This window comes from Mus caroli, unplaced genomic scaffold, assembly GCF_978045245.1.
Source record: "Mus caroli unplaced genomic scaffold, Mus_caroli_1 scaffold_19, whole genome shotgun sequence".
NCBI classification, from domain to species: domain Eukaryota; kingdom Metazoa; phylum Chordata; class Mammalia; order Rodentia; family Muridae; genus Mus; species Mus caroli.
The window spans coordinates 60,626,012-60,897,025 of record NW_028227274.1 but is presented as its reverse complement, the minus strand read 5'-3'; the positions used below and the strand labels follow the sequence as shown (position 1 = coordinate 60,897,025).

Here is a 271,014-nt window from a genome sequence, read left to right as displayed (position 1 = left end):
GCACAGTGGATCATGAACATATTCACACAGATCATAATCCCAGCGCTTCGAGGATGCCGGATGTTTTTTCTACAGAAAACAGGTAGATTCATAGGTACTTGGCTATCTCTCTCACTGGCTACACTCATTGTACTTACTCACTGTATGTAAACTAAACATTTCGTATTGGACACTGTGTCAGTGCTCAAACCATGGCAACTAGGATTGAGGAATGCACTTACAATATTAGAACCATGCTGTAACCTGTCCTAGAAGCCTTCCAGTTAAAGGGGCATGGAAATGAGAAAACCAAATAGCTGGTGATAGCAACCATCGCAATCACTGCACCAAACCCACATGAAGAGGAAACTATTGCATGAAGGTGAGAACTGTACGCAAGGACCTGAGTCTGAAGCCCTGCCATCATTCTGTAGCTCTGAGATCTTAGGTGACTTAACCTCCCTAAAGACCAGTCTCTATCTATAAAACGAGAAAATGACACTACCCACCTCAAGCCTATATGTTAGTCAACTAACAGATGTGAACACACTAAGTAATGCTAATATGCCAGCCAAATGTAAACTGGCATTAATTTAAGTCATATTACGTAATCATCTTTCAGAAGGAATTCTTTTCCAGTTGACTCACTAAGTCTTTTTAAATTAGTTTAGGGTTCTGTTCATGGAAATAGCCATTTCTTAATTGAGATGACACATCTGGCCAGGATGTAACACAGAACTTAAATGAGTCTCGGTGACTCATAGCAGCTCAATTCTCTCCCCCTCAATATTTCTGCCTTTAGCCACTGTCACCACTTCAAGAACAGTAGTGTGTACATTTCCATGCCAAAAAAAGAACAATAAGCCCTATTATTGACATTTGTCTTCTCAACTGAGAAGCTATGTTCAGAAAATCTTGGAGTTCTTTCATGACAAAGATAAATTAGACTGACAATAAGTCCCTGATTGCGGAATCTCAGAATTGGAGTCAACCATCCACCCCAACTCCCTTCTGTACAATGAAGTCTCCTAAGATGTCCCTGGAAGGTGGCTGACCTTCATCTAATCTCTGCTGTGAACTGCAGTTCTCTTGTTGGAAACAATCAGTCAGGCATGCTCATGACAGGTCTGTGTCAGGGGGATATTCTTACTTTATTGGTTAGAAATGAACATTGATTAACTCATTGTCTATGACCAACACAGATTTAAAATTTCTTAAAACACATGATACATGTGTCCATTTCATGGTTATTGAGGACTTCAACATATTTTTGAATCATTTAGTAAACTTATCTTCTATGTGAATATAAATACAAGGCCCTTTTCTAAAACATCCTCTACCTTCCCAAGAAGGGCAATCATGATAATCCCAGTTTTTGCTGTGCAACTTGAATCTGGCAATTATTTTTTTTTATACAAAGGTTGAAGAAAACTCCATGTCAGCCGGCACAAATTAAGAGCTGGAAAAAAAAAAAAACCTCCAAATAAGTCATTTCCATTTTATTCTATATGAAAACTTGTTTGGAAATAAATGTTTATTCTTTCCATATGTGGTATAAAATTAATATATTTACTTAATCTAAAGGTGATTTGTTCATTGCTTTTCTCATTGTTAGGGGAAAAAAATCACTGTTGTTCATAGCTGGACAGGTCATAGTCCCTCATGGTGGCAGAAGCATACTGTACCTTGTCACATTGTGTCCAGTCAGGAAGCAGAAAGATGCATCCTGGTGCTCGTCTGTTTTTCCTTTTTCTCTTAGCTCTTCAGTCCAGAACTGTAGTCCATGGGATGGTGCTGCCAATACCCATGGTAGGTTCTGGTACCTTACTTTAAGCCAATTTGTCAATGCCCACATGGACCCACCTTGACACATGTCAGATACGTGATTCTTAATCCAGTAAAGTTGACCATAGAGATTAGCCATCATAGACTTATTTTCCCATCTACAATAAAAGCTCCTCTTTATACCTTGTATAGTGTGGAAGATGTAACTTAGAAGCAAACTAATGTTTTGCCATATGGTTTTGTGTTTTGCTAAGAATTAACTTTTTCATACCAAAGTTGGTTATATGCAAGTTATTTTAGATTCAAATGGCTATTTGTTTTTGTTTTTGTTTTTCGAGACAGGGTTTCTCTGTGTAGCTGTGGCTGTCCTGGAACTCACTCTGTAGACCCAACTGGCCTCAAACTCAGAAATTCACCTGCCTCTGCCTGCCAAGTGCTGGGATTAAAGGTGTGCACCACCATGCCTGGCTCAAATGGCTATTAATTAATGCCAATAGATTCTCTAATCTCAAATGAACTGAGGTTAAACTAGGTTTCTATTGGCTTCCAGTCTTACATAATATATAACTGGTCAAGTCACTTCACTTTTAGTGTCTCAAATCTCTCATTTTTACAAAGAGAAACAATACATACTCACTGCATTATGGTGAATCCAAATACCACATTCTTATAATGAGTTCAGTGTATCCTTTGCCTTTGGTTAAGAATGTCTAACTATTACTACTATAAAATAATTATGTGAGGGCTTACTGTTCAAGAACATGATTAAACCATTTTACTCTCATTCAGTAACGTATTTCATAGCCCAGAGAATTCTTTTATGCAGTGATAAAGCCTTTTAAGCAACTTAAACAGCATCATTGCTCTCTTTGAATCCATGCCTCATAGATAAAGGGACAATAACTTAATATGAAAGTTAAGAATATGAACTTGAAGTCATAACTTTGGGTTCAAGTCACAGTATATTATTCAGTTATGATCATGGACTATATTTAGGGAGAGGAGTAAGACACAGTCTCATTCTATAGTCTAGGTATTGTGGGGTGGGGGGTGCATTGGGAAACAAGATACCCAAACTGATGTAATCCAGGAAACAGCTTTATCGTGCAGGGTTAACACAAACCGGCTCGGCAAACATCTATCCAGAAGCTGAACCCCAAGCTCATCCAACAATCATTTTCTTCATCCCATTTTACCCCCTTCCATCCACACATAAGAACAGTGCCTATAATTTACAACTGTGTTGGTTCTTTTAAATCGGCAAGATGGTTCTGTGCCCATAAGGGCCAGATGAATAGAAACAGATAAGCATGGCAGACATATCCTGAGCACTTAAAGATTTTTGTGAGAGGTAAGCTGAAATTTTCCAGCAGCTGCAGATTTTACCATAAGTCTAGAAGTGAGAAAGAGAAGAAGATGGTGTGGGCCAGGGTCAGAATGAGGCTCACAGAAAGTCCTAGCAGTGACATAGACTGGGTCTGGGGCTTGTGTACAGGTCTGAAGCTCAAGAGAGCTGACAGAGTCTGATGCATGCCACTGGGGTAGCCTTTTAGGGCTCTCTGCCACACCCCTGTCTTTGATGCTCGCATCCCTTTTTAAGGTGGAGAGCATCAGTTTGTTTCACAGATTTGTACTTCCAAAACATCATAAACAGTGAGGGGTGGATTTTCCTCTCAACTGTGGTGGGGTTTTGTGTGTGTGTGTGTGTGTGTGCGTGTGTTTTATTTTTTGTTTTTGTTTTTTGTTTGTTTGTTTTTTGTTTTTTGTTTTGAGAGTGGAAATGAATCCTCCAAGGGCAAGACAGGCAAGACAGGATCAGACTACCTCCCAGATTTGAATTCTTCAATGGCTGGAAACCATTCCTCATTTCCTCATACCAGTCAAGCGTGTTCTAGACCTCCCTTGACAGCTAAAGAAGAGGTAGGTAGTTAGGATCCAGGAGACTCTTTGACCGATTGAAGGCTTTCATTTTTTAAACATATGTGAAGGGTAACACATACGTGGCATCCTTGAGATTTTATTCAGCTTCCCCTACACTGCACTCCCCACAAAATTATGATCTAGAATAAAAAGAAGCTTCGTTTTGATTCTTTTGAAAATAAAGTCAAATTGTAACTTCAAAGACTCTGAATCGAATGTGGTGGATTGGAAGTTATTGTTTGCTCCCTAGTACATTACATCAGTCAGTGTGAGAGTCTTCACCTGTAGTCCCTCTTTTTGGATTCTCTGAAAAGTAGAGAAAAGCTTCTTGGATCATAATGGTGAAGCATGGGACTGAGAAAATGCCTATAGACACAGTAATTATTTGTCATTCGTCTTCACTTTCTTTTTTATGAAGCAAATGGTAGGTAATTTAAATGTTTGCCCTTGGGAGGTCACGTGCCTCTGAGTGCTCATGAAAGGCAATTGTGTCTCAGGAAAAGCGATTTCAGTTGCTGTGCACTGGGAAAGACATCACAAGATCACAATGGTCATTGGATGGCCACCTCATTTCATGCAATTTCTGTCTTGGAAATCTCTGGGGGGGGCATGCTTTGAGAATTAAACGAACAATGAGACGTGGTCCCAGGCTGTATGCTTTTGGGTTTTGATGGTTTGGATGATATGTGATCAACCGTCTTGTTTGAAAGAGCGCAAATACAGAGGCAGGGTGGGAATGACACTTCCCTGGTACTACTTGGTCTCTTCTGCCTCAGCACTAGCGCTGGCCTTCCTCAGTTCAGCACCTTTTGCTGTTCATCTTTCTATTCTTACTTTTCCTCTGTTTTTGGCTTATAGCTCCCATATGCTGCTTAACAGCAGCCTCTTGACTTCTTGCCACCTAAGGGATGCCCTGCGATACTGTCATCTCAGAGATGGTGAGGTAATGCTTTTTAGTGGAGGACAGTTTGAAAAATGTACTTCATGGCTGTCATTAACGGATGTCAAAAAGTGCCTGCCAGATGGGATGGACCATACCTATGAACGCAGCCCTTGGAAGGCTGAGGTTGTGGGTTTGAGGTTTGAGGCCAGCCTGAGGTGTGTTGGACTCTATAGAGAGAGGTGGAGAGGGGGTCTAGGGGCAGAAATCATAAAAGCCACAAGACAGAATTTTCTCTGGTTTACTATTCAAAGAGAATGGTGAATCAGTATCTCTAAGATATTGTGATTAAACCTTTGATTTTTGCTCTCAAGTAAGGAATTCAGGTCCCCACGATCCAGCCTGCTTATAGTTAAACGTCTTGAGTAATCAGAAAAACAATTTGTTCAGACAAATCTTTTGATCAGCACTCATTGATGCACAAAGTGCTAGCACAGGGCTAGAATCACAAGATGCAGCAAAGAATAAGATGTTCCCTGACCTCTGTGCTTTTTATGCTAATTCAAAGAGGGAGATCATGCAATATTACATTAGTGAGTTCTGGAATTAGCTCTAAATTTGAACACAGCAGCTACTAACCAGTGTAGCAGGAACCTGGAGGGAATTCCTTTCTAGTTCTCTGCACTAGTTTTCTGAGCTGTGGGATGGAGAGACCGCAAGCTATTATGAGGAATAGTGTGAATGTCAGCTGCCATTCCTGTTGTCCTTACCCCCAAACTAGAAAATGACCATGGTATTCTATTTGAAATCCTCAAAGCACTCAAAGATCTTCTAATGTCTTTATGCATCTTGATTTCTCATAGCAAATAGCCATGGTTCACCACTATTTGTAATACTTAGTATCTAGATTTCTCACCATATTGACAGTCTACAAAGTCCCACCCTAAGACGAGAATTCAGAACTTACCATGGCACCCCAAGAATGGGCTGAAGGGAATATATGTCCTAAGTGGTTTGTACATTGTACCTCACAATCTGCAATTGACTTCCAAAATCTACAAGACTGGTGGCTTATTTCATGAGGGAGAAACTGAGGCTCTGAAAAGAGGCAGAACTTACCTTGATAAGACTTTTAGGCATGGGACAACTAAGTGGCTTGACTTCATTTTTTTTCTCACTCTATTGCTCTGTGGCAAGAACCATCTGTTCCAAGAGAGTTCACTTTGGCCACCAGGCTACAGTATTCTTAACTTCATGTTCCCAGGCAATCTGAGAACAGATCTTGGGTTTTTGGAAACTTACATTCTTACAAGGTAGGCTTCATTTTTCTCATGGGGTCATTTTGGTAAAGATCTAAGCTAGGCCTCATTGAATTTGCCATGTTAGACCCTTCAGTGTAGAATCACTGATTGTGTGTGTGTGTGTGTGTGTGTGTGTGTGTGTGTGTGTGATCTTCAAATCCATAATACTAATAGAAATAGCACATAATGCTCTTGAGTTTCCATGGCCAGGGCTCTGTTTATCTAAATGTCTTATGTTAAATATGGATATGTCCAGAGAGGGAGGGTGGGTATAGTAAGATGTAATAAAACGGCAATTGCCTCTAGGGAATAAAGAGGAAGGGATAGATGGTAACCCTCTCATGTAAAACTATAGATCCTCTATTCTATTAGCTTTTTGTTCTGTACTTGCTGAATCAGAATTTTCAGACTGAGAGAAGAGAGGTGGCACAAAGAATCCCCAGAGATCCTCATTTTAAGTTAGTCTTGTATGCCTTCATTTCCTCTTGATTGAGAAAAAGCAGAATGTTTCTACGTAACCAAATGACAAGAAAGGAAACCAAACAAGAGGGTGTCGAGCTTCCATCTGTTAACAAGAAATGTTTCCCCCAGAAGTCTTCTTTGTGTTCAAGAACCTATTGACTCTTTTTTTTTTTTGGGGGGGGGGGGTCATGTGGAAATAGAACACTTGCAGAGTGACTTCATAATCGTGTCTGAGGTTCCTATCATAGGGCCACTGCCACCGGTTCTGTAGCAGAACTCAGCCTTGGGACTTTTATGAAGAAACTCTGGGCTGAAGGAATCGAGAGAGAGAGAGAGAGAGAGAGAGAGAGAGAGAGAGAGAGAGAGAGAGAGAGAGAGAGAGAGGAATTGCATTGCTTCTCATGGAAAAGCCAGAAGCTTTCCTCTTGGTTCTCTTGGCTACTAGCTACTATTTATGTAAGCATCTGTCAAAGATCTCCAGGAAATGAAGGAGCATTGAACATGCCAGGGTGATAGAACAAGTGAATAACTACTTCTGTTTAGGTGTAGGAATGTTTGGACATCCTCTGAGATAAGAATTTAATATCTTAACCAGAATGAGTATGAGTGATTGATGTGTTTTTTGTTTGTTTGTTTTTAAAATATTCCAAGAAATCTACCACGGTCAGCTTTGGACTTAGGTTTTTAAGCAGTTGGTCTGTGAAGACTTCAATCAATATATGAGAAATAGTTTGGCCTTCTGTGTTGACTATCAGTTTTTGCTTGACCTCTTCTTCCTAATTCTTTCCCCTTGACTCTCACACACACTAGTAGTGTGTGTGTGTGTGTGTGTGTGTGTGTGTGGTGTGTGTGTGTGTGTGTGTGTGTGTGTGTGTGTGTGTGACAGAGAGGGAAAGACAGAGACAGAGAGACAGAGAGAGGGGGAGAGAGACAGAGGCAGAGAGACAGAGAGAGGGGGGAGAGAGAGACAGACAGACAGACACAGAGAGAGAGAGACTCATGTATACACAAAGCATTCTAAACAAAGTAACATCAGCAGCTTTGGAAATAGCAAGCTATAAAAAGACTATTCAGTATCATCTCTCTGGATGTCTCAGCCTGAACTTGATACAATAGAAGCAGGTGGTTTAATTGCTACATCAGTGTTGGAGTAGGAGGACAAGTGAAGGGTTGTCCCAGAGCAGTGCTTGAAAGAAACCAAGGCTGAGATGCAGAATATAAAATACAAAGCTGTGAATAATTTGGGTAACTATTGACATAGAATTTCCATGGAAAGAAACTTCCTTATCAACAGGAAGAAATATATATAGAGAGAAAGGTTTTATTAGAGACAGAAATAATCATCTATGAAGATGTGTGTATGTATGTGTGTGTGTGCAGTGTCTGTCAACAAATAGCTAGGATAACTATGAAAAATTAGACCTTTCTCTGAAACAAATCTGCTCAATACCTGTGGGCCCCAGTAGTGTATGATGACATTGTTGGCTCCCTGATAACGAAGCTTAAGGCTATGTCCTTCCTGCTCAAGGCCAGCATGAAATAGCATAAAGAAGAAGTAGTTCAAGGGTTTTCAGGCAAAATATTAAGGGTCTTTTAAAAGGTATATTATTTTATATGTATGTGTATTTTTTCTGCATAATTGTCTTTGCCTGGTGTCCATAGAGGCCAGGAGATGGTGTCAGATAAACTGTGACTGGAGTTACAAATGGTTCTCAGTTGCTGTGTAGATACTGGAAATAGCTCGCAGGTGGTCATAAAGCAACAAATGTTCCTAACTGCTGAACCATCTCTCCAGCCCCGGAGGTTCTTGAACAAGAACAGAGAAAGAAAAACAATTGGGGGATCAGTCATGTTTCAGAAAAACCTTGTGTAATGGGGGCAATTTTCTATGACTTCCATGGTTAATATAAATATGTGACTGATTTAATGGGCTACACATTTCAACACTTCATTGTTTTATTGTGTATTCTAAAATCTTCATTACAGATGTTATCGGGGAAACTTCATTTAAGGTAAGTTACCTCTGTACGAGAGTAGTTTCTATCCCTGTAGAGTTTCTATTATTTTAAGCCATTATGAAACAGTTAGCTAGCATCTGGCCATGTTCCATCTTCATCATTTCGGTTTCCTATGATTCAGACTCAATATTGCTGTCAAAATCAACCCTGGGGTTGAGCACACACTCTCATCACCTTTTTACCACGGGCAGAGAAACTCCTTACTTTAATGTTTCATTTCCTCTCATCTCCACTGACCTCCTTACAAATAACATACTCCAAGCATAGGCATGGCAGGGTCATCTGTTTTTGGAAAAGACAGTTTCTTGGCACCAAACTGTACTACTTCCAACAGCTCCCTTTGTAGCCATGGCTGTTTTCAGGTTGCTATATACATAGTTTGATAGTTACCCAGAAGCCACATGGTAAAATGATGATGGTGGTGATGATGATGATGATGATGATGAAATATTTACCACTTTGCTCTGAAGAGAAAATGTTAGCCATTTTAATCATGAGAATGGGATCTAGACAACATAAACCTAAGTTTATGTTCTACTTAAGTCAGTGATACCTAGTGTTGTTAAGATGAAGTCCTCCATGCCTCACAGTGTCTTTTCTTCTTGCCAAGGAACCCCCCCCCCCGATTTTTCTAGATTCTAGTCAATGGAAAGTATTTGGGGGCACATGCTATTTCAACTCATGTTACTGAGCAGATAAATTTTTATGTAATTTTTAAATTGGAGGGGAATTGCATACATGAGTAATATATTCACATCAGATTCCTCATCCCTGAAACCACAGGGAAACATTGTTTTAAAAGAGTACTAAAAACAAACCAAAACAAACAACAACAATAAAACCCCATACATCTCTTTAATTAAATCTCTCCATAGAGACTGAAGAGATGGCCCAGTAGTTAAGAGCACTAGCTGTTCTTCCATAGAACCAGGTTCAGTTTATAGCACCTATATGGTGACTCAGAACCATTCTTAACTCTGGTTCTTGGGGATGCAGCAAGCGTTTCAGCCCTCCAATGGCATCAGACATGAACACAGTGCACACACGCACACACACACACACACACATACATACACACACACACACATATGCAAAACACTCATATGCATAGAATAAAAATAAATCTTTAAAAAGTACTATTCTTATGTCCATATCCAGCTTAAGAAGTCACTTTTGCATATCTGAATGTCCCACCAAAGCTGTATTGATATACGTGGTAGAATCTACCAAACACATCATCCCGACTTAGTCCCTCAGCTCAGAAGGAGACAGAAACAGGATTTCCCTCAGAGAACATGAATAAGGACCTTATTTTACTTAACTTGATAATGAACCTCTTATTTCAAAAATTACTTCTGTTCTTTAATGTTTTAGAAAATGCAATTATTTAATAATAAATTACCAAATTTATTCTTGATGGTGATTATGCTTGATAAATTTAGCATTATTAATAAGGTACATGGGCCAGTCCATTGCCCCTGCCCCCACCTGCTACAAATGTAGCAGAGGACTGCCTTGTCTGGCCTCAGTGGGAGGGGATGCACTTGGTCCTGTGGATACCCCCAAGGAAGAGGGAGGCGGGAGGGGTAAGGTGGGAATGGGTAGGTGGGTGGGGAAGCACCTTCTTAGAGGAGAAGGGGTGATAGGCTGGTAGGCTTATGGATGGGGGACCAAGAAGGGGGATAGCATTTGAAATGTATATAAGTAAAGCAATTAATAAATAATTGTTGATTTCAAGAGAACTAGTACATGAACTTAGGGGAGGAATAAAGATCAAAGTGGTTGAAGCTTTGGAAAGACCTCTGTAATGGGAGATACTGGAGGCTTCCAGAACACAGAACCACCTGGTGTAGTGTGCACTGCATGTGACTGTCCTGTGGTCTGCACTGCTAGTGGAGTAAGACATTGTTGGTAGCAATGAGTTACACAGTGTCTAATTTCGCAGCCTCCCTTCTTTTTGTAGATATCTTTATTTTAATATTCACGATGCTACAAGCAAAGCTTATTCCACTTTTATGCTGCCGAAGGAACAAAAGAAAATATAAGTATTAGGATGATTCAGTCATCACGACTTCTTCCCTCTCTATTTCAGAAACCTAGTTCTCAGAGGTCTGAACTATGGCCAGTGCTGGGAAAGGAACACATGGTGTATTCTGTTCCAGATACAACAGTTAGACTATGGCGTTGATGAAATAAAATCACTGCCACTACAAATATAAAGTGCTCAGTCCTTCTTATTACCTCTCCTACATGGTTCTCTTCCCTTCTAACAAATTTCCAGTGCAGCCAAGAGTCTGGGCTACATAGCCTCAGTTACCTTACACAATGATAATCGCAAGGGTCTGGTGAATTTATCCGAATATAGTTTTGATAATTGGGGGTTAAAAGGGAGAAACATTTTACCATTGCTCAACTTTACATAAACAAAACAAGCAAAACACACATACTGTATGTTAGAAGCCATTAGCAAATCATTGGAGGAGAGGAGGTTTAACCTGTGGGTTTTGTTTTAGGTCATTTCGTGCAGCCATTACCAGAAGAAGTTCGTGCAGAGGAAACAAATATGCTCCATAAGAGTCAGCCCACTGTGCGCTTCCAATAATGTTACATATCCTAATTCCTGCGTGTACTGTTTCGCCAACGTGTAAGTTGACATGCCACCCAGATCAGAGAGTCTAATGTGTACCTGGCCATAAAAGTTGACTAGTCTTTATTGGTTTTGAAAACGTCTATGAATAACTCGAGATAGGAATCTGTAAACTGAGGATTGGTAGGTCACTGGCTGCCTCTGAAGGTTTTGGGGTGAGGGAGAAAAGTGGGGAACGGAGTCCCACCTCTGTGTTTGTAAGAGAGGCCTCTCGGCATATGCTTTGAACATTAGTTTTCCTGGGAGAGTAGATGTGGGGGAAAAAAAAAAAACATTTGAAAAACTACCCTTGACAAGAGCAGATCAAAGTAAGATGTCTTGGTGTTTGAAGTCAGAAGGTTTTAGGTTGAGTCTGTCCCTGTGGTTTGAGTCTGTCCCTGTGGTATTGAGGAGGCTCATAGCCCCTCAAACCTCATGTCCTCACCTCCAAATCTAACATTCCAGCTTTCCTTCACTCTCCCATATGCTCTGACTAAGTCTTCTTTCCAGTTATTTTTCAAATGGATAAAAACTGTTTCTGCTTCTAAAGCGTTGGACCAAATTTTATCCCCTTAAAGAGTGTTTCCTGGGCTTTTCCAGGGCTACTGCTTCTTCAGCATCTCCACCTCAGTCTAACTTGATCTCTTATTAAATAGTAAATCTGTCTTCTCAGAGAAAAACTCAGAGATATAACTTACCTCTGAGGGTTTCCTTGTGAAATCTTACCTGCCTTTTAGAAATCATGTAATTCCCAACGATTGTAATTTTTTGTATGTCTCACTTCTAACCTGATGCCACACAAAAGATGCATGACATAAAAAGAAATAAAGTTATCCATGGTTAGATTTTTACACAATGCTTGCATCAGTTATGTTACTAATAAGCGCTTGTTTAACAAACTAAGAAACTAGATATTTCCCAAGAGTGATTGCAATATCATGGGCATGAAACTCATTTCAGGATTTAAAGCACTCTATTCAGCATGAAAAGTATGATCGACAGTGTCCTCGCATACATAAAATAAAAATAAATCTTTACAAAGTAATTAAATAAATGCTATCACTTGATATTTTGAATCAGTGTTTCAAGACACATTGTCAGAAGTAAAGGCTCTAATATGATTGACCTGGGTTGTAATCTCAATTTATGCTTAAACTATGCAGTTTAGGACATCTTAATCTCATATTTGGGGTATGAGATTGGCTATTCTGATTGAAAAAAGACAGTACCTAAGGAAGGAATAGCATAGTGGGTCTTAGTAAAAATAGCCTACATGACTTTTGGTTGCTACCAACTGAAGAAACAAGCATCCCGTTCTCCTGGAACCGAGGGTTTTCCTGGGTTACGCTGCTCTGCCAAAGAGCAGTGATGGAAAGCCAGCATGGCTGATCACTTACTATCAGCTTCTTCACAGTCAGTGCCCCTGTGGCTCTTTGCATAGTCACTGGCTCTATCACTCAGGGCAGTTAGCCCGCTCTATAGTTTTTCCCAACAGTACAAGAGATCTTCTAGATGATCTTCTAGATGATCCCAAGCCTCATCTCCTCAGTTCTCAGGTTGTGGCCATGGTCATTCCATGACATGTGCTCCTTTGAGTAGATGAAACACATGGCTGTTCTCTTCCTAAACTTTTTATTGGTCTTCCACTTTCACCCTTTGTTTAGACTTCCAGTCTAAACAAAGTTCTCTTGAAGTTCTGGGGCAAATAGAAACCTTTCAGGTATAAGAACTTATCATTATGCTCTAGATTTTTTATACACCAGTAAATAATAAGTCCTATTTCTTAACAGCTACTAGTACTGGATTCCAGGGTTATTTTATTCATTCATTTATTTATATTCCTTTATTGAAAGCAAATTCTTTTCTTGTACAATACATCTTGATTATAGCTTTCCCTCCCTTGTCTTCTTCCATTTCCTCCCCATGTGCCCTCCTTCCTCTCTGGATCTACCCCATTTCTGTCTCTCATTAGAAAACAGTGGGCTTCTAAAAGATTGACAACCAAATATGACAAGATAAAATTTAATAGGATGAACCAAAAAAAATGATTATATTGAAGTTGAATACAGAAACCCGACAGAAGGAAAAGTCCCAAGAGCAGACACAAGAATGAGAGACCCATGCATTATCACAGTCAGGAGTCCCATAAAAATACAAAGCTGAAAGCTGTAATATACACTCAGGGAACCTGGTGCAGATCCATGCAGACCCTGTTCATGCTGCTTCAGTCTCTGTGATGTCATGTGCTTAGTTGATTCAGTGGCTAATATTCTCTTGGTGTCCTCCATTTTCTCTGGTTCTTACAGTCTCCCACAGCATCCCCTGAGCTCTGAGGGGAAGAATTTGATGGAGACCTCCAGTTTAGAAATGCTTTCTGAATAGTACCTGGTTGTGGTTTCTGCATCTGTTCCTATCTGCTGATGAAGGAACCCTCTCTGATGATCACTGAATAAGGCATTGATGTATGAGCATAGCAGAATGTCATTGGGGATCATTTCACTGATACATTTTTTTCTTTTGACCAGTAGTGTTTGGTTTTACCCTAGGTCTCTGTGCTATCTAGTCTCTGATTCTTGGTTAGCTTAGCAGTTTCAGACATGGGTTTCTTCTTGGGGAGTGGTCCTTAGGTCAAATCAGAATAATTTTTATAGAAAAGAAACCAACCCTTTCAACTCTTGGCAGCTAGCTCCTGGAAACTACTAGCCAACCTTTATATTTTACCTAATCTAGACAATTTCTATAAATGAAACTATATGAAGACTTTTATTTCTGGTTTTTGGTGCCGTGGTTGAGACCCATCCATGCTGTAGGGAGCATTAATTTTTTGTGCCTTATTATAGCTGAATAATATGACAATTGCATCTACTCTTTCATTCACTAGTGGACATTGAGCTGTTATTTGGGCCAATGTGAGTAATGTTGCTATCTTTTCATATGCAAATGTGTACTTAGACATATACTGCTGATTTTCCTTTGAGTGTCATTCTATGAGTAGACTTTCTAGGAAGCATATGGTAAGTTTATACTTAAACATTTTCAGAATCATCAGACCTTTTCAAATTAGATACATTGTTTTATAATGTCACTAGTAATATACCTTTGCCAATGCTTGTTATCACCCATAATCTTGATGAAAAGCATGACAATGGGTAGGAAGTGGTCCATGACATTATGTCTTGTATTTTTTTTTTAGTGGCTAATGATACGTATTGTTTCATAGAGTTAGTAGTCATTTATTATATGCTTATTCAAATGCCTTTCTCACTCTCCAATCACATTGCTTATGGTTTTACTGTGGAATTACAAGTAGCCATTGTCATGGGTACAATTTCCATAGGCTAAGTAGAACTTCAGTATTTTCTTTAGTCCACGAACTCTCTTCTCACTTTGCTAGTCATGACCTTTAAAGCCCACAGGACGGTCATTTTGAGGAAGTACCGTTGATCTATTGCTTGTAATTCAGGGTCATTGTTTCACTTGGGGTAGTAAAGAATGACTATGATGTTGACATTTTTAAAAGTGATGTGTCTAGCGCGAAGTTCTTAGGGGTCTGCGCTTTTATTTGTTTGGTGTGTACCGTGATGAGGATTGAAACTGCTAGGTAAGCCGGGCTTGGTGGCGCACGCCTTTAATCTCAGCACTTGGGAGGCAGAGGCAGGCGGATTTCTGAGTTCGAGGCCAGCCTGGTCTACAGAGTGAGTTCCAGGACAGCCAGGACTATACAGAGAAACCCTGTCTCGAAAAACCAAAAAAAAAAAAAAAAAAACAAAAAAAAACAAAAACACAACAACAAAAAAGAAACTGCTAGGTATTAGGAGATTTGGGCTTTTAAAGCTTTTGTCCATGTGTATACTAAGTACTGAACCTATTCTTCCTCACCCTCTCCATGTCCCTTCTCCTGCACCTCCCAGTAGTCCCCTTTGGTCTCCTAGATGATTCATTGGTATTTTCATGCCATGTATGTTTCAATATGCACACACAAGCATATTGACTTGATGTGTCTATATAAAACTACAAACCATAAATGAGACAAAGCACATAGTACTTGGCTGAGAGCGACTTCATTCATTTAATATAAAATTTTCAGTTGTATCCATTTTCACAATGTCATTTTTCTGTGTAGCTTATTTGGTTTTGTGTGTTGCCCATAGCATTAGGGCATTATTTGGTTTTATTGGTTTTTATGTGAACATCAATCAGTTATCCTAGAAACAATGGTGAAACAAACCCACTTATTTCCCTCACTGAATTGTCTTACAGTCTTATTGAGAATTGTTTGATTATAAATATTTCATTTCTGAACTCTCAGTTCTTCCAATGTATATACCCATTGTCTCACTACTCCACTGTGTTGGTTATATTTTTTTTCCTATATTTGAAATCAGGAGAATGGGCTCTTGATGTTGCAGTTTCAGAGTATTCATTTTGTATTCTGTGCTTAGGAAATAGTAGAGATGTTTTCAAAAAATTATTTACAGATGTTCAGCATCATAGCTCTGAGAGTAAATACTAAGCAAAGTTACATGTGACAACAACCACCTCCTATAATATCTTGTACATCTATAGTTACTATTTCCTGGGAAATACTTGGTTGTGTTAATATACTTGTGCTGCTGCACATGACAGGACTATGACAATCAGCACTTCAATGCTCTTTTCTGGCAAATATTTCTCAAGCTATTTCTCAGAGTGCTTAGCATCTCTTCATAAAATAATGGGACTGAAAGTGTAGCTTCCTTAAATAAAATATGTATTTTTGGCCATGGTGGTACTGTCAGCTAAGCATCCTTGCCTGATGTTTAGTGCACCTTTGCCCTTCTGCTCGTATTCTGTCTCTGTCTATCTCTCCCCCCTTTCCTCTCTCTTCTTCTATCCTCTTCTTTCTTCTCTCTCCTCTCTCCTCTCTCTCTCCTCTCTTCTTCCCTCTCCCCCTCTCTCTCCTCTCTTCTTCCCTCTCCCCCTCTCTCTCCTCTCTCTCTCTCTCTCTCTCTCTCTCTCTCTCTCTCTCTCTCTCTCTCTCTCTCTCTCTCTCTCTCTCTCTCTCTCTCTCTCTCTCTCTCTCTCCAGTCTAGAACCCAGTCTATGTGCCCTGCACCATTTCAGAAGTAGTTCCCTCATAAAGATTCGTCCAAACCACAGTTTTCACACTTAGCTTCTTTAAACCTTTAGGTTTTTTTTCTTCTTAGATTTTTCAAGGAGTTAAAAATGTGAGCCCAGGCCATATCTGGGATAAAACGAGAGGGCAAAGGCACTTTTCCTCTAGCTGCATGTGTGCCTCTCTCCTTGTGTGAGCCCCAGTAATGTTCATGCTTAACACTGTATCCAAAGTCTTTGGCTTTATGTTTTCCTTAATGATTCATTACTTGTTTATATTTATTTAACTTGTTTATTGAAGTGTTTGAAGCTGAATCCACTACATTGCACATACTGATAGTAACTCCACCACCATTGAATTACACACAGAGCTCCACATACACCATATACAATTTGTAAAAATCTTATTATGTATTTAGCATCAAGTTTTCTTTTTTTTTTTTACATATTTTCCTCAATTACATTTCCAATACTATCCCAAAAGTCCCCCATAGCGCCCCCCACTTCCCTACCCACCCATTCCCATTCTTTTGGCCCTGGCATTCCCCTATATTGGGGCATATAAAGTTTGCAAGTCCAATGGGCCTCTCTTTCCATTGATGGCCGACTAGGCCATCTTTCGATACATATGCAGCTAGAGACAAGAGCTCCAGGGTTCTGGTTAGTACATCATGTTGTTCCAACAATAGGGTTGCAGATCCCTTTAGCTCCTTGGGTACTTTCTCTAGCTTCTCCATTGGGAGCCCTGTGATACATCCAATAGCTGACTGTGAACATCCACTCCTGTGTTTGCTAGGCCCCGGCATCGTCTCACAAGAGACAGCTATATTTGGGTCCTTTCAGCAAAATCTTGCTAGTGTATGCAATGGTGTCAGCGTTTAGAAGCTGATTATGGGACGGATCCCTGGATACAGCAGTCTCTAAATGGTCCATCCTTTCATCACAGCTACGAACTTTGTCTCTGTAACTCCTTCCCTGGGTGTTTTGTTCCCAATTCTAAGAAGGTGCACAGTGTCCACACTTTGGTCTTCATTCTTCTTGAGTTTCATGCGTTTATCAAATTGTATCTTATATCTTGGGTATCCTAAGTTTTGGGCTAATATCCACTTATCAATGAATACATATTGTGTGAGTTCTTTTGTGATTGTGTTACTTCACTCAAGATGATGCCCTCCAGGTCCATCCATTTGGCTAGGAATTTCATAAATTCATTCTTTTTAATAGCTGAGTAGTACTCCATTGTGTAAATGTACCATAATTTCTGTATCCATTCCTCTGTTGAGGGACATCTGGGTTCTTTCCAGCTTCTGGCTATTATAAATAGGGCTGCTATGAACATAGTGGAGCATGTGTCCTTTTTACCAGTTGGGACATCTTCTGGATATATGCCCAGGAGAGGTATTGCTGGATCCTCCGGTAGTACTATGTCCAATTTTCTGAGGAACCGCCAGACTGATTTCCAGAGTGGTTGTACAAGCTTGCAATCCCACCAACAATGGAGGAGTGTTCCTCTTTCTCCACATCCTCGCCAGCATCTGCTGTCACCTGAATTTTTGATCTTAGCCATTCTGACTGGTGTGAGGTGGAATCTCAGGGTTGTTTTGATTTGCATTTCCCTGATGATTAAGGATGTTGAACATTTTTTCAGGTGCTTCTCTGCCATTCGGTATTCCGCAGGTGAGAATTCTTTGTTCAGTTCTGAGCCCCATTTTTTAATGGGGTTATTTGACTTTCTGGAGTCCACCTTCTTGAGTTCTTTATATATATTGGATATTAGTCCCTTATCTGATTTAGGATAGGTGAAGATCCTTTCCCAATCTGTTGGTGGTTTTTTTGTCTTATTGATGGTGTCTTTAGCCTTGCAGAAGCTTTGTAGTTTCATGAGGTCCCACTTGTCAATTCTCGATCTTACAGCACAAGCCATTACTGTTCTATTCAGGAATTTTTCCCCTGTGCCCATATCTTCAAGGCTTTTCCCCACTTTCTCCTCTATAAGTTTCAGTGTCTCTGGTTTTATGTGAAGTTCCTTGATCCACTTAGACTTGACCTTAGTACAAGGAGATAGGAATGGATCAATTCGCATTCTTCTACAAGTTAACAACCAGTTGTGCCAGCACCATTTGTTGAAAATGCTGTCTTTCTTCCACTGGATGTTTTTAGCTCCCTTGTCGAAGATCAAGTGACCATAGGTGTGTGGGTTCATTTCTGGGTCTTCAATTCTATTCCATTGGTCTATTTGTCTGTCACTATACCAGTACCATGCAGTTTTTATCACAATTGCTCTGTAGTAGAGCTTTAGGTCCGGCATGGTGATTCCACCAGAGGTTCTTTTATCCTTGAGAAGAGTTTTTGCTATCCTAGGTTTTTTGTTATTCCAGATGAATTTGCAGATTGCACTTTCTAATTCGTTGAAGAATTGATTTGGAATTTTGATGGGGATTGCATTGAATCTGTAGATTGCTTTTGGCAAGATAGCCATTTTTACAATGTTGATCCTGCCAATCCATGAGCATGGGAGATCTTTCCATCTTCTGAGATCTTCTATAATTTCTTTCTTCAGAGACTTGAAGTTTTTATTATACAGATCTTTCACTTCCTTAGTTAGAGTCACGCCAAGATATTTTATATTATTTGTGACTATTGAGAAGGGTGTTGTTTCCCTAATTTCTTTCTCAGCCTGTTTATTCTTTGTGTAGAGAAAGGCCATTGATTTGTTTGAGTTAATTTTATATCCAGCTACTTCACCGAAGCTGTTTATCAGGCTTAGGAGTTCTCTGGTGGAATTTTTAGGGTCACTTATATATACTATCATATCATCTGCAAAAAGTGATATTTTGACTTCATCTTTTCCAATTTGTATCCCTTTGATCTCCTTTTGTTGTCGAATTGCTCTGGCTAGGACTTCAAGTACAATGTTGAATAGGTATGGAGAAAGTGGACAGCCTTGTCTAGTGCCTGATTTTAGAGGGATTGCTTCAAGCTTCTGACCATTTACTTTGATGTTGGCTACTGGTTTGCTGTAGATTGCTTTTATCATGTTTAGGTATGGGCCTTGAATTCCTGATCTTTCCAAGACTTTTATCATGAATGGGTGTTGGATCTTGTCAAATGCTTTTTCCGCATCTAAGGAGATGACCATGTGGTTTTTGTCTTTGAGTTTGTTTATATACTGGATTACGTTGATGGATTTCCGTATATTGAACCATCCCTGCATCCCTGGGATGAAACCTACTTGGTCAGGATGGATGATTGTTTTGATGTGTTCTTGGATTCGGTTAGCAAGAACTTTATTGAGGATTTTTGCATCAATATTCATAAGGGATATTGGTCTGAAGTTTTCTATCTTTGTTGGGTCTTTTTGTGGTTTAGGTATCAGAGTAATTGTGGCTTCATAGAATGAGTTGGGTAGAGTATCTTCTGTTTCTATTTTGTGGAATAGTTTGTGAAGAACTGGGATTAGATCTTCTTTGAAGGTCTGATAGAACTCTGCACTAAACCCATCTGGTCCTGGGCTTTTTTTAGTTGGGAGACTATTAATGACTGCTTCTATTTCTTTGGGGGATATAGGGCTGTTTAGATCATTAACCTGATCTTGATTCAACTTTGGTACCTGGTATCTGTCTAGGAATTTCTCCATTTCATCCAGGTTCTCCAGTTTTGTTGAGTATAGCCTTTGGTAGAAGGATCTGATGGTGTTTTGGATGTCTTCAGGATCTGTTGTTATGTCTCCTTTTTCATTTCTGATTTTGTTAATTAGGATGCTTTCCCTGTGCCCTCTAGTGAGTCTGGCTAAGGGTTTATCTATCTTGTTGATTTTCTCAAAGAACCAGCTCCTTGAGTGGTTGATTCTTTGAATAGTTTTTCTTGTTTCCACTTGGTTGATTTCACCCCTGAGTTTGATTATTTCCTGCCGTCTACTCCTCTTGGGTGAATTTGCTTCCTTTTGTTCTAGTGCTTTTAGGTGTGTTGTCAAGCTGCTAATGTGTGCTCTCTCTAGTTTCCTTTTGGAGGCACTCAGAGCTATGAGTTTTCCTCTTAGAAATGCTTTCATTGCGTCCCATAAGTTTGGGTATGTTGTGGCTTCATTTTCATTGAACTCTAAAAAGTCCTTAATTTCTTTCTTTATTCCTTCCTTGACCAAGGTATCATTGAGAAGAGTGTTGTTCAGTTTCCTCGTGAAGGTTGGCTTTCTATTATTTATTTTGTTATTGAAGATCAGCCTTAGGCCATGGTGATCTGATAGGATGCATGGGACAATTTCAATATTTTTATATCTGTTGAGGCCTGCTTTGTGACCAATTATGTGGTCAATTTTGGAGAAGGTACCATGAGGTGCTGAGAAGAAGGTATATCCTTTTGTTTTAGGATAGAATGTTCTGTAGATATCTGCCAGATCCATTTGATTCATAATTTCTCTTAGTTTCACTGTGTCCCTGTTTAGTTTCTGTTTCCATGATCTGTCCATTGGTAAAAGTGGTGTGTTGAAGTCTCCCACTATTATTGTATGAGGTGCAATGTGTGCTTTGAGCTTTACTAAAGTTTCTTTAATGAATGTGGCTGCCTTTGTATTTGGAGCATAGGTATTCAGGATTGATAGTTCCTCTTGGAGGATTTTACCTTTGATGAGTATGAAGTGTCCCTCCCTGTCTTTTTTAATGACTTTGGGTTGGAAGTCAATCTTATCAGATATTAGAATGGCTACTCCAGCTTGTTTCTTCATGCCATTTGCTTGGAAAATTGTTTTCCATCCTTTCATTCTGAGGTAGTGTCTATCCTTTTCTCTGAGATGAGTTTCCTGTAAGCAGCAAAATGTTGGGTCTTGTTTGTGTAGCCAGTTTGTTAGTCTATGTCTTTTTATCGGGGAGTTGAGTCCATTGATATTAAGAGATATTAAGGAAAAGTAATTGTTGTTTCCTGTTATTTTTGTTGTTAAAGTTGGCATTTTGTTCTTGTGGCTGTCTTCTTTTAGGTTTGTTGAGGGATTACCTTCTTGTTGTTTCTAGGGCGTGGTTCCTGTCCTTGTATTGGTTTTTTTCTGTTATTATCCTTTGAAGGGCTGGATTCGTGGAGAGATAATGTGTGAATTTGGTTTTGTCGTGGAATACTTTGGTTTCTCCATCTATGTTAATTGAGAGTTTGGCTGGGTATAGTAGCCTGGGCTGGAATTTGTGTTCTTTTAGTGTCTGTATAACATCCGTCCAGGATCTTCTGGCTTTCATAGTCTCTGGTGAAAAATCTGGTGTAATTCTGATAGGCTTGCCTTTATATGTTACTTGGCCTTTTTCTCTTACTGCTTTTAGTATTCTATCTTTATTTAGAGCATTTGTTGCTCTGATTATTATGTGTCGGGAGGTATTTCTTTTCTGGTCCAGTCTATTTGGAGTTCTGTAGGCTTCTTGTATGTTCATGGGCATCTCTTTCTTTAGATTTGGGAAGTTTTCTTCTATAATTTTGTTGAAGATGTTTGCTGGTCCTTTGAGTTGAAAATCTTCATTCTCATCCACTCCTATTATCCGTAGGTTTGGTCTTCTCATTGCGTCCTGTATTTCTTGGATGTTTTGAGTTAGGATCTTTTTGCATTTTACATTTTCCTTGATTGTTGTGCCGATGTTCTCTATGGAATCTTCTGCACCTGAGATTCTCTCTTCCATCTCTTGTATTCTGTTGCTGATGCTGGTATCTATGGTTCCAGATTTCTTTCCTAGGGTTTCTATCTCCAGTGTTGCCTCATTTTGGGTTTTCTTTATTGTGTCTACTTCCCTTTTTAGGTCTAGTATGGTTTTGTTCATTTCCATCATCTGTTTGGATGTGTTTTCCTGTTTTTCTGTAAGGACTTCTACCTGTTTGATTATGTTATCGTGTTTTTCTTTAAGGATTTGTAACTCTTTAGCAGTGTTCTCCTGTAATTCTTTAAGGGATTTTTGTGCTTTCTCTTTATTGTCTTCTGCCTGTTTAGCAGTGTTCTCCTGCATTTCTTTAAGTGTGTTATTAAAGTCCTTCTTGAAGTTCTCTATCATCATCAGGAGATATGCTTTTAAATCCGTGTCTAGCTTTTCCGGTGTGTTGGGGTGCCCTGGACTGGGCGAAGTGGGGGTGCTGGGTTCTGATGATGGTGAGTGGTCTTGGTTTCTGTTAGTAAGATTATTACGTTTACCTTTTGCCATCTGGTAATCTCTGGGGTTAGTTGTTATCGTTGTCACTGTTTAAAGATTGGAGCAGAAGCTGTGTTCCACTCACCAGCAGTCTCTAAATCCTGCGGCGGGGGTCGTGGGTAGCTGACGGTACCCCGGTGCTGGTCCAGCCGGAAGAGGCCTGTGGTCCTACACAGGCCGTTTTTCTGCTTCCCTAACTAATGCAGTCTCTGGTCCCGCGTGCAATTGGATTGGAGCAGAAGCTGTGTTCCACTCTCCAGAAGTCTTAAGATCCTGTGGTGGGTGTTGTGGGTAGCTGGCGAGTGTCAGCAGACCCTGCGCCCCAGCTGCCCTGGTGCTTTTCTGACTGGAAGAGGGTTGTGGCCCTATGTAGGCCGGATTTCTCTCTCCCCAACCAGAGCAGTCTCAGGTCCCGCGTGATTGGACTGGAGCAGAAGCTGTGTTCCACTCACCAGCAGTCCCAAAATCCTGCGGCGGGGGTTGTGGGTAGCTGGCGGGTGTCAGGCAACCCTGCGCTCCAGCTACCCCGGCGCTGATCCGGCCGGATGAGGCCTGTGGTCTTACTCAGGCCGGTTTCTGCTTCCCTAACTAATGCAGTCTCAGGTCCCGCGCAATTGGATTGGAGCAGAAGCTGTGTTCCACTCACCAGCAGTCCCAAAATCCTGCGGCGGGGGTCGTGGGTAGCTGGCGGGTGTCAGGCAACCCTGCGCTCCTGCTACCCCGGCGCTGATCCCAGCATCAAGTTTTCTAAAGACAACTGTGACATAATATTAAATTTAAAAAGGAAACTACAAAATGATGAATATGGTGGCAGGATGTAAATGAATTATATATAAGCAAATATTAAAAATACATGATTGTAATCTTTTGAAGATTTATTAATATATATAAATTTACCTTAAAATGTATATATACCAGACACTGTGCTTGGTTCTACTTAGGAGTTATCTCATCCACTATTCAAAACAGCCTTACAAAATAGGTATAAGGGGCTGGTGAGATGGCTCAGTGGGTAAGAGCACTGACTGCTCTTCCGAAGGTCCTGAGTTCAAGTCCCAGCAACCACATAGCAGCTTACAGCTATCTGTAATGAGATCTGGCGCCCTCTTCTGGTGCATCTGAAGACAGCTACAGTGTACTTAGGTATAATAATAAATAAATCTTTAAAAAACAAACAAACAAAAAACAAAATAGGTATAAAATATCTACTCCTGGTTTATATATAATGGAAGAAACCTAGTGAGACTTGGGACTTATCTAACTTAAAAATAAATCTACAAATTTGATTTATACAAGAAACAGGCTTACCTTCCCATATTTTTTATCTCAAGATTAGCATTTCATATCTGTACAGAAATTTAGAATTTTACAAAAGCACTTTTCTTGCATTAGAGTTGTATCTCAGGGGCAAAGTCCTTGTCTAGCAGGCCTAAAGTCTTAAGTTTTATCCCGAACACTAATTAAAAACAAAAAACAAAAACCTTACAACTGTCCTTTGCCTTCTGAGCATGAAAGCACCACCTGGTAAGTCCAGACACTGGGGTTAGGTGCAGTGGAAGCAAAGCAAATGTCCAAGAAGGCACTTTTGCCCTCAGACTACCGTGCCAAACAATACGCACACAAGCATACTTTTATGAGGAAATAATTTCCAAAGCAGGGCTTTTATAATTCTCATAGCAGTATTCTATAGTAGGGTTAAATGGGGGAGGCATTCCTTTCTCTACATATAAAAGAACTCCTTTTCTTTCTTGCCTGTTTTCATCATTTCAAGTGGGTTTTAGATAGATATTTTGACTCTATAGAGGCTGGACCACTTTTATATGAATGCGCGAGTAAAGCCCATGGACAACAATTTAGTGTAAAATGGAATCATTGGAACTAAGATTCGGGTGACAGTATTTGCACTGTTTCCCATGATCCTCTGCTTGCTTTGTCTCTTGACTATTATGTTATTTTTTCTCCTGACAGGTAGTCTTCTTGTTTATAGTTTATTCAGTGTTTTCACACCAAGCCCCCAAAATTTATCTCAGGATATTACCAAAATTATCATAATTGTGTAGATCTGATCATTAGAATCCAAAGAAATGAGAAAATTTCCCCGGGATACAGCAATGTAATGACTCCCCCTCCTTCTATCTCTTAAGGCACAGGTTTCTCTTTGCTAAAAGCTCTTGTAATGATTCACTATGGTCAGAAACAAAGGGATCTCCATGGCAGAAGGGTGTGCTGGAATTATTTAGTGTGATGAGAAGCAAATCTCTGTAGCAAAGGCCTACGTGTAACCCAGGAGGTTATACATTCAGGCTCCTATCCCCTAGGATTATTGTACAATTGTATTAGGAGGAAGAAAGGTTACTTTTTTTATTAGTTATTTTCTTTATTTACATTTCAAATATTATCCCCTTTCCTAGTTTTCTCTCTGAAAATCCCCTATCCCTTCCCCCTCCCCCTGCTCCCCAACCCACCCACTCCCATTCCTGGTCCTGGCATCCCCTATACTGAGGCATAGAACCTTCACAGACCAAGGGCCTCTCCTCCCATTGATGACCAACTATGCCTTTGCTACATATATAGCTAGAGCCACAAGTTCCACCATGTGTTTTCTTTGATTGGTGGTAGAGTTCCAAGGAGCTCTGGGAGTACTGGTTAGTTCATACTGATGTTCCTCCTATGGAGGAAGAAAGGTTATATTCCATAAAAATTGTGTATAGATGTTTCTATTGCTTTTCCTTAGAGCTTTGAATCTCACTCTTCAAATCCAATACAGTGGAAAATGTCTGAAGTCCACTTCCTGATTACCTTCATTCAGCATAAGTGAGACACTTAGAGCAAGCATCATCTTTTCTTCGTAAGGCAAAGTTTGTTATTATTACCTTGTTTTAAAAAATCAATAAATTTTATCATTTGGAAAGCTCTTCTTTGGCTTGAGATTTAATTAATGAGACACATGGAAACTATGTTTGATTCAAGAAATAAAAAATTAAATTGAAAGTTGTTCCTGACTAAAAATTTTTATAGTTTAAAAAAATTAATCAACTTACTGGTTGTATAGAGAACATCTTATATCTATATGGATGTAGCACCTGTCAATAAATAAATCTGGTGGCCTATGGACTAGGCAGAAAATAGAAGGTGGAACATCCAGGAGGCAGAAAAAAGTTCTGGGATTGAGCTAGGTGGGTGATCCTCCCAGGAAGATGTGAGGAGACAGATGTGTGGTACCTGAGCACAAGTAACCAGCCACATGGCAGAATGTAAGTTAAACTACATGCATAATTATTTAATAATATTATACAATGTGAGAAAGAAGAAAGAAACATTATGTATAAATCTTGCTATAAGATGAACAATTTCACAGAACATTCACATCTGACAAAGTCACTTTGTACTTATGATGAATCACAACAAAGCCTGCACAACTGCTTAGTCATAACTGAATACTGGCAAAATATGCACATTCTCCAAGCCACGGAATAAGAGATATGCCCTGATATAAAGACTAATAAAATGACTGATGTTTCACCAGTTATGACTTTTTCTTAGACTCATTTTCCTTAGTTATAATTAAGGTTTCTGAAGACACCCATTTGAAAGATTGTGTCTAGTTTTTGAGAAAGACTCCATTCTTTAAAACTTTAAAACCCCAGACTGAAGCAAACAATATAACCTCCTACAGTATGTAGGGCCTTATAATATCTTCTTATAGGCATGTTCTGTAGAACTCCAAGGAACGCCTCTCCAAGAATATGATGCAAACTTGTTCAACTGTTGGTGTGTTCCTGATAGTCTTTGGATGAGACAACAAGTGTAGCACTTGGTCTCTGTTGTTCAAAAGAGCCTCTTCCTCTTCCTCTTCTTCCTCCTCATCCTCCTCCTCCTCCTCCTCCTCCTCCTCCTCCTCCTCCTCCTCCTCCTCCTCCTCCTCCTCCTCTTCTTCTTCTTCTTCTTCTTCTTCTTCTTCTTCTTCTTCTTCTTCTTCCTTCTCCTCCTCCTCCTTTTCCTTCCCCTTCTCCTCCCACTCTCTCCCTTCCTCTCTCCCTCCTCCTCTTCCTCCTCCTCCTCCTCTTTTAAGTCTCTGCAAAGATACCTAGAGAGTTACAAAGACTGTTAAAATAGGTTATCAATTCATATACTACCTTGTCCTCCATGTAACCCAAGTGGTCAGGTGCAGCAGAGAAGGCTGCTTAGGATCTGCTAACAAAGTCAACATCCTGGCCATAGAACATGTGTGACAGTGGAGCAGTAAGATGGGATAAGGGACCCCAGTGGCACTGATATTTAAATGAAACTCCTTTTCATACAATGGGGGTCTCCACTTCTCTTTTGTTAAGTAGGGCTGACAAGTCAATCACCTGCCGTCAGGTTCTGCCTGTCTCCATGAGCATCTTCTCTGCTGACCATCCATCCTAATGTCCATTCTTAGTACCTCTCTTCTTAACTACAAAACTCGGCCTAGACCTAGAATCCAAAGAGCCTTCATTTTTGAATAGTCTAGTTAAATCTTCACATAAATCAATATCTGTCATCCTTTATATAGCATAATAATGTTCGAGTGATGTGTTGAGGTTTGGGTTGTTGCTATGTATTGTAAAACTGAATACTGACTCCCAAGGTCTGTAATAACTCAGGGTTGTTGATAGGGAGGTAGATACTAATAGCTTAGAGGGAAGATATATCTACCCAGCTCTAGTGCTAATTAAGGCTTATTCTAAACAAAAGAATGTGTGTCTCTTATCTGGAAACTGAATGATCAAAGGAGGGGTAGAAACCCCCAAATGAGAGTAAATATCTTCTACATCATGAAGTGCTAGCCTCATGCCAGGCATTTACAATACATGGTGTTCTTTCATATTAAAAAAAAAATTCCCACAATACATTCTAATCATGTTTTCACCTACCTTCAACCGTCCTCCCCCAACTTATCCCAGATCCTCCCTGCCACCCCACCCTTCCAACTCCATGCCCTTTTCACTTTCTCACTCTGTCCCTTGATCTTTATTTATCTCTATGTTAAGAATGAGACCACTAGGACTTACTGGCTAAAGCTCTGCAACGCCCTGCCCTGACTGGAAACAAACAAACAAGCAAATCAGACTTTGCAGAATGCCAACAGTGTCACACACCTAACTCCCCCAGATGACAACTGTCTATTGTCCCAGCTCCTTCTGCTTCCCATGTCCACACATGTTGCCAGTTATCAATGAGAGCACACTCCACAGAGCTGGTTGTGGAGTCAAAACAGAGCGAATTGGCAAGCTTTACTATCAGACCCCAAGGAAGAGAAATGTTTGTCATCTCTGTTCTTACCTCTTTCTCTCTCTCTTTCTCTCTCTCTTTCTTTCTTTCTTTCTTTCTTTCTTTCTTTCTTTCTTTTATTTTCTTTCTTTCTTTCTTTTTCTTTCTTTCATTGGATATTTTCTTTATTTACATTTCAAATGTTATCCCCTTTCCCGGTTTCCCTCCCACCTGGAAACACCCTATCACATCCTCCCTCTCTCTGCTTCTATGAGGGCGTTCCTCCACCCACCCACCCACCCACTCCCACCTCCCCACCCTCAATTCCCCTATACTGGGGCATCTATTGAGCCTTCATAAGGCCAAGGACCTCTCCTTCCATTGATACATGACAAGGCCATCCTCTGCTACACATGCAGCTGGAACCATGTGTACTCCTTTGTTGATGGCTTAGTCCCTGGGAGTTTTGGGGTTTGTGTGGGTCTGGTTGGTTGATATTATTGTTCTTCCTATGGGGTTGCAAACCCCCTCAACTCTTTCAGTCCCTTCTCCAACTCCTCTGTTAGGGACCCTGTGCTCAGTCCAATGGCTGGCTGCTAAAAACCCAGATGTCCTTCAACAGAGGAATGAATACAGAAAATGTGGTACATTTACACAATGGAGTACTACTCAGCTATTAAAAACAATGAATTCATGAAGTTCTTAGGCAAATGGATAGAATTAGAAAATATCATCCTGAGTGAGGTAACCCAATTGCAAAAGAAAATACATGGTATGCACTCGCTGATAAGTGGATATTAGCCCAAAAGCTCCAAATAGCCAGGATACAATTCACAGACCACCATGAAGCTCAAGAAGAAGGAAGACCAAAGTGTGGATACTTTGGTCCTTCTTAGAAGGAGAACAAAATACTCAACAGGAGCAAATATGGAGATAAAGTGTAGAGCAGAGACTAAAGGAAAGACCACCCAGAGACTGTCCCACCTGGGGATTCATCCCATATACCAAACCCAGACACTATTGTGGATGCCAAGAAGTGCATCCTGAAAGGAGCTTGATATGGCTGTCTCCTGAGAGGCCCTGCCAGAGCCTGAAAAATACATGTTTCTTTTTAAAAGTAAGTGACCCGTCATGGGTCTTTAAAACCCTGCTTAACTATTTCCTTTCTAGACCTTTAGCCCTGTGAATCCTTCTGAGGCAAAGGCTCTGGGGAGAAGATCTGCTGATATAACTCTCTCTTACTTCTGCTTTCTCCCTTGCCTGATAACTCACAGAGTGAACCTTCCCTATTGATGTCCTTTTCATTAACATTTGAAGTTAGCATAGAAAGGAGTGCATTGTATTTCACAGCCAGCAGCTTCTGTCAGGAAGGGTGGGGGAGCATTTGCTGCCATTGCTCACCTCAAGTTCAGTAAATGAACTACACCATCTAGTGGGGAACCCAGAGGTTGTATCTTGAAGATTTTTGACAGTAAAATAGCCTCTGTTTATCATCTTCTGTATTGGTTGGTGATGTGTTTATAAAAAAGATAGAGAAATATTAAGATATGTTCTATGGGGGTGTGGTGAGGTGTGGGGGGAGGGGGTGCCTCGATGGGCCCATGCCGAGGTAGCCCTTCCCCCTGAGAGACCAGCCACACGATGGTATAGTATAGAATAGAGTTAATTCAGGGCATGGGGAGGGGAGAGTAGTAGAGACAGAGAAAGGCAGAGAGAAGGAGAGAGTAGAGGCCTGCCATGGCCATGTGGAGAGAGGGAAAAGGGGAATAGGGAGAGAGGGGAAACATAGGGACAACAGGCAAGGGAGAAAGCAGAAGTAAGAGAGAGAGAAAGGGGCAAACAGCCTCTTTTATAGGGCCAGGTCTGCCTGGCTGTTGCCAGGTAACCATGGGAGGAACATGTCTGGCTGTTGCCAGGTAACTGTGGGGGTGGAGTCCAGACAGAATACCAACAGTTGGACTCTGTAAAAAAAATAAAAAATAAAATAAAAAAGAATTTAAAAAAGAATAAAAGACAAAAAAGAAGAGGGAGTTTTTCCTGCAGTTGAAGGTGCAGGAGTACCTGGGAACAGGATTCTATGATAACCTGTAAAGTTTTAAAAAATTGAGATTCAGCCATGATTGTATGATATCTCCCTATATTTGGCCAGAAATATCTCTCTCTCTCCCTATTGGTTATATCCATGATTTCATTTGTTTTATAATTTTGTTTGAGAATTTTGTGTATGTATGCTGAATTTACATTATTTCCCCCATCCCTCCCACTCCTCCCCTGAACTCTTAAATCCATGGTCTCTCTTTCTTTAACCATCATTGTTTTATATATATATCACCTGCTGAGTTCATTTAGTGTTACTCATATATGTATTTAGGGCTGACTGCTTGATAGTAGATAACCAGTTGGGGGGCTCATCCCCGAGAAAGACTGATTCTTCCTTTCTCGGCAGTAATCAATTGTCTGAAACTCCCCCATCCACTTTGGCATGCCAAATGGTGTTGCCATTGTTTAAGTCTTTATTATTATTATTATTTAGCTATTTATTCACTTTACATCTAGATGGATATGAGCCCCTCTCCTCCCAGTACCCCCTCATGCCAGTCCTCCTGCCATTCCCCCTTCACCTCTTTTCTGGGTGCCACCCCCTCACACTACAGCACCCCCATACACATCAAGTTATTGCAGGACTAGGCACATCCTCTCCCAGTGAAGCCAGACCAGGCAATCCATTTAGGGGTGCAGGATCCACAGGCAGGCAGGCAGGCAACAGGCTCAGAGACAACCCCACACCAGTTGTTGGAGGACCCTCATGAAGACCAAACTGCTCTTCTGCTGCACATGTGCAGGGGGGCTACATTCAGCTTGTGCTTGCTCTTTATTTGGTGATTCAGTCTCTGGGAGTCCCAAGGGTCTAGGTTAGTTAACTTTGTTGATTTTCCTGTGGAGTCCCCATCCTCTTTGGGTCCCACAATCCTTCTTCCAACTCTTCCTTAAGACTCCCAGAGCTAGCTCCATCTAATGCTTGGGTGTGAGTCTCTGCATCACTTTCCATTGGCTGCTGGGTGGAACCTCTCAGAGGGCAGTTATGCTAGGTTCCTGGCTGCAAGCATAACATTTCATTAATAGTGTCAGGGCTTGTGCTTTTGCCCATGGGATGGATCTCGATTTGGGGCAGTCATTGGTTGGCCTTTTTCTGTCCTCTGATCTATCTCTGTTCTTGTACATCTTGTAGTCAGGCTTTGTCGGTGTGCTGTCCTTATCCCTCCACTGGGAGTCTTGCCTGGTTATAGGAAGTGGCCACTTCTGGATCCATATTCCCCACTGCTAGGAGTATCAGCTAGAGCCACCCACATAGACCCTCTGGGGTCCCCCTACCATGCCCAGTCTCTGGCACATCCTAGAGACTGACCCGTGTTCAGTTCTTTTTTAAGCAACCAAATTGTTGAGATTTCAAGACTATAGCTTCCTTGTCATATATAGAAGACACCATTTTTAGGTAGATATCCTGGTCCTCTGGCTCTGAAAATTGTTCTACCCCATTTTTCAAGATTTTCTCTGAGCATTAGGTTGTGTTGTAAATGTATTAGCTGTGGCTGGGAACGTCATAGTCAGATGTTCTTTGAAGTCTGACCAGTTGTGGATTTTTGTGATGGCCCCTGTCTGCTTCTTTGATGTTGGGTGAGAGCTATACTATCCATGGGTAGAAGGGCAAATCTTTAGAATGAAGTCAGAAATTATGCTAGTTTGGGAAAGTGGCAGTAGTAGGTTTTCTTCTAGGTTCTATGATCTCATCGAATTATGGCTATGTTTGTTTACAGTACCAGGCACAGATCCCCTTCGGTTGATCAAGCCTTAGTTCCAATTAGACAGCTGTTGGTAACCACAAGGCTGTAAGTGCCACTATTGTACCTTTGGGACATCTCACTGTGCTGCGTATTGTTACAGTTCCTAGGTATGACATCTAGGTATAACTATTGATTGTGATTCTCTTATGGCAGTTTCCATACCACCTTCTGTACTATGAAAGCTAGTTCTCAAAGAGAAGGTCTTCAGGTCAGTTCCAGCTTGATTCCTCCAAGTCCTGCATACAAGCTGCATAATGTCTTCAGCAGCAGGGACTTAATTTTAACTTCTGGGAAGGAACTGAGTGCAATGGCAATTGAATATATTGTTTGGTGAAGTGTGGTGGAAAGTATCTTGGACTTCTCTGACTTGGAACTCAAAAAGAGGCTTCTCATGCCTGGTATTTTGTACTTTGGTAGTCTATGGCTGTTAAGGGAAGCATTGTAACTCCAAGTGGTTTAACTTCACACACACACACACACACACACACACACACACACACACACACTCATCATATGTGAAACACAAAAGTATATGATTCTCTGTGGCATTTTCAAACACCTTTAGTGTTATTTATTCTACTTTTAACTTACTCTCTCTGTTTTGCCCTCCTTCTCCATTCACAGTTAAACACTTTTTAAAAATCAGATTTCCCCTTCATAGCACCTGTGTGCTATTAATTCCCTCTACACAGTGCCTTCTATAACCCCACCTTGCTCCTTTGCTTTCGTGGTATCAGTGGTTACTCCAACTATATAGTCTCATTTAAATATTGGGACCTAAAATCCATAAATAAGAAAGAGCATGAAACATTTGTCTTTCTGGGTCTGTGTTACCTCACTCAACATAATATTTCCTAATTTCATCCATTCACCTGAAAACATCATGATCTTACTTTTCTTTACAGCTGAACAATATTCCATTGTGTATATGTGCCACATTCTTTATTATACACCGATCTGTTGAAGCATATTTGGGTGAAGATGCTGTCTTGTCACCAATGTATTATTTGGGCATCTTCGTCAAATGTCAAATGGCTATAGTTGAGTGCACTCATGCTTGGGTCTTCTATTTGGCTCTGCTGATCTAAATATCTTTCTGTGCCAATACTAAGCTTGCTTTTATTACTATAACTCCGTAATATACCTTGAAATATGGAATGGTAATCCCTCAAGCACTATTCTTTTTGCTCAGGGTTGTTTTCTTTATCTAGCATCTTTTGGGTTTCAATGTGAAATTTAGGGATTTTTGCTTGCTTGTTTGTTTGTTGTGGCTGTTTTGCTTGGCTTTACTGAAATAACACTTTGTTTTCATACAATATATTCTGATCATGGTTCCCCCACCCATCTGACTCCATGTCCCTTCTTACTCTCTCTTTCTTTAGAAACCAAACAAACAGGGGCTGTGGCACATGCACAGAACCTGCACAGGTACAAGCCAGAAAGGTTTCTAGCACAGAGTGGGGGGAAGTGGACACAGGCTCCCACCTCCAATCAAGAAGCTATCTGCAATTAACACTTGCTTGCAAAAGAGAACCCAGAGAGTCTCATTAGGTATATTAACCACACTTAATGGCAGGCCTCACACAAACTACACAAAACAAACTCTCTCATATCACCTATATTGTTGTCATTGTCTTTTAGGTTTTTGTTGTTGTTTTGTTTTTTTCTAACTGTTCTTGTACATTACTGCTCCCAGTTTTGCAATTTTATGGGTTTGCAGGGGGAGTAAAGGGATGGGGGTGGGGGATTCTTGTGTTTCCTTGTTGTTTTTAGGTTTGTTACTAGAATTTTATTTGAGGCAATTGAGAATGAGAATGTATCCATGATGTCTTTCTCATCATGTTTGCGTACAGGGGGTACTGACTTTTCTAAATTGATCCTGACACTTGGCTGAAATTATTGCTTATTTTGGAAGTTTCTGGTGGAAATTTTTGGGATCTTTCATATATAATTTAATATTGTATCTAAGTAGGGATAATTTCATTTGCTTATTTTCTATTTGTATCCCTTTAATTTCCCTTCTTCCAGATTTTCTACATTTAGGTTGATGTTGGCTTTGGGCTTGTCATAGACAGTCTTTATTATGTTGAGGTATGTCCTCTTTAGCCCTACTATCTGTAGGACTTCTATCATGAAGGCATATTATATTTTTCTCAAAGGTCTTTTCTGAATCTATTGGATAATTATGTGATTTTCTTTTGTCTGTAGGTTCATTTATATAATTTATTGAATTTATTGACTAAAGTATGTTGAACTATCCTTGCACATCCCAGATAAATACAGCTTGATCACAGTGCATGATCTTTCTGAAACCTGCGCACCTTTGGCTTGGATATATGATATATATTTTATTGAGGATATATGCATCTATGCTATTAAGGAACATCAGCCAGTAGTTTTCTTTCTTTGTTATGTCTTTATCTTGTTTTAGTTTGTATTAGATCAATACTTGTTTAGTTAGAGTTTGGAAGTAATCCTTCTGTTTCTATTCTTAAAAATAGTTTAAAAGGTATTGGTTGCAGATCGTTAAAAAGTCTGACGAATTCTTCTGTGAATTGACATAGATCAGGAAATTGAGACCAACAGTTGACAACTAGGGCTTCATAAAAATAAAAGGTTTCTGCACAGGTGAAAAATAAGTTCATTTGAGTGAAGAGGAAACCCATAGAGTGGGGAGAATCTCTGCTAGTTTTTCATATGACAGAGGATTAATATCTAGAATATATGAAGAACTCAAAAATAAAGAATCAAAACAAACAAACAAAAACAGATGACTTTTTTTTTTTTTTTAAGAAAAAAATGGGCCTGGGCACATGACCAGAGAGTTTTCAAAATGTAATAAAAACCCAAGTCTGAGACTTCAACCTACTTAATCAGAATGGTTATGTCAACAAAACAACTGAAAACAAAGAAACACTGTTCACTGCAGATGAGATTGCAAACTAGTCCAGCCCCTCTGGGAACTGGTATGGGTTAATCCCAAAAAGCTAAATATAAATTAACCATATGACTCCTCCTTGGCATATGGCCACAGGACTCAACATCTTGCTCCATAGACACCTACTCGGCCATGTTCATTACTGTTCTGGACACACTAGCTAGAAAATGAAAACAACCCAGTATCCTTCAGTTGCCTAAAGGGTGATACAAATGTGGTCCTTAAATACTGTGAAATACTATTCTTCTGTGAAAACAAAAATTGAGTAGGGTAACTCAGACCCAGAAAAAGAAATGTCACAGGTCCTCTTTGATGTAGCTCCAAATCTTCAGATGTGAGTACATATCCTGGAGTAACTACAGAAACTAGGAAAGTAAAAGGGGGGCCCACAGACAGTGGGAGGCACAACAGAGAATGAAATAGCAGGGTACAAGGGATCTGCTCTGAGAAATGAGGGGAAGGACGACTATAATTAGGGAGAGAGAAATTCAGAAGAAGATGAACCAGAAGACAAACAGGAGCCAGAGGAGCATGGAGTTTTCTGTTGAGATTGTGTCTCCTAGTAACATCAGAAGCTACACCCATAAAACCTCCCCAACGTGACTGCCTAAACCCAAGTGGAACAAAGACAACACCAATAGACACTTGAAGGGAGTGGGAGAAAAGCTCAACTCTACACAAAGAACCAAAGAATGCAGAGAGCAGGAGGGGAGGGCACCCAATTTGGCTATCCAATATCAAATGGTCCTCCCTGAAAACATATATACATATGAACAACATTATACTCTCACAGAATTTGGGTACAAAGAATTTGTGGAAGAGATGCCAGAGCCATGATACTTAGACAGGAAGATATCAGTGATAAGTACCAACACTGAAGTCAGCTTCTTTTATACATGTTTCCCGGAGAAGAGATAAATATTTATTCACTCCAGTGGTGGTTTAAAGAAAAATGGCCCCTAGTGGTCCATAGAAAGTGGTACTATTAGGAGGTGTGGCCTTGTTGAAGAAACTGTGGCCTTGTGTTTTAATTCTCCTCTTGATTCCTGCAGATCTAGATGTAGAACTCTCAGCTGCCTCTCAGCACCATGTCTGCCTACATATGCCACCATGCCTCTCAGAAGGAAGATAAAGAACTAACCCTCTGAACTGTAATCCAACCCCAGTTAAATGTTTTCCTTTATAAGATTCGCCACGGTCATGGACTCATGGGGTCTCTTCACAGAAATAAAACCTTAACTAAGACATCCCAGGTAAAAGACTAACAATAGACCAAAGAAACAATTCTACCAACTTCTAGTTTGGTGGACTAACACATTTAATTAATGTTACTTACAGGAGCACCGGCAGGTTATAAACAGATGTACTACTGAAGAAAATGTGTCTCTTCCTACTGTATGATAGAATTTTCTTGAGGGAACACAGAACACACACTACTCAACCCAGAAAAGGAGACTGCAACACATCAAAGTAACAGTTGCACCGATGGCCAATTTGGTGAGCCAAGGAGATTTGCATTGGGTTACCTACAGAAGGACGGGTGACAGGTTACTGACTTGGAGAAGGAATGACTCAAAAAGAGCTGCATCACCAGAATGCCTACACCAGTACAGGTAATGACTCCCCAAAACTGCAACCCTACAGCCCTCTACTAAGAGCTTCCAGGCTGCTCAACAATCAGAATATTTTTCTTTCTCCCTTTTAAGATTTTGTTGGAAGGAGGTATTAAAGGCAGGGTTTCTCCTGTGTAGTCCTAGATGTCCTGGAACTCAATTGTTAGATCAGTAGAACAGACTGTTCTTGAACTCACAGAGATCTGCTTACCTGCTGGGATTAAAGGTATGCACCACCACTTGGCTCAGAACATTTTCATTCTGCAGTTTGTCTAGTTAAGAGTTTCTACCCTGAGCAATTGTTTACTTCCTTTTATACTGGTAAGTAGGGTGAATTGTCCAGATTTCTATTCTAAACATGTGACCTTCTGTTTGCCTCAGAGCCCCCTTCCTTTCTGTAGCAGATGTTTCAATTTGAAGAAAAGGAGAATTGTGCAATGCCACCTTCCCAATAACCTTTAACTTATTTAGAAGCCCCCAGGGAGGGGCAAGTTCTTCCAGCCCCTGCACCCTAGAAACCTTCATTTGCTTATATTTCCTTGAGATGTGGAGCCTCACGATGCTCTCTTATCCTTACCACAAAGCCCAGCCTTGACCAGGTCCTTTGTGGTTAACTACTGAATTCAGGAGCCCTCATGCCTGGGAAACTGTTCCTGTGGCACTTGACACAAGCTATTGTCATCAGAAGGAGTGGACCTCAATTGAAAAGATGCCTCCAGAAGATCCAGCTATAGGCCATTTTCTTAATTAGCAATTGATGGGAGGGGTTTCAGTCTATTGTGGGTGGTACCATCCGTAGGGTGATGATTCTGGGTTCTATAAGCAGACTGAGCAAGCTATAAGGAGCAAGCTAGTAAGCCCCCTCAAGGGCTCTGCATGCAGCTTCTACTCTGTTTTGACTTCCTGTCCTGACTTACTTAATGATCAACAGCAATTTGAAAGTATAAGCCAAATAGACCCTTTCCTCTCAATCTGGCTTTTGTTCATGGTGTTTTATCACAGCAATAGTAACCCTAACTAAGACAGAAATCTATCCCTTCTTCTGACTCGTAAACACAAATTTCAACCTCTCTTCTGGGATGTTCCATTTTGGGATGTCAGGAGTCATTTAATCTCCCTACTTTGAGCTGTTATAAGTCTCTTCAGTGACTGCTGCCCACTTCATAAAGAAGCTCCGATAATCAAAGATGACAGGAGCAATTGTCTAGGGACATAAACATAAATGTGTAGGAGATAATTTAGCAGGCATGCCATATAATTTCACATAGCAGCAGTAACTTCACCACAAGGGCCTATGGAGCCCCCATTTGTTGGCTTTCAACTGAGTTTATAGTACCAAATACAAACTTCATCCAGTGGAACATGCCGTAATTCAGACAGAGAGAAGTTATTTGCATCCATAAGAACACTGCCACTTTCACGCTCATGGGAAATATTGGTGGCATGGTAGTAGTATAGTGCAAAGGGTTCATAGATGAATAAGACTTTTTATAACAATTCTCCCCTAGCACGGTTACACTCATCAGTGGCTAGCAGGGGGAAAGCTTCTAACTCAGTCCCAGCTTTCTTTCCCCATGCCCCCAAATCAAATTATCTTAGGGTTTATTTTACTGTGAAGAAACACCATGACCAAAAAAAGCAAGTTGGGGAGGAAAAGATTTATTTGGCTTGTCACTTCCGGATCTTAATCCATCACTGGATAAAGTCGGAAAGGGAACTCAATCAAGGCTGGAGCCTGGAGACATAAGCTGATGCAGAGGCCATGGAGGGGTGCTGCTTCTTGGTTAGCTACCCGTGGTTTGCTCAGTCTGCTTTCTTATAGAACCTAGAACCACCAGTCCAGGGATGGTACCACCTACACTGGGAGGGACCCTCTCCCACTGACCACTAATAGAGAAAATGCCTAACAGTTGGATCTCATGGAGGCATTTCCTCAACTGAGGCTCCTTCCTCTCTGACAACTCTTTAATTGTCTCAAGTTGACACTCGGAAACAGCCAGTATACAAAGTGTACAGCGCCTTTGGCAATAGGACCTCAGAATCAGTTGTGCTGGGTTGTCAACAGCAGGGGCGATGGCTGTATTGTTTGGATGGGTCTTAGAGACCTTCCTGGTCAACAACTCTTAGGGATACAGCCCATCCCTGGCATTAAGTTTTCCTTTATAACATTATGGCTTCTGGGAGCAGATTTTCACATTTACACCCAATACACTCACTCAGGCTGGTTAACCATTATGTTAACATTTACACCCACAAGCTATTAGGAGTTTTCTTAATCACCTTACTGAGTGCCACATATACCTTTCCTCAAAGTTCCTAAGAACTCCATAGCTGCATCTGGCCCTTTCTCCCTGTTTGATCTGATTTCCCATCCTAACTCCTTTAGCTGTGCTTGTGTGTCTTCCAAAGGCTTTGCTAAATCTGTAAAACACTCAAGAGACTAGTATTACATCATCTATAAAGTGAAATATTTTTTCAACGGGGGTGGGGGTGGGGGTGTGCAGAATCACGGAAAGGCTGTCCTGCACAGTTCCAAGCAAATGCCAGCTGATCTCACAGCAGATGACTAAAGGGGCGCTAGAGAAAAGTGTTAGGGGTGCCCAGTACAGCATGAAACACTCCCATTGTTTGTGACAATTGTTTTCTTGAAAGATCGATGTTGGGTAAGGTAGTGTGGGTGCGAGGCAGTATCTACGCTCCCAAGTGCCATCCAGCCTCCCCATTTTGAGACACTATCGTGGGGATACCCGCCTCTCCCCAGTGTCAGTTGGTGGGCCCAGGCGTGGCTCTCCTTGATCTAACCAAGAGGGGGTGTGGCTGTGCTCTCATCGAAGATGTCCACACAGGCTCCCTGAATACAGCAATCTCTAGGTCAAAGCAGCCACTGACCACAACTGGCTGCCAAGAGGGCCCTAGGCTAGGACATGATGTCTCCTTCCAGTATATTTTCTGGCGGGAGGGAGATGTACACAGGTTGGTCTTAGTCACTTAGTGTCTGTCTAAGGATGAGTTTCATCTGTCACTCAGGCGGCTTTCTCATTTACACCTTCACTGACCTTTCCTCTGCACTCCAAGCCTTCCAGAGGCTTACATGCCCCAAGTCACAGTATCAATTCTGATTGTGACAGAATCTACCCATAATCACCTGGGAGATGAGCCTCTGGGCATGCCTTTGGGAAACACTCTTGATTACATTCATAGAAGTGTGGAGATTCACCAACTGTACGAGGCACTACTCCCCAGCCGAGAGCCTAGACCGTGAGTGGAGAAAGGGAATTGAGCAGAGAAAGCATTCGTCTCCTCCTGACTGACTATGAGTGTGAAGTAACCAGTTTCCTTAAGCCCAAGTTGCCCTGACTCCTGACTTCCCCGTTGTGATAGTCTGTTCACTAAAACAAAACATTTCCCCCTTATTGCTTCTGTTGTAGTGTTTTTTTCTTTGCATTTACTAATTTACTTAGTGTGTGTGTGTGTTGGAGGCATGCATGTGGAGATCTTTCTTTCCTTCTCTTCTCTTCTCTCTCCCTCCCTCCTTCCCTCCCTTCCTCCCTCCCTCTTCAGTACCTGATTGCTATTTTCTATTACATGTACCTCTCGATTGTTCCTTCTTTACAGCCTAAGTCTCTCCATGTGTTCAAAGTTTCAGATCAGCAAAGGCTGTTTGGCAGATACCTCATCATATTTTCTCTTATCCTGCCTCCCTGCCCAAGAAATGGCAAGCCAAAGTCTGAGTGCACTTAACCCTAAGGACCCAAGGAGTTACTTAGGCTTACTTACAAACCATGGGTGAGGGGTTGTGGGTGGAAGCATGAGTGGCCCTAGAGCAATGAATGTCAGCACCCAACACAGATGATCACTCCTCCATGGATGCACAGATAAACCCCTCTTTTCCCAGCCTATATACTCTAGCATGTCCCTGAGATCCTTGGGAGCAAGGTGCAAGGATGGCTGGAAGGAGTGTCGGGCTACCCAGGTGAGGGCTCAGTGTCCTCTCCCACACCTATTAACTATGAAGAAATATCAGCAGTAATCAAGGCTGCATGTGATGACTGTTTGCAAGCAGAAACAGCTGGTCTTAGCAGGGTGGCATCTGTTTTGATAGGAGGGTAATGTAGTACAACAATTCAAAAGCTTACTGCAGAGGAAAGCAGCCACATAGTTTACTTGTAATTCCTTCTGTAAACAAGAATTCCTGGAAGTAAGCTACGTCTGCAAAGGCTGATTGACTTATTAAAACTTCAGTGATGCGGCAAAGCCATATAATTACCATTCTAGACCCTAGTTACAGCTTCTCTCGGGCTATCTTTATGCTATGAAATAGTTATTTCCTGCTCCTGTCTGCACCAGACATAACATTTTAACAACCTTTGGGAATATAAGAACTTAACAAAACCCTAGTTTCCCACCAATCAAAGGGTCAAAAGTGTCACCAGATAGCATCTAAAACCTATAGCAGAATCTTGCTTTCACTGGCCCACCTGATGGTGTATTTAAAAAGTACCTTGAATTATGACTTCTTTTTTTTTTCCCTGTTAACTATAAAAAGTTCTTGAAATGTATACCAGTCAGAACACAGAATATGGGAAAACCAAAATCCGTGTTCTCTGGACTAGCCATTCCCTCTTCTATCTGGCTCCAGAACAAATTCTTCCTTCTCTTTATTCTCTTTGAGGTGTGGAGTGTTTTTGTATTGATAATTACGACTCCCAGGGTGGCGCTCCGGAGAGGACACATTTCACAGGAGAGGTCACCTGTTGCAAGTGAGATACCCACACAGCCCCATTGCATCCAAGGCCTTCGGTGTCCTTTCTTTGGGTGGACTGTGGTAAGTGCTCTCTGGGGTGCTTTTTCTCTGCTCTCTCTTGGTTTGGTCTGACCATTTGTTCCTTCTGAGCTGGTTCCTTAAAGAACTTGTTTGGCAGATACCTTTTTGGTTTTCATTTGCTTTGACCTGCACCGAGAGTTCTCTACTGCTTAGGGGAACTCCTCAGGCTGCTAAGAATGAGTAGATGAAGCTATGTTTTACATCCCTGGGGTTAATGCCAGATCTGTCTTCAAGCATAGTGTGTGTTTCCCTGTCTGCTGCTTGGCTGATCTACCCTAGTAAGCATGGCTCGCACGTTACATTGTGCTTCTTTGCTTCTGTTTCTCTGACTCTTCAATAAAAAACAATATTTAGTTAAAAATAAAATTCCGATTTTTAACAGGTCTGATGTCATTTCTATTGGTGTTATTAACAGTTGCTACATAAAAAGACACCCATTAAAATAAAGTTTTTTTTTTTAAAAAAATTACCGCATTGTTACCTATTGTCTTCTACAATGATGTGGCTTTCATTTGATTTTACAAACTAAATCAGGTATAATACCAATAGAATAAAACAGATGAAGACAGTGCCCACAAATAAGAGCTATTCAAGGCTCATCTTTTCTAGCATTAGAACTAGCCACTCTACATGAGGTGATAGCTCTTGCATCAAATCACTTTGGGGTGTACAAACAGACCACTGTCCTCTACCAACCCAAGGGTAAAAGTGTCGTGAGATAACATCTGAGGTTTACAACAGCTTTATTATAACTCACTACCTGATGTTTCTGCCAGTGTATTTTAAAAGCTTTGAGTTATGATTTTCTTATTTCTGCTATTTAAAAAAAACCCTTTATGAAACCATTACACATTGGCAAGTAGTTTGGGGGCTGCCCTGATTATGTGTTGTCAGGCCATGGTAACTCATACTTGGCTCCAGAATAAACAAACTATCATTTATTTCCTATGAAGTGATACCTGTGTTTTTGAAAGCACAAAAAGGCCACTAAATGTAAGAATATACCCAATTGAATTAAAGAATGAACTCAATGGTGCTGAAATAAACTTTACTGCTTTCGTATTATGCCAGGCCCTAACTATATACTTCACCATCTCATCCCTGCTTATTCTTCAGAACAACCTGGGAGAAGGAGGTGGGGGACGGGGAAGGCCTACACTTACTTATTCAAGTCCAAATACATTGACAGAAATAAGTAACATGAGTACACACATTTCACTTACAGGAATTACACACAATTCTTCAATTACATGGATAATTGCAGTACTAAAGTTACCATGTGCACATATACACATATGTAATGCAATTTTGGTCTGGTTTTGTTTTGTTTTGTTTTCCCACCAGAGCTCCAAATTGGGATACATGGTTGATACCTGGAGCTACAGCCCAGTGTGCTAATGCTAATTCTTAGTAAGGAAAGAACTAGCAAGTCTGGTAAAAATTAAGAATAGTTTGAACACTGTGCACGGTGCTCCCATATGCCAAACCTTACTGAGTTTAGAATCAGCAGTTAACCTACCACGCCCTGTAGCTTGTCAAATTGAGTCTTAAATGTTCTATGTACATGACCTCTGTCCCCTCGGGGCGACCACAGAGAGTTAGATACCATCCGTGTTAGTTACAGGCCTGTAAGTGCATCGACAAGAGAGCTGTAGGTTAAAAAAAAAATAAAAAATCTAGATTTCAGTCCAGTTTTGTGACATTGTCACAGCTATCTTCACTTTAGATAATGTAGAGGGAAAAAAAAATCTATCAAGCAGACCTCTGCTCATAAGCCAAAGGGCCAGTGTTACATTTATTAATAAAACATTGATGTGAAAATCGTCATGTTCAAGAGACTATAAACTATAAACATGCAAAGGCAACGCTCGCAAATCACAGAATGATTTAATAGTCTTTGCGCCCCGCCACTTACCCACACCCCGAAATCAAGGGTCCTGTTTTTAGCTGGAAAATATTTTTATTGCACCTATTCATTTTGCCAATGAAGAAGAGGGGAGCCAGTGTACATCCAGGAGTACAGAGTACCAGCACCACGGAAGAGCCGCAAGGAACCAGCTCCAGGAAATAGAGTCCGGGTATTTCCGGTAGGGAACGCCTACGTCACCGGAAGGAGGGCGGGCTGCTAGGCTTTAAGAAATACCACGCTTACCATGGCCGCTTCGCTAGGACGGAGCCACACCTAACATGGACGCGGTGACGCCCGCCCAGGCCCATCCCTCGATGACACTTCTTCTTCGGAAGACGCTAGAGGCGGCGGAAGCGGAAGCGCTGCGGAGGTGGGGGCCGCAGGAAGAGTCTGTCGCGATTCTTGGTCCCTCTCCACCACAAAAACAGACGGAGGGCCGGCGTAAGTGAGCCGCGGCCTGGGAGGCGGTCGCGACGGTGGAGGTGCGCGGTGGTGGGCAGATGGAGGGGTCCGGGGCTCCCACCGCCCAGATCCTCGATCTCGGGGTTCAGGAACTCTGGGGCCTAGAGCGACCGAGAAAGGAGAGTCCGAAGTGTAGCGCTGGCCTTTCAGGCCTTGTTCCCAAGGCATCGCAGCTTTCTAATTCCGCCACGCAGAGCCTTGCCTGGGGCTCGGTTTCATCCCCCAAATGCGAGCCTTGGGCCAGACCTGGGGCCCCTTCCCCAATACACACACCCCAGGCGTCCGCAGATGCAACGATTTTAATGTTGAGTCGTTTGAGTCAGTCAATCGAGGAACGCCTGCCATCAGTCCGCTGAGGAAGTAGCCCTCCTATGATGCGGTTAATTCATCGTGGAAAAAAAAAAAGAAAGAAAGAAAGAGAGAGAAAAAAGGGGGACCCTGGTTTTTGTCCCACTGTTACTGTTTTATTTGGTGGTCTTTTTTTTTTTTTTTTTTTTTTTTTTGAGCAGATTCCTCCTCATTGATTTGAACCTGAAATGTCTCATCTTTTTGAGAAAAGTATCTCGAAGTAGACACTGGCTTAAATCTGTCTCCCCCTCTCGCCCCATCCCATCACAAATGGGAGTTACAATAGGGTTTCTGTAAAGCCATGGTTTTTTTTGTATTTTTTTTTTTTCTGGAGAGATGGGAAAAGCACATACTATGTAGTTATAGACTGAGAATATTCGTGTGTGTGTGTGTGTGTGTTTTTAACTTGTTTGAGAATTACCGTTTTTAGATGACTAGAAAGACATGCTCATCCCTCTTGTCATAGATTGTGATGTTGCAGGTGTGCTGTGTTTGGGAGAAGGGTGTCAGTCGGGTGTGGATGTGTGTGTTGTACAGTGTCATCCATCCTTTAAGCATAGCAGCCATCAGTCTTTGCCAAAGCATGTGTGACTTCCTACAAAAGATCCTGCTGTTTGTTGACATTCCTTTGTAGAAGGTGTGTTGGGGGGGGCAGGGGGAGGGCGAGAGGGTGGGAGCAGGTCTTTGGTTCCTCACCTGAGAGTCAGGACTCTCCCTCTGTACCTCTGGCCATTTGTATGTAATTCTGCCCTGATTGTACTTGGCCTCTTGGTGGGGGAGGTATTAAAGTAGAGTCTGGGAAGGTTGACTGAAGAGGAGAAAAGAATTCCATGGGTACAGCTAGAGGGAAGCCATTGTCCATACCAGGTGAGGACTTGACAGTCTGGCTGCTTCCCAGTACACCCGGCTCCTGTGTGTAGCTCCTCAGCCGTGCTGTGTAAGTAAACCCCAAAACCCATTAGTTCCCCAAGGTAAACTTTGGTAGAATTGTACGTTAGTTTGTCATTGGGGCCTCATAAGGGAGATTTATGTCTCTCTGGAGAATGAATTCAGACAACACAGCAAGTGTGTGTGTGTGTGTGTGTGTGTGTGTGTCTGTGTGTTGAAATGGTTGTGTGCCTGAGGTCCCCGTTTCATTTTTATTCAGAAGGACATAACAAGAGAAAGGGGAAACTAGGTTTCACTGAAGCTAAGTGGTGTAAAAGTTGGTCTTGAATTGGAATTGAAGGCCTAGGCCCTTGTTTCAGAAACGGTGCGTTCTGCCTCAGAGACAGACAGCATATTCTTCTGATGCTCATTGTCATTATTTGTAAAATAAAGGGTTGAACTAGATTCCTTGCCCTTTCATCAGTAGAGGTTCCCCCTCCCCTTTTAAATCAAAGCAATGTGGTGGATGGATGACACTTTGAGAGCAAGAGGACACATTATAGATAGTGGATACATAAAGTATTCTGTGAATATTAATTATGTGATGTGCAAGGTTCCGCTGACATAACAGACTGAAGCCAAGAGGCATTAGATAAAGAGGCATTAGAAACCTCAGCGGCAGGAATGACCCAGGCAGTGTAGGACCCATAGGATGATTTCAGAAGATCTTTGTTCCATGTTGATGTTTGTTTGTTTAGGGTCATGAGATGTCATTTGATCTTAGTAAGTTGGGATGATTGAGGAAGCAATCTGACCTGTGGAATCTAAGAGTATAAGCCAGGTGGGAAGGCTTTGCTGCCACCTTGTACTCACCAGACAGTAACTGAATGAGTGAGGAGATGGAGGGATGCCTAGATACCGGTGACCGAGAGCAAGGGGTCTTTTCAAGAGAATTGCTGTTGATTAGATACAGACCAAGACCTTGATTCCACCTTGTGGGAAAAAGAAATCTTAACAGATCCCTGCCATTCCAGCTAGTTTTGTGATGTCAGTTTAGCTCTTCTCTGTGAAATGCTAGTGTTGCAGAGTGCCATGTGTGAGTTGAGGAGTGGAGAGGAGTAATTACTCCTTTCTAATTAGTAGTCAGTGATAAAAAATACTGACAAGGTAGATCAGGTAGAGGGAGATTGTCAGTTGAAAGGGGCTTAAGGAGTCCAGGAGGTCGGGTATTTATAGGCACAGGTGGTTTCAGGCTTATGCACTGCAGTGTTAAGTAAATACATCTATGATAGAGTACACAATTAAAAGGGCGTAATTTCAAGCAAGTGAATGTTAGAGCATTAAAGCTTAAGACAGGCACAATTTGAGGATCAACCCAAATGATTTTGTGGGTTTATTATAGAGTCCTTTCTGCTGAGGACATGGCAGAAGGAGAAGGCCTTAGAGAGGCATACTTTAGAAAGACTTGATTGACAGGGCATTGGCAAAGAACTCAGGCTTAAGACTCTGCCTGGGATGCCAGGTCAGAATTGAAGCTTCCTTTGCTCTGGTAAACTGGCTCCTGTGGAATGCTAATGGGCTACCCAGGTGGTTATGGCTGTTGTGTGGAAGCCCAGTTTTGTGGAGGAAGGTATGGTCCAAATTCTAATGGCATCCTGAAGCCAGTCTCCAGGCCTTGTGATGTAGCTCTGGAATGTGGTGAGACAGCTGTAGTGGCTGAGCACTGACAATCATAGAGAATGCTATGTAGGTGGGGAAGTCTGGGTCCTCTGAGGCTGACATTTAATATTTGACCCAAGGCAAGTGACTTCCTGATTTACACTCTCCGGTTCTTTGTTCATCTAAAAGAGTCTCTGAAATTTAATTTGTAATTCTGTCTGCATGAGAGTAGGAGTGAGAAATGCCACTGTCCTATTCTCAGATGAGTTCATAACTCAGAAAACATCAGCAGTGTGACTAGGTAGTCTCTGAGGGTCCCTTTAGCATTTAGTATTTTTAAGAGACAGATTATCGTTTCTGTCAGACTAACATTCTTGGAGGTTCAGAGCCTCCAAAAGTTGTTAACTTTAGAAATAATGGTTGATATTTTAAAATGCCCTATTCATGTATTGACATTTATGTGTTGCTTATAGTCACCTGTTCTTCACCCTCATGTCACATCTTTTGCCTGCTCCTGTCCTGAGAACTGGAATTGCCTTCACCCTCTCTTTTAACCTTCTATTCCCTTAAACCTTCATTTCTGTCTCTAGGGAAGTAGGATGCTAGGTGGTGGGTGGTGTGGGATGGAGAAGCTGGGAGAAGGGGAAATAAGGGCTGGCCGAGGTGCTTTCCTTCAGCTTGACTTGCTTTCTAATCCCCCTTGCCAGGAAGGAAACCAAAGAGATCCTATCCACGTGGGACCTGGGCAGGAATCACTTGGCGTTTTCTTCACATACAGGAGCACAGGGCCCCTGGTCCACAGTGTTTGAAATAATGCTCAACATAGCCTAGCTTGGTTTTTATGTAAATGAGCTGATGCCCACTTGAGTTGGACATTCTGTTGTCTTTTGTCAACATGCACCAAGGCTAAGGAAAAGTAAAGAAGCCCTGAGTGATGAAGATTTCCCTCCCGAACGTTCCCAGAGAGGGCTTCCCCTTGGCTCTCAGTGTCCTGATGTAAAGGTCTGCCTCTTACCCAGTGTCATTTCAGATCCACCCTTCACCAAAGGCTTAGAGCCTTTTTATCTGACAGGTGTGTGTGTGTATGTGTGTGTGTGGTTTGGTGTTTTGTTTTGTTTTGGTTTTTCGAGACAGGGTTTCTCTGTGTAGTCCTGGCTGTCCTGGAACTCACTTTGTAGACCAGGCTGGCCTCGAACTCAGAAATCTGCCTGCCTCTGCCTCCCAAGTGCTGGGATTAAAGGCGTGTGCCACCATGCCCGATGACAGGTGTGTTCTTGTAAGTATAGGATGGACTTACAAGAACACATGCTTAATTATAGGCCTAATGGAAGAGCTATGAATGGAAGAGCATATAAGTCCTATAATTTAGTTTTTGTCACTGGTTTTTGGTTTTAGATACATTTGATAGGCTAACTAGACTATCACGGGCTTGTTGAACTCCTATCTCCTTTATGATTTATCTCTATAATGTTAAAATTCTAAACAAATCAATTTTTGTAAACTTAGTTATAGTAAGGCTAGTTAACTTGGGATTTTAAGTATTATGAGACCCTGAGGGTTATTAAATTTGCCTCTAAAAGAGCACTGCAGAATAATAATGCATAATCAGAGATAGTAGTCGTAAAAGCAAGATGCTTTATGTGCAGTGGATTCAGTGGGGGCACAAAAGGAAGAGTGTGGTCTCTCCTATCAACCTCCTGATATAAAGGTCTGTCTCCTACCCCGTGTCAACTCAAGCCCTCCCTTCATCAAAGCCTTATAGCCAAGGAAGAGTCAGGAGTATGTCCTTTGAAGGGCTGTCAAATTCTTTTTTTTGTTTTGTTTTGGTTTGATTTTTTGAGACAGGGTTTCTCTGTATAGCCCTGGCTGTCTTACTTTGTAGACCAGGCTGACCTCAAACTCAGAAACCCGCCTGCCTCTGCCTCACGAGTGCTGGGATTAAAGGCGTGCGCCACCACACCTGGCGGGCTGTCAAATTCTTAAACCTAAAGCACTTCAATACCTGGGTTATTCTGAACATCTGGGCCATCCGTAGATAGATACGGCTCTTCAACTTACTGTAAATAGCTATTGTGTGTGTTTTTATTGGGTTAACCTGGTAGTATTTACTGCTGAGATTATTGAATGTTGTGGTAGCAAACTGCTCTCAGGAGTGTGAACTGCTTAGTGGGTGCGTGTGGAATAATGGATTTATGCTGCGTGCAGACGTGTTAGTGTCTGGAGGTGAGCTTAAGATGCTTTCTTCCCCAAACTGACATCTAACACACAAACTGCTGTGTGTTCCATAGAGGACTCAGATGATCTAACGTCGTCTTCACAAAACACCTACCTTTTAAATCGAAGTTTGAAGCCTAATTAATAATTTTCTGAACTAGAGAGAAGGGGAACTAGGAAGGGGAGGGGAGAATAAAGAAAGATGACTGTTCCAGCCAGAATAAATAACATATATGGAAAGAGCCCTGCTTAGAAAGCTGGCTGATGCTGCTCCTCCTGGAGTGTACCAGGGGTCACAGGGAAGCATTAGAAGGTGACATTAGAAAAGTAGCTTGAGCCGGGCGTGGTGGCGCACGCCTTTAATCCCAGCACTCGGGAGGCAGAGGCAGGTGGATTTCTGAGTTCGAGGCCAGCCTGGTTTACAGAGTGAGTTCCAGGATCAGCCAGGGCTATACAGAGAAACCCTGTCTCGAAAAACCAAAAAAAAAAAAAAAAAAAAGAAAAGTAGCTTGAGGCTGGATTGGAAAGAGTCTTACCCTTTAGGAGCCACGGGTCCTTGGAGACCGATGTTCTTGTCTTGTATTTTCTTTTCCGTTCTGTTCTTTTCTTTTTTTCGCTTTTAAAGAAATCCCATAAGCATGAGCAATCTGTAAAGCTCTGACTGAGATGAACATGAGTCAAAACTAAGTTGTTTTTTCATGTTCATCTGCTCTTATTTTTCAGTAGCAACCACTGTTCCTATTGTGTAAAGAACACCGGCGTATTCGTCATGTACTGTTGTCTACATAAAATCATACTTGAGACTTAGTCTATGCAATGCTTTTTATTTTTTTAAGCTTAGTAAGAAGAATGCTTTGAAAAGATTGCTGTAGCTTCAGTGTAGAATGTAGTGTGATAAGCACTATTTAGTGAATGATCTACTGAAGCCTGAGCTGTGGTTGCCTTTGCTATAGGCCTTGATGACACACTGCTGGGTACTAAGTAGAAAGCCGTTGACCACAGCAGCATAGATGAGGCTCGGTAGTAGAGCCCCAGAAGCCAGTGGGAAGGCATGGAATAATGGTATCGTGGGAAATGGGTGATAGCTCACAGAGGACTCATGGAGACTGAGAGGTCTGCATGTGTTTAGGACAGAATTTATAGTGTAGGAGTTTAGTGAACTACAGTAGAAGACAGTGTGTGCTGTGTTTGATTTGTGTAGCTGAAGCCTTAGGAATGGGTGTAGTTGGTGGGTTAGAAATGGGTTTGCACAGGAACTGGCAATAGAGACACGAGTGGGCACAGAGAGATCACTTGGGGAAATTAGAGGTGAGTAGTCCCAGAGAAGAGGATACTTTGGAGCCCAAGCCTGAGAAGAAGGTTCAGGAGGTGCTGTAATAGAAGAAATTTCTGTTGGAGAAGAGACGATAAACAGAAAAATGTGGGTGTGATATAGTAAAAACTGGTTTGTATATTTATTTTTGATGTAGTTACATAACTGTAATTGCTACTGTTATGAATCGTAATGTTTGAAATGCAGAACATCTGATATGTGACCCCCCAACAGGGTCATGACCCACAGGTTGAGAACTGTTTCAGGCCCGTACTATTAACATGCCTTTTGATGAGAACCCACGCATGGTTCTATAATCTTTATTTCCTTGCTTCCTGGGTTGCGACTAGTCAGAGTGACCATGTAGGGAGTTTGCATAAGGTTATATGTGGAATGCTGGAACCCAGGTACTGGCGAGAGTGCTGATAACCACATGAACTTTTCAGTGAGGGAAGAAGAGATGAGAACACAGACAAGCACAAGGAAATACAGATTTATGTAGACTGTGTTTGCTCCTGTTGATTGCTAAAGCAGAGGATCCCTGGGAGCTATGCATATTTCAGTACTGTGTCCTTTTATTCCAGGGTGCCCAAACTTCCCAAGTACAGTGCATGCTCACCTTGACAGACTGGTGTTTCATCGTGTGGAGGATTAAGAGCCCTGCTAGTAGTTCAGCCTCATCTACATTCCATATCGTCTTCTTCATCCTAACACCAGCAGTTTTGTTTCAGTTTATAAAACAGATTTCCTTCCCAGACAGAGTTCAGCATATCTGGGGAGGGGGGCGGCGACCCTGAGTATGTGAGGACCTCAGGGACTGTGTGTTGTTAACCTGGATGCAGCTTCTTGAGGACCCTAGCCTCAAGCCCAGAGGGAAACGGCAAACCCTTTCTGTGTGGATGCTGATAATATATGCAGAAAATGGCTACCATAGCTTTCTCTCCTGAATGTCTACAGCCTAGAGACTGCTCCGCTACAGAGACAGCTTGCCTGTTGAGATTAGCTAAATCTGTTTCCCTGTTCCAGCTGTACATCATAAGCCCTGCCTCCCTGTTCTGCGCTATACAGTGATCATCCAGGGAGCTGCAGTTTCTCCACCAGATTCCAGCCCACCTGACTTTCAGCATTTCTGTCTGCCCAGCAAGGTCCAGGTCTCAGGGAACCACCCAAGGACTTGAAGGCATACACTACTGGGGCCTCCTAGCAGGTTTTTCTTTTTTTGCTTCCCTACTCTCTTTTTGCCCTATTTTCTGATCATCCCTCAGATATCATTTTGACTGGCCTTTCCTTCCAATACGCCGGCAGTGAAGGAAGCTGGTGTGCTGTGTGCTGCTTTAAAACTGTGTCTGCTTTCTGTTTACCACTTATCTCAGCTTGAAGTTCTAAGGTCGTTTGCATGATTCCTTACCTGCTCACTGACTTCCAAGGTCTTTTGTTCATGATGCTAGGCTTACTACAGGCTTTTGAAGTATGTGAAGGCGTGTGTGACTTAGAGAATTACCCGAATAAATCTGATTTCACCTGACAACTCTGTCTACAATGTGCCATTGATGCTGAAGAGGTTCACATTTCAGAACTAGTCTATATCTGGACTGCCATCATTAAAATATTTCCAGACATTCTGACAGTCTGGGTGGTATACTCACATATCAATAAACAGAACAAAATATGTTGTTGCTCACCTCATTTTCCTTCCCTCGTCTTCTTCCCTTACTAAGGCTTCATTTTAAAAGCTAAGTGTATAAGCTACATAAAAGTGAGTTTGCCCTTCAAAATTGCTGTGTGTGTGTGTATGTGTGTTTAAGGAGAGTGTCTATAGTTCGGTTTTATTCCGTTCACAGAAGATAAGTCTCATTCCCTCACTTTACAGGTAGGAAAATAAGAATTTAAAAGGTCGATTCCTCTCCTGGAAGTAGTAATTTGTGGCAGATCAAAAATTCGAGTCCTAGAGTCTGCTGTGTTGGGCTAGCTTACACACAAGGCTGGATTCCTTGGTATTAATGGCAAGCAGGTGAGGGTGCAGCTGAGCTTGATAGCTGAAAGGGTCACTCCTGTGAGTTCAGACATGCCTTTCTTTACATACTGCTGTTTCCAATCATGAGCTCCTAGCCAAGAAGCAGTTTTGCTACCTAGTTGAGTTATCTTGCTTTATACACTGAAGAAATTGATGCCTGGAGAACCAGCTGTGTGGGAAACTCCAGAATGCAAATTAGAAAATAGGACTTTCTGCTTGGGTTCTGTTCACTCTAAACTGTTCTTCAGGACAAGATACTCATATGGTGTAGTATTGTAATAGCATCAGTATTCCTTTGCCCATTAGTAACCCTGAATGAATATTATAACTCACTTGTAATAGGAGCACTTTGTGTCGGAGTTTGGTGTGCTTTAGGCTGCACTATTCTGTTTGCCTTTCAGGTGTTTTGAACTAACTTTGACACTGAGGGAGCACAGCCATGGGACCACGAAAGAAAAGTGCTAAAGTGTGTGTGATGGACAGTGAGGTCGCCGAGGAAATGACAGCCGATGAAGAGAAGGACTACATGAACCAGCTGTCACATGAAGTGCTCTGTCATATTTTCAGGTGGGATGTTGTTTGGATTACTTTCATGTTTCTACAATGTAAAAGTAAAGTCAAACTTGTCTTAGAAAGTTTCTCTCCTTTATTTTACCATATATATATTAGTGTTTTGCTAGCATATCCGTTTATGTGCCATGAAGTGTGTATGTCTGTGTGCCATGTGTGTGCCTAGTGCCTGCGAAATCAAAAGAAGGTGTTGGATCCCCTAAATCTGGAGTTGTAGATGGGATGCACTGGTAGCAGGGACTTGAGCCTGGGTCCTGCAAGAACAGCAAGTGCTCTTAACTGATGAGCCGTTTCCAAGCCTCCAAAACACTGTAAAGTTATATTTCTACTCAAGCTGTATTTTAAGAACCACTGATTAAACCAAGAAAGAAAATATTTTATTCCAGTTTCCGTTCTTTTTATTCATTATCTTTATCCATACCATTCAATGACTAGAATAATTCTCTGGAGTTTGAGACCCAAGTTAGCGTCCTGGTCTACCATTCTCTACCTGTGGACAATGATTTGACAGAGGTGTTTTAGGATTGGGTGGCCAGTGTTCTCAAAGCACTCGTGGCATTGTAAGACATGGATGTGTGGTTTAATGATCCTGTATTTTGTTCTCCCGACTTTATGTTGCAACAATACTTTCAGTTACCATGTTAGTCTTTGCTTTCTATTCTATCACTGGTACATGTGACACAGTACTTAAAATTTCCCTTGTCTTGCATATGGTTCATTTCTGGTTTGTCTTTTTTCCCATTCTTATAATTAAAATTTCTAAGCCTCTAGGATTTTTTTTATTAGATAATTGTCATTAGACTAGATTATTCACTCAGAAAACCATCCTACCTATTAAAAGTTCTCAGAAATGTGTTGAATTTTACACATTATCAATATTTTCAAATTATGAGGTTTTTAAGTAATATTAAGTTATTTTAAGGAGTCATGAGCACTTTGTTTTTATAATATACTGTTGAATTTTTTTTTTTCATCCTTTGTAGCTTTTATCTTCTGTGGCACAGTATAGTCTTTGATAGTTAATATCTGAGAATAAAAGGCCCAATTAAAACAGTAGGTATCTTTTCTACCATAGCAAAATGATGTTAAAATTCATGTGCTAGAAAAAAGTGTGGAAATGCCAAAAGTTTCAGTAAAGGCAACTAAGAGTACCCAATGTTCAAAGACAGTAAATAAATACAGTAAATAAAGTGTAGTTAGGGTAAGAGCTGAAGAGAATCGCAGGAGTTGGGCAGAGTGGCTCAACTAGGGGCTGCATGTGTGTATTCAAATTCATGAAGTTTAAAAAGTTGGTTTTCATATCATTGTGGAAAAGATGTATAGGTGATGATATCAGAGCCTACAAACATTTGGAGAAAAAAACTAAAAGCATGTCTCTATCTCAGATCCTATAGCTTTTTTATAAATGGGGAGAGTTAAACATGAAATCTCTAAAGCATAGTTATAATCGTTAGCTGTTGACTGATGGTCACTGCGTGCTGTCATTACCCTGATTAATCATGCCAGCCCCATAAAAATGCACAGACGTTAGGCCTCAGAGATAATTTCAAGTGTTTGGATATATTGTGGACATGTTGGACCATATTTTACATTGGAAGCAGATGCTAGTCTCTAGTTGGGTGGATTATTCAAATGTAAAGATGAGAATCGGGCAAAGGGGTCTTATATTGTTTCTAATAAACTTGATCACATTAACTGAATGCAGAAACTCTAAGCTGCCCTGAGTTCGTGGTCTGGATTTTTCTAGAATAAATAGGTTAAGTTTTATTTTTAGACTCCTAAATTTTTTATCTGAAGACTCCTGCTGTAATTGTGTGGTCTCCCTTTGTTTACTCTTTTCTAAAATGTACTGATGTACTCTTATAATATGGTTTTTATTAACTTATAGAAAAATTAGGTTTCATTAAGCTATTTTTCACACAAAAAATTTGTTTTTGTTATGTGTCCATTCCCTGCCTCCCCCACCCCACTTCCTATGTGCCCTTTTAATGCTGGTTTTTTAAACCACATCTATCATAGAAAAAGACATTTCTACTTCCTAGGAAAAGTTTGATGAAAAATCATCCTGCTTTCTTTTTAAATGTTACTCAGAAGTTATAAAACTAACTCAGGCAAATATTTTGGATAATAGTAAAACTATTGGAATATATAAAACTTGGTTTAGAAAGCAAATTCAGTGTTTTTCATTGCTTATATAATGTGTAGTTATATATCTTCTGAAAATTGTTTTAAGCTCTAGAGAGTAACAGTAATGTTTTTGGTGAAAATTTAATTGAAATGTATCCTCTTTATTTAAATAGCTTTGAGGAAGGGCCGGTGGTAGGAACCCAGCACAGTGGAAAGATAGTGGGCATGCACACGGACACTTGGCTGTTGGAATTAGAGTCAGCCTGCAGCCTGTGGCCATTGCTGCTCTCCCACATACCTAGCTGTAGGAATTCCATCGGCTTAGCTTTTCTAGCCAGCATCACTACATTTAAACTGGCCCAATAGTAGCCCTACCCAATGAGTGAAGCTCACAGCAGATGAGGAAGATACCTCAGCAGGACTTTGAAGATGATTATGTTAAGGAATTGGTTATATAGTTGTAGATTGCATTGAAGGAACAAGTGAAGAGTGGCAGCAGGAAGTAGCTCTGCTGCCCCTGCCTTCTCCTTGACACAGGAGCTGTTAGCTAGAGGACCAGGGACAGGGTGACACCGCAAGGGTAGTATGTGAAAAACACAGCTAGCTGCTCTTCTTGGAATACAGTTGTGACACTGTACCCACTGGGTAAAAGGCAGCTTCCACTGGACAGTCTAGGTGTGTATGGAGGGTTTTTAAGGACAAAGATGAGGCTTTCTGCTATTTAAAAATAGATGTTGATGTCATTAGAAACTAGATAGAAATAGGTTGGCTGTTAATTTCAGGAAGGAGATAAGACTGGGAAGAGTCAGCTGCTGGGTAGAGCATCTCAGAGGACAGCCATGCTAGACTCCTGTATGCAAGCATAATAGTATCATTAATAGCATCAGGGATTGATGCTTGCCCATGGGATGAGTCTCAAGTTGGGCAGGTTATTGGTTGGCCATTCCCTCAGTCTTTGCTCCATCCCCATGCCTGTATTTCTTGTAAACAGGATACATTTTGGATTGAAAGTTTTATGGGTGGGTTGGTATCTCTGTATTGATCTACTGGGGTTCCTCCATGGCTAGAGGAGGTGGCCTTTTCAAGTTCCATATCTCCAATGTAGTTAGGTGATTAGTCACTGATTCTTGGGCACTTCCCTTATCCCAGGTCTCTGTCTGGTCCTGGAGATGCCCCCCCCCCCCGCCCCCACCTCTCCACACCCACCAGTTGCAGATTCCATTCATTCTCATGACCATCTGGCCATCTCTCCTGTCCCTCCCCACATTAACCCTCCCCATCCCCCCAACCCCCAGTTCTTCCCTCCATCTGCCTCAGTGGATGGAGTGTAAGGACTCTTATACTGAAGAATAGGAAGGATTGCAGGCCCCCAAGGAGGATAGGAAGACCAACAGAGTCAACTAACCTGGACCCTTGGGGCTCTCAGAGACTGAACACTAAAACCAGAGAGCATACACGGGCTGGACCTAGGCCTCCTTGCACATACATAGCAGATGGGCAGCTTAGTCTTCTTGTGGGTCCTGAAGAACTGGAGCGGAGACTATCCCAAAAGCTGTTGCCTGTCTCTGGGATACATTCTTCTAGCTGGGCTGCCATGTCTGGCCACAGAGGGAGAGGAGACTTGAAGAGCCAGGGTTGGGAGGGTGGGGGATGGATACCTAGGGAGGCTCCCACCCACTTAGAGGAGAAGGGGACGTGAAATGTGGGGAAGGATTGTGGCTGAGGGGCGGGGGCGGTTCTGGAGGAGGGTAGTGAGAGGGATATAAAGTGAGTTAATTTAAAAAATTAAATAAAATATTAAAAAAAGAAAATTGGGGCTGGTGAGATGGCTCAGTGGGTAAGAGCACCCGACTGCTCTTCCAAAGGTCCAGAGTTCAAATCCCAGCAACCACATGGTGGCTCACAACCATCCGTAATGAGATCTGACTCCCTCTTCTGGAGTGTCTGAACACAGCTACAGTGTACTTACATATGATAAATAAATAAATCTTTAAAAAAAAAAAAAAAGAAAATTGAGGAAAGGCTTTAGCAACACGTATAGCAGTGCATGTGAAACGATGTGTGCCTTAAGTCAGCACACATACATGTGCTTGATTGGAGAAAGGCATTTCAAGGAGCAGTGCGAGCTGGGAGGGAACTGTAGGGATCGTGCTGTACGACGACCCAGGAAGCTGACTGATATCCCCTTCTGGCTGTCTCTCCTTCCTTCCCTTGTCTGCCTTGAAATGCACTGAGGGCTTGGTTTGGGTTGTTCTCTTCTTTGTGCTGTTTTTGCCTTTTGGTATGTTCATTTTTATTTTTATTTACATATTTTGTCCTTGAAAACGTTTGGGAAGTATTGTAGGTTTATCACTGTGGCATGGAGAGAGTTTAGTACTTTGAGTGCTCAGTATTTGCCGGCTTACCTGTATTTACTTAAAAGCTGAATGGGGACTGGAGAGCTGGTTCAGTGGTTCAGAACACTTGTTGCTCTTGCAGAAGCTGCAGGTTTGATTCCTAGCACCCATGTGGTAGCTCACAGCCATGTGTAACTCCAGTCCCAAGACCAACACCCTCTTCTGACCTCCAAGGTCACTAGGAGTGCATGTTGTACACATACATACATGCAGGCAAAACATTAAACATGAAATAATAAATTAGCAACTAAAAAAAATGGTGAGCTGAATGAATGAGCGAGTGCTGTGAATGTTCCTAGGACCTCAGGTCATTTAGAGAGGGAGAAGCCCTGCATGCAGATTAATTGATTCATCTTTCTCTCCATTACAAAGGTACCTGCCACTGCAGGACATCATGTGCATGGAATGCCTCTCTCGGAAGCTAAAGGAGGCAGTCACTCTGTACCTGAGGGTTGTCAGAGTGGTGGATCTCTGTGCGGGGCGCTGGTGGGAATATATGCCAAGTGGTAAGTACACAGGTTTGAAGGTACATTTGAGCCCTATTAGAAAGTGAAAAAAATGGCGTCCATAGAATGTGACTTTTTTTTTAAGCTAACAAATTTATGACATAAAAGTGTGTGTGTGGGGGGAGGTACTGTTTAGAGGGGAGGAAGAAAGAGGGTCTAGCAGGAGGAAGGAAAACAAAAGATGAAGGCTAACTATGATGCACGTGTCATGGCAAGCTCTCACTAAAATAATAATAGAAAGGGCTGCCTACTCTTTAACAGTTGCCTGCTCATTAGCATGCTTGTCTGTCGTTTATTAACTAGTCTTTTAAAATTGTGCTTCTAAAAAAATAACATTCAAACCATGAGACTTTGAGCATGGATTGAGGCTGAGGCAGACAAACTCAACAGCATTAGAACATCAAAGAAGTTCTTACCAGAAGCATAGAAGTGGAGGCTGAAGAGATGCCTGGACAGACAGTACAGGTTATCTCTAGAGTTCTGTAATGTGCGGCTTGTGGTGCTGGGCCCTTTTAAGAGATTCCAGCATACATACTCTTGAAAAGAACATTGCAATACTAGGCTGTAACTTAGTTTAAAGGAGACAAAACACAGTTGTCTTTAGTCACTTAGGAAGCAGTGTGAAGGGAAAGTGTTCATTTAACTCAGGAGAGTGATGGTTTGAGGTAGGCAAGAAATCAGGCAGGGCAGCATGAGAATAATGATCTCATTCAGTGTTAGAATTGCTTTAGCAGAGATTGCAAACAGGATTCTGGAGGTCAGCAGGGGTCTCGTGTGCTCCGAGCTTAGCTTTAACATCAGGGCACTTAGCAAGTTTGAAAGAATCTGTGAGCACATGGCCAGTTTTTAGACTAATAAATACCTGTAGCCCAAAGCTTTTCATCTCTGCAGTGAATATAAAAGAAAGTGGCGAAGCAGTCTATAGGACAAGATCACATTAAATGTATTTAATGCTACACCGGCCCGTTCTCTGAAGTTTAAGCCCCGGGTCATTTTTTAGGACTGGTTCTTAACTATATATAGCCGCAGCTGGCTGGAATGCACTATATAGACCATACTGGCCTTAAATTCATGGTGATCCACTCCCATGCTGAGATTAAATACATATGCTAACATGCCCAGCCGAAACCCTGAATGTTGGTAGAAGTACCTGGTGGCTCATATGTGTGAACTCTTTTGAGTCATATCCCATCTCTGTTAACTTTCCCCATTTTATGCTTGGCTCTTACCATTTCTGATTTTATAGTTAGCAACTCTTAAGTAGCCCTATACAAATAGAACACTTTTTTTTAAAAAAGCTTCAGTTCTTTGGTTAGTTGGAAACTTAATGTTTTGTTATCAGTGGGCAGACAATTGGCTTTCAGATCTTTTGAGACTCCAGTAATAGAAAACATGTCATGCCTGTGACTTGTCTCCATACGTATTTAATCAACATCTCCTGCTGTGAAGGTTTGCCTGTCTCTGTTTGCACTTTAATTTCTGCTACAGAGTGCAGCCGGCCTTCCAGATACACAGTTTGTTTGTTTTTTTTGTTTGTTTGTTTGTTTTTACCATCTCAGCATCTGCTCACATTCAATTATTATTTTCTTAGCCAACTTTCTTTTGTCTTTTTTTTTTTAATGAACTGTCTGAAATAATGGGAAATAATAAATAGTTAAACACATAAAAAGAACAATTGCAAGAAATGGTTAGAACAGGGTGAACCTAGTTTGCAGGTAGCATTTATGACTCATTTTCCATGTAATGAGACTGGCATATCTTCTGGTGGAGTGGTTTTTTTCAGCTGGGGCGTTAGCTTCATAGAACTTTGACGGGGAACCTTTTCTGTTTGGATTTTTATGAAGCTGTTCTAAATGCTCTGACCTCCTCAGGCTTTACAGATTCCAGTTTCCTAACCCTTTTGAAGAAGATGCCAGATGTTGAACAGCTGTATGGCCTTCACCCTAGATACCTGGAGAGGCGGAGAGTGAGGGGCCAGGAGGCTTTCAGCATCCCAGGAGTCTTGGAAGCTTTGCAAGCGTGCCCAAACTTGGTGGTAAGTGGTGCTGGAGCACTTTAATAACCCCAGCTGGCTGATGAGATAGTGGATCACAAGGACTGTGGGGCTCACTCACTCACCCACATGCAGCCTGCACGCAGAACACACTGTCTCTTAAGTTCCATTTCATAGTTAGCATCTTGTACAGAAAGAGACACTTGGGATACAAAATGAAAGCCTTCCTTATGCTTGCCATGGTGCTATTTTCTAGGGTGTAGAAACATCTCATTTGGAATTGGTAGAATCCATTTGGACATATATGCCGCATGTTCATATTTTGGGGAAATTTCGTAATCGTAACGGAGCATTTCCGATTCCTCCTGAAAATAAACTGAAAATCCCCATAGGAGCCAAAATCCAAACTTTGCATTTAGTTGGTGAGTACCTGCTTTCTGGTTCACTTGTCATGCCTTGAAACAGTGCATAAGTGAATATTCACTGAAACAGTTATAACATTGTAAATATCATCTTACTGGTTGGTTGTAGAACGAGAAATGTTTGTGAGACTGGTATAAAAGCTCAGAATTTCCATTACTGAAAGATCTCTCAGGGGCAGCTGTTGCTTTTCAGGCAGTCAGTTGCTGTGTTGAAGACAGTTTTGAAGGTTTTATCTTTTTGTTTTCACATCTGCCTTTACTCCAATTATGCCCTGTAGAGGAGAGATGTCGAGCACAACCTTTTGAGAGGAGGAATTTATTTAATATTTGTTGTGTTTGTGTGTATGATGTGTGTGACACGGTGCACATGTGGAGATCAAAGTGTATATAGTCAGTTCTCTCTTTCCATCTATAAATGATGGCATTAGGTCATCAGGCAAGGAGGACAGGTGCCTTTCCTGCACAACACGAGTGCTTTTATCTACTAAGCCATGGGTAATGCTTTATCTATTATGCTGTCTGGCTCGTTCTTCATAGAGAAACTAAGGAATTAAACTTTTAGAATTTACTTAAATTCCTTGTTATTAAAAAGGAAGTGAGTCAGGATCTTCTGCGTAGCTCAGGTTGGCCATGGGCTCTGTATCCATCTTTGTCTTCCCAGCTCCTGAGTGTTGATGTGGCAGTGTGCATCACCACACCCAGTTAGTTCACTTAAGTTCAAGTGGACAGATATAGCTAGTGCCTACTAAACCTCAGTCTAGAACATTATAAAACCCTAGCTAATTGTTCTTCAGTCTAGAGTCACTTCCCTTTTTCCTCTCCAATGTGGTGATGGAGTGAGTGGTCATTTCCAGAGATTGCTATGTTTGTTTGCACCATCATATTGTGCTTTCCCATGGGCAGACTCTGCAAATTTACCTCACAGGAATCTCAACAGGGAAAATATTTGATCAAGTTTAACTTTTCATCCTTGGCTTAATCTGCTAAAAGACAATGTGACATTTTTTTTATTTAGAGGCAGAATTTTATGTACGTCAGGCTGGCCTCAAACTTACTAGATAGCTAAGGGTGACCCTGAATTTCTGCTACTTCTGCCTCTTCTTCCCAAGTGCTTAGAATTCAGGCATGCAGTACCATGCCCAGTTTTATATGGTATCAGACAAAGATGAAATACAGGTAGGTTTTTATGAATGCTAGGGAAGTGCTCTTATCATCTGAGCCATATCCTCAGCCCAAATATTTTCAGTTTCATACTTTTTTAATATTTTAAGTTGATACTTTATTTTTAAGCTTATCATTTTATTATTATATTAATATTTATGTTGAATATATGCTCAAAGATTACTCGATAATTGGGGATATTCTGAGGATCTAGAAATTTCTGAAATAGAATCAGATGGTCATAGGAGGACCTGGTGGAGTATACAGGATAGAGCTTAAGTTATGTATGTGACTACAGAAGGCTATTATTGTAGAGTGAGTCTGAGCAAGGATTGGAATATTTGCATTTTTAAGTGATAAAGAGATTTTGCTTCTGAGATTATGATGGAATCTCAAGGTAGAAGATTTTTTTTTTAATCTTTACATTTTTCCATAATGCCTGTACCAGTTAATTGGAATTATAAGTTTCTGTGAAACGCATTAATTATGTGGTTGACTCACAACTCTGTACTAACTGTGTGGTGGTGATGTGAAGCCATGCATATTCATCATCCTTTGTTTATAAGCTAAGTTTGGCAGGAGGTGGGGCTGAGCGAGCATCAGATGCCTATCTGTGGACCTTTCTTGCCTTGCCCTTTGACTCACATTGCCAACAGGCGCCTTGGTCATAGACACAAGGTAGATTCTGTGCCTCTCTGGGTCTGCTTTGCTTCCTTTGGTCTGATCCCGATTTTTATTTCTCATGTGTTGCTCTATGGTGTGTTTACATAGCAGTAACTAAAGTAAACTGCCATTTTGAGAAGACAGGCTGGGGAGCAGGTTTCTGAAGCTCTCTCCTTTCTTTAGGATTTGCAAGTATCCCTCTTTCTTCTTCCATATCTGCTGACACCTCCCACTGGACGCCCTTCCCCTTTCCACACTGAGTTCTTTGTATACAAGATTCACCAAAGATATAAAATATCCCTAACAATTTGAGATAGTAAAATGAATAGCTGTCCGACTTTTCCCAAAGCTTCTTCCACATATTTACAGATGCCTAAAATCCCTGTAATTGTGTAAATGACATCAAGGTGTATCTTGTCTACCACAAACCATAATATGAAAACTTACTTGGCCTTACTTTGTGCTGAGACATTTCTTCTTACTGATGGGGGAGTGGTTAGAGGTGATTGGCAGCCCTACGGTATTGTGTTAACTCACCTCTGTCTTCACAGTTGTGCTTTGAGAAACTTAGTTTTTCTTTGAGTCTTACAAGGTATGGCTATGAGATAGATGTGTGTTTTAAACACAGAGATAGATTTTAAGTCCATTCTTTATAATACAGTTTGCATGAAAGTTCTTTAATAGCCTGTTTTAAATGAACCGAATCTGGTAGACTTTAACTGTGTAATTGGTTCTGATAGAAATCTCCTTGAATGATAGACTGTCCATTGAAAACTGGACTCAAGCACACTGTATGCAGACTACTGAGTATGTTTGTCACTTTCTTGTTCTTTTGTGTGTGTGCTCTAGGTGTCAATGTTCCTGAAATCCCTTGTATCCCTATGCTAAGGCACCTGTACATGAAGTGGGTGAGACTCACTAAACCACAGCCATTTAAAGATTTCCTTTGCATCAGCCTGCGAACTTTTGTCATGAGGAACTGTGCAGGTAATCCTATACAGTTATGGGCAAATGTCGGAAAATGTCACAGTCATCTCTGCATTTTTACTGAAAATTGTGTTATTACTATCTACATCTTTTGACTCATACAATTTGTGAATGTAGCATATCTTTTGCTTTAGTTGAAATACATTAGCAAAACAAACAAAAAACAACAGACTCACTTAGTGTTTTTTAAGTTTAACTCTTAGTCCATTGGATTGTTTTAATACATTTTAGCCTTTTTAGTTTCTGATTTTCTAAGTATTAAGAACAGTTATTTCACATCAAGCATTGTTTTTATGATGTTCCTCAGCTAAGCAAAGCCTTTAGCACCCTAGTCTGTGGTCCACACTGCCAGGGGTAACTTCTCGCTAGGCTTCTCCCAGTCTGGTCTTAATGTAATAAGACCTGTGTGCTGTCTGCACGGCCATGCATGTTCTTACCCTGTATTGTTGTTGACCACTATTGTCTTACCCTGAGATGCGGAGGTCCTCTTCCAAGTTTATTCGTGGTCTTTACAGTCTGCTTCTCTTGGCATCTCTTTCTCTTCTCTTTGTTCCTTTTTATGGAGGGCAGCATGTCTTTGGCACTTCATATATTGGTTTATATCCTTTCAGGGTTATTTATATGCTGTTTCTCTATTGGAAGTCTTAATGGACAGGGCCATGCTTTTGTGGTCTTCACTTGTCTCTAATACACTGTTGGACATAAAGAGATGCTAAAGTGGTAAAGCCGCTCATTTGAGTGAAGGATCAAATTTTCTTCTTGAAGTTTTTGTTCCATTTGTTTTGAAATGGAAATTATTGAATTAAGTATATTTTCAAAACATACTGCATATCTCAACAGTTTTGAGCATTCTTATCTTATGTTGAACAAATTTATGGTTAGCAGACTAGCACTTGGATTGAGAAAAGCTTGGAGCCCAGACAGCCACTAATAGTCTGTCATAAGTTATTCAATCTCTGTTTTGAAAAAGTTATCTTTTAAGATAGTTTACTGTATTAGTTAGGGTTTTACTGCTGTGAACAGACACTATGACCAAGGCAAGTCTTATAAAAAAAAAAAAAAAAAACAATATTTAATTGGGGCTGGCTTACAGGTTCAGAGGTTCAGAGGTTCAGTCCATTATCTTCAAGGTGGGAGAATGGCAGTATCCAGGCAGGCATGGTGCAGGAGGAGCTGAGAGTTCTATGTCTTCATCCAAAGGCTGCTAGTGGAAGACTGACTTCCAGGCAACTAGGGTGAGGATCTTATGCCCACACCCACAGTGACACACCCATTCCAACCAGGTCACACCTATTCCAACAAGGCCACACCTTCAGATGGTGCCACTCCCTGGTCCAAGGATATACAAACCATCACATTTACTATATTAGGATTTGTTGTTGTTTGCTTATTCCAGGACCAACAAACTCCTTGAAATACGTGCCCTTGGTAACAGGTCTGGCATCTGCCCGTAACCTGGAACACTTGGAAATGGTTCGAGTCCCTTTCCTGGGAGGTCTCATCCAACATGTGGTTGAAGACAGCTGGAGATCGGGTACCCATTTCTTTTAGCTACAAAACAGTTTTTAAAATTGGCTTCTAATTTTTTTTTTTGCTTTGTTTTGTTGTCTTTTAATGTTTTTTTAATAATATTGGCAATTGTCTTTGCCTTCCTTATGGTATGTCCGATGAAGGTAAGTACCCATGAGCACAGGCTAATATTCTTTGCCTTTTATGCATGCTAAGCCTTCTCAAGACAGAGTGATGAGGCGGGCTTTCTGGTTTGTTTATTACTTGGTAAATGAACACTGCCTTCTTCTTTTGAGCTCAGTCTTAGAACTGCTGACCCAGTGGCCCTGTGAGGAGAGACACTGCATGGCTTGTACATCTTAGGTCTCCAAAGGAGCTCAGGCTTTAGAAATGCTTTTGTGTCTGGTATTTGTTACAGTGTAGAGAAGTTCCCGTCCTGTTCCTGACCACGAGCTGCATCTGTCAGATAATAGTTCTTCATATCCCTTAGCTGCAGAGGAGAGGAAGCTAACAGTTTGCTAATCAATCATTTCATTGGTAAGAAAGTACTGGCCTAGATCTATAGTATTTAAAACTAGAAGTACACTTAATACAAGTTATTAATAAAGTAAGATGGAAAAGAAAGTAAAGTGAACAAAGTTAATAGACTGGGAAACTCCTCCAGTAGCACTGATACCGTGAGGAGGAGGTTAATACTGCAGAAGCATGTTTGTAGACATCTTATCACATGTCAGGTCGGGATGAGATCCCCTCATCGCACTGAATCAGAGATGGGAATAGACTCCCTCCAGACCAGCAGCATTGCATTTATTCTTATTACAGTAAACAAGATAAAAGTCAAAAGAGTAAAGAAGACTGCAGTGTCTGTCCATGAGAGCGGAGGCCTGAAGCTTGCTGACAGACGCTGTATCTCATGATTAAGACATGACGAAGAGGGAAAGGCAGTCTGTACAGAGTGGGAGGGAGGAGGAAGAGATCTTGAGTATGGATCTCTTACAGCGGGCTTGCATTAAGAATATATAAAGAATTCTTGAAATTAAGAAACATGCAGGCATCCCAGTAGGAAAATGGAAAGGGCTAATACATATTGACCTTCACCTAGGACTTTATCCACGTGACGGGTAAATGTGAATAAAAGAGAAACTTTCACAAGACTTAGGAAGTACAAAATAAAGCTAATGTGTGCCGCAGAAGCACTGATATTACTAATATGAAATACAGTCATGTTGCCTGGGTCACGCACCATCAGGACAATGCCGAGAGTATAAGCTGATACTTCTATACTTGGGTAGACATACTCTGCCAGCATTGACCATGCACACAACATTTGTCTTCTTGGCTTTAAACCCAACAGAAAAGAATTTATCTTTACCCAGAAATGCATGTGAGATATGTTCATAGAAGCATTGTTGCTAATAGGCTCCCAAATAGGACAACCAGACATTGATCATCCATAAGATGGGTAATTAAAGTGTGGCATATTCATATGCTGCTCTGCACAGTGCAAAGGGTCAGACTGAGAGCCACCCACAGCAGTGCGGTTGAATCTCATAGCAGCGTTTGGTCAAGGAAACCAGACATAAAAGTATACATACCTAGTGACTTTGTGTTCAAGCGGAATCATTTTGCTATACATTAATGATTTTTGTCTGCTGCCCTTCCTTTTGGTGTGATACCTTTCAAAAAAGTATAAGGGCTGCAGAAGTGCCTCTGTGGGGAAAGCACTTGCTCTATGACCAAGCTGGACCTGGCCCAGCACTCAAAAGACTTACATAGGGTCACATGCATCTGTAACCCCGGCACTGGGAGGTGGAGGCAGACGATGGCCAGCCAGGGGAGCCACAACGGCAAGTTCTAGTTTCCGGAAAGCATAAGGTGACAAGGAATAAAGGAAGCTCTGGCTCCCCTGCGGGTGTGCACTGGTGCATGCACACAGGGGAGTAATTGATTAGTTACAACAAGATTCGAAATTCAGACATGAAAATGAGTTAAAGCAGTGCTGTCTTGTTCTATGATACACTGGAGGTTCAGGATTTGACCAGGAGGGGGCAGTCTTTCTGTAGTTCCTCATGGGTTTTCAGCATTTGCTTTGCCCTTCCTTAGTCTTGAAGTGTTCAGATGCTCTGAGGATGCTTCCAGAATGCGTATCTGTTTTGTGGAGTAACCGCTAGGAATAATTCACCTTGAGGTAATTTGATGGTAGCCGCAAAGCATTTACTTTTAACCAGGAATTGCTTTCTAAGGCGTGTATAACTCCTTTACCAAGAGTCCTGCCCTCAGAGAAATGTTTGTTTTTGTTTCTTTTCTTTAATTAGGTGGCTTTAGGAACTTGCACACTATTGTCTTGGGAGCTTGCAAGAATGCCCTCGAAGTAGACCTTGGCTACCTCATCATCACTGCTGCGCGAAGGTAGGTCTTAGCATTACTTATATTTTCTTCTTCTACAGTTACAAGTTTTAGAAAACTGGGGGCTAATGTATCTATCTATACATACTTGTGGATAACATTTGATTTTGTCTCACTTGGATCTAATATACAAAGGAACTACTTCTGTAGCAGGTGGTATCACTTCATGTTTGTCTGACGTCAGAGCTAAAGCCCTTTGGACTGCATTCTAGTGGGTCAGCCCTAAAAGGGCATATAGTATCATTGCATAGGAAAGCAGTGTCTGAGTGTAGTAGACGTTGGTGACACTGGTATCTGAAGCCCTCTCCAGCCATTCTCCATCTGTATTTGGTTTTCTGAATTGTTTTAGTCGATGATAAACTTCCTAGCCAGAAATCTGTCTTAAATCAGCCTTAGCAATGTCGCATATCCATAATCTTTTAAATGTGTCTTCATATCACCTGTTACTACATTAGCAGTTTCCCACCTCTTAGTGATCTATCTCTATGTGTATTTTTACATTTTCCTTAAGTTGAAATTTTTTATTAGTTTATTAAAAAATTTTACCACTATATACCAATAATAGACTATTAAAAAAAAACCCAAAAGAGTGTTTCTAAATTTAACTTAGTGTTAACATACCATAGATGTGTATCCATTATTAAAGTAAAGTGGGCAGGCTCTAGGGTTCTTCCTGTATGATTTATTGTTGCTAATTGAATAGCTAAGTGTACTGCCTAGCGTGAGGCTGCACTTGAAAAGAGAAATCTCAGGGGGTCTGTTTGGTTGATTTGTTGATGTTGTTGTTGCATGTTTTCTAATGGAAAGAGAAAAGTTCTTGACACCTGTGGTAACTTTTGTAAAATTATAAAGTTGTTTCTAAGTTCTGTTACGGGAAGAATCGGAGTCCATTGTTTTCCGTTAACATGTTTTTCTGTTTGTAGGTTACATGAAGTTCGCATCCAGCCTTCTTTAACCAAAGATGGTGTCTTTTCTGCCCTAAAGATGGCAGAGTTGGAGTTTCCCCAGTTTGAAACCCTTCATCTGGGATATGTAGATGAGTTCTTGCTACAGAGTAAGATATCATGCTTTACTACCTGGGTGTGCTGTGCAAAACGCTGCATACACTGAAATCTGAATATTCTCTGTCTTTATTTTCTTGACTGTAAACCGACCTAGTGTCTCAAGTGCTTGCATGTGCTGGAGAAGGGTTGTTTTACATCCATGTACTGACTTCCTTTTCCACGTGGCCGCTGGTGTGAGCATGCTGTTGGGGCTGGAGTGATTAACCCTGGGTGAAGAAAACCTTTATCTAGGCTTGCAGTTGTCTTTACTCTGCCTGTTTCTTTCTGACTCAGCTTCATTTTCTCAGAACGTCTTTCATAGTTCCCTTTGTTGGATGTGATCCGTCACAGCTCCTGGAGCTGTTGATGGTTTCCTCAGCTGCAGCCCCATTCTTTGCTCATAGTTTGCATTTCCATAATAAGGCAGCTGGGGTCCTGGACTTTGCAGATACTGTGAGCACACAGTGCTTAGTATCCATTTTACGGTAATTGATGCTGGCTCGATAACATTTTGGGTATGCAGTCACAATTAGGAACTCATCCCTTAGGGTTGAATTCAAGTCAGTCAGATTTATTATTCCAACTGTTTTCCCACACGACATTTGTAATATAGTTAAAATTTACAACAATGTGTTTTCATTTTATTAAGAATTTATAAACATTCTTGAATCTCCACTGTCATCCCAGATGGTTGTGTTTCCTTTGGATCTAATTTGCATTATAGAACATGAAAGGTAAAACACTGTTGACCAAGACAGCCTAGGACAGTCCTGGATGGAACCCATGACTCCCTTCCTTGTTCATTTCAGAGTGTTACATATGTTACAGTATGGCAGCTGTGCTTTCATTCATTTCTTTTCCTCCTCCTTTGTCTTTGAACTTCTCATTAGTTTACATGCAAGATTCTATTTAAAAAAAAAAAAATCATTTGTAGACAATTTAATACCAGAACCACTTTTAATCTATGTAGCTTGAAAACTATGAGGTTTTATCTGAACAGCATTAAGAGGCTAAGATAGTAGAATGGCTTCATAGGAAATTGACGCTTTTCTTATCCAGTGTTTCTGGTTATGAAAGAAGCTGCTCATATCCTGTTTCTGTGCCATCTGTGTGTAGATGCCCTAATGTTAGAATGTGTTCTTTAAGTGGGAGTGAATGGGAAGGGGAGCACGTTGTGGGGAGGGTACAGGGAACTTTCGGAATAGCATTTGAAATGTGAATAAAGAAAATAGCTAATAAAATAAAAATTTTAAAAAGGGTCTTCAAAAAAAAAAAAAAAAAAAAAAAGAATGTGTTCTTTATAGGACTTATTGCTCCAAAGATCTCAGCTTAACAACATCCCTATCCTCAGGCTAGCCGCCTTTAGGACTCCTGAAGGGTAGCCTGTTGTGAAAACCCCACTTGCAGGGAGGGAAAGGTGGGCGCATCCTGTATTTACACCAGGTCTACCCTATTATATTTCTCTTACCTCACCACATGTTTTCAGTAGGATATAAACACTACAGCTTGACTACCATCGTTTCATACTTAGTAGGCTCTTGGTGTCAGTCTTTTTATAAGCCCTTCCCTTCTAAGATTATTCAGCCTGCCTATATGTGGACCCTGCTTCTCCAGAGATTGCCAGGGAGACTGTAAGGATAAGTCTTAGGTTACAGGCCATTTTAGGAAGGATGGATAAAAGCTAGGGAATTGAGTCAGTGGGTATAGTGATTGCCAGGCTAGCATGAGGACTTGTGTTTCCCAGAAGTGACATAAAGCTAGATGTGGTAATGCTTGTTTCAAGAATCCCAGTTATAACACCAGCTTTCCGTTAGACAGGTGGGGGGTATAGACAGGCGAGTCCCTGGATGTTCTCACGACAGCTAGCCTGCCATTGCATCAGTACAAGAAGTCCTTTCTCAAATAATACAGAAGACAAAGACCAACGTCAGAGACATAGACGGCACACAGATGTACCCATATACACAAGGCAAAAACTAGAGATGGAGACGTAGTCAGTGCTCATTCTTGCTCTTTCATTTCATCTGCCATCATAGTGATTCCTATCTTGAAGCAGGAAGGTGAAGGAATGGGATCCTCTTGTGGAACTCAAGTCACTTTTTTGGTCTGGCAAAATAGCTAAGTAGAAACATCATCTTTGTCCTCTAGCAGATCAGGGTGATGAGTACTTAAATACTGCTGCTGTGATCTAGAAATAAAGATGGCTGGAATCAGGACCCAAGGAATACTTGGAGAAGGAGCCTTAGTTAATGCATTTGTTCTCTCAGAGCTTTGTGGGAAGCTGGTCAGGGTGGAAATTCAGGAATATACACTGAAGTTCTAGAATGAGAGAGAGGGCGAGGGAGAGAGAGAAAATGGAGAGTTGTCTGTTGTTAATCGTAAGGTTATATAGTAAGATACTTAAGTACTTCCCTACTTTTCTCTTTAATGGCTCTGAGGAGACATTGAAAAAGATGATAAATACAGCCAAGTTTGGTGGTACAGAGCTGAAGAAAGAATTAGAAATGCAAGCTCATCCCTTGGTAAATAACAAGCTAGACAGCATCCTAGGCTCTGTGAGACCATCTCCAAAGCAGAATAGCAGCAGAAACATAATACATTTATATTATGTATATGTATGTATTATGTATAGCAGTCTTTAATATTTGAAGTATTCAGTAAGTAGTGGTTTTTACCTTTAGCTGCCCTGTAAGCTAAAGAAGAAGAGAAAAGGAACAGAAATGAACTCCTGATATCATGAGGATTTTAAGAATTAAAGCCAGTAGAAAGCCCCAGGAGCAGGAATGGATTGCATTGAAGGCAGGACGTGCATTTGTCCTTTTACAGTGGAGCACTTATGTGCACACCTAGTAAACAGAGTCAGTGTGAGACTTCACTCTTCATAAGGGACAACTCAGTCCTCAAGTCCAAAACGTAGCAAGGAGGTTGATGTTTGGGGTAGTGTAAGATGACTTCTGCAAGATACCAGTGGGTACTGATGCTGGGTAGTTACAGAGAGTGTGAACTATGTGGGAAGCAAAAGGTGGTGCTCGGTCGGGGCGGAGTGATAGTTAACACGTAGTTCCACACATTTCAAGCTAAAATACACATTGCTCTATTGTTCAAGGCAGTTTCTCGAAGAGCAACTGAGCCATTTTCTTTATAGGATTGTTGAGTTACTTTCAAGAAGGGAAACCGGGAAAGGGGTAACATTTGAAATGTGAATAAAGAAAAGAAAAAAAAAAATGTGTGTGGTAGTTAGACTCCTAGTACCACCCTACATACTGAGAATACAATTGAAGTTAACAGACAAGCCTTCAAAGAGCTCTTATGTTTAAGTAACTGTCCTGGAGAGTGAGGACCGCCCATGTGGAAGAGAGAATGTCAATATGCAAGAGATGGACGCGATTAAGGATAATTTACATATGACCAGTGGAATGTGTCTGAGTTAGAATCCAATTCAGGGGACAGGTGGACACCTATCACCTATGCTGTGGGCTCCATAGTGAGTTTCCCATGGAGTTTCCCATTGGAGTTCAAAAACTTGATCCTTATAATATTCACATATACTTTATTGTATATGAGAGAGATTCATTTTTATGGTTTTGGTTTTCTTTTTAAGAGATAAAATTAAAACTTCATAGTTGTATGAGCCAGTACATCTCTCAGTTATACTTTTTCCTCTTTCTTAACAGTTGAAGATTTATCTCCTATTTGCTATTCCTGATGTTTAACACAAATTCTAGTTTGTATAAGAATGCTACCATATATTCTGAACACTCACTTTAAATATGAAGCCTGCCTGATGATGACCATTGGTAGAACATGAAAGAATAAGGGACCATGTTGTCAGCACTCCATGACACTGAGACTCTCTTTGACACTGATTTCTTTCTAGGCAGAATGGCGAATGCAGATTTGGTGAAGTATGGCTTGGCTGATGTGGTAGAAAATCCTGGCATCATTACCGACATAGGGATGAAGGCAGTCAATGAAGTTTTTTCCTGTATCAAATATCTGGCCATTTATAACTGTCCTCATCTACACAACCCATACAATTGGATCTCAGGTACTGTCAACTTGAAAATTCTGCTCTATTTTTTGGCAATGAAAAAATGTGTTTTCTTTAATGTGACATGATTATATTCCTAATGTAGATATTTTATGTACATATTATCTTATGAGGAATGTTTGTAAAAGTTCTGAGAACCATTATTCACTGAGCTGGAAAAATCCTTCAGTTTTAAAGCTCTTAGCATAAATGTTTGCACTGCTCCAGTTATAGATTCAGTGCCCTGGTTTCACATGCACGTCTTTCCACAGAAGACTGAGTCACAGCCCAGATCCTAGACTATTGTTTCCTTGAGAAGATGGCACATTGTCTGGAAAGACAAACTGCAGGCATATTTCTAAACTCTTCCGTACGTGACTTCTGAAACTCTAACCTGAAGTGAAAGGTTTTATTGACCGGAAGTCCTATTCCATCTCAATTCTCCTGCCTACCCTTATCACGTATACAAGTGAATTCCATACTTGATCTTTTTTCTTGTGGCACAAGTTCATGTTCTCTAAAAGAGTAATGATGTTTATAGCCGTTAACTGTCTGTGCTCACAAGGCTTTAAGTAGATTAGCAATTTGAGGATAAGTTTCTTGTGATGCCTACATTAACCACACCAAGACCCTTGCACTTGTTACTGAGCCCTTGGCCTCTGCTGTCAGAGCCATTGCCATGATCTGCACCTCACTGCAGAGCCACTCGAAGGACTGTTCAGTGCTCTCGAGCCTCTTCTGAGATGGCGTGCCACAGGGGCTATATCTCACCTATCACCTATCAGTGGCCCACATGTTACTGGAAATTAGGAATTTTAGTATATAGCAGGTATAGATCACTTTAAAAAATAACATTTATTGGGTTTTTGGTTTGTTTTTCTTAAATACAGAAGAGTATAAAGAAGAAAACAAAAAATGGCTTATAATCCCATCATTCAGAACTCCTGTTAACACTTAAATTAAAGTAATACATGCACTTGATAAATTTCAGACAGTGCAGAAAGGTACAAAATGAAAAGTCTCCTCTTCTCAAGGTAACCATCATCAACAGTTTCTTATATCTTCTTCTGGACAAATGACTTTGTGCATATTACATCCTATACATTTATAGCATTTAAAGTGATTTGTAGACAGACAGATCTTCCTGTGTGTACACCGTCCTGTGCCTTATTTTTCGTACTAAGTATGTTTGGGAGAGCTGTCCATCTCAGCAAGCATATAGTTCTTCTCATTCTGTCAAAGTAGGTGCATCTGTTTGACTAAGTGAATGTGCCATGCTTGCTTTACCCAGTGTCCTGTTGCGTAAAGGCATGTAGGCTGATGAAGGGATGACATTTGACTCAGGGCCACCTCAGTCTCACCTCAGTGTCTCCTGTGCCATGTATTTCTCACAGTGAAATTAACTATGGCAGCATCATAGTAGGGAGCCATCAAGCCTTAAAGTCCAGGAAGCAAGCGAGTTATTCAGAGAACAAGGATTGCAAGGAAAGTCTTTTATGATCTGCTGCAAAACTTCATCAGTTACTTGAAGACGTTCTGTTATGTCACTTTCAACAGACCACTCGAGGTGGATGCGACTGGTTGACATCAACCTCGTGCGGTGCCATGCTTTGAAGCTGGATTCTTTTGGCCAGTTTGTTGAATTATTGCCCAGCCTGGAATTTATTTCTCTGGACCAGATGTTCCGTGAGCCGCCCAAGGTAAATCACAGTTGAGAGTTTTTGCATTGTGTTCATTTCCATCTGTGTTGATAGAGGAAAGAAAGGAAAACAGGCTGGTACTTGCTTCTTATTAATAAATATGCTCTTACGCTGTTATATAGTTGTAACTTTTTAAAGTTCCATCTTCAGTGAAGGTATAATGTTTATACTAATGGCTGGCCTCTTGTTATTATCAGTGACTATTAATTAAGGGCTCTTAAGAGAAGGGAAAGGAAGAACAAGGATGCTGCCTCCTTTTTGTAAATTAAGAGTAAATCTGAGTTAGGGCGCAGTCTTCTCCTAAAGGCCGTAGGAACTAGTCAGCAGGAGCTCAGGTCTCAGGAGTGGGTCTTTGCTTTGGAAATGCTTTGCTTTGCTGCCATCTCCTAGTAAGTTATATCTGCCATGCTGTGGCTCTGCTTTCACTGGTGACTGTCTGTTAGTTGGAAAAGCATAGGACTTGAGGTCCCAGAACCTGTTTTCAGTTCCCAGCTAAACCACTTACTGGTCGTGCACTGTCACACAGATCTCTCCCATATGCTCCTGGTGCTTACAAACCAGGCTAGTAATGCTTTATTGCTTGAAATGTGGTGAGCCTTGAATGATCCTTTTATAAGTATTTTGAAACATTTCTTAAGTTGTCCTTTTAAATACTAGTCCTTATATGAAGATGAAATGAAAGGTTACTAATGAGGTATTATGTGTAGTATCCCAAATCAAGAAGTACATGGTGTGTTTGCCTAGGGCTGTGCTCGAGTTGGTCTGAGTGCAGGAACTGGAATTGGGGTTTCCTCAGCGCTTGTCAGCAACCAGAATTCCAACAATGACAATGACAATAATGCTCCAAATAACAACGCCAACCTCCATGATAACAATCACCATCACCCAGATGATTCGGATGACGACAATGACTTTCGTCCAGACCTTCAAGCAGGAGAGGCACAATTTGCAGCTGATGGTAACTCAGATCTTTCATGAGCTTCAGATACAAATGAATTTTGCTTGTATGGTCCCATCTTTCTTGTTTGAGCTTGTCACTCTTTGTCTACAGACACAGAATCTATAAGAAAATTCAGAGAGTGGGAAGGGTAATTGATCCTGGGGATTAGGGTACATTGGTAGCATTAGAGGCCTAATTTAACTGAGTTTTAACTCTGGGGTCTGTGTCAAAGCAGCCTCTCACACTATTGAAATGAGAAAGAAATGAGCACCAGCTGCAGTCATGGACAAACAGAAAATCTTCACAGCCGAGCAGCAGAGGAAGCACATGTGCTAATTCCAATTGATAAAATCTCAGTTCTGCAGTTACCTGCCCGATGCTTTAATAGTTATTGGCCAGCTGCTGTATGTCAACCCATGTGCCAAGAGGTTCCTTCTAAATACCCTTCTAACGAGAAAGGAGGCTCTGAGGCGCTTTCCTTACCGGGTATTCTAGCTTCTCAGTTGATTTCTCAAAGCTAGAAAAGTAATCCCTGCAGCCATCTCTGTATTTCTCTTGTCTACTCCCGTAGATATTGTAACTTAAGAAATAGGGTGTCCTGTACCTGTGGGAAGGCTTATCATTGAAGGCATCTTGTGAACACTGAAATATTTAGATGCCATTAAAGTATTATGAACTATATGTAGTTGATTAATGCTTTTTGCCATGCATCAATCAATAGATGACAGCCTAACCTCAAGAATGTCCCTAAGAAAGGTAGAATTTGAGTTTGCATTCTCAGGATAGCCTGGATAAGACAGCAGCTAACCCGAGGCTCATTGTTCATAAGATGATCACCACCATCAAGCAGATACCTTAATGGAGACAGCATCCAGCTATCCCCTTCAGGGAGGAATACGGTCTTTTGTCTCAACTGTGACTTTTTCCCTGCTTTCATCTTACATTGGTTGATGAAGTAATCCTTTTCTATCTGTGATTTCCTTTTCTGTTAATTAGCTGGTTATTTCTTTGTCTCTACTGAAGCAGTTACAGGCTGCTCTTGTAAAAGCAGGCCTTACCATGACAGAGTGTTCTGTCCTCAGCACTGCCACAATCTTACACGCATTGTAGATATTTGTGTTTTCTTTAGTTTCTACTTTATTTTTATTTAAGCGTTGAATGAGATGGAAGACATGGTCCAGGAAGATGGAGAACTGGTAGCCGAAAGTGGAAATGGTATGCCAGCTCACAATCGGGAAGTTGTTCCTGTGGATGCTGATGAGGAACAAGCAGGTAACTGTGCCAGTCTTTGTACATCCATCCTTAGGACATTAGAGTCAAGTGTAATGGAGTAGGAAGTGCTGAGAACAAGCTCTGCTGTGTTGTCTGCTGTTCACTATTTAGAATGGTTAGAAATCATGGCTAGTCTCTGTGTCTCATGCATCTGTATCTTAAGTGATTGTTTCCTTTGGTTTTGTTTTTTTCTTTTCTTTGTAGCTGCAGCCACCAACTGCTTTTTCTTATTTCACTGTCTCATGTGTGGATGTAGAAAAAGAAAGCACTCAGATTGTTGAGAGAAATAACCCCATTAAGTACATTTCTGCTTGTATGAGTAGTGTTCAGTGCACACAGCAAGGTGTGTGTGTATGTGTGTGTTGTCTGTGTGTCTGTGTGTCTGTGTGTGTGTGTGTTTGCATAGCAAGAAGTCATAAATGTGAGAGGTTAGAGGAGAGGTGTGAAAATGAAGTGAGTAAATGCCCGTTTATGGAAGGCCCACAAACTTTAAAAAAAAAAAAGAAAAAAAGAAATGTGCTTGTACTCTGACCTCATTTCAGAGGGGAAGAGGGGCAAGGCCAAGGCTGCTCTGAGTGAGTAAGTAGACCAGAGCCTAGTCTCTGACTCCATGGCAGGATAGTGCTGTACGCCTTTAGATGCCCCTGACCAGCTCTTTGCTTTATGATGAGAGGTTAGAACGCAGCACTGTCCTTCCTGGTTTGCTGTCACGGTACCTCGTTACACATGCAGTCACTTACCCAGCAGACTCACTGGGTGTCAGCTTGCCAGGCTTGTACAGTGTGACGTGGAAAGGCAGACACCAGGTCCCTTGCAGCTTGCATTTTGTTAGTCATACTAATGTCAGTCACTCGTCAGCATCAGGTCAGAAGAGCGGAAGGTCTGAATTTGTACCCGTCCACTACCAAAGGCAACACGAGGTCCTCAAGTTAGGCCTGCACTCTCCACCCACTCCATGCATTCTGAGCTTTATCTTCTGTGCTTTGGCTTATGTATTTGCAACATTGGGAAACTGTGTAGCTTAGTCTTTAAAATACTGCAACTGTATTAGGATGACCTCTTATGCTTTCTGAAATAGTGAAGTTGAGACAGATGTTTTAATCTGCTTCTAGTTGTCATCCTAGTCATAATGTCATCATAATGGCTTTACCTTGTTAAAATGCTGTCACAGAATCTCACCTGAGTGTTTGTTTGACAGAGGCCCATGCACAAAGCATCTCTGTGACCCCAGATCTCTGAAATAGTACTTTCTGTGAGAGGTTTTCTTGTGCTTTTTGTTTTAGGACCTAGTGGTCTACAACGCGTGGTAAAACCTACACCAATTGCTGATCACGATTCAGAGAGCGATGATGAAGAAGATAGTTTAGAACTCCAAGAAGTCTGGGCTCCTAAGAATGGCACCCGGCGTTACTCAGAGCGGGAAGAAAAGACTGGAGACTCAGGACAGTCCAGGGAAACGGCAGGTGAGAGGATGCCCGACTCTGTTTTGCAGTGGAGACTGCAGAAGCACGCCACTCAGTCTCCATGATGTGTGTGCACTGCAGCTTACAGTTCAGCTTACACATCTAGGAAGCAAGGAAGGAAAGGCTCAGCAGGAGAGTGGCCCTACTGCTGCGGAGGAGGAGGGCGGAGAGGTAGAGCATGAGGAGTCTTAGTGGGCCTCAGGTAGCTGTGGCCACTCAACAGCCGATCCATCCTCTGGCCACTTGTAGGCTGGATCCTGTGGCTGCTGCAGTACTTGAGGGGGTCCTGAAGTACAGGAAAGCAGGGCTCCCTTCGTTATGTGGGGTTTGGGTGGTGCTGAGGTTTTGGACCTAGGCCTTTAAAGCACTCTGCCATTGAGCTGTGTCTCCAGCTCCCTAAAATATGTTGGTTTTTTGTTTTTTAATAATTCCTGGCTTCCCTTTCATCCCAGGCAACAATGTATTCTATTTGCCTTACTGAGAAAGCATAGTTGTTCTCTCTCTCTCAGGTTCACAGTTCTTCCTTGCCCAGCTTTTCCTCAGTTCTCAGAGCCCTGCGCTCAGGACTTTTAGCAGCGGATACTTCTTTCAAACTCTTTTGACTTTCACTAAACTGTGTGCTCTTTTCCTCTTTACTCCTTAATGTGTTTGAATGTTCAGTACACAGTTAACACTGTGCCTGAGTCCTGTATAATCTTTATTTTGGAAAGCTCAGGTTTTTTGGACTTACAGTAATTTACTAACCACTGGCTGATTATTCAGTTTTTAGTTCACTCTTTTTAAAATTCAAATAATATACTGTGGCTGAAAAGACGCTTCAAGGAGACTGAAATGTAGCAGGAGTGGGACCAGCTGACTAAGAATTTTTCCTAGAAAATTCATTTTCTAAATCAGGCAACTAAAGTCTGTGCTGGCCAGAAGCCAGCCTTCTTTGCTTATTCTGTCTGTATTCATGGAGCCTTGCTGTGCTGTAGTGACCTTGTCGGTGCTGTGAAGGGTCGGGTTCAGCTGTCCCTAAGAGCCTTTAGTCCAGTTGAAGTCGGGTAGAAAACTTAGATCACAGTGTTTCAGGACTTACTGTAGTGGACTTAGGGTGGGGCACAGCAAGGGACTGCACAGCACCCCAGGCCCTTGGCTGCTGAGGTGGGCCTGTATTAAGGGAGACGTTGGGACCAGGTGACGGGTGCAGGTAGAGGGGGCCGGAAGAGAAGTTCCTTTCAGATCAGATCATGGAGGCTTTATTGGGCAAGCTGGAGAGAAGCACTAGAGATGGGTGCAGAGCTTTGTAGCAGTGAAGGAGACAGTCAGGTGACTATAGTCTCCTGTTCTAGATTTACTCTTGCCTTTTGTCCAGAATTTGTACTGAAATCTTTTCTTCCGGTCACTCTCCTTTTTCTGTAAGCAGTAAGTGGAAAAGGCAAGACTCCACTTCGAAAGAGGCACAACAACTCCCACCAGACGGGCCAGGCGAAGCCGTTTCCCCTGGAGGAGAGCAGCTGTGAGAAAGGCTGTCAGGTCACCAGTGAGCAGATCAAAGCCGATATGAAAGCAGCTAGGGATGTTTCTGAAAAGAAAAAATCCAAGGATGTCTATCCCAGCTGCAGCAGCAGCAGCAGCACAGCCGCCAGCACAGCGGGAAACGCCAGCTCACCCAGCACTGCTTCCCAGAGCCCGGACTTTGTAAGGACGGTGACCAGCAGCGGCTCTTCCGAACCGAGCCCTCCAGAAGTGGATGTATCCAGGCAGTGTGTCTGCTCCCCTGGTGGGTCAGAGGACTCTGAGGCCATGGAGGAGGGAGATGCAGAGAGCTCTGTCTGCCCCAGATGCTGCTGTCTCAGGCCCCAGGAGTCTCAAAGGAGAACTGGCAGGTGTTCTGATGAGGAGCGTCCTTCAACCAGCCAAGCCTGTGTTGTGAATGGCGCGGATGGTACGAGATCCGCCTTTTCCTTTAGGACTCTGCCACAAGGGGGGTCTTCAGGCCCAGCACATGATGAGAGGACTAATGGGAGTGGCTGTGGGGCTACAGGTGAGGACAGGAGGGGGAGCTCCCAGCCTGAGAGTTGTGACGTGCAGTCTAATGAAGACTACCCTCGGAGGCCCCTAACCAGGGCCAGGAGCAGACTGTCCCATGTACCGCTGATATCTGAGTCAGGTATGACAATGCTCCCAGGATTAGCCACTGCAGGGCAGGGCTGGAGGCTGGAGAATGGCCCGAGGTTGTTTCATGAGTTTCCTTATAAAAAGCTAATTGATGGTAAATGATACTCTATTTGGGAGTTCTGTGGATCATAGAAACTTTTAAATAATTTTTAAAAAGTGTTTTGGTGGAAACAGATGTAAAACACTTTGAATCCAGAAAATTGAGAATCATTTCACCTTTAAGAAAAGTTAAACCCTGTGTGTTTGCCCTGAATGCAATTCTGATTCTGATGCCTGAGCCCGCATAGGCATAGGCGTGTTGGTCCACCCCACACTTAGGCTGCCTCGGGAAGACCTAGTGCCTAGGGGAAGTTAGGAGCACGAGGTAGCTGGGCTGATGAAGTTTCCTGTGCGTCTCTGGGCCTGCCTCTGGGTTTTAGTGATTGGTTGTTGTTTTTGTTCTTTCCTGAACTCTATTTTGCTTCCAGCTAGGTTTAGCAGGAGATAAACAGGTAAGTAAGTAGTTGTCCTCATATTATTTAGGTGATGGTACACACATGCACATACACACACACTCAATTTATATCTCTGTTCTAAGATGATCCCTCTTGCTTTTATTAAATTACTAATATACACTAGCAGATAGGAATGGATTTTAATTTTCTCTAAGCATCTCAGTTTTAAAATCTTAAAACCAGTCCCACAACAGAGGCATGGCCTGCTTTTTCATGTACTAAACACACTGAATTTATGAGGCATTAAGCTCACAAAAGCAAGCTTTCTAAGTGTAAGACTTAAGCTATGTGCAGATATTCCTAGTGATTTAAATTCATTTAAAACATGTTGTATTTGAAGATACAGTGTGCTCTTTAATCTCTGATCTGTTATGTAATAAAAATACTTTTCCCAGCTTGAGTTTTAGATGTTTTATGATAGTCTTAAAAAACATATAGAAAAAATGTATAACATGACCATTTTGAAGTTTGCAGCTAGCTCAGTAGCATTGACAGTCACACTTGCACCTGACACCAACATTCAACTTCTTTATCATCCTGAATCTGACCCTCAGCCCTGTCTGTACCGACTGTGAGACTTTAGTTGCTTGGTTTGGGGCTCTGTGAAGTCAGATGCACAAGCTTTCCTTACTCTGTAAAAGGCCTGCCCTCATATGCTCTAGAGAAACAGTCTGAGCTTCTCATTTATTAAATGCCTCTGTTTATGTCCTCTTTAGTTATGTCAGAGTTTGTAATAGCTTTAAGTTGACTGATGAAAACATCTTTCCACACTGAGTCCTATTTGAGAACTATTACGTATGTCGGGTTGTTTGGTGTCTGTCTCTGAAGTTTTTCAGTTGATTTTAGAACTTTTTTTTAACATGAACCATTTATATTAATTGCTATTCTTTGGGGTTCTTTTGGGGGGTCATTGGGGGGTTCTTATTACTTTTTCTGTTTTATTCTCATCTGTCACATGGTCTGACTTTTTCAGAGGTTAAATAATCCCTGGCTAAAAACAAGAAAGATTTCACTTTAACATTTTCTACTGTTTTCCTCATTTTTATTTTTCCATTTGAGATAACTTTTTTTTTAGTGCATAAATTAGTTCTGGATATTTTTTAAACATCATGCAAATGTCCAATTTACTTTTAAGAAGTTTTTCTGGGAAGATAAGAAATCAAAACTTTCTAAAAGTATTTTATTTAGGAAACACATATCACAGAATACCTAATGTGGTTGTGAAAGAGTAGCATTTATTAAAATGGTTCTCATAGTTGCTGAGCTCTTTCCTTGGTACTCTGAGACTGGTCTGATCTGCTTTTTTCCAGAGCCCCTTTAATACCCACGCTTGTAGTGCTGTGTTTTGTTGTCTGTCTGCATGATAGAGCAGGGGCTGCACGCGGCAGGGGCATTGTTTGCCTTTCTCTTCCAGTCTCTTGCACTGTCGTATGCACAGTGTGAGGCCGAGTGAACGATGTGAATGAAGTGTAGTCGCCATGAGGTACGTTGATGCTAGAGAGTACAGAATCATTAGAAGTGGTCCCTGACAGGAAGGAAGATATGAAGAAGACTAGGCGTAGGAAGTTCCTTTTTCCTTGGACGTGTGGAAACGTTTGCTCAAAATCATCTACAAATAAACTGTCGCTTCATTTTATAGCTTTTGTAGAAGACACAAACCAATCCTGTCCGAGTGGAGAGCAGGGGGCATAACCAGAACATGGGCAGCAAAGGGGCGGGGTGGAGGGCAGGCCAGGGAGGGGAGCAGCTTGAGGTCGGGTCATAGAGGAGAAGGCTGAAGACCAGTGGCTGCTGGACGATTGAAGCAGGCCTCTCTGGTTTGTTTGCACTTTGATGATGGCTTGAGGCGTTCTAAGAGGTCTGAATCCTGGTGGTGGTGTCATGTGCTGCCTTTAGCTGGCTTTTGGTCATGGAGATAACTTTTGCCAGAAGTTTCTTCAAGATACGGTTGGATGAATAAAACTACCTCTCACTTTGCCTTCAACAAAACATCTACTTCAGATGTTTGGAATAATAGAATTCTACAGGTTCCAACCAAGAAAACTGTGGTAGGTTAAAAATAACATACTGACTAGTTCTAAGATGTTGTCAAATCCTGAGCCTTTGATACCATTGGCAGGATCTGTGCGTATAGGAGTGATGGTTGCTGAATTGGCATCGGGGCTGTCTGTATTCACTGTTTGCACGTTGCTAGCACACTATTATATTGACAAAAGTGAGGAGATTTTTCAACATAGATTTAATAGAGTGTATGGGTTTATGTTTAGACCTTGCTTTTAAATAAAATTCTATTTGTTCTTATAAAATTTTAGTAGAATAAAATTCAGGCTAAACCTCTCTAGAAAATATTATAGGCCTGGTAACCTAGTGACTAGAACCAGTTTGAGTGGATTGACTCTTAGCATGTACTTAACATCTCTCTGGGCAAGCTAGTTTACCTTCCTTATTTAAACATAAGTTCTGTTGCAGTGCTGTTGTAAGAGTTCAGTGGGTTAATAAAGGAGAACACGTAGAGCAGTGCAGGGCACAGGGCGGGGAGTGCTCAGCACCTGCCGTGCTGAGTGCCAAGGTTCTCAGTCAGTCTTCATTCTACTAAATAGTGGCTGACATTAAAAGAACCGTTGTTCCCTCTAAGTTAACTTTTACTAATATGGAGACAGGCATATTGGGAAATACAGAACGGTATATACTAGTTGGAGGTCCAGACCAATTTGTAAGAACCAAATGATGATTGACTATGACCAAGATGGGACATCTTTCAAACCCTGAAGGCACAAAGGATGTTCTGAGCAAAAACAGGTAGAGTGATGAATGGCTTCAGACATCGGTAGTGGAGACCTGCGGAGTGGAATAATACAGTTCCTGTGAGTTCCAGTGTCAGGAGTGACACATACTCAGCTAAGCAGCAGCCATTGCGAAGGTTTTGTAGTAGCGAGTCACGAGTTGAATTCCCCAGAGGTATCTATAATGGGATGAGTCACACGCTAAAGCCGAGACCATGGATACGATTTGGGAGTCACATGCAGAATGGGATGCTCTCGGTAGGAGGGGTGATTGTGGCTTGGAACAGTCTTTTTCAGAAATGTCACCTAACTTTTTCAACAACCAAATTGAGATTTGGGAGGATAAAGCTTTCATGTGTGACTGAGTATGCTCTATGAGAGGAAGCAAAGAAGGATGCAATTTGGATTTTTTTTTTTTTTTCATAGAAGTTGCCAAAACAAAGCCATGCCATGCCATGAAACGAAAGCGAACTGCAGATAAGTCTACCAGCACCAGTGACCCTGTGATTGAAGATGACCACGTACAGGTAAAGAAGAAAGCTCAGCTGTCACCATCCAGCCCAGTTCATGCAAAGAAATGGACGTTTTAGCTTTCTGTACTGTCCATGTTCTAAAGAGAAAATTTGGTTAACAGCCTCTAGGTTGTCAAAGTGAAAACGCTTTACCCTTAAAGAAAGCAAAGCGTTGGGAAGGTTCCACTCCCTTGTAACTCCTAAACTTTCGTCATTGTAGGTTCTTGTATTAAAATCCAAAAATCTTGTTGGAGTCACAATGACCAATTGTGGAATCACAGATCTAGTACTGAAAGACTGCCCCAAGATGATGTTCATCCATGGTATGTACCTGGGGTTGTATTTCTATAAAAGCATCATGAAACCATTAGAGAATTAAGGCCAAACCAGTTGAAGCAGGCTGCAACTCAGCTACCCAGGAGACTGCGGTTGGAGGATTACAAATTTAAGGTCAACTTGTGCCATACAGCAAGATTTAATCACAGAATTTAAAAGTTTACAAATGAAACTGTGCATATGTGTTTGTCTAGCAACTGGAGATGTAGCTTAGTGTAGAGTGTTTGCTGCTTTGCATGCATGACATCCTAGGCTCAAACCTCCTCAGTAGTGCCAAGCAAGCAAAAGTGAATTCTCCTTTATAGCAGTGGCATTGTTACTTTTCACAGGAATGCTTTGTGCTGTCTTTAATTTTGTCTTTGTTGTATGATTTTCACAGAATTATTCTGTAGTGAGGGTCCCCCTGCTGGAGCTTGGTCCTTTTGTATGCAGCCTCCCCTTGCAAGTTAACTGCCCCGTGGCGTGGCAGAGCAGCTTCATGGCATGAGAGGCTAAAGTCAGCTATATCCCAGCGTGGCTCTGGGCATAGCGGGTAAAGGTGTGGGGAGAGTAGCTGGGCCCCAGTGCTGTGCTGCTCTGTGCTTGGTTATGTGCTGGAGAAATCCTTAGTTCCTGGCTCGTTGTTGCTGCTCCCATCCCATTCTCCAGGCCCGTGCACACAGTTCTGTTTCTACCATATCCTCTCATTTAATACACTCCTGCAAACCTTCCCTGTCCTTCTTTACAGGTCTGTCACAAATATAGGCTGTTCTGATTGAGATTTTAAAGTTTGAGGTGTTTATTATATCCATTTATAATGAGTTTTTTAATTTAAAATTAAAATTTTTATATCCCTATTTTAAAAAAAAAATAATCTAGGCTGGGGTTGTGGCATACACCTTTGATCCAAAATAACCAGGAGGCAAAAATAGGCAGTACTCTGAGTTTGAATCCTGCCTGGTCTACACAGCGAGTTCCAGGCCAGCCAAGGCTACACAGGGAGATCATGCATCAATGTGTTTAAAAAAAAAAAAAAAAAAAAAAAAAAAAAGATCAAGATCTGCCATAGTCCCTTCCTTAGACAGATTACATGTCGTGTGTTCATTTTCTTAAGTAGATAGAATATTACATAATTATGGTTACATCATATGGCATTTGTTTTTGTTAAAGGCAGTGGCGTGTGTGTGTGTGTGTGTGTGTGTGTGTGTGTGTGTGTGTACACAACATGGCACAGGGTGTGACCACTGGAAAACACCTTATACAACCAGGCATGACTCACACCTGTAATGTTAGCACTTAAGAGGCTGAAGCAGGAGGATTGCTGTGAACCCAGTATCAGCCTGGGCCACAGAGCAAAACCTTTTTCTCAGGGAAACATTTCACAGATACAACTTTCTGCTATGTTAGTATTGCAGAAATGGTGTTAAAGCACATTATTTCCATTTTCCATTTCCTGTGGTACTGATGATAAGCAAAGAAATTTCATGAATTCCATTAAAAGGCACCTTCCAAACCTACCATAAAATGGGAGAATAGAAAAAGAACAGATCAGTCCTCTCCTGAATCCTATAGGATGTCAAACTGTTCAAGCTGCAAAATTTTGAAATTTTTTGTTTGTTTGTTTTATTTCAGCCAACAATTTTCCCATAGAATATCTAATCAAGTCACTACCTCCTTTTTGAGTTTCTTGAAACAGAAAGCTCCGAAAGGTGCACATTAGACTTGTGCTCCTGACTGTGGCTCAGGACTCCACTGTCTGTGTCTGGGAGTCTGAAACAGCCTCCCCACGCTTCTCCTCTGTCTTCCTAACCTACTGATGGGTCATGTGTCCTCAGGTCCACTTTCTGCCCTTGAAACCAAGTTGTTCAGTTCAGCTTGTCCCGAGACAACAGAGTCTGAAGGCAGGCTGCTGGCACTGTTTAGACATGGAAGTTAGTTCCAGGGTACAGTGTTCTGGAAGGCGATAATGCTTGCGTTGAGGATCTTGTAGAAGATGCCTTTGTGAAAAGTTTAAAAGGTTGAGCAATTCAGCCTTGTGGTTTTATAATCACATCCATTTAATTCTCTCTGAAGTTGAACTAGCCAATTTAAACCAAGGAAGAAGCAGGCTGGGTTGCAGTTGGTAATTTAGTTAAGTGTGGTGAGTAGCAGACACTTTGCTCTGACTTCTGTCTGCTGGGTTGAACTGGAAAAAGAATCATGTTTTAGATAACCATTCAGTAGATCTTGCCATAGTACTAAAATGGAGAGCCAAAGATTTTAGAAACCACAGATTTCTGTGCTTTTTCTCAAGATACTGTTCCTATATTGTTGCAGGAATTAAAATTAACTGTTCAATTCCTATCATTAAATACAAGGTAATATTTGTGAATTCTTCCAGGAGTGACCTTTAACTATACAGTCATGTCACATTCCATAAACTTAATTATTAAAGAAATGGTTCCTGGGAAGTTCATATTTGGGCAGGTCAACTTGTAGGACTTAATTTCTTTAGTAGAAATTGCCACAGTGGAGGCAAGGAGGGCCTTGATGTCCCTCTGCCATGAGAGCTGCTGACTTCTTCTGAACTTGAGTCATGTTGTCAAATCATAACTGCTGTGTGTGGCCAGGGCAGTAGCTGTGTCCAAGCACAATGCCTGTGCTGCTATTGTTCCAGAGATGCTTCCAGAACATGCTCTCACTCTCACATCAATTATTTATTTATAGAGCTTATTGTTTTATTTTATAGCTACCAGGTGCAGAGTACTGAAGCATTTAAAGGTAGAAAATGCACCAATTGTAAACCGATTTGACTATGCACAGTGCAAGAAACTAAATATGGACCAGGTACTTGACCAAATACTGAGGATGCCTCCGGAGAGGAACCGGATCATCTACCTGCGCCCAATGCAGCAGGTAACAAGCTCTGCCTTTTAGGATAAGATCCGCATCGTGCTAACGTTTGTTTATTTGGTCCGTTTTGTTCAACTCTCAGAAATGATTCTTTAAAATCTCTGGAGTTTTTATAACCGAGCCATGTTGTCCTGTCAGTATTGCTTTTTAAAGCTTTACTTCTAGATCTTTAGGTATTGTTAGCATTTACACAGTACTCATTCAGCAAGCGAGAAGTTGACTGTTGACTAAGAATATGTGCTCAGATCACAGACTTCCTGGTTCAGATTCTGCTTTGACATAAAGCAAGTTCTTTAACTTTTGTTTCTCAATTTCTTATATGTAAAATTAGAATTATACTTACAGTCTTGTGCTATTTTAATTAATATATATAATATACTAGGACAGTTGCTGGTGTTTCATAAGCAATAGTGTAACTGTAGTAAGTTAAGTATATATGTAGGATAATGCTTGTTGCTAAAAGGAAATATTAAACATCTCCTGGATTCTGCAACTAAGACCCTTAAAATCAGTTCATCAAATTCATAAGTGTCTTAATACTCAAAACTGGTTCCCTGCTTACAAATGACTTGCTCTAGGAAGTTTATCTTTCTCTAAAGGAGTTAAGCTCATTCCCCACTGAAAGCAAGAAGATGCTGTAGAGCTAGAGGGGAAAGGCAGCCATGAGAGTCCTGGCAATGCAGAATCCACAAGGAGGCACAAAACACACTGTCCTTAAAACCTAGCAGTCATTCTGTTAGGACTGACCTTCCACACTCAGTTCTGTAGTGCAGCCTGTGATGACACCACTTAAGGCCATCTCAGAAGATGTGGAGTGGCTGGAGATGAGTTCCCGCGTCGGCCCCCTCTGTCTTAACAGCTCCTTTAAAAGCAGTTAGGGAGAGGAGGGAATGGCTGAGTCAGCCGTGTAGGGAATTTGCTGTCTTCATCCAAACACGGCAGGCTGTACTCTGGGACAGAGCTTGTTACTCCATTTTCACATCTGCCAGGGCTTTCAAAACAGCAGCTTTTCAGGGTCTTGGAGACAGGTGTCTCAGCCTTAATTGTAGCGCAAAGACTTTTTTCTGGTGCCATCCCCAGGTAGACACGCTAACTCTGGAGCAGAAGCTCTTCAGTGGGCCCTACCCCTATCACATCTGCATCATCCACGAGTTCAGCAATCCTCCCAACGTGCGGAACAAGGTGCGCATCCGCAATTGGATGGACACGATAGCCAACATCAATCAGTAAGTGGGCCCCAGTGTCCTTTTTCTCTCCAGTTGGCACTTCCTGGGGTCACACCCTGGTTCTATATGTTAAATGACTGCATTGTAAAAAGCTGATGAAGAAAATGACACTTTTAAAAGCATGTATGTATTCGTGAAACATTTTATTCAAACTCAGAGGAGAAATTATAGACACTACACACGTTTTACGTTAACTCTTGGGCCGTGGAGGATGGAAAAGAAATTGAGTTAATGGCAGTTTTGAGAGTGATGTTTCACTTTTCAGAAAAGTGGTTTATTCTTTTGTCAGACAAACACTGTACTAATTATCCACAACATAGAACCCATTTGCTCAAAGACTTCCTGTTTTCTTTCCTTAAGATGACTTGAAAGATACTAAAGACTATCTTAGACCTGATTAGACTCATTCTCCAGTTGAGGTGACTGGAGCTGTCAGAGATCTGTCCGGCCCGAGATGGTCAGGAGAGTCTAAGCTGAGGAGCCCAGACAGGTGCTTTTACCCAACATTCCAGGTCATGGTCTATTTACTTGATTTTTTTTTTTCCTGTTGCCTCCAGAGAGCTCATTAAATACGAATTCTTCCTGGAAGCCACTCGGACTGAAGAGGATTTAAAGAAGTACCCTAAGTATCCCTGGGGGAGAGAAATCTACACGTTAGAGGGTAAGATTTACCTAGACTGTAGGGCTAAATTGTAAGCTGTGAACTAGGTGGGAGGGCACGGGGGATGGGGGATGGAGGGTCTTAGCAGTTATCGGATGAATGAGAGGTTTGCATCCCTGCAAGATGCAGAGAGTGGATACATATTGGTGTGTCTGTGGATCTTTACCATCCCTAGAATAATCAGAATCTGTTGACACACAAAAGGTGAATGAAGATGAAGAGGTACAGTTAGAAATGACTTTGAAGGCCGCTGACTCAGGCTCTGTATCTAGCTGTACCTGCTTGAGGACAGTTTGCCGAGTCGGCATCCCCATACTAACGAGACTTTCCCACCTGTGCTCATTTCAGGTGTTGTAGATGGAGCGCCGTATTCCATGATTTCCGACTTCCCTTGGCTGAGGTCACTGCGGACCGCAGAGCCCAACAGCTTTGCCAGATACGATTTTGAAGATGATGAAGAGAGTAAGTATGACCTGATTTGACTTGTGTTCTCTAGATTGAATCGACTGTACTATGTTAAATAGTTAATATTTCATTTATAAATTAAGAATGATGCAGAGTTTTGGTTTAGTTTCCCTTAATATTTTAACATGTCCTGAAAAAGGCTTGGCTACAACACTGTGGCTCTAATACGTGTACATGAGATACATAATGAGTCTAACATGTTTACACAGTGGGTCTAATGTCTACATGATGAGAATTCCTTCATATTTTCCTATTTTTTTTCTTATATGTGTGTGTGTGTGTGTGTGTGTATAGTGAAGATTTAACTTTGGACTCTGAAAAGCACATGAGCCAATTATAAAACTGTTTATGACTTTGCTTGTTGACATTTCTACAGCTTCTCATGTCTGTAGCCCAAGCCTTGCACAGAACACCTAATCCCAGTTGCTAGAATTGCATTTGACATGCCTGAAAATCACTGATCTTTGCTGAAGAATTTATAAGCATGATATTTCAGAGTTGCTCAATTGTACTAATTATTTGCTTGTTTCTTAGGAGTACTGTTTTAATTGGTAACAGCTTATTGTGATTTAAATAGAGAAATTAGGCGATGCTTTTAATAGACTTTCTTGAAGTGTTAGCATATTTCTATATTCACTTATACATAAAGCTTTGAAACAAATGCTTGTAAGGAGGTAGATTTTTTTTTTTTTCTTTTTTTTTTGGTTTTTCGAGACAGGGTTTCTCTGTGTAGTCCTGGCTGTCCTGGAACTCACTCTGTAGACCAGGCTGGCCTCGAACTCAGAAATCCGCCTGCCTCTGCCTCCCAAGTGCTGGGATTAAAGGCGTGCGCCACCACGCCCGGCCCAGGAGGTAGATTTTTTAAACTACTTAATTTCTGCATAATTTATGCCATGGCACATTCTTTTTACCTGGAGACTTTGATGATCTCTGCTCTCCTTGGCATCAGATCTGATATAAAACTGCAATCATGAAGACAAATTTCACGAACTATTCTTGCATCAGCAACAGGACATAGTAGTGTATACTAGTGTTTCATGGACCAAATGGTTCTAATCACCATGACTCACTCTCTCCTCTCTTCCCATTTCCCAGGCACCATCTATGCTCCTCGAAGAAAAGGACAGTTGTCTGCAGACATTTGTATGGAGACAATAGGAGAGGAGATCTCAGAGATGCGCCAGATGAAGAGGGGCATATTTCAGCGAGTAGTGGCAATTTTTATCCACTACTGTGATGTCAATGGAGAGCCAGTTGAAGACGACTACATTTAAATAGACTTTTCCTGGCTCTTCTCGCCCAGAGCAGCCAAGAGTCTACACAGGAACCTTGGGCTTGGAATTGGGAGGCCCTGGCTCAGTTTGTTATATAGGAAATATATAAGGAACATGGAAATTGTATACAAAGATTTATATATAGAAGAAATATACAAAGATACTTCCAAATGTAACATCTTTATATCCTATGTTTATACATCTTAATTTAAAGACGTCATTTGAAGGCAGGCAAATCATTTAGCAGTGGTTGTGTTCTTTTCCTGACTTAGTTCTCAGTGTCAGGCGACTGAGCCTATTGCCTCTGCTCCTCACCACGTCCTTCAGTCTGTGCCTTTTTCTTCTCCAGCAGAGCTGTTTGAGTCACCCTCCTAAAGAGTGTTGTATCTTGTGTGTTTTTGTTACCATGATGCCAACTAAACCCTTAGTCAGAGAAGATTATGTTTCTGTACTAAGATGTGGCTCTTCTTTTTTTTGTGTTTATATTTGACATATTCATTTACATGAAACAATTGACAAACTTAAATAAATTTGAAGGGCAAATAGAGAGTTTCCAGAGCATTTCTAGTTATTTATTTCCACATTCAATTGTGTATATGCTTTATCTTGAACATAAAAATAAACATTTAGTAAAAACTTTATTCTTGCCATGGACTTGAAACTTGCTATTTACAGTATCAAATACTCCACAGAGAAGCAGTGTATAGCTGAGTCTAACTCAGTGCCAGTGTCCACCCTCTGATCCATTTTAACCGTGTGGTCATTAGATGCAGCGCACACATGACAGTGACAGAATGCTGGGACAATAACTCAGGCTACTTCAGGAGCTGCCTGCCTTCCTCTCTAGGCCAGACGCTGCCCTGCAGCAGTGATGGTGTAGTTGACTCTAAGTGCCTCACCATGGCTTTGCCATTTGACAGATCAGTGACCTTAAGGGGCTTCTGAGTCCAATGGCTAAAGACAAAAAGAATTACGGTCTGTAGGAAAATGTCAGGTCTTTCGGGATTTGTACAGCCCCTTCCCTTTCTAGGAATTGAGGCTAAGCTAGAAGAACCTCATATGGGAAGAGCTTAGTGTTGGCTGGGTAGGATGGGAATTTGGGTTTCTGCTCCTAACTGATGACAGAAAAGCAAGAGCGTTGATGACTTCCTAACACTGGACTCCCGAGTGGCATGTACCTGGGTCCAAAGTCTACCTCAAGGCTTTTAAGATTCTTAAACTACAAGGTTTTTAGAACTCTTAAATGTAAGATCATTCATCTTTTCCTGGCACTGTGTTTTAGCTCACTGTTTTAACTTGTTTGCTGTTGAAATTACAACTGCTCGGTGAGAGACAAAAAGTAAATGCAGAATAATAACTGCAGTCCCCAGCAAGACTCAAGCTATGTCCCTAGCCAGGAACTCACCTAAGCAATGCAGACATCAGCCACGGTCGACCACTGCTCTTTACTTGGTTTGCCCATCCTATCACAAACTCATTAAATACAACAGGGGCCTCAAGATCACTTGTCAAGAGGCGTCCCTCTCTCATAGGCACTTAGTAAATGTACAGAACAAACAGCTGGTAGATTGCTTTATAGCAACACCGGCAAACTGTGGGCTAGATAGTATTTTGTGTTCAGTGGGCCACAAACATCCTGTACTGTGTGAAAGCCATGAAGAACACACAAGTAAACATAGCTATTTTACGACAAAACTTTATTTATAGACAGAAATTTGAATTTCACATAATACATCACAAAATATGACTCCTGAACTTCTACCCAGACATAGTGAAAAATAAAACTTCTGAAGGCTTACAGACCACATCTTGGCCAGTTTGTCCACCCCTGATGGAGAGCTGAGTTCTCTATTCGGTTATGTCACCAGCTTTGTGGTACAATGGCCTGTTTTTAAAGGGCCTTAAATAGTTCACAGATGACCTCTGACTGAGTATCAGTATCAGAAAGAACCACGTATCTCATGCTGCCTGGTATGTGGGTTTAATACTTTTAAACGACAGCTAATGAATGTGATGCTTGAAGTGACTCGGTACGTGGAGTCCAAAGTCCTGGGTTCAGGTTCTAACTTCTTCAGACAACAGCTGTGAGCAGGAGACAGTTACAAGCCCTGTGCTGCATGCAGCCTCATTTTCCCTCATGTGTAAAGTGACTGATAGTGACCAATCAGGCAATGCTGAAGGTCCAATGAGATCATCCAGTATAGTAATCCCAGGTTTATTATAAAAGCTTTGTTCAGTTTTCTGGTCGTGTGTGTGCGTGTGTGTGTGTGTGTTCTGCCAGTTTATATTAATGGTTTTTTTTTCCCTCCCCTAATAGTCCCATGATGTCTCTTAAACCATATCCTAGGACAGTGATTATACCAACTAGTCAGGCCACAGAGGCATTTATAGCCTTTTGCAGGTTAATTACTCAATACCTCCTAAGCTTGTCACAACACTAACACATGTACATCCAGTTTAGCAATTTAGATGACGTGGTCAAAAGCAGATGCTTAGGGATTACTGGAAGCAGAGTCTGACTCCAAAGACATGTCAGTCCTTCCAAGAGGAAGGAAGCTGGACGAGACCCATTGTGGGGCTGCCTTCTTCCCGCAGGACAACGCTGCCGCTTCATTCTGAAACCAGTCCCCCTGACCCTGTGGAAGACATTGGATGCAGTGAAGAGCGGACTCACTCACCCTGTAAGGCTTACAGTGTGAAGCACACAAGTGCTGATGGGAACTGATGTCTGTCTGGGGTTTCCTATTGAAGGGCAAGTAGCAGATTACATACAGGATCACCTTATTCATATAGAACAGCAAACAAAACCACAAATTACTGAACTGCATATGCCAGGTGATAACACCCAGCCCCCCACACACACCTTGGGAGTGAAGTGGGAGTGAGCTGGGGTCAAGAGTATTTACTGTATCTGTGTTATGAGGACTTTTTACAGTGGAAGTGGATTGCCTAAATTTATCATTTTATATAGGCCATAATTTATGTAGGAGGAAAACAAGCACTACAGTTATGATAGGAGGACCCAATGTGTTTTCCATCAGGCTTCTGCCATATGTCTTTGGGCAAGTAAGTCACTTGCTATGACAAAGTCTTGCCTATAAAATTGAATCAATAATTCTCCTCCTGCCCCCAAGCTGTTGTGAGGATCTGATACAGAACAGATTGTAAAGTGCTTATAGGGGTGAATGGATACTCACTGGGAAAATTGGGCTTGGGCCCAAATAGAGTTTCAATTCAACCAAAAAATAAGGAGAATTCAAATTGCCTTCCGTAGGGCAATGCTGACGGTTGGCAGTATTCAGGGCTCATCCATTTGCCTCTCAATGCTGCTGCTGCTATTCAGTAACCTCAGGCTCTGAGTCCCAGGGATCCTGAAAGATCATTGCACGGGCCTTCCTGCAGCTCTGTCATGGGCCAGAATACCACCAACACTGAATTATGGAAACGACACACAGGAGAAAAGAGGGCAAGTGAATGGCAGAACTCGGACCAGAACAGGTACAGGTCTGGGTCCCAAGGTTATCAATGTGGGGGAAAAGTTCTTAGGCCATGCGAGCAAAGAGCTTGTCCCCTGCTGTCTCCTAGCACAGCCTAATTGAATGTGGAGAGCATGCATCCTACCATTGACCACCATTGAGAGTGCTTTAGTAGGTGGCACTTTAGAATCGGAAGGCCTGGGTCTACATTCCACATCCGTACTTGTCAGGTTTGGCACAACATATCTCTGCTGAGGTTTGCTCATTTTTAAGGATGGAGCCATTTTGGTACTTGTAGGAAAGGCTTTTATGAAGGAATCCATGGGAAGTGCTAACCAAATGCTTGACAGAAAGAAGCATATTAGATGTCAGCTTCTCTTACTGTTCTCTTATTACTATTCATTAAGTTCAAAGGAGCTAAAATAAAAAGGAGAGGAGATACTTAACCTGAATTAAATATAATACTAATAAAAATATCAAGCAGATGGTTTTTCCTTCTGTCTTTGTTTCCAAAACTATGGAATGTTACTTGTATTAAGTGAATTTCAGTAGTTTGCAATTTGTTCTTTAAATCTCTTTCTCAATACTTCCAACTTGTACATAGGAGCTAGGGAGACTGCTGACAGGTTTGCCTTCCCGGAATGTGCAGAGGCAGGGGACTCTCTCCAAGTATTGACATCTGGTTAGGATTTAGGAGTTTGGTTTTATTTTTATTAGTTTATCTCTATGGCTACTTTCTATTTACAGTACATAAAACTGACTTTCTATTTTTTTGGATCTGATAAAATTGCCTCCTTCTAAACCGAAATGTCAGTGAGTGGAATACTGATGGTATGTAATAAGCAGAACAGAGCAAAGCATGTATTTAGCAAAACTTGTATCAGTGGCCCTTGGGATCTATGGAAGGAAGGTTCGCACAGATTCACCTGGCTCAGAGACCATCTGCATTTTGGAGAACAGAGTGAGGCAGGTCCCACTAGGGGCCAGCGCAACTGTGTGCCTGACCCAGATCTTCAAGTCTGTCCCTGCACTGTTTACACTCAAATCAAATACTTAGTCTTAGTTTCTTAGACTGTTTGGAAATAGGACAACTTCTGACCAAAAGAGCCACAAGCAACCTAGCCTTTGTTTTCCTCCTAGGTCCAGTATTTTGGAGCAGATTTTGACCACAGCACATTGAAGTCATAGAGAATAATAGAGAAAAACAGAGAAAAGCACCGTCCATCTCTCACTAAACCACAATGCCACAGAAATAGCTAGAGAGCAAAGCACCAAGAAGACATTTTGTTCTCAATTGAAGACAATATTGAAGGTAATTTTGTTGTCTTCACTCTCTGGCCCCTCAATGACTCTCCTCCCTCCCCCACCCCTGTGTCCTACCCTCCCCCATTTCCCAGATAGTTACTTGCTTCCAGACAGAGCAAGTTGGCAGCAGGAAATAAAAATATTAGTGGGAGGAGAAAGTGAAGTCTCAGTTTTTTGTTTTTTTTTTTTTTTTAACCAATACACCATGGGTTTTATTTCTTTTACTTCCTAGTTGCTAATGGAGAGGGTTGGTGACCTAGACCAGTAGGTGGTTCTTCAGTGACAGTGGTCTAAGTGAGATGGCCAGATGAGAAAATAGGAAAGCTGGAGTTGGGAGGTATCGCACAAGCTATATATTAAGCTGAGCTAGCCTATGAAGAAGTGAAGCATCTTATAGACTGTTTGCAGAAGGAGAATGGCCAAGGTCAGTAGTAAGCTAAATCAGAAAACTCTAAAAGAGAACACAGAATACTTGAGACAGTGCTGCCTTGGGACTGATAACCACAGCCCTTCAGAAGGGCAAGCTGGGTTCCCAGGAATCTTAACTCCTTCAAAGCCTTAGACTGGACCTTACCAAGTCTGCTCCAGGACAAGGGCAAAGAACTAACATTTCCTTTCATGAGGGCCTCTGAACCTTGAATCAGTCTGGGTCCCAACAGGCTGGGGTGGGACCTTCAGAACCTGGCATTCCTACAGACTGCAAAGTCAAATGGAGAGAAAGCACAGTGAACCTATTTATCCTAGGTGTGGACACAGACTTTATTAAGCATTCAAGTGGTTACCAAAACTCCATAGGCTTCCTGAAAGGGGGTGTTCATGAGAAGAAGGCAAATTTAGGTCTCCTTGAACCCTGCACAGCCATGTGTCTTCTGTGTCTTTCACACTCACGCTGCATCATCTGGATTCCTGGAAGCCATGCATGGACTCACTGCTAGGCTAGCAGCTCTGCAGACAGAATGAATCCAGTCTTGACTTTGACTTTGAAATTGGGTTATTCCCATGCCTTGCCATTCCTGGCCCCTTCAACGTTTCATGAAAAGACAGAAAGGGACTCAGCTCTAAGTGGTTTACTAGTTTTCAGTATAGGAGGACTCCGTTCTAAGAGGTTTACTAGGAGGGTCCCAATAAGGGTGTGACTCTCTTCAATTTGCCAAGGGCTGTGGAGTGTTTTGGGATATGAGAGTTCCTATGTTAAACCTAGATATGTTTGTAGGGGGTGGCTAGCTACCCTTTCTCACTGTATCTGAAGATGGGGGAAAGAAGGACAGATGATGAGTTGTTCCTTCATAGATTAAACAAGGACAAGGAAGCAATTGTGACCTGACATCCCAGGAAGTAGAACTTGGTGTAGCATCTCACTGTGATCTAAACATGTGACAGATGGAGATAAGAGGATCAGGAGTTCAGTTCAGACTCAGCTACACAGTGAGTTTGAGGACAGCCTGGGCTTTGAGAAACCTTGTCTCTAAAAGGTAAAATAAAGGGAGGAAGGGATAAGGATGGATGTTGGTGAGAGAGAAGAAGGAGAAAGAATGAGGTGTTAAAACAGGGCAAGGAAAACTTGATTGCTGCTCCTGACACATCCTGACCTCACAGCGCACAGTGTAAGGATGCCAGGTCATGTTTACCTTCCTGGTTCCCTCTGTTTCACCAGCAGTAAATCAAACTGGTCTTTGTCAGAAGAAAGAAAGAAAGAGAGAAAGAGAGAATGAAAGAAAGAAAGAAAGAAAGAAAGAAAGAAAGAAAGAAAGAAAGAAAGAAAGGAAGGAAGGAAGGAAGGAAGAAAGAAAGAAAAAAGAAAGAGAGAGAGAAAGAAAGAAAGAAAGAAAGAAAGAAAGAAAGAAAGAAAGAAAGAAAGAAAGAAAAGAGAAGAAAAGGAAAGAAAAGAAAAGAAAGAGAGAAAGAAAGAGGGGGGAGGGAGGAAGGAAAGAAGGAAGGAAGGAAGGAAGGAAGGAAGGAAGGAAGGAAGGAAGGAAGGAAGGAAGGAAGGAAGGAGCTGTCTTTAGAGTATAAAGTCTTTGTCTTTAGAGTATCAAGTCTTCCCTCTTGAAGGAATAACTTTTACCCAAGACAAAGAAGGTAATGACTGCTTAGCATATGAAAGAAAACATCTTCTTGGAGTTTGAAAAATGTGTTGAAAATGGATCCTCAGTAGCTTTCCGGGAGACAGGGGTCAATGACAGTTCCAGATACAGAAAGATCAGTTTATTCTTTGCTCAAAACAGGAAATAGCCTAGGACCAACCATTGGGTTGTTCAGCACAGGACCTGATCATTCCTAAAAGGTGGGATCAAATGAGGCTCCCCTCTTAACTCTTTCTTATTCTCATTTGTTTCATGTTATATGTGCGTCTGTGTGTGCCTGAGTGCATGTATGTGCACCATGTGTGTGCGGGACTCTGTGGCAGTCAGAAGAGCTGTCAAATCCCCTGGAACTGGAGTTATAGATGGTTGTGAGACACCATGTGAACATGGGGAGCCAAACCTGTGTCTTCTGCCAGAACAACATGTGCTCTTAAACACTGAGCCATCTTTCTAGCCCCGTACCTCCACCCCTTAATTCTTGAGTCATAAAACTATTATTTGTCAACATCCATAGCAAACAGGGTCCTAGTCCACTGTCATGGGAGAAAAGTAGATGGAGATTCATTATAAATGACCCAATTGCTGACTGGCCAGTGCCAGTAGGAAAATGGCAACTTTACACACACATGAACACACACACATGCACAAGCACACACACACACACACACACACACACACACACACACACACACACACCAGCTCTCTAGAGGCTTCTTGGTCATAGATTCAAAGGCAAAACTTAAGCAAAGTCTTTGAAATCTATCCTCAAGGGAGAACTATTACCTCAAGTGGTGTGCTATAATTGAGAAAGAGATGGGAGGGGGTGATGGTGGAGGGAGAGGGAGAAGGATAGGAAGAGGAAGAGGAAAGATAGAGAAATGTTAACAGTTGTAAACCAAAACACCTGATGCTTTCCATGTCAGTACTTCAGAGCTTCCAGACAGACATCTGGAGTCCACCAAAGTATGTCAAGAGGATGTCCATTGAGAAGAGCAGAAGGAGCTCAACGAAGAGACACCAACTGCACTGCCCCTACGGAAGCCAGACAGCAGGACTTGTGTGCCGATGAATGGCAGAACTTCCACACAATTAGAGCATCTCTACCACATTAGGAGGTAGTGCGCTCCTGTCCCTGGAGAGGTGTGAGCAGAGACTGACCACATGTTAGTATGCATTGGGAGAAGCCACTTGGGCTTCGGGTAAGATGCTGGGTCTGATGACATCTGAAATCCCCACACAGTTCTGACATCCTTGATGTGCTGGGTTCAGGTCCCACTCAACACTGTCTTCTGTGTTCACTGGTAATGCCCAGGGTCAGGAGTGATTCCAGAGCAACCCGTTCATGCAGACACAGATGGGGATGGATGGCTAAATGGAAAGCCATGTCTTCAATCAAAAGCATGATTCCAGAGACTCCGGGTCATTGTGTATGGGCAATTTCTCCAGTTCCTGGTGATGCCCACTGTGCAAAACTGTATACCTAAAGAGGAAAAATAAAAAGGCATGAGAATTCACCAGGCATCCTTCAAAGGCATCTCTACTCTCTGCCCCCTATCTTGCATGTATTTGAGAAGATACAGAGATGAGAATGGAGTGGAATGGAATTTTACAGAGAGGGAAAGACCAAAGAACTTACCTAGGTTAAAGGTAGGAAAATGGAGACCTATGGGAAACAGGCCTGTGATGTGAGAGAGTGGATGACAGAGCTAAGACAAGGACCCGGATTTTATTTTCCAAGATGGTTCCTTTTCCAGTAGTCAGAATAGACCTGTGAACAACTGCAATCTGACCCTGAGTAAACCCTTCCAGGAGTTTTCCAATGCCTATGTTAAAATGTTTATCTACCGTGGTTTCTAAAATTCAGACTACACCCTGCAACCTGGATTGAAGGGGAAAATGTATACATCTGGCATACTGACTGACTGTCCTCCTAGCAACTGCCATCTTAGAGCCTTTATTTGTGCCCCCTTTGGAAAAAAAATCATCTCATCTGGGATTACTGACAATTTATACCCTCCCCTTCCTGAGTATCCAGCTGCCTCTGTACCAACTGATAACTGTGCATGGCTGAGGGGGAACATGCGGAGTGGGAGTGGGGTGGGGGAGAAGTAGCCACACTCTTGCAAGTACACTGCCCCCATCTATGCTCTGTAAGAAAGCCCAATATAATCAAGCATTGGTTCCCCAGAATTAACTTTGGTGGAATTGTGCCTCAGTATGTTATTGGGATGTTAGGAGGAGGGGTAGATATTGCTATGCCTCCCACTAGGAAAGAATTTTAGCAACTACAGGAATAAATACATTTCAGGTAGAGGAGCGAGCATACATATGGTGTTCATGGTCCTATAGACGACTATGAGCAGCTGAGCATCCCTCCCAGTTCCCAGGGACACTGGACTCTGTGTTGTGCTACAATTCAGTGCATGCTGCGGTGCAGGTTTGTGCAGATGTTGCTAAGCTACATCTTGGCTGCAGTTTGGAAGAACAGCAAGGATTAGAGCAGGGCATGGGGCAAAGGAGGAGTGGAGGGAGATGATATCTTCAAGATACCCAGGACCAACACTGGGGTGAGGCAACCTTACAAATCCCTGTGAGGTCCTCTGGCTTTTTACTGCCTGGGGAGGTATTTGAGGAAAACACTGGTCCAAATGACCTTGGATTAGGCTTGTTCTGGCCCGATGGTCTCTTGAGAGTATACTCACACTTTGCTTAATGACAGATATAAATCCTTGCAAGTGGATTGTTAGGCAATGTAATCATTGTGAAGACACCATAGAAGGCATCTACATGAGACTAGATACTGTACTTTACTATACTTGGAGTTCTATGGTACAGCCATTGACTGGGCTAAAATCCTGTGCAGAATGCACTGAACACTAATACACAGGAAGTACAAGGTCAGCAGGAAATGAGAATTTTCCAGTTTGAGTACTCTGTGGGAGTACTATGCCATAGGTATGACTCATCAGCCACTGAAATGCCATTCTATGGCTTGTGACAATTGATAGAAGGATGCTGGACAGCAAGATGACTTAATGTTTGGCAGCAGCAACTCGGGGGAGAGAAGAAAGATGGTGCTGTGATCCAGGCAATGAGAAGCAATCAGACTCCAGATACAGAGACATTAGCCTCAGCAGTATGTAACTTTCCATCTTACTGGATTTACCCTTGAAGCATCTCTCATACCGTGTTTGTGTATCTCATCATCTAGAAATGCTGTGCTGTGCAACACGCTAAGACTTCCAGTGGATCCTGACAGACAGCATCCGGTCAGGCTCTGCCAGTCACTGACTATGTGACATTTGGTGAATTGTTTCCCCTCACTATGCATCTCCTTTCTCCTGTGCAGTGGAGGGTAGTATATATTCCTCACAGTATCACTGCTTAGAGAAGGAAGTACAAAGTGCAGGACAGGCATGTTCCAGAGGCTCAGTATGCAAAGTTAACACAGTTCCAAATACATCTTCTCCATAGCTCATAAAGTCAAGAGTGTGTCATGTTGGTGGCCATATATACACAGCTCCAAATGGTTGGAGCATTTTCCTCCTTTATTTCCTTTGTTTGGAATACCTAGAAGACCTCAAAGCCTAGAAAATGCCTTGTTTTGCTTTTACTTCCACTATTATGAAAATTGCACACCTGATTTACAAACTCACACTGTAATCAATCTGTGCTGTGGTGATTGCTCTTTGGGCCCACAGGCCCTTTGATAAACACTGAAGTCTGGCAGGCCATGCCAGGCAGGCAAAAAAGCCAGAACTGTACAATGAAGAAACACGAGTCCCAGAGATGCTGAAGTTGGATAGTGAGATGCATCATGAGTAAGTCACAGGGCCTGGCCTAGACCCTCATCAGACCCACACCTATTGGCCTGGCTCATGAACAGTATTACTGAATGGACTGACATAGATTAATGACTCAGTACCAAGTAGCTCTGCAAACGAGGCTATGCTCTACACCTAAGGTGTAATGATTCCCTCTAGATTCCTGTGCAGAAAAAAAAAAACAGTAAAAAAGTAATAAGAAAGAGGAGGGAGGAGGAGGTGGAGGAGGAGAAAGAAGGAGAAGGAGAAGAAGGAAGGAGAAGGAGGAGAAGAAGAAGAAGAAGAAGAAGAAGAAGAAGAAGAAGAAGAAGAAGAAGAAGAAGAAGAAGAAGAAGGAAAAAGAAGAAGAAGAAGAAGAAGAAGAAGAAGAAGAAGAAGAAGAAGAAGAAGAAGAAGAAGAAGAAGAAGAAGAAGAAGAAGAAGAAAGAGGAATCTGCCATTCAATTTATTGATAGATGAAGGTCCTTGGGACCATATTTATTCACGGCATACATGACTTCATTTACATAATTATTTTTTCACAACTGTAAGTGTTAGCTACTCAGATTTATTTCACAGATGAAAAAATATAAATAAAATAAAACAAACAAACAAAAACCCCCTGTGGCTCAGAGCTGCTGGTTTGGCTGATCCAAGGTCACTGTGTGTGTAATGTCACCATGCTAAGCTCAAAGCACATTCTCAAACTTTGCCAAGCTCCATAGAAATAGAACACTTTCACTGGCAGCCAGTGGCACTTTTCCTATGGAACTCAGATAAAAAGCATGTCCTGATGAGAAGGAAACCTGGTATTTTGATCATGTAGGAAGTTTTGTTGGTGAAGTGGAGAAGGGGTTCATGACCCCCACCTCTAACTGAGGAGATATGGACAGGTGCTCAGGGTGGCAGAAGGTTATGTCTCTCTAGGCAGAGGCCTTGACAGAGCAAAGTGGCTCGTATGCATGGTCAGGGAGTCTTCTCTTTTCCAGCCTATGAGACTATACTCCTAGCATTCACAGTGATTCTTTTCCCCTTAGTTTATCCTGTCTCAATAAACCTTCACAGACACACCATAGGGGTGCTCTCCTAACCTCCTGGGATTCTCACCCTCTAGGCTGACAGGCAAGGACAACCATGAGAGGAACTAATGATTCACTTGTCAGGATAACCAGAAAGGAGGTTGAAACCAGTGCTGACTTTGCACACAGAGGCCATCTGGAAGACCACCACACTCTTCAGATATGTGGATGAGTCAATGGGCAAGCTTTCTAGTTAGACATTTGGATAGGCTTCTGTGCTAGTTTTTTGTCAACTTGACACAAGTCGGGGTCATCCAGGGAAGAGGGGCCCTCACTTGCTTCCATGGTGCTGACCGCCAAGTCTGTTAGCAAGGTTGGGTAGCATTTTCTTGAGTCAAGATGGATGACGGAGGGCCTGGCTCACTATAGTTGGTGCCACAGTGGTCCTGGGTTGTATAAGAAAAAAGGCTGAGCAAGCCAATGAGCAGAGTGTCTCCATGGTTCCAACCTTTGCTAATGCTCGGGTTCTTGCTCTGACTCCTCACTGACTGAGTGTGATCGGGAACTGTAAGCTAAATAAACCCTTTTCTGAAACCCTGAGTTGCTTTTGTTCAATGTGGTGTGTATTGGCACAATAGAAAACAAATTGCCCAGCCACCTTACAGGCTATGGTGGGTTTTGAACACTGAAAAAAATGAAGGAGACTTAGCTCCCTTGCCAATCAGGAACAAAATCTCCCAAGCATTTTAGCCTACAGAAGTCCTGCCATAGCTGGTGTATTCCCAAGTTCCATGATATACACAATTTTAATTTAGGTGTTGTACTGGCTGGTTTTGTGTGGTAATTTGACACAAGCTGGAGTTATCACAGAGAACGGAGCCTCCCCTGAGGAAATGCCTCTATGAGATCAAGCTGTAAAGTATTTTCTCAATTAGTGATCAAGGGTGGGAGGGCCCATTGTGGGTGGTGCCATCCCTGGGCTGGTAGTCCTGGGTTCTATTAGAAAGCAAGCTGGGCAAGCCAGGGGAAGCAAGTCAGTAAGCAGCAACCTTTCATGAACTATGGATCAGCTCCTGCCTCCAAGTTCCAGCCCTGTGTGAGTTCCTGTACTGACTTCGTTGGCAATGAACAGCAACATCTAAATGTAAGCTGAATAAGTCCTTTCCTCTCCGACTTGCTTCTCGGTCATGATGTTTTGTGTAGGAATACAAAGCTTGATGAAGACAGGTGTTTTCTCTCTGATGGAGAATACACCACATGAACACACACACATTTGCAAGAGTCTTGATGGCTACCCAGTAAATTTGCTGTGCTGGAATTCAGGTCTCCTGCTTACATGTAGATCCATGGAGATGTCAGAGTTCATGGCTCAGTTTCTTCAGTGTTTCTCCAAGTAGAGGGCCCAAACCTCAGCTGCCTGTGAGCACACTAATGACCATGCACACATCCCTACATCCTCTGATTTAGCAAGGATGGAGAGAAAAGGGACCCCACACGGCTAGCCAACAAAGCCTCAAACCTGTCATCTACTAGTTGTGTGACCTGACCAAACAAGTTATCCCTGAGTACCTGACACCTTTGGGGGAAGGGTAAAGTTAACATCTATCATGATACTGGGTACAGAGTGAGTGGAGGAATCCTCACTGGTAAAGAAAACCGAGCTCAGAAAATAGAACTTTCCCAAGGTTGAAGTAGATACATATGGGATCACAAGGAATATGAAATTGATGACTGGGAAACCTAAGAATTCTTGAGGCAGAATGCTCCAGTTCAAACCTTTTCTCTGCCTCTCACTTATTGTGTGAACTGGTTCCAAGTTTTCTGGAGAATTGTGACCACTAAATGACATGATTCCATTGTAACTTCATGAATGCCAACCAGATATTGAATAATATGTAACAGTGATATTCTGGTTATAAGATGCCTAAGGGGAGGGCTTGAATCCAATACTTAATTCCTGGTTTAGTGCAGAATTCCATTCCACGATTAACTGAGGAGTATTTGCCCACTGGTAACTGATCATACAGGTGAAAGAAACTTTCAGGATGGCACAGTAGAAAAAGGAGCACGAACAGAGAGGGAGTCATCACCCCTCAGCTTGGTGAAGGTCCCCAAGCTCTGCTGCGGGATCTACCCAGCAGGCTAGCCCAGCAAACCAGCCAACCCCTGTGGGTGAGCAGTCGTATCTCACAAGTTTCATGACCTGGGGAAAGTTACTGCTGTGGAGCAACATCGAGGCAGCTGTCTACTTTGCATTAATTTATTCAAACATGACAGGAGCCACATTAGGTTTGGTGATTATCTGAATCTACAATTTGTTCGCTGAGCAATCCGTAGCAAACTTGGAGCAGCCTGAATAGAGCAATAATTAATAGCATAACCGAGCTCCTTCTCCAAGCCTAGGTTGGCACCACTGGGGAAAAGCTTAGATTTTATAACATAGGGCCTCAGGCCTCATCTGGGCAACAACACTTGCTTACCCTCACTGGGGATGCTTGCAAAATAAGAAGCAGCTCTGTATAAATTGATCAAACCTCAGGCAGATCTGAGCCCTTGGAATTACTTGGAATCTGACATACTTCAGGGGTGGGGCTATTTTTTTTTCTGTGTTTTCGAAGGAACGAGATTTTCAAATGCTAGACATTTACTAATCCAGGTAGTCATTTTAAAGTACATCCTGTGTATCCACCATGATTCAGACCCTGTGCCAGACCTGGGAGAACCTGAGGTGAAGACCTGACACAGTTTCTGGCACAAAGAGTTTGCAGCATGCTGTGAGACCCATGGGCATGTGGGAATTTATGAACATATGAAACAGTAGAGGCAGACAGGAATCGGTAACACTGAGAGCACATGAGGAGGACATGAACCCAGTTGGCGTGTCGGCATAGTGTGATCGGGAGAGTGACAGGAGGTGAGAGCTGCAAGGCAGGAAAGGGGTCACCAGGCCAAGGGTGATGCGGTAGAGCAAAGGAAGAGGGGCATTCATGGACCAATGCTGCAGGCAGAGACCCAGGGTGATGCCAAGGACTGTTGTCCTTACCCTGATAGCAACCAGGAGCCAGACAAGGGTGGAACCAGAGGGGAGAACCTCATGTTTTGTAGGGCCATTAGCATGTGGTATGAGTGAGGCTGGATTAGGACACAGTAGCAATATTAGGAGCTCTATTAGCTTCCTGTTGCTGCTGTAACAAATTACCCCAAACAGAGAAGCTTGAACTAATAGAAACTTAATATGTCTTACAGTTTCTAGAGCTCATAAGTCTGAAATGGGTCTCAAGAGAAGCTGTGCACATGCTGGGACTGATGGTGTCACCATATTAACTTACTTTTACTGTCAGGCTCTTATTTCTCTCACTTTGGTCCTCTTGCCCCTTCCTTATTAAACCAAACCAAACCAAACCAAACCCAACCAACCAACCAACCCCTTGCACAGCAATCCAGACAGTCCTGAGAATTCCACCCATATCAAGACAACACTGAACTCGATCATATCACAGTCAAACTTTTGTCACATGACATAACTTATTTGTAGGTACATGGGAACAGGGTATGGACCTCATTGAGTGGGCATTTTTTTTTGCCCAACTCAGCTGATTTTGAGCTGTCCACAGATCAGTCTGTGGCTCAAGAGATGTAGAGTGGCTGTGGTGGGGGGTGAATAGGGGGGTGTTGGGAAGAAGTCTTAGTCTAGACATACCATGAAGAAAAAAGAACTTCTAGAATCCAGAACATTTTGCATTTTTAGTGTGCCCCAACCTCATTTTCAACATTGAATATATAGCTCTAGATACCTCATGAAGTATGAAAAAAATCTTAGCATCTATGGAAATATTTACTATGTGGGTAATAGCATTACCTGGCATTTGGACTGGTTACAAAGGGTAGTGGCAATTAGTCTCTTATTGGTCCTCCCCCGGGCTTCATTCACAGGCTCTACCTTTGCCCACAGTTCTGCATTCGGAGCATCTGCATCCACCATTGGTCAGTGAGCAGTGCTATAGCCTCCTGGGTTGGGGCTGGGTAGAGCCATCTACTCCACGCGTCCTCAGAAATAGTTTGGATGTGGATATTTCTGGGTTTTGGCCTTTCTCTAAAAAGGAGACTGAAAAAGCTTCTTAGCACCAAGAATCATGGGAGGGGAGATGCCTATGGGAACCTTCTAGAGGAAATTCTGGAGAGTGTTTTATACCCAGCATTTGTTACCTATGCTTCTATATACAAAGGTCAGTTATTGGGCAGGGACATGTAACTCAGTGACAGTGTCTTGTCTAGCGTCAGGAGGACTCTAGTCCCAATCCCCAGCCCTGAAAACAACAAAACAACAACAACAACAACAACCAACAGTCGGTCCATGATTTCTGCTCTCCAGAATCTTGAACCAAGTTAACAACATAGTTTTCAAAACAGAATTTTCTTGTCTTCCTAGCTTTTTCCCTCAGGAAATGCCAAGGCTTGATTCGAATACCTCTGTTCTAAGATACACCAATAGGGAGTAGAGACTCGCCTCAGGGAGGGATCTGCAGAGAGAGCAGTCACTGAGCTAACTGCATGAGATGTATCCTGACAGAAATAAAACTGTAAAGAGAGCCAATAGCAAACCAACATGGGCCAATTAGCACATTTTAGAAAGAGAGTATTTCAAATTTCTCCCTAGGTCATTATTTTAGAACATGATAATTTAATTGAAATGTGAAATGACAACATTGAACAAAGTTGTTTTCAAACGGACATACTACTAGGTAAATAAGAATAAAGTCTAGAGATCCATTGAAAGTACTGGTTAATGGTAATTATCTAGTTTTGATGAATGTACCATGGTTATACGAACTGTTAACATAAGGAGGCAATGTACCGAAGCAAGACAGTTTCTAAACTATTTCTAGTCTCTATGGACATAAAGTTGTTTGAAAATTTAAAAAGTGTTTATAAAACTTGGGGAAAATGCTCTGCTTGGCTTACATGTAGTGGTTCTATCCTAAGAAGTGAAGTTTCACAAATTTAAGTAAACAAACAAATCCCTACACTCTTCCTAGCAATGTGAGTAACTGAACTAAGGTGGTCACAGGGCAAAATTCCAAGTGCACAAGATAGAGGTGTGGGACGTTCTCAAAGAAACTGTGATGGGTGGTGTTGTGTTTTATAAAAAGAGAAAGGAGAGAGGGAGTATGTTTGGTGGAGGTGCTGTAAGGTGTGGGGGAAGGGGGTGCCTCTGGGGGACCATGCTGAGATATCCCTTCCCCTTGAGGGACCAGCCACAGGTCGGTATAGTTTAGAGCAGTTTATTCAAGGCATAGGGAGGAGAGTTGAGAGGGCCATATAGACACAGAAAGTCAGAGAGAGAGAGAGAGGAAAGGAGGGGAGGGGAGGGGAGGGGAAAGAGAAGAGAAGAGAAGAGAAGAGAAGAGAAGAGAAGAGAAGAGAAGAGAAGAGAAGAGAAGAGAGAGAAGAGAGAAGAGAGAAGAGAGAAGAGAGAAGAGAGAAGAGAGAAGAGAGAAGAGAGAAGAGAAGAGAAAAGAGAGGAGAAAAGACCAGCCATAAGCATTCTGGGAGAGAGTCGGGGAAGGGAATAGGGAGAGAGGAGGAAGGGGCTGGAGGACAGAGCAAGAGCAAGAGAGAGGAGGGCAAGTAGCCCCTTTTATAGTGAGTCAGGCATACCTGGGGTTGCCAGGTAACTGTGGGGTGGAGCCTAGACAAAATGGTAACAGGTGGGCAGTCCAGACTGTAGCTCACAGACTGATGGAGGCTCAGAGTGGCATCTGACAGAGAAAAACTCCAGGAGGTCCAGATGTGGGGGCTCCCACAGCTTTGTGAGTTTTACCTTCTGGAGATTCAGCCAGGCTCTCACAGAAACAGAAAAACCCACTCCATTTCAGACAAGAAAAGAGAGCGGGGAAATCTCAAATACTCACATTTTTTGTTTTTGTTGTTGTTTGAATAAGGTTAGCATGGCGGGAAGGGGAGGGAAACAAGACGCACAAGTGAGTGATAGAGGAGGGGATGGATCAACCCCTGTCAATTCAGGCAAAGGTTGCATGGAATCGAGTCGGGGAGGGGCTGAGAAATGGATGTGTTCACTTTCTGGATGTACAGTCTCCCTAAATGACGGACTTGTAGATAAAATCTTTCTGACTCCAGAGAACAGAATATAATCCAAAAAAATTGAAAAGTAGGAATACATGAAATTATGATGCTTCAGCATAGCAGGGAAATAATTTCCAGAGTCACCAGACAGACTACAGAATGGGGAAAAATCCATTATGGGTTCTACAGTCAGTGAGATGTTCATATAAAGAACTGTAAAAATTCAACACCAGTAACCCCCAAATCATCCAATCAGTAAGTGGGCATCTCTCAAAAATAAATAAATAAATACACGTGATCAACAAGTTCTTGAAAAGGTGTTCAACATCTTTAGCTATTAGGGAGATGAAAGTACCTTGAGATTCTGTGTCCCCTAAATTCGAATGGCAGACACAAGTGATAACAAATGCTACTGAAGATGAGGGGAAAGAAAAACCACCACTTATGGCTGTCCATGTAAAATTGTGGGGGCACTGTGAGAAATTTTGTAGGCTTTCCTAGGCACAACTGGGAAAATAGAATTACCCTATCACCCAGCTATTACATTCCTGGATGTATCCACGAAGAAAGCCCAGGAAATCTACATCAGCATATGGTAGAGATCCTGGAGCACTCACATTTATTGCTTTATCATGTACAACAGCTAAATAATGAAACCTGCTGAAATGCTCGTAAACAGAGGAATAAAGTCACAAACACACACACACACACACACACACACACACACACACACACAGAGAGAGAGAGAGAGAGAGAGAGAGAGAGAGAGAGAGAGAGAGAGAGGAATTTTAGACAGTTACAAAAATGAAATTCACAGAAAAAAATGGAGACAGAACTCATTATATTAATCAAACAAGTCAGGCTCAAAGGTCAGATACCATAAGGCTTTCACATGTAGAACACATACTTAAAGTTACATATGTGTAAAAGAAAAATCCAAAATCCAATGTAAGTTTAACAAAAGGAATGTCAAAACACAATTCAATGAAACTGAGAGTAAGAGATCAATAGAGAAAAACCAATAAAACCGAAAGCCTGTGTTTTGAAGAAGTGAACAAGAAGAGATGAACTAACAGCTAGTCTAAGAATCAGGACACAAACAACCTACCTCAAACATTGAAGAGATATGTGCCTCACTACAGAACCTACAGACTTCAGTGAAAGGGCACCCAAGCCCTCCAGGCCCACAAACTTGATAATCTACACTAAAAAGACTATTTGAAATACATAATCTACCAAAACTCACTGAGAAGAAAATTAACATAGAATATGCCCACAGGTATCTAACTTAATAGAATAGGACTATGTCTATTAATAAAATCCAATCTATGAATTAGAAACCTTCTGAAAAAGTACCCCAGGCTTAGAAGTGCTGAGTAATAAGTTCTACCACACAGTGGAGGAAGGAAATTCTAGTATTTCTCTACGGTATCCTCCCACAGATGGATGCAAGAATATCCCTTGAACAAGTCTTTTCATGAAGACAGCATTACTTTAGTACTAAAACCAAAGACACTGCAAAAAAAAAAAAAAAAAAAAAAAAAAAGAAGAAGAAGAAAAGAAAAACAGAAAGAAAGAAAAAGAAAAAGAAAATGTCATGGTCCAGTTTGTATTGCCAGAACAAAATATTTTAGAGTGGGATGATTTATAAAATTATGTAATGGCTTATGGTTGCAGTAGCTAGAAAGCTAAACTATATGCTACTGTCATTGAATAAGCATGCTTTCCCCTGCCCCATCAGGCCTGCATCACTACAAGGTAAATATGGCATGTGAAATAGATACCTGCCAAGAGATGGAGGGGAAGGGGCTGAGACTATTTTGTAACAACCAATTCTCTAGGGAACTAAACAGCTGCATGGGATCTAGCACACACACACACAGAGAGAGAGAGAGAGAGAGAGAGAGAGAGAGAGAGAGAGAGAGAGAGAGAGGGAGGGAGAGAGAGAGGGAGAGAGAGAGAGAGAGAGAGAGAGAGAGAGAGAGAGAGAGAGAAAGAGAGAGAGAGAGATCAGTTAATATAGTGTATCACTTCAAAAGAGTAAACATAAAAAAATCAGATGATTGTGCTAACAAAGGCACACAGAGCATTTGAGAAATCTTAAAACCCCATTATAAGTAAATGTTTTCAGCAAACTAGGAATAAATGGAGCTTTTTCGATTCGATTAAGAACACACACAAACACATTCAAACAGCATTGCATTGAATGGGAGAAACTCAGTTTCCCTGCAAAGATCAGGGACGATGCTAGCATGTGCTCTTCCTGCTATGTTTCAATGCCATGATGGAAGACTGGGGAATGTATTACAATAAGAGGAAATAAAATATGTACAGATAGAGAAAGAAGAAAAGAACTTCCCTTTCAGAGGATATGATAATGACATGTATATAGCAATATGAAAAATTCTGAAACTAGTAAGCCATTATATTAAGTTTTGCAGAAACCTATACTTAGGTGTTTATAACAGCTCTGCTCAATTTTTTTTTTTTGGTTTTGTACTCCCATATATCTGTTTTTAACTAGATATTTTCTTTATTTACATTTCAAATTTTATCCCCTTTCCTGGTTTCGCCTCCCCCTCCCCCTGCTCACCAACCCACCCACTGCTTCCTGGCCCTGGCGTCCCCTACACTGGGGCACTGAGCTTTCACAAGGCTTCATCTCCTCTCATTGATGTCCCACAAGGCCATCCTCTGCTACATATGCAGCTAGAGCCATGAGTCTCTCCATGTGTTTTCTTTGGTTGGTGGTTTAGTCCCAGGGAGCTCTGGGGGTACCAGTTAGTTCATATTGTTGTTCCTCCTATGGGGCTGCAAACCCCTTCAGCTCCTTGGGTACTTTCCCTAGCTCCTTCATTGGGGGACCCTGTGCTCCTTCCAATGGATGGCTGTGAGCATCCATTTCTGTATTTGTCAGGCACTGTAAAACTTTGAAGAACTTAGCTATTTAGACAAAGGAATATAATTCAGATGCAGAATATTATTCAGACGCAGAATAGGCTATCAAGGTATAAACGTATATGGAGAGAATTTAAATATAAATTACTAAGTTAAGGAAGCCCATCTATAGAGGCTGGAGAGTGAGTTATTACAAATAAATGAGATTCTGGAAAAAGAAGAAGTATGGACAATAGAAACATCTGCCAGGCCTAAAGCTGGAAGTAAGAGCTAGATGAATATGCAGAGCACAGGGATTTTAGTATAGTGACAAAACAGGCCTATAAAATGCCACACAATGGTAGAGACACATCATTGTACACTTGTTCAAACTCATACTGTACACTACCATAAGTGAGCACCAATGAATTCTATGAGCCTTCTCTGGAAATGGGGCATCCGTGCAGGGCTCATTTCTAATCACCGGACCACTCTGGTGAGAGATATTAACAATGGGGGAAGCTACAATGGCAGAGGCCACGTGTGAAATACCTGCATCTTTCATTATTTTATGTGAAAATAAAAATGCTCCATAATGCCATAGAATACTTAAAAACATCTTAAAACATTACCTTGATTCAGCCACGATGATTTGCTGAGGAATATGAAAGAAGGCCCCATTATATAGCAAGGTGATGAAACATTAATTGGTCATAAGGAGTAATCTAGATTAGAAGAACTCCATGGACCATGGTGATATTAGAGCTCAGCTCTACCACAATGCATATTTTCCATAAGATTTGCCAAGTGAAGAAACTAAGAACTCCACGGAGAAGTTAATAGATGGAAAATAAGCTTTGCACGCCGCATGAACCTTGGCCATCAGGTTAACAGTCACCAAGGCATCCTGGGCTTAGCAGACCTCCCATACATAGCCCGCAGCCTACTTGAAAGCGGCCGGAGTCTGAACATAGATGGGTTGTGTTTTCTGGGAAGCAATGGATGGACAGATCCAGACAGACTCACACAGCCTTGCAGAGCACGCTCAGTTAGACGGGAACAGGTCTATTGCGGAAGAGCAGGGGGAAACTTGACACAGATGAACAGCCACAGATGAGAAAGAGCCAGGCAGAAGTTGGGAGAGAGAAAAAAAAGAGAGAGAAAGAAAACAGAAAGGTTAGTAGATGCTTGGTTTAGCCTAAATGAACATCCAACTGTTCCCAATGGGACAGTAGGGACTGATATATAATTATTGCGCAACACTGTTGTGCCATATCGTGTGTTTAAAGCACCGCTTCATAGAAGTTGGTGTATTTTAAATTTACGGTGAGTCTATTTGATATCCTTTTACTACTATCTAATTATGCAACTAATCTACTTTCCCACTAAAAGCAGTGCAACTTTAACCAAACCCTGTATATTAGAGAAGCACTGTGCGAATGCCGCGGTAGGAGGACATAGAACCCTTTGGGAGTGTGCCCAAGTGTACAGCTGCATCATGTGGTCGATCCCATTTTCACTTCTTTTTTGCCTTTTGAGAAACAGTCACACTATTTCCATAGTGGCTGCACCACTATTTCCACTGGTCTGCGATCCTACCAACAGTGAATACTGTTCCCTCTCCAACATGCGTGCCAGCATTTATTTATTTATTTATTTATTTATTTATTTATTTATTTATTGCTGCTTTGAGTGGGATAAGATAAAAAAAATCTCAAAGTAGTTTTATCTTGCATTTCCAAGGGCTAAGGATTCTGAACACTTTAAAAGAGATGGCTGAGAAGTGATGTCCAATAGCTGTACCCACTCTCCAGTGAGTCCTTTCTGACTCAGGAAGGTTTTAGACATGTCAAGCAAAGAACAGAAGGCCATGAAGAAAAGTGCCAAGCACCAGAGGGTAGATAAGACCCTCCCATCAGATGACTCGGAGAACTCAGATGCAGTCAACCCTGTGGACAATCCAGCAGTTGGTACCAGTGAGATGGGCACCCATTCCTCGGGGTCAGATGTGCAAGAAGCCAGAGAGCCTGTTCAGAAGAGGATGTTTCGAAGGTGATGTTTCCCAGGTTTCTTATGAAAAAGAGGAAGCAGTTTGAAGAGGATATAAATGCCTCTTCCAGAAGCCTGAATGAAAACCTCCAGGGTATTTTGAAAGCTCAGCAGAAGTCAAGGCAGAAACTTAACTCTGTGTACTGTGAAAGGTTTGGGTCCCGATGCCAGAAGTGGCTGGATGAGGTGGGCAGCACAAGGGACCAAGAAGAACACCTCAGTTTTATAACTCAGCAGCAAATAAAGATTTTTACAGATGGCTATAGCGGATCATGAAACCAAGCTTGAAAACTCTGAAGATATGTGTGACACATTTCTGAAGAAAGCCAAGGACTTGAGTACCGTGGATCATGAAATCAAGCTTGAAAACTCTGAAGATATGTGTGACACATTTCTGAAGAAAGCCAAGGACTTGAGTACACATAGCAAAACCTTTAGTGACAGTCAGCAAACTAATGTGGAAAAGAAAATCTCCAAGGTGCAGGAACTCTGAGTTGTCTGTCTGTAACACTGTGCGCCTCGGGCTGGCTTCCTGTTAGCAGAGATGTAATGAAGATCCTCTAAATCTCCATCTTTCAATTTTATATCACCTATATCACTTCTATCTGTTGTCTTATTGTTATAGAAGAGACTTAAAATACCATATTGAACAAGAGTTGAAATAGTAGATAACATTTTCTTGTTTCTGATTTTAGCAGAAATATTTCAAGTTTTTCTGACGTTGGCTTGTTGACTTCTCTTATTTTTGTCAATGCATGTTTCTTGTAACTGCAGTTTCTCCAGGACTTTTATCATGAAGGGATGTTGGATTGTCAATGGCCTTTTTATTTTTTAACATCTAATAAGATAAGCAGATGGTTTCTGTTCTTGGGTCTGTTTATGTGGTGGTTTAGATAAGTTTTCATTTCAAGTTGTATCTTAGTTTGGTTCCCCTCCCCCCAGAAACTCTCACTCTATTAATTTTTGTTTTTTATATCTTGAGTTGTTTTCCCTATTTCATTCAACAGTGTGTTCAATGGGCGTATACTCACCTCCACATCAAATTCCTTAAACATATTTATAATTGGACACAGTTGCCTTCTGGGTACTCCTAAGTTGCTTTTATCGGGGAACATTATGAAGAGCAGAAGAGGCTCACAAATCCTAGACACATCCCTTCTCTGACAGCATAGAAAACTTTCCATGTCCATAGGAACCTGTGTTAACGGGGCAGTCTTGTCCTTCGTGTGTCCAAGCATGTTTATTACAGGCAGGTGTAAGCCTGGCAGCTTGAGACAGAACTGTGCCAGATCCCAGACAAACAGGATGGTGACGGCTGGCTTGCACAGTATTTGCTGATATGCTATGGTTGTGTACTGGATGTGGCAGCAGCTGTTAGGAAAACTCAATGCCAAGAAGCCAAGGTTTATAGAGTAGGCAGGGCAAGAGGTCAGATGGAGACATGGAGTCCTAAGCTATCAGCTCACAGTATGTTAAATGTCACACCCTTTTTTTGGTAGCAACTCACAGACGTATAAGAAGAGCTTATCTACAATTATTAATGCTTTAGATGTGCCACTGCTTCAGAATGGAAGACCAACTTGGCCACTGGGTTTAGCTCCCTGCCTTGGTTTCCTTGACAGGGAGACCATCATCTTCTTTCTCACACTGAGAACTCCACGGCCCTTGGGCAAATGTTGGAGTATCTATCAACATCATAAACCCAGGAGGAAGGTGGTTTTAGTCACAGATCATAGACCTATCCCTACCCAGATAACAGAGCAAACTTTAAATGACCACAGTTCTCAGAGCTGTTTCTTACAATACTCATCACCATCTTCAGGAGTGAATGCTGGTTGCTTAGCCTAGTACTGTGAATCCCTACCCACAGAGTATATTTCACCTATTTTGCTCTGTACAGCAAGTGTGCATCTAAAGATTCATATGGGTGCTTTAAATGATTGGCTCAGCTACCTTACTGATGTGGGTTGTCTCTAGGCTATAAGGAAAAAGGGTTCGTGGTGAACTGTAAGCTGATTACATATGCTGCAATGAGAGCATATGTGATTAAAATATCCTAGATATTTTAGATTCTGGGATTAAAAGGAAGATTAAGGGCCCAAGTGGCAGAGTGGGGCACCGAGGAAAAGCTTGTATTTGGGGATGAGATAATCAAGCAATTCAGCTAGGAGATGGGGCACTGAGGCCCTAGAGGAACATAGGTAAGAAAATATTACCTTGTCAAACATCCTTGTGTCTAACAAAGCTGATTTTATCAGAATAAGCTCTAAGGATCACTTCTAAAAAGTTTCTCATTGTGGGAATACCCTGCTCCACCCCATGTACAAGGAGCTAAATGTGAGGTAACCAAGGAAGACTGTAGCTCTGTCTTGGTGTTTGTGATAAAGTTAACATTATCATGGCAAAACTACAAGTTGGCCAAATGCGAGGAATCAAAGAAAATACAGAATTATTAACTTAACAGCAAAGAAAACACTTGCAACGATGGACATGGCACCAGTGGCCAAAGTTAAAGATTAGGCTAACAGACACTCAAGTCCATTTGGTAACAACTCAGAGGTGGATAGAGGGAAGTTTCAACCATCTCTCCCTGAAGAAGCACAAGGACACACGTGGCTATCCCTAGCTGGGCAAAGGAGACACAGAGCATGTGGGCTCTCCACTAGCTCAGCCCAAATACATGATATCCCTTGAGGATTAATCAGTCCCATAGAAATTACCTTATCCTTTGCCCAGTTTCTATCATACTCCTATAAAAACTCAGCACAAGGAAGTTTGACAGCTTTTGTGCTCTCTTGGGAACCTCTCTAACTCTCAGGAGTTTCTCTCTTTTTTCCCCTTAATGTCTCACTTTTTAGTGACTCTCATCAATAAAGCTTGTGCTTCTCTTTGTGAACTCCTACGACTGTCTCCATCCTTTATCCTCAGCGGCATGAGACAGTGAGCTACTGTCCTTTGTCAACCTTGGGTGACTGAGCATCTAGTACACTAAGTCCGTGGGTCACACACATCTGGAATATGAACTATCCTGTCACTCTAAAAATCCTGCACCATCATCATAAGCCAGAAATGGTCACATTGGCTAACATTAAAGCCTATTTAAGTTATCTTGACATTTTCTCAGCTAAAGATAGTTGGCATACTGTACTGGCTGGTTTTGTGTGTCAACTTGACACAGACTGGAATTATCACAGAGAAAGGAGCTTCAGTTGGAGAAATGCCTCCATGAGATCCAGCTGTGGGGCATTTTCTCAATTCGTGATCAAGGAGGAGGCCCTCTGGTGGGTGGTACCATCTCTGGGCTGGTAGTCTTGGGTTCTATAAGAAAGCAAGCTGAGCAAGCCAGGGGAAGCAAGCCAGTAAAGAACATCCCTTCATGGCCTCTGCATCAGCTCCTGCTTCCTGACCTGCTTGAGTTCCAGTCCTGACTTCCTTTGGTGATGAATAGCAGTGTGGAAATGTAAGCTGAATAAACTCTTTCCCCCAACTGCTTCTTGGTCATGATGTTTGTGCAGGAATACAAACCCTGACTAAGACACATACTACATCAGATTACGAACTGTTACACAGGCCCAAGTCCCTGGCCAAGATGGAGCCACCCATGGCACCAAGATGGATGACTCATGTAGAAACCTGTCCATTAGGGAAATGAAAACTGTACACTCTACATATTTCAGGAATCTGACCCTCATCTTAGCAAGAACAGCCTGGCCACAGCATCCTGTTACCTAATGACTAGAGGTTCCCCCTTGTGAGAATTCCTTTGTTTGCAGCATGTCTTAGTTAGGGTTTTACTGATGTAAAGAGGCACCATGACCAAGGCAACTCTTATTAAAGCCAACATTTAACGGGAACTGGCTTACAGTTGCAGAGGTTTAGTCCATTATCATCATAGTGGGAAGCATGGCATCATCCAGATAGACTTGGTGCTAGAGAAGGAGGTGAAAGTTCTACACCCTAATCCAAAGGCACCCAGGAGAAGACTATTTTCTGCAGGCAGCCAGGAGGAGGCTCTCTGTTGCACTTGGCAGCAGAGCCTGAGTACTAGGAGCCCTCAAAGCCCACCTACACAGTGACACACTTTCTCTAACAAGGCCACACCTACTCCAACAGGGCTATACCTCCTAATAGTGCGACTTCCCATGGACCAAGCATATTCCAACCACCACACAGCAGCTCCCTTACCCTATAATCTTCTCCTGCCATTCCCCCTTACAACTTACACTACCCTATAAAAACCAAAACTCCCTTTTGGTATATCTCCTTTTCCTTCTCTCAGATATAGCCCAGCAGTTCATACTTCAATAAAGCTTTGTTCTTTGGCTTCCATGTGGCTCCAGGGTCTTGCTTTCTTGTAAAACCTTATATCTAGTACTGAAACCTGGAAGGAGTGTGCATTACTGTCTCTGGACACCCCCACCCCCATTCCTCCTGATCACCAAACTGCTGTTCTGGCCCTTGAGTGCCAGGAACCTCCTGCCTGTTGTGAGCCTTAGCACTCACGGCTAATTTAGATTTCTTCTGCCTGTTTTCTTGCTTCTTTGATCTCAGTTAAGTGTCCCTTCCATGTTAGCCTGTAATCCAGAGACTTACCTCTAGCCAAAAACCATGCTGGCATGTCAGGCCATGCTGCTACCCTTACAGCCTCTCTGCCTCCAATAAGGATGCCCACCTGATACCCAGGAATTTCTTTCTCTCGGCCCCTGGTTCTTAAGGGCCACGTCTCAGGTCAGGACCAGTCCTAAGACACCCTTTTTTCTACCCCATCTTCTCTACCCTCTACACCTTCCCCCTCACACTGATCCAGATCACTCACCTTGTTTTCTCATCACTCTCCTTTTTTTCTCATGGCTCTCCTCACCTTCACTTCTCCTCCTGTTCTAATTTTGAAAAGCTCTTTGGCTTCCTCTACTTGTCTGCTCAGGTATCCTGCCTTTCTTTTCCTTCACCTTACTTGAACTATGGGAGCCAGCCATTCAGGCTAGTCCCACTCACTCCTCTGGACTGCCTTCTAAAGACTGTCTGCTACCCGGGGCTCCAGATAGACATTTCATTCCACCTCTTAGCCTTTTATGGTTACACAGCTTGGCCACAGTGCAAACTAGATGTGGGGTATCACTGGCCCTCAAGTGGCATTCAAGCTCTCCTTTTCCGTGTTTCCCTTGCCCTGTTCTTGACCTCTCTCTTTCTCTCTCTCTCTCTCTCTCTCTCTCTCTCTCTCTCTCTCTCTCTCTCTCTCTCTCCTCTCTCTCCTCTCTCTCCTCTCTCTCTCCTCTCTTTCTCTTGTAAGATAAATGGACTGTTGGCCCCGTGACATTTGTGAATTTGTGAGTGCTGGTCCCATTTCTATAAAAACCTTCTGTCTCTAAGTATCATTTTCCCCCCAATCTGTGTCTTCTCTTTCAGATCCAGCATATTCTCCTGTGTGGCCCCAAACCAAAGTGCTCATGCATCCCAGTAACTGCCATCCCCAGGTTAACCTGTCACACTGAGTGGGAAGTATCCCTCCTGATCCTGCCCTCTTTAAGACATGCAAAAAAGGGCTGTTCACCTCACTGTGATGGTCGGTGTCACCTAACATTCACCTGGCAGCAGCAGGAATGTCAGGGGTGGGGAGCTCTTGGCAGAACTAATGACAGCAACCAAGAGCTCAGCTAGGGACCTCTGAATGCTACAGAATCAGCTCTCTTCTCTGGTTTAAGTTACCCTCTTGACAGCAGAAAAAGGAGACTCCTGTCTCTCTGTGAAGAATGCTGCCTTCATATCCATCAGTCAGGTCTGGGAAAAGTAGAAACTAAGAAAAAATCCAAACTATAGCAAGCAGTCTATATAGCTCAATAGAAACTCATGGCTTTCTGAGCCATGGAATGTCTTCAGTAGCTCTGTTCTGTAGCATCTGGCCATGGTTCCTGCCCCTTCTGGTACCCCTTATTTGAATCTTTCTCCCCTCCTAGCCCCATGTCTCCTCAAATGCACCAAAAACTATGTAAACAAATCACCCCTCAGACTCCTAACCAACTCTCCTAACCCACCTGTCTTCTGCCTATATCTGCCCTTAGGCTGTACTGAAGCAGAGGCCAACTCTATGACTTGAACTGACCATCCACAGCCTTTCTGTTCCCAGATTTGTCATCCCTGCCTAGAAGGAAGTAGCTAGAGGAGACCATTGGACTCTCTATCATCAATAAAAGGTTGGGGTGTTAGGTTGGGCAAGTCCTTAGCCAAAATAGAGCCACCAAAACATCAAGAAGGATGACCCACAGGAATCTGTCCATCCATGATATTCTATGCATCTCAGGAGTTTGATTCTCCTCTCAGCCAGAGTTGCAGGATGACAGCATCCTATTATCTTAACAGCCAAAGGTCCTCTCGAAAGATTTCTGCTTATGACAGTTTCTTTGTTCACAGCAGTTCCATTCCCCTAATGCTCTTCCACTACTCTCTTGCCCAACTTAAATCATCCTATAAAACCCAAACACTTTTTTTGGCATGACTGCTCTCCCTTCTCTTAGAGATAGCCTGACATTGAGTACCTCAGTAAAGCTTGGTATGGCTCCAGGGGTCTCACTCTTTTAAACCTTATATACTCTTTAAGAATAACTCCCACTTTTATAATCAACTCACTCCAGTGCTATATCAATTGTTCTTAATTATTTGGTTTAAGCACCAGTCTGAAAGTGCTTCACTCATAAGAAGCCTGCCATTGTCTTTGGTCCAAACCAAGACAAAAAGGGAATGCTGATCTGACTGTAGCAGCTTTGATGTCAATACTCCCTGGCTCCTCACCGAATGCTCCAGATACCTCTGCTTCTCCCTGATGGCAGGTTGTAATCTGGCAGGCTCAGAAGCCAATTCTTTCATGGGCAGGAACTATTAGAAAGCTGTTGGCTGCTGTTAATGGGGCACTCAGTGCAGCATAAACAATGAGCCACTCTACATGACTTGTGTTTGTGCGCTCAGGGCTTTTCTGTCCGGCTTGTCCACCAGCAGTTAGCTAGTTACAGATGCAGTCCCAAGGCCAAATGACAGGGATGCTATTATCCTAGCTTCCTGTCTGCAGAGCTCTGCCAAGGAAGAATACTCCCGTGTGTCTACCTTATCAAGCTCCCAGGACTCAAAGGAGAACCCTGGAAGAACACTAACAATCAACAGATCATCAGAGATTTTGATGAAGAGGCCTTGCAATATGAGAAGGGACTTACTGCTACAGAATGCAAAAGTCCTGCTGTGAGCAGTATGATACTGCTGTACCCTTCTAATGAGATGATACACGTGAAAGCTCTGAAACTGTGATAGTGACATTGATGATGGTGATAGAAACAGCAATAAATGATATTGGTTGAGTAAATGCCATGCCATGGCACCATACCGGGTGTTTGATGTAGAGTACATACCATCTCATTTAATTCAAATTCCTGGTAGTGGTGATGATGACAATGATGATGATGACAATGGTGATGATGGGGTGGAGGAGGTAGAAGAAGGAGGAGGAGGAGGAAGGGGAAGAGGAGGAGGACTGGGGAGGGGAGGAGGAAGAGGAAGAGGGGTTAATATATACATAGAAGCACATGTCTATAACCTTGGTACTTGGAAAACTGAGGCAGGAGCACTGCAATGATATTGAGATCAGCCTTGGTAATATATGGAGTGTCATATCATTTAGAGCTGTGGCGATTCTAATATGCTAGGCCCATAGAGTGGCACTATTTGGAGCTATGGTCTTATTGGAGGAAGTGTGGCCTTGTTGGAAGAAGTGTGTCACTGTGGGGGTGGGCAGTGAGACCCTCCTCCTAACTATGTGGGAGCCAGTCTTCTTCGAGTGGCCTTTGGAACAAGAGGTGGAACTCTCAACGCCTCTAGCCCCACATCTGCCTGGATGCCACCATGCTTCTGCCTTGATGATAATGGACTGAACCTCTGAACCTGTAATCCAGCCCCAATTAAATGTTGTCCTTTATAAGACTTGCCTTGGTCATGGTGTCTGTTCACAGCAGTGGAACCCTAACTAAGACACCTGGCCTCACAACAACAGTGGCGAAAACAAAGGACACCACTTCGTAAATGCTTCTTATACGCAGAGCTCCAGCATCAGCAGCATTCACCCCTCTTAGCATATATGCCAGTATCTACTTGGCACATGAAGAAAACTGGATACATAACTTAGATAACTTACTCAAGCTCACTGAAGGAGGTCACGTGGACTCACACAGGCACTCTCCCCTAAGACAGAATTTACCAAATTCTAATGTCAGAAAAACTTTCCAGTAAGGCTGAACTTCTGGGTCTAGAAGATCTGTGCATTTCTTGGTAAATCGGGTTTAATTCTGTCATTATTGTATTATTTTGTGACCTTTCATAAACATAATAACCATTTTGTCTCAAGGTTTTATATATACATATATATATATATGTATATATATTCATATATATGTATATATATATTCATATATATATATAATCTTTATAGATAAGGATACTAGAGATCAAGGGCTCAAGTGGCTTGTGTAAGGTCATTTAGTAAGTGCTGAAATGAAGGTTTTAATTCAGTTTCCTTGCTTTTAGAAAAAGGGCCAACCCATGTAGCATCTGTCAAGATGTGAGATCATCACTGAAAGCAGAATTCTGCTCCTGCCCATCAATTTCCAAACCAAGTATGCTTTTTATTCCTGAAATTGGCTTGGGAACAAAACAAAAGGCTGAGTTAGCACTGCTGATGATGACACCAGAGTCATATAATAAATATATTTCCGTTGGGTGAACAAATAGATTATATTTTAAAACTCTGAGACAGGGTTTCACTCAGTAGCCCTCAGATGGCCCGGAAGTCACCATGTCACAAGCTCACTGAGATCTGCCTGCTCTGCCCTCTGAATGCTGGGATCAAAAGTGTGTCCTATTGATTTAGAGTTTGAATGTAAATTAAGGTAATAATATCTCCCTGATTGAGATCATACATACTTGGTTGCAAATCATGGGATAATTTCCATAAAGCTACTTGAGGAAAAGAAAATTTTACATCAAGACATATTGTTCCTGAAGTGACTCAGTCTGTTGACAGCACTGGCATTATGGATTGGGAGTATGACTTTGAAATCAATGTCACAAACTGGAGGCACAGCAATAAGAAAGATTTCATCACAAACAAATGTTACATAATGTTGCATTATGACAGAGTCTTCAAAATATTTGTTTACTTTAGGTTTTTTTTTTAATCAGTAAAACTCTCAGAGGTATATTGCCAGAAATCACAATTACCACTTAGGGGATCCCTGGGGAAGGTATATACAGAATGCATCAGTAAAGAGTCTGTCCCAGTTTGTACATAGCTTCACAGTCAGGTACATACACTGCTACAACAAATCCTATTGTTTTGCATCATTAGTATCTAATTTAATGCCCAGCGCAACGTGGGTGCTACCTAGAAGTTTGTTTATATGAATGTAAACACAGCTATCCCGTAAATTCTTGAAGAATGTAATAATGTCCCAGTTCTGTTGTCTGTTGTCTTCAGGTAGTCATTTTTTTTGCCACATACTATTGCTGGTAGTGATTGGTTCGTGTTGAGATACCCACATAATGAAGGCATCCTTTTCAATATAGTATGTAGGTGTGAGTATCCAGGAAGATCATGGTTAATGTCCTCAGAGAACTAGATCATGTGGAAAAGGCATTAAGGAGATCAGGATTCAGGAATAGCCTGAATTAGTTCTCACAGAAGAGACAGTCCATGACACAGGCCACAGTGTTAAGAGGAAAGTGGTGGGAGAAGGCATGGCTAGTGGACTGCAACAGAGCTGAAAGAAGTCACAGAAGGTCCAGAGAACCAGGAGAGGAAGTGGAAATTGGTGCAGCTTTATTTATTCTAGTCTGAACTGGACACTATGCTGTGAATACAGACAACTTATCAATGAACCATCGGGAACCACTAAGACGTTCTGAGGTAGCACGGTTGAAATCGAAAACGGTTGGTAGAAAGAGACGTGACTCCATTTTGTTGTTTTTGATGCTATTCATGAATGTGTAATTTCAAAAGCAGTTTACTTGGTGCGCACAGCTACAGGCAGAGAAGAGGTAGATGGGAGAGGAAGATGCCGTAGCATGAACTGACAGGGAGGAAGTGCTGAGAAGTGGCTGGGACGCCAAAGACAAGACCAGACAAATGGAAACTAAGCGAATCTGGAGACTAAATATAAGAAGATTGGACAGCACAGAGGTCAGAAATGACTTCCGGCCTGGAACATTAGAAAAGCAGCGATTTTAATAGTCACATTCGGAACTTGTTGCCCACTCATCGTCCACACTTTAGAAAATAACATTTTAATTAAACTCACTGTGCTTACTGCTTTCTGTCTAGCTTTCTATTTTTGTATGTGCATGACTGTATCTTTCCCCTGCTGTCAAAGCAGATGTCATCAAAACCCACTGACCAAAGCTTGTGCATATGTCTATCCAGTGAACTTTAACGGATGAGTAGATTCAGTAGGGTACCATAAGACATGGAAGACCCAAACCGGGCAGTGGTGGCACATGCCTTTAATCTCAGCACTTGGGAGGCAGAGGCAGGTGGATTTCTGAGTTCAAGGCCAGCCTGGTCTACAGAGTGAGTTTTAGGACAGCCAGGGCTATACAGAGAAACCCTGTCTCAAACAAACAAACAAACAAATAAACAACAACAACAAAAAAGAAATGGAAGACCCAGGAGGCTAATAGCTTACCACGGTTTACTCAAAAGTGGCGAAATGCAAAATAAAGTCAGAACCCACGTTTTTGCATCATTCATTTTATCACAGCAAAACCCATCAGCCTCAACAGTAATAATATACAAGTAGCAATAAAATGCCCACATATTAGAAAGTAAAATGACTACTGTCAACCAAGAAGGAGACCATTAAACAAAGCTGAATTTGAAAAGTGAGTTGGACCTTTGAGATTAAGCAGTTTAATGTGGTCAGAGGCTCTGTGTTCAGCCAATGGCAAAGTTGACGTTGCTAAGGGAAACCATGCCTAGCTACTAACATTGGCTCACCTCTTTGACCTACTCTCTAGTAGGTTTGGGACAGGAGGTTCCAGACATGCTGCCTTATCTCAGCTAACCAGGAGCTTTTCACTTGACATTATGAAACCCTGGCTCCAAATCCCTTTCACGAAGGCTCATAGCTGATGACTCAGTCCCCCCAGTCCCCTGGCAAATAAATGCCTGAGGGGGACGGGGAGAGACTGCTATAGGGCTTTGGAGAATGAATGTGGGTGAAGGGAGAGGGCCTGAGTTCTGGCCAAGAATCTGATCATTAAGCACGGGCATCTGGGTCCCCATTTGGACCCTGTTGACAAGAGTACCATAAAGCAACGCTTGTCATGCAATTCAGGGAACCAAGGCTGGAACGAAATGGCGTAATCGCCAAGAACACTGAACGGATATGAAATTATTTGATTTCAATCAAGTTTTGAGAAACTATATCTAGAAACCGGCACCATTTGAACGCAATCGACTACATCCTAGCCTGAGTAATTCACCGTGTTTGTTCCATATCCTATATTACAACCCACCCTTTCTTCAGTTCATGTTGCCTCAATAAATGTCATTATCGGTAATGTGTTGTCCAATGTCCTTTAGATCTTTGCAAGGTCAGGTAACTCACTTCCGCTCAGCCTGATTCATCGCTGCTTTCTAAAAGTATAAAACTTCAAGATTAAGTTCCTTTTCAACAAACAGAAGGGAACCAAGAAAGAAAAAAGAAAAAGAAAAGAAAAGAAAAGAGGCCTGTGGTAGACCAGAGAAATAATGGTATTTTTAAAATGCTAATCCTTTAGCTACTTGCGAGAAATATGATAAGCATCTTGATTTCATTGTCACAGAAAGTAAAACTCCTTTTATCAGTAGGCTGCAGCCTTTGCAGTGGGTGGTGCATTAGATGTGAGAGCTACATGAAGTTTGGGGTAGAAGGGATGGAGATGGATGGCACTGGGCGGATGCAATAGTGAACGGCTCTGAGTTCCTCTACCCGTGCGAACTTAGTTCAGATGCTGAGTAGCTTCAGTGCACAAGCACCTGTGCTGGGCACGAGAGACAGCTGCTGGGGGAGCCCAGGAATCACTAATAATCACACTGAAAAGCATATAAAGTGTCACAGGGGAAGAATAAATAAAGTCTTGGAGATTGGCCAGAAAAGGTTTTTTGTTTGTTTGTTTGCTTGCTTTTTCTTAAAAAAAAAAAAAAAGGCTGTCATGAATGCTGGAAAAGATTAAGTAGAAGGTGACATCTGAGATATAGCATGTGAGAGATGGGGGATGACATCTGAGATACAGCATGTGAGAGATGGGGGATGCCCAGGGAGCTGGAGCAGTAGGTTGACTCAAGAACTTCAAAGAGAAATGACGTAATCCAGACTATCTCATTGGCTTTGCCGGGATGAAGAGGAAATAACTACAAGTGTCCTCATAAGCATTTGTATCAAAAAAAAAAAAAAAACAGTAGGAGACCTAGTCTTGTGTGTAGCGAGGAGTCTCTGAAGGATTCAGATGGGGTGACGGCAGTGCAGAATCAGATATTAGGGTCTAATGTGCCACTGTACATAAAAGGTAATGCCAGTTGTGGAAGAACAATGTCAGTCAAGATGTATGCAAAGAAACGCTATGAAAATTATCTACTGATGACACACTCAATGGATGGCCCTTCTGATTTAGTAGGAAACCTCTTTTTGGATGATTTTTCTTTATTATTTTTTTTTCCTTGAGTAGGATCGTATTTGCAAGCAGCTAACTTAAAGTCAACAAAGAGCCACAGTCTAAGTGTGTGAATTAGCATCAGGTTTTACACATTTCATTGAGCCCACCCACCTCCTGCAACAGTCTCACACTCCCTTAACTCCAGCTGTCCGTGTCATGATCACTGCAGCCCAAGGGAATCGGCTTTTGCTGCTCTCTCTGTCCTACATAATATCCCCACCACGTCTTGTCTCTGATCACAGAGATCTCGTCGACACCCTCCTCATGAGCCAGGCAATAGTGACACATCATCCTTTGGAGGCTATACTTCTTATTGATGCTCCCTACAGCTCACACCAACATCGAAACCTGCATCATTCATATACTTGGGTCTTCTTGCTGATTTTCTATTTTACAAAACAGAAAGATTGTCAGTGGTCAGTATTGAGAGGCTCCTAATACACAGTCTGCTCAAAACTGTTCCTTTGAACCCTGTAATGCTGTTAGAAGGATTAAGTTTCACAGCGGGCAGAAAAGGCTGGGTTAGTCCCTCTTGCAGGACATTTTTAGGACCTAGAACTTCACCTGAACATAGCAGATACTCCGTATTTTGTACTGGCTTAAGTTTTTATTCCAGGACGTTCCAGGTGGTAGAGTTTGCAAGGAGAGGTTTTATAAGTAAGGGGGAGATGAGAATCGAGGTCAAGGACCGGCACCTAGATATATTATTTATCTAGTGCCTGCATCAGGTCTATGGACCCTATTTTAGAAAAACAAAGAATGAAGGGAAACCAGGCATCATCAGGCCATTTAGGATTTAGTTCCTGACAAGTGTCCTTCTAGTGTGTGAGTTGAAGTGAACAGATATGGGAAATTCAGAATTACAGAACTCCTTGAATCTCTTATGCAATAAGTCTCTGGAAACTCTTTGTATGGAGAAAGAATTTTGACTTGAAAACCTGATAATTGCTCCATTGTCTACATTGTATGTCAGAAGGTAGAGGTCCCAAGAGTTGAAGAGTTGGAGCTTATTCTACACTCTGCCCCAGTTTGTGGAAGTCTTTTCAATGTCATAATTCAAAAAAGATGGGACTAAAATTTTATCAACATATAACTTGCCCTGAAAGGATTTGGTCAGGTTCTAGGTTGGTTTCTTATATTTAAAACATGCTCTAAGCAAGGAGGCACATGCTTAATCATTTCAATCCAGCATGTAAGCATATGTCATGATCACACTGCTGGGAAGGACTCCCTATATAGGAGTCCCTTATATATAGTTCCTGTCTTTAGTATGTCTGAGCTGTATGCCCACACTGTGGCCGGCCACAGGATTACTATGTCAAAGAAATCAATCCTAGTGCTGGAGGCCTTAATAAAGGTGACAGGCAGGCAGACAGGCAGGTAGAATCACATTTCTTAAGAGACCCGAGCTTCTGGGCTTATTTTAAGGAGAATTGATAACGAAGAGAGAAAATTTCCAGTTCCAGTTGCCAATAGCTTCCAGGGGATGACCTGGTTCTGAGAGTTACAGAGATGTTTCACGGTACTGGCACACACGGGCTATCTTTGGCATTTTATTGCATACTCAAAACTCAATTATTTCTTTTATGACTTAAGATTTGTCATAATGTATAACTTATTTAAACATGTACAGATGAAGTCATACAAACATGTGTAATATGACAATATTTTATCAATAAATATAATTAATCAGTTTAAAAACAAAACCTGTGCAGGTCCCTGTGTTTTCCAAGAACATATTCCTTAAAACTGCATCAAAAGGATCTGTCATAAAACCAAGGATGCTTTCCATGGAAACAAGGTAATAATCATGGCTCTTGGTACCTTAAAAATATTAGCGTCAATAAACCATAGGTATAGCCAACCAGTTCATGACACCATAATTGGAACTCACCAACCCCTGAACTCATAAGATTTATGCTTCATGTTCTCAACAGCAGGCACACATGTACTTACTGGATTGATTACACTAGAGGTTTCATTGAACTACAAATGATACAAGTAGCCCCACTGGTAACTACACATGGACAAACTGTAAACAAAATAAAGGTGTTAGATAAAACGACATTATGCTGTAGTCAACGGCGGCTTATCATCAGGTCAGGAAATATCAAAGTCTATCCTTGTTCAGTAACTTAGTGACCCATTATGTAACATTCTTGTCAGCTGGCCATTCATACATTGGTCCACATTTAATATAATATATATTATATATGTACATATATAATGTATATGTATATATATTAAATAAATATATATTATGTATATATCTTATTTGTAAGGTGGGAATTAGTTTTATTATAGGGAACTTTTTCAGATACATTTTTATATGAAAAGCAGGTATATGAACTTAGCTCATGAAACTATGAAGTTACATATAAAATTAGAGCCATTCTTACCAAAACTTGCCCACGGTCTCCTTCTCTATTCACCCCTTTGAGAACAAAGAAATCCCTTTAAATGGAGGGTGATGTATAAATGTGTGGGCTAAGCAACCAATGAGAAGCAATTAATAAGGATGAGTACCCAGGGGTGTGTTGGTACCCAAGGGTTGCTCTCGGGTTTTGTTTCCAACACAGAAAGCTCACTCTAAACTGACCTCATTTTTTAGTGAAAAAAAAAAAGTGGTCTTGAGAGCACAGTAATTCAAAATACCCATAATAATAGCAAACATATGAGCTGTCCCTTTATATTTTACAAAATGTCTCCATAAACATAATTTCTTTCCACATCAACTGTTACAGAGTACGTGGAAGCATTCCTGAGGCTCCCACCATCCAGCTTTCAGTTCCATCCACTCAGCCAGTCCATCATTGACTCGGTGCCTGAATCACTCACCCACCACCATGTTCGTTGATGGGGTGGGCATGCGGTCAGTCGAGGCAGGTTGGTTGCATCTCATCTCTTGTATTAGAAAAGAACCAGCTTCAAAACACTGCTTGCCTCCAAATGAGTGCTGAGCCTAACCACAGCAAGGAAGCAAGGAGTTAAAAAATCAAAGTGGACTGATCCCGCTACAAGGTCAGTATGCAAGGTGATGCTTCAACTCTCTTCAGGATGGATGAGAAGAGGCCTCCAGTGAGAACTGCTCCATTGGATCAGTTTTGACACGAACCATCTCAGCATCAATATTTCTTAGCACAGAGCTTCCCTCCGCCCCCCAGCAGCATATAGGAGTTCTCTCTCAGGGTCTACTTCCTTTTGCTAAGACTCGTGCTCAAGAAAATTGAAGTCTTCACATAACAGAGAATTCATTTTTTGGCATTTGACTGGTTTTGTCAATCTTCTCTTCCTTATTCCATAGTCTATTTCCTGCCAAGTTCAGTTCCAGAATGAAAGTCAGTGCTGACAGGACTAGCAAGTGCCACTCCAGGAGAAGCTCAAGAGAACGGTGCAGTGCATAGTCCTGAGGTGGAATCAAACCACAGTCAAGGCGAAAGCTGAACCTCACCTGGCTCTGAGAAGTGGTGCTTCTCTCACTCAGAACCTTTGCTCTCGGGTAGTTGAGACAAACTATGGACTCGGCTTTGAGTGAAAGACACCAGGTTCACTGTGTTTCACCAGGTTGCACAGATGATCAAGTCGGAAGTCTAGCATGCCCAAGTCAGGAGGGCCATTCCTTTGAAACAAAGCCAACAGGTAAGCAGGCCATGAGTTTTTGAGGTAGCAGATGGCAGGCTATCGCAGCATCCTATTGTCTTAGACATGGAAAGAAATCTTAAAGACTCCTCTGCTCCAAGTTAAATTTGGCAATGTAGAGAGTGAAATTCATAGATGGAAAGACATTGTTCATGGTCTCACAGCCTTACAGAAGCAGGGCCTGGGCTGACATTTGGGTCCTCTGACTTGGAGCCAGATTCTGTTTTCTCATTACTAGCCTTTCTGGACTCCGTACTTCTCCACCTAGAAGATAGCAAGAGTGTCAAGGCTCCACAAGGTGAGCATCCATCAGTTCGGTCCACTGGAAGCAGCAAAGCCATACTCTGAGGTTTCGAGCTGCTACTGTGTGATGCACCACAAGCTCATAGAAGAGTCTGAGCATCTCTTAATAGATGCATGTGATGAACCAGCCCTGCCTAAGGCTCTTTAGGTGTGCTATCTAAGCCGAAAGGAAAGTGAAATCTCTCAGATGAGATAGATCTGGTCCTGACTTCCTTCCAGGGTTTCTGCAGAGACCATTTCCCACTGATGGATCTCTCTTCTGTGTCTCCGACTGCAAATGGATGGAACCTGTCCTGAAGAGAATGGTACCACTAAACACAGGAAAAAGAAAACAGAGCTCTGTGGCTGACACAAGGGTTGGCCAAGAGGATACATGTCTACACCCAGACAAAGGAAAGAAAGTGAACAAGGGCCCAGCAGAGAAGAGAGCAAAGGAAAGATGGTGGAGTGTCTGAACACAGCTATAGTAGATGTGACCAAGCAAGAAACGTGATCAAGACATGCACATGTTTTGACAGTATCTGTAAGATGACACTTCAAAGAAGCCATGTTTGGAAACAGAAAATCGAACACAGTAAATGTTTACAGGACAGACTGAAAACAGCAAGGAGACTAGGTCATAGACTTCAGAGACCACCAAGCAAGAGTGGAGACTCCAGGAAGAACTCTTGAGAAACAGAAAGCAAAGGAGGAAGCCCTTCTCTCCCTTAACTTCCTCAAATACCGCCTGCTGGATTCCTGGCGGGAAAGTCCAGTGCGGATTGCCTCATGCTCTTGGAAAGCCTTGGAGAAGAGAGTGCCAGGGCCAGCCACATACACACAAGTAGCAGCTTAGGACTGGCTTCGTTTCAAGCCACAGCTGTCTTCTAGGTCATTGTCCCAAGGGCCTAAGTATCACTGGACTGAGCAGCCACCAAAGGAGAAGTTGCTGTGAGGTGACACCGACTCTCCCATTGGCCACCACATTCCACTGCATCCCTGGAGGAGAAGAAGATTAGAAAGGCTCAAGTACTGGAATGGAGTCGAGAGGTGGTGAGTAGGCACACTCAAAGTAGGCACCTCGATGTACCATGCAAATAGGCTGCAGCTTGGATTCTAAACTAAAAGTTCCTGAAAATAAACAAGCCATAATTATTCCTGAACAACCTTAACTATTTAAAAATAATTGATGTTCATCCCAAATCTATCCTCTTAACATTTCTCCCCAACAGGCCTGCTGTATATTGTGAACCCACCCCAAATCCTAATCTCTTCTGATGGGATATCTCAAGTGTTCTCTTCCCCAGCCCAACAGCTTCTTGTATGTTCTATCTTCCAGATCATATTCCATAATGAGCACTGTCCTATGAACAAAATACATGTTCTGGTGATGTCACTTGAAAGGAGCCCAGCTCTTCAGGTGCAACCAACAGTGTAATATACAGACTAAATAATCAGTTTGCGTATGTAGATACTCTCACAGGGATCTCATTCCTATCAATGCTAATATGCTATTGCGAGTAGTTTTAAAAACCCATGCGTGTTTCTTGCTCAGTGCCAGCAGATCACATTTTTTTCCCATGAATGATGAGAGATGGGATAGCTCTACACCGACCAACCACCAGGCAGCTAGCTTCACCAATGCTCTTACAACTGCCCAGGCTATACCCTTTCTCTTGCTCACCTGAGTCCCTGTGGATGGAAAACACCAGACAGCCTTAATATTTTAAAACCAGCCAGATAACACAGCTGCTGGGCGAAGAATTTATTGCTCTAAAGTCATCAGCTATCCTATGGTGGTGGAGGCTGTCACCAGTTCTAGTAGCACCCAGACCTTACATGCTTCATGCTTCTCTCTCCAAAGCCTAGCTAAAAAGTCCTTTCTTTCCCTCCTCTTTCTCCCAGGACCTGGAAATCCCACCTCTTTACCTTCACCCAATGATTGGCTTCTGCCATCTTTATTGACATAATTAATAAACAATTAGGGAACCAGATTTTAGTTATCAGCTCCTCCCTTTACACTATTGACTAATAATGACTTTGTTATCAAATATATATACATATATATATTTCCAGTTTTTAATCCCTTTAATTTTTTTCTCTTCTCATATTGCTCTAGCTAGTGTTTCAAGGGTTGTGTTAAAAAGGAGTGGGAACAGTAGAAGCCCTCTCTTGTTCCTGACTTTAATAGGATAGCTTTGAGTTATCTGCCACTTAGGATCATGTTGGCTATATGTTTTCCACATACAGATTTTCTTATGTTGAGGTATGGTTTCCTCCAATTCAACCATCTCTAGGGCTTTTTAATCATGAAGGCATATTGGATTTTGTCAAAGTTCTTTTCTGCAACTATCAGGATAATCATGTGATTTTTGTAATGTTAATGCATAGGATTGTATGTATTGATTTAATAGGTTGAGTTATAGCTGTATCTCTGGGATGAAGCCAAGTTGATTATAATGGATAATCTCTTTTGATTTTTACCTGTATTTAGTTTAAAAATATTTTATTGAGAGTTTTTCTATCCATGTTTGTCAGAAATATTGGCTAATAGGTTTTGGAATTATAGTAATAACAGAAAGCATTTTGAAGTACTTTCTTTTAATTTGAGAAACATTATCTGTAGTTCTTTATTGAAAATCTGGTAGAATTCTGCTGTGAATCAATCAGATTTGGGGCTTTTTAATGTGAGATCTTGCATTACTGTTTTAATCCCCTTATTTGTTATGGTTCTGTTTAGATTGCTGATACCTTCTTGGTTTCAGTTCTATGCTAGATAAATCTAGACATTTATCTGTTTTTTTTTAAGTTTTCTAGCTTAATGGAATATAGTTTTTAAAAATATTACCTTATAATATTCTAAATTTCTTTGGTGTTTATTGTAGTGTTTATCTTTAATTCTGTTGATTTGAGTCATCTCTTCCTTCTTTTGGTTCGTTGCCAATTTTATCTCTTCAGAGAACCAACTCATAGATTTCCTAATTCCTTGTATTGGTCTGTTTCTATTTTATTAATTTGTCATGTTTTTAAGGTTTTTTCCTTCCCCTTTACTGGATGTAGGTTTGTTTTATTCTTGTTTTCCAAATTCTTGAATTGCATAAGTAAATTGTATATTTTTTCTCTTTCTGACTTTATAACAGAATCTCCACAGATGCATGGAATTTCTAGAGATTCTTTTCCTTTGGATTTACAGCTTTATTGCACTGTGGTGATATAGACTACATAGCATTACTCCAATTTTTTTTTTGTATTTTTTGAGATTTGTTTTGTGTTCCAATCATGTCATCCAGTTTATAGAAACTTCCACAGGCCATTGAGTAGAAAGTACAACTTTTGGTGTAGGTAGAATATTCCGTAGCCATCTGTTAGAGAAGGTTGATGTCTGCTGTCATTTAATTCTTATGTTTTTTTTTTTTTGGTTTTTTTTTTTTTTTCCAGACAGGGTTTCTCTGTGTAGCCCTGGCTGTCCTGGCACTCACTTTGTAGACCAGGCTGGCCTCGAACTCAGAAATCCGCCTGCCTCTGCCTCCCGAGTGCTGGGATTAAAGGCGTGCGCCACCACGCCCGGCTCTTATGTTTTTCTATTAATTTTTGTCCAGATGATCTGGAGAAAGGAGGGTATTGGAATAATCCACTATTGCTGTGTTGGGGTTAATTTTTACCTTTACAGTAGGATGCTTTTTATAAAATTGAGTGAGTCAGAGTTTGCCATGTAAGTGTGTAATGTCCTCTTAGTTAGTGATTGCATTAATTACAATTAGTATCATTGGTCTCTTCTGATCAACTTTTGCTGAAGTTCCCTTCTTCAGCTATTAGGATAGCAATGCCAGCTCCTTACTGGTCCTGTTTGCTAGAAAACTTTTTTTACATCCTTTTGCCGTAAGGTGGTATCTATACTTGAAGTTGTGATGACTTTATTCTAGTTAATAATTATGTTAGCACATTATTATATATTACCATGTATTTGAATCAAAACGAAGAACATTTATCTCAGTTAAACTTTATCTCATAGGCTTGGTAACAATTTTGCCACTTGAGTTCATGCTATAAGAACTTCAACAATTCAAATGATTTTCAATACCTACTTATTAAACCAGGTTTCAAATATTTTCTAAGAACATTGATAACCTGTAGTGAGCATTATCTAGAAATTTCAGCTTAGTGTTAGCTGAGTTTTAAGTTTTCAGCCAAAGGAAAAGTACACAGCAGGGCAGAACAAGGTAGAACAGTACACTGTGCTATAACACACAGAAGCTTCAACATCCTTAAGCCTGTCTTCATCCTATCAGGCTTCGCCTGGTGATATGTTAAAATGTTTCAGCAAAAACTATTCTATTAGAATATGATCACATCTTACATTGAGTTATTTTTGTTCATTTGTACAATGAATGTCTCGGAATTCTAATGAAGTCTGCTTTATGCCACATATTTGAAATTTCTAGAGACTTTCTTGAAAAACTGGTTATTGCCACTCTTCTGTAGTTGCCAGAGAACCACTTGGGGCTATAGTCAGTCAACTTTCAAGCCATGAGATTTTGGAGATATGTGTATGGCTTTTCATTAATCTAGACAACAATGTCCCCATAATGTTCTTTTCTCTTTAGTTAGCATCTTCTCTTATTATAGAAAATACACACTTGTTCTTCCCAAAATAGTAACATAAAACTATTTCTGACTGCCACTTTCTCTGAACACACTTGGGATTCAGATTCATTCTGAATCCCTCCTCCTATAATTTTCAAATGTCATTAACTCTTGTTTGTTTGCTTGTTTGTTTGTTTTTCAAGACAGGGTTTCTCTGTATAGTCCTGGCTGTCCTGGAACTCACTTTGTAGACCAGGCTGGCCTCGAACTCAGAAATTCACCTGCCTCTGCCTCCTGAATGCTGGGATTAAAGGCGTGCGCCACCACGCCCGGCTGGCATTAACTCTTTAGATAACTCATATGTCGACATCATTACCCGACATTTTTATTTATCTCATCTGTTGATATATCTACAAAGATTTTTAAAATGTGAATATGATGAAGAAAAGAAGGAATAAAGGATTGCTCATATACCATTGGCCAAGCCTTCATAATGGCTGAGCCTCTAACTCCATGGAAGACACAACCATTTCCTCTCCACAATAGCAAAGGCAGTAGGGGACTTTAGAACAGGAAAGGGGTGGTGTAGTGATGTCACTGGTTTGGAATACTCTCGACTTACACTATTATGCCAGTACAATTAACAGTTAATACTTTAGTGCAATCCCCCTGAGAGTTTTTATACAAGATAAAAACCTATGGAAGATTATATTACACCAGAAGAGATGGCATGTGGTATAAAAGATAACACTGACTGTGACTGTTTTGCTATCCCAGGAACCCACTTTGCTGCCAGCCAGCTAAAGTCAGGAGCAGGGGCAACAGCAAAGTACAGCACTAAGAACAATAATCAGGACACAGGGAGTTCTAATGTGGCATTAGTCTGCCAGTGTATGTACCCAACAGCACAGACTTATTTCTGTGCCTCATTTCCCCCATTTGTTAAGTGAGTAGGAGGAGAATAATCCATAAGATCCTTTGCAGTCCTGACATTCTGATTCCATGAGTAGCAGGGATAGTGGGTGACAGACTTGGGCCTTTTGATTGGGTAGCAGTTGTGTGTGGGACTGTTCTGCAAAGCTGTGGGTAATTGCTTCAAATTTGGCTTTTAATATCCTATTGTTAGCGTTTGATACTTTATATTCCACTTAGAAAGAAGAGGATTTTCTGAAAACACAGGGAAGGTAATTTTGCTTTTGTGTCAAAGAATCGAAAAGTCTTCAATTTCTGAGCTGAAAATTAACTCTCCAAAGCTGTTAAGTGTATCTAAGGGTGTGGGGTAGGGTTCAAAATACAGTGAGACCATAACTGACTGGCCTCAAACATAGACATGGCCAAGAACATTGCCAGAGCTATGCAAAATCCCTGATACAAAACATCATTAAAACAAATTTTCTCCAATAATCTAGCAGGTCAGTTTAGAATATACAGGGTTGCTCTTTATGAACTGGGTGACCCTCTTTACAATAGATAGCATGTTTTCATCTTTCTCCATGTTTAATCTTCATCACAAATCTATAAGGAAGGAATGCACAGAATACTTATTTCCATTTAATAGGAGGGACATACAAAGTAGATATGGATTGATGGATGGTGTGGTGGTTTGATTGACATGTTCTCTATAGACTCATGTGTTTGAATGTTTGGTCTCCACTTGGCGGCTATTTGTGGAGGCTTGGGAGGTATACACTTATTGGGAGAAGTATATCACTGGGGACATGCTTTCAGATTTCAAAAGACTCATACCCTTTCAAGTTAGCTCTTTCTACTTCCTTTTTGTGGATAAAGATGTGAGCTCTCAGCTTCTGCTCTAACGCTAGTCCTGCCTGCCTGCCACTGTGCTCCCTGCCACGATGATGATGGACCTTTATCCCACTAGAGGGAAGTCACACAAAACCTTTTCTTTCTATAAGCTAGCTACCTTGGTCATGGTGTTTTATTACAGCAAAAGAAAACTAGCTACTACAGAAATGGTATTTTATTGGGGCTATTGCTCTGACAGATCTGACCATGACAGATCTGACCATGACAGGTTTGGAAGGTTATGGAAGACTTTGGGACTTTAGCCTAGAAAAGCGGTTGAGTGCTATAATCAGGTTTTAGTGGGGCATCCTAGTAGAAACCTGGAAGACAGTGCTAAGAGAAAAAGAGCACCAGGAAATGTAATGCTGGAGCCATGTTTAGTTAGCTCTCTCTCTCCTGTTCTGTTTGTGGATCAAGATGGGAACTGCCAGCTGTTATTCCAGCACCATGCCTATTTGCTGCATGTTGCCAACCATGATGGTCATGGACGCTTATTCCTTTGAATCCAAAAGCCCCAAGTAAACCTTTCCCTTTATAAGCTGTTGATTTCCATGGTGGCTGTACCAGTTTGCAGACCCACAAAACAGTAAATAAGGGTTCTCCTTTCCCCAGATTCTTAACAGCATTTATTGCCAGTTTGTTTGTTTGTTTGTTTGTTTGTTTATTCATTTATTTTTTTTCTCTTAGAGGTCAATAGGAACATTGGGGAACTCTAACTGGGGAGTGAGTGGTGGTGGGCGGGAAGAAGCAGAGATAAATAACATTATTAGCATTGTCTATCATAACATATAAATAGCAAAGGAACTAGAAGTCTGAGTCTTTGTGCAGGTCAAGATATGCCTGTGTTTGTTGGTTTTCTGTTGGTTTTGGTTTTTTTGCTAAACCATTTCAAATAGAAGAAAATCTAAATGTATCTAGAAGAACCTGTATATAAAGTTGAGATTTGTAGTAAAAAAAAAACCCTCACTTTGGTCTTCACTTTTTGGCAAAAGCATGAGGCCTACTTACTAGGCCCAGTTAGAACTAGAGAGCCTCACCAAGCCAGCATCACTCAGTGTGTACTGTCCCCGCAAAGACCCCCTAAACCCCTAGAAATTGCTCAAGAGAAGTAGGTCAGGTGGGTAAAGGTGTAAAAGGTGCACAAAGAAGATCCCAGGATAAGCTGAGCTTCCACAAGAGAGAAGAAGCAACCGGAAGAGAGCTCACAGGAAAAAAAAGTAATTAATTATTGATCAGCAATCAGGAGCTGGAATCAGGGCAGTTTCAAGAGCTCATATTGGAACTGTGCTTGGAGGAAAAATTAATGTTGTGCCGAGAAGGAAATTGAGACAACAGACAAGGTAGCTCAAGTGGGCAGGGGTAGGGAAGCCCACTGATGATTTAGAGAAGGCTTCTCAAGCTTATACACCTACCACAGGAAGAGGAACATGGCTGAAGTTTGAGAAATGAGCAAGAACACAAGAGTGTGCCAGGCCTGGCAGGGCTTCTTTTCACCTTTCATTGTGACCTTCAGCAAGTCACAATGCACAGCTTAAGCTTATACTATCACAGCCCAATCCAGCTGGCATGTGCAGTTTAAATCTTACATGTCTGAATGACCTATCATCCTCCTAGATGATAACATGCAAAACAGAGTCTCTTTCTCGAAGCTCTAGTATACATTGTTCCAGAAGGGGAAAAAAAAGGCAAGAAAACCCATATAATTTACTGTGTTGTCAAGGGAAAAAATCTCCTAAGATTGCCAAAATGTGTGAAGAGCTTTCTGTTCAAGCCTTTTGAAAAGTTGTGAAAACACTGTATTGAATACAGAGGCTTCCCAGGGTGGTTGGAGTAAATTGTAGTTTGCTCCTGGGTGTGGCATCCCGGAGCAGGACTTGAGCCATCAGAAGTAAATGAGAAACTATGAACACCGAGACATCTTTCTAGAAGGCATCTTGTCTTTGCGCATCTTTGCCAAATCTCTACCTACTAGGACGTTATATGTGACTCTACTAGAAATGTAATAGCAAGATATCAAATTAGTTAGAGAAAAATTGACCCTGAGTTCTGAACCTGAGATCTGATCTTCCTTTATTCCTCTATTGACTCTTAATGGTCTCTGAGCCTCCTAGTTTGTTGTCTATACCACCCTGGGTTCAGCAGCATATCTCGGGTAAGTTTTATAGGACTTTATCAAGCCTCATTATGGGATAGCCATTGTAGACATTGGTGTGATGGAGCAATGGCCTTGGTTATGTACATATACCTCTATACTAACAACCCCTTTAGAGTCCTCAGTTTTCTTTTGCATTCCTACACCTTTGATTAAGAATTAATTTGAGCAAATAGTTTGTAAACTTCAAACACAAATTTGCAAACCACTAAGTCTGAATTTGCGAACCAGTTCCGCCCATAAGATTCATGTCTTATATTATGCTAAGATACAGGCAAGTAAAATTCAACCAAACTTTGCAACAACAAGTGCTGTTCAAACTGTAGGATTTCGAGCCTTCAATCGTGCTGAGATATCAAGTGTTGGGAGTTGAGCTAGACGGCAAAGCATTTGAAGAAAAGATTCTGTCCTGTTTGGTGACAAAGTTTGGATGCTGAATGTCCCCCAATGGCTTAGTTCCAAGAATGGCATCAGTTAATATCTTTGAATATATTTCTCTCTCAATAAATTGGGAACAGTAAAGCCTGCCCGGAGATGATTAAGAACTCAATGTGACCACACACACGATGCATTTAGCTCAGTGATTTGCATATAAACCGTTAGAGAGTAGCTGGTAGCCAGCCAATGATAGCCACGAAGATGAAGAGGTGAAGAAATGTCCCCAGATCTGTGGATTTGACCAAGGTTTTCCTCAGGCATCCGATAGTTGTATGCTATTGAACTCAGGAGTGAATCTCTCCCTCAGAAAAGTATGAACATTCTTTTTCATACCACATGAACCATCACTAAAGAAAAACAGAATAGCTCCTGAAATGGACTGTATCACCTGCAATGCGTCTCTACTCACTGAAAATTTCCTTCAGCTCTTCTCCAGTGTTAGCTGAGCACAACAGCTGGAGTGGGCTGTGCATTTCACTGTACTGTAGGAAGAAAATGGTCTCAGACTATCTCATTCAACTCCCCCCACCCCCCGCCCTCCACATTCTCAGAAACTCTCAGAAACAACTGATCACGTGGTGGTTCTGGTGACTTGACCCTCAGCTGACTCTGCTAAGTGGTCATCTAGTTGTTTCCTTCTGTTTTACAGAAGCACTCAAAGCAAGGCTATCCATTCCACACTGTGCTAGAACACATATTCATAAAACCCCAAACCATTAAGAACAAGCCAGATGTCCCCTTTCCCCATACTAGACACTTAAATACATAAAAGCAAGGCTTATGATCCGAATCTTTTGCTCTGCACACAGAATTCTCTGTTCCTCACACACAGTGATTATCCTATAGAAAAAAATTGTGGTATTTGCCTTCTTTGGAGCACATTCTAGTTGGTCAAGTCCCTGCATAAGATGAAGCTTCTATCAATTCAATGGATCAGAGACCTATCCCATTCCGCTGTGGGCTAAGCACACATTTACACGAGACTCTAGTTTCTCAGTGGGTTTCATAGCGTGCTTTGGAGGCAATCCCTTCCTGAGCAGCTGCTCTGACTAAATCGAGAGGGCTGCGTCCTTGCCAAGAACATGGTGTAAAGGAACAAGTGCATAGTGCCTGCCTTGTAGGAAGCTTATCTGCAAGGTGGCTGCCAACACCTAACCACAGACATGCAGGATTCTTCCCAGAAGAAATCCCAGTCACTCTCCACAAGGTTTCCTTTTCCTTGTCTTGAGACTGCATGGGTTGAGAAATGTCAACACTACAGGTGCTGTACCTCTAGCGGTTATTCCAGAACTCCCCAGCTGTCTCCTGGCAAGAACAAGAAGTTTCTCTGTTGCAAATCGCAAAGTTTAAAGAACTTTCTATTTCAGGATAATCTAGCACTTTAAGGGCCATAGAGTTCTTTCTGTAGGGGGCTTCTCTGTGTGCTCTGAGAAGATTAGCATCATTCCTAACCTCTGCCCATGAACTGTCTATAGCAAACCCCAGCTATAACAGCATGCATATTGCCAATCGGTAAGCAGAACTGTACCATCGAGACCTGAGAGTTTAAATGCATATTATCTCAGTACCTAAGAAGTGGATCTAGCCTGATCTTCAAGCATTATCTAATACCACTTTCTCATTTTATTGGTTTGGAGGCAGGATAATGGCTGATTGGTGATCAATAAAAGATTAAAAATTCCTCCTGGTTTCTGTAGTTCGTAAGTCGTTTCCCACCCTACTGAATGTTAGAACTCTTATTAAAAACTAGATTTTTGCTGCCTGCCCCCCAGATCATCTTGCTAGCATCTTGCACATGTGAAACCTACTCTCAGGTAGTTTTGTAAAGCTCCCAAGTATGTCTAATGTGCAGTCAGGATTCAAAAACCAGGGGCACCATGCTAAACTGTACCCATTTCTGACCTTGGATGCTTCCTTCACTTTGGAAACTTGAAGATGTCCAAGATGGTACTGTCCTGGGCTTTCCTTGCACACAAATTCCACATATAACCTCTCTTCATGGTTGACATCGACCTCAGAAGTCTGCTACCCAGAACTCTGGTACCTTGAGGGTAAGCACGCTTGCAATGCAACCAAGGAAAGCCTAGTACACACAGAAGGTGCTCAGTCTGTTTGACATGACTGGCATGCTTCATATCAGGTCAAAGAGATGCCAACAGGTGACTGAGAAGCCAGAAGACATTCAATATAATATATGCAATTGTTCAGTACAGGGCATGGTGTACTCAGTGACTAATTCTTATCTCATGTTGATTAAACAATTACTTATAAGTAGCATTATATTTAATTAATTTCTGCTTTTATTTTAGCAGAGGACGTGCCACATTTCCTATTTAAGGAACAATACTTATTAACTCATTCCTTGGAATAAAAGCAGAAATTAACTAAATATAGTGCTCCTTACCAGAGAATTAGACAAGGGTGTTTTATGAAGATGTGGATGATGTTTTATATACAATTATAATGATCCCCCCCCCCATTTATTAAACACTTTCTATACAAGAGGGGTTAGGCTTAGCCTGGGCTAGGCTTAGCTCTATACATGAGAAATGTTACAAAGTCATTTTGAGAAGGGTCTAATATCCTGACTTTACAAATGAGGAAACAAACCCAGAGAAGTTTAGTGACTTGTCCCATGTCATGTTGACACTAAATGGCAAGTTGCACATGACTGAAGCCATGGTCTACCAAATTCAAGCATCTACATCTATCATGTTATATCGGTTGGGGTGTTTGGGGGCTCTGTGTCAAAGGTCACCTTCCACCAAGTCAGAGGCAGCAACATGTTCTATGTCACAGTGAAAAGAATAGGGTTTATCTAGTGTATTGGTCCAAAAGTGGCTATCTTGGAAATAATCTTCACCCATTTCATTAATAAATTTCTGAATGGTGGACATAATCTGCAGTGAGTTCTAACTTGTACTAAGCCCCACGTTTTGACAAGGTAAGCAGATGTCTTTGGAAATTGCCTTCCATGCTTTCCTGGTATGATTTCAACAGACCTGTTTTTTCCAGAGAAGCTACTCCTTGTTAAGATTTTGGCAGGGTCAGCTTTATGGTTTTGGGGACCAGTGGTACCCCAAAGAGACCTAGCACTGGGTTTAAATTTCTGCTGTCATAAAACTGTGAAGTGTTTGATAATTTTTTTTGATTTATTGAGAATGTACACATGTCAAGAAGTCATATAAAAAGCTGAGCTACTTTTTAGCTGTTGTCTGTCAAAAATAAGTATATATGAGCTGCAGTTTGTATAATTTCAGTGATTCTGCAAACATGATAATTGCCATTCCATCTACACTGAAAACTCGTTCTAAGCAACATAAAGGTGAATCTTAGCCAGGTACAAAGGCTCACACGAGTAATCCCAGCGTGTGGGAATCAGGGGCAAGGAATCAGAAGTTCAAGGTCATCTTTGGCTACATAGTAAGTTTAAGGCCAACCTGGGCTATTGTATAGCATTTTCCTCAGAAAATGAAATATTTTATTCTGCAAGAGGGCTTTGAGACAGATAGTAAACAACTAAAAACAGCTTCAAGAAGTCACTGAAACTGACTCCTTCTCAAGTGTAAACAGTCAAGACTGTAACCAGATTAACTAGGCTTCTCCTTCTCAAAACATTAAACATTAAAGACTCCTGAGAGTCACTCTCAGAAAAGCCAAGCTACAAAGAAGGCTCTAAGACCAGTCCAGCAGAAATCTGGAAGGTTTAGAGCAACTGAATAACTCAGAAAGGACACACGCTGAAGGCTGGGCAGTGTGCTCTAGAGACCCAGATTTTGTGAGCTGTCATCCATGCTGGGGTAGGCTTTTGTAGTGAAGCTGTCTTTGAGTAATTTCTGCTCCTGTAACGCTTTACCCATATTCCTGTAATTAACCCCAGTAAAATTCACTGGTTGGCCAAGTTGGATTTTGGTAGTATTCATACCTTGGTCATCATGGGTTCTCTATCTGGGGCTAACAGATGTGTGTTGTTTTTACCCAGGAAAAGTTTTGTCATATAACAGTTATGTAAAATTCTGTCTCGAAAGGGGTAATTTTAGGATAATACTTAATTATGCTGCTATATAAAGGTAGAAAATGAATAATTAATTAAAATCAAAGCAAATATTAATTAAATAGAAAGAAATAAAATAATACAAAGCATCAATGAGTCTATGAACTGGCATTTTGAGAAGATAAACAAGATTGACCTTTTTTGGCTCAGTTAAAAAAAGTGATGATCCAAATAAATAAGATGAGGATTGTAAGAAAACTTCACAATGAATGCCAAAGAAATGCAGAATATTGTAAGGGAAGACTTTAAAAACCTATACTCCATTACTTTAAAATCTAAAAAGAAATGAGCTAAGTTTTAGATTCATACAAACCATTACAGTTAAGTCAAGAAACAATCAACAACTTAAACAGACTCATGACAAAAGGGAAATCAAAACAGTAATCAGTAATAATAAAAAAGCTTTCAATTGAAAAAAAAAAGCCCCAGACAGATGGAATCACAACAGAGTTTTTGCAGACTTTTAAAGTAGAGCTATAGTTAATATTTCTTAGATTACTAAAATATTGGAACAGAAGGATAACTTTCAAATTTCTATCTATGAAGCAAGTATCACTAATATTAAAAACAGGTGTAGATCCAACAAAAGGATAAGGAGGAAGAGGAGGAAGAGGAAAAAAGAAAATATCACTGATTGACATAGATTAAAAATTCCCGCAATAAAATGCAAGCTGAATGCATGCACATGTGACAAAGATCACCCATCACCTTCAAGTTGGCTGTATACTGAGACTCAAAGATATTCAACTTATATAAGTCAGGAAACCTTCACAATACAAAAACTACCTGATCGTTTCAATAGATGCAGAAAAAGCCTTTGACAAAACTCAAATTCCTACACAATGAAAGTTCTAAAGAGAGCAGGACTGAAGAGAAGACACCTCAACATAATTTTTAAAAGCTATGACAAACACACAGTCAACATCATTTTCAATGGAGAAAACCCCAAAGTTATCTCTCGTTAAAATCAAGAACAAGAGATGGTTTCCACCGTCCTCATTCCTTTTCAACACAGCCCTGGAAGTACTTAGCTACAGCAGTGAGAGAAGGGAATTAAAGAGGTTAAAAACAGGAAAGGAGGAAGTCAAATTATTCCTATTTGCATATGATATAATGTTATAAAGAAAAGCTTCCATGAGAAACTTCTAGAAGGGATCAACACTTTCAACAAAGTGGTAATAATTCAAAACAAACTTGCAAAGAAAAACAATCAGCAGCCATTTTATACGCCAACAACAAATACTTTGAGGAAGAGATCAGAGAAACACTGCAAATCATAATAAATTTCCTTAGATCGACCTGAACCTATCCGGGGAAGTGAAAACTTTATATATTGCAAGCTTTAAATATCTGTAAAAGGAGATTGAGGAAGACCGTAGAAAATGGGAAGATCTCCCATGCTTATAGAAAGAACCAGTCCTAATTCATGTTGTGACATGACCATCCTATCAAAAGCATTGCACAAGGCCCATGGATTATGTGTTCATGGACCTTAGAGGAGATTTACTGCCGCTTCCCCAAACCTGTAAAATTCCCAACTGCATTCTAAATAACTATCTATATATCCACAGGGAAGTGCAGCTCTCATTACACCAAAAAGCTACTTTTTGCAGCAGATAGAGACCATCGCAGGAAGCCATAGCTGGTCAAAATGAAGGAAATAAGTAACCACTTGATATCCAACTCCAGCTGATACATCTACAACATAACTCTTACACCCGAGGCTCAGAAAACATCACAGAAGTGGAGACAGAGGGATTGTAAGAGCCAGAAGATCAGGATGTCTGCTGTGAGACTGGGTCTTCTATGTATGACAGGGAAGCTGAATTCATGAAATCTAAGCAACATGCTTGCCTCAACACAACTTGCTTAATGGCAGTGCTAGATCCTATTTAAACATAGATGGTGGACATCTCACAAGACCCCACCCTCGATAAAGAGTTATAGGTAATTGTGGCTGCTAAGAGAGGGATAACCAGTCTGCTCCAAGGACAAGCCCCCTGATAGGTTAGCCAATCCCAAATGGTCAGCCCTAAATTCACGTACATATGAGCAATACTAAGGAGACTCAGCAGGTTGTATTTATATATACATGTGTGTGCATGCATGTGTATGACAAAACAATAATAATTTAAAAAGAAGAGGCCATGAATTCAAGAGAGAGTTGTAGGAGATACATGATAAGTTTGGGGAAGAAAGTGATAGAAATGATGAATTATAGTATGCATATATTAAATTCTCAAAAATATAAATTTTATAATAATAACAATTAAAATTTTCTATATAAAGGTACATAGGAAGCAATGACAATAAATAACCAGATAACAGAGATAGATGCAAGGAAAAGACTATATTTTAGTGCCTTTAATGGCAATTTTTCTTGCCCTCTGAACTAGTAGTCCAATATGTTCATTTTGTATTGAGCTATAAATTATGCTGACCATGAAGAAGATTAAGGGAGATGAATGAGGGCATCCATATCCATTCTTGATTTAAATTAAATTGATTTTGGCTCAGTTCAATGAGTAAATGTTGACTTCAATTGTAACCTCCAAAGTTCAGGGTAAAGGCCATAAAAATGTCATTTAAATGCCAAACATCTTTTTAACATTAATAGAAACCTCCCAGGACCTCAAAGAAACCAAATCTAAAATATTTGTTCGTCTTGGGACGGGGGATTCTTCCAACTTACAAGTATAAAAAGCTTTATTTTTTTTTAAAGGAACTCAAGGAATTCTGGTAGGTTGAAGACAAATATTGATAAGTGGATTCATGGTGGAAAATATAATGATCTTAATAGCCACACCTATGTGTTTGAAAAATTTGTTATAGTATATAATCTATTTACACCCTAGAATATTTATTTATCCTGCAGATATACTGATAAATGTTTACAACCGAGGGAAACCTTAGGAAATTAAGGAGACAACTGCTTGTCGTCTTGTATAGACAGTCTATTGGGGAGGGGTAGTCTAACAGAAAACACACTAGGTTTTGGAAAATAATAAGTTCTGATATTGTTTGTAAGGGAAACAAAAGCGGGCAAAAACTCCAAGGAATTTCATTTTTTCTGCTTTGGTGGGGAACGGATGAGGTCCTCATTCTCTTTTCCTTTCCCTTTTCCCTCTCTTCTTGCCCTCATGTTTTCTCTTCTGATTGTCTACAAATCTGCGTTTACTAATCCCATGCTTAGAAACATAGAGGGTTGATATACACAATTGATATATACATATTATATATATATGTATATGGAAATATATAATATCATATATAAACTAATGTGTATGTATATATAAACTAATATATATGTATATATGTATATATATACATATGTACATACATATATATACACACACATAGATAGATAGATAGATAGATAGATAGATAGATAGATAGATAGATAGATAGATAGATAGATACTAGCTTACTTAAGATAGAGCTCTGGCAAGAAACATGAGTTAAGTCTAGGAGAAAGATATATTGTATCCACTTTCAGAGGAAACCCTTCTTTGCCTCTAAAACTGTGGTGTCTAACAGAACTGTCTCCATTCTCTGAAATATTCTACAATTGTATTATTCAACACAGAAGCCACTCATGTGGCTATTAATACTAAGAATGGGGCCAATACCACCAGGGAAACAATGTTTCTTTTTGGTTGTTTGTTTTATTTCATTTTATGAATATTAAAATGTTAATAGTCACATGTGGCTCATATTTACACCACTGTACAATATATTTGTAGAAAATGGAAAGTCATCTACCAGGAGTGTTGGGACCAGCCAAGAACCAAGCTAGGTAGCAAGATCTTTGGGATTCGGAAGTTTTTCCATCTTTCTAGAAGCTGAGAACTGAGTAAGTATCTAGGTTTCAGTATCTGAAGTTGGAAATTCAAGAAAGAGATCTAAGCCTGGTTGACCAGTCATCTCATATATAAATCTAAACCATAGGCAATTCTGTTTGTGTTACCTAGCTCTGTCTACTCTTAGAGCGCTCTATCTCATGTAAACATGTATTACATTAGCAAACTCAAATTGCCAAGGAACCTCTGATCAAATCAATGTGACTTGTCTCTACCATTTGTCACTTAGTTATTGGGGTCACAAGGCAAAGCTATGTGTTCTTATCATGTTTCTCAACTGAAGAGACATCTGGCTTGAAGCAGGACTCCCCCAAGACAAATTTTAAAAGACAGTTTGCTAGTGCATTTTGTTACCTAACGCATAGTTAATATTTATCCATATGGAGACTTTATCAGAGCCCAAGAACTGCAAGTATGTATCATAATCAGAAGTTCTGAAACAAAAGCAATGGCATCAGGCATTGGCCATCCTCCCTAATCAGTGCAAATATAAACTGGTAGATCTTACAGTTCATGATGCAGAAAATTTGTCTTGGTAGAAATACCATTTTATTAGTCTAGCCCTGGTTTGCTAAGTAGGGCCTGGGAATCTATTTTACTAATTATATTATTCTAATGCTACTCAACTGTTGATCATACTTCAGTTCATCATTTAAAAAAAATGTAAGTCTGACCTGTAATATATCAGTTCTCCATGAGTCACAGAAAGTGTCCTCATTCACTGTAATGTGGTAGAAGCTGAGACTATTTAAGGAGATAAAGACTTGGAAATGTAATTGAGGAAAATATGTAATATATATATATATATTATATATATATATATATATATATATATATATATATATATATAATATATATATATAAGACTTAGGCAACGTGGCTGGGAGTAGGAAAACATAAAACTAAGAATCTATTTGGTTCTGTTAGACTTAAGATTTTTAAGAGGTATCTACATGGGGTTGTCCAGCAAGCAAAATTGATGTTCTGGACTACAGGTCAGAGGAAGCTATGGCTAAAGATAAAAGTCTTTTATCGTAGTCTTTAAAAGAAGTTGGCATGAAGATGGCAATAAGATTCACAAATGGGGCACTCACATGAGTGTTGAGAAGAACTTTCTGAGAACTGGCAGGCCCAGAGAGAAAGGGATGAGTATGTGAGGAAATTAATGATCTGCTATAAATTAGAAAGTAGATCAGGAAATTGCAATTTTTAGGAAAGCGAATGTGAGGAGTCCTTGAAGAAAGAAGCTAAAATGAGTGTAAGTGGTCAAGTAAAAATGTGGTTTTCAAAACTTGAAACTTCTGTTATTTGATTAACCAAGGTCAAAACCCAAGCAGAAGTTGGGAAGCTACTTTTGAAAATAGTACAAGGAAGGACTAGTATCCAAAACATGAAAGATGTATGGAAATCAATAAGAAAACACATATACTTTGATGGAGGGATATAGAGAAATCAGCCTCAACTGACTAGGACAATCTCCATGCTGGCTAGCTTTAATAGTGCTAGAAGGGACTGAGAAGGTTGCCAATGTAGGAAGAGATCAGTGGACTTATCTAGATACTGACCTGCCAGGTAAGATGTGGTCACTTGTGTAGCAGTGGCAGAATTGTTTATGGGGTTACCAACTGATCCCCACCAGCTCCACAGGAGGAATACATGCCTGATATTATAAATATAGTCAAATCCCATGGTTAACAATATCCTAAGCTGCAGAGGTCAACATACTGTTTTTGTTCGGTTGTTAGCAAAATGGCCACATTTATGGACAAACTGCTTTCCAAATAGTTACGCTTATACCATAGATCTGTGATGCCATCAATCTTGGTAAGGAAAGCTTCTTATTTAGGAGGGTAGTGTTCAAAATACTAAGGATAAGCTAACTTTGGGTGCTAGCAATAAACATGACATTGTTATCAACTCCCATGCTCTCCAGTTCAGGATATGTCACAGAAGAGGATGGGGAAAGAATATAAGACCTGGAAGATGGTGATGAGAGTTCTGGGAGGCTGTCTTCTGGATATGATATGATGTGACCATTGCACTCACGAAGTTTTGCTTGTCTGCATAAGACCTACACAAGATCAAGCTAGGACGTTAATATGGAAGGAGAAAGAGGGACAAGGGACAAGTCAAACCTAGGTTGCTTGATAAAGCTTCAAGGAATCCCGTTGTTTCCTATTACCTAAATTTATAATAAGGCATTATATGTGAGGAATTTAAGCTGCTGACATTGCTCCCCACAAGAACCATAAACTAGCAAAAACACCAGTGCCAGAAACAAGAAACTTCCTTCTGATTGGTTAGTCAAGGTAGTCCAAGTGACTCCCCAAACAATATGGATTATCAATGTAGCCCTTGGTTGCCCCTCTGGGGTTGAGGTTGGTGCAGGGGGAGGGGATTGCTCATGACATATCACACTGAAAACACTCAGATTGACTCATTCTTCAAGCTGGATCTGACCTGAAAGTCTCTTTCCTGTCATCTAGCTTCCACAGTTCCACAAAATACTATGGAATCTGCCAAGGGAGAGAAGCAATGAAACAGCCCTATCCAACTGAAACATCTATGAACCATGGCAATTACTAGCATGGATGGGTATGCATCAGGGTTCAGTAAGTGGCACTCGCATGTTGATGGCAGCCAACAGTTGTCTACTTGGACTTAAGGCGCACTCAACAGGAGAGAAATTATAGACTGGAAACCTAGTCTGGTGCTGAAATCTAATGAGATCACAGACCTTAGAAAAGGTGCTAGAGATAGGTGTTGGGTTGGATATGATCAAGATACATGTTGCAAACAAAGCTGAAAGGGCCAGAGATCTGAGAACACTTTGACATCAGGTATATTTTGTTTTGTTTTGTTTTGTTTTGTTTTGTTTTGTTTTGTTTTGTTTTGTTTTGTTTTGTTTGGTCTTGCTTTGGTCTAGCATTTCCCTACCTATTATGTTATCTTTCCTCACTTTTGGATGGTAATGTATAGCCTGTGTCACTGTATGTTGAAAGTATGTGATCTGCTTTTTTATTGGGATTTTACACCCTGTGAAAACACAGATATTTATATTATGAATTATTAGCAGTAGCAAAATTATAGTTATAAAGTAGCAACAAGAATAATGTGTTGATTGGGAATCGCCACAGAATGAAGAAGTATATGAAGGGGTCCCAGCATTAGAAAGGTGAAGAACCTCTGTGTTAAAGGAACAGAGCAGTAAAATGACTCCTTACAACATTCTGCCTTACTCATAAGTCAGTGCCTTGCTCAGTCATTATCAGAGAAGCTGCCTCCTGCAGTAGATGGGAACACAGAGACCCACAGTGGAACAAAGTGCAGAGAGTGAGAGACCTTGGAACCCTCCGTCCTAAATGGGCTATCTCCATTAAATCCCCCTCAGAGTTCACAGAACTCTGGAAGAGGAGGGGGAAAGATCGCAAGAGACAGAGGAGATGGAAGACACCAAGGAAACAAGGCTTTTTAAATCAATAAGGTTTTCATACAAATGGATGCACAGAGACTGTGATAGCATGTCCAGTGGCTGCTAATGTAGACGCCAGAGGAGATCCCAGCACTGAGAGGGAAAGCAGAGAGAAGCCCCCATTTCTAACCCAGAGACTATCTCCAACTGATAACCACTCACAGGGGAAAAGTCATTTTAAGTAGCCTTGCTGGTATACACACCACTCTTAAGGGTGGATCCCATGCCTAGCACAACACAAAGCAAATTTAATAGCATTTTTAGGAAGGTCCTCCGCTCTTGATGTTTTATCTGGGCATTATTCTCTTTTCTTTTTTTCCTTACAGGTCTTTTGCACATTTCTTATGTGTATTTATGGGATTTCTGCATGTGTGAGTGTGTGTGTGTGTGAGTGTGTGTGTGTGTAAGTCTATATGTGTTTCATGTGCTTTTTCTTTGGATTTCTTGCTCCAGGTTGTTTGTTTTATCCTATACTTGTTTGTTTTTATATTTTATCATATTTATTATTATTTTAAAAATGCCTATAAATATGTATGAGAGAGAGGACGAGAGAGGCAGAGAAAGAGAGAGAGAGAGAGAGAGAGAGAGAGAGAGAGAGAGAGAGAGAGAGAGAGAGAGGAGAGAAAGGAGAGAGAAAAGAGAGAGAGGGGGTGGTGAATTTGGGTGGGTGGGGAGTAGGGGAGAATCCAGTAGGAGTTGGGGGAAAGACTATATTGTATTAAAAATAATCTATTTTCAGTTTTAACAAAAGGAAATTAAATGGCACACGCGTCTTAAATGAAACAATCATAGGAGAACCAGCCCTAAAGGCAGCGTTTAGTTTACCAACCCAACACCCTTTTGTGGTGGCAATTGGACTGCTGCTCTCCTCGGAAGCGCTTCCTTGGAAAAGCATTATTAGTCAGACTTGTTCAGCTCACAGCCACAGTTTTTCCAGGATGAGGCTAACCTGGTTTGTCCCTGCAATGAATACATTCTGTTTAACATGGTTGCTCTTTGTGGGTATCAGAAGTTTCAATTTCACTTTTATTAACAAATACACCATTAGATTTTTTTCAAGCAATAGCTCTCTGATGACCATCAACCCATTCTGAGTCCTTCAAGAGGTAGAGAATGTCTGTTTCCTGCTAACAGTTGTCAACCTTTAATTTCTGAGTTAGGATATCCCTTAATAGTGTTTACTCTATGCTAAGGCACAAATAGGGCATTACATCATACTTCCTCCCCAGTGGCTCAGAGGGGACAGAAAGGTTGTAAGAATCAGAGGATCGGATTCTTATTGTGCGTCTTCTAGGCACAATAAGATTGCTGGACTCACAAACTCACATGGGTATGGTTACTTGCACAAGACCTATAGTCTGCATTCAGCTTTGAGGTCAGAAGGGCTCACTAATACCCACCTCTAGCTGAGGAGCCATTGGAAGTTGTTGGAGTCTAGGAGGAAGAAGTGTTAGTTTTGTTTAAGGATGTGGTCCTTGGTAGGTCAAACACAGTAGATGGCCCTGCACATGTGAGTATTTGGGCAGTACAAATATATTCTTTTTTTTCATTTTATTTTTTTATTAAATATTTTCTTTATTTACATTTCAAATGCTATCCTGAAAGTTCCCTATAACCCCCATCCCCGGCCCTGCTCCCCTACCTACCCACTCCCACTTCTTGGCCCTGGCATTCCCCTGTACTGTGGCATATAAAGTTTGCAAGACCAAGGGGCCTCTCTTCCCAGTTATGGCCGACTAGGCCATCTTCTGCTACATATGCAGCTAGAGACACAAGCTCTGTGGGGTACTGGTTAGTTCATATTGTTGTTTCACCTATAGGGTTGCAGACCCTTTCAGCTACTTGGGTTATTTCTCTAGCTCCTCCATTGGGGACCCTGTGATCCACCCTTTTGTATTTAAAAATAATTTTAATTTAGACTTTTACTTAACTAATCATATGTAGTTAGTGGATACCATGCCAGTCAGTAAGAACTTTGTTTATTCCTCTTCCTTTGCATGAATAAAGAGAGACTCAAAAAAGTTCTCTTGTAGTGAGAATTTTGATTTTTTAAAAATAAACCACATAAATATTATAAGGATATGTTTTTGCTTTAATTCCAGGTATGGGATATGAGGTTACTTCAGACTGTCCACAGCAGTTGACTATAATTTGCCTCATGCTCTAACAGGGGCATGATTTTACCAGCTACAGATTGTTTCTGTAATTGTGTGATGTTGGGAATTCTGGGGGACTTTTCAGAGGGTATATAAACGTTAGGGTCCCTACAGGTGAGGGGTCATTGCCTGTTGGTTGCTGTGCTTGTGGTTGGTTAAGTAGTCATGCACAAAGAATAAGAAAGAAAGAAGAAATTAGTTATCCTAACAGCAAAAGTCAAACGCCCCAAGGAACTTGATGCCCCTAATCAGCAGAAAGTAGTCTAACCATAATGTTGCCCCTTTCTGATCCCTGACTTTATTCAGGAATTCCTTTTCTTTCCTCTCTATTCCTTTTTCTTTCTTATCTAGTGTTAGGGGGTTGAAAGGGTAGAAGAAAAGAGATTATGGAGAGGGGTGGAAGAAAGAAGAACCACAAAGTAATCCAAAGCCAGCTACAGCATCTATATATTGTTTAAGAGGCAAAAATCAAGACTAAAATTCAGATCCCGTCATTACTGAAAACAATGCTGTTTATACAGTGTCTACTGGTGTACTTTAAGAAAAATTAGCTACATTTTAAAATGACTACTGCACTTTTTGAAAATACCAATTTTAAAAGGTTTCAACCTGACGAGTCATCTGGGAAATGCAAATTGAATGAATGTTTTTAATTAACAAAGTAATCAAAAGGATAATATTTGATATTGGTGAGATCAATAATCTTCTCACACCAATTGATGGGAATAATAATTGTTCAAATACTATGGTAGGCAATCCATTTTATGGTAGACATTATTAATACACATGTAAATAAAACATTTCAGCTTCGGTGCTCTCTGAAATGCACAAAGAAATGTGTACAAGGGCGTGAAAATAATGTAGTTTTCCAAAATCCTGAAAATACACATGGGTCTGGGAGTAGAAAATAAATAAAGATTGTTAAACAGGGATGAACACGTAAAACATTCTCCAGTAGAATTATGTCCAAATACATTATTGTTAAAGAAGAGAACACAAGATCCAGAAAACAAAAACAGTGCATATGTAATCATGCCACTTATTTAAAATGATGGAGAAAGTTATGACTTCATATAGTTTAAGGAATGTGTGTAAAGATACTGAGAAAGAGACAGCTTAGAGAAAGGGTAGCCAGTAAAAGCCTATTTCCTTTTTAGTTTATTTTAGTTTTATATTTATTGAATTTGCCTAAATTCACTGACATTCTAGATATGAGATCTTTAAGGCAATGCTGATTTTTGAACATTACATTAAATAAGGTAATTTGATCTGAAGAATGAATTTTGTTCACACAGTCATCAATCGCCTAAGTTTCTATGCATCTCAGACACTGGATCCTTAGTATAGAGCTGTGAACCAAACGGGTAGATTCTTGCACCTGAAAGGCTTGCCCTACGGTAGATGCAGTTTAGAAATAGATGTATTTTTTTTTACATAAACTACTCTGATTTCTGTATGATTCTCATTCCCCAGAGAACAACGCTAAGCAACCTCATGCTCTTTCTCGTTCCATGAAGACCACATGGATGGTTCATTCATAGCCCTCTAAGCCAATCTCTTTGCTTACACAGGTGACCGAAGGATCAGGGGTAAGCAGTACAGTATCAGCAAAACAGATCATGTCCAGCTGTCCCAGAGTGTCACTGTCTGTGACATTACCTGAACCAGAAAGCCATCAACTCCAGAAGCAGCAGACTTAGTAAATGTGTCCCTGGAATCACATACTGTTTTAAGTTGCCAACAGCCTGTACTTAGACAACTCCTAGCTTAAATAGCTAAAGCTCCCCGTACTCATACACACATTCTGTAGTTGGATTTTTTCCCCCTGGTGACACTTCCTCCATAATAATGAAGAGAACACCAGGCTGTCACAGTATCCTTCAAGGCCCTTCTACCAGCTGCAGCTCCAACACTGTGTTAGGCTACCACTGTAAGTCTGCACACACTGGTAAATTGATGCCTCTGAGCAGTCTCTGAGGACCACTGTTTGTACTTCATGGCAATTTCAGCCCGCTCCTCTTCTCTCAAGCATATAAATGAATACCCCTTGAGTCCCAGCTGCTAGAACAACTTCATATTGTCATCATCAGAAAGAGACAAGTGCTCACTCAGCTGCTGAATATGATAAAATTGAGTTATTGATCAACTCTGAGGAATGAAGATACTCTTGCGACATCAAGTGTTCTTTATGCAAAAATAAACAAGTATAACTATTCTGTTTTTAATAAATGATAAAATTATATAGACACCCCCCCACAAAAAAAAACCCAGAAAAGAAAAAGAAGTGCTTAACTCCAAAAAGGAACTATTCTTCAAAAATCCTGATGGATCTCAGAGCAAAGAACAGTATATTATTGATAATTAATCTCTGCCACAGGATGAAGGTTCTGTGCCTGTAACTTTTCACAGATAAGAACAATCAATTCAAGCTCACACCTAAAGGCTCTCTCTTTGGGGGGGGGGCAGTGCATCATGACACTAAACTCTAGTGTCACTCTCACCTCCACCAGCCTGTGTAACCTTGGTAAGTACTTTAGACATGAACAATTATCTCCAGTGTCACCCCCACCTCCAGCAGCCCGTGCGACTTTGGTAAGTTCCTACCATCCAGGTGCACCTAAGCTCTCGTCTTTCTTCCCTCTGCTGCTCTATCTGCCTGGAATGGCTGCTGTAGTCTTTCTCCCTCATCTCAACTTCTTACACATTGAAGTTCTGTGAAGTCTACCCATGGGCCAAAACACTGTCCTTTCTCCTGTAGATCTCCACGCCCCACTGTATAATTCGTTACATAGCATTGATTACTGCATGCATATTATTCAATTTATTTTAGTTTTATCATCTCATTTAGGCTTTTGAGCAATATACAATTACTACAAGCTAAACTACTATTAGTGAAATGAGTAGTACTATAAGCATACTATGTGTTAAGTTCTACAAACAAGTTATCTCTTATTGTCACAAAACCAAATTAGAATGTAGTAGGTCTGTTGACATTTTTTATAGTTGAAGAAAAGTAAATGGAAGAAAGATTACAAAAAATGGTTAGTAGGCACTGGGAGAATCAAAATCAAGTCTCTCCTGCGTTTTAAAGACCATGCTTTCAGATGCTACTTAAAACATTATCTGTGAATAGTAGTGGACAGCATTTACTCTCTCTAAGAGCTTACTAAACTCAAGGTCTGCACTATGAATGCCACACATTATTAGCTCACTGAATGCTTACAAAAGCCCTGGTTTTAATCGACATACCTGGTTTTTATATAATGTCATGGTTACAATTCCATTTTTTTAAAAAAGGGTAATTAAGGCTTAGAATTGTTAGTGATCCAAGGTCATTAACCAAGGTCAAAGAACTATGGCTATGAATGCAAGTCAGTCTCCTAACAGAGCCCGAGTCCTTGCCCACTAATTGATTCCATGGTTAGATGGAAGAATGAACATGGATCTTAGGAAACACTGTACACATTTTCAGGAATATCTCCCTAGAACAAAACTGGATACCAACCCCTGCTGAGCAACGCAAACCAACTAGAGTGACACCTCCCTCCCCCATGCACTCACCTTAGTACATGGGTGGATCCATTAATGGTTGTGGTTGAACAGGGGACAGTCTGGCCCAGAATGGGGGGTCTTTTGTAGCGCTCATCATCACAGCAGAGGATGATGAGGAAGGCACGTCTGAAAGACTTATTCAAGAAGGCATAGAGAAAAGGGTTCAACCCCGAATTGATATAGCCAAGCCAGAGGAAAGCAGTCCACACCTGCTCAGGGACAGTGTAGTCTATGAAAGGGTCCACAATATTGGTGACAAAGAAGGGGGCCCAGCAGAAACAGAAGCAGCCCATGATGACACATAAAGTCTTGGCTGCCTTGGTCTCTGTCCTCATGCGATGTGTGCTGTGCTGGTCAGCTGTCTGGGGCCTGCTTTCAGAGGTGGCTCCTGCCCGTTGTAACATTTGTATCTGCTGGGCATGCTCCTTAGCAGTGACATAGATTCGGTAATAGGCCAGCACCATGAGGAGAAACGGGATGTAGAAGGCCACCACAGAGCAGGTGATGGCATAGGGCTTGTTGACCATGAAGACACACCACGTGGAGTTAGAGTTGTGGCTGAATTTCCTTTTCTCTATCTGAGAGTGGGAGGGAGAGAGAAAATGAGGGTGAGGAGGCAGATGGGGAGGAAACAATAAAAGATAAGCAAAAGGGAAGAAAAGATAGGAAAAGAAATCATGAGAAAAGATGAGAAAGAGAAGAAGATAAAGGATCAGAGAAAGTGAAAGAAGGGGGAAAACAGAAAAAAAATTAACATTTATCATTAAATTCTTATGTTTCTTACAAGTCTATAGCACATAGGACTTTCATAGTAGAAAAAGAACACCTCCCAGAGTTTCTAGGAGTTTATCTGAGTGAGCTCTCAGATGATGTAGTCAAAATTGATTCTCAATTCTGTCTACCCAGTCTTTCTTCATTGCCGGATGCACAGAACATACAAGTGTCCCTTAATAAGATGTCTTAGATCAATGCCATCAAATATATTTAAGATCTGTGCAGATTATGACCTCCAACTAAAGCAATTGCATCAAAATCACTGTTTGTTCATCTTAGACACTTTTAAACATACTAAGATTGTTACTATTTGAATACTTCACCCTATATAATCCTAATCTTAGATCTTTGGGGAAAGCTGGACTCTTTCTAGATTTGTTTCTTTGCTTACTGAATGGACCAATGAACATTTTTCCCAATAGAAAGTACAGTATCCAAAAACTGATATAGAGAAATGAACAAGAGAGGTTTAGAGCATGAAAGAAAGAAAAGGTGGTTACTTCACAATCATGGAAGATGTAACATTGCAGCTGTCCAATTGCCCATAGTTTTACCCACAAAGGTCTTAGTTTCTGTGGTCATCCAGTTCAAACATTGTATAAATAAGCCATCTCTAGGTTTTAAATTGCACGCAATTTTGAGTAACATTAAGTAATTCTACACCACCCGCCTCTGTCTCATGTAGGAAAGGAGTCACCCCACTGTCCAGCATGTCTGCATTATCTGTGTCATACAATCATTTTTACCTAGTAGACTTCTCAGTCATCAGACTGACTATTGAGGTACTTGTACTCAAGTCTGCCTTATTTTATTTAACAATGGTCCAAAGTACAAGACTGGTGAAATTTTATGGAAGCATGTAGTTGTGTTTGTTCTACTATATTGTAATTATTGCTATTGACCTTTTTAGTGCCTAACTTACAGATTGAATTTTACCATGCATGTGTATAGGGAAATATTGTATGTATGTATAGTATATATGTAGGGGTCTTCAATGTTCCACCTAGTGGATCAGCATCTCTCCTTATTTTCTGCTGAATCCACTCCATTTAGCTCTGATCCTAGTCATTCCATTCAAACTGCCATGATCAACATTACCAAAGATTCCCACAAATCTAACACTTATTTTAAATTGGCTATTTAATGTATCGATATGCTCAAGCCTCCAAGCCTTCTTTACAGATACATATTTGGTTGGAATAAAATACAATGTCCCAAATATTAAATGTTCACGCTTAATTAGTTTTAAAGTAAAAATACATCTGCAGTCATTATACAAATCCAAGTATAGAATATTAGTGGCATGCCTAATGTCTCCTGAATGCCTTTATCAGTCATAACTGTATATTTTGTTCATGTGGTCCTGCTCCATATCCTCATCAGCACTTGTTATTGTCTATACATAGTTGTATCTCATTGTGGGCTGGATTACATTTTATTGAAAATGCTTCCCATTTCCTTGACATCCCCTCTCTCCCCATTCCCTCTTCCTTCCTCTTCCCTCCTCCCTCCTACCATTCTGTGTGTGTGCCTGTGCTAGTTCTTTGAGAATTTTTTTATTCATTTTTTTGATAACATTCACCCTTCCTTCCCTAAGTCTTTCCAGATACCCCTCTTCTTTCACCTGCGTTTCTGTCTTTTTAATTTCTAACAAGACCAATTTGTATTTCCCATTGTGGTCTTCCATTGGAGCATAGTAGACTTATCAGAAGCTACACTCTTAGAGAACATTGATCCTTCCTCTCCCAGAAGCTAAATTGCCAGCACCTTCAGTACCAGGAGTGAAACTTCATGTCTAATTCCTCATTCAGTACTGAGATTTGATCTGGCTTGAGTTTTCACAGATCTTGTACATGCTTTCACGGCCTCTGAAGATTCATATATGCAATTGCCCTGATGTAGGAAAAGGACATTATTCTGTTGTAATCATTCAAAACATCTGACTCTCTACTGTTCTTTATACAATGATCAATGAGTTTGGAGGGGAAAGTGTGGTACCTTTATTATTGTGTTTTATTTAGACACATCTAGATGTCAAATTATGACTTTTCTATTTGTCTTGGGAAGTCATTATTCAAGTAACTTCCCCTTAATAAACATTTATATAGGTCTTCTTTGTTTTTAATAGCTCTATATTCTGGATATATCCATTGTCAAATCTATATATTGCAAATTCCTGGTTTGTTTGTCTGTTTGTTGCTTTCTTGCTAGTGCCATCTGGTTGCAGTTTTAATTTTAAGACCCTGTAGTTTCAGTTAGTATCTCTGAGATCCATTAAGAAATATTTACCCCTCCATGATAAAAATATTCTTCTATGTACCACTTAGTGACATTTCCTCATATCTTGGAACATCTTTGTTGCTTTTTTACATGGTGAATTCTTCAGTCCAGTTGGGATTAATTGTTATGTAAGCCATATCTTGTTTGTGTTATGGTTTCTGTTGCTGTGACAAACCACCATGACCAAATCAACTTGGGAGCAAAGTGTCTATTTCATTTTAAAACTCTCAGGTCATACTCTATCGCCAAAATATTCTTGGATGGATACTCTTCCACTGGAGCATGGTTAGCTTGTTAGGAGTTACATGCTAAGAGAATCTGACCATTCCTTTCCCAGAAACTAACAATGGCCAATCATTCTAAGGCTAGGGATGGGATTGTATGCCCCACTTCTCACTCCATGCTGGGATTTTGTCTAGACTGGGCTTGCACAGGACTTTTACTGTGCAGTTTAAATTGGTTTGATCCAGAACCTTTCCTGGCTCTACTTCTGAAGTGCTATGGCCATAGGGATGAACTACAATGCCTGACACTGGTTCTTGAATAAAGTCTATTTTATTTACCCTTATAGTCATGGCTAGGATTCTTGTTACCACATCCAGAAACAGCATTCTCTGTCCTCACGTACAATGTGTTTTCAAATTGGCTTTCTAGAATTTTCCCTCTTCTTTTGCTTCCTTCTTAGCTGTTCCCAACCCTCTATTATTGGCTTTTCACTTCTGTGACATTGTCTCTTAGGTAACTTCATTCCCCAAACGGTTACATCTACTTGTAGGGGTTTAAATAGCATCTGACTCTAAAAATGCCTTACCTTTGAATTTGTTCCTGATAGAGACTTCCCATACATATCAAGATTTGATATTAAGCTGATTTCTTGACTGCTGCACTAAACTATGCAACAGCTACTTAACACATTGCATTTTCTGTATCCCACAAATATTCTACCTATAGCATTTCCAATCTGGAATTCCCAACTGAAATCAAGAGTTACACTGACCAAAATCTTGGTTGTATCTAACCATACAGAAGAGCCCTCTTATATTAAAAATACACCTGCTCCGAATCACAGTCTTCATTACTTCCATTGGAGCTAGAGGACAATTGTTGTCTCTTATCCATGGCATCACTTTAGCAGACTCGCTTTCTGTTTGCTTTTTAGCAGAAAAAATGAGGATTCTTTCATAATCTTATAATTCTCACTACTAATAAGCTCAGACCCTAAAGTCCGTATCACTCCAAGTTAAACCCTATGCTTTAAATATCGCACAGACCAATGCATTGTCTCCCTCTTCTATTCTATTGTATTTTATTATTTCTTAAGCTCCTCTCCTTCGTTCTTAACTCCTCATTAACTCTGTAGCAGCCTGTCAGTCACATCTTGCCTCTGGAGATTTATATTACCTATGTTCTGCCTGCTGTATGCTTCTCCAAGATACCTACAAGTGTATTTCCCCCAGCTCCTTAATGACTTTATTCAAATGTCACCTCCTCAATAGAGCCCACTCTAACTCCCTATTTAGAGTTTCAATCTGCCAACAACCCACCTTTTAAAGATTTAATATCTGAAAATTGTGCGTGTGGGTGCATGCACCCACATGTGGGCATATTCACGTGTAAGCAGGTTGCCAAGGAGGCCAGAGGTGTTGGATTTCCTGGAGTTGGAGTTACCGGCAGTTGTGAGCCACCTGGGGAGAATGCTGTACATATTCTTATTTAATATGCTGTCTATTCAGTCCCACACTGAAGTAAAATATAATCATTATCACGTAGCAGTCTCGATATCTGCTTATCTTTAGTGTATCATGTGTTGCTTGAATCTCACTGGTTGGACATAAAGTTACAAAGATTTGGACCATTACCATCTCTCTTTAGTAAATGCAGACCCAGCACCTAGAAATTCAGGTATTCAATAAACATGACGTGAGAGAAGACCTGAACTCTCACAACTTCTCACCACTTCAGGTCATGGCCATCCTATTCCGTGCCACCATCATCAATTAACAGGACCATTGCAGTCTCTTCCCAGTGCTTTCCTGATTTCCTGTCACCTTATGATCATTTTCTGCAGACTAGCTATAATGTTTCTTCAGAAACACAAAGAGGTCATGCCACTGAACCCTCCTTTGCCCTGAACCCTCCAATTTCAAAGTAAAATTGAAAAGTTCTCAATTCTTCAAAGTGAAAATAACAAACAAAAGAATCTGGCTCAAATTCTTAGAATCAACAAAGCATGCTCCCAACTGAAGGCCCCTGCATCGGTTGCAATGTTGGTTCCAAATGACTTCTCTCTGAGCATTTGCTTACATGGGGCTTGTTCTGTCTCATCCTGCAGGACTATGTGCTCCTGCCATAGTTTATCAAGTGAGGTAAATGCTCATATAAGTAGACACATCTTGTCATCACTTTGAATCTTTCTACTGGGTTTGAAGTTTTATCAACACTTGAAATATTGTATTATTTCTCTTAGTATATCATACTTAGTAGGCAGAAAAGTGGAAATGTTGAAATTGTTTTAGAGGTCAACAAAATGTGATAGGCTTTCAGTTAATATTTCTTGATGGTTAAATGATCAAGTAGGGCAACTCCTAAACCCATAGTCTTGGAAGTCAAGATTTTCTTTATAAAATGGATGTTAAGAATGGTAGTACTGTATGGGCCAAATGACATTAAGTCATGAAGAGTTTAGTATATTGACTAAAGTGCTTAGCAAATGGTAGCCAAGAAGAAAACGGAGACATTGTTCAAAATGTTAAATCCCCTTCAGTGGTTTGGTACAGTGTCCATTTGTAAGATTTGAGGATGAAGCACAGCAATTCTGCCAAGCCCAGGTTTCAAAGCATAAGTGTTGCAGCTAATCAAAGAATGTCCCTAAATGTGATTCACAAAAATACTGATTAACATAGGGCTTGATACATAGTAAGCATGAAACAGCTGTTGACCATTATTCCTATTATTATTTGGATATTAGTGTTTGTCGAAAACTGGTATTAATTTCCCTTTCAGATTAAAAAAAATTTAACAAACTGAAAGAAATTGTTTGGGATTCAAGAAATTATCTGCAGCTTCTTTCAGAACAGAGCCCTGACCTCTCTATTTCCTACCTATAGGATTTATTTTTCAGAAGTTAACGAACTCTTACTCAGAAATGTCCTGGCCATGGGACTCATTTGAAAATAAAATTAAAGTCCTTAGGTGTGCAGAAAAGAAGGCAAATTCTCTTTTTTTCTGATCCATTTGGGTCAGAACTCATTCTTCATTCTCAGTCTCTTCTTTCTGCCCCCTTCTCCACATCTAGCAAGATCTTAGGACTGGCTATAAGTGACTGCATGCCATATTCCTTTAGAAATGTATAGCCCTAACAATGAATCTGGACTATCAGTTTTAATCATTGTTATAATTTCCTATGCCAGAGTAGATGATTTTGACAGCAAGACGGTTAATGTTATGTGTCAGTGTAACCAAGCCATAGGTATCCAGATAATTGGCAAAACCCAATTTTGGGTATGACAACATTTGGGATTGAGATTAAGCTCTGAACTGGCAGATTGTATAAATCCATTTTCTCTTCCAATGTAGCACTGCATATAACTCTGTTAAAGGCCTGAATAGAACAAAATAACCAAATAAGAGGGAACTGCTCTATTGACTTAATGAAGGCCGACGGGTTTTTCCTATGTTTGCACTTGAGCTGAAGTATCGCCTTTCCTCGGTCTCTAGTTTGCTGAGAATTGTCCACTTCCACAGCCATGCGGACCAGTTACAATATGTCTATATGTCTGCCTCTGTTTCTAAGGATATAGGTAAACAGACGAAGAGATACATGACAAGGAAAAGATGATAGATAGATAGATAGATAGATAGATAGATAGATAGATAGATAGATTAGAAGATAGAAAGGTAGATATATAGATAATAGATAGTAGATAGATGGTTAGATAGGTAGATAGATGACAGATAGATGGATTGATGAACAGATAGGTGGATAGACATATAGATGGATAGACAGATAGATGAACATATGCACACAAACATCTTATTAGTTCTATGTCCCTGGAAAACAATATCCAGAGTTTAGGCAATGTATGGCATATGTGGCATGTGTACCCTTAGACTCACATTAGACAATTTTTCACTCAGCACCAACTTCCCTTCTAAATACAGTCCCACAGGAAGTTGGGCATTAACAGAGCTGGGCTCACAGCTTAGTTCCTGACTTCTGGCCCAGGACTTTCCTCATTCCCTAGCATTGTCCATTCACTTGGGATGCCTTTCCCTGGGCACTGTAAATCTTATAGACTCAATATGAAATATAACGAAGGCTTCTTGGGACATATTATATGCTTCAAGTTCTGGGAACTGATTTATAAATATCAATAAATATTTAATAAATATATAAAATAAATGAAATTAAAACTCTTTTTATAGGAAAACTATGTGTCTTGAGGAATGCAAATTAACCTGCACATCTTTAAGCTGTCATAATTATATTCTTCCCAAAAGTACTCCTTATTGTCCTGTCTGATTCACAGTAATGTTAAAAAAATATTTGAAACACCTGCTAAGGAGCCTTTATTCCACATATTTCACATCATTTTCGTAAGAGAAAATACTGTGATTTTTTTTCACAAAGAGATTAGATTCAACTCTAAAACATCAAAGGAAAAAAGGTGGGGGGGATGTATAGCCAAGGAATTGATGGATGAGGAGCAGCGAACAGAAAACTATTCAGAGTAAATGGGAAGAGAAAGTGGGAAAGCCAACTTAGCAGGATTCCTGCTGAAGACAAGCCAGGGCAATCAGACATCTCATGGGACAGGTGAAGGATGAAGTGCCTGGTCCTGGGGGATTCAAGATAAATCAACCCATCAGCATCCTTGCTGGAACTGAACAATACAAAGTTGGACGTTGTGTTGGTTAGAGGGAGTTGTCAACTTGACAGAGTCTGAATCACCTGCAAGAAGTGCCACTGGGGATAGCTGGGGAGGATTATCTTGTGTCTGGTAATTGGTGTGGGAAGATCCATCTTAGCTGTGGGTAGGACCTTTCCCTAGGCAGGGGGTTCTAGAATGTAGAAGCCAAAACAAACAAACCCAAAACAAAAAGCAAAACAAAACAAAACAAAACAAAACCCCAAACTGAGCAGTTTAATTGTTGACTTCTGACTATGGACATTAAGGGACTCACTGCTGCAGGTCCCTGCTGTCTTGACATCTCTGCCATGATGGATATCTTAAACTGTGAGCTAAAATAAGCCATTTCCCCCTTAAGTTGTTTCTATCAGGGTATTATTGCACAGGAAAAGAATCTAAGACAGACACAGAAATGTAAACTTTGAGGTTTAAGGTTTCATGTGATCTAAATACATTGCACTTATGTATGAGATTTTCAAATAATAAATAAATGAGCTCTAAAAACACATGTTCTCATTGGGAAGATAATTCAGAGGATCTTGACTAACATTTGACCAAGGCATCAATAGGGCATTTAAACATGTTGCTCAGACCACTATTATAATATCTATTAAAATAGCTACCTAGCTAAGAGTGTCTGCTTATCTAAAATGCCTAACAATACCGAGTGGATAATAATCCCATGGCTTTGTATGCATACTTACCACATCAACTATGCCGATGTTGTTCCAGCCTTGCATTATGGGGAGAAAAGATATAAACATGGGAAGGACCCAGCAGCCTCCCAACATTAATGCGATGCGTAGAGGGGTCATCTTGTTCCTATAAACCAAAGGCTGGCAGCAGATGGCGTAATACCTGGAGAGACAATTAAGGGTGGGGCCACAGGCAGGGGGACATGAGAAGGAGAGGGGAAAGATCACAGTGGACGAGGGAGAGAAGGGAAAGAAGAGTAAAAAAATGGAAAGAAGGGGGAAATATTGAGAAAAGGAGAATCAGAGGAGGAGAGTAAAACGGGAAAACAAAATTGGGAATAAGTGGGGAAGGAGAAGGCAGAGGAGGGAAATGAAAATGAAGGGGATGAGGGCAGAGAACAAAGAGAAGAATAAAGGCAATTATACAATAAAAACATTAACACCTGGCCGAAACGTTTGTTACTATATAAAATACGTTTATATTGCATGTGAAGGTCATTGCCTTGAATTGGCTCCACTTCCCTCTTCATCTCCCAAAGTCTTAAGTAGCATGAAGGTCTACTCTGCCTCAGACACAGTCCCAGTTTCTGGGAATCTAGGAATGCCTCGAGCTCTCCAGACCGAGGTACTTTTAGCTTCTGTGATGATAATTTGAACTATCACAGATTTGTCCTTGTCTTCTTGAGGGCGGTGCTGAGATGTTATATGTTCTTCTGTGCTCCTTAGACTGTTGTCCGGGCTTACTCTTTCTCCTCTTTTCTCCCTCAACAGACTTAGCTGAGAAGAGCATAGATTCTGAGGGTCTTCGGTATCTCAGCTTGCCGGGCAGCCACCTGGACTGTACATTTCCACCCCTGAGTCAACACTATCTCCAGGAAGTACCACTTATGTATTTCCTGGCTAGGGGTACATGCACATGAGATGCTCAAGCTGAAATGTGGCAAGTAGAATTCACATACATTGTTTCTGACAGTGATTGCTTTATTGTTACTCTTAAGCTAAGAATATAAAATTGCAAACATCTTAGTTATTTTGCCAGCTTGTTGGAAGTACTCTTACCTTATTTGCTGTGTGATAGGAGCCTTTTTTGGAATTTACTGTTCACCCTCTTATATTCTGCCTAAAGTATTAAATTTCTTGTTCCTCCATGAATGCCCTCAGCTCCAACTCCCAGACTTGACCCTGCATGTTATTCCAGCCTATCCAGATGCTCTATGCCTTGATTGGTACTGCTCTAGACTAGTATAGGATGCTGATTCAGAGAAACAAATGGAAATATTCTGGATACAGTCAGTATCCTGGGGAATGGGTAACTGAAGATGTTGTCAGGGGCTAGTGTGGGAGACAGGGATGGCCACTGTATAGACAATTATGGACATTTGAACTTGCATAGACATGAATTATTAAGGAAGATAGGAAATTCTTCCTTATCTTTAAAATATTAGCAATAGAAAAGAGGAGGAGATTATTTTATTTAATTTTAAGCTAGGTTGATGAAATCCTGACTGATAGATTAGTTTAGATATAATGAAAATATGTGATTAGGCCCAGATTCATATTTGACTTAAATTTTGTCTTTATTCTACAATAAACATAACAATATTTTTAACTGGTAGCATGGGACAAAGAATATGAGGGGTTTGTTTTTGTTTGTGTATTTTGTATTTTGTATTTCAAGACAGGGTTTTTCTGTGTAGCCTTGAACTTCAGTCTATAGACCAAACTGGCCTCACTGCCTGGCAAAATACAAGATTCTTAGCTAAAACTCACAACATTGGCATAAATGCTGAAAGTTCTTTTTGAGGATTTTGGTATTCTCAAGGCAGAACTCTCAAAAAGCCACCTAATGTATTTTGAGTACCTTTCCTCATATCATAAAATCTTCAGTTTCAAGCAAAAATTCTAGAAAAGTTGCGTGTGTGTGTGTGTGTGTGTGTGTGTGTGTATGTTTGGTTTTTAAGAAAATTTCCTTATGGTATTGTGATCTTCCTCTAAAATATGCATCATTAGTGAGAAATTGCACGTCAAATTGACAAGTGTTCTGAGATCACCTAACATATACTGACCGAGTTGATTGTAACCATCATTACTGATTTTCTTACCAAAGGCTGTACTTATAATATACAACACTCATAACTAGTGTGTGTGTGTGTGTGTGTGTGTGTGTGTTTTGTAGGCAAGCCTGTGTTTATATGTGTGCAGAGGCGGCCAGAGGTCAATCTTGATTGCCATTCACCTTTTTTTTTTGAAAAGGAGTCTTTCATGGGAAAGGAACTCATCAAATATTCTCAGCTGGCTGGCTGGCAAGCCCTGGGGCCTGCCTGTCTCTACTCACTGCCTCTCCCCACCCAACACCGACCCTGAGATGACAGGTGTGTGCCACATTGCCTAGCTTTTTACATGAGTTTTAAAGCTTGAACTTAAGCCCTTGTGCGAGCACAACATGTCACTTTAGTGACTGGAATATCTTTCTAGCAGCCCCTCCTGAGTTTTTTAAAAGGCAAAATACACACGTGTATCTATCTCAAGATGAAAAAATAAGAACTGGCAAGGCCATGGGACATAGAACAGAACTTACTGTCACGTTCTCAAAGCCGTGGGATTTCTAACTGCATTCTAAGTACTTGTTCCTCCACCTACAGGTAAGAGTAGCTTTTGCCCTGCATTGAAGGAGCTTCTTTTTTTTCAGTAGATAGAGACCAACACAAAACAACAACTGCTCCAACTGTAGAGAAGAGCTAGCCATGGGTGCCAGCCCCAATGGATAGGTCTACAACACAATTCCTGTATCTAAGGCTCAGGGGACACAGGGGGAAGAGACACCAGAAAGATTATAAGAGCCAGAAGATCAGGACATTTGTTTCAAGGTAGTCTCATCTCAAAAAATAAAGACACAAGGCAGGAAAAGAGGGAGTGGTGTAATTCTTCTTAAAGAGTTTATTAATGTAGAAGAGGTCACAGAACTTGAAAACGCCCATCTAGGTCAATCCTGCAGCATGCCCTTCTAACAGAGAGGGTTACAACCAAGAAAGAGGAGGGTTGTTGATTCTCAGGCTAAAGGATGCTGTTTAGCAAACAGAATTGTGGTTTATCTCGGGAGTATGCTACTATATAAGTTCTGTTCTTTAGACATTCCTAGGACATTTTCTAGTTAAGCAAAAATACTTTTGCAAAATGAATCAATAAATGTTCTAATGGCAAATTTGGTTCCAGATGGCCAGGATTAGCTAGAATGTAGCAAAGGAATTTACCAAGTAAGTTCTTATTTGAACATTTCAAAGTTTGCTCACAAAACTCCATAAAAGTCCCCTTTGGTAGACAACCTGCAGCTTCTCCAACCACAGCCACATGCAAATGAGGGACATAATTGCTTTTAAATGTCTCCAGGGACACAATTTACTTTGACAAGTCTTAGAAGACAGCAGTATATTTTAAGCCCCAAGCTAATGTCTTCACCACTCCTGCCATTAAGGAAAATTTTTTACCTTCTCGTTCCCTGCTCTCTAACCACAGGTAAAGGAGAAGCATCCAGACCAACCGGGAATCCTGGATTTTCACAATTAGCAGACCTAGCAGTCAACCTCATGTGCCCTCACAGTTGGCCGCTGACTTCCTTTACCTTACTCTTATACCCTCTAGACTTAGAGCTAGCTATTGACCCTCTTCGAGACAGTTTCTTCAGTTGTAAAGTGGGACAATGATGCTATGCCATCCACTTGCTGTGAGAACGGATGAGATAATATGTTGAAAACATAGGGAGTTCCTGGCACATACACCTACGACTAAGCCACTTACCAAATCATATGAAAATACCTGGATCAGCATCTCTCCTAGTACTTAGAGAGTCTAAGACACAAAACGTCAAATAAGCTGTTCCCTCTAGGTAAATGGCTGCGAATGATGGAGTTCATTGCATATAAGATGTAATAGATACTATTGCTTACACGTTTTGGGGTCAATTTCCATACTCACACATAATCACAACAGGATAAACAGAGATATCATCTATATCAATATCTATATCTATACCTATACATTCGTGTGTGTGTGTGTGTGTGTGTGTGTGTGTAGCTGGGCAGTGAAGTAGCCCTTCCTCCACACCGTGGAGTAGCCATATTTTAGGTCAGCTCTCTGAATGTGTCCTTCTCTCCAGATCAAGGATGTGCTTCTCACTTCAGCTCACTGTATCATTGCTGTTTCCATGGTGTTTCTTCAACTACTTTGTAATTGCTGCTTTCTTCTCTGATACTTCAATTATCTACAGGATATGCCACATGCTAATTGAAGTACCTTTTGTGGCAAGAAGCAGGTCCTATTTTGTATCAATGTCTGTAACTACAAGGCAACACTTGGAATCCTTTTATGTAACAACTAGAAAAGATTATTAAGGTATGATGGACATTTTCCACTTTGAACCTATTGGGTTTGAGAGAAGAGGAAAGATGCTGAAGGTACTCTTCCTAACAGACAGATAGAGAGAGGACCTTGGAGCCCAGAAGGAAACTGAGAGAACAAAAAGAAAGGTTCAAGTGAGCCACCAGATAAGTAAGTTCTTCAAAGGAAGGGGAGGCTTCACACAAGGCTGAGAAATCTCTTAACTCTCCAACAACAGATGCTCATCAGGCTGAAGAGTCAGGCCAAGGAAGTCACCCGCAGAGGCCACTTTGGATTTGGAAAATTCCCAAGGCAAATGGTTAAAATCATTGAGATGAATTAGGTATGCGGTATCTGCTTATACATAACACACACACACACACACACACACACACACACACACACACACACACTTCATTTATGTCACTCCCTTAGTCTCCCAGAGGAAGCTTCTGCCATTAGCATAATTCTACAAACTAGGTGAGCTCCAGAAAATTCAAGTAGCCTTTTCAAGATGATGAAACTCATATTTGTTCAAGTGAGAATGTACCTAGGCAGTCTGATACCCCAGGCCACACTCTTACCCATTTTTTTCTTATGTCAAATTTATCAGAAGAGGAGAAAAATTAACACCAAAATTGTAATAAAAAACGAGGCACATCTCAGAGCAGCCTATGTTCATGTAAACACCTATGGGACAGCTCCTTTGTTTGTCTGTAGCAAGAGCACAAAGTTGATGAGGTCAGATTGGTTCTTTTGGCATTCTTAATTAGGGAGAAACTGGCAAAAAACAGACCAAGATGAGCTACCATGCTTATAGGTAATGAATGGTCCACGCAGACGCAAAGCATATACAATGAAAATCGAAGGCTGAAATGCATTTAGTTCATAATTAATGTTTCAGGGCTTAGTTTCAGTCTTACCCTCTGAAGACCCTCCCTGTCATGGGGAGTGGCATATCCCAACATCTTTGGGGATTTACTCTTTTTTGTTTTGTTTTCCATTAATTTATTAATTTATTTACTTCACATTCTGATCACTGCCCCCAGCTTCTCCAAATGCTTGCCTCACAGGGTCCTTCCCACCATTTCTTGTACCCTTCTCCTCTGAGAGTATGGAGCCTCCTTTCCAGGCCCCCCTTCCAGACCCCTTCCTGATCTTGGCATGTCAAGTTTCTGCTGGGGCGAGGCATATATTCTCCCAATGAGGCCAGATAAGGTAGCCTATCTAGAAGAAACATATTCCACAGAACAGCAACAGCTTTAGGGACAGCTCCCACTCCAGATGTTCAGGACCCACATGAAGACCAAGCTGCACATCTGCTACATATGTGCACTGGTTCAATCTCTGAGAGCCCCCCAAGGGTCCAGGTTATTAGTCAATTCTGTTGGTCTTCCTGTGGAGTTCCTTATCCCTCTGGGTCTCTCAATCCTTCCCCCAACTCTTCCACAAGACTTCTGAGCTCTGTCCATTGTTTGGCTGTGGGTCTCTGCATCTGTTTCTATCAGCTGCTGATTGGAGCCTCTCAGAGGACAGCTATGCTAGGCTCCCCTCTGCAAGCATAACTGAGCATCATTAACAGTGTAGGGATTGGTGTTTGCCCATGGGATAGCTCTCTAGTTGGGCCAGTCATTGGTTGGCTATTCCTTAATTCTCTGCTCCATCTTTGTTCATGCAATTTCTTGTAAACAGAATAATTTTGGGTTAAGAGCTGTGGTGTGTGTGTGTGTGTGTGTGTGTGTGTGTGTAGTTGATGTCCTTACCCTCCTTCCACTGGGGGTCCAGCCTGGCTATGGGAGGTGGTCACTTCAGGGTGAAGGGATTGACTCTTCCTGTTATTCAACTGTCAGTAATCCTACCATAGTCTTCTATCTGCTATCACTCTGCTTCGCCCCTGCACTAAAAGCTCTGCTCAGAGCCTTTCCTGTCATTCAGCACTGTAAGTCCAGTGTCCAGAAGAGCTCCCAGCAATTAGTAAGCACCCCATGAATATTTGATGAATTAGTAAGCTATCTCACAATGAAATATGCAGCCCAGAAGTGAGAAGAATATGTTTTACAAGGAACTTTGTTTCAAAGAAAACCTGGAACTGGAGAAATGTGCAAGATTTTGCAGATAGAATATATCAAGTTTCGGGATGTCGGGAGACAGTTGACAATACAAAAGCAAAGGAAAATACTGTTGCCCTTACAGGTAATGGTCTCTTCAGTAAATTCAATAAAGTAATATGGGACTCCTTTATTGCAATTAGTAAGCACCCCATGAATTTTTGATGATATGGATATAAAAACAAATCACAGTCCATACATTATGCCATGAAATCCAACTCAACAAATGTGGCAGTTAGGTACACTGTGTGGACCTGTCTGGGAAGAGTATGTGAAAAGAAGAAACTCCTTGCAAAAATCACTCAGATATATTGGGAAAACAAATGGAACTCTACCAGACAAGCTCACAATGATTGACACATTTGATTTATACATTCACAATTTAGTTATGCTCCAGGGAGATCATTAAGCGAAACAGACAACTTATCTCTTGCACACGATGAAATATGCAGCCCTGGAGTGAGAAGAATATGTTTTACAAGGAACTTTGTTTCAAAGAAAACCTGGAACTGAAGAGATGTGGATAGTTTTGCAGATAGAATATATCAAGTTTCGGGATGTCGGGAGACAGTTGACAATACAAAAGCAAAGGAAAATACTGTTGCCCTTACAGGTAATGGTCTCTTCAGTAAATTCAATAAAGTAATATAGGACTCCTTTACTGAATCCATCTTCCCTGCCTGCTGAGTTCTCTGGGGTATCCTCAGCTACCCTTCCTGCACCCATCTTCCCTGCCTGCTGAATCCTCTGGGGTTCTCTCAGCTTCCCTGAGAAGTGTGCTATCCCCAGTGGAGCTACAACACCAGACTCTCACAATTGACAGGTCATCTGGACAAAAAATAAACAAAGAAATAATGAAATTAATCAAAATTATGAAACAAATAGACCTAACAGACATGTACAGGATATTTCATCCAAGCACAAAAGAATATACCTTCTTCTCAGTACCTCATAGATCCTTCTCCAAAATGGACCATAGAGTTGATCACAAAGCAAGCCTCAATAGTCACAAAAAGATTGCAATAACACCTTGTATCTTGTCAGACCACCATGGATTAAAGTTGAATTTCAACAACAGAAACACCAGAAAGCCTACACACCCATGGAAACTAAACAACTCTCTATTCAATGATCTCTGGGTCAGGAAAGAAATAAAGAGAGAAATTAAAAACTTTCTAAAATTCAATGAAAATGAAGCTACAACATACCCAAGTTTATGGGACAAAATGAAAGCAGTGCTAGGAGGAAATTTATAGCACTAAGTGCTTCCATTAAAAAAAGTTAGAATGTTCTCATACCAGCAATTTAAAGGTACACCTGAAAGTTCTGCAAAAAAGCAAACATACTGAAGAAAAGTAGAAGACAGGAAATAATTAAAATCAGGGCTGAAATCAATCAGACACAAAAAGAATAATACAAACTAAGAATTAACCAACTAAGAGCTGGTTCTTTGAGAAAATCAATAAGATAAACAGACCCTTAGCCAAACCAATAAAAAGACAGAGAGACAGTATCCAAATAAACAAAATCAGAAATGAAAAGAGATATACAACAGACACTAAGGAAAGTCAAAGAATCATTAGGTCTTATCTCAAAAGCCTGTACTTCACAAACTTGGAAAATCTTAATGAAATGAATGATTTTTCTAGACAGATACCACTTACCCAAGTTAAATCTAGACCAGATAAACCATTTAAACAGCCCGATACCTCTAAGGAAATAGAAGCAGTCATTAATAAAACCAAAAACTAAAACCAAACCAAAACAAACAACAACAACAAAACCCAAAAAACAAAAAAACAAAACAAAAACCAAAACAAACAAAAAAACAAAACAAACCAGGGTGAGATGGTTTTAGTGCAGAATTCTATCACACTTTCAAAGAAGAAATAATACCAACACTCTTCAAACTATTCCACAAAACAGAAACATAAGGAACACTGCCAAACTCATTCATGAAGCCACAGTCACCCTGATACATAAATCACACACTCAACCAAGAAAGAGAATTTCAGACCAATTGCTCTTATGAGCATTGAAAAATACTCAATAAAATACTTGCAAACTAAATCAAGGGACACCAAAAAATTATATCTACCATGATCAAGTAGGGTTAATCCCAGGGATGCAGGGATGGTTCAATATATGAAAATCCATCAATGTAATCCACCATATAAACAGACTGAAAGAAAAAAAAACACACGATCATCATATCTTTATATGCTGAAAAAGCCTTTTACAAAAACCAATACCCCTTCGTGTTAAAAGTCTTAGAGAGATCAGGGATACAGGATGACCAACAGAATCAGCTAACCTGGACCCTTGGAGCTCACAGAGACTGAACCACCAACCACAAAGCATACACAGAATAAACCTAGGACCCCTGTACATTTGTAGCAGAAGTGTAGCTTGGTCTTCATGTGGATCCCAAACAACTGGAACAGGAGCTATTGAAAAAGTTTGTTGTTTGTTTGTGGGGTATGTTCTTCTAGCTGGGCTGCCTTGTCTGACCTCCACAGGAGAGGAAATGCCTAGCCCTGAGGTCTTGATGTGCCAGGGTAGGAGGATACATGGGTGGGTGGAACTCCACCCTCTCAGAGGACAAGGCGAGGGGGGATGGGAGGAGGAACTATGGGAGAGGGGATAGGGGAAAGTGATCAAGATGTAAAATGGAGAAAGAAAAGAAAAGAGAGAGGGGGGAAGGGAGGGAGGGAGTGAAGAAGGAAGGGAGGAAGAAACAAAGAAACAAAGAAAATAACAAGAAAAGAAAGATAGAAAGAAGAAGAAAAAAGTAAAATAGACTTTTAGCAGTAATTGTATTTAAAACCAAATACAAGATAGGTTGCAAACTGTTCAAAGAAACAGAGAACAGTTAAGTCTTAAAAAGTTTAGTTGAAGCCGGGCGTGGTGGCACTCGGGAGGCAGAGGCAGGTGGATTTCTGAGTTCGAGGCCAGCCTGGTCTACAAAGTGAGTGCCAGGACAGCCAGGGCTACACAGAGAAACCCTGTCTCGAAAAAACCACAAAAAAAAAAAAAAAAAGTTTAGTTGACGAATCCAGTGGAAGAACATAGGTATAATAGGTCAATATAGAGGAAACCAGGAGATAAGACCGTCTGATTGTGGGTATTCCAAAAGACACCTCTAAGCCTTCAGCTCATGGTATTCAGTCAGTCTCTCTCCCCTTCCCTCCCTCAATAATATTTTTTTTCAAATTATATGTCCAGATATATTCACATGTGCACTTATTTTATGAATGGAATTATGACAAACACTTAAGCTAGAAACTTACTTTTTCTCAAATAACAGTTACTTCTCTCAGCATATATCATTTGTCAGGAGATTCGATGGTTTCATTTCAAAAGTAACAACTTGGTTGCTTTTCATTTCCCATAGAATCTCAGATGTTTCATTTCCCATAGAATCTCAGTGTTTGACCTCATGACTCAGACTATATGAAACATACTAATTTCAGTTTCAAAATTATTTTAAATCTTCAGTAATATGACTCATTGGTCAAAGTACCAAGAAGCATAAAAAGTGTAGATATAGAAATGGACTTTTTTTTTTTTGGCATGGGTTGAGTCAATTCTGAGACTGAAGGCGGGTTTATTTTTCCCAATCTGCTTTTATACCATTTTAATTACATGCAGGTATTAAGGGCCAGTAGTACAATGAGGACTCAGGCAAGACAATAGTTAAGGAACAAGCAAGACAATAAACACAAAGTCCCATGATCACTCCAGTGATCAATGTTTCTAAGGATGATCAAGATATCTGAGCCTATGTCTTTGTTCTACCCTAAATCAAATTCTTACTTGAAATGGACCTTTTAATAATAAAGGTGTTCTGCGTGTTTACTGGATCAGGACCCAATAAGCTGGGCAAAAATTAACAATCAAAGCGAGTCTCCTTGAAAGGCACTCTCCTTTCCTAGAACATTCACACCACCTTGAGGTGGGAGGGCACTGTGTCCTGCCAGGATTCACACAGATAACAAGGACACCATACCTCTCCCCGACCCTGGTCCTACCAAGGAACACCTTCTCTGCCTTGACCCACCTCAAATGTGATTCCAATGAGGGACACTGCAAAAGTGAAGGCTAGATCACAAATAGAAACCGTATTGTTCAAGGCAAGGCATTGGCTGTAATGTTTCAGACGAACCTTCCCACTCAATGAGGCTATCACTTGGAATAGGACCGGAGACAAAGAAAAGACCAAAACTGGTCCCATCTTTCTTGTGGTGTTGAAGTTTCTCATGTCAATGATGGGGAAGAAAATGGAAATTTGCTAAATACCTAAATAAATATTTATGTGCAGCTACTGTCTAATTGTCAAAAGTGTCATTAGATGCAAATTCCAGCAGTTCAAACATTCTCATCCTTGTTCATCAAGCAGGACTTTCTCCCATAAGGGAGGAAAAAAAGACTTTGTGTGAAATTTTGCAGAACCGCATTTAATAAAAAAAAAAAAATGCAGTGAGTTTTACAAAGAATCTGTCTGAGGAGATTAGAGATGGACTTCTGCAGCAGGAGAAGATAGACCTGAGCTAAAATCCGACAGTCACATAGTAGGAAAAGGAGCTCTCCAGACACAGAGAGGAGCTGGTGCGTGGAAAGCAATGGAAGAAAAGATAGGTCAAGGTGGCCAGAGCCTAGAGACAGGGCTGGCGAAGGGCGTGAAGGGAAGCTTGGGATAGAGATAGAAACAGACAGCGCAATTCTCTTTTACTCGTCACTTGTCTCCATTATCACAACTCATCAGAAAATATCTTTGTGCAGTGGGTGGTGGCTAACACACAAGCTCCCAACTGGTCAGAGGGCAGAGAATAACTGTCCAAGGATTGCTCAGCCACAGATGACACACATATGTCTTCTCACCTGCCTCCACACCCATACACTTACACACTAAGGCAGGCATACACATACACACACACACCACTGATGCTCAGCGACCATAGCAGAAGGGGACACACACACACACATACACACACACACACACACCACTGATTCTCAGAGACCATAACAGTAGGGAACAGGAAGAATCTGAGATTAGAGAAGACTTTAGAAAAACAATGTCTTCTGGATGTGGCAGGACCACTGCTTTATTGAACTCACGGCAGCTTTGCTTGCCTGCACAGGATCTGCACAAGACCAAGCCAGTCAACATTCTAGCAATGAGTGGGAAGGTGAGACTCTGCACGTGTCCCAAATGCTATGGACAGTGGAAGCCTTCTCAGGGAGGGAGAGCTGATTTTCTTTAAGAGCATGGTTCCTGGTTGGTTGACAGTGCTCCAGTGCTTGGCCACACAACTAGGAATATATTGGAGTTGATAGGCTATTTTAAAGGGGGACATAAATTTAGGAGGTAGGGTAGGTAGGTCTAGGAGGAGTTGGTGAACCTGGGGGTAAATAAGATCAAAATATATTGTATAAAATTCTTGAGGATTTAATAAAAAAATATTTTGTACAGAGGAATAGCAGGGCATAGGTGCAATGAGTGGGGAATTAGAAAAAATTAGGGGAAAACTTTGTGGAAAGGAGAGGAATAATTAACACCCAAATGTTTGAAAAAAATCAATAGGGAAATATTATTTTATGTTTACATAAAATTCACATGTGATATAGGTAATGTACATATTGTTTAAATAAAGTCATATCTCTTGCAGTAACACTCTCCCCATGAGTCCCTTCAGGTTATTGGTAAGGGCAGCACAAGATACTCCTCAAACAATATAGCCTATTGCCATTGCCCTTGATTTCTCCCAGAAGTTTTACAAAGGTAAAACTCTGTTGCTGAAAACATGCACACAGGAATCAGGCTGGATATGATACAGAAGCCTCCTTCCCGAGGAATAGCTCTTACTCTATCATAGTGTCATAGAAGGTGACAAGCGATCATCCAAAGGAGACAAGCAATCAATACTCCTGCTCATGTGCAAAGCCTGGGTACCACAACAGTGGCCAGCACGGCTAGATATTCCAAAGAGTCCAAGGATGATACATCTTGGGGGTAAACCACAGCCACCTAATTGGACTTACAGCCTCATTAGGAGAGAATTCATGCCTGCTACTGTAAATGTACCCAGCTACCTACAGTTGGTATAGATTTGGACTCTAAAATAGAAACTATTACTGCCACTTTCCTAAAAGGTACATTTCCTGACTGTATTCTAAATACCCACCTTTATATCCACAGATAAATGTAGTCTTCACCTGCTCATCAGAAAAGGCTGTTCATTTTTATAGCAGATGGGGACTACTAAGAAATCAACAGTTAATTAAGATGTAGAGAAGTAACAGGCTACGGGGATCCAACCTCAATTGATATATATGTATATATGTGTATATATATATATATATATATATATATATATATATATATATATATAAAATGCAACCTCTATAATGGAGGCTCAGGGAACATTGCAGAAGAGGGCATGGAGGGACTGTAAGAGCCAGAAGGCCAGGCTATATTTGCTGCAAGACTGTGTGTTCTATATATGGCAGGGAAGCTGTTACACCTATGAAATCTCAGTAACATATTTGACTTAAGAAGACCTACATATGATAAGACCAATTTGGAATGTCAACAAAGAAGGGGAAATATAAGGCTCCACCCTCAGAAGAAGAGCTACGTGCAGTCAGTGATGGCTGAGAGAGTGAGAATCTGTCTTCTCCAAAGATGAGCCTCTGATGGGCGACCCAATGACGAGTCATCAGGGTTAAACACACACACATAAGAGTAATACTGAATGAATTCAGTGGTGTGTGTGGGCTAGGGGATGGGAGCAGGAAAGTAGATGAACTGAAGTACGGAGAGGGTGGAATAAAAACATGGTAAATACAATACGTATGCATGAAATTCTAAATCAATTAAGTTGAATTGGAAATTAAGTTAATTAAATTTAGAAATTCCCTACATCAATCAGTGTGGTCATATCTCAAAGCAAGAGGCAGTTGTTGAAAAGTTCCAGGCAAGTGGCAATGCTCAGAGTAGCCATTTCCAAAGCTGACCCTTTGTTTGATCTTGTAAGTGGAAATAGATGCCTACAGCGATGTGAGAACAATTACAGGATGCGCTGGTGTATTAGACAAGTCGAGTCCCAGTAGCAGCTGTATTGCATCTTGGTAGGGAATGATCCACATCAGGTAGATTAGCTTCTGTCCCTAACTTCAGTCCTGCAAGATTGATTCTTTGCCCTCTATTTTTGAGACCAAAACAAACAAACAAAAAACCCCAAACCAAACTGGGACTCAGAAAGGCTTATTAACCCACTGCCAATCTCAGAGGCAAAAACATGACAGAGCTGAAATTTAAAGTTAAATCTCTCAAATTTTAAAATAGATGGCTTTTAATGTCCAATTCTTAATGATTTCACTACATCCTGAGCCTACTCTTGAGGGAATGTTCATGAAGGAGTATGAGCTGAAATCTGGAACTCTGAAGCAGAGCCCTTCCTGATACGAGATCTTTTAGCATTTGTCTTGGGGCTGGCCAGATTCTATTCTCTATAGGAAAAAAACAAACCCTGAAATTCCTCCCATTTTTATTCCATGCATGGCTCATTTTCTTCCCCTGGCTTTTGCCGGAATTTCACTGACTTCCAGCTCCCCTCTATCCCCAGCCTTATCTTTTTCTAAGTGTCAGTATTATACCATGTCTAATCTCAAGATCATTGTAGCAATGATCAGACACAGGCTACCCTCTAGGATTGCCCCCCCCTGCTTTCTACTTTCTCATATTTTATTTTATAAAATATGAAATTGCATATAGTATATACTGTTTTTAAAATGTCTTTCATATACTGACATCATTCAATTATAAACAAGATAAGACCCACAAATTTCTAATTATGATATGTGGTAGGTCTTACTGTTGGCTAACAGTCCACTCATGCTCCTCTCTCTATATATACATGCAGTGGAGTCTCATTATATATATATATATATATATATATATATATATATACACATATATACATATATGCATATATATATATATGTAGGTGAATATATGTGTGTGTGTGTGTATATATATATATATATACACACACACACACATACATACATACATATAAACTAGGCAATTCAACTCTGTTCTTGTCAGGAAAACAAGGGGAGAGAGTGGTTTAAACCACGAAGGCTGTCACACTTGCCTTTCTCATCCCTGCCCTCATGAGACAGGAGGTGACTCTGCTGTTGTCACACAAGTTTCAGTACTTTTTTAAAAAATTAATTTATTTCTTTTTTTACACTCCATATTTTATTCCCCCACCCCTGTACCCCTCCAACTGTTCCACATCCCATACCTCCTCCCAACCCCCTGTCTCCACATGGATGTGCCCACCCAGCTATACCATCTAACCTCTAATCTCCCTCGGGCCTCCAGTCCCTTGAGGGTTAGGTGGGCAGATGCACTACTTCCTGCCATCCATCGGGCTCCCCTCGCCTTTTGTTCCTGCCATCGATACAGAATTGGAAATTAACCTGACTGAGGATACCTATCTCCACCAAAAACTTTGCAAGGAATTGCTAGTCCATGCCAACGTTTGGGTTTTCAATATCTCTGAGAGCACCTGACTGAGCAGGAGCCCTCCACAAGGAATGCCCTGGTGAAAGAATTGCTGACCTTCTGGCATCTGTCTCTCTGGAATTAATTGTGTGTGATGTGACTCAGGATAGGAAAGAAAGGCACCGGGTGATATCACCGGGTGATATTTGTTAGGTCACTGGTGTCTCGAATGAGGTCTGCTCCACACATTGCTCTGCTCTTACCTGTCCAGGGAAATACAGCACAGGTGAAAGATGGATGCTGTGGTGAGTAGGACATCCAGAGAGGTCCGGACCAGGCAAAACATCTCCCCATAAGCCCAGATGTCTTGGACCAGCTCAATGGCACCAAAGGGCATCACCAGCACCGAGACCAGCAGGTCGGCAAAGGCGAGAGACACAATGAAATAGTTGGTTTTTATTTTCCTGTGAGGGAAAAGGTATAGACCAGGTGGAGGGGGAAGGGTGTGGAGAAGAAGGTAAGGAGATCCAGGGAGGAATCGAGGAGAGTGGAAGGAAGGAGCAAAGAGGGGTAGAAAAGGAAAGAAGAAATCACACATTAAACATAATCCACGAGACTCAGTTTTCCCTTCTGCACCACAACCGAGCAGATTCTCTGTGCTCAAGCCTCTTCTGACTTCTCCAGATTCATGCCATGCCCCAAAGCCCTCTTTCCCTCTCCCTTCTGCCCTTCTGGCCTGACCAGAGGCCAGCCGTGGATGATATACTGAGAACCATTCTGAGGTTCCACACAGTTGTGCTTTCTCTTGCCTGTTCTTCTTGCCAGAGTCCATCCTGCCTTTGGTCTTGGCTTAGACACCCCCAGGGATCCCTCTCAAGGTACTGCCCTCAGATAGCATTAAGCTGTACCATTCTCAGCTGCTAGGGTGACCTCTTTTGTACCCACTACATGTGACTCCAGGCAATGTTCTGTGTTTTTTCTCTGCCTCTTCACTGGGTCAGGGAACATCCTGCTTAGAGACAGGCTGTCTCTGCCTCACCTCTTCTTTCATGGACCGATGCTACTTAGCTCAGGCCATGCACTAAAAATGCCCTGTGAATTTTAGGGAACTTCAGTGCCCAGGGTTCAACTCAGATCAATTAGACAAAAAGCGTGGGTGGATATTGTCTTCCTCCACTGAATACTGCTACCTAAGATACATTATGGCTAATTAAAATGTGATGGTTAACAATGGATACTTTTTAAAAATAACTATCTCCAGACTATTACACAGACCCCACCAATACCATAGAGTGCTGTTTTGAAAAATAGGTGATTATAATTGTAGTCACAGTTGAGGTTGGTAAGGTACAAAATATGGTAGGTCCAGTGTTTACTCCCTAAATCAATCATTAGTTATGGTTGATTTATTCCCCGAACCACTGATATCAGGGATGTGTGTGTGTGTGTGTGTGTGTGTGTGTGTGTGTGTGTGTGTATTTCCCAGATAGAATGGAAGAATCCCAAAGTGTTCTTGTGGTTATGTTGGGTTGGGGTTGTAGAATTGTGTGTGATCCCTTTTCTGTTTTTCAGAATCTTTCCCCATGAATGTTCTCCATCATCATGGTAAATTATAATGGAAATTACTCAGAGCCAACTTTACAGAGAGATCCCTCTGACACCCATGTTTGCCGAGAGGTTCCTTTGTGCTGCTCACCTGAGCTGCCTGTCCCTGCACACAGCCACCATCACCAGCAGGTTGCCCAAGATGGCCATCAGGATAACCACTGCAAGGAACGTGAGCAGCACGACCTTCTCCACGGACGTGAAACCCTCGTTGGAACTGGAGGTTATGAAACACAAAACACACAGATATGAGGGAGCATCAGACACATTGGAAAGGCCATTTGTTTGCCTCCCTCAGCCTTCAGGAAGGTCATGTCATCCTCATCAACCAGCAGTAGCAACATGTATTATGCACCTGAACTTGCCAAGCTTTGCCATCACTTGATGCCATCCCCAGATGGCTGGAGAATATGAGAGGGGGACTGTGCAGGTGAATAGCTAGCCTTGACTGCATTTTTTTGTTTTGTTTTGTTTTTCTCCAGAGACTCACCTTGCCTAGTAATCAGGTATGTACTTGATTGGTTTCTTTATTGCACACCTGACTCATTTACAGTGCAAGCTCCATCAGATGAAGACCTCAGCTGTTTTATTCATTGAGGTGTGTTCAACTCATGATTCTTGCTTATCAGGTGGAGGAGATGATCAGTGATCAATGGAAGTCACTGGAACCTAGGTCTGCATGAACACAAGGCTACGTGTTTCTGTATCCTATTCTAGCTTGAGCAAAAGCTATAGGTTTATAGGTGGTCTGTCTAGGAAGAGACAGCCATAGTCAACAGGTATTCTTGTAACAGTTCACACATGACCTCAACATTCTGTGAAGCCCACAGGAAAAGAGGCCCTGGTCCCTTTGACACTCACATCCTTGTTGATTTCAACACCCGATTAGAGTCGACAAATTATTTTTTTGCCAGTATAAGCTCAGGATTTGCTTTATTAGGTTGGAGTGTTCCTTCTCAATAAATGCACAGTATTTGCAGGGTGCTCTGAAACTGCATGAAACAATTATGTTCATCATGTCACAAAAAACATCCTTTTAAGAAGTTTGGAAAGATTTTTAAAGTGCTGGACATGAACTGAACATGTCAGCATAGAAAACTGGGGATAGAGAGCTGTTGGGACACTTTAGAGCTCCATTTCTGCAGTGCCAATTCATTATATAACATGCTGCCTGTGATTGGCTGCTACTTGTCATTCCCATATTCTTAAGTTCAACCCTTAGATGATGTGCAGTAACCAACCAACGTTTCTCATCTTCATAGTGTGGACTGCCTGACATAACTTTCAGAATTATTCTATAAATCTCCCTCACAGATTGTCTCTGGTTATATTTCCACTGTAATTTCCAGTGGCAGTAAAGTCTCTGGTCTATAGTATGTGTGGTATGTGACCATATGCAATGCATACTGAGTAGGCACGTGCTAGTTTGCTGGCTGAGTAACTGGCATGCAATATTCCACAAAGGGAGACATATTCTTCACTGTATTTCAAAGCACTCTTTGAAAGCACAGAGGAGATTTTTTTCCTAAAACAGAGAAGATCCAGCAAAAAGATGTTTAAAAGGGGGATTTTTTTAAATTATCAAAAGGAATATTCTACTTGAAATAAGAGTAGATTAACATATTATTCATTCAACTGAAATATAGGCCTACTGTGTCTACAAGAAAAATAGAGAGTAAACAGATATGTAAGAAAATAAGTAGTGCTAGTTCCAAAAAGGGTAGGGAGATGGGGGCTGTGGGGGTTAGAAGGCTGCCATCTTTGTGTTTGAAGAGGAATGTGCATGTGTGCACAGAAATGTGGAACTATACTCTCCTATGTGAACATGTGAGGAGGGCAAAGTTGTCTTTCCATTTTTTTAGGGTTTCATTTTTGTTTGTTTGTTTTGTTTTGTTTTTGAGACAGAGTCTAACACTAACTTAAAGCTTGTCACTTGGGTTATATTGGCTGGCAGGGAACTAAAGGAATCTACCTATCTTTGTCCTCCAGTCATAGGCAAGACCACCATGCCCAACATTTACTAGATGAACACATATGTGCATGTTCATGGACACATAAGCACACACACACACGTGCACACACACACATATGTACCTATAAACACACCCCTATACCTGCTTGTATACAAATACACACACACTCTACACACAAAAAATATTTTTAAGATGCTGTTGGTGTTGCCTCACCCAGAAAACTGACTCAATTGGTCTTGTCTATAGTTTGAGTGTCAGAACTTTTGAAGCTCCAAGTTATTCTGATTTGTAACCAAGGTTGAGTCTCACTGAAGAAGGCGATAAGGACCTGTTCATTGCCAGAGAGAGACTTCAATGGCTTCCTGGAATCGCTTTGAATTTCTGATGCAAAATTTATTTAAGAACACCTGGCTCAACTGAGAGACTAATTCACAGTTTTTAGAATGACTACAGTCAAAACAGAGCAAAATAAACAAAACCAAGTGTTAACGTGAATGTAAGGAATTTGGATATATATATATATATATATATATATATATATATGGATTATAGAAGGCTCGGTGTGTTATCAGAATGACCACATGAACCCAGAAATTCAATTGTAAATACATATTCCAAAGAACTGAGAACAGGAATACAAACAGAATGTTTTATACCAACATTCTTAACAGCATTAGTAATAAAAAGCCTGTAGACATAATCTAGTGGCTTATATCCATGAACAGGCAGTAAATAAATCAGGATGTAATAGATATGTAAACACATACATGTATTGGAATATTATGTTTCCATAAAAGGCATGAAGGAGTGACACATGCTTCAATATTGATATACACTGAAGATATCATACTGGGTGAAATGCACCAGAAATAAAAGAGCAAATATGTGATTCTGCTTATATTAGAATCACAGACTATACAAATTCACAAGAAAAGAAAGAAAATTAACAACTCCTCAGACCTGGGATTGCAGGGCAGTGGGAATTATTACTTAATAGGTAGGAGTTATCTTTTGAGTTGCTGGACATTTTCTGGAAATAGTATTGATGATAATAGTTCCACACCATTTTGGAGGTACTTCTTATTACAGAAACATTTGGTCATTATTTAATATATTACTGGCCAACTGTATGTGTTTTATTATAATACAAAAAGAATATATGGATGAGTATACATCAGGATGCTACTATATAACACTTCTGTGTTAGTGGTCAGTTGGGCTGGGTATTTTATGTTACTTTCTTTCCTACAATGGATGAGGGGAATATTACCCTTAGCAGGTGGATTCACTACATAGCTCATGCTCCCCATTAGAACCACTTTCCCTCTGCTGATTTTCTTCTTCTAGGAAGAGAAAACATGTTCAGAGTGTTTGTTATAGATACCTCTGGTTGAAATAATATGTATTTAAAGAATGTGGGACGGAGGTTCAATGTCATGGTTCATTTGTGGCATGCCAATTAAGAGCTGGAAGAGGCTAAACTTTAAATTATGAGTGATAAGCTCAATTTAACCATAGAAAGAATTTTTATGGTTAGGCAAAAATAAGTATAAATTCCAGTAACAGTAAGTAAAATAAATTAGGAGTTACTCTTTCAAAGTCCGTGTTAGATCCTTGGGTTGCCTCTGACACCCTCCGGGAACACCGTCAAGAGCAATTAGACAGTTCTTACAATAGAGGTGCCATCTATGCTAAATGGGTTTTTTGACAGCCTTTCCTGTGAGAAATGTTTCTTTCATTTCTTTTTCAATGATCTTTTGACCCATTAACAAAGAAATTCTATAAACTTGCTGGCTGGATTTAACATTTTCTCTGTTCTTGGTAAAAGAAAACTCAAAGACTTAAACCTGAGTTCTCTATATAGGTTAGTTTAAATAAAACCAAATGTCAAAGGACAACATTAATACAAATAATAGTTACAAATAGCAGAAGCCTGTGCATGCACTAACATAAGGTATGGATTATGCTACAGATGGCGTTTGCTTCCACACTGGTTCTATTAATAATAAGTCACGTGACTTTAAATCATTCACTTATTTCCTCTGAGCCTCAAAAGTTAGATCAAATGTCTTAATACCCAGCAAATACATACTGAGGGGCAACGACATGCTAAGTGCTGTACTGGACACTGTCACAGTCCTCATCCCCAAGGAGTTCACACTATGGCAGAAACAGAGAAGACAGAAGCAGACATTCACAGAACAAATGCAGATGTGCTCAGTACGGCAAAATTGTTCTCTCATTCTGATGTTTATAATTCACTGAGTTTCCTTTCTCAAATACAGATTCTGTTTGTATAAATCTCAGGCGAAGTGTAGGCATTTGGCTTTTATAACCTTGTGTCACATGGATGCTCTTCTTGCATTCTCTTCTATTCTGTGGAGGGAGGATGAAAGTACATGTGGGTGTGCACGCACACAGAAGCTGGAGGTTGACCTTAGATGCTGTCCTCCATCGCCTCTCCACCTTGTGTTCTGAAATAGGATGTCTAACTCACCCTGAAACTTACCAGTTCAGTTACTGTAGCGTGCTACAAAGCCCAAGTGTCCTCCTGTATCTCCTTCACCAGTGCTGAGATTACAGGTGCATGCGACTATGTCTGGCATTTTAATGCACATTCTGGGGACTGGATTTAGATCCTTGTGAGTCATCTCTCCAGATTTCTGAATTACAAAACTCTAAAGGGCATAAACATGAAGGGGTAGTATAGAGTGAATAAATGAGAGGAAAATGTTAGGTAGTCCAGGAACACTACAGATGACATTCAGGTGACCTTTGCAGAGGATTCAGACATAGAGGAAATAAAGGAGTGAGGCTTATGAGCAAATGCCTTGAGACATGAAAACCGTTTGGGTTCTCTCTCAGAGAGGAGAGCACCTGAAAGAGCACACAAAAGTACCAAGTAGTAGACTCTGAGGACCAGTCTTCCCTCATGAGAAGCTCATGTCCTACTGGAAGATGTAGAAGTGTAGGAGCAGAACAGTGTCATATGGGAATGAATGTGAGAACAAGTCAGAAGAGCTATCAGGTGAGTCGAAGAATCAGAGAGAAGAGGGCTTGGAGTAGAATTGGGACGATGAGGAGAAAAGAGTGGGCTGGAGAGATGGCTCAGCACTTATGAGCGCAGAGGTCCTGAGTTCAATTCCCAGCAACCACATGGTGGCTCACAACCATTTGTAATGAGATCCGATGTGCTTTTCTGGTGCGCCTGAGGAGAGAAGAGGGTGGCTCATTCGAGGCAGGAGAGGTGGTCTTCTCATAGAAGACAAACTGGTTGTCTGGTGCCAAATGGTCAGTCAAAAAATCATGCATACAAATAACAATATAGAAACTGAGAAAATCATATTTAGGAATATATATGTGTGTATATGTATATATGTATATGTATACAATAAAATGAGAAAAGAGAACATGAGTTTAAAAAAGAGTGGGGAAGGGATATTGTCTTAGGGTTTCCATTGCTGTGAAGAGACATTATCACCAAGGCAACTTCTATAAAGGACAACATTTAATTGGGGCTGGCTTACAACTTCAGAAGTTCAGTCTATTATCATCAAGGCAGGGAGCATGGTAGCATCCAGGCAGGAGTGGCACTAGAGGAGCTGAGAGTTCTACATCTTGTTCCAAAGGCAAATGGGAGAAGACTTACTCCCAGGCATCTAGGAAGAGGGTCTCAAAGCTCACCCCCACAGTGACACACTTCCTCCAACAGGCCACACCTATTCCAATAGGGCCACAACACCTAATAGTGACACTTCCTGGGCTAAACATACTCAAACCACCACAGGAATATGGGAAAATTTGGAGGGAGGGAAGGGAAAGGAGAAATGCTGTAACTATTTTATAATCTCAATAACATGAAAAAAAAAGTTTAAAATATTGGTAGACTCAAAGAAGACAGTGCTAACCACAAAAGGGTTAGCATGCAATATGTTATTTAATATCCAATATGGAAAAAGAATAATGTCATGGGTGGTTCGTGAGAAGTAAAAACAAACCATATTTCTAATTTGCATACATAGAAAGATGCTATAGTTTTATTAGATGGAAAAATAAGGTGTGAAATACTAGCAAGAGCTGCACATATGCATGTTCAATAAGGCAGCTGGGAGCTTGTAGCTACAACTGAAAGGGATAGCCACACAAGAAACACACATGGTATTTGCCTTGGAGAGAAATGTAAACATCCAAGAAGGGGTCAGAGTCTTGACTAAACATGATGTAGAGAAGGCAGCAGCTGAAGATAGGAAAGAAAGTAGAGAGCATCTGCAGAGAAGCAGAGAAGAGTGGCATTGTAGAAGACAGATGGGAAATATGTTCCTTGATAGCAGTTTGTGTTGCTGTGCGCATGGGTGGAAAGGTAAGAAGATCTCAGTGCAACTGGGATGATGGATGGAAAGGTAAATAGAAATGTGGGAAGTGGGGGCAGTGGTCACACATGAGGCAGCTTTGGATGAAAGTCAAATGACAAAAATGTCCAATGAAAAGCAATCAAATAATCTAAGAGAGCCCCAGGTTTCTGTAGGCTGATGCATTGAAATGCTGAAAACCAGGCTAGCCTGTATCCTTCAGAAAAACTTGTTGAAGAGAATATGTTTAAAGGAATAGAGAAAAGCAGAGGACAATAACTATGTACTAATAACTATGTACTAATAACTATGGGGTAAAACTGAGAATGGACCAGGCAGGATTACAACAATTCTTTTATGTATTTACAAATTGACCATCATAATAACGTTATGTTGATGAGAGACCTTTAGCATTGGGCAAAAATCTCTGCTAGAGGAAAGGCCTGCTAGCCCACATCTTAGGATCGCCATATACAACGGAAACATCTTTGAAAATACACAGTGTGTGTGCACTCACAGAAGGTCCTGAGCAGCTCAAACATTCCTATCCAGCTTCTATCTTTGCCCCTCCCCAGCTCACAAACTTGGTGCACTCACTGTAACATCAGAAGATGCTGAACACACAGTCATGAACTCAAGCAAGCTGGCTCAAGAGCTAAGTGATGGCCAAAGATCTCTAGCCCACTAGTAAATCAAATAAAGGAACAAAAGCAGAACAGGAAAAATTCAGAGTCCATTCTGCATGTTCTGGGGAGTTCTGTGATTGTGTGACATTCGGAATACTGGTGAAAGGGGGTGACCAGACAGCCATGTCTAAGAGAGAGTCTCAGAAAACAAACACCATACTCTCAGTAACAGACACTTTAAAGAGAAAAGAAGAGAGGGAAAGAGAAAAAGGCAAAGCTTGCATGTCACTGCAGGTGAGAGAGGAAAGATGCCAGCAAAACTCTCTTGTTTTAGCACACAACTAGAATAGCAGAAAATAAATACTAAGTCAAATAAAGTCAGGACAGAGATTGATGGCAAAAAGAGATACCGGGGACAAAACCTGAAATACTGGAAATGAAAAACTCAATAAACGAAATACAGAGCTCCATAAGAAGTTCCATCCACAGAATGAGTTAGTTTTTCCTTGAATGTTAGACAGTGCACTATGTTCTTTAAACAAGAATTTTAGCTAACCAAATAATGATATAGTGTGAAGATTGTATCTGTAAAATAATTTTTGAGGATTCCTGGGAATACTGATTATATCACCCCTGAATCTCAAAGAGTAACATCCCAAGGAGTTTGGAAATACTGATAAATTGTCTTTGTTTCCACTGTATATGACAGGTTATAAAATGCATCAGTGTAGCTGAATGAAATACTTTGATTTAGTTTTGTAATATTCATATGGAATTACAAAAGATTTGAAATAACCAATAGAATCTAGAGTAAAAAGAACAATTCTGGAGATATCACTATAGAGAGTTTTAAGTTGTAATGCAGAATCATAGGAATAAAAATAGCCTGGTTTTGGCATAAAAACAAACTTGTAGATCAGTAAGAAAGAATAAAGGGTCCAGGTATAAACCCATGAGCCCATGCCTATTAATTTCTGGCAAAGATGACAAAATGCACATGGGGATGGGGAAGGTAACCACTTCAACAAATAGTGCCAGAAAGATTGGAGGTGTATAGCTAGAAAATCAAACTAGATCCTGTCTTCACGATCTACAAAAGTTGCTGCCAAACGTTTCAAAGACCCTAATGTAGACCCAAAACACCGAAGATGTCAGAGAACAACTTAGGGCCAATGGTTCAAGATGTAGACATAGACATTTTGAACTGGACTCCAGCTCTGAATGAAATAATACCTGTTGGCAAATGGCCTCATGAAATTAGAACGCTTTTGGACAGCCTACAGACTGGGAAAAAGATATTCCCAATGGTTCAATATTGGCATGTACCATGGAGGTAACCAACAGCTGTCTAATTAGACCTAAGGCCCCCTTCAATAGGAAGGAAATTGTGCCCAGTATTGTAAACCTAGGCATATATCCATTGTTGGTGCGGACATTACTGCTACTTTCTCCAATTCAGGAAAATTCCCAGTTGCATTTGTAATATCTATCCTTATGTGCACAGGCAAGTATAGCTCTCACCCCTTACCGTTTTAGCTTGTTCTGCAGCAGAGACAGAGCACTGCAGAAAGCCACAACTGACCAAAACACACGGAACAACTGACTGTGGAGTGTTCAGCCTCAATAATACATTTACACTGAAACCCATACACCGACAGCTTAGAGAATACAGTGTAAAGGCCCTGAAAAATTGTAAGGTATGGAAGACCAGTATAGATGCTACAAGATTGCATCTTCTAGATACAACAGGGAAGCTGGACCCATGGACACTCAATCCATGGGTACCTAAGCAAAACCTGAAGATGACAATGGTATGTGAGATGAGAAATCCTACAAGGGCCCTTCTCTCAGTGTCAACTGATGGCTGATGAGAGAGGGAGAGAAAATTCTTTCCCTTCAGGAGAAGGCTCCTGATAGGTTGTGCAGTCCCAAATGGGCAGCCCTAAATACAATAAATACATTTAATGTATTTTAAGTGATTCTCTTCAAAATGCAAAGTACATATTGACTTAAACAAATCTGCTTAATGTAATGTAGATTTAGGTTTTCATCTTTATCCTACCTTCAATAACCTTTAGATAGTGTTTTTGTTTGTTTGTTTGTTTGATTTTGCTCCCCCACCCCCTAAATAGCCTAAGATTCCACCATCTATTCACACCATTTTACATTGTTTGCTTCTCTTCTTTCCCTCCTTCTCCCTTCCTTCCTTTCTTGATGTCTGTCTTTCTTTAAGATATCAAATACTAGATTTGTTATGTTGTTTGATTTCTTGTTTTGTTGTTACTATTGTTCTTCTTGCTTTTCTTTAATATTTTAAATGTCTTATCTGACAATATCATATATATATATATATATATATATATATATATATATATATATATATATAATATTTCAATCAAATTCATCCCCTCTCCCTTACTCTGTCTCAGCCTCTCTAACATTCCTCATCTGGAATGCCTTGTCTTCTGAGTGAGTCCCCCTTACACTTCCACATCTTTACAATTTTATTGTTTTATGACCTACTGAGCATGAGTGGGGTTGTTTGCAAGAACACCACAAGTGTGAGACACTAACCAGTGGTTATATTTACAGGCAATTTAGCAGTTGTTATACCATTAAAAAACCAGGACTTCCCTCTGCCAGGAGGCACTAGCTGTCAATAATTTGTTGGGAGGGGTGGGGCCTCATGAGACTAAGTTTGGAGCTGAGTCGAAAGATTGGACTGCCATACCTGGGGATCCATCCCATAATCAGCCTCCAAACGCTGACACCATTGAATACACTAGCAAGATTTTGCTGAAAGGACCCAGATATAGCTGTCTCTTGTGAGGCTATGCTGGGGCCTAGCAAACACAGAAGTGGATGCTCACAGTCAGCTATTGCATGGATCACAGGGCCCCCAATGGAGGAGCTAGAGAAAGTACCCGAGGAGCTAAAGGGGTCTGCAACCCTATAGGAGGAACAACAATAGGAACTAACCAGTACCCCCCGGAGCTCGTGCCTCTAGCTGCATATGTATCAGAATATGGTCTAGTCGGCCATCAGTGAAAAGAGAGGCCCATTGGACATGCAAACTTTATATGCCTCAGTACAGGGGAACGCCAGGGCCAAGAAGTGGGAGTGGGTGGGTGGGGGAGTGGGTGGAGGGTATGGGGGACTTTTGGGATAGCATTGGAAATGTAAATGAAGAAAATACCTAATAAGAAAAAATTTTTAAAAAAGAATACCATTTTAATTAAAGTAGTAGTAGAACATAAGAGGGTGGTCATTGTTAGCAAATAACATAAACAATACTATAAGTGTATCTTTCAAAAGTATATTCTAGTTCTGTTACACAAATGCATCTTTTCCCTGTGGCTTCTTGAGAGACCAACCCTACAATAACCAGACTATGTATAACAGTGTAATTCTAGCTGAAAATCTGCGGAACCCACACCTGAATGCATGAGGCTTGTTCCACTCTCTGATTCCCTAGTTTCTCCTTCTACTTAATAACAGCATAAGACTAACAATAGAAAGACAGTAAGGCTTCCAAGCTGATTACCGAAGATGTGTGCTTCCTGTTAGTGCATCTCCTGCTTCCCTCACCTGCAGTCCCCACTCAGGGCACCTCTGAAGGTTTTGCACACTGCAGGGCTTTTCTGCTCTTGGGCTCACCTTTGAGTCTTGGCTAAATGCAAGGCATGAAGGCTAGCCCTCTTGCTATGCACCCTCAGAATGAACAGTCTCTGTGTGCTCTCCTTTGTTAAGTTTTGGTTTATTTCCACATTCTAGATAACGTTACAGTCACTAGGAAGTCTATATTTTCAAAATAGCAATTTTTTTTTCCTGGAAGAGATATTATTTCTTATGCCCTATGTTACTTTGTGTTGTTTCAGTAAATGTTGAGGTCTCTTAGTTAGTTTTTCGATAGACTGATTTTCCTCGAGTGCTTTTTTAAAATGAAGGAATAGATAATAGTATGTGTGTAGGACCGTTTCCTAATCAGAGGCATCCTCTTCTGCCTCAGCAGCAGTCACCCAGAGGTCTTGATTAAAACTCAGATTGCCAAGCCCACTCATAACAGTTTCCAGTTCAACACTTTAGGGCTAGAGGCCAGTTCTAACCAGTTCCCAGTTGATGCTGATGCCACTGGCTTGTGAAATGAACTCCGAAGAGCATGACTTGAATACTTGGAAAGAGGCCATTAGTCTGAATCTGCATCCTCTCATCTTTCCCAAGTGCTTTTCTCCTCAGCTGAGAACCTTGCTTGGGAGTGGGTAGATCTTTACAATGATCACCTACACGGCTCCATATGGGAAACAATGCATGAAAGGAAGGTTTTTCTCTTTTTAATTCTGGCTTATTCCATCTTCACACTTACGCCATCTGATATCACTATGCCGCCAGCTGGTTCTGAGACAATATCCTACTTCTGTCAAAGGGTGGAGCTGGAATTTAAGCCCATGGATTCTGATTGTAAGTTCAGTGCTATCCCACTAACATTGGAGCATGCTAATTTGGAACTGAGTAAATTTCCTTTTAAGGAAAGTCACTTCTGTCTACGAGCTTAGGAAAAATAGGTTGATGGTGACAGCTAATATGCTTATTAGCCAGAAAAAAATGCTGGATATAGAAAATGGTAGGGGAAAAGAGAGTAGATTTACTAGTCCTATGAGATAGAAATTAATATATAATGGAATTTCTTTTAGTATTAAAATAATTCCCACTGATTTTCAAGAGAAGTAGGTAACTGGTACTTGTGTGGTGACAGGTCATTCTGAACTGGACCCAGCACTCTCCTGGAAGTTGCTAGTAGAGCTTTGGAAACTGAAGATCATACATAATGGCATGAGAGAGCCTCCAAGTTCAAAGAGGTTCTGTCTGTACACAGCATTTCAGAGTTAAAAATTCCAAAAGAAAGAAGAAAGACAAAGGATATCAAGATCAAAGGCACTGTTCGCTGAGCCATGCGTGAGGCTGTTAAGCAAAGCCAGATCAGCTTTGACACGGTAACAATACACCAGAGCAGATCCTCTCCATGCAGCACGTTAACGATCATGGATCCATCCCTTTGGGAAATGAGAATGCTTAATGATCGTGTCCATAAATTAGGCCATAAAAGAGGCTCTATCGCTTTAAGAAACTTCATTCTCACAAAGTAGAGAGAGAGTAGTTGCAGAGATACATTTATATTTATTTGTGGATTCCATATAGAATCTCTTGACTTATTTTGCCAATATGTCTCTACCCACAACTGTTTGGGAAAACGCCTGCTCAGTACAGAAATATCTTCGTTTGTGCTAAACGTATGGTGTTTCTTCAGCTTTTGGCCGATGGTTTCTTTGAAAGGATTACCTTGTCTGTAAGAATGTCGGTGTGGGATTGAGGAGAATGGGAACTGTGTACAGCCTCTCTCTTATGGTCAATCATTTACTCGAAGAAGCACTCAACTGAGGGGAGATTTCCCCATAGTAGTCTGCTAATGGCCTGCTCCCAGTCCATTTAAAAGAAGGAAAAGCAAAATAAAATATGCCCTTTGCTTAAAGCTACTCTGCTGTGGGCACAGCCAAACAATAGCTGTGGCCAAGCTCGGCCCACTGCATTTTTGTAAATACAGCTTTCACTGGAACACAAACATCACCCTTCATGGCTTTAGGGATTTTTATGGTGACTTTCATACGACATAGACAGAATCCAGTGATTATTTCAGAGCTTTATGACCAGCTGAGCTGAAACTACCTACTCTCTGTCTGCTTATGCAGAAAAAATTGATGGTCCTCTATCTTTAGGAGCCAGAGATAAATTTGATCGAAAGAAGAATAGGAATAACAGGTGTGGTGGCACACAGGTATAATATCAGCAGTTGGGAAGCTGCTTAAAGAGACAGAAAGACTGGCTTAAGTTTGAGGCCAGCGTAGATCACAGAGTGAGTTCTAGGATCACTAGGGCTACATAAGAAAGACCACATCTCAAAAATACTAAAATATAATAAAAACATCAAAGAATATTGTGTGGAAACAATAAGATTAGGGGGTCACTGAAGATGACTGTATGAATGACATATATATATATTCATTCTTTTTACCTGAGCAGCACCTTCCCATTGGCTGAGCCAGAGACAAAGCGTCACATCTCTTTCTTCCTTATTACGCAGTCTCTCGCTTCTCCCCAACTTTCTGTCAACCCATTTTGTCTCTGTCTAAACAATCATAAACACCTATCCTCTTACCCATTTGATCTGCTGCCCACTGGTCAGCTGAGATTTAATATGGCCTCAATTTAACCCTTGCTTCTCTTGCCTCCGTCTGCTTTCCAGTCTCCTACATGGCAAACCCACCTTTCCAGTTAACCAGGCAGTGATATGGGAGAATTCTTCATAGGCCTCCTTCTCTAATGCTCACATATGTCAGCAGATTCTTTTAACTCTGTCTTCTAGATGTCACCTTCTGTGTGCCCCTTTATCAGCTTCTGTTCAGCTTCTGTTCAGTAGCACCGGGCTTCACGGTTGCATGTTGTCTCACGCTCCCAAACTGGGGATCCAGGTTCCACTACTTTCCACATACAGTGCAGTCACACCTACACTTTGCAAAATGTTAAAAAGTGGCACATACCACTTCTGTATTTACCACCCCTGACATGACTCATCACTCACTGGAGAGCCACACCCAAAGCCCTCACCATGACCTAAATGCTGATCTTAGGAAGCTTGCTCATATTCGACTCTATGATCTCAACTCACTACTCTCCGTACATCACTCCAGAAACAGACGTTCCCAAGCTTCCTTAAGTTCCCAGAATGAGCTAAGCACGCTCTCACCTCCAGCTTTCTCAGAAGATGCTGCCCTCTCACCCCCCAGCTCCGAATCTTCCTATCCACCCAGATCTCTCCATCTGGGATCTGATCAGCACACTCTTCACATCATTCGGGTCTCTGTCAGATTCTCCTCTGCAGACAGAGAATGTTTCTGGCCACCCAAGTTTAAAATAAACCTCCTCACTCTCCATCCCTTTGCCATGTATTATATTGATGTTTGTAGCAGTTACCTGGCATGCCTCCCCCTGAGCATCAGAGAAAGACAGACAGAAGGAGACGGAGAGAGGCAAATGAGAATCTTAGTAGAAGGTTAGCAGAAGCAGTAAATTGGTTGATTAGGTTGATTTCTTTCTAGTTCCCACAACATTGACGTGAACAATTCACAGCAGTGTTAAAACAGCAATGTGTGGAATACTGGAAGAAGGAATTAATGAGTGAGTAAGCTAGCTCTTAGTTTAGTGTTCTGGCTTCTTTTTCACAACAAGTCATATTACTGAAGTCAAAATTTGGGGAATTTTCACAGAAAAAAAATACTAATTTTCTCTCTTTGCTACAAATCCTGTAAATAGCTTCCCATTGTTATTTTAGTAAAATACCAAAGTTTGACCTACTTACCTTTCTAGTTTTATTTTTGACACTGCAGCATAATCAGCTCTGAGACAGAAAAATATATAACCCCCACTAAGAGGTCCTTCGCTTTTAGCCACTCCCACCTTTCACCTTTACGGGGCAAGCTGTCACATTTCCTTCAGTCCAGGATCAAATATCTTCTTAGCTGGGCAGTCACCTATGACTCCAGGATTGTTGCTGTCCTAGATGCTTCAGGAGTGCCTTGTAATTATGTGTCATAACTAGTTGTATTTTTAATTAATTTTAAAAGTTAGCATATAGAGCAGAGAGTGTTTTCACACATGTGTTGCTCTCCATCCCCTGACCCCAGCCTTCCCTGTACAGCTGCTCTGCTCTCTTGTCTCCTCCTCTCCATCAACACGCCTCTGCTTTCATGACCTATAGATATTCCTGTGCCTTCTCTGTTCCGTCTACATCTCTCTATGTCTACGCCTGCCTCCTCTTCTCCTCTCATGGTCCCCTTTCATGACCTCTTCACATACATACACGTGGACCTATTTGCACATACAAAAACTTAAACCTAAGTTCCACACATAAGGGGAAGCACGAGGTATTTGTCTTTGAAGTCTGGCTTAATTTGCTTACCATGAGGACTTATTACTCTTGAATTTTCCACCAAGTGTCATGATTTCATTTTTCTTTACTACTCAATAAAAGTCCATTTATCTGCCGTGTATAGGGTGAGAGGGCAGCATATTCTGAGAAGGATGGAGGTGAGGGTGTGCTTGGCTCATTCTAGGAACCTAAGGAGGCCTGGGAACCCCTGTGTTTGGAGCAACGTATATGGAAGGGAGAGAGTAGTGAGCTGAGACCATAGAATGGAGTAGGAGTGAACGTCCTAAGACCATCATTTAGGTCTGCTTTACAACTCAGTAGAAGTAACTGCCCGGTGTAGTACCACATTTGCCTTATCTGTCTGTAGATGGATACCTAGGCTGGTTCCATTTCTTAGCTATTGTGAATAATATAGGAATAAACACACACGTGTAAGAAGCACTGTGGTGGGACTTGAAGTCCTTTAGGTATATCCCTGGTGACTGTGTACAGCTGGATAACAAGGTGGTTCCACTTTCTGTTGTTTGGTGAAACCTATACATACTGATGTCCACAGAGACTCTGCAAGTTTATATTCCCACCCGCGGTATATGACAGTGCCCCCTTTCCCACATTCTCATCTGCATTCCTCGTGGTTGCCGTTCTGACTGATATAATTTACATTCTCCCTGATGGCTAAGAAAGCTGAGCCCTTTTAAATATATTTATCTGCCACATAATAGTCTCCTTTTAAGGAAGTCAGCTCATCAGCCCATTGACTGACTGGAAGTTATTTTGATGTTTGATTTTTACAGTTGTTCATTCAAATCGGGTATATATACAAAGGCTACTGCGTGTGGTGCTAATTGCATATTAACAACGATATCATAAGGGCCGCACATTATTTTTACAATAAAAACTTTCCTGGAGCAGTGGAAAATATTGTATCATTGGGGAATGGTGGTTTCAGCAGGGTTAATTCCTATGACAATAAGCTGCCTGTGTTTCATCTACTGAGAATATGTTCTTTTTGGTGAAGCACCAACTGATCTTTAATTACATGCAAGTAAAAGGAAAATTAACGTTTAAATTCCATGTCTTCCTCTGTGGTATTCTTTTGCAAATGAGTAAATCATGTTCCTGAAGTTATGGAAAACGGATTTTTGGGTTTGTTTTGTTTTGTTTTGTTTTGTTTTGTTTTGTTTTGTTTTCAGTTCTTTACACGTTTTAGATACAGATCCTCTGTCTGATAGTAAAGATTTGTTTTTCATAGTCCTGGGTCTTGATGCTGCTGTTAGTTTTCTTTTTTTTTTTTTTTTTTATTGTATTTTTACTTTTTTTTTTTAATATTTTTATTACATATTTTCCTCAATTACATTTCCAATACTATCCCAAAAGTCCCCCATAGCGCCCCCCACTTCCCTACCCACCCATTCCCATTCTTTTGGCCCTGGCATTCCCCTATATTGGGGCATATAAAGTTTGCAAGTCCAATGGGCCTCTCTTTCCATTGATGGCCGACTAGGCCATCTTTCGATACATATGCAGCTAGAGACAAGAGCTCCAGGGTTCTGGTTAGTACATCATGTTGTTCCAACAATAGGGTTGCAGATCCCTTTAGCTCCTTGGGTACTTTCTCTAGCTTCTCCATTGGGAGCCCTGTGATACATCCAATAGCTGACTGTGAACATCCACTCCTGTGTTTGCTAGGCCCCGGCATCGTCTCACAAGAGACAGCTATATTTGGGTCCTTTCAGCAAGATCTTACTAGTGTATGCACTGGTGTCAGCGTTTAGAAGCTGATTATGGGACGGATCCCTGGATACAGCAGTCTCTAAATGGTCCATCCTTTCATCACAGCTACGAACTTTGTCTCTCTAACTTCTTCCCTGGGTGTTTTGTTCCCAATTCTAAGAAGGTGCACAATGTCCACACTTTGGTCTTCATTCTTCTTGAGTTTCATGCGTTTATCAAATTGTATCTTATATCTTGGGTATCCTAAGTTTTGGGCTAATATCCACTTATCAATGAATACATATTGTGTGAGATCTTTTGTGATTGTGTTACTTCACTCAAGATGATGCCCTCCAGGTCCATCCATTTGGCTAGGAATTTCATAAATTCATTCTTTTTAATAGCTGAGTAGTACTCCATTGTGTAAATGTACCATAATTTCTGTATCCATTCCTCTGTTGAGGGACATCTGGGTTCTTTCCAGCTTCTGGCTATTATAAATAGGGCTGCTATGAACATAGTGGAGCATGTGTCCTTTTTACCGGTTGGAACATCTTCTGGATATATGCCCAGGAGAGGTATTGCTGGATCCTCCGGTAGTACTATGTCCAATTTTCTGAGGAACCGCCAGACTGATTTCCAGAGTGGTTGTACAAGCTTGCAATCCCACCAACAATGGATGAGTGTTCCACTTTCTCCACATCCTCGCCAGCATCTGCTGTCACCTGAATTTTTGATCTTAGCCATTCTGACTGGTGTGAGGTGGAATCTCAGGGTTGTTTTGATTTGCATTTCCCTGATGATTAAGGATGTTGAACATTTTTTCAGGTGCTTCTCTGCCATTCGGTATTCCTCAGGTGAGAATTCTTTGTTCAGTTCTGAGCCCCATTTTTTAATGGGGTTATTTGACTTTCTGGAGTCCACCTTCTTGAGTTCTTTATATATATTGGATATTAGTCCCTTATCTGATTTAGGATAGGTGAAGATCCTTTCCCAATCTGTTGGTGGTTTTTTTGTCTTATTGATGGTGTCTTTAGCCTTGCAGAAGCTTTGTAGTTTCATGAGGTCCCACTTGTCAATTCTCGATCTTACAGCACAAGCCATTACTGTTCGATTCAGGAATTTTTCCCCTGTGCCCATATCTTCAAGGCTTTTCCCCACTTTCTCCTCTATAAGTTTCAGTGTCTCTGGTTTTATGTGAAGTTCCTTGATCCACTTAGACTTGACCTTAGTACAAGGAGATAGGAATGGATCGATTCGCATTCTTCTACATGTTAACAACCAGTTGTGCCAGCACCATTTGTTGAAAATGCTGTCTTTCTTCCACTGGATGTTTTTAGCTCCCTTGTCGAAGATCAAGTGACCATAGGTGTGTGGATTCATTTCTGGGTCTTCAATTCTATTCCATTGGTCTATTTGTCTGTCACTATACCAGTACCATGCAGTTTTTATCACAATTGCTCTGTAGTAGAGCTTTAGGTCCGGCATGGTGATTCCACTAGAGGTTCTTTTATCCTTGAGGAGAGTTTTTGCTATCCTAGGTTTTTTGTTATTCCAGATGAATTTGCAGATTGCACTTTCTAATTCGTTGAAGAATTGATTTGGAATTTTGATGGGGATTGCATTGAATCTGTAGATTGCTTTTGGCAAGATAGCCATTTTTACAATGTTGATCCTGCCAATCCATGAGCATGGGAGATCTTTCCATCTTCTGAGATCTTCTATAATTTCTTTCTTCAGAGACTTGAAGTTTTTATTATACAGATCTTTCACTTCCTTAGTTAGAGTCACGCCAAGATATTTTATATTATTTGTGACTATTGAGAAGGGTGTTGTTTCCCTAATTTCTTTCTCAGCCTGTTTATTCTTTGTGTAGAGAAAGGCCATTGATTTGTTTGAGTTAATTTTATATCCAGCTACTTCACCGAAGCTGTTTATCAGGCTTAGGAGTTCTCTGGTGGAATTTTTAGGGTCACTTATATATACTATCATATCATCTGCAAAAAGTGATATTTTGACTTCATCTTTTCCAATTTGTATCCCTTTGATCTCCTTTTGTTGTCGAATTGCTCTGGCTAGGACTTCAAGTACAATGTTGAATAGGTATGGAGAAAGTGGACAGCCTTGTCTAGTCCCTGATTTTAGAGGGATTGCTTCAAGCTTCTCACCATTTACTTTGATGTTGGCTACTGGTTTGCTGTAGATTGCTTTTATCATGTTTAGGTATGGGCCTTGAATTCCTGATCTTTCCAAGACTTTTATCATGAATGGGTGTTGGATCTTGTCAAATGCTTTTTCTGCATCTAACGAGATGACCATGTGGTTTTTGTCTTTGAGTTTGTTTATATACTGGATTACGTTGATGGATTTCCGTATATTGAACCATCCCTGCATCCCTGGGATGAAACCTACTTGGTCAGGATGGATGATTGTTTTGATGTGTTCTTGGATTCGGTTAGCAAGAACTTTATTGAGGATTTTTGCATCAATATTCATAAGGGATATTGGTCTGAAGTTTTCTATCTTTGTTGGGTCTTTTTGTGGTTTAGGTATCAGAGTAATTGTGGCTTCATAGAATGAGTTGGGTAGAGTACCTTCTGTTTCTATTTTGTGGAATAGTTTGTGAAGAACTGGGATTAGATCTTCTTTGAAGGTCTGATAGAACTCTGCACTAAACCCATCTGGTCCTGGGCTTTTTTTAGTTGGGAGACTATTAATGACTGCTTCTATTTCTTTGGGGGATATAGGGCTGTTTAGATCATTAACCTGATCTTGATTCAGCTTTGGTACCTGGTATCTGTCTAGGAACTTGTCCATTTCATCCAGGTTCTCCAGTTTTGTTGAGTATAGCCTTTGGTAGAAGGATCTGATGGTGTTTTGGATGTCTTCAGGATCTGTTGTTATGTCTCCTTTTTCATTTCTGATTTTGTTAATTAGGATGCTTTCCCTGTGCCCTCTAGTGAGTCTGGCTAAGGGTTTATCTATCTTGTTGATTTTCTCAAAGAACCAGCTCCTTGATTGGTTGATTCTTTGAATAGTTTTTCTTGTTTCCACTTGGTTGATTTCACCCCTGAGTTTGATTATTTCCTGCCGTCTACTCCTCTTGGGTGAATTTGCTTCCTTTTGTTCTAGTGCTTTTAGGTGTGTTGTCAAGCTGCTAATGTGTGCTCTCTCTAGTTTCCTTTTGGAGGCACTCAGAGCTATGAGTTTTCCTCTTAAAAATGCTTTCATTGCGTCCCATAAGTTTGGGTATGTTGTGGCTTCATTTTCATTGAACTCTAAAAAGTCCTTAATTTCTTTCTTTATTCCTTCCTTGACCAAGGTATCATTGAGAAGAGTGTTGTTCAGTTTCCACGTGAATGTTGGCTTTCTATTATTTATTTTGTTATTGAAGATCAGCCTTAGTCCATGGTGATCTGATAGGATGCATGGGACAATTTCAATATTTTTATATCTGTTGAGGCCTGTTTTGTGACCAATTATGTGGTCAATTTTGGAGAAGGTACCATGAGGTGCTGAGAAGAAGGTATATCCTTTTGTTTTAGGATAGAATGTTCTGTAGATATCTGCCAGATCCATTTGATTCATAATTTCTCTTAGTTTCACTGTGTCCCTGTTTAGTTTCTGTTTCCATGATCTGTCCATTGGTGAAAGTGGTGTGTTGAAGTCTCCCACTATTATTGTATGAGGTGCAATGTGTGCTTTGAGCTTTACTAAAGTTTCTTTAATGAATGTGGCTGCCTTTGTATTTGGAGCATAGATATTCAGGATTGATAGTTCCTCTTGGAGGATTTTACCTTTGATGAGTATGAAGTGTCCCTCCCTGTCTTTTTTAATGACTTTGGGTTGGAAGTCAATCTTATCAGATATTAGAATGGCTACTCCAGCTTGTTTCTTCATGCCATTTGCTTGGAAAATTGTTTTCCAGCCTTTCATTCTGAGGTAGTGTCTATCCTTTTCTCTGAGATGAGTTTCCTGTAAGCAGCAAAATGTTGGGTCTTGTTTGTGTAGCCAGTTTGTTAGTCTATGTCTTTTTATCGGGGAGTTGAGTCCATTGATATTAAGAGATATTAAGGAAAAGTAATTGTTGTTTCCTGTTATTTTTGATGTTAAAGTTGGCATTTTGTTCTTGTGGCTGTCTTCTTTTAGGTTTGTTGAGGGATTACCTTCTTGTTGTTTCTAGGGCGTGGTTCCTGTCCTTGTATTGGTTTTTTTCTGTTATTATCCTTTGAAGGGCTGGATTCGTGGAGAGATAATGTGTGAATTTGGTTTTGTCGTGGAATACTTTGGTTTCTCCATCTATGTTAATTGAGAGTTTGGCTGGGTATAGTAGCCTGGGCTGGAATTTGTGTTCTTTTAGTGTCTGTATAACATCCGTCCAGGATCTTCTGGCTTTCATAGTCTCTGGTGAAAAGTCTGGTGTAATTCTGATAGGCTTGCCTTTATATGTTACTTGGCCTTTTTCTCTTACTGCTTTTAGTATTCTATCTTTATTTAGAGCATTTGTTGCTCTGATTATTATGTGTCGGGAGGTATTTCTTTTCTGGTCCAGTCTATTTGGAGTTCTGTAGGCTTCTTGTATGTTCATGGGCATCTCTTTCTTTAGATTTGGGAAGTTTTCTTCTATAATTTTGTTGAAGATGTTTGCTGGTCCTTTGAGTTGAAAATCTTCATTCTCATCCACTCCTATTATCCGTAGGTTTGGTCTTCTCATTATGTCCTGTATTTCTTGGATGTTTTGAGTTAGGATCTTTTTGCATTTTACATTTTCCTTGATTGTTGTGCCGATGTTCTCTATGGAGTCTTCTGCACCTGAGATTCTCTCTTCCATCTCTTGTATTCTGTTGCTGATGCTGGTATCTATGGTTCCAGATTTCTTTCCTAGGGTTTCTATCTCCAGTGTTGCCTCATTTTGGGTTTTCTTTATTGTGTCTACTTCCCTTTTTAGGTCTAGTATGGTTTTGTTCATTTCCATCATCTGTTTGGATGTGTTTTCCTGTTTTTCTGTAAGGACTTCTACCTGTTTGATTATGTTATCATGTTTTTCTTTAAGGATTTGTAACTCTTTAGCAGTGTTCTCCTGCAATTCTTTAAGGGATTTTTGTGCTTCCTCTTTATTGTCTTCTGCCTTTTTATCAGTGTTCTCCTGCATTTCTTTAAGTGTGTTATTAAAGTCCTTCTTGAAGTCCTCTATCATCATCAGGAGATATGCTTTTAAATCCGTGTCTAGCTTTTCCGGTGTGTTGGGGTGCCCTGGACTGGGCGAAGTGGGGGTGCTGGGTTCTGATGATGGTGAGTGGTCTTGGTTCCTGTTAGTAAGATTATTACGTTTACCTTTCGCCATCTGGTAATCTCTGGGGTTAGTTGTTATCGTTGTCACTATTTAAAGATTGGAGCAGAAGCTGTGTTCCACTCACCAGCAGTCTCTAAATCCTGCGGCGGGGGTCGTGGGTAGCTGACGGTACTCCGGTGCTGGTCCAGCCGGAAGAGGCCTGTGGTCCTACTCAGGCCGTTTTTCTGCTTCCCTAACTAATGCAGTCTCTGGTCCCGCGTGCAATTGGATTGGAGCAGAAGCTGTGTTCCACTCTCCAGAAGTCTTAAGATCCTGTGGTGGGTGTTGTGGGTAGCTGGTGAGTGTCAGCTGACCCTGCGCCCCAGCTGCCCAGGTGCTTTTCTGACTGGAAGAGGGTTGTGGCCCTATGTAGGCCGGATTTCTCTCTCCCCAACCAGAGCAGTCTCAGGTCCCGCGTGATTGGACTGGAGCAGAAGCTGTGTTCCACTCACCAGCAGTCCCAAAATCCTGCGGCGGGGGTCTTGGGTAGCTGGCGGGTGTCAGGCAACCCTGCGCTCCCGCTACCCTGGCGCTGATCCGGCCGGGTGAGGCCTGTGGCCCCACTCAGGCCGGTTTCTGCTTCCCTAACTAATGCAGTCTCAGGTCCCGCGCAGTTGGATTGGAGCAGAAGCTGTGCTCCACTCACCAGAAGTCTTAAGATCCTGTGGCGGGTGTTGTGGGTAGCTGGCGAGTGTCAGCAGACCCTGCGCCCCAGCTGCCCAGGTGCTTTTCTGACCGGAAGAGGGTTGTGGCCCTATGTAGGCCGGATTTCTCTCTCCCCAACCCGAGCAGTCTCAGGTCCCGCGTGATTGGACTGGAGCAGAAGCTGTGTTCCACTCACCAGCAGTCCCAAAATCCTGCGGCGGGGGTCGTGGGTAGCTGGCGGGTGTCAGGCAACCCTGCGCTCCTGCTACCCTGGCGCTGATCCGGCCGGATGAGGCCTGTGGCCCTACTCAGGCCGGTTTCTGCTTCCCTAACTAATGCAGTCTCAGGTCCCGCGCAATTGGATTGGAGCAGAAGCTGTGTTCCACTCACCAGCAGTCCCAAAATCCTGCGGCGGGGGTCGTGGGTAGCTGGCGGGTGTCAGGCAACCCTGCGCTCCCGCTACCCTGGCGCTGATCCAGCCGGATGAGGCCTGTGGTCCTACTCTGGCCGGTTTCTGCTTCCCTAACTAATGCAGTCTCAGGTCCCGCGCAGTTGGATTGGAGCAGAAGCTGTGCTCCACTCACCAGAAGTCTTAAGATCCTGTGGCGGGTGTTGTGGGTAGCTGGCGAGTGTCAGCAGACCCTGCGCCCCAGCTGCCCAGGTGCTTTTCTCTGCTGTTAGTTTTCTTTGCTGTCCAGGAGCTTGTTAATCTCTTGGAATTTTTTTTTGATTTTTAATATTTTTATTACATATTTTCCTCAATTACATTTCCAATGCTATCCCAAAAGTCCCCCATAGTGCCCCCCACTTCCCTACCCACCCATTCCCATTCTTTTGGCCCTGGCATTCCCCTATATTGGGGCATATAAAGTTTGCAAGTCCAATGGGCCTCTCTTTCCATTGATGGCCGACTAGGCCATCTTTTGATACATATGCAGCTAGAGACAAGAGCTCCGGGGTTCTGGTTAGTTCATCATGTTGTTCCAACAATAGGGTTGCAGATCCCTTTAGCTCCTTGGGTACTTTCTCTAGCTTCTCCATTGGGAGCCCTGTGATACATCCAATAGCTGACTGTGAACATCCACTCCTGTGTTTGCTAGGCCCGGCATCGTCTCACAAGAGACAGCTATATTTGGGTCCTTTCAGCAAAATCTTGCTAGTGTATGCAATGGTGTCAGCGTTTAGAAGCTGATTATGGGATGGATCCCTGGTTGATTCTCCATGTCTTATGATGGAGAAGTCCTTTGCACAAAGTCCTTGCCTTTGCCGAGATTGTGAAGTGTTCCTTCAGAGTTTCAAAGGTCTTTAATTCATTTGCAGTTATCTTAGTGTAAAATGAGAGACTCAGATCTACTTTTATTCTGCATGGAAAGATCCAGGCTTCCCGGCACCCTTTGTTTAAAAGGGTTTTCTCCGATGTGTTCTTGACAAATTTTTCTTAGTGTCATGACAAAATATTTAACAAGCATAACTTAAGGAAGAGTTTGTTTTGGATACAGTTTGAGGACACAGTCTATCATGATGGGGAGGTCATGATAAACAAGGGAGGGAGCTGATCACACTCTCCCACAGTGGAGAATCAGAGAGAAATCAGCGTGGCTTTCCATTTCTGTTTAGCCCAGACACTCAGCCCATGGCATGGTGCCACCCACATTCGGGGTGGGTTTTCACACCTCAGTTTAACCTTCCTGAAAACACCCTCCTAGATACATACAGAGTTGTGCCTCCATGGTGATTCTAAATTCAGTTAAGTTGACAGTGAATTTTAGTTACTGTAACACCTTTGTCAAAATTATGTATTAAAAGCTATATGGATGTATTTATGGGTCCTTTTTTTCTATTCTGTTGGGCCTACATATCTGTTTTTTTTGTTTAGAATGCAATGCTATTATTGTTACTACAGACTTATAATTTGAGATCATGTTTCATGTCTATTTGGGGTTTCAGGAAGGCTTTTTCTTGCAATCTTATGGAGATTATATTGTACTTCTAGATACTTTCGGTAATGTGAACCTATACTTAATTTGACATATGGTAATATTGGCATTTTGCAACATTAATTCTGCCAATCTGTGACCCTGAGAAACCTTTTCATCTTCTAGACTCTTGTACAATTTCACAGAAAAGTTTTTCAAGTACTTGGTTAGACCCTGTAATTAGTGTAGTTTGCTGTTTCTCCATGCATTCATTATCAGTATATAGAATACTGATTTTTTTGGTATGTTCATTTTGTATGATGCTGTGCTAAAAGTATTTATCAGAACTATGCGTTTTCAGAGTCTTTTGAATGGTTTAAGCTCAGCTAAATATTATTCCATAGTGTATATGAACCATTTTCATTACCTATTGATCAGGTGTAGGTCATTTAGGTTGATTCCATTTCCTAGCTATTGTGAATAGAGTAGCAGTGAATGTGCCCGTGTAAGCATCTGTGGGGTAGGATGTTGAGCCCTTTGGGTACATCTGGGTCTGAGGGAAATTTACTTTTAGATCTTTGAGGGTTCTCTATACTGATTTCCAGAGTAGCTACAACATTTTGCATTCTAAACAATGAATAAGGTTTCTATTTACTTTGCATCTGCTCCAACATTTGTTGGCAGTGGTTTGGTTGAGTTTGCCATTCTGGTTGGCATGAGATAAAAATGACAAAATTGTTTTGAGATGTGTTCTCCAAATTGCTAGAAAAGATAGCGTTCTTTTTCTTTCTTCTTTCTTCCTTTTACATTCTTCTTTCTTTCTCTTGTTTGCTTGCTTTCCTTTTCTTTTTGAGCACTCTCTCTCTCTCTCTCTCTCTCTCTCTCTCTCTCTCTCTCTCTCTCAAGCAATTGTTATTTCTTCTTTTGGGAATTCTCTGTTTGGATCCCAAGCACAATTTTTTTTCTTTACCTTTTATTGGATATTATATTCTCTCTCTCTCTCTCTTTCAAATGTTATCCCCTACCCAGGTCTCCCGTCTGGAAACCCCCTATGCTACATATGCAGCTGGAGCCATGGGTCCCTCCATGTGTACTCTTTGGTTGGTGGTTTACTCCCAGGGAGGAGCTCTGGGGGTACTGATTGGTTCATATTGTTGTTCCTCCTATGGGACTGTAAACCCATTTAGCTCCTTGCATCCTTTCTCAAGCTTTCCATTGGGGAACCAGTGCTCAGTTCAAAGATTGGCAGAGAGCATCTACCTCTGTATTTGCCAGGCACTGGCAGAGCCTCTCGGGAGACAGCTATATCAGGCTCCTGTGAGCAAGCACTTGTTGGTATCTTCAATAGTGTCTTGGTTTACTGACTATTATGGGATGGATCCCCAGGTGGGGCAGATTATGGATGGCCTTTCCTTCAGTCCCTGCTCCACACTTTGTTTCTGTATTTCCTCCTGTGACTATTTTGTTCCCCTTTCTAAGGAGGACTGAAGCACCCACATTTTGGTCTTCCTTCTTCTTGATCTCCAAGTGGTATGTGAACTGTATCTTGGGTATTCTGAGCTTCTGGGCTAATATCCACTTATCAGTGAGTGCATACCATTTGTGTTCTTTTGTGACTGGGTTACCTCACTCAGGATGATATTTTCTAATTCCATCCATTTGTCTAAGAATTTCATGAAGTCATTGTTTTTAATAGCTGAGTAGTACTCCATTGTGTACCACATTTTCTGTATCCATTTCTCTTTTGATGGACATCTGTGTTCTTTCCCACTTCTGGCTATTATAAATAAGGCTGCTATGAACATAGTGGAGCATGTGTCCTTGTTAAATGTTGGAGCATCCTTTGGGTATATGTCCAGGAGTGGTATAGCTGGGTCCTCAGGTAGTATTATGTCCAATTTTCTGAAGAACTGCCAGACTGACTTCCAGAGTGGTTGTACCAGCTTGCAATCCCATGAACAATGGAGGAGTGTTCCCCTTTCTCCACATCCTCGCCAGCATCTGCTGTTACCTGAGTTTTTGATCTTAGCCATTCTCACTGATGTCAGGTGGAATATCAGGGTTGTTTTGATTTGCATTTTCCTGATGAATAAGGATGTTGAACATTTCTTTAGGTGCTTCTTGGCCATTCGATATTCCTCAGTTGAGAACTCCTTGTTTAGCTGTGTACCCCATTTTTCAATAGGGTTATTTGATTCTCTGGAGCCTACTTCTTGAGTTCTTTGTATATGTTGGATATAAGCCCTCTATTGGAAGTCGGGTTGGTAAAGATCTTTTTCCAATCTGTTGGCTGCCGTTTTATCCTATTGACAGTGCTCTTTGCCTTACAGAAGCTTTGCAATTTTATGAGGTGCCATTTGTCAATTCTTGATTGTAGAGCCTAAGCCACTGGTGTTCTCTTCAGGAGAATTTCCCCTGTTCCCATGTGTTGCAGGCTCTTTCCTACTTTCTCTTATATTAGTTTCAATGTATCTGGTTTTATGTGGAGGTCTTTGATCCATTTGTACAAGGAGATAAGAATGAAACATACCAGGAGCCAGCATCAGACTAACTGGAGAGAAACTTGAAGCAATCCAACTAAAATCAGGGACTAGATAAGGCTGTTCACTTCCCCTCTCCCCAGTCAATATAGTACTCAAAGTCCTACCCAGAGCAATTAGACAACAAAAGGAGCTCAAAGGGATACAAATTGGAAAGGAAGAAGTCACAATATCACTATTTGCAAATAGTATACTTAAGTGACCCCAAAAATTCCTCCAGAGAACTCCTAAGCCTGATAACTTCAGCAAAGTGGCTGGATATAAAATTAACTCAAACAAATCAGTAGCCTTCCTCTACTCAAAGGAAAAGCAGTCTGAGAAAGAAATTAGGGAAACAACAATATAGTCACAAATAATACAAAATACCTTGATGTGACTCTAACCAAGCAAATGAAAGATCTGTATGAAAAGAACTTCAAGTCTCTGAAAAAAGAATTCGAAGAAAATCTCAGAAGATGGAAAGATCTCCCATGCTCATGGATTGGCAGGATTAATATAGTAAAAATGGCCATCTTGCCGAAAGCAATCTACAGATTCAATGCAATCCCCATCAAAATTCCAACTCAATTCTTCATAGAGCTAGAAAGAGCAATTTTCAAATTCATTTGGGATAACAACAACAACAACAACAACAACAACAAACAGGATAGCAAAAACTCTTCTCAACAATAAAAGAACTTCTGGGGAAATCACCATCCCTGACCTTAAGCTGTATTACAGAGCAATAGTGATAAAAACTCTATAGTATTGGTACATACAAAGACAGGCAGGTAGATCAATGGAATAGAATTGAAGACCCAGAAATGACCCCACACACCTATGGTCACTTGATCTTTGACAAAGGAGCTAAAACCATCAAGTGGAAAAAAGCATTTTCAACAAATGGTGCTGGTTCAACTGGCTGTTAGCATGTAGAAGAATCAAAACACACTTTTAATGTGTCTTTTATTTTGGACTTTTTGGGTTTTTTTTGAGATATTTATTCTATCTTGAATATTAATCCTCTGTCAGATGTATTTGTGGCAAAGATTCTCTCAGTTCTCTGGAATTTTTCTTCATTGAATTGCTTGTTTCTATAGCTCTGTAGATGCTTTTTATTTTTGTGATATTCTCCTCATCAACTGTTGGCCTCAATTCCTGGGGGCAAAATGGGGTCCTTTTTTGAATAGTCTTTTCCTTTAGTCCTGGAGGGCACTTCCTATGTTCTCTTCTATCCGTTTTGCTGTTTCATGTTTAGGTCTTTGATTCATTTGGAGTTGATTTTTGTTCAAGATGATACCTGCAAGTCTAATGTTATTCTTCTACTGTGGACATCGGTTTTCCCATCACCATTTGTTGACAATGCTGTTTTTCCTCCAGCATATACCTTTGGCATCTCTGACAAGGGTCAGATGGCTTTAGTTACATGCAGTCATATTTGTTTCTTCAACTTGTTTCCACTGATCTAGTTGACTATCTTTGTGCCAGTACCATGCTGCTTTTATTACAATCGATCTATACTATAGCTTTAGTCAGCTACAGCAATCCCTCTTGTATTTGCAAAGGATTATTTAGTTATCTAGAATCTTTGATGATTCCATATGAAATTTAGGATGTTTTTGTCCCTATTTTTGTCAAGAATATCAATTTTTATTGGGATTGCATCAAATCTGTAAATTGCTTTTGGTGTGGTGATCATTTTCACAATATCAGTTGTTAATATTAAATATTTTCATAACTATAGTGTATCTTTCTATTTTCTAGTGTCTTTCCCAATCTCACTGTAGAGAGATTTAAGGTGTTTATATATGGGTCTTCTGTCTCCTTATATGGGTTCATTCTTAGATATCTTTTGTGGTCAGTGTAAATTATTATATTTTCATAATCTCTTTCTAGGTGTGTTTGTTATTTATATGCAAAAATATTTTATCCTGGCACTTTTCTGAAACTATTGGCCATTTATAAAAGTTTTCTAATTTTTTTTTTTGGTATCTCTTATGTATTCCATCACAGCATCTACAAATAGGAATAATTTGACTTCTTAGTTTTTCCTCTTGTATCTTGTTTTTCTTCTCTTTTCTAACTTATTGAGCTACTGCTTCAAACTCCGTGTTGAAAAGGAGTGGGAATAATAAGCACCCATCTCTTTCCTGATTTTAATGGGATTGCTTCATCCTTGTCTCTAACCTCAACAGGAGAAGTTTTAATGTAAGGAATTGATGTAGCTTAAGAAAGTTGTGGCTTGAAAATTTTTGTATAACTACACACTATGTGTTCAACTGGAAATAAAGGAAAGACTCTCTTTCTTGTGAAACCCATCAACTCTCACATTTTTGGCACACTCACAAGTTGTTGGGAACGTTTTTCCCCCCATAAAACTAGAAGTTTAACACGTTGTTCTTGCCAAATGGGTCATATATTAAATCATTCATTGCTCCAGGTAGCTTGAGTGTAAGCAGAAAACAAACAAACAAACTCACTGACTCAAAAAGGAGGTTCAGCCAAGGAATGTGAGGTTAGTCACAGGCATGTTTGTCTACTCGCTCATTCAATCATTTCGTGTCCATGGGTGCATGCACCCAACAGAGTATTTGAATAGGTAGCCTCTCAGGCACTAAGAGGAGAAAACACATACAATTCTTCCCTCAGAGAATCTAGAAGCCACTGGAAAAGACAGACACAAACCAGAGACTGTATATGTGTAAACTGACAGCTACAGTAGACAGTGTGAGAGAAACTTTGACCTTAGTGGTCCTGTGAGAAATCAGAAGTCATCATTGAGGTGAGATTGCAAAGAGAACAGGAGTTACTGAAGAGCAGGCTGAGGCAGGAACGAGGCTGCTAGTGCAGCACTGAGAGCCCTGTGCCTTGGTCCAGCAGAAGAGAGAAGCCCATGGCTTTGATGGGATGCAGAGAGGAAAGGGATGTACCATGCCCAAATGAAATCGGAATGGCAAATCTGAGAGACCCAGGAGCTGTGCCTTAGCAGTTCAGTGGGAAGCTATAGACTGAATTAAGAACACTGTCAGTGGGGAGGGCTTGATCATATGTCCTTGTCTTGAGTATCAGGGTAAGCAACAGTGTAGTGTGTGAGTCAGTTGATCAATTGGGTTTTGAGATCTGACCTTGGGCATGTCAAAGATTTTACTTATGTGTAAATCAGTATTTTTAGTGTATGTAGTATAACCTGCAGGGGCTGTTTATGATGACTAATGTAGACATTTGATCATGGCTATAGTTAGAGAACACAGCAGGCCTTCATGGGGCGATATACTGCAGTATGACAGAGAACCACTCATACAGAAAATACATCCAACATTCTCCATGAGGCTAACATGCATTGCCCAGCATTTGTGTAAATGAAATACTCTAGAATTCAACTTCTTCTACATGTAAATATGAAGAATTTTGCACAGCCACCTGTTTATATTAACTAGATTGAAGGAAGATTATGCTGTCATTCTGTTCAAGCAAGCATTTATTATGTGTCACCTGCAGCCAGTCGCAGTATTAGAGCTATTAATCTGGTACACAAGCCTTAGGTTGTGGGAAGTTGTCACATCCTCTGGCACTTAATGATCCCAAGCACATATTTTAGGGCTTTTTGCTGTTTCTACTTTAGAAAAACCTAGGCATTTATATCCCATATGCAATTATATTATAAATTACTCAAAATTTTAAATATTCTACTTAGCAAACTACATTGAAGTTTTTATCTGTGCATAATAAATTAAGCCACTTACAGACCTACTTCACTTTAATATAATAAAGAGATATTTACAAAATTACTTTACAAAAGAGGAAGTTAGTGGTTGTTCTGAAGTGAGGAGAAACACTGAAATAAAAAGCGTGAATTTCAAAATTGCGATGAGTTCTATTTCTTGAACATCCAGTGTATTGTTTTACAGCCTTGGCTGTTTGCTGCAAATGAAGCCCAGTGAGTGTGAAGTGTTGGAAAGACCGAAGCAGAGGCAAAGACTGTTTTACTACCAACAACATTAGAATGATCTGTTCTAGCTTCAAGATTCTCTCACAGTCTTTAAGAATTTTGACAGCTGTGATAAACATCTTCCATAAAAGGCTGTATTTCATTATCACATGAATATCTAATTTGCCAGATAGCTATTTGCAAAGTGATCTGTGGAATCCTCGAACGTTTGCATGTGTTATTGTTGTTCCTTTCCCAGAATAACTTATGGGGTAGAAACACTTCCATGTACAAAATATTGCTGAGACAGGAATCTTGTGTGATGGTTTGACAATAAATGCCCAGCTGCAATGAACACTGTTACATAATTTACTCAGAGCATCCCACTGGGATCCAGTGAGTTCTTCCTAATCCCCGAGGCTTCATTATGATTTAATAATGATGAAATAAGGAAGAGTAATTCTCACTATTGAATGATACTGTGAGCCATAAAGAGTCCTGTTAGTACATTCACTCTTTTTATTGTCCCAGCAAGCCTCTAGAGACAGGCACTGTCACTATCTCTGATTTACAGAAGCAGCAGCAGCACTCAAGACTTGAACTACCATGTCTAAAGCCACAGAATGGAAAGGGAAAAGTCAGAAAACGATTAGGGGTTCTCCTCACCCAAGAGCCTGAACTCTTCATTTCTATGATGTCCTAACACTCTCACTTTTATGATTTGTGAAGATAAAATAAAAGGGACATGTAAATGAACGTAAAGACCTTGGGTTTTTGTTTTTTGTTTTTCTTTTGTTTTGTTTCTGAGAACTTCTTTGTGAACCATGAGTTTCTGGGCATACGTCGCTACGAGAAACTTGTCCTGCATACTTCCTAAGCCACTTCCCTCCAGTGTTCACACCTGAAGCTTGATTACCACTGGTCACAGTCTCCATCATTGTACTTTGAAACATTCTACCCTCTGGGTTTTATTTTCCACCCCCAGAATGCCCTGCCTTGACCCTCAGCATTCTCACCTTAGAACACGGCAACCCTTCAGTGAGCAATGGTGTTTAAACATAGTCTGAACGTTAAAGTTCAAGAGGCCAATGGATATGGTGAGAATCATCCTGGAAGAGAATCATCTTCATCACCAACCTGAGAACCATTGAGAGTTTTATATTGGACAGGACAGCCTTCGGGATTATCTTATGCATTGTAAATGACAGCGTCGAGGAACCGGGAATTTCATCCTGGATACCAAAGACTCGGAGCTCATCATCACTGAGCCCTTAAGAGTGGGAATGAGTGCAGCCATGGAATCTAGGAGAAGGGGAAACTTTGGCTCAAACTAAGAAACAATAACAATTTTCTTCTTCTCACATTACAGCGTTGACCCAAGGAATAGTAGTTGGAGCGTGATATTGAAAAGATCTCTGGGGACAAGTTCTCCATTATCATAGTGTCAGGAGATGGCACTCATAACTAGAATGCCAGCTCTCAGGAGCCCAAAACAAACAGAAAGAGGGCAAGTGTCTTCCACTGGGAAACTGTACTATAGAAAACTTTGTACTGCTAAACACTCCTTCAGAAACCCAGAACCTATCAGCCTCCCAATTCAGCTACAGACATCACAACAACTTCCCACCCCAAACAAATACAGCTGGCTTTAAAAAATACACTGATATTCAGCCATGGCCATGCACAGCCAGAGGGTAAGGCATTCTGAAGACAGCTGGCAAAGGTCCTGCATGGCATGAGGGCCGAGAACAAGTGACTGAGTAAGAGAGAAACAGAGATGGATAGAGCATGGATTTTGAAAATTAACATCTGGATTCAGCTTTCCATCAGCCAAAGCTTCTTTGAGCATATGTCACCTGAGCTAGAGGCTGCTATCTTGTAGGCGATGTCTTCAGATAAACTCAGGTTCCTTAAGATTCATTTCATTTACTTCTCTAAACGAGTCTGTATTATTGTAACATAGACATCATCGTGAGTGAGAGTGTTTGGAAAGTGTTTTCGTCTTCCTTCATATCTGAATTTGTCCCAATACCACTTTCCCTGCCAGGGCTAGAAAAAGGATGCTGCTTTTGAAGGATCATAATTCCTGTAATATCTGGTAGCTCTTTTCCCATTGTATGCATTCCACATTACATCAATGTCCTATCCTCCATCAAATTAATTTTTTTTGCTATTGTCACGGTGCATAAAGTAAAATTTCTGGTTTCTGTTACTGAAATGTCATTATAGAAGGGTTGATCCAAACTTCAAAGGAGAAAGAAGCTTTATAAAAACTAATAAATATAAATAACAAAGGTAAACCTTCAAGCATTCTAGGAAATTCCACGGCTCATCTGTAGATGAATGGCCAAATGATCATCTATTGAGGATAGGCTTCTAGGCAGACTCCACCAAGTGCCTCCTGTCTGTATCTTTCTCATCCTCTATCTCAGAGCCACTAAAGATGCCTCAGTTCTAATCCTGGCACTGGTTTGACTCACCAGGGGATGTGAGCAAACTTTGGACGATTAGCAAAGCTCCCCTCACCTAGATCCCTTCTTTTCCTATTTTGAATTTCTTTCCTTTTTTCTTCCTCTCTCTCCTTTCTTGTCTTCATTCCCCATTTCTTTCTTTTTTAAGTGCTTGGGTAGAACATGAACACATTCTTCTTGTTAATTATTGGATTGGCAATAATCTGGAATGACTGTGTATTGACCTGGAAGACCAGAAAGCCTAAAAGACCCGAGACAATTGAACTTCTGCAGTTTAGAAAGTGCACCATGACATCAGAGAGAATTTTGTCACTGATCAATAAAGTAAAGGCAAACACAGCCAACACCTAGTGCTGGGCATAGAAACACAAGGAAATTCACAAATGAATCTAATGAGATCTGATCATGGAAATGTTTCTGTAGCTGCAAAACACTGGAAAATATCTACATATTCATTAACAGGAGAATTAAAAAACCATTGTCATAGAGTAAACCCTCACAAATAAGTGATTAAAATTATAAATAGAGATATTATACACATATATTACCAATTTTAAAATAGAGCATATTTTGAATACTGTTCCAAGATAATATGTAGCATTTTGCTTAGTCAAAATTTAAAAACATTAAAAATACTGAATATTATTTTAAAATGCATGTTTAATGTGCTCAAAATAATTAAAACACTCAGGCATAAAATAGATCCTATGTGTGGGGTGAAGTTACCTCTGCTGGGAAAGTAGAAGGGTATAAATAGAAAGGAGAAAACTTATTTTCCAAACCGGATGCTGTGACCTACTTTATATGCAACTAAAAATAATCTATGAATATAATTAATAATATAATCATTTATAATAATGTAAGCATTTCAAAGAAACCTAACTTCATCTTATTCATCATTCAACACCTGATTCCAACCTTTTGCATAGGTGTCTATTGTTATTGGTAATTAGGTATACACAGAAAGAGATTGGTGAGAGGGAAAGAGAGAGAGATAGAGAGAGAGAAAGAGAGAGAGAGAGAGAGAGAGAGAGAGAGAGAGAGAGAGAGATGTGTTCAACCACATGTCTTACATTATGTGATAATACACATTCTTTCATTGTATAAGATAGAATTTTGTGTTTATAAGTCTCTCCCTTTAAAAATAATGTATTTTCCTCCCATGAAGAGGGTATCAAGTGACCAGAGCACAGCCTTTGGGGACAAACTGCCCTGGATTCAAAGCTCAGTGTTTATCTGAAGCAAGTTATTGAAGCTTCCTGGGTTTGGGGTGTCTCTTGGTAGAATATACACCATTGTGTCTGCTTCTTAGGACTACCTGATTATTATATGAGGAAGATCATGGAAAGGATGCAAAGTGGAGAGTACTTAGAGAGCCCTCAAAAACTGCTGTTACAATTTGAAGCTGCACTTTACGCCTCAGAAGGAATGGCCATTATAGTGGAATTCCTACACAAAGTCCAAAGCATGGCCATTTTACTGAAGGATCACGATTGGCCTTTCTCACCTTAGCTAATTGTCTGAGGCTATAATCAGTTGTCCTTAAAAACAATGTAGGACTTATACTGGTGTCCTGTCCTCTAATTTCTTCATTTAAAGTTCGAGTTGTTCAAATTCCAGGTACTCTTTATACAGAGAGAGACACACATAATTTTCTAGAATTTCCCTGTCACTTACCCCTCTCTTTCAAACTTTGCTCATATATCCCCCACTCCTCTTCAAACTCCTTGCTTCATTATTACCATTATTATTTTGTATGCATACATAAAATTTATAAACAAAACCTTCTGAATTCACTTAGTGTCTCCTATCTATCTATCTATCTATCTATCTATCTATCTATCTATCTATCTATCAGCATTGACCCCTTGGACTTGGATACCCTGTTAAAGAGCTCATCCCTAGAGAAGATTAATTCTCCTTTTCTCAACAGTCACTAATTATCCACAGCTCTTCACTTAGGAATGGAGCATTGGGAGACTTCCCCAGCCACACTGATGTGTCAACTGGCAGCGTCATATTTCAGGTCTCATTTTGACGATCACATCGTTGCAAGTTCACAGGTGCAGTTTTCCGTGTGTAGAAGACACGGTGTCACAAGAGATGGCATGGTGCTTTGGGTATTTCATCTTTCTCCCTCTTTTCTTCACAATGTTCCTTCATCCTCAGGTGTAGGTGTTGTGTTGTAGCTATATCGACTGGGGATGGGTAGGTACCCTGTGGTCAGTTGTTCTGCACATAGATACCAGCTGTGGATTTCTATAATGATCTCTTTCTGCTGCGAACAAAGCTTCTTTGATGGGAGGAATGGGGATAAAGGCTATACTTATCTGTGGTTATAAGAATGAGTATTTAGAATGTAGCTGAGAATTATACTGACTTATGAAAGTGATAGAGGTATATGGAAACATGGACCAAGAATGGAGTCATGTGAGGGGATTTCTGAGTGCTTGTGAGAGAGTCCCCCAAAAAACCAAGACAATAAGAGTCTGTGACCTCAGTTTCTTCAAAAAAACACGGGAATTGTTCTTGGATCATGGTTTTGTGTTCCTCCCAGGTGTAGCAGGTAAGAGTGAGTTACATCAGCTTATTCATTGCTACTGGCTATTGTTACTTTTTTATATGATGCTATGGAAGAAAACTGTTTTTGCCATGTGTGACTTGTCTACCACATGCAGCTTGGCTGTAGTGTGGCTTGGCCTTATGATTGGACACTTTTCTCATGTGATTCTTCTTACCCCCTCAGAGTATAAATTGCCAGCTGTTCTGAACGAAGTTGGCGATTTCCTGAGATTTTAGTCTGCCTTTTTTATCAGCTCCCTTCTCCCAGGTCCCACTGCCTTCAGAACAGTAAACAGTACTAGATTCTCTTCTAGCATCTTTGGCTTCACCAGCGACAAAAACATTAGAAGATGGAAAGATTTGCTATGTTCACTGATTGATAGAATTATATAGTGAAAATGACTGTTTTACCTATGCCAATTAATAGATTCCATGTAATCTCAATCAAAGTACCTATGAAATTTTTCATAGAAATAGGGAACGAAAATCGAACATTTCATAAGGACCCACAAAAGCCTCTAGATATAAAAAGCAATCCTGATCCAAAAGCATAATTCTAGACAGGCTTCAAGCTATATTACAGAACTATAGTAACAAAAACAGGTAAGTACTGCACAAAAATATAGTCATGTGGGTCAGTGGGTCAGTTGGAAAAAAACCTAAAGACCCAAACACAAATTCACATGACCACAGCTATTTCATATTTGACAATGATGCCAAGTAGGCAACATCTTTAACAAACGGTTTTTGCAAAGTTGAACTTCCACATGAGGTAATAACATTAGACATGTATCTATCACCTTGCACACACACACACACACACACACACACACACACACACACACACACACACTCAACTCTAAATGATCACTCAACTCTTAGGAAAACCAAAGATCCCAGTGAGAAACCTAAAACTGACAGAAGAGAAAACACACAGTGCTGTACAAGATAGAGGTGTAGGAAGGACTTTCTGACTAGTATTTTATTTGCCCAGGAATCAAGGCCAACAATGACAGGTGGGACCTCACAAAGCAAAGAGGAAGCCCACAGAGTGTGAGAGAATCTTGTCTACTACGCATCTGATAGAGAGTTAATATCTATATATTGTAATATAAAAAGAACATATCAAATATACTGAGTATAAAATGAACTCAAAATACAAAGAGTCAAGAAAAAAGTGATTCATATTTTTTTCCTAAAAAAAAAAAAGGCTATGGATCTGAACAGAACATTCTCCAAAAGAATTAAAATGGACAAGAAATTTCTTAAAGAATGTTTAAAATAAAGCCATTAGCAGTTGGGGAAATGTAAATCAAAACCACATTGAGATTTCACCTTTAACCCAGTAAGAGTGGCTGAGAACAAGCACTGTTGCCTGGACTGCAGACTCATACAGCCATTCTGGAGATGACTGCTGGTGGAAAATCCTCAAAACCCTAAACTTAAGATCGACTCGATGGCCCAGCTATATCCCTCCTAGGCATATGTTCAAAGGACTCAACATTCTACTCTACAGATGCTTGCTCTGCAAAGTCACTCTTGCTCCATTCACAACAGCTAGGGGAGACGCAGCCTAAGGTCATTCCACTGACAAGGAGATGGTGAAAATGCAGTACACACACACTGTGACTACTTCATCTGTAAAGAAAAATGAAATTTGCCACTAATGGATGGGACTACAAACTTTTAGAGTTCATGATGTAACCCAGATCCAGAAGACAAGCAATACATCTCTTCTCTTAGGAGTGGATCTAGCTCCGACCTTTTAGATGGGAGTGTATATCCTGGATTCTAGGAAAGTAAAAATGGACCTTGGTGGGGACAGGAATGCTCTAGAGATTGGCGGCATAGTAGAAGATTGGTGATATAAATGAGGAACTGGGAAAGACAGGGTGGGAGAGGGAGAGCCACAAGGAGCAACTGAAGATGTATAAATTGCCCTAAAAGTGTTTTAAAAGGCCATGGGAGATCATAATATTATCTGTTTACTTACCATTACACACAAACGTGTGTGTGTGTGTGTGTGTGTGTATGTGTGTGTCTGTGTGTGTGTGTGTGTGTATCTGTGTGTGTGTGTGTATGTGTGTGTCTGTGTGTGTGTGTATGTGTGTGTGTGTATCTGTGTGTGTGTGTGTATGTGTGTGTGTGTGTCTGTGTGTGTCTGTGTGTGTCTGTGTGTGTGTGTGTTTGTTAATATATAAACAGGTGTCGTGGAAAATTCCCTTTCAAGTTGTTGGTCAGATGAGTGCAAGAGACCCCACCCCCCAATAGATTAGACTCTAGACATGGCTGCCTACCAGAAATTGAAAGTAAAACCCTATTGCTAAAGAGTGTACTTTTTTTTCTTTTTGAACAGAGTATTAGGATAAGTAGAACAGGAACCAATCTGGAAGACTTCTCCTTGAGAACTACATCTTACAGTACCAGAAGGAGCTATGAATACTGCCAAGAAAGAGAATTAATGGATAACCCTGTCCAGTAGAAATCATAGAAATCACAATGACCAGGAAGGTATTTTGAAAGATGTAATAGTGGCACTTACAGCCTGAGAGTAACTAACAGGTGTCTAATTAGACTTAAAGCCTGCCCAGAAGGAGGGAATTTATGACATGGTGAATTAAAATATAATTACATTGTTTCCCCTTCCCTTTCCTCTTTTTCTAAATTCTACTATATACTCTTCCTTTTTCTCTTTCTTATTCATGGCTTTTTAAAAATTAATTGTTGTTATACCCACACATGCACATATGTATATATATATACATATATATAATATGTATGTATATATATATAGTCACAATATGTATGTATATATGTATACACACACATAGATACATACATGGTTTTGTATATACTTATTTGTTCCTAAACAGAACCTGCTTAGTCTGTATAATGCTCTGTGTGTGTGTGTTCTCAGGGCTGACCATTTGGTATCAGCCAACTGACATCCTCTTCCTTGCCTACAGGACAGTCTTCATATCACCCAGAGTGATCAGTTACTGCCAAGTTAATCTGATACCTAGAGGAGTACATTAAGTATTCATACATCCTCATTCTTTCTTTAAATTACACCCTAGGGGCATGGCCAACCTTCCCTTCTAGATTTCCACTTCATTCTAATATATATATATATATATATATATATATATATATATATATATATATACATATATATATATATATATATATATATATATTTGCTGGATTTTACACAGAAGATGTAACCTGCAGGAAATTTCTTTTCTTTAGACTTCTCTGGGTTAACTCTAAATTTGTATCTGTGGTGACCTCATTTTACTTGTACCTAGAAACTTGAAATATCTGTCTGTCTATCTGTCTATTATCTAATCTACTGAAGATCTGAAAACAGAAGGAATATTATTTGGAAGGAGAAAGGGATCAGCGTGTTGGGGGATGTTTTTGTGCACTGTGCATTCAAATGCTGATTTCTGTACCCAGAGATATGGCTGCAGTCTATATTTTGGTATTGTCATTATAATGAGACATTTCCCTGACTCAGTGTTCTGTAAAATATTGTTCTCTGTCATCTTCTGATTGGTCAATAAGGAACTGATTAGCCTATAGATGGGCAGGATTCCTATAGAATAAGGAGGGACTTATGTGTCCTAAAAGAGAGGCAGAGGATTTTGGGTGAGCACAGGGCATTTACCATGGGCACATAGATGAAGAAGGAGGCCAGAGCAAAACCAAGATGGCAGGTAAAAGGCCACACGGCTGGGAAGTAGGCCAGGCCAGCATAGTTGGATAGAATGGCTCAGAATCTGCCCAGCTTAGTGCTAGATGCTCCAGCTGCATATGTAGCAGAGGATGGCCTTGCCAGGCATCAATGAGAGGAGAGGTCCTTGGTCCTATGAAGGCTCAATAGATGCCCCAGTATAGGGGAATCAAGGGTAGGAGGCAGGAGTGTGTGTGTGGGTGGAGTAACACCCTCATAGACACAGAGGGAAAGGGGATGGGATAGGGGTTTTCAGGAGGGGGAGAAACTGGGTAAGGGGATAACATTTGAAAATAAAAATAAATAGATAGATAGATAGATAGATAGATAGATAGATAGATAGATAGATGTCTCGGTGTCATGATAAAGAACAAAGGAGAGTGTAGAAAAGGCTGTACTTTTATAGGAGCAGGACTGGAAATGAGAGGTAATAAGGGATAAGAGTAAGAATAAAGTATAATGATAAATATGTGTGAAATTTCACAGTAGCACCCCCTATTGTAAGCTTAAAATTAAGTTTAAATTTTCTTTTATTAAATTATTTTATTTATATTCCAAATGTTGCTCCTTTCCATTCCCCCCTCCCCGAGTACACCACCTCATCCCCCTTCCCCTTTACCTCTGAGAGGATGCTCCCCCCACCTCATTCACCCACTCCATCCCACCCCACTCCCAGCATCCCCCTTCCCTAGGGCATCAAGTCTCTACATGATTAGGTGCATCTTTTCCCACTGAGGCCAGAAAAGGCAGTCTTTTGCTACATATGTACCGGGGTCCATGGACCAGCCCATGTATGTTCTCTGGTTCTTAGTCTCTGAGAGCTCTAAGGGGTCCAGGTTAGTTGACACTGTTGTTCTTCCTATGGGGGTTCCCATCCCCTTCAGCTCCTTCAATCCTTCCCCTAACTCTTCCATAGGAGTCCCCAACCTTAGTCCACTGATTGACTGTAAGTATCTGTATCTGTCTCAGTCAACTGCTGGTAAAACCTCTCAGAGGACAGCCATGCTAGGTTCCTGTCTGCAAGCACAATATGGCACCAGTAATAGTGTCTGGATTTGGTGTGCACACATGGGATGGATCCCAAGTTGGGCCAGTCACTCGTCAACCTTTACTTCAGCCTCTGCTCCAAGTTTTGTCCCTGAATTTCCTTTAACAGGAACAATTCTGGGTCAAAACCTTTGAAGGTAGGTGGCTGGCCCCATCCCTCCACTGGGGTCTCTGTCTATCTACTGGAGGTGATCTCTTCAGGTTCCATCTCCCAACTGTTGGTCATTTTGGCTAAGGTCATCCCTGTTGGGTCCTGGGAGCCTCTCACAGTCTGTGGATTTGGATACATGTTTATATTCATATTACCACAGCATAAGTCCTGGTACTAAATTCATCATCATTTTCTCTTCTAGCAAGATCTACCTCATTAACAATCTCAACACTAGACTTTGTTGCTAACTGGTGAGAGTTACTATTTGTCCAATAGATACATAAAAATCAGTTGTTTTGAGTATCCACTCATACTCAGAGAATAATTCCCCCTAACAGTTCTGTTGTCTACTTCTATACTATTGACTATTTTAGGTGTCACATATAAATCATACAAGGCTTATCCAGTGACATACTTAGTTCATATAACATAATTCTTTAGGATCATCTATACTGTTGAGCAATGGCAGAACATATTTCTTTTTTTCAGTTAATTAAATAATATTCTGTTGTATGTATATATGACCTCCAATTCCACTTGGATTGGTTCCAAATTTCCAAATTCAGATAGCCCCTCCAAGGTCCTGATTTCATCTTTTTTATTTGTTTCTTTGTTTTATTGTTGTCAGAAACTAAAAAGGGGGGCCCTGGGGAAGATGGGGAAGGGGAAGACCCACACCTCACCAGAGTTCCAACTATGCTCTGGTCAGTCAGGCATGGGAGGGCTGCTATCTACCTTACACTCATCCCTGGGTGGGCATCTAAGCCTCTCACCCACTCTTTGGGAGGTGGCAAGGGGCAGCCCTACCTGGGAGTCCTGGAGCTACTTTGCTAAAGCCATCAGGGTTATAGGAGAGAGGGAGGAGGGAAGAGGTTCCCAACACTGGCGAGAGTGAGTGCAGAGGATCTTGATGAACAGAGATTCTCTATAGTTTTAGAGATTTATTATAGAAATGCAGGCAGAGAGAGAGAGAGAGAGAGAGAGAGAGAGAGAGAAGTCTGGAGAGAGAGAATAAGAGAGAGAGGAGAGAGAAGACAGAGAGGAGAGAGGGGATGAGAGTAAGGGGTAAGAGGGAGACAAGTAAGAGAGTGAGAAGTAAGAGAGCTAGGTGGGGGGCCTAACAGCCCCTTTTAAAATATGTTGTCTTATCTTACTATTGCTAGGTAACTGGGGAGGAGTTTAGCCTGAAGGTCAGAAGCTTGGGCCATTGCCTACTTCTAGCCATGCTTCTCTTGTGGGGGCTGTGGGGGCGGTAACTTTGGCAGCAGTTAGAGTTTCAGGAGCATGAGAGAACACCTACCATGTCATGAAGGTAAATTATCACCCTTCGGGGTTCAGACATCAGCTCAACTGGAGACCAGCCTGTCTGTGCATAGCCCAATTCCCCACAATTGTTGTTTTTATTGTTGTGGTTTTAGCAGGGAGTGAGGTTTTTCTGTGGAACCCTGACTGTCTTGGAACTCATTCTGTCGACCAAACTGACCTCAAACTCAGAAATCCACCTGTCTCTGCCTCCTGAGTGCTGGGACTAAAGGCATGTGCTACTCCTGCTCATGAGTTCTTTGAGATGTCCACTCAGAAGCAAGATTACTGGACTCCACAATAATCCTACGATAATGTTAGAAATGTCCACACTCTTCATCACAGCTACTATGCCACTCAATGTTAGGGCACACATGTTCTGGTTTCTCTGTAACCTTGCCTGTGCTTCCTATCTTTAAAATCAAACCAGCCTTCTAATGGTGGTTTTGACTTCATTTCCTTTTTAATAAAGATATTGAGCATATTTTACTATGCCCACTGGCTACCTATGCACCTTTTTCATTTTTAGAGAAATGTTTATTCTAGTCCTTTAGGCAAATGTTTTCATTCATTCATATATTCATGAGTACTCATTCATTTTTCTTATTTTTTTTATTCATTTTGCTCTTGAGATTATAATAGAGTTACAACATTTCTCCCTTCATTTTCTTCCCTCCAAACCTTTTCATATACACCTCCCCACAGTAATTCAAATTTTGGCCTTGTTTTTCACTAATTTATATGTATAGGTATGTATATACTTCTAAATATAACCTGTTCAGCCAGTATAATGTTACACATACATATGTTTTCAGGGCTGAGAGCTTCAATTTTTAAACAATGTATTTTGATTATATTCACCTTCCCAATTCTGGCCAGATTCACCTTATCACATCCACCCCTCTTCCTTATCTACCCAATTTTGTATCATTTACAAACAAAACAAAACCAAGAAGCAAAAATACCTTCAAGGGCAGTTGTGCTGCCTGAAATAGTCTTGGGCTATTTCTCTTAGAGAAAACTGACCCCTTCTTTCCCAGACTCTAACAACTGCAGTTCTCATCATGCCTAGAGTTAAGAGTGTGTGCCTCTCTCTGAGTTTGGAGGCCGATCCCCGTGTTCCCCTCATTTCTTATACCCGCTGTCACCCAACTATGGTTCTCAGAGTGTGACCTTGATTTTATTCCTTCGGCTGGGCAATCCTGTTTCAGGCTACTGAGTTTTGCACTGGACAGTCATAATTGTCCTTCATCTTTATTTTTCTGCTGCCTCCTCCTCCTTCGTAGTTCATACAAGCTACTCGATTATGCTTTATAGTCTCACATAATTGTTGCTACTCTTCAGGAGGACAGAAGACCTTCCTGCCTTGTTTGTTGCTGTATTCCACAGGCCACAGGAATTCTCGGAGCCAGAGCTGGCACCTGATATTTGTCAACTGAATGCTGTGTAATTCTATTAGCCCTAAAATTCTAGGCTCCTGAGACAAAATTTGATGAATATTTGTGAGCCATGCTTGGAAGATTTTATTTTATTATATTATTTTATTTTATTATTTTATTTTTTGAGGCTAAGTGCATGAAATGAATGAATCCTGAAACAATGTTATCTTGAATTTCACAGACTGCAAAATACAGAAAGTATGTCAGCACCAAGCTACCAAAGTGCATTCAGAAGGAGCATAGGTAAGTGGTGAACCAGACTTGCCTCTGGAGACAAGGAATTGAATTCCACCAGTATGTTTGGAGATGGGGATTGTATCGAGATCCATCACGGTCTGAATCTCTACAAAGCCAGGTGCGGGGAGGGGGGGGTAGAGATAACAGGTGAGCTCATGGTTGTCCCTTCTTTTCTCACCCCACATTCCCCGCTATCCCTCATCCTCCTAACGCTAATTCTGATGGCTGCAGAATCTCATGAGACATTCTCATTTCTTATGTAAAGTGTTCGCCGGCTGTCCAGTATGGCTGAGATATTTTTATGCCTATCCTTCTGGAGGATGCACGAACTGTGTAACTCTTCTGTGCCCTCTCCATCCCAACATTACTGGCTACTGTGTCGCACCTGGCTGCTACAAGAACTTATGTCACTGCCTCGGTCCTTAGAAGCTACCTTTATTAGGGTTAAGAGTAGGATGGCTTGAAGAACTACCAGTACCACCAGTAGATTATTACATAACTAACAGTGAGCAAATAAACCAAAGTTATTATCCTGTAGTATTGAATAAGGGCCTTGAAGATACTTAAGTGCAATACTACATAGGAGCTGGAATAAATTCTAAACAGTTTGTGCCCATTGGCTTCACTTGAGGCTGGAAAACTTAGAGGGGAGGTGTTTAGGTCATAGACTAAGCTAGTAGTGCATCTAGGATTGGACTATAGACCTGGGCATCAAACACCAGAGTGAATTGATGCAAGCCAGGGGTCCTTTGACATCCTGAGGTTTGAAGGAAACTGGGGTGATGGGATCTGCCTGAGCTGAGCCCATCATCCTCAGACATTTCCTTCCATCAGAAGCCCAAGAGGTAGGAGGCCTGCTCCTCCCACATAATGACAGATCTGCTCCTCAGTTCCCCTTCACTCATTGGTACCCGTGTCTCTCCTGTCACTTTACATAACTAACTGCTGTTTAGTCCTTCCAGGTAGGCTTAGTTGGGATCCAATCTACTCCTTTAAAGAAGCCTTCTGAGAACCTTGACAAGGTGGAGCTAAGGGCAACTCAGGCTGCATCGCTCCTTTAGTTGCTGCTCTTGGGCCCTGGATCATCCCACCAGAAACCCTAGGGAAGCCTAGTCCAGAAGTAACAGTGACCCAGACTCAACCTCCCAGACTTGATCAAGGCTGCTTTCTAAGAGTTCCCAGCTCTTTGTTTCTGCACAGTTCCCTCACACCCACCACGCCCCTATCTGAGTTTCCTCTTCTAGTCTTCAAGGGGGTGGCCATCTTTGATATTTCCTCCCTTAACTTTTCCGGAGAGATTTTGGGAACTTTAATGTAATTTCAACCATGTAGGGAAGTAGCATGGAAAACAGAAAGAAAGGAAAACACCAAGGCCAGAAGATTCGGATCTATCTAGTCCCGACTCTGCCACCAAGTATCTCCTCTCAGTCTCCCAGCCAAAGCCTCCATCAATCTGCCATTATGCAACCAACATTTTTTTCCTTCACTATCAGCATGAGGATTTGCTGGTGACATGCTTCTGTAGAATCTTTTGAAATAACTTCTAATGAGGAACATTTCAGACATCCCAAAAAGGGCAGTTAGGTCTGAGAAATGTAAACTGAGGACACACTTTGAAGGTCTTAGACTCTGAGGGTTGGGGAAGAACTGTATGTGGCAAAGAGTCTTCCCTCCCTCACCTTCTGGTACACTCAAGTCAGTTATATATAGGTTCTTTTATTACACATGTACATAAGAACAAGACACGCTGTTTAAGCATGTCCTTTAAAGATATGTCTTTAAGAAAAAGACAGGTCGTCTTTGGCAGATAGTGGCACCACACTGATAGCATCCTTGGCAGCTGTTTACTGCATTCTCTGGAGATATCTGTAATACTCAAATAGAGCTGAGTTGGTTAATATTGACTGCTAGCCAACGACAGGACTAAATCACAGTCTACTAATCCATTTTCTTGTTAGGGACACATAATTCATTTCCACTGTTTAGCTATCATAAGCAAGCTACAATGCCAATCTTACACGAAAGTTCAAGAAATTATTTAGTGTAATAGAACCTCGTTGTGTCAGGGTTGGCATTTCCACGTGTTCTTTGAGAGCCAGGCCTGTAACATTTACCTATTGGTCATTCCGTTTCCTTCCTTTAAGGATTATCATGTTTCTCATTTTCTGGTTGGTTTGTTTTAATTTTTAAATGACCTTACAGGTTTTTATCTGGACTCTTATATGCCCATGGCACTAGTTCTTTGGTGGTTATGGGTTTACAAACAACTTTTCCAGTTTGACCCATATTTTGTGCCATGTTTTGTCATGTTAAAGCTTTGCTTTCCCCTTCATGAGATTATAATGCAAATAAATGATGTATATTGGTGGAAATTAACATGGTGTCTTGGCATATGTACCAGGAAATGATTAAGTCTAACGACTTAGCATATTTACTAAACTCAGAGTGTGTGCGATGAGTCCCGAGGATACATAATTTCTTGCTAAGTACAGCAATTATGCTGCCTGCCAGACCTCCAGTTATGACTTACCTCGGCTCTAATTGAAACTGTGCTCCATGTAGCCAGCATCTTATTCCACACCATGCCTTAGCCCCCAGAAACAACCTCACTTTCTGACTCTGCATGCTTGCCTTTCCGAACTTTCACATTAAGGTAGAATTTGATTCCTGGGTTATGAATTTTATTCCTCGCTGAAGATATTTTTAAAACAGAGTTCATATTTGAGAAAATATTAAGCTCAACAAGTGTCCCTTTGGACGTGTCTTAAAATTTTCTTTATGCAGGACACGGGGCTGCATGCAATATTACAAACTTCTGTTGTGTTCTCGGCTTCCAGAATATGAGAATAACGTAAATTTCAACTTCAAATGTATATTACAAAATGGGAATCTTTATTATTCATGTTTCACCAAGCTTCCTGACTTGGGTCTGGTCTGCTGACCCAAATTGCAGCATCACCTTGGGTACCTCACGCTCATCTTTACTCTTTCCAAAGCCTGAGGGCTACAATGTACATCCCTTGACCTCTTTTTCCTCATTTTTGTCTTCTTCTCCTACCTCACATGCTTCCATTTTAATTTTTAAATCTCATACTAGACTTCAACTTTCTACTTCTTGCCTCTGTTAAAACCTTGCCACCCTGTAAATCATTATCTAGATTGCAGCCAAGTGTTTCTGAAAGTCTAATGAAATCATTCATACCCCTCAGCTGCTTACAACTCTATTCTGAACCCTCATGAGCTTCCAAGTAAAGCCCTAACTCAAAACTAAATTACATAAGTCACCGGTAATCTGATACAGCTTTGTGTTTTATCTCTTTCTAATCCACCTCCACAATGCTTCCAGATGAACAATATCTCAAATATTATAATGTTTTAAATCTACTGAAGACACCACAGATATTTTATATGTCATAAAAAAATCAATAATCTGACTTTAAAATCCAGTAAAAATCTCTTAACATGGAAGATGACCCCATCTTTTCTGGTGCTAACACTGTTTCTCTTTATGTTTAACAGAACAAGTATACCAGGTGCCAATGAGCACAGTATTCTACTTTTGAATAGTGTGGAAATGACCTTCACTTGAAACATTTCACCTCACAGTATAATAGAGCTGGAGGATGGATCAGGAGGTAAAAGTGTTCACTGTGCAAGCATCAGGATCAGAGTTCAAATCCCAACACCTACATAAAACACCAGGCATGGCAGAATGTACCAGTAACCTGTGTACAATATTGGGATGGATTGTTGGGGCTGGTGGAAGGAAAGGCACTGTATGACAGGAGAAAGGCCGAGAACAAACAGAACAGGTCACCTAGAATCCTCCTCTGGCCTCAGTGTGCATGTGAGTGCACACACAATAAATTAATAAATAAAGCATGTAATATATATCTCTAACTTGCTTTTGGTCATTTGGTTTCAGCACAGCATTAGTAACCCTGAGTAAGACACAGAGTCAGGGACAAAGCTGAACCAAATCCTGATCTTGACAGTTTCCATGAAGCTACGGCCACGCCCCTTTACAACAATCTCAATTCAGTTTCAAAAAGCCTATATGAGCTTTCATTTTCCATATTATGTACATGGATTCGTGTTATAAAAGAACAAGCTTTCCCATCTATTTGTTCCCTACCTGCTCATTAAAAACTGATTGCTTAAGATAGAAAAAAAATTGAAAGCAAATACATGAAAGATGGAGCTCTTCAAGAAAGCCCACCTGGCATAGCAAAGCAATGTTTGTTCTTTTTCATAGGAACAATTTAAAATATAAGAAAACAGATGCGGCCACATAGGGAGAATCAGCTAGCATTTGTGACTTCTGTTCACAATACCAAAATGTATTTTTGAACTTCCTTGATAAAGAAGATTCCCTGACAGAAGTCAATCAGTTATGGACTCTTTAGGAAGGTTGGAGAGTCAAGGGTACCAGGCACCTAACTGCAAAACACTGGAACAGCACCGTGCATCAACTCAGGAAATTCCAGCCCCATAGACAACACAGGCACAGGTGCCAGAGCTCACACTGCAGCGTCTGGGGAAGGCACTAGAGGTGGCATTTACCTTTATCTCTTCAAAACTCAGACAAGCCACTACCTATTCAACTAGGAAACAGATCACAGATGCCACTCCAGACAACTATTCACAAGAAACTATCAGTCGAAATCAAAGGTGAACGAAAAACTTTCCACATGAAAGCAGATTTAAGGAATTTACAGCCGCAAAACCAGCTCTCCAGAAGAAAGTATATTTTGATCGGGAGAGAATATTAAACATACCCAAGAGGTCACAGGGACTATATAGTCCCAGAAATTAACTTTAAGAAATCTAAGAAAAAAAATCATGACAAAATACCAGGAATTAGTAAACATTCAGTAAGAACTCTCAATATTGATAGTCTCAATTTCTGGAACAAAAAAGATGACTAACAAAGTGGATTAGTAAAATGGATCCATCATTTTTGCTGCCTATCCCCAAGAAACACATTTTACCAATAATGATATCTACCACCTTAGGGTAGAAATATGGAAAATGGTCCACCAGGCAAATGGAACAAAGACAGAAGCAAGCATAGGTGTCTGATACCCTACAAAATGGATTTCAAAGCAAAATTAATCAGAAGAGATAGGGAAGAAGATTTCATTTATTGAAGGAAAATTCCACTGAAAGGATGTTATAATTCTAACCACTTATGCATCAAATGCAAGACATTGAATTTCATAAAACAAATGTTATGTCTAAAATCACAAAATGATCCTACAGAGCAATGGTGAGTGACTTCAATACCCCATTCTTAGCAACAGACAGGTCATGCAGTTAAAAACCAAATAGAGAAACTCCTGTGCTAAATGACATCATAACATAATTTTTTAAAAAATGGACCTAACAGACAACTAGAGACTATTCCACTTGTCTTAGTTAGGGTTTTACTGTCATGAGCAGACACCATGACCAAGGGAAGTCTTACAAAGGACAACATTTAATTGGGGTTATAGCTTCTAGGTTTTAGAGGTACAGTCCATTGTCATCAAGGTGGAAGCATGGCAGCATCCAGGCAGGCATGGTGCAGTCAGAGCTGAGATTTCTACATCTTCATCTGAAGGCTGACTTCCAGGCAGTTAAAATGAAGATCTTAAGCCCAAGCACACAGTGACACACCTACTCCTACAAGACCACACCTCCTAATAGTGCCACTCTCTGGGCCAAGCATATATACACTCAAACATTAAAGAGGACACTTTCCTCTCACAAACCCACAGAACTTTCTCCAAAGCTAAGCACGTATTAGGGCACAAAGCAAGTCTCAACAAATTTAGGAACACTGAAATGTCATCTTGTGTATTATCTCAGCACAAAAGGATCAATTTGGATGACCACAGCAATGCAAATAAGAGAAAGTACATAAACTCATAGAAAAAAGGCAACAAAACCCAGCAAACAGCTGGATAAAGGTTGATCCAGAGAGAAATCAAGAAGGAAAACTTTAAACTCCTAGAATTGAGTGGAAAATAAAAGCACAACACATCAAAATTTATGGAATGCAATTAAGGCAGCCCTAAGAGGAAAGTTTATAACACAAAGTGCCTACACCAAAAACTTGGAGTGACTTCATTTTAGTAACTTAATGGTGCACCTGAAGGCAGATTTAGAAACCTAAGAACAAACCACACCTAAAAGTTGATAATAGGTATCATCATAGTGCTTAAATCTTAATTAACTAAAGCCATGGAATAAGTGCAGAGAGAAAGGAAATACAGATAGGGAAAGGAGTCAGAATATCTTTATTTGCAGATAATTGATGATTGTATATATAAAAGACTCATAAAGAGCCCACCAAAAGCTTCCACTACCTATTCTACATAGTTATTCTACACAGTAGCCGTATATGAAATCAACAGGCAACCATCAACAGCCTTCCCAGAAACCAATAACAAACATGCCAAGAAAGAAACTGGGGAAGCAATCTAATTCACAAAGGCCTCTAAATGTATATTGGAATAACTCTAAAGTAAAGACTTACACAATGAACACTTTCAGACACTGAAGAAAAAAAAATTGAAGATAATTTCAGATGTGAAGACCGTCCATGCTCATGGATTAGCAGAAATAATATTGTGAAATGGTCAGCCTACCGCAAGCAATCCACAGATTCAACACAATTCCAACTCAATGCTTCTCACAAACCGGAAAAAAAATTAATGCATTTGGAAATATTGAAAGTCTCGGGATACCCAAACAATGTGAACCATTAAATAAATGAATATAAATCTACTGAAGGTGCCATCAACCCCTATTTCAAGTTATGCTATAGAGATAGAGTCAAATAGACATGGTGATCAATGAAATAGAACTGAGGATGAGGCATAAGTCCATGTACCTACTGCCATCTGATTTTTGATAAAGAAGTTAGAATACACACTGGAGGAAAAACAGCACCTGTAACCATTTGTGTATATAAGGCTATGTTAGAACCAATAATGAAAGTCTGATTTACATCAACAGTCACTGAATTAATATTTTCTGAACATATACTACCTTAAGAAATTGGGTAATATATGAGTGTTCATCTTTAAGTATCATAATGCTTTGCAGGAAAAACTTACCATAAAATCTCATAAATACTGAAATGAGAGGTATTAGTAAAATATTTAAGAAATATGTCAGTGTAAAGACAGTTAGCTCAGGCTTTCCTTTAGAAAGTGATATCTAACGTGAGTATTGGTAGAGGTGATGTGACAGTCTTTTGATAAGATAGGAAAGACCCTGCCCTTAGTGCAAGAAAATTCGACTTAAGGGGAAATGAAGGAACACACTAGACCTGGAATACATGTAGAAAGTGGCACAATACAGCTACTCAAAATGTACATTGTATTATGGAGTTATGTGTCATGTAGGGAGTGTGTCCACATCACTTAAGATTCAGTTCAAGCATGCAGTGTTCCAGTTCTGTTGAAGAAATGGAATAACAATGAGTAATCGTTTATTGACTGATTTATTGACTGATAAAAGTAGGGCACTCTCCTGGCCTAAAAATCAATAAGATGCTGGAGAGAGTAGACGGGGATCTTCATCAGAGTGGCGCATTATATGCTCAATTAACTGACCCCACGAGAGGATGCTGCAAGCAATTTTGTTCACTATTCACTGAAGAATCTCCAGTCCCTAGATAACAATGAGACAACAAGATCTGCTATCTACTGTGTCTTCTTCCAGCCCAGTTCCATTGACATCCTTGGATACAAACACTGGGACTCCCCTTGTAAATCAAAGAGTAACATTGAAAATTGCAAACAACATATATCCTCCAAACACTGGCCTATTGTTGCATACAGCTCTCAAGAAAGGAAAGAGGGATTTATTTGTTCTGACACTAAAACAATGGGGTGTAGGATTTAGAGAGAGAGAGAAACAGACGGAGATGGAGACAGAGACAGAGAAGGAGACAGAGACGGGGAGGAGGAGGGGGAGGGGGAGGGAGAGCATCTTTGCTGTCATTTGTACAGACTATATATCCCAAGTTCCAGGAACTTTTTAGGGTGATTTTTGACTATATGGTAATTCACTTAGGTGTTACTCTTAGGAACCCATCCATATGGTTCTGGTTTAGGAAAACTGAAAGAATTTACCATCCTGTAATTTAAAGTTACAGAATCTGAAAATACACATTGTAGGTTGTTCTGGGCGGTGGTGGCATATCCCTTTAATCCCAGCACCTGGGAGGCAGAGACAGGTGGATTTCTGAGTGTGAGACAAGCCTGGGCTACAGAGCAAGTTCCTTGACAGCCAGGGCTATATGGAAAAAGAACATCTCTTGAAAAAAACAAAACAAAGCAAAAAAAAATTCAAATTGTGAGTTGCATAAAGATGAAAAGAGAGCCAGAGAGTCTAGAATAAATCTTAATAAGATATCCTTTAAACTAATAGTTGAAATAGCCAAGATAAAATGAGAATTCCTCCCTTCCTCATGAGCACATAGAGAGACACTTGTTAAAGAAATGCTGTAGTTCCTGGAAACAACATTCTTCCACACTACTCAATCAAATGTTGACCTGGGAACTTTCATTTGTCAATCAATTCCTCACTGAGGAAAAAAAAAAAAAAAAAAAAACGATTTTGACAATTGTTTTCCTAGATAAAGTTACAGATCCTGTATTTTGCATCTAGAAGGCCAGTTGGATCTTTTGTCCACTTTGTTTCTTATGGTATTTATTTTCCTCTTCTTTCTTCTGTTTATTTTTTTATATAGAAAATAAAGAACAGGACTTTACAGCTATTGAGAAGCACACATAGCAATTCTATTCCTGTTGCTAAGCAACAAGAGCCATGTACCAGCACAATGAATGGATTCTGGTCAGCTGTATTATACAAGCAGCTATCAAGAGCTGTCTTCATAACCACAGGGGTGAGTAATCTTGGCCACATATACATCTGAATTTACCTGAGAAAAGGAAAACCTTTCATTTTAAATCTTTCTGACATTCAGGTTTTTTTTTTTTATTCTAAAATTTTTATTTAATTCTCCTTGATGAGAAATTAACACAATCTATTATAACAATAATCATCATCTCAAGAGAGGAAAATAGAAGAGAGGACATCAATTTTCCTGGTTCAGACTGTATTCCCCGAGCCTGGGATTCTTTATGGCCTCCTTTCTGATCCCAGAAGGCATGCTTTCTCCCTAACCCCCTACTGTGCCATCCACCCAGGTGATTCTAAGAGAATTTTCTGTCTCCTATTGTGATCAGTACTTGCGCTCTTCAGTCACTTTGAAGAAAAATACAGCATTGTTGACTATACTGTTTTTATTTTTATTACAAAATAATGCACTAAACAACATCTGTGTGATACAGATGGATGTATGAATGGCAACACCCATGATCTCACTTATCAGCGACAAGCAGCATAAATAAATATTTTGAACATAGTATTCCAGATTTTTATGCATATACACATAGGTATATCCTTCCAATATATTACCTGTATGTATAGTTGTAGCTTGCTTTATAAGTTTACTGATAGTTAATATCACAATTATCTATTACCATAAAACTCCGAAAAATGAATAACAGGGTATGTTATCTGTATCAAGACAAGTCTATTAATCTTACTATATCTTCCTCTGAAGCTAACCATAGCTACCTTGCGTTATTAATTTCCCAGTTCAACTAATTGCTCATTCCCCTTTCATTTATACTGATATTATCTTAATTTAAGTCTCTTGTCTGGCCTTTTACTTTAACAACTCTAAGTAGGCTTGAGTTTTAAATGTTACAGACCCCAATTCAAAGTGGCTTAAACAGAAGCGAATGTTTGGCTACACTGCTGAAGGTTCCAGTAGGAGTGAATAGCTACATGCTGCCATAGCATCAAATAAGTTCAGGGGTACCTGGCTCCTGTCCATCTACCTCACAGTAACTCTGCCCCCTTTTTGGCTTAATTCTTAGGCAGATTCTCCCCCAGATGTGATGAAATGGCTACTACCTGTTTCTCAAAACTTCCATAATCTCTAGAGAGGGCAATATCAATAGATCAATTAACATGTTACTCAAGTGTGTTTGGATCCCTAGCACCCATGTGAAGCCAGGCATGTTGATGTTCATTTGTATCTCAAGTATGTGAGAGGGAGACAGAAAGTCTTGTCAAGTCAGTGTAGTTAATTGGTGGTTTATGAGTTCACTGGGAGATCTTTTTTTTAAAGGTGGAGAAACACACAGATCTGAAATGATATGGAGTCTTACTCATAACTCCTGGTATGAACCCTTGACCCAATCAGTCCACACACCAATCTGTCAGGTACTCTGACTGATACACCATTCTGAGACATGAGGAAGGCAGACTCAGAATATCTAGTAGGCTACCCAGACCCAGTCTTTACTCCCAGCCCGACAGTCACCCCAACCCATCATACTGCTTTAGCCCATATTGTGTCCTGTGACATTGAACCTAGAAAAAGAGACCCTAGCCTGGCTTCCACACTTTCCTTCCACATGGGGATGATGCAGCATCCTATGCCCTTTTGCCATGGAATACCATCAATGGGCAGGCATTGTGGTCCCAGACTCTATGACCTAAAGACCTTCTGCAGGACCCAGTAAGCCCTCCATAGACTTATGAACATAGGCAGTAGAAACCTACAAAAAAAAATTACTCTTAGCCAGAAGTTGCACCTACCCCTCAACTGAACTGAGAATACTTCTGACACCTATTCACACATCAACACAGAGTGGATACAATAATGAAAATGAAGCATAATTCAGTTTATTCACAATCTGACAGGTTGGGAAAACAGCAAAGATTCAAACACCTACACAACAAAGGTGTGATCTGATATCCATACCAAAAAACACTAGCAATGATCTAACACTACTCATTTTCTATCTCGTTGCAAAAATGCAAACAGCATGAACAACCAAGAAAATATATTTCCTTCAGAAATTAGCATTCCCATCAAAATATTCTGTAAGAAAAGCAACTTAGCTGATATACAAGACAATTACTTCAAAGTAACAATTATAAATATGTTCAAGGACCTCAGAAAGGATATGAACAAATGACAGAATTAAGAATATAAAAACACAAGCAGGTGAATGAAACTAAAAAGCATCTCAATATGTGAAAAAAATGGAGTATCTGAGAAATGCCAAATTTAAACAATATACAAAGTGACAAGCTTTTATAAGACAAAAAACCTTAGAGGAAAGCCTTGCCAATAGATTGGCTCAAGTACAAAAGAAAATATAAGGTCTTGAAAGCAAGGTAGGGGATAACTTCATCAAGGAAAATGAAAAATCTATAGACAAAACAAACCAAAAAATCAAAATAAGAATAAAACATATAGGAACCATGGAACATCATAAAAAGACCAAACCTATGAGTAATAGTTACAGAAGAAGAGAAGAACTACAGGTCAAAGATACAGACAATATTTTCAACAAAATCATGATAGAAATGCCCCACATCCAAGGAAAGATACCTATTAAGGGGCAAAAGGTATAAAGAAAATCAAGTAGACAAGACCAGAAAATAAACTTCTCATATCATATAATATACAAAATATGAAGTATAGAGAACAAACAAAGAAAAATCAACTCAAACATAAAAGCCAGCCATTCAGAAAAGCAGATGAGTTTTCCAGGGGTGTTTTGAAAGCTGGAGGGCCTAATTAGACTGGTGCTTTATAAATTCTGGAAGGCTACTGATGCCAGCACAGACTACTATACCCAACAAAACTATCAGTCAGAAGAAGAAAATAAATGTTCCATGATAAAAACAGATTTAAGGAATGTATGTCATTGTCTTAGGTAGAGTTTTATTGCTGTGAATAGATATCATGACCAAGACAACTCTTATAAAGGACAACATTTAATTCATATAAAGGCTCACAGGTTCTGAGGTTCAGTCAGTCATCATCATGGCAGGAAGTATGACAGTGTCCAGACAGGCATAGTGTTGGAAAAGGAGCTGAGAGTTTTATATCTTGATCAAAAGGCAAAGAGAAGACTGGGATCCTCGCCCCCACAGTGGCACACTTCCTCCAACAAAGCCATACCTCCTAATAGTGCCACTGCCTGGGCCAAACATATTGAAAGCAACACTGTCATTAAGTCAACTTTATAGATACACAGAAGCAATATGTTGTTCTAGAAAATAAAATACCCAAGAGAAAAAGGAACATTTACTCCCAGAACAGTTAACAAAAAGAGATAAAAGAAACAATACCACCACAACCAAATAATAGAAATTTAAAATTTTTTTCAACAATAGCTCAAGATTAATAGTTGCAATACTCTACTAAAAACCACACAGAGAAACTGACAGGAGTAATAAACAAGATCCATCTTTATGCTGCCTCCAAGAAACACACCTCACCATCAATGATAGACACTATTTTAGGCTAAAAGGCTGAAAAGAGTTATTACAAGCAATGAAACTAGAAACAAGCAGGCATATCTATTCTAATATCTGACAAAATAGACTTCCAACAAAATTCCATCATAGGGGGGATAAAAGTACACATGTAAGCCTACCCCTTACAGGGGAGCTATTAGCATTTGATAGTTCCTTGGAGAGGCAGAGGGAGTTTTCTTGGATAATGTGATCCCTGGTAGGTCAACCATACTCTATAACAGGTCCCACACGAAAGAAGAGTTGGGTAACATGAATAAGATTTAAATTGTTGGGTTTAAAGTAAAGAAGAAAGAGATCACAAAATTATGTGAAAAGGCAAAAATCAGTAGCTAGGGAATAAATATGATAAAAATTCATTTTAATGATTCTCGAATAACAAAAATATTTGAAAAGATGGAAAACAATAGAGAAACATACTTGGTATCAACCTCTGACCTTCACATATGCAAACATGTGTGCACACATGCCCACGTGTACATGTACACATATATTCACATATACATATACTTACATGTCTTGACACATATACCTGCACACACACAAACAACTCTAAAAGAAAAGAAATGCCTCCAATGTAGTCTATGTTGATCCACATGAATGAATCATGATTGATTTGTCACATTCTTAAGAAGGGGACAGGAATAGAGAATATCAAACACTGAATCCTGGATACAATGTTTTCCACCGCAAACACAGGAGCCCCAAAGCAAAGGGTCTTTCATTTTCCAGAGCAAATCAACTGGGCAATCAAAGCTGCCTGTCTCTTCCTTTAGCCTGTGAGCTCCATGTTCTTCAATCAGTCTTTTCTTCTCCATCTCAGTTTATTGTATGGACCTTATTACTCAGCATTCTTTCCCTCTGGTCAGTATCTGGGTTTAGTCAGCAAGAATCATCAGCAAGTGAAAGTATTTCTTTATTCTAAGGGACAGAGGTTGTCAGTAGCTGTATTCTTGTACTACATTTCTTAGACCCTGTAAACTTCCACAAGCAGACCACTCATAAAATAATTCTTTCCACTCATACATTCACAGTGTCAGAGACTTGAATGCGGAGTTTGAGGGGTGATGACAGCTCTCAGCTATTGCTAGTCCAAGGTGGTATGTCATCCCTCACTGCTCTTGTATATCCCTTCATTGTGTTCACCTTCATTTTCCTCTGGGATGTTCACAGTTTCAGCCTCCTGCTTGATTAAAGAGTATCATATCAACAATGAACCTGAATTTTTTAACCATCTACATTGTCACTCAAGGAATGGACAAGAATCTTTGAAGTTCAAGGTTAAGGGGTCTTGTTGATTCAATACAAAATTCAAGTTGATATTATTTAGGCATTGCTAATTGTCTCTCCCTGAGTAAGGAAGCAAATTCTTTCTAAAACCTTTGAAATGGTTAAATTAATATGGCAGTATGAAGATAGGACTCAAACCTCAATTCAGACTTTTGCTACAGATCAAAATGTTGTGCACAAATAGGACAGGACTATTATCAATAGCATTCTGCAGTGAGGCTCAAGGAAATCAGTCAGCAGGAGCTCACAGAGCTCCAGCCCCAACCCAAAACTAAACAATTACAGAGGAGGGAGTTTCCTACACTTCTTTGTGTGGTTTGTCTGATCCAGACAAGACAGTGGAAGTTGTAGGAGGATTTCAAAAGAAATAAAAAAGGCCAGAGCAAGAAATGAATTGTAATTTAACAGAGTCACAAAAAGAAAACAGAAAAGCACAAACCATATCAGGTCAAAAAAAGAAAATAGAGTTTGGAAAACAGCCTGATTAAGTCTGCAATGAGGTAACTGATAACATTTAAAAGGATGCAAAAAAAACTTTGTGGTTTCCATTTCCTAACATTAAAAAACAAAACAACACACACACACACACACACACACACACAAAAAGCAGTCAACTGAGGAGTGATTCCAGCATAAGCTTTTACCCACTTGAGATTTCAAGGCTGCCCATGAAGGGGAAAGGCAAAGGCTTTTGGGATGAGAGACCTCTGTTGTAAACTGACAAACATTTTTTTTTATTGTCTCATGCTAAAAATACCTACTAGAAATAGCCAGTGTGGAAGGAAGGCAACAGATAAAATGAATGTAATCAGCTAGGTATGCCAGTGTACTACAAAGGGAGAAAGAACAGGAGGGGGGCTCTGTCTTTGTGGGCTGACCATCACTTGAGGCAAGGTAAGGCCTTGTACCAAGCTCAGGGAGGGACACATCAGCAGGTATCGATAGTGGGGGAATACTGGAGATTTTTCAGAGGTAAAACTGTGCTGGCAAGGTGGTCTGAAGTTACTCACCGAGAAATTGCTCAGTTGGCAGAAGCTGTCTCAGACACTTGATAATGAGGAAAGGGTCCTGTTGAGCGCTTTTGGTGCCGCTTTTAGGAATGTGGCTTTTGTCACTGGGCTGGGACAAGGAAGTAGGCTCAGATAAGACTATCAGAAACAGTGACCATGGGGATTTGTGTACTGCTTTACTTAATTCTTACCTTGTGTGATCCTTTTGCCTACTATTTTACTTACTTTATCTTATGTGAGTTCTTTGTTGATGACTTTGACTTTGATCTAAGAACTGACTATGTTTTTTGGATTTACCTGGGCTGATATAAAAGCAGGCTGGAAAGACATAAAGCGGCTTCCGCCTCAGCACTGGCTGGAGTCATGTGACCATTTTGTCTAATCGTTTTTCTTCGTTTTCAATCCTCACTCCCTCCGTTGAGACTCTGTTGACTGACTAAGCTGGCTTGGTCAGGGTCAGTGAGATCGATATGAGTCAGTGGATGTAAAAATGCTTGCAGTGCGTGCCTGGCAACAAGCATCCCATCCCCAGGCTCCTAAATATTGTCCTCTGACATCCACACAGCTGCCATGGCATACTTGCTCCCATGCATGCAAACGCTCAGTAACAATAAATAAAAACATTTTTGTTGAAGACATAATAGGACCAAAATGTAAGGGATAGGTTGGCAGTGTTCTCGGTAGTGCTGGAGTCTGGGTGATGATTTGGAAGAGAGTTGGTAGTCTCCTTGGCAGTGTTCCAGCCTTGGGACCTAGATTCCACAACTGTACTCTCAAATATGGCTCCCCCTAGTCACTTGTAGTGATTGAATATGTAAATGTGACTACTCTGAGTTCAGCTCTGCCAGAAATGGAAAACACTCATTTTGAAAGCGAAGTGACAGAAAATGTCAACTGCCTCGATAATTATATTGATATTCGATATCACATGCATAAATAATATTCTGGATGTCTTGAGTTACATGTTATACATCATTAAAATAAATTTCAACTGTCTTTTGCTTATGTTTCAGTATAGTTGCTAGACCATTTTAAAATGACATTTGTGGATTGCATCTGTGTGGTCTGCTTATATTTCTACCAAACAAAGTTATCCCACAAATTCCTGTTCTCTCCAGGCTTTGGTGATATCACACTGCTCAGGAAGACTTGACCTAGCCCCCCATGGTCCTCATCTCATGCAGAGTCTGGCTTTTGACTAGCAGAGAAAAAACTACATCAAGACTCGACAGCTGTGCTGCCATGTCCACACAACTACACCCACTCAGGACTATACAGTCACTTAGAAAAGCAGTCACCAGCCGCCTCTTCACATGAATACTCACTTACCATATATGCACACAACAATATCTGTATGTGTCAGAATAATATCCATAAATAGAGGAGGATTAGCAGAATCTCTTGTTACAGTGAAATTTACATTTCTGCTGTCAACTCTAACCGTTTGTTTAAACCAGAAATAGTCATTAGTGCTTGTTAGTAAGTTCTTTGAAATTCAAAAGCATATTTGAACTTTGTGGTTTCCATTTCCTAACATTAAAAAAAAAACAGTCAACTGAGGAGTGATTCCAGCATAAGCTTTTACGCACTTGAGATTTCAAGGCTGCCCATGAAGGGGAAAGGAAAAGGCTTTTGGGATGAGAGACCTCTGTTGAAAACTGACAAACAATACAACTGTACCCCAGTCTCTCTGCTCTCCTCCTTGGACATCTGCTCTGTGGAAATCATAAGCACCACCTGATCCTTCCAGCCTTGCCAGTTCCAAGGAAATCTATCTAGCTCTCCCCTATAGGCACCTGCTTATGAGGCCAAGCTGCTGCTTCACATTCTTTGCTCAGTCTGTTGTAACCTACCACATCAATTACTCCGAATGATCCAACACATATCTTACTTAAGAGAAGAAAGGATTTTCTTCAGAATTGAACATCAAAGAAGCTCAAAAGCACTTTGCCTATTTAAGCTAGTAGTGTAAGGATGCAGGGCCCAGTATTGGACACTTTAGACCAGTGGTTCTCCACCTTCCTAATGCTACGGCTCTTCAATATAGTTCCTCTTGTCGTGGTGACTCTCTGCCACAAAATTACTTTTGTTGCTACTTCATAATTGTACTTTTGCTACTGTTTTGAACTGTAATGTAGATCTGTGTGCTCTGTGAAAGGGTCATTTGATTTCCAAGGAGGCTGTGACCCATAGGTTGAGAAACACTGTCTTAGACCATGAAGCATTCATTCTTCCTCTTCATTTGGTAAAATGGTTCCATTTTCCTTAGAGGAATTATGGAGCTGAACCCATTCTTCTCATTTCAACTCCAACTAGCAATGATTTTGCCTAGCTGCCACATTCCATAAGCCTGTGAAATTCAAATGGAAATAGCATACAAACTACATGATTTAGAGGTGACTATGTGTGCACAATCTGCTCCCAAGAAACTAATTCTGGGGCTTTATTGGAACCATTAGAAAGACTTGTATTTTCTTTGCATTAGAAGGGAGTTAAGATATAAGTTGATAACTTCAAGATGTTATTAAATGGGAAGCCCTTCCCTAAACAGGTGGTAGAATAGCAAGGAAAGACTAATTCTAATGCCCTTGTTTTAGATCCGGGTCCAGCAAATTGTTAGTGTGAATTTCCAATGAGGAGAACTGATAAACTCCCATAGTTGCTTAGCCTACTTAGAACTCAGTTTATCTTGAAAGAATCATAAATACGTAAAAGCTCTGTGGGTAGATAACTCATGTTCCCTATGCCTCAGGGAGCAGGGCCCTAGTCACCCTTCCCCGATGATCGTTTCACTCTGAAATTCCCCGTTTCCTTGTCCATGTGGCTTGATTATCATTATTAGGACTTGCCTTGGAGGTCTGGTCCATCTATAATAAGGAAATGCAAAGGTCAATTGAATACTTCATGTTGAGCATTTGGCAACACTCACCATCAGCTCGTTCTTGCCACTCTACTGGATTCTATCCTAGCTCCAGGCACTTAGCATCCATGAGGATCCCAAGACATAGATGCCAATTTGTGTTCCAGCTTCTAGTATCCAAATGGATGCTAATTTGTTACTCCCTCTTATAATAATTTCTCCCAAACCCGGTGCTTCAGGCATTATTTCTCCCAGACTAAGAATTGTAGACAAGTCTGACATTGTGAGGAAGTCCTTTTAAAAAATTAAACTGAGAAATATATCATATCAATAATTTAAAATTTTTACCCGTGCAAATTACCCTTTAATGTGGTGAATATTATCATTTTCTGGCATGGCTAATATTAACTGCAAATTATAATAGCACTGTATTATGCTGTAGCCTTTCCCCTAATCAATGCTATCTTAAGGAATAAATTAACTTCAAATCCCAGAAACTTCAGACCAAACTGCAATTAAGCTTTGCATAGATCCCTACCTAGAATAAATATCATCAAACCAGGATGGCTCTCTAAATAGAGTGCACATCTCATGACATCGCCATCATCATGCTGACACTAATGCTACCCCATGTTCATTTATTGACACATGCCTAAGAAAACACTGGGCCGAATATCAGAATGTCTGCATTCTAATCATAGTTTTGTGTGGCTTTTCATGCAAAAGAAAAAAAAACATAGGTAAAAGTGTTTCACTTTCCTATTTTACTGAATGTTGAAGAATTAGAAAACAGTGCATTATACACATGTTGCAGACTTTGAGCTACCGAAGACATAAATTAAATTATTAATATGGAAGTTTATAAGTCACCAAGTTGTTAGTTTATGCTTCGTCAGACTGTGGATTACTAAAAAATTCTTGTAGTATTTGTAAAGCCAAATAGCACGTTCACCAGTAAGTTGGGGCTTGGACATAAATAAGTTTAAGGAGGAGAAAAAATTTGGACCACAAATGTTAGTGAGAGAAGGAATGTTGGGCAGAGAAGAAAAGCAAGATGCAGCAAACCATGGGGAAAGAGGCAAGGGGATACAAGATGGCAACACAGTGCTGATGAGAAGAGAAAGTCGCAAGGGTGGGAAAAGGCCACAGAGTAGGGCATCAGTCATCCTTAAACCAGATGTCCATTTCAGAAGCATTCTGAGAACAGAATGACTCTGGCTTTTATATACTGAAAGCTTTTAGTTACATAAGAATTGGCCATTTGAGCTTGAGAGAGAGAGAGAGAGAGAGAGAGAGAGAGAGAGAGAAGAAGAAGAAGAAGAAGAAGAAGAAGAAGAAGAAGAAGAAGAAGAAGAAGAAGAAGAAGAAGAAGAAGAAGAGAAGAAGAAGAAGAGGAGGAGGAGAGAAGAGGGGAGGAGAGGGGAGGGGAGGAGAGGGGAGGGGAGGGGAGGGAGGGGAGGGGAGGGGAGGGGAGGGGAGGGGAGGGGAGGAGAGGGGAGGGGAGGGGAGGGAGGGGAGGGGAGGGGAGGGGAGGGGAGGGGAGGGGGGGGAGGGGAGGGGAGGGGAGGGGAGGGGAGGGGAGGGGAGGGGAGGGGAGGGGAGGGGAGAGGAGAGGAGGAGAGGAGAGGAGAGAAGAGAGGAGGAGAGGAGAGGAGAGAAGAGAGGAGAAGAGAAGAGAAGAGAAGAGAAGAGAAGAGAAGAGAAGAGAAGAGAAGAGAAGAGAAGAGAAGAGAAGAGAAGAGAAGAGAAGAGAAGAGAAAAGAAGGGAGGGAAGGAGGGAAGGATGTTATCATGTATGTGCATGTATGTGTGGGTTACATATGTGTGGGAGAATGTTGGGTGTGCATCCCTGGGTGTGGAGGTCAGAATACAATTTTCAGGAGTCAGTTCTCTCCTTCAACCATGGGATCAGGGAACTGAACTCAGGTCATCACGACCACACAACAAGCACTTCTGTCCTATTGAGCTATCCTGGCAACCCTTGAGCTTGTCTTAAACCCAACCAACCCCTATAGAAAACCAGTAACTGAAACCTGCTCAGGGACACAGATTCTGTGGGAAGAGATAGGGACAGCAACAGGATAAACAAAACCTTGGGTGCTTTTGGTTGGTGTTGCTTTGGAACAGAGTCTCACTGCATAGGTCTGGCTGGCCTGGAATTCACTATGCAAGCCAGGCTGGCATTGTACTAATGGAGATCCTCTCTGCCTCTGCCTCTCTGCCTCTGCCTCTGCCTCTGCCTCTCTGCCTCTGCCTCTGCCTCTGCCTCTGCCTCTGCCTCTGCCTCTGCCTCTGCCTCTGCCTCTGCCTCTGCCTCTGCCTCTGCCTCTGCCTCTGCCTCTGCCTCTGCCTCTGCCTCTCTGCCTCTCTGCCTCTGCCTCTGCCTCTGCCTCCCAAGTGCTGAGATTAAAGGTGTGTGCACCATGCCCAAACAAAACCTAGTCTGTTTACGAATATCATAGAAAAAAGGAACAAAAGGGAAAAATCAGGGACCTTAGTCTACAAAACAAAGCCTGGCCAGTGAGACATTGCATAACTTGACACGATCTTATTATTATTGCTTTGCTTCACGAAGATGTCAATTAATCTAGATTTAGTTGATTATTAAATCTAATTCAGCCAATTATCTGGGCTACTAAATCAATTTAAGAAAAAATAAATAACCAAACTGGTATTCCCAAGCCTGATCAAGGTAGCTACTTTGAAGGACACTGCTGTGGGGATTTCTTAAGGGTGTTCCTGGACTAAGAGTCTAGATCCCTGGCTGATTACAGGCATCTCTGAGGATACTAAGAGAAGACAGAGGAATAGTAGCTAGCTGACTTGAATAGAAAAGAAAGCAAAGGAGGACAGGACTGCCCCTAGGTATTATGGAGGAGAAGATTGGGTAAAAGGATGAATACAGAAAGGGGCAGAGATAAAGAGATCTGGGGAAGTCTAGAGAGGACATGGCTAGGCTTAGCCAGGCCATGAGATGAGAGAAGAGGAGGAGAGCAAGAGAGGAGCTGCTGATCAAGAGGGACAGCCTAGACCAAGAGACTGGCCCAGAGATGAAAAGGGCCAAAAAGGACTATGTAACCAAAATGGCTAGATTATATAAAGAAGAAAAGCTGGGAGAATGACAGCCCAGCCCCAGTGCTGGAGAGTTCTGGGTAGGGGTTGTCATATGCAAACCAGGAGGACTCTGTAACAAGTAGGGACTGAGAGATGCTGAGAGAACCTGGCAACCAGTATTGTCATCTTTGATATAATAGGCACCTCTGTTTGCCATTCATCCTGAGTTTGAGACCTACCAAGCTTTCTGATCAAAAATGAGGGAGAACTCCTGGAATATGAACCAGTCAAAGAGAAAACAAGCTATTTATGGGGCGAGGTTTCCTCAGGAGGTTGTGAGTCACAGGCAACTGCCTCTCCTATCTGAGATGTGCCAGGTCCAAAGGGAATTCCATTTCCCCAAATTCTAAAATACATAAGGGACAAAAGGCTAAAATATATGGTGTTTATTAGCATGTCAAAGTGAATGCTGGCCTCTAGGTTCCCTCAATACCCCACACTTTTACATACTTCAAAGACCATACTAGCTCATCAACCCTCCTTCCCTGCCCTAAGTCCTTCTAACTCATAGACTTATCTCCCCAGTTACTCTTTTTCCTTATAACCCTGCTATTTAGGCTCCCTTTGTCTTCCTCTCTCTGTTTCCCACCTCCTCTCTTCTCTTCTATTCTCTCCCTCTCGGTTCCACTCCCCTCTCTATTTCCTCTGGGCCTGCTTCTCTCATGGCCAGATCCAGTCTTCTAGCCAAGTTCAGTCTACTAATTTCTCTCTCTGCTCTAGACTCTTCCAGATGCCTCAGGGTGTTTCTCTCCCTCTCTCTCTCTGTCTCAGCTATAACAAATCTTTCCCCTTAACCATGTCACATTGTGGTCATGCCATCAGTCTGTATGTCATAGGCATTCTTACTCAAAGTAGGCTATTTGAGTTGCTAGCCTAGGGAAACAAAATATTGTTTGGGAAGGTCTCACTTAGCACAACAGCAAAAGCAAAGACTTAGTAACTCAGTCATGATAGTAGAGAACAAGACATAATAAGATAGTCATGGTAGTAGTAGTAGCAGTTGTTGAGGCAAAATGAGTAATGGTGGTTTCAGGGCTCAGGATGATGCCAGTATCTATAAATACAATAGTGGTATGTCATAGTGTGTCATTTACAGGTCTGAGCTCTGTATTCAAAACTAGTCAATTTGTATGGCGCCATGAAATACATGTAAGTAAGAATATTTTTCTTCACAACGCTATCATATGGAATAAACAAGAAAACACAAGTGAAAGATTAGCCCAAATCATGGTCTATCATACACTCAGTTCCTGATAATAATGGCAGAAGTAGGGGTGTGGTGGCAGCCCAGGCAAAGGAATCAATCCCACCAAGGGCTAAAAATAAAGGGCACAGTGACCTTGTCACCAGAGGTCCCAATGCCAACAAATAACTCCACAGGAGAGGCATTTCAGTGTCAACCAGAGAACTCATGTTCTGCTCATGTGCACCTCTTCAGCTTTAGAATCCATGGCTGCAATGGAGATTCAGTGTTTGCCTGGTGGTACCAGGTAGTCATTGGCATTAACAACCCATAGGCACGAACTTTTCTCTCCTGAGGCTTTTGATAAGGAGACGTTGCTTAGAGAGTTGAGAGGTGAAATGAAAGCCTTTTAAATCTTAGTTAAGTTCCTTTCACATTCTAACATGCTGGGCCGTGTGTCCACTTCTGGGTATATGATGCCAGGAAGGGTGCTTACTACTGGGCACATGAAGTTCAGCAGAGGAAGTACACATGTTAAATAAATAACTACAAACAACTTTGACAATTACAACTGGTATCGGGAGCTGACCCAGAGCTCTGGGGAGTCAGTTGGTGACGAATGAGTTCACATTGAGTATGAGTAGGGGGGTTGGCCGAGAAGATAGCCCATCATCAGACTGCTAGAGGAATGGTGGAGAGAGGGGGATGTAGTAGCCAGCAGAGTCAGAATTGAGATGATGAAGCATAACTAAGCAGAGACAGGAAGAATGGAAAGCAAGTGGCAGAGTTAAGGTTATGTAATATTAGGGGGAAAAATCGGAGCTAAATTAAGCTTGTCAAAAAAGGTTACTACTCTTTCCCCCACAGAGTAAAATCACATCAGTTCAGCATAATTGGATCGAAGCATGTCAAAATTAATCAAATATGAATTACAGATATTTAAAAAATATGACTAAGTGCTTAGATTTTTTTTGACTAGATGAGATATATTAAATAACTTTTCACTTCCCTACTCTTACTTAACAGCATCAGTGTTTCAACAGTTAAATAAGGCTCTTCTTTGTAAATACTAACTTTTTATGTTAGATAATGCAATTACATCATTCCCTCTTCTCTTCCCTCCATTCAACCCCTTCCAGGTACCCTGTTCCCTTACTCCCTTTTAAATTTGTGGCTACTTTTTCAATTGGGGTGTGTGTGTGTGTGTGTGTGTTTCTCAAGTTTGTGGATCATTGCCAAAGAGAAAAGTTGTAAGAGCCCAAGAATTAGGAAGTTGGCTGTGAGATTGTGTCTCCTAGAAAGGCAAGAAGCTACACACTTGAAGTCCAACTGATATTTCAGCCTAAACAGGAGCTGAATAAGGAGGACACTAACAGAAGTGCTAATGTGGAGCTCGGGGTGGGTAACAAGGCTTCAACCCTAGGCAAAGAACTGCAGGCAGCTTGGGAACGCTGCTCAGAGAGGGAGAAACGGTCCTTCCCAGGAGAAGTCCACCAAGTAGTTGTCACACACCAACATCGTCAGCTGTGACAACCTGAACAGAGTGAGGACCTTAGAAATTATTTCTTTTTCCTGAAGTGGATTAACCTTTCTTTATTTCTGCCTTTACTCACACCTGTGTGCTTAGGTTGAGAAGCCATTTCTGTGGCTTCAGACTGATTATCCGGAGAAGTGGGCTGAACACCCTAGAAAATCTTTCAGCTAGGCAGGGCTGACTAACTGCCATCCTTCTTTCTCAAACTAACTGACCCAACCCATGTACAGTATCAGCACAGAGTGGAGCCTGTCCTGTAGTGAAGAGGCTGAAGCCAAAGGTCTGCTACCACGTTCAGGCTAGCCTGGAATACAATGTTTCAAAAACTAGCGCACACACACACACACACACACACTCATACACACACACACACACACACACACCACACACACACACTCATACACACACACACACAACACACACTCATATACACACACACACAACACACACACTCATATACACAGACACACACACAGACAGACACACACACAACACACACTCATATACACACACAGACACAACACACACTCATATACACACACACACAACACACACACTCATATACACACACAGACACACACACACATACACACACACACATTAAGAAAGCAACATGCTTCAAGTTACAAACTGAAATCAACCACAGTTTTCCTGATTCTCAAGATTCCTAGGGCAACTTTATTATTTTGTAAAAAAAACTTCTATCGATATGGCAATGACATATTTTAGTTCAGTCTCAGAGCAAACTATCAAAACACTCCCTTCAGGGTAGGGATATTCTCTACTAAGAAATTAAGATTTTTAAGATCTTAATTATGGTATCTCCCCCGGGGCCTAGCAAACACATAAGTGGATGCTCACAGTCAACTATTGGATGGATCTCAGGGCTCCTAATGGAGGAGCTAGAGAAAGTACCCAAGGAGCTAAAGGGATCTGCAACCCTATAGGTGGAACAACATTATGAACTAACCAGTACCCTGGAGCTCTTGACTCTAGTGGCATATGTATCAAAAGATGGCCTAGTCGGCCATCACTGGAAAGAGAGGCCTATTGGACTTGCAAACTTTATATGCCCCAGTACAGGGGAACGCCAGGGCCAAAAAGTGGGAGTGGGTGGGTAGGGGGGTGGGGGATAGGGTATGGGGGACTTTTGGGATAGCATTGGAAATGTAAATGAGGAAAATACCTAATTAAAAAAATTATGGTATCTCATCTAAAACTCGGTGCATTTTGCATTTCCCAAATATCTGTGCGATTTTAAACATGATAGTCTTTATGTTCATGAAACAATTATTTACTATGGAGAGTGCTCAATTTGATTTTTGCAACTGCATGGGACAGAAAGTGGAAATGAAGAATTTTACTTCTAGAATTACTTATCGACCTGCTATAGGTAGTTTGCTCTGATAAGCATTCATTAGGGGTTAGTAACTACAGAAGGGTCAGGATCCTAACTTTTATATATGCCCATAATTCTAAAAAAATAAATCAAAACAAAAAAAATTATAGTCATTGCAAGTTAGAGCAGGAAAGATCCCCGAAACCCCAGGAAGGAAATACCCCCATTCAAGAACAGTCTCATTGCTCTCAGTAACTGGAAAGCTACATTCATCTTCCAATAGCTGGAAACACCATCAGTCCCTTTAGGAATCAACTTTGATTCCATACAATTCATCACATAGCTTTGTGGCATCTAAATCTTGCTGGAAACATTTACTACTGGGATCCATAACAACACGACCAAGTCTCTATCGGATTTTTTTTTTAACCAAATGTGTCATTGGTTTCTCCATTTCAGTTGACTCCAATATCCTCAAGATTTCTGTTTACTAGAAAAGCAGATCTCTTAAGGTAGTTTCTGTTCACCAGAAACCTCCCTATCTTAATCTGTGCCAAAGGTCAATTCCCCTGGGCAAGGGTATCTTGTTCCAATCAATCTAAACAGCCACTCAAAGACACCATTCTCCTGACATACCCTCTGCTATCTTCCCCTCCATTTTTCTCCTCCTCTGCTGACCTGCATCCTGGGGTAAGGTCAGCCTTAGAAGTTTGACCCTTAATAAACCTTTCTTTCCACCCATGGAGTGCTCTAGTTTGGTGGCTTCATTCTATCATCACTTACAGCTGACTCAGTGGGTAAGAGCACTTGCCACCAAGCCTGATAACCTGAGATCAATTCCTGGGTCCCCGCATGATCGAAGAAAGAAAGACCTATTCCTCCAAGTTGTTATCTGACCTCCAAATGTGGCCATGACATACTTGGACGGACACACACACACACAAGTAAATAAAGAAGTAAAGAAAAAGAAAGAAAATAAATAAGTGTGATAAAAATCACTATGATGTCACGTATGTTTTCACACACTTTTTCTAGAAATAATTGTGTAAATGAGCAAGGGCGGTAGTTATGAAAAGAGAGAGACTGGAAAATGCCAGTCTCAGTTTTCACAAAGAGCACTTAGAGGGCTTACAATAACTACACACCTGTATCTATTATACTCGGTGGAACAATAGCACTGAGCCATCAAAGATGAGCACTTTGTATAGAAGTTTTCACAGGCTCTGAGCTGCATGAGGACATTATAAGCTAAAGAGCAAGAGAGTGGGCAGATGAGAAAGGGAGAGATTCCTTCTAAAGTTCTTTAGAAATGCAAATAGAACATGGCCTAAACATAACTAGCTGGCTGATAGAGTGCTAATCACCTACCAGGCATTTATTAGGAAATGTGTTCCAGTTCCTTACTTGAACAAAAAAAAAAGGGGGAGGGGTCTTAAACTGAACAAAACCCTATTTGTTAAATGTCACTAGAACTGAGTATCAAGGTGAAAACATATGTCATAATAGAGATCTGTAGGCAGAGAGATAGTTCTGACTACCGTTTCCCAAACTGAAGTGATAAGGTTCAAAAGCTCATGGGGCAGGCCAGTAGATCAACGACCCTCTGGCTACCTGCACCCTATGTAGAACCTTAACAGAGCAGTTCAAAAGGCTTCTTTCCAACAAGAGGGAACCGAGACTACTCAGGAAAGTTGCCCTGCCCCCCAAGTGCCAAAGAGAGTTTTAATCACTTCATAAAACCCTAGAAGCCAAACATGTCTACTAGGCCTTTGGTTTGGGAATCAAGTATAAAATGCCAAATGGTAGTCCTTCCGCAGCATAACTGGGGTGGCGAACTGTGAAGCTCTAAAGATTAGAGTCTGAGTTCAATCTCTGGAACCGGTGTGGTGGAAAGCGAGAAACAACTCCTAAACGTTGTCCTCTGACCTAAACACATGGCCGTGGGCTCATGTACACACACACACACACACACACACACACACACACTCTCTCTCTCTCTCTCTCTCTCTCTCTCACACACACACACACACACACACACACACAGATGCAATAACATTTCACAATGACTTTGCACATCTAGAAGTATACTTTTTCATCATCAAGCAAAGATGAGTGAAAACACTAACTTTGCTCTTTTTAGGAATGTGGCTGTGATGAAAATGAAGATAGATCCCTTTCAGGTTAGGGAGCATCATGTATAATTATGCAATATCTATTAATAAAGACCTTCCAGTATTTTCAGAAGTGAGTTTTTACAAGTCACCTGCTTCACAGTATGACTAAATCACAGCAAGCTGTTCGTATCAAATGTTCAAAGTATCAAGGACAAACAATTTTATATTTTGCTTTTATTCTCTGGGACCCTTTTTTTCAGGTTTAGCTATGGTTATGTAACATTTGAATCTAAATGTATATATACATTAGGAGGTAGTTTGTCTTTTAAGAATTGTATGTCATCTGAAGTAAGCAGTGGTTTGGAGAGAAAATACTTGGATTTTAGTCTTGGGTAAACCCCATGCTTACATGTGTGTGAAGTTTAAATCTTTAATTATTCCACATAACAGTTTGGAACATGTGGAGAGTATACACAATAACCAGACAAGCTTAGTTATAATTTCCAATTCATGATTCTTTCACAGTATTTTATTATTTTGTAATAAATGTGCATCTATGCCTATTTATGCACAAAGATATAATAGCATTGAACAACGCTTTGTGAGACACGGTGTCATACTTCGTTATGTTTCTTGATTCTCATAATATCTCATTCTTATAAAGAAGGGCAAAATAAGCTAACCTATTTGCAATATATGCAACTATTTGATGCAGACCATAATTTAATCCTATTATATACAGAGATAAGTTTTACTGGATAAAAGATGAGGATATTATAGATAATGTAACGTCTTTGGGAAAATCATGCATTGCCTCTCCTTTCCCAAGCTCTTTGCAGGAAGAGCATTTACGGAAGGTCATAAGAAACTATCCAGAAACATATTACTGGAATGTGGGATTCCAATTAAAGACTGAGAAGAGCTAGCAGGTTCTTTCAGAAGAATCTAGGGAGGGCTAAGACACCAAGAGACCAGGAGGCAGCTATGCAGTTGAGTGAAAGGCAGAGCAGAAGGATGATTGTGAGTGGTGATTTGAAGTGATGTGGATCTTTCTTATTTACAACACACTCCCATGCCTCAGACTCAGAGAACATCATGGAAGAGGAAGTAAAGGATTTTACGAGCCAGAGAACCAGATGTCTGCTGTGAGACCATGCCTTTTTCTCTGACAGGAAAGTTGCATCTGTGAAATCTCAACAATATGGCTGCCTAATCAAGACCCAAGTAATGACACCAGTTGATATGCCAACATGGATGGAGAAAATCTTGCAAAACCCCACTCCTAGGTGAAGAGCCATAGGCAATTAATGACTACTGAGAGAGGTAAAATAGGTTTTCCTGAGGGATAAGCCCTCCACTTGGTTACTTGGGTACCAAGTAGTCAGGCTTTAAAAGTATACACATATGCGGAACACTAAATGGACTCAGTGGGATATACTTCTGTATTTATTCATAAGTATGTAACAATGATAATTAAAGAAAATAGATCATGAATTTGAGTGGGAAACATGCAAGGGGCTGGAGGAAGGGACGAGGAGGGCAGTAATGATGTGAACACAGTAGACATGTATGAAACATTAAAGTTTAAAATAATTTTCTGTTTTGTCAGAATTAAAGTACACCCTGACAAGCATAAAGCTACTGGCTATTCAGCAGCTACAGTTTAAAATGCCCAAACTCATGGCTCGAGAAACTAAGTAATCCATTCAGGGACCTGCATCCAGTGACGGGGAAAGGCAAGACTTGAACCCATATGTGGATCGTTCCCAAGAACCACACCGCTCCTGCCGCTGTGGTACGCTGCTGGGTGTAGTTCTAAAGTAGAAGCATGAGAAACTGTGTGATGCTCCCTATATGTAGAGATGTGGAACTGAAGCTACAACCAATAAACTGACATGCACATTACTGCCCTGCTGGTGACCTGTGATGTATCTTGCTTGAGGCTCCCTGGGACCATATTAGGCGCAAAGACATTCAATGTAGGGTGAGTTTCAGCTCAAATTCGCTGTGCCCCTGATCTAATCAAAAGAATTAATGGGAAAATCATCACTTTGTCAGCTGGGCTGTAAAGTTGAGTATGATTACCATTTAAATCTCTAAAGCAACATAAAAATAACTCCTTTGAAACCATACCCACCCACATTCTCCTTACATGCTAATGAATGTCACAATTTCAGAGCCTGAGGAGAGATTTCCTGTAAAACATTTCCCAGCCTTAACATTGCCCCTGTTCCCAACTCCAATTGCCAGGTTACAAACAAAAATTAACCCTGGTTCCAAATTGCTAAGTCTCTAGGGAGGGCAATTTATATCTGTGAATTACTTCAAGACTCTGAAACAGTTAGCATTAAGAAATTCTACTTCATCCCCAGATTTTTGTCAAACCTAAGATGTATTGTCACCAGTGCTAATAATCCAGCCTCAAACCAGCATCTCTACTGAAACAACGGTTACCCTTTTTTCTTTTGTAAGTTTGAATTGTAATACATTCTTGTAGCTACACTAATACCTAAAGCCATGTTTTAAAGTAACCAATTGTGACATTGGACATGGGACATTATGGCAACTGGGCAACTAATTCAAACTCACCACTTACCTTTGTTACAGATTTTAATGAATGCCATGTTGTATGCAACAAGACATGTTTTTATATCAAGATTATGTGTTTTATTTCTAAAGTGTTTAACTTTTGGTCTTTCTAATTTTTTTAAAAAAAGTCAGTTTATGAAGATGTAGATGCATTATCATGAAAGCAAATGAAGCCAAAGAGACACAAAGAAGTTGGGAGATAAAATGTACAATAGAACCTGGACACTTCTACCCAGCCTTATTTTACTGAGTGTAAATTTGGTTCTCGGGATTTTAGAACCATAGCAAAAGAAGAGGACTGCTACCATTTATTATTTTTAACTGTATAAGATGCTTTGTTGCTTGCTAATATGAAACATTAAGAAGAGAATACTGAGCCATTTTGCATAGAAGAAACAGAATCCCAAATGAGGATGCTCTTATTGAAAAAGGAAGAAAGAAACACCAGAGACTTCAGGGGAAGCAGAGAGGGAACTTCAGAGAGCCCAGCAGGCAAGAAGATGAATCCAGGGTGGCAAGAAGCTACCAACACAAGGAAGCTAAATACAAAGGAAGACCGATCTTACACAGTTTGGGGTCTTTATCTTAAAGATTTCTTCTACCTACTCAATGCTGACTAAACCCTGTATTTTCTGGAACTAAATATCCATGGGAAAAAGTCATCAAAAGCAGATGCCTTTTGCCTGTAATAAGCAACAGGAAGAAAGGAATACAGATGTGGCTTGCTTGCAGGGTGACCTGAGGCAAGGAAACCATATATCAATGGAAGTGTATGCAGCTATATAAACAGTAAGTTCAGGCTGAAGTGGAAATTTCTGGTTTCTTTAACAACTCAATTGGGTCACATGTCTTTCTGGAAGATGTCTTGTGAGAGGTCACATGATGCTTTACTGAAAACAAACACTTGAGATGGTACATGACTTATATTTTTAGAAAAAAAAAAACCTATAAATAGAACCCCATGAACAGTGAGAGGATTCTCTTGCATTTCTACAGCATGCAACACTTCGTTGGTCTTCCCTGGTCTTTGTTGGCCTTCACTTCATAAAGAGAAATGTGCCAAAGAACTTCTAGTGGTATTCCGGCTGATTCTGGACACTTCCACGGACTTGCGCCTTGCTGTTTCTGCTGGATCATGCCACTGCTACTAAATTGTGTTTGGTGTTCACTGTTGAACTGGACAGCTGGCATTCTGTCAAAGAAGAGTGAATTTGCCCCAAGGAACTACCTCTAAACAGGCCCACAGTTCCCTTTTCCTATTAACTTTCTTTTCCCCTAACTCTGGTCGGTGGGGTAGAAGGGAGGTTGAAGCATTTAAGAACCCTGAATAAAGTAGGTTTTGAAAAATATAAGCCTTCTTCAAGCTGCCTCTGAAGTGAAGGAGCAAGCCTTTACAGATACATTGTGTAGCTTCCCTGCCTTACAGAGAAGAGAGAACCAGTGAGTTATTCTCCCCCAACAAAAAGAAGATCTGGGAAGAGCAGCTACTGCAAAATTAGAGATAACTGCTTCCCTTTCCTCCCACCCTCCCCAGAAAAGAACAGAGCCATCTACTCCAGAGCCCCCAAAAGAAACATAGGGGCCAACCCCCCTAGAATTCTGTGGGTGTCAGATTGTGTAGAAGAATCTGTCAGCCTGGCAGTTTACTGTGAAACGTGTGAGATGCTAGTTATCATAGAAAGAACTTATCTGAGCTCACTTCCCAAATAGGTCCAGACTCACTATGATGCTTCACCATGACTTGGGCTACCCTACCATCCTTGCTCTCAATGTAGGAGGAGGTGTTTGCATTGTAGTTTGTAGCCTATAAGGAAGGTCCGGTGTTTCTTTTCTTATTCTTCTAATGTACAAAGAATACGGCCCACTGGGTACCTCTTTGGGTTCTTCTACCATTCCTGACATCTTCGTCCATCTTTAAATGTGGCCCTCATTTTGGTCTTAACATTTTTAAGCTTCACAATAGCTGGTCCCAAATGACCTCTGATTATGTTGGTGAGGATTAGCTCCTGATGAGTCTAGCCAGGAACTCTGATGGATAGATAATAGTAAGGACTGAGCCATAGAAGCAAATTCAATAAAGATACATAAACAAACGCTGAAATGGTCAATAGAGTTTCACAAACTCTGTAAGACACTTTATTATAACTCAAAATTCAAGCAAAGATTTTTCTCTTCATGTTCTGGGAGAGTTTATTAGAGTTCCTCAGTCTTACAGCTCAAGAATGTGAAAATTATTTCTGAACTTTACAATATGTTTATTGTCTCACACTACGCTGTTTCCTCTGGGTGTTCATTGCTAAATTCTTTTTTCCAAGCCATATTTCTGTCTTTACCCAGACAGAAATGTCTTTAGCCAGACAGAAATGTCATGTCAGCTATCTGTCTAATTTTACACACACACACACACACACACACACAATATACTCATTGACAAAACAGTTATAGGAGAGTAGAAGACAGAAAAGTTTATGACCCTGAACATAATTGAAGAGGGATGATTTATAGTTCCTAGGGTTGCTTAAGTATTAACTTGTAGTGATACAAATCAACATTATGTCTCATGATGATTTCCTGCATCCAACAACACAAACACTCAACACCCAATTTACAGCAAGTTAAAATGTCACTGAAGGACTGCGATCTGGGAGAGGGCAGCATACATACCACTGTGGTGTGTGTGTGTGTGTCACATTAGTGAGCATATACATATTCACCACATATGCATATATGCATATGTTTATACACACATATATAACTAATCTTAATTTCTGCTACAGCTGCTAGACCATTGGTTGTTAAATCCCTATCCAAGCCAAGCCACTTCCTCTCCTAAAACTCTCTCTCTTCTACTTTCTCTCTTTCCTCTTTGTTCATTCCCTGTCCACAGAGCAATTAAAAGAATCTCTCTCTTGGTCAAGGAACTTAAGAGTTTTCAGTTCCCGCCTCATTATGTGTTTGCCTTGCATGTGAAGACAGCAATTCAAAAGAAGACCCTCTTGTCTCTTTTCTCAAAATGGTAAAATGTACTCTAGCTATACCTAGAATATTCTAGAACAGCATTAGTAGTATGGAGCCATTGTGATTGCTTCTAATAACTTATTAATAGGTATTTCTGGATTTCATTTTTCTTTACATAAACTCACTATCAAATCTGACTATTTATATGAAAAGGAATTTTATTTCACCTGATAAGTGATAAAATAATATTATCCCTCATGATAATAAAAAGTTGTTGTTATACAACCTAGATTTGTTGTGAATTACTGATGATAAATGCATCACAATTTGGCAAATGTGAGCCAAGATATCCTTTTTCGTTGTTGTTATGGACACTCAGAGGCTGTACCGATGAGGAAATGAATAGAAAGTCCATGACATTTGCCTGTTACTAATATTGTGGGTAGAGAGGGGGAGTGGTTAAGGATGAACATATGTTGGTAGGATCCAGTTAAAAAACGGACTGACAGAACAATCTACAGACAACATTCTGGGGTGTGATAACATCTTGAATCCCACATCATTTTCCCACAGTATCCCAGGAGAACCGCTAATGCTCACGTAATTGAATCATATTCCACCATTGAAAGCTAACACTGCTATAAATAAATGTCTAAAAGCTAGCAAGGTAGGGGATCATAATGCCTGAATTATCCACCCCCACCAAGAGGCACACTTTAACCAGATGACCCCATTTGATTCAATGTTTAGAACTTAAACACTGTTTTGCAACATTGTATCCCCAGGATTGCTCACTTTGGTTTTCTGGTTAACAAAATGAAAGCCTGGGTTTTCTGGTTTCCATTATTTTCTCTGCTTAAATAATCTCACAAGCTTTGAGAGGAAAGGAAAACACATGCCAGTAGGTTTTCAAATCTATGTGGAATGTTACAAGTGCAGCAAGTTATTTGCTATTGGGTGAATGACAAACTCTACAATGTCTTCTATTAAGAGTGTAAAATACTTTATTGATAAATAATACCTCTTTGTATCTACTGTACTAGGATGCAACACTATTTGAAATATGCATTGTACATTGATGGCTACATGATCAACAACTCTTTATTCAAAACTCATCACATGCCACCGATTTCAAATTTTATCCTCTGGTGGGATGATAGTACAACTTTGCCACTCAAATCAGACCAAGCTGGCATTCCTGTCAAGCCAGCTGTCATAGTTTGTATTACATCCAACCAGATCACAGACCCATGATTAATACCTAGAACATACTTTCTCATGGATCTCAAGTGAAAAAAAAAAAAGTGTCTCCTGTGATTTCACAGGGCATGTGACTTTGAGATGTCTTCCAACTACAGTTACCTGTGGAGAATCTTCAACCTCAAGGACTACAAAGGCAGACTACTTAAACTTCCTTAAATTCAACTTCCTCTGCACTGTTTTGTAAAGCCAAATAAATCAGAGCAAGTCTCTAGGTAAAGCCTCCCATCCCCAAGGTTTACAGAAAATTACAAGAACAACAACTACGTAGGTTAGTATAACTCCACACCGTATCCAAACATCTGGTATCCTATGACCATGATCTGATGCCCTGGCTGAAAACAAAGGTGGGCAAACTAGGACCTTCTAAACAAAACTACTTAGATTTACATCTGAAGTTTAGATACAAATAGATAATCTCCAATCTCATTGCTTCTGTTCAAATGCATAACTTTTCTTATTGCAGAAATGAATATGTATCTTTAAGTGGAATCTATTGGTTCATACAGATAGAAATTTTAACAGCTGGATTTTTAACATTTAGGCATAATAATAAAACACTAATAGCCAAGCAATATACCACACTCCTGGTTATATATGCAACAGCTAAAAAGAAATCCATTTTAGCTTTGCAATTCCACTACAACAGATTTGCAGAGGCTGTCTGTCACAAACTCCCACGTCCAGCAACACAAAGGCTCCAAAAACACAGCTTACCTCACATTAGCATCAAGTTTGTCCATTACAGGAAATGGGCATGAGGACGTTGGATTTCAGTGCCCACAGGATCCTGCAAGGGAAATGAGATATTAGGCAGGAAGGTAACACAGAAAAATAAAGGTCTTTGTTATAAGAAGAAAATGCCAAGTAAGGAATTTGCCTTCTACTAATTGGAATTTTTGTTTTGTAGAACTATGTAATAACCAATACTATATCAAAGAGATATCAAAGAGCTACTAGCACACTTAGGTTGGATGTGTGAGGCATGTTTTGCTGAGTGCCACAGAAAAATTCTGTTCCACTGATGATCTGGTACAAAAACACGCAGCTACTTTAATTCACTCTATGTTATTTGTTTCTCTTCATTTTCCCAGAAAGATGCTTTCTTTCTATGGTCTGCCTTAAGATGCTAGCTAGTGAAGACAGGCAACTCTACTGCTAGAAATAAAATAGTAATGGCCTAACATAGTATTGTTCAGGCTTTTTTTTTTTTCTCAAACAACACAAATTTAGTTGGGTATTTGAGAATCTAGTAAATACTTATTCTCTGCCCAGAAACAGAAAATGTGTGCAAGCAGATTAAAAAAAAAAAAAACTTCCTAGAGAATCCAGAAATCAAACCACTTCTATGTAAGTATGCACCCATCCATCCATCCATCCATCCATCCATCCATCCATCCATCCATATACCTACCTACCTATCTATCTTCCTACCTACCTACCTACCTACCTACCTACCTACCTACCTACCTATTACATAGCTTTCTACCTACCCTATCTATCTGTGCATTAGTGCAGGCTCCACATGCATGCATGTAAAGACCAGAGGTTGATATTTTAGAGCCCCCTCTATCACCTTGTTTCTTGGGAGTCTGTCTCTAATCTAGATGCTCACCAAGTCAGCTATGTTGGCTAGCAAGAAAACGTTTGGGATCCACCTGTCTCTGCCCTGACCCCAGCACAGAGCTTACAGACCAATTCTGGCCTTTACATGGGTGGCAAGGATCTACACACTTGTGCAGCACGCGCTTTTAGTGGCTGAGCATCTCCCTAGCCCCAGAGTCTAGGAATCTTGAACATAGGAACTCAGGACTTTAAAGCTTACTTAGGAATTCTAGGCTAAGTAGTCCTAGCATCCATCGAGAGAAAATTAAATTTCTAATTACTGGGAGTTCTTATATGTAGGCCTGAAGAAGCCCCTTACATGCCTTTCTTCATTACCCCTCACTTCACTTAACTGAGTTGGCTCTGTTAACCCACTGTGCAAAACAATCTTTAAGGCTTTCATCCCATTTCTTCCACCACATAGTCAGTTAGAGGATGCAGGGGCAGAGCCCAGCTGCCTCTCCAGGTTACTCTGGACAAGCTCCTTTTCCTTCCAGGCATCATCATTTACTTCTAAAGAATGGAAGAGATTATAGGAGAACATCTTGTGTTAGCTTCCAGCTCTGCTAGCATATAATCTGCTTGCAAAATCTCTTGAGTTCATTTATCCAAATAGGAGAACCACGAAACTCAAGCTGAGCCTTTAGATGCCTTGGTGAGCATTCAGGAAGAAACCGCTCAACCATAACAGGAGCCCCCTCACAATAAACCCCGAAGTGTGCATCATAACTTATCAGCCCATACACATGTGACCATGAGCATCTTTCCAAATCCAGCTTGATCCATGTCCACCGCTTACTGCCCACTTGCACATTAATGCTATTTCTCTTGAACATCACAAGTAGGCTCCACCCCCAGAGAACTTTGCTTTTTTCCCCCCTCTCCCTATATTCAATGAAAATTATTCTCTCACCTCAAATGTCACTTCCCCAGGAAATCTTCTCTCCATGCCTAAGATCTCAGACCCTATTTTCTGAGAATTTCTACCTTCCGTGTTGCGCTGTTTCATTCTGATACATGCATTTATTGTAGTCAATTATAGCCTTTTTGTTTATGTTATGTTTCTGTCGCTTCAATGTAAGCTTCAATAGAGCCATTATCTTGCCTCCTCTAATATCCTCAAAGCCTACAAACCTGCCCAGCTCATTGTAGTCTCTCTGTACATGTGCCAGTCAAATTAAGCAATTAATTTATTTTGCAAATGAGGAAATAGAGTTTTGGCATCCTGTAACTTTCTCACTGGGGTTTGGGGGGATCATTTTACACTAGCATCCTTGAGCACATTACAAGTAAAGAGGAGCCAAAGTCAGGGTAAAGAGATGATCAACATTTCAGGGCACACCTGCTCTTCCAGAGGACTTTTGTTCTGTTCCCAGCACCCACACACTAGCTGATAATTGTCTACAATGCTAGTAATCCTAAGAATCCAGTTACCTCTCTGGCTTCCACAGGCCCAGTCACACACAGAGTACATAGACATATCTGTAGGCAAATACTCATACATAAAATAAAAGCAATTTTTAAATGGGTGAGTCCTGCTAAATTTCATTTTAATTAGCTGCCATTAACCAAATAGCTATGAATGCCAGACAGTTTCTTCTCTTCCTTCCCTCTCTGAATCTTTATCCCATAGATGAGGAAACTTAGGGTCAGAGAGTTCGGTTCCCTTGCAAAGTTGCATAGCTAACACATGGCAAACCTGGGAACAGCTTGCACAGCTATGAATTCTGGAACTCAAGGTTTATCTGCATAGCCATATTGATGAGAATATATAAGTGCAGCTTCTCTGACATTTCTAGGAGACGTAGGAAAACTTCCTGTCCCTCTAGCCCTTAGGATCTTTCTGGCCTCTCTCCCTCAATGATCCCTGAGGGTGCAGTACCACTAATTCTCCACTCTACCCCTATCTCCAAGTCAAGGGTATAATAATGACATTTATGTGGCATTCTATTACGTAGTCTAGGAGAGAAGGAACTGTATTCTCCATACGAGTTTCATTCCAAGAAACACTTTGAGATTATTTCATTCAGACAAGGAGCCTAGTAAGTTTTGGGGGAAGATGAAGAGAAGGGACAGTGACTGTCTCAGTACTCTTTCAGGACCACAGCAAGCTCAGCCACTAGAATTACTCCAGCATTGTACATGTCATAAGAGAAAATGTCGGGAGCACAGAACACAGGGTCTGCAGAGCTTATTTTCTTTGATGGACGTAGTCACACACAACACTGTTCCTTACAGAGTAAAAGGGGGGAGAAGAAACTTTCATCTTTACAACCCTCCACATTGTGCTCACAGGAGCCCTCAGCTCTCTGGCTTTTAAGTTTTTACATGGCTATAGGGAATGAAAGCCCACAAGGTGAGCGTGCCTCAAAACCATCTGAAATACGGCTAGGAAACTGTTGTTAAAGGTTAACAGAGAGTGTGTGGCTGCATCTCTATTATAAGAAATATGCATATGGCACTCACCTGTAATGGTCTCCTCCTATTGGAACGGAAGATCGATGAAGTTTGGTATGTTGCCAACACCTGCCCAACTGGAGCTAAGTCATAACCTCAGCTTGCTTTGCTGGGCCCTGTTTGCTTTCTTTGGATATGGTTGCATGGATGGATATTCATGCATAACTATGCTCAGAGGGACCACATTTCTTTATAGAATATGCCTACATGGGTTGTATTTCTACATCAACGGTCATACTCAATATCTTTGTTTTGGACAAGTGTCAGGAATGAGTAAAACATTATGTATCTTAACAGCCAAATTAAGGCTGGGAGCCTGGCATGCTATCAGGAACACTGGAGAAAGGTGTTATGGGCTGTGTGTTCTCAGCCCTACCCTGCTACTGATTCACACTGTTTCTTGTAAGGAAGTCCGTTCATCCAAGAGCTCATTTTCCCCAGAAGTGGAATGGAAAGACAAAGATTACTAGGTGGGCTGAGCATGGAGGAAAAATGTCAAAGAATTACAAATTTCAAAAGTTAAAGGAAGCCCACATACCGCATCAAATATACTCCACCCATCTCGTAGGTAGAGCAAAGGAAACAAACAAACAAATCAACCAATAAGAGCGGGTACTTATAAGAGTTAACTGTCCAAATGTGTATTGTTAACCTCCTCACCTGAATGGCCCAGCCTGCCAGCAACCACAGCACCAATGTATGCAACCCCACCAGCATCACATAGCAGTCATGTACTCTATGCTTTCTGTAATTCTACCAGCCCCAACTCTCTTAAAGTGAAAAGTGTGCTTTAAAAAGAAAAAAAAAAAATACAGAATCATCTGAAAGTGCAATTGTGCAAAATCTCACTCAATAAGAAAATTTCTTCTCCCCAGCTATTTACCTGCACTTCCTTCCCAAGAAGACACTCGGAATTTGTAGGAAATTGTTTTCATCGTCTTTCAAGAACCTCTCTCAATTGATATATTCATTTTAGAAGTTTTCTCTCTTGTAAACGTCTCCTTCCAAAATCTATATTATTTGTTTATTTAAGCATTTAACTTTCAATGTACAGATACAACTGTATACAACAAAAATGGCCAAAAAAGCACCTATATTCCAAAAGCTGGATCTGCTAGGGTTGGCAGCCAAAATGCTACTTGAGCTAAGTCATCTAAGTCCTAAGTAACAGTCTCATTTTCTTAAGTATAAATCCACACAGGAGCCAATCCAGTCATTCTTAGGATATCAGTATAATGGTACACACGAGCATGCCCATGTGTGTATGAATGCAAAACACTCTTTAATATATATTTTTTTCAAAAACAACTAAAGGAAATATTCTTGGCTAAATAAAATGTTATTCAGTGGAAAGTTCAACATTGTTGCTAGAAACTGCTCCTTTAAACAGTGAAGACCACAGAAGAGGCGGACTTAGTCTACCTTGCAGGGAAAGTAATCGTTTATAGGAAAAAATGAAGAAGGGGAGTGGACTTCATGTCTGTTTCTAGCTAGAAACGGACCTAGAATGTGTGTAGAAAACAAACTTTTTACAAGGTGGAGATTCTGACCCTCAAAGTACATGTTAAGTATAGAAGGCTTTCCAGAGACAAACCAGGTCCAATTAAGGATGGATCTTAGCATTTCAGGATAAAAAAGAGATTGAGAGGAACATAAGACAGATTTTGTTATCACTTGATCAATATCTCCTTTGACCAGAGTCTATGAAGAGAAAGGTACACAATCAGCAGGCATCTGTTAAGCGAGCAGCATGACATCCTCATTAGAAAAGGAATTAGCCCCACATCTGGGGCGCCAGAGAGGAGGCATAGAGGTCTAGAGAGTGGTGTGAGGCTTGATGTTAGGTAGGTCCCTTGAATCACCAGAGCTTTCCATTTATTGACCTGTATGCCTTGGCAAGGGTCCACCTCAACAGAGGGAAAAAAAAAACAGACAAGAAAAAGGCATGAAAACTATCGGTCAGTCACATCTGAGGGGGAGGAAGCAAGTCAGAGATGATTGTGAATTTCTGATGAAATCCAAGCACGCAATGAGAACAGAAGAAAATAAGAGGCTGTTTATGGTAGGGCTCTGGTTTTCATGCATGAGAATCATCTTCAGGCTTCTTAAAACAAAATGCCCCCCCCTCAGGTCTCGAATCGAGTAGGTTTAGTGAGTCTGTATTTATGACAAATTCATAGGTGCTGTTGATGCTGCCCCTCCAGAGCTCTTCCTTTAGAACCAAGGGGGTGCGCTGGCCAGACATTGTTCTCCTACCACGTGAGAAAGAACATGATGATGGGAACCAGGTGACTCCTGGGCTGAGAGCTAAAACATTGTATGGTGGGAAACGAGTTCTGTTTTCATTTTCTACTTCATGTTTTTATTTTATAATTGTGTGTATGTGTATGTGTGTGTGTGTAGTACAGGTCCTCTCGGAGTCCAGAGACAGTATTGGATCTATCGGATCCCCTGGAGCTGGAGTGGTAAGCCACTGACATAAGTGGATCCTCTAGAAGAGCAGCAAACTCTCCTAACCACAAAGCCATCTCTTGAGCCTCTCATTTTCTATGTCAACCACTGCTCTTTATGTTGATGAGGACTCAGATGTGTGCTAATTTATCTTTGAGAATCTTCCTGCTATTTCAGGACACACACACACACACACACACACACTAAAAACTAAAAGATGGAGATATGTATTGGAGAGTTTGGAAGGAGGAATGGGAAGGGGTAAATAATGTAATTATATTATAACCTCGAAAAATAATTTCCTGGGGCTGGAGAGATGGCTCAGAGGTAAAGAGCACTGACTATTCTTCCAGAGGTCCTGAGTTCAATTCCCAGCAACCACATGGTAGCTCACAACCATCTATAATGAGATCTGGTGCCCTCTTCTGGCCTGGAGGCATACATTCAGGCAGAACACTGTATACATAATAACTCTTTAAAATAAATAAATAAATCATTGTTTAAAAAGTATCTCCTTGCTATTCACCAATCTTGTGTCCGTAGTCTTTAGCAAGAAACACAGCATTATCTTAGTTGGGTGCCCTTGAAGCAGATCTCAGTGTGAAGGTGAAGTGCACATAGTCTGGAAAGTGAAGGTACACTGGGAAAGAATGATGATTGTGTAAAATAAAAAAAAGGAGAAAAATAAAGAAAGAAAAGAGGGGAAGGGGAGGGGAAGGAAGAGAAGGAAAAAGGGAAATGAGAGGCAACCCATGAGAAATATGTTACTCAGACACTGAAACAAAACCCTACAGGGAAACCTTTGGAAACTGGAACATCATATGCCCCAGAGCTGGTTGAAAGAGTGGGTGGTAACTGGATCATCTGTACTCCCACACCTGTAATTGGTTGGCTAGAACTGGTCACAAGGATTCCCAGGCACCTCCAGATCATGATGTCTATGAACAAAGGGAATCTAGCAGGTTGAGGATCTGTCTCCACAAATGCTGCAGCGATGGCACTGCCTTCTATAGGAAGGCAGTGAGGGCACCAGCAGGAGTATAGGAATAGGGTAGACATTGCCTGCTGCTGCTATCTGGCTGTGCTCTGCCACACTTAGTGTGTGCCGTGCACTGTTCTTATGGTGCCTTCTATTTCTTAAACGTGCCATCGACTTCCACTTATGGTTTTGACTCTTTAAGGATACATTTATTTAAGGAAAATTAATTAACCTAAAGGAAAATGCTGTGCAGATAATTTTCCAGATGGTATGGGTGTTGGCAAGATTCACAAATGGACAGAACCGAGATGACTGGAATTTGATGCACATGAACAGAGTTGTTTGAAACAAGGGAGCAACATACTGTACCCTTCTGTAAAGGGTCACCTAGGTAGTTTGTTTTTTCAGAGCACAAAGACTCACTCCTAGCTATCAAACTCCGGAGGGTGTATGAAAGCAGCTACTGACATTGTAGAAATGAAATTGTATGGCTGTGCTCCAATAAGTCAACATGGAAATTTGAATTTCATAAAATTTTCACCTGACATATTCCTAACAATTTGAAATGTAAAGTGGTTCTTAGATTGCAGTTCACACACACACACACACACACACACACACACACACACACACACACACCAGAAACTCTGCCAACCCCTAATTCAAACTCCAGCCCTGAAACATGTTCTGATCCTCTCAGCTGCTTGTATGACCTTGGTAAATGACAACTCTCCCTACCCTGACAGTGTCATCCATATCATAGGGACAAGTATAATGTCAACCTCTCATGATTAATGCACAAATATACACTTAGACACTGGGTTCCCAGTGAATTCTGCAGTGTTAGCCCGTTTTCCTAACGTGGTGCGTGTCAATCATTGGAGACCACTTCCTCTTGGGACTCTTCAAAATGGAAGCAACACACCTGATGACATTGGCCTTCTATCCTGAGATGTGATTACAGAAACCATCTCTCTTGCCTGTAGGGAATCTAAGCACGAGAATGCTAACGTTTCTTTCACTGTTGGTGTCAGAGTCCCAAAAGTGGGAACAACAGAAGCCAATGTTTTCATTACACTTAAATTAAAGCTTTAAAGCTGGTGGTTCTCAAGTATGAAGGAACCTAGAAACTTCCAAAATCACATTATCAAATACCCTGGTGACTGCTCTCCTGCAGATGAATTGTGGGGGCAATTTAGGAAAGCTACACAAAGACCGTCTGTCCTGAAATCTTCCTCCTCATGGCCCAATGACCAAGAGTCCTAGATCCCAGGATTTGCTGAACATCTCAAGAGCAAGGGCTCTACAGCATTTTAACTCTTTTGCCCTGTCCTTCCATTGCTTCTGCAACTCCTGGACTAGAAGATGGTTTATTCAGAATCCCATATTTCAGATATAATATGCAAATGATCGCATCCAATTAAATTTGCCAATGCAATCTCCATGGGCAGAAGCTACTTACATTTTTTTTACCTGGAAATGCTTGAGCAGAATACCAACCTTTCCCTGATAAAATGTCACCAATAAAATGTCACCAATAAAATGTCACCTCTAAAATGTCTATACTCCCCTCCCAAAAGCATATCTTCTGACCCCCAAAAATGGGAAAATGAAGCTGTACCACCAGATTTCACAAAAGTGCATTTAATGAAGTAAAAAAAAAAAAAACGTTCTTAGTGGGCCTAGGACCAAACCTTTCTATGCGACATCTATTGTGTCTTCATACTACACTATGAGGCAGAACTACAATTATCTTCACTTCACAAGTGGATAAACTGAGACCTATACAATACAAATGGACGCCATCCAAAGCAACACTGGAACGTGGCTCTAAAGCCCATATCTTTACCTACTAGACCATCCCACAAAAGGATGAACAACTTACTGAATCCCAATCAACTTTCCCAGCTTAGCTTGACTTAGTACATGTGGACATCTTTAAACACCCACCCCTACCCCTTCAGCATCTCCTAGGATTTGAAAGAGAATGAATTTTATTTATTTTTTTATTTGGGTATTTATTTCATTTACATTTCCAATGCTACCCCAAAAGTCCCCCACACGCTCCCCCACCCACTCCCCTACCCACCCACTCCCACTTCTTGGCCCTGGCGTTCCCCTGTACTGAGGCAAATAAAGTTTGCACGACCAATGGGCCTCTCTTTACACTGATGGCCGACTAGGCCATCTTCTGCTACATATGCAGCTAGAGACATGAGCTCCGGGGGGGTATTGGTTAGTTCATATTGTTGTTCCACCTATAGGATTGCAGATCCCTTCAGCTCCTTGGGTACTTTCTCTAGCTCTTCCATTGGGGGCCCTGAGATCCGTCCAATAGCTGACTGTGAGCATCCACTTCTGTGTTTGCCAGGCCCCGGCATAGTCTCACAAGAGACAGCCATATCTGGATCCTTTCAGCAAAATCTTGCTAGCATATGCAATGGTGTCAGCGTTTGGAAGCTGATTATGGGATGGATCCCCGGATATGGCAGTCTCTAGATGGTCCATCCTTTCGTCTCAGCTCCAAACTTTGTCTCTGTAACTCCTTCCATGGGTGTTTTGTTCCCAATTCTAAGAAGGGGCAAAGTGTCCACACTTTGATCTTGAAACTCAAGAAGAACGAGAATGCATTTTATTTTTTTTTTGATTTTTAATATTTTTATTACATATTTTCCTCAATTACATTTCCAATGCTATCCCAAAAGTCCCCCATAGCGCCCCCCACTTCCCTACCCACCCATTCCCATTCTTTTGGCCCTGGCATTCCCCTATATTGGGGCATATAAAGTTTGCAAGTCCAATGGGCCTCTCTTTCCATTGATTGCCGACTAGGCCATCTTTCGATACATATGCAGCTAGAGACAAGAGCTCCGGGGTTCTGGTTAGTACATCATGTTGTTCCAACAATAGGGTTGCAGATCCCTTTAGCTCCTTGGGTACTTTCTCTAGCTTCTCCATTGGGAGCCCTGTGATACATCCAATAGCTGACTATGAACATCCACTCCTGTGTTTGCTAGGCCCCGGCATCGTCTCACAAGAGACAGCTATATTTGGGTCCTTTCAGCAAAATCTTGCTAGTGTATGCAATGGTGTCAGCATTTAGAAGCTGATTATGGGACGGATCCCTGGATACAGCAGTCTCTAAATGGTCCATCCTTTCATCACAGCTACGAACTTTGTCTCTGTAACTCCTTCCCTGGGTGTTTTGTTCCCAATTCTAAGAAGGTGCACAGTGTCCACACTTTGGTCTTCATTCTTCTTGAGTTTCATGCGTTTATCAAATTGTATCTTATATCTTGGGTATCCTAAGTTTTGGGCTAATATCCACTTATCAATGAATACATATTGTGTGAGTTCTTTTGTGATTGTGTTACTTCACTCAAGATGATGCCCTCCAGGTCCATCCATTTGGCTAGGAATTTCATAAATTCATTCTTTTTAATAGCTGAGTAGTACTCCATTGTGTAAATGTACCATAATTTCTGTATCCATTCCTCTGTTGAGGGACATCTGGGTTCTTTCCAGCTTCTGGCTATTATAAATAGGGCTGCTATGAACATAGTGGAGCATGTGTCCTTTTTACCGGTTGGGACATCTTCTGGATATATGCCCAGGAGAGGTATTGCTGGATCCTCCGGTAGTACTATGTCCAATTTTCTGAGGAACTGCCAGACTGATTTCCAGAGTGGTTGTACAAGCTTGCAATCCCACCAACAATGGAGGAGTGTTCCTCTTTCTCCACATCCTCGCCAGCATCTGCTGTCACCTGAATTTTTGATCTTAGCCATTCTGACTGGTGTGAGGTGGAATCTCAGGGTTGTTTTGATTTGCATTTCCCTGATGATTAAGGATGTCGAACATTTTTTCAGGTGCTTCTCTGCCATTCGGTATTCCTCAGGTGAGAATTCTTTGTTCAGTTCTGAGCCCCATTTTTAATGGGGTTATTTGACTTTCTGGAGTCCACCTTCTTGAGTTCTTTATATATATTGGATATTAGTCCCTTATCTGATTTAGGATAGGTGAAGATCCTTTCCCAATCTGTTGGTGTTTTTTTTGTCTTATTGATGGTGTCTTTAGCCTTGCAGAAGCTTTGTAGTTTCATGAGGTCCCACTTGTCAATTCTCGATCTTACAGCACAAGCCATTACTGTTCTATTCAGGAATTTTCCCCCTGTGCCCATATCTTCAAGGCTTTTCCCCACTTTCTCCTCTATAAGTTTCAGTGTCTCTGGTTTTATGTGAAGTTCCTTGATCCACTTAGACTTGACCTTAGTACAAGGAAAAAGCATTTGACAAGATCCAACACCCATTCATGATAAAAGTCTTGGAAAGATCAGGAATTCAAGGCCCATACCTAAACATGATAAAAGCAATCTACAGCAAACCAGTAGCCAACATCAAAGTAAATGGTCAGAAGCTTGAAGCAATCCCTCTAAAATCAGGGACTAGACAAGGCTGTCCACTTTCTCCATACCTATTCAACATTGTACTTGAAGTCCTAGCCAGAGCAATTCGACAACAAAAGGAGATCAAAGGGATACAAATTGGAAAAGATGAAGTCAAAATATCACTCTTTGCAGATGATATGATAGTATATATAAGTGACCCTAAAAATTCCACCAGAGAACTCCTAAGCCTGATAAACAGCTTCGGTGAAGTAGCTGGATATAAAATTAACTCAAACAAATCAATGGCCTTTCTCTACACAAAGAATAAACAGGCTGAGAAAGAAATTAGGGAAACAACACCCTTCTCAATAGTCACAAATAATATAAAATATCTTGGCGTGACTCTAACTAAGGAAGTGAAAGATCTGTATAATAAAAACTTCAAGTCTCTGAAGAAAGAAATTCTAGAAGATCTCAGAAGATGGAAAGATCTCCCATGCTCATGGATTGGCAGGATCAACATTGTAAAAATGGCTATCTTGCCAAAAGCAATCTACAGATTCAATGCAATCCCCATCAAAATTCCAAATCAATTCTTCAACGAATTAGAAAGTGCAATCTGCAAATTCATCTAATAACAAAAAACCTAGGATAGCAAAAACTCTTCTCAAGGATAAAAGAACCTCTGGTGGAATCACCATGCCGGACCTAAAGCTCTACTACAGAGCAATTGTGATAAAAACTGCATGGTACTGGTATAGTGACAGACAAATAGACCAATGGAATAGAATTGAAGACCCAGAAATGAACCCACACACCTATGGTCACTTGATCTTCGACAAGGGAGCTAAAAACATCCAGTGGAAGAAAGACAGCATTTTCAACAAATGGTGCTGGCACAACTGGTTGTTAACATGTAGAAGAATGCGAATTGATCCATTCCTATCTCCTTGTACTAAGAGAATGCATTTTAAACCTCAGCCCAAGCAAAGTTCTTAGCATCCTATCACACTGAGTTCCTTGCTCTGCTCCGGTAAGTCACTGGGCTCCAGCTGCTAGGTGTTGCCTTTAGGATGTCAGCCCATCTGTCTTGCAGATCTACTCTTTTAAATAATAATAAAAAAAATTAAAAAAACACACACATGGAAGAGTTCTTGGAACTCTGTAAAGAATTATTTAAAATAGTAATTTCCCAGCCTGCCCTTTTCATGGGAAAATTAAAGCATTGAGAATAAATGAGTACTTTAGTTCTATAAAAGCATCTCTGGGGGGCTGTGCAGTAGGAACGGAGTAATGCGCACTCTCTGTTGGAAAGGTGAGCCATGTGCTAAGGATCAGAGCAGTGGAAATTGTGGGTGCTTGTCACCTGGTTGACCTTCAAGCTGACCTTGAGTTCATCTTTTCCTCTTCCTTCTTCGAGGGGATACAACAACTTGGCAGATAGGAAAGTG

The 271,014-nt window shown here is 40.9% G+C and overlaps 3 protein-coding genes and 1 pseudogene across 8 annotated transcripts; 3 read left to right on the top strand and 1 right to left on the bottom strand.

The window, feature by feature from the left end:
* Positions 1-6,728: 6,728 nt before the first annotated feature.
* On the top strand, positions 6,729-25,037 carry LOC110284946 (ovomucoid-like). Its single transcript, XM_085833759.1, has 4 exons — positions 6,729-6,783; positions 8,314-8,339; positions 10,859-10,989; positions 24,952-25,037. Exons 1-4 carry the CDS (start codon positions 6,729-6,731, stop codon positions 25,010-25,012), a joined length of 273 nt encoding a protein of 90 aa, XP_085689885.1. The 3' UTR covers positions 25,013-25,037.
* A 17,794-nt stretch (positions 25,038-42,831) lies between these two features.
* On the top strand, positions 42,832-89,604 carry Fbxo38 (F-box protein 38). Of its 6 annotated transcripts, none has more exons than XM_021150554.2 (22): positions 42,832-43,020; positions 51,857-52,022; positions 56,921-57,054; positions 58,926-59,089; positions 59,304-59,469; positions 62,143-62,280; positions 63,677-63,814; positions 66,105-66,198; positions 67,119-67,249; positions 71,116-71,286; positions 72,826-72,968; positions 73,713-73,926; positions 75,061-75,180; positions 76,464-76,643; positions 78,046-78,795; positions 82,507-82,607; positions 82,813-82,915; positions 85,636-85,802; positions 86,880-87,025; positions 87,583-87,686; positions 88,035-88,148; positions 89,247-89,604. In XM_021150554.2, exons 2-22 carry the CDS (start codon positions 51,895-51,897, stop codon positions 89,423-89,425), a joined length of 3,585 nt encoding a protein of 1,194 aa, XP_021006213.1. In that variant the 5' UTR covers positions 42,832-43,020; positions 51,857-51,894; the 3' UTR covers positions 89,426-89,604. The 6 variants fall into 6 exon arrangements, with proteins under 6 accessions (XP_021006213.1, XP_021006215.1, XP_029327723.1 ...); XM_021150556.3 differs by having other exon boundaries at positions 42,832-43,061; positions 78,046-78,570; XM_029471863.2 differs by having other exon boundaries at positions 42,832-43,061; positions 78,046-78,669.
* A 22,315-nt stretch (positions 89,605-111,919) lies between these two features.
* LOC110285087 (X-linked lymphocyte-regulated protein 5C pseudogene) lies at positions 111,920-112,615 on the top strand (annotated as a pseudogene).
* Positions 112,616-154,845: 42,230 nt separating this feature from the next.
* On the bottom strand, positions 154,846-258,448 carry Htr4 (5-hydroxytryptamine receptor 4). The gene is made up of 5 exons (XM_021150569.2): positions 258,402-258,448; positions 180,193-180,318; positions 178,760-178,960; positions 163,509-163,662; positions 154,846-155,418 (listed from the first exon to the last, which is right to left on the bottom strand). Exons 1-5 carry the CDS (start codon positions 258,425-258,427, stop codon positions 154,846-154,848), a joined length of 1,080 nt encoding a protein of 359 aa, XP_021006228.2. The 5' UTR covers positions 258,428-258,448.
* Between the last annotated feature and the right edge of the window lie 12,566 nt (positions 258,449-271,014).

What these genes read in the sequence shown, in the direction of transcription:
- LOC110284946 (XM_085833759.1), top strand. Translation starts at nt 6,729, where the DNA reads ATGGAAAAGCCAGAAGCTTTCCTCTTGGTTCTCTTGGCTACTAGCTAC. An exon ending in GGCTACTAGCTACTATTTAT is followed by an intron (nt 6,784 to 8,313) that starts GTAAGCATCTGT and finishes TCTTCATTACAG; the next exon opens with ATGTTATCGGGGAAACTTCA. An exon ending in GTGTACTGTTTCGCCAACGT is followed by an intron (nt 10,990 to 24,951) that starts GTAAGTTGACAT and finishes GCTTTTCCTTAG; the next exon opens with AGCTTTGAATCTCACTCTTC.
- Fbxo38 (XM_021150554.2), top strand. Translation starts at nt 51,895, where the DNA reads ATGGGACCACGAAAGAAAAGTGCTAAAGTGTGTGTGATGGACAGTGAG. An exon ending in AGATGAGTTCTTGCTACAGA is followed by an intron (nt 67,250 to 71,115) that starts GTAAGATATCAT and finishes ATTTCTTTCTAG; the next exon opens with GCAGAATGGCGAATGCAGAT. An exon ending in CCCATACAATTGGATCTCAG is followed by an intron (nt 71,287 to 72,825) that starts GTACTGTCAACT and finishes CACTTTCAACAG; the next exon opens with ACCACTCGAGGTGGATGCGA.
- Htr4 (XM_021150569.2), bottom strand. Translation starts at nt 258,427, where the DNA reads ATGGACAAACTTGATGCTAATGTGAG. An exon ending in AAACTTGATGCTAATGTGAG is followed by an intron (nt 180,319 to 258,401) that starts GTAAGCTGTGTT and finishes CATAACCTCCAG; the next exon opens with TTCCAACGAGGGTTTCACGT. An exon ending in ACATCGGCATAGTTGATGTG is followed by an intron (nt 155,419 to 163,508) that starts GTAAGTATGCAT and finishes TCCCACTCTCAG; the next exon opens with ATAGAGAAAAGGAAATTCAG.